Source organism: Ambystoma mexicanum, chromosome 13 (genome assembly GCF_040938575.1).
Source record: "Ambystoma mexicanum isolate Mex_15411 chromosome 13, UKY_AmexF1_1, whole genome shotgun sequence".
Classification (NCBI taxonomy): Eukaryota; Metazoa; Chordata; class Amphibia; order Caudata; family Ambystomatidae; genus Ambystoma; species Ambystoma mexicanum.
In genome coordinates this window covers 38,793,753-39,082,110 of record NC_090938.1, presented here as the reverse complement: position 1 = coordinate 39,082,110, position 288,358 = coordinate 38,793,753, and the positions used below count along the sequence as shown (strand labels likewise).

The 288,358-nt window shown below is 49.8% G+C and overlaps 1 protein-coding gene across 2 annotated transcripts; it reads right to left on the bottom strand.

The window, feature by feature from the left end:
- Positions 1 to 106,462: 106,462 nt before the first annotated feature.
- On the bottom strand, positions 106,463 to 258,484 carry LOC138520073 (heparanase-like). 2 transcript variants are annotated; one of them, XM_069632598.1, is made up of 5 exons: positions 258,174 to 258,484; positions 256,730 to 256,837; positions 251,902 to 255,926; positions 106,690 to 106,786; positions 106,463 to 106,534 (listed from the first exon to the last, which is right to left on the bottom strand). In XM_069632598.1, the coding sequence occupies exon 3, from the start codon at positions 254,614 to 254,616 to the stop codon at positions 253,549 to 253,551; it is 1,068 nt and encodes a 355-aa protein (XP_069488699.1). In that variant the 5' UTR covers positions 254,617 to 255,926; positions 256,730 to 256,837; positions 258,174 to 258,484; the 3' UTR covers positions 106,463 to 106,534; positions 106,690 to 106,786; positions 251,902 to 253,548. Both variants share the same exon structure in this region, with proteins under 2 accessions (XP_069488699.1, XP_069488700.1).
- Positions 258,485 to 288,358: the final 29,874 nt, after the last annotated feature.

Here is a 288,358-nt window from a genome sequence, read left to right as displayed (position 1 = left end):
AGCATGGATTACGCCCATTATCAAAAAAACAAGCCTACCAGAGGATAATCCACTGAATTTTAGACCCATTACGAACACCCCTTTTTTATTGAAGATTCTTGATAGAGTAGCCTGTGTCCAGTTAACTGACCACTTGAACTCTTATCCTATTCTTCATTCACATCAATCCAGCTTCAGTAGGGTACCGAATCAGCCCTACTAGAACTGAAGCCGAGATTGGTTGAATATATCGATAGAGGCTTGCCATCTCTTCTTATGTTATTAGACCTATCGCCTGCCTTCGATCTGGTGGATACTATTGTGATCTCCAGGTTGAAGGATGTGGTAAATTTCTCCAACGGGGCAGCCATGTGGTTCTCATTTTTCTTAGTGATAGGGACTTTAGGGTCTTCTCCGGAGAGGCAGAATCTTCCCTGATCATTTTGAAATTTGGAGTGCCTCAGGGGGCTTGTCTTTCTCCCTGTATATACAACCTTTTTACTGTTCCTTTTTTTTAAATACCTCAATTCTAATGGTATAGAGTTCACTAATTATGACGATGATTCACAGTGTCTGATACCACTATCCAGCAACTTCGAGAAGGATGAATGTTACCTTAATAAGGTATACTCCATTGTGGAAAACTGGATGATCCAGAACAATCTCGCTCTTTATAAGGGCAAGACAGAGGTCATGGTCGTGGGCTGTCAAAACATGCAAAAAAAATTAGGTGCAGACTATGAGAACTTTAGCCTCAAGGGAAGTAAAATCCTCACACTAAAAAAGGTTAAAACCCTGGGAGTAGTGTTGGATCAGCACCTCAATATGAAAGAGCACATTTGCTCCATTGTGTCATCGTATGCATATTATATCAAATTCCTGGCACACTTGTGCCCGTTCATCAGCCAACAGAACACAGAGACCATTGCCAGGGCAATACTGGGCACAAAAATAGATTATTGCAGTAGCTTAATGATTGATATTAACCAAGGAGATTGCAAAAGACTACAGGTTGTGCAGAATAGGACAGTGAGAATGGTAACCAGCACTGCGCGCAGAGACCATATCACAGAAGCTCGCTGTAACCTTCACTGGCTCCCCGTGGAGTCCAGACTTGTATATCGCCTCGCCCTCATTGTATGTAAATGTCGGCAGGGCAGGATGCTGGAGTATCTTCAGGCTCTGATTAGTGATAAGGTGCAACTCAGGTGCTTAAGATCCAATAATACCAATTTGCTACATATCCGGAAATTCAACACTGTCAGGGCCAGCAAAACAGCTTCCATGCACGCTGCTCCTAGTATCTGGAATGGACTTCCACCTGAGGTTAGGGAATTGAAATCTATTGATGCTTTTAAAAATAAACTCAAGACTTGGCTTTTTAAATAATCTGTTTTATGATGGCTTTTACCTGGCGCCAGTAACTCTCAATATCCTCCATCACCTCCCGTTTCTTGTTTTTTGTTTGTATGTTATATTGGCACCCTAAGCCTCCGGGTCCATGGATAGCGCGGTACAAATTATTAAAGTAAAGTAAAAGACATCATAATCCACCATCAGTCAGGGATATTCTCCAGACTTAATCGCTCTATTCAGCATCTGTCCCCTCTCCTGGTGTGGGTATTTCCCAATTGCTGTCTCCCAGCTAAAGTTAACCCTGCAGAAATCTTTTGGTCCTTACACCAAGATTATATTCTGGCAGCTGTCCTTGCAACGTTAAATTCTGCCCCTTTTCTTCAGTATTTGTATTTCACGCAGATGATTTTTAGGCAAGTCTGCCAAGGTGTTAACTTATTAGCCTTGAATTTTCATTGGACCACTTATGGCCCACTCCTCCTCAAGGTCTAATCCCTCTCTGCGATAGGCTCTTGGAATTCTGAAACTGAAATCCTGGGAAGAATTAAAACACCCACCAGAGTTACCATTTACACTTTTCAGATTTTTCAATTACAAAACTTAGCAATTTACAAATAAACATTACAACCTATATATATTCCGATTCAGCTAATCATGGTGGATTCATCAAGATGACTCCCATGCCATCAAGATGTTGCAGGTGCTAACAGCAATTTTTTGCAGTTTATCCACAAATTATAATAGTTATGAATGTGACATTTTATAACCAGATATCTAATTTATTAAGCCACCAGCTCCCCAGCTTTTGGCTTCCTGACATTTTTGGGGAAGCTAGGAATACATTTTCGATTGTTACAGGGTTTCCAAAAATAGAATTCAGATACAAATGACATCACAATAGCAGGTTTGTAATAGGCTTTAAAATTACACCGGTATTGCCCTGGTGTGACTTATCGTTGCTGAGATAATGAACAACTATGATAGTCCAGTCAAATTAATGGAATGTTCAAACATATATGCAAATCCTAACTTTCATTTCACACTGTAGGTTTCAGTGCTCCTGGGACACTCCTGAAGGCTCTGCAGCCTCACTGTTGGTTTAAGCCTGGAGTAAATCCATCAGCCTGTGTTCCCTCAAGGCTAATGGTCATCCTGCAGTTTATCTCAGAGAAAAAGCTACCAATAAAATTCCTTGATCACTGCTTGAGTGTTCTGCATAGCAATAGACTCCTTCTCAGGAAATGGAAACTTACCGTCATGCCTCTAGCAACAGCCACTTATATTGGTGAAGGTTGCACTTCCTTGGGCCCATAAGGTTTTTAAATGTTGCATCTAAAAGTAAATATTGCCTTTTCAATCTGTTGCATTTATTTTTCATGTGAAGCCTTTTATTTTTAATAAATTGCATCTTGCCAGCACTGTTCGAGGAACTTCTCATGACATGTTCATTTTGGCAAGGGCATATTTGTCTCTGCCTTTATTTCCAGCTTATGAATTGCTGAAACTTATAGACATTGCAGTTTCAGTGTCTACAAAGCCCTGCTTTCCATGTAGAATCATCCTTTAATTTTCTGGGATTAGTCAATCACATGCAAGGCCCTTTTGAATCAGTGCCTTTCCTTTAATTTGCACACAGCATTCTTAATGTGGCATTTGAAAATGAACAGCTGCCTTTTTGTCTGTCAGCTTTTGTCTGTCAGGCCTTTTCCGTGCCTGGCCTACATGGCCTTTAGGTTCATCTGATTCTGGCTATCATTAAACCCCACACACCCCTACTGTGCCCCTTAGTGTTGAAGTAGGCCAAGCAGACCAAAGCGTTCTATATGTGTGACATCATAATCCTTTCTTATCTCTTTCTAATAAACCCTCCAAGCTCTTTCCTTGCCTTTCTTGTGCATTTCTTTTTGTAAGTTCTGTTTCTTAAGCCATGGAGATGAAACTCTTTACGTGAGCAGGCATGGCTGGCTGGGCAGTCCCAATGCTGCTGGGGTTAGCATTAGTACAAAGCAGCTGTGGCAAGTAGGCAATGGGGCAGGGAGAGGGAATTGTGCTGACAGGACACAACTGAGGTTTACAGGTGGCAGACTGATTATTCATCTGGCACATCACAGGCCTTAGGGACATCGCTTTGCAAGAGAGCACAGAGTTCAGGATTGGGAGGCTAATCCCTTCCACCATCCGACTCCACCCCAAACACATTTCTGGCCTTGCTGTTTTAACAACTAAAAGGCTGTGCTTGCTGGTGGTGGAACTGGGGCAGGGGTATGCCTGCTGTAGGGCAGCAGCTGGTTCATACCTGCTCATGGGGCTGGGGCAGGGTCAGATCTAAGGTGGGGCAGCCGCGGGTTCAGCCCTGTTGGTGGAGCTAGTGTCGGGTCAGACCTGCTGTAAGGCAGCACCGGGCTCAGTGCTGCTGGTAGAGCTGGTGCCAGATCAGACCTGCTGTAGGGCAGCAGTGTCTTGAGTCCTGCTGGTGGAGCTGCGGCAGGGTCAGACCTGCTGTAGGGCAGCAGCAGGTTTAGTCCTGCTGGCGGGGCTGGGGCATGGTCAGACCTGCTGTAGGGCAGCAATGGGTTCAGTCCTGCTGGCAGGGCTGGGGCAGGGTCAGACCTTCTGTAGGGCAGCAGTGGGTTCAGTCCTGCTGGTGGAGCTGGGGCAGGGTCAGACCTAATGTAGGGCAGCAGTGGGTTCAGTCCTATGAAATACATCCCAGATGGAAAAGGGATGCACTCTGGATCCTGACATGAGGGTAGTCTTTATAGTAAATAATCGCAACAGTTCAAGGATACTTGGCATCAGCAAAAATGGAGCAATGGGTCTTAATATTTCACAAGGGGCTTTCAGAGAAGGGCCAGGGGGACAGAACCACAATGCACCTTGAGCTTGTAGGTGTTCTTGATACTTTACAGGGTCGTGTCAGTTTCAGGGTGCTTTGCAGCTTCTGTGACAGAGTTCAAGATGGGAGACAGCTGCAGGGATCAAGTGGCAAACAGTTCGGAGAGCGAAACTGGATGGTCCGCTGCAGGCTGGCCGACACTGTTGCTTGGAGTCAGAAATCATTATCTCAGTGTTGGTCGGCAATTAGGAACCTTACCACGGAGAGCATGACCCCTCTGTTGTGCTCTACTGTTGATAAAATTAATAATATAGCGTCTGCTGAGGAGTTATCCAATGTGTTGGTCACCTCCTTTGATAAGGTCACTAATCTCCTACCCCCCCCCTTAAATTGAAACACAAAAACGTAGCGCCTAGAAATGCCTGGTTCACCGAAGAACCTAGGGAACTCAAATTGCATATGTTAAACTGCTTTTATGATTCGAAGAAGAACTCAACTTTGCCCTCCTTAGCTATATACAAAATAGACGCAACAAATTACAAGCAAGCGATCATAAATGCAAAATTGTTTTAATGATGGAATCAGTAATGTCCAATATGAAACTTAGGAGCTCTTTAGAATTTCAAAAGAGCAAGCTACTTGTTGCAGGCAGGAGACATCTATCACCAAGGACACAGCTTGGTGCACATCAACTCAGGAAGCATTGCAGGGGAAGCTTGACAAAATTAGATCGGATATTGTTAGTAAAAAGGCTGTGGGCCTCATTACGAATTTGGAGGTAGCGGTGCCCTTAATAAGGGCATGGCTACCCCCAAACCCGGGTCCGGGTTCCCTGAATTAGGAAATACCGGGCCATTCCGACCTTGGAGGGCATGGTATTTCCCCATTCAGGGAACCCGGACCCGGTCTATCCCCATTCCCATTTGAGCCCCCATATGGCTCAATGGGAATGAGGAGCATGCTTACAATGGGCCCGTTAATGACGGGCCCGTTTTAACATGCTGGGCCACTCACAGGACCCGCTAAGGACGTCTGGTAAAACCAGGCGTCCTGAGCGGGTCGCGCGAGCGGACCTCGTAATGGGGCGGTAAGGGCTTAACGGGTCCCACACCTTTACCGGCGCTGTTAACCCCTTACCGCCCACCTCGTAATGAGGCCCTATGTATCCTGATACTTTTGGAGTAACTAATCAAGTACTTCGAGCATCGAACCTTCAAGTTCCGGAGTCCTGGTTCACTCCTATAACGGTGGAGGAATTAGCACCTATTATAAAACAACTTAAGTGTACATCATGCAAAGGCGACCTATGCTCCGCTGTAATTATTAAATCCTGTTCGGCTATAATTATGGAAGCAATTTGTAAGTCTATCAATGCTTCCTTTATAGAATATCGGGTTCCAACAGAGTTTTTAAAAAAGCATGGATTACGCCCATTATCAAAAAAACAAGCCTACCAGAGGATAATCCACTGAATTTTAGACCCATTACGAACACCCCTTTTTTATTGAAGATTCTTGATAGAGTAGCCTATGTCCAGTTAACTGCCCACTTGAACTCTTATCCTATTCTTCATTCACATCAATCCAGCTTCAGTAGGGTACCGAATCAGCCCTACTAGAACTGAAGCCGAGATTGGTTGAACATATCGATAGAGGCTTGCCATCTCTTCTTATGTTATTAGACATATCGCCTGCCTTCGATCTGGTGGATACTATTCTGATCTCCAGGTTGAAGGATGTGGTAAATTTCTCCAACGGGGCAGCCATGTGGTTCTCATTTTTCTTAGTGATAGGGACTTTAGGGTCTTCTCCGGAGAGGCAGAATCTTCCCTGATCATTTTGAAATTTGGAGTGCCTCAGGGGGCTTGTCTTTCTCCCTGTATATACAACCTTTTTACTGTTCCTTTTTTAAATACCTCAATTCTAATGGTATAGAGTTCAATAATTATGACGATGATTCACAGTGTCTGATACCACTATCCAGCAACTTCGAGAAGGATGAATGTTACCTTAATAAGGTATACTCCATTGTGGAAAACTGGATGATCCAGAACAATCTCGCTCTTTTTAAGGACAAGCCAGAGCTCATGGTTATGGGCTCTCAAAACCTGCAAAAAGAAATAGGTGCAGACTATGAGAGCTTTAGCCTCAAGGGAATTAAAATCCTCACACTAAAAAAGGTTAAAACCCTGGGAGTAGTGTTGGATCAGCACCTCAATATGAAAGAGCACATTTGCTCCATTGTGTCATCGTATGCATATTATATCAAATTCCTGGCACACTTGTGCCCGTTCATCAGCCAACAGAACACAGAGACCATTGCCAGGGCAATAGTGGGCACACAAATAGATTATTGCAGTAGCTTAATGATTGGTATTAACCAAGGAGATTGCAAAAGACTACAGGTTGTGCAGAATAGGGCAGTGAGAATGGTAACCAGCACTGCGCGCAGAGACCATATCACAGAAGCTCGCCGTAACCTTCACTGGCTCCCCGTGGAGTCCAGACTTGTATATCGCCTCGCCCTCATTGTATGTAAATGTCGGCAGGGCAGGATGCCGGAGTATCTTCAGGCTCTGATTAGTGATAAGGTGCAACTCAGGTGCTTAAGATCCAATAATACCAACTTGCTACATATCCCGAAATTCAACACTGTCAGGGCCAGCAAAACAGCTTCCATGCACGCTGCTCCTAGTATCTGGAATGGACTTCCACCTGAGGTTAGGGAATTGAAATCTATTGATGCTTTTAAAAATAAACTCAAGACTTGGCTTTTTAAATAATCTGTTTTATGATGGCTTTTACCTGGCGCCAGTAACTCTCAATATCCTCCATCACCTCCCGTTTCTTGTTTTTTGTTTGTATGTTATATTGGCACCCTAAGCCTCCGGGTCCATGGATAGCGCGGTACAAATTATTAAAGTAAAGTAAAAGACATCATAATCCACCATCAGTCAGGGATATTCTCCAGACTTAATCGCTCTATTCAGCATCTGTCCCCTCTCCTGGTGTGGGTATTTCCCAATTGCTGTCTCCCAGGTAAAGTTTACCCTGCAGCAATCTTTTGGTCCTTACACCAAGATTATATTCTGGCAGCTGTCCTTGCAACGTTAAATTCTGCCCCTTTTCTTCAGTATTTGTATTTCACGCAGATGATTTTTAGGCAAGTCTGCCAAGGTGTTAACTTATTAGCCTTGAATTTTCATTGGACCACTTATGGCCCACTCCTCCTCAAGGTCTAATCCCTCTCTGCGATAGGCTCTTGGAATTCTGAAACTGAAATCCTGGGAAGAATTAAAACACCCACCAGAGTTACCATTTACACTTTTCAGATTTTTCAATTGTTCTGATCTTGATGGTCGTACAGACTATTGTACCTCCGTCCCCAAGTACCGCACAGACAGAAATGATACACTGCCTATGCAATCTTTGAGGCCACAGGTGTGTTGAGCCGTCAATCAGGTAGCAGGAACGCCGTAAGGACCCCCTGACCACTGTAAGGCAATGGGTGATGGTTAAACAGGAGCAATGCAATGGGTACAGGTAACAATCAGTAGTAACAAGGCTTACCCAAGAGTGCTGTAGGTGGGGTCCTAAACGTGGCGAGTGCCACTGACTGCTGATGGTGGTGAAAGAGGCGTTCTACACGGCTCGTGGGTGAATCACACCTGGGTCCTGATGTGGATGGACCAGTAAGGCAAGAAAGGTCAAAACCAAGTTCCAAGATTCAAGGTTCAGAAGGGACAATACAAAGGTAGTCCAAGAGAGAGTTCCAAGGTCGAGGAGCCGGGGAAACAAGGCGGGATCCAAGAGGCAGAAATGAGAGGAGCAGGCAAGACAAGTCCGTAGAACAGTCCAAGGTCGCAAAGTCCGTGATCAAAGAGCAGGTAAACCAGAGCGATAAACAATCCTCAAGAGATCAGCTGTGAAGCGCTGTACCCGCGTTGTCAAGATGCTTTTAAACTGGTTAAGCAGTTACGTGATGTGTCCCGTGATGTTGTCCCACGGACGTGCGAGACGTGACGTGGTCACGAGACGCCGGAGGTTCGGGGTTGCTGTGGGAGTCTCCGTGGGCGTGGCCAGCCGTGAGTGCGCTTCCATGGCAACTGCCAGCGAAACGAAGGACGGTAGACGCCGGGGCTACCGGCTGGTGTCCTCTTACGCCAGGCGAACTGCTGGTTCTTTCTGTGTGCAGGGACTGCTCTTGTGGGTAAGTGTGGTGTGGGGCGTGTGATTGTGTGATTCCTGATAGGGTGAGCAACGCGAGACGTGACAGAGCCCCCCCCCCAAAGGCCCACTACCCCGTGGGCTGGATGGGTTATCCTGATGAAAGCGAGCAACCAGACGCGGGGCATGGACGTCCCGGGAGGGAACCCAAGAGCGTTCTTCAGGGCCATACCCCAACCAGTCAACCAGATACTGGAGGCGACCCCTGCAGAGACGAGAACCGAGAATAGCACTGACCTCAAACGTATCCGGGGAGGACACAGAAACAGGGGCAGGAGACTGGACTATCCGGGTGGGAGCAAGACAAGGCTTGAGTAGGGAGGTGTGGAACACCGGGTGGATATGCCAGGTAGAGGGAATAGAGAGCCGTAGGGCCACCGGGTTCAGAACATGGGAAATCTTGTAGGGACCGACAAATCGGGGTAACAGTTTCCGGCAACCAGGGATCCGCAAATGGCGAGTCGACAGCCAAACACGGTCACCAACCCGATGAACAGGAGCCGCTACCCGTTTCCTGTTGGCCTTGGTTTTCATAGAGGCCTGGGCTTCCCACAAATGGACCAGTGTCTGGGCATGGATAGAGTGCAGATCACGAGCACAGAAATTGGCGGCGGGAGTGGAGGAGGAAGAAAAATCAGGGAGAGGGAAAGAACGAGGGTGCTGCCCATAGAGTGAATAGAAGGGGGAGAACCCAGTGGAGGAATGCCAGGCACTGTTGTATGCGAATTCGGCCAAATGGAGCAGGTTCAACCATGTATCCTGATACTGAAGGGTCAGGCAGCGCAGGTACTGTTCGAGGGCCTGGTTCACCCTCTCGGTTTGGCCATCGCTCTCTGGGTGGTAGGCTAAGGAGAAGCGGGCATCAATGCCAAGGATTTTGGTAAGGGCCTGCCAAAACCGGGATGTGAACTGCGAACCGCGGTCGGATACAATGACTTGTGGAAGACCAAAGAGACAGAAGATCGATTTGAAGAATAGTTGGGCCAGAGCAGGGGCTGAGGGAATCCCGTGACAAGGAACGAAACGGGCCATCTTTGTGTAGGAATCGACAACCACCCAGATGGAGTCGTAACCTTGTCTGCGAGGTAAGTCTGTAATGAGGTCCATAAAGACCGTATGCCATGGTCTGGGAGGGATAGGTAGGGGCTGAAGGAGACCCACGGGACGACCCCTGCGTGTCTTTCACTGTGCACAGATGGAGCAAGTGTTTACATAATGTTGAACGTCGCGCCCCATAGATGGCCACCAACACCATCGCTTTAGTAACTCCAAGGTGCGGTGCTTTCCGGGGTGCCCATTGATGGCCGCGTCGTGGGACCAAGCAAGTGCCTGGTTACGTACGTCGCTAGTGGGGAGGAATAGCCTATCTTGTATGAACGGCAACCCTTCCTGGAGTACCAAATCACATTCCGTTAGTGCTTGTGGATGGTGTGAAACCCACTGTCGGATGAGAGTTAGCATGGAGGGAGGAGGAGTACACATGCATATGACATGACCTTCGTTTAGAAGAGTATCTGGGTATAGGGGCAAAGAATCCCCCCCGGGCGAGCGGGATAGAGCATCGGCCTTACCATGTGAAAGCCCTGGTCTGTGTTTTACCACGAAGTCATAGGCGGCAAAAAACAGGTGCCAACGCACTTGTCTGCTATTCAAGCACTTAAGGGAGGCCAGGTCCTGCAGGTTTTTGTGATCTGTGTAAACCACGGTTTGGTGTTTGGCCCAATGAGATGGTGTCGCCAGGTTAGCAGTGCATCCTTAATGGCCAGTAACTCCTTCTCTGTGACTGTGTAGTGGGACTCGGGAGGTGTGAATTTTCTTGAGTGGAATGCTACGGGGTGCAGCTGACCCGTGGAGGGATAAGGTTGGGAGAACACTGCACCTAATGCAAAGGAAGAGGCATCGGCCTCCACAACAAACAGGAGTTTGGGGTCGGGATGCTGTAGTACAGAAGCCGTGGTGAATCTGGCCTTGAGTGTCTCAAAAGAACGCTGGTGTTCTGAGGTCCAACAAAACTGGACCCGAGGACTGGTCAGGGCAGTCAGTGGTGAGACAATGGATGAAAAACCGGCAATAAATCGCCGATAAAAGTTGGCAAAACCCAGAAACGACTGGAGCTGTTTGAGACTGGTTGGGGTGGGCCAGTCGATGATGGCACGGACTTTGGACATGTTCATGGATAGGCCTCCGGGTGTAATAAAAAAGCCTAGGAACTCTACTTCCCTAGTATGAGAAACACATTTCTCGGGTTTGGCGTACAAGGAATGGTCTTTTAGCCGAGCTAGTACTTCTGTGACATGGCCTATGTGTTCCTCCAGTGAGGACGAAAATATCAATATATCGTCTAGGTAGGCCACGACGAAAACGTCTAAGACGTTGCAGAACACTTCGTTGACAAAGCGTTGAAACGTAGCAGGGGCATTGCAGAGACCGAAAGGCATTACAGTATACTCGAACAGCCCTTGTCGAGTACAAAATGCCGTCTTCCACTCGTCTCCGCTACGCTCCGGGTACTTCTTCTTGATCAAGGGTAGATTGAGGCCGTGAGCCAGTGAGATATCAATAAAACAGCCAGTGGCCTCGGAGTTGATCACGATCTGTACTGAGTGTGCCAGATCTCCGGCTGGTTTCAACTGGGCCTGGACCGCAATCGGTCTGATAGGACCAAATACAGGTTCAGTGGGGGTCAGAGAAGGACTTGCCCGTACCCCCATTCTTAGGGGCGAGCCTTCTGAAAACCTGATGCTTTATTTTTAGGGCGGCGGGGACATTATTTAAGGTAGTGCCCTAGTGTACCACAGTAGAAACAGGCGTTATCGGTTCTCCGACACTCCCGCTCGGCCTGGGTGATGGGACTCCGGATCCCGCCGATTTGCATGGGTTCCGGAGCAGAGACGGGCAGGGCTGGGAGTGTCTGGTTGGAAAAAGCCGTCTCTGCTCTCCGCTCGGACCTGCGAGCGTCCACCTGTAGAGCCAGGTCCACTAACTCAGAGAAGACTGAGGGAAGAGCCGGAACCACAGAAAGAGCGTCTTTCATGTGGCTACAGAGACCGCGGTAGAACACTATGGCTTTCTTTTCTTCAGGCCTCAAGGTCTCTGCAGCCAGTTGATTGAAACGGGTGATGTAGTCAATCAGCGTTTGCTTTCCCTGTGTAAGATCAAGCAATTCCAGGTCTCGGGATTGCGCCTTATACCTGGTGTCAAAAACCTTTGCCATCTCTGTCACTAGTAGGTCGAAATTGTATAGGGCAAGGTGATCGCTCTCTAGTAATGGGTTCGCCCAAATGGCCGCTACACCTGACAGGTGAGAAAGAAGGAAAGCTGCCTTGGTAACGGAGTCAGGAAAGAGCTGGGGTCTACACAAGAAGTGAAGTTTGCACTGGTTGAGGAAGGTGCGATATTTCCTGGGATCCCCCTGATAGCGCTCGGGGGCAGCAAGAGGAAAGGAGGTAGGAAGGACCACCGGAGTGGGGACTGGGTGCTGTGGGCGGAGGTGGATGCGGAGCTGGGGGGTTGGGGTCGCCGAACTCAGCATCTGCGGGTAAAGGGGCATGTGTGCTTTGTAGGGCGTCAAGTCTATGATGGATGGCCATTGTGGCTGCGGCCATGTCGGTCCTAAGGGCCGCAACCGCTTGCATTAGAGCGGCCACAGGGTCCCCGGAGGAGGTATCCATAATCTGGACGACCAGGAAGGCTTCACAGTCTGTTCTGATCTTGATGGTCGTGCAGATTATTGTACCTCCGTCCCCAGGTACCGCACAGACAGAAATGATACACTGCCTATGCAATCTTTGAGGCCACAGGTGTGTTGAGCCGTCAATCAGGTAGCAGGAACGCCGGAAGGACCCCCTGACCACTGTAAGGCAATGGGTGATGGTTAAACAGGAGCAATGCAATGGGTACCGGTAACAATCAGTAGTAACAAGGCTTACCCAAGAGTGCTGTAGGTGGGGTCCTAAACGTGGCGAGTGCCACAGACTGCTGATGGTGGTGAAAGAGGCGTTCTACACGGCTCGTGGGTGAATCACACCTGGGTCCTGATGTGGATGGACCAGTAAGGCAAGAAAGGTCAAAACCAAGTTCCAAGATTCAAGGTTCAGAGGGGACAAGCCAAAGGAAGTCCAAGAGAGAGTTCCAAGGTCGAGGAGCTGGGGAAACAAGGCGGGATCCAAGAGGCAGAAATCAGAGGAGCAGGCAAGACAAGTCCGTAGAACAGTCCGAGGTCGCAAAGTCCGTGATCAAAGAGCAGGTAAACCAGAGCGCTAAACAATCCTCAAGAGATCAGCTGTGAAGCGCTGTACCCGCGTTGTCACAATGCTTTTAAACTGGTTAAGCAGTCACGTGATGTGTCCCGTGATGTTGTCCCACGGACGTGCGAGACGTGACGTGATCACGTGGTCACGAGATGCCAGATGTTCGGGGTTGCTGTGGGAGTCTCCGTGGGCGTGGCCAGCCGTGAGTGCGCTTCCATGGCAACTGCCAGCGAAATGAAGGACGGTAGATGCCGGGGCTACCGGCTGGTGTCCTCCTACGCCAGGCGAACTGCTGGTTCTTTCTGTGTGCAGGGACTGCTCTTGTGGGTAGGTGTGGTGTGGGGCGTGTGATCGTGTGATTCCTGATAGGGCGAGCAACGGGAGACGTGACATCAATGACAAAACTTAGCAATTTACAAATAAACATTACAACCTATATATATTCCGATTCAGCTAATCATGGTGGATTTATCAAGATGACTCCCATGCCATCAAGATGTTGCAGGTGCTAACAGCAATTTTTTACAGTTTATACACAAATTATAATAGTTATGAATGTGACATTTTATAACCAGATATCTAATTTATTAAGCCACTAGCTCCCCAGCTTTTGGCTTCCTGACATTTTTGGGGAAGCTATGAATACATTTTCGATTGTTACAGGGTTTCCAAAAATAGAATTCAGATACAAATGACATCACCATAGCAGGTTTGTAATAAGCTTTAAAATTACACCGGTATTGCCCTGGTGTGACTTATCGTTGCTGAGATAATGAACAACTATGATAGTCCATTCAAATTAATGGAATGTTCAAACATATATGCAAATCCTAACTTTCATTTCACACTGTAGGTTTCAGTGCTCCTGGGACACTCCTGAAGGCTCTGCAGCCTCATTGTTGGTTCAAGCCTGGAGTAAATCCATCAGCCTTTGTTCCCTCAAGGCTAATGGTCATCCCGCAGTTTATCTCAGAGAACAAGCTACCCATAAAATTCCTTGATCACTGCTTGAGTGTTCTGCATAGCAATAGACTCCTTCTCAGGAAATGGAAGCTTACCGTCATGCCTCTTGCAATAGCCACTTATATTGGTGAAGGTTGCACTTCCTTGGGCCCATAAGGTCTTTTAAATGTTGCATCTAAAAGTAAATATTGCCTTTTCAATCTGTTGCATTTATTTTTCATGTGAAGCCTTTTATTTATAATAAATTGCATCTTGCCAGCACTGTTCGAGGAACTTCTAATGACATGTTCATTTTGGCAAGGGCCTATTTGTCTCTGTGCCTTTATTTCCAGCTTATGAATTGCTGAAGCTTTTAGACATTGCAGTTTCATGTCTACAAAGCCCTGCTTTCCATGTAGAATCATCCTTTAATTTTTCTGAGATTAGTCAATCACATGCAAGGCCCTTTTGAATCAGTGCCTTTCCTTTAATTTGCACACAGCATTTTTAATGTGGCATTTGAAAATGAACAGCTGCCTTTTTGTCTGTCAGCTCACAATGTGCCTTTTCCGTGCCTGGCCTACATGGCCTTTAGGTTCATCTGATTCTGGCTATCATTAAACCCCACACACCCCTACTGTGTCCCTTAGTGTTGAAGTAGGCCAAACAGACCAAAGCGTTCTATATGTGTGACATCATAATCCTTTCTTATCTCTTTCTAATAAACCCTCCAAGCTTGTTCCTTGCCTTTCTTGCGCGTTTCTTTTTGTAATTTCTGTTTCTTAAGCCATGGAGATGAAACTCTTTACATGAGCAGGCATGGCTGGCTGGGCAGTCCCAATGCTGCTGGGGTTTACATTAGTACAAAGCAGCTGTGGCAAGGAGGCAATGGGGCAGGGAGAGGGAATGGTGCTGACAGGACACAACTGAGGTTTACAGGTGGCAGACTGATTATTCATCTGGCACATCACAGGCCTTAGGGACATCGCTTTGCAAGAGAGCACAGGTTTCAGGATTGGGAGGCTAATCCCTTCCACCATCCGACTCCAGCCCAAACACATTTCTGGCCTTGCTGTTTTAACAACTAAAAGGCTGTGCTTGCTGGTGGTGGAACTGGGGCAGGGGTATGCCTGCTGTAGGGCAGCAGCTGGTTCATACCTGCTCATGGGGCTGGGGCAGGGTCAGATCTAAGGTGGGGCAGCAGTGTCTTCAGTCCTGCTGGTGGAGCTGGGTCAGGGTCAGACCTAATGTAGGGCAGCAGTGGGTTCAGTCCTGCTGGTGGAGCTGGGGCAGGGTCAGACCTAATGTAGGGCAGCAGTGGGTTCAGTCCTATGAAATACATCCCAGAAGGAAAAGGGATGCACTCTGGATCCTGACATGAGGGTAGTCGGTATAGTAAATAATCGCAACAGTTCAAGGATACTTGGCATCAGCAAAAATGGAGCAATGGGTCTTAATATTTCACAAGGGGCTTTCAGAGAAGGACCAGGGGGACAGAACCACAATGCACCTTGAGCTTGTAGGTGTTCTTGATACTTTACAGGGTCGTGTCAGTTTCAGGGTGCTTTGCAGCTTCTGTGACAGAGTTCAAGATGGGAGACAGCTGCGGGGATCAAGTGGCAAACAGTTCAGAGAGCGAAACTGGATGGTCTGCTGCAGGCTGGCCGACACGGTGGCTTGGAGTCAGAAATCATTATCTCAGTGTTGGTCGGCAATTCTGAAGTGCTAGTCGAGACATCCCAGATGGCTTTAAGTGACTGCAGCATAACAACAGTCAGTGTTTCAGTCGATTACAGCTTGAGGGACTCGACTCGCTTGAAAATGGCCTTAAAAGTGGACGTCGGTAGATTCTCGTTGATGCACTCCTCCTAGCTTCTTCATTGGGCATGTGCTGTCCTTTAAGGTGTATTGCTCAAAGCTGGGGAGTGTGTTGCAGGCAGCCACCTTGTCATTGGTTTCGAGTTCAAAGACTCTCTGGCACTTCTCACATAGGCAGCTTGCTGCAGAGTCTAGCAGGGCATGCTGTGTGCTGACTGGGTAACGGTTCTGGAGCTCCTGGAGGCTCCTCTGGATTCGGTATCTCCCTCTCTTCCCTGGGAGATGTTTAGAGGAGGGATCTTGCTTCCCTCTTGGAGGTCCTGGCCTGGCTTCACTGGCAGAAGATGTAAGGCAGACTGTACCTTCAGTCAGGATCCATTGATGAGTTCTTCTTGCAAGGTCTTTAGATGATCTGACAAAAGAGGGGCTCAGCCCTCTTTTAAAGTCAAATGGGCTACAGGGATTGGTGTAGGCTGAGTCTACCTTAATGAACCAATCCTGAGTCCCCACCAACAATCGCCTGTATGTGTGAAGTCATAACCAGAGTGCTTTGCAACAGAAAAGGTAAAGGGGTGAATTCATGGACTTCTAAGTCCCACCCATCTTACTGTCTGTTGTGGATGAAAGGGTCCCTCTGGTTAATGGAGGTTGCTTTGGTTCCTGATTAAAGCCACAGGTCACCCTTGAAGCTGAGGCAATACCATACTTTCTGGCTCCTGCAAACCACATACTCGTTCCTTCTGAATACAGGTTGACACAGTTGCATATGAAAGGTTGGTGGGTTTCTGTGTCTCCCATGTTAGCCTCTGCAGCCAGGCTCCATGCAGGCCTTTTTGAATTACCTGTGAATAGTATGCAACATGCTGCCCCCAGCTACAGGGCCAAACAAAATGACAGGGTGAATCCATGTAATCTTTGATAATTAGTCTGAAAATGGCAGGGGGAAGATTTGGCTATCCCTCTTCTGGCGATGCATTGTGTACTCCTCCTCTCTTATCCCAACTAAATATGACAGAGGGGACACAGCCTGTAGGCTTTGTCCACCCAGAGTACACTGGTCTATACATATGTCATGCAGTGAGCATAGGAAAATGTGTGCGTATTAGCCCCACCCATTTTCTGGAGGTTGATGTCTTCATCATTCAATTTGCTTTAAAATTTCAAAATAGCCCAGGCGAGCACACACCCACTGTGCGGATAGTCAAATTCCTCACATGCCCCCAGCCGCAACAGGTTAACCACCACCCTACGGAGGGTCCGGTTCGTCATCAAGGCAAAAGTACCAGCTGAGGCCATCTGTATTTCCAGGCTGGGAGCCTGACTTGTGCTGGATGTCCATATCTAACCCCTGTAGGGATATGGCCCACGCAGAAGCTTAGGGTTCTCCCCTTGCAAGGCCATTAACCATCGCAAAGGCATGTCTGTCTGGATCATAAGGTGCAACACAAACATGTAGGGTTTCAGCTTCTTTATGGCCCACACAACCCTATAACGGCCCAGTTCCTTTGTCTATTTGTCAATCACCTGCTAATGTAGGCAACAGGTTGCACTACACTCTGAGAGTTCAGCTGCGCTAACACTGCTCCATTCCCAAAATACCAGGTGTCTCTCTGGCTTATGAACTCCTGACTATAGTCTGGCACTTTCAGAACTGGGGCCCTGCACAACCCATCCTTTAAATCCTGAAAGGAGGTTTGACAGGCAGGTGTCCTGTTACCTTCTTTGGCATCTTCTTGGAAGTTACAGCATTCAGGGGCATGGCAATGGTCCCATTCCCTCTGATGAACGACCGGTAGTACCCAGTGAGGCCTATTTGTATTTGTTTATTTGTATTGTGCAACCTGCCCAAGGGCATCAGGGCGCATGTTTGGAAAGGTGGTTACAGGTAACAGTTACATAGGTAAATCCAAGTTGCATTTTATATATTACATGGCCACGATAGTTGGCCATGTAGTTATGGTTAAGTTGCTGTTTCCATAGGAAGAGCACTTTTTGGGCGGCTTATAACTTCGCTCTCCCTGGACGGATCCTCACCAAATTTTGCAAAAAAAGTATTTGGGTCACTCTGAATTTTTTTTGCAAAGTTTGGTGAGGATTCGTCCAGGGGGGGAAAAGATATAGTGGGGGTCCCAAAACTTTTTTTTTTCCCATAGACATAATGGGAAAAAACTTTGCTCACGCCTACAGCCCAAACCGCTGGACGGATTTACACCAAATTAGCGGCAGGAGCGGCGGCTTGGTCCCGAAAGCGTGCTTTGCTTAATTTGGTGTAAATCCGTCCAGTAGTTTTGAAAAAAATGAAAAAAATGTAAGTGAAAAAAATTAGTGATATCTGTGTTCGCTTCGCGGACACACATCCCTGTTCGCTCCGCGGACAGGACGGTGATTGGGCAAGCAGCTTGTGTGATGTCTGCGGACATCTGACGTGCTGTCTCATTGGATGCGTGAAAGCGTACAGTGCGTCTGGCTTCAGAGATGCCCGCCATCTTTGTTCCTCGCATGAGAGGCTTTGTATCCCGCCTGCACAGTAAGTCCCCCACCCCCGCTCATGCCCGTGTCTGTCTCCTGTTCCTCCCACCCCCGCTCATGTCCGTGTGTCTTTCTCCCTCCCGCCCACCCCCCGCTCATGTCCGTGTGTCTTTCTCCCTCCCGCCCACCCCCCGCTCATGCCCCGCTCGTGCCCCGCTCATCTCTCCCAACCGCCCACCCCCCGCTCATGCCCCGTGTGTCTCTCCCACCCCCGTGTGTCTCTCCCACCCGCTGCTCATGTCTGTGTGTTTCTCCCCACCCGCCGCCCGCTCATGTCCGTGTGTCTCTCCCCACCCGCCGCCCACCCCCCGCTCATGTCCGTATGTCTCTCACCACCTGCCGCCCACCCCCGCTCATGCCACGTGTGTCCGTCCCCCTCCCGCCCACCCGCCGCCCACCCCCCACTCATGTCCCGTGTGTCTCTCTCTCCCCCACCCCCGCTCATGCCCCGTGTGTCTCTCCCCCTCCCGCCCACCCCCCGCTCATGCCCCACATGTCTCTCTCTCTCCCCCCCACTCATGCCCCGTGTGTCTCTCTCCCTCCCCCCACCCATGCCCCGTGTGTCTCTCCCCCTCCCGCCCAACCCCCGCTCATGCCCCGTGTGTCTCTCCCCCTCCCGCCCACCCCCCGCTCATGCCCCGCGTGTCTCTCCCCTTCCCCCACCCCCCGCTCATGCCTTGTGTGTCTGTCTCCCTACCCCCCACCCCTGCTCTTGCCCCATGTGTCTGTCTGATTCCCCCCACCCCTGCTCTTGCCCCGTGTGTCTGTCTCCCTCCCCCCCACCCCCGCTCTTGCCCCGTGTGTCTTTCCCCCTCCCGCCCACCCCCGCTCTTGCCCCGTGTGTCTTTCCCCCTCCCGCCCACCCCTGCTCTTGCCCTGTGTCTCTTTCCCCCTCCCGCCCACTCCCGCTCTTGCCCCGTGTCTCTTTCCCCCTCCCGCCCACCCCCGATCTTGGCCCGTGTCTCTTTCCCCCTGCCGCCCACCCCCGCTCTTGGCCCGTGTCTCTTTCCCCCTCCCGCCCAACCCCGCTCTTGGCCCGTGTCTCTTTCCCCCTCTCGCCCACCCCCGCTCTTGGCCCGTGTCTCTTTCCCCCTCCCGCCCACCCCTGCTCTTGCCCCGTGTCTCTTTCCCCCTCCCGCCCACCCCCGCTCATGCCCCGTGTCTGTCTCTTTTGTTCCCCCCACCCCCCGCTCATGCCCTGTGTCTGTCTTCTGTTCCCCCCACCCCCCACTCATGCCCCGTGTCTCTCTCCTGTTGCCCCCCACCCCCTGCTCATGCCCCGTGTCTGTCTCCTGTACCCCCCCACCCCCCGCTCATGCTCGTGTCTGTCTCCTGTACCCCCCCACCCACCCCGCTCATGCCCCATGTTTGTCTCCTGTTGCCCCCCTGCTCATGCCCCGTGTCTGTCTCCTGTTCCCCCACCCACTCATGTCCCGTGTCTCTCTCCTGTTGCCCCCCACCCCCCGCTCATGCCCCGTGCCTGTCTCCTGTACCCCCCAACCCCCCGCTCATGCCCTGTGTCTCTCTCCTGATGCCCCCACCCCCTGCTCATGCCCCGTGTCTGTCTCCTGTACCCCCCACCCCCCGCTCATACCCCATGTCTCTCTCCTATTGCCCCCCACTACCCCGCTCATGCCCCGTGTCTGTCTTCTGTACCCCCCACCCCCCGCTCATGCCCCGTGTCTGTCTCCTGTTCCCCCCACCCCCCGCTCATGCCCCATGTCTGTCTCCTCTTGCTCCCACCCATGCCCCGTGTCTGTCTCCTGTACCCCCCCACTCCGCGCTCATTCCCGTGTCTCTCTCCTGTTGCCCCCCACACCCCCGCTCATGCCCCGTGTCTGTCTCCTGTTGCTCCCCACCCCCTCGCTCATGCCCCGTGTTTGTCTCCTGTTCTCCCCACCCCCCGCTCATTCCCCGTGTCTGTCTCCTGTTCCTCCCACCCCCGCTCATGCCCTGTGTCTGTCTCCTGTTGCCTCCCACCCCCCGCTCATGCCCCGTGTCTGTCTCCTGTTCTCCCCACCCCCCGCTCATGCTCCATGTCTGTCTCCTGTTCCCCCCACCCCCCGCTCATGCCCCGTGTCTGTCTCCTGTTGCCCCCCACCCCCCGCTCATGCCCTGTGTCTGTCTCCTGTTGCCCCCCACCCCCTGCTCATGCCCCGTGTCTGTCTCTGTTGTTCCCCCACCCCCGCTCATGCCCCGTGTCTGTCTCCTGTTCCCCCCACCCCCCGCTCATGCCCCGTGTCTCTCTCCTGTTGCCCCCCACCCTCCGCTCATGCCCCGTGTCTGTCTCCTGTACCCCCCCACCCCAGCTAATGCCCCGTGTCTGTCTCCTGTACCCTCCACCCCCCGCTCATGCCCCGTGTCTGTCTCCTGTTGCCCCCCACTCATGCCCCGTGTCTGTCTCCTGTTCCCCCACCCACTCATGTCCCATGTCTCTCTCCTGTTGCCCCTCACCCCCCGCTCATGCCCCGTGTCTGTCTCCTGTACCGCCCCCACCCCACGCTAATGCCCCGTGTCTCTTTCCTGTTGCCCCTGACTCCCCCGCTCATGCCCCGTGTCTGTCTTCTGTTCCCCCCACCTCCCGCTCATGCCCTGTGTCTGTCTCCTGTTCCCCCCACCCCCTGCTCATGCCCCGTGTCTGTCTCCTGTTGCCCCCACCCATGCCCCGTGTCTGTCTCCTGCATTCCCCCACTCCACGCTCATGCCCCGTGTCTCTCTCCTGTTGCCCCCCACACCCCCCGCTCATGCCCCGTGTCTGTCTCCTGTTGCCCCCCACCCCCCGCTCATTCCCCGTGTCTGTCTCCTGTTCTCCCCACCCCCGCTCATGCCCCGTATCTGTCTCCTGTTGCCCCCCCACTCATGCCCCGTGTCTGTCTTCTGTTCCCCCCCACCCACTCATGTCCCATGTCTCTCTCCTGTTGCCCCCCACCCCCTGCTCATGCCCCGTGTCTGTCTCCTGTACCCCCCCACCCCACGCTAATGCTCCGTGTCTCTTTCCTGTTGCCCCTGACTCCCCCGCTCATGCCCCGTGTCTGTCTTCTGTTCCCCTCACCCCCCGCTCATGCCCCATGTCTGTCTCCTGTTCCCCCCACCCCCTGCTCATGCCCCGTGTCTGTCTCCTGTTGCCCCCACCCATGCCCCGTGTCTGTCTCCTGCATTCCCCATTCCACGCTCATGCCCCGTGTCTCTCTCCTGTTGCCCCCCACACCCCCCGCTCATGCCCCGTGTCTGTCTCCTGTTGCCCCCCACCCCACGCTCATTCCCCGTGTCTGTCTCCTGTTCTCCCCACCCCCGCTCATGCCCCGTATCTGTCTCCTGTTCCCCCCAACCCCCGCTCATGCCCCGTGTCTGTCTCCTGTTCTCCCCACCCCCCGCTCATGCCCCGTGTCTCTCTCCTGTTGGCCCCACCCCCTGCTCATGCCCCGTGTCTGTCTCCTGTTGCCCCCCACCCCCCGCTCATGCCCCGTGTCTCCCTCGTGTTCCCCCCACCCCCGCTCATGCTCCGTGTCTCCCTCGTGTTCCCCCCACCCCCCGCTCATGCCCCTTGTCTCTCTCCTTTCCTCCCCACCCCCGCTCATGTCCCGTATGAGCCATGTACCCCCCCGCTCATGCCCTGTGTCTCCCTCGTGTTCCTCCCCACCCCCTGCTCATACCCCGTGTCTCCCTCATGTTCCTCCCCACCCCGCTCATGCCCTGTGTTTCCTTCCTTTTCCCCCCCACCCCCTGCTCATGCCCCGTTTGTACCCTGTTCCCTCTCACCCCTCGCTCATGCCCATGTGTCTCCCCTGTGCCCCCCCAACCCCGCTCATGCGCCGTTGTTTTCTTTATACACCCCGCCTTCCCTTTCCATGGTGGCCATCTTGGTAAAAGATTTTTCTTCCTACACCGAGACGCCGCAGGCATCCCGGCGTAGGAAGGAAAATCTTTTTGTTTTTGTCATCTTTGATGTCCTGGGTGTTAGTCTTAGCAGTGCACGGTGGTGGCGCGAGTTATGGTTGCTTAGTTTACCATAACTGGCGAATTTCAAGGGTTTTTCGGTTTTACTTGGAACCATAACGTTCCTTTGACAACGTTTTTTCACTGAATTTCATAGGTTTTTAGTAGCGCAACTTAACCATAACGTCCCTTTAACAAAGTTTTTTCACTGAATTTCATAGGTTTTTAGTAGCGCAACTTAACCATAACGTCCCTTTAACAAAGTTTTTTCATTGATATATATATACACACGTATTTACAGTCATATTGGGAACATGCCATAGAACAATACACAGGATGGCAGAGCGACTTACATATGCAGTATATACAATGAGAAGCCAATTAGCGAGTAGGAGATGCAGGAATTACATAGAGGCGGCCAAGGCATCCTGTTCGAGAGGCCACTGTTTAGTTTGATTTTTGAAGGAATGGAAGGAAGGGACATTCCTAAGATGATTGGGTAGGAAGTTCCAAAGCTTAGCCTCAACGAATGGAAAGCTGCAGCCTCTGGCTGTCTGAAGCTTGAAACTGGGAATGTTTAGTGTGTGCGCCTGTGCAGATCTCAAGGGTCTGGATGATGTGTGTTGAGTGAAGCGCGTGGACAAGTAGGCAGGTGCAGCATTGTTCTGTGCCTTATAAGTTAGGACAAGTGCTTTGAGGGAGATGTGCAGTGTAATGGGAAGCCAAAGTAAGTAGATGAGATGTGGGAGCACCTGGATATGTTGAGAGCAGCCCTGATGGCATTGTTCTGGGTGACCTGAAGTTTATTAATGTTCCTTTGACTCGTCCCTAGGTAAAGGGCGTTGCAATAGTCAATTTTGGACATGATGAGGGTTCTGGCGAGGATCAGGCAGTTGTCCGTTGTCAAGAAGGTGCGACAAGCTGTGATGAGTTTACACATATACGAAGATGCTGAGATAACTGAATTGGTTTGTCTGTTGAGGGACAGAGTGGAGTCTAGGTAAATTCCAAGAGTTTTGGTGACGTTGGTGACTTTGAGAACATTGCCATCAATGATGAAGGAATCGTATTTGGGGTCAAGTTTGGTGAGTTTGGACTTAAGAGCCTAGGATGAGTAACTCGGTTTTCTCATCATTAAGGCAGAGCCCGTGGTGTGCAGTCCAGAATTGGATGACAGTGTAGACTGCCTTGAGTGCTTTAACATCGGTTACATAATCGCCAGTGATAGGGATGAGTATCTGGGTGTCATCCGCATAATTAGTGTAGGTGACACCCAGATGGTCAAGAATATCAAAGAGTAGTTTAGTGAACACGTTGTAGAGCCTGGGTGACACACAAGAGCCTTTTTGGGACTCCGCAGGGGACATGTGCTGGGTCCGTGGCGGCAAGGGGAGAGAAGACTCTCACGCATCTATTTGCCAGAAATGAGCGGATCCAAGAAGTAGCTGCGTCAGAAAAGTGAGCTGCAATCTTAAGGTGCTGGCAAAGGATTTGGTGGTCGACCAAATCGAATGCAGCAGAGAGGTCGAGGAGGAGAAGGAGCGCTTGTTTGCCCTTGACTTTCAAGTCCTCGATTTGGGTTTTTAAATCAATAAGAGCTGTCTCTGTGCCGTGTCTTGGACGAAAGCCAGATTGTCTAAGCCCCAATAGGTGGTTCGTGTCAAGGTAATCTTGGATTTGGAGATAAGCTGCATGATCCAGAATTTTTAGTAGGTAAGGCACCGTGGTGATGGGCCTGTAGTTAGTGGGATTGGTGGGGTCGTGATTAGGTTTTTAATTAGAGGGATGACCCATGCGTCCTTGAGGTTGTCAGGTACTGTCCCCGATTTGAATGAGGAATTGATAAAGGAGGTGATGAATGGGGCGAGATCATGCGCCGCTTCCTTTACCACCGGTGCAGGGCAAGCATCGCCTTGGCAGTTGGAAGGCTTTAGCTTCATGATGATGTTTTCAACTTCCTTAATGGTAAGAGGTGAGAAGCCGAAAGGTTTGAAGGAGTGCTTAGGAGAGGGGGTATTGTAGGACTGGAGGTTACCCGCTGTGTCCAAAAGATCGTTTTTTTGGTGTTAATTTTGGCTTGGAGCAAGGCAATTTTGTTTAAAAGTGCTTTTTGTATATTGGAGCACCATTCAACATCAGGGGGACACGTGTCAAGAGGGGCGACTGGGGACTCTAGTTCCTTGAGGATCTTAAAGAGTTACTTAGTGTTGGATTGTGCTTGTATGATCCTATTGTTGTACACTTCTTTTTTGGCCGCTAGGATAGCTTCTTTGTACGTGAGGGAGGCGGATGTAAGGTTAATTCTATTCAGTGGTATAGGTGAACTTTTCCAGTGTGACTCAGCTTTTCTTTTTTCCTTGCGAAGTTCGCGTAAGTATGGAGTGAACCACGAGTTAAGGTGGTTGCAAGGTTTTTGTTTACCCAGTTTGAGAGGGGCAACCTAGAAAGGCTCTCACCTGCGTCTCTGTGGTGGGGATGTCCCAGTCCTTCACAGCCTGTACCTTGGCTTCGAGAGGCGATTTCTTACCTCCACCGGCCAGGTGGCCTAGGTAAACCACGGTATCCTGCGCTATTGGCACTTTGTGGCCTTGGTAGTCAGACCTGCATTCTGCAGCGCCAGAAGCACTTGTTCCAGGTGGGATAAGTGATCCTCACAGGTGTGGCTGAACACAGCAATGTCATCTTAATAGACAACATTGTAGTTTTCCAGACCAGACAAAACCTGGTTAACCATCCGCTGAAAAGTGTCAGGGGCATTCCTCAATCCAAAAGGCATCACAGTGAACTGATAATGTCCTTCTGGGGTTGGGAATGCAGACCTCTCTTTCGCTCCATCTGTCAAGCCGACCTGCCAATAACCCGCTGTGAGGTCAAAGATACTCATGTACTTGGCAGCGCCAAGCTTGTCAATGAGCTCATCTGCCCGAGGAATGTGGTGAGCATCTGTCTCCATGACAGAATTGAGCCCCGTGTAATCCACAGGAATGCAGACTTCAGTCTTCCCACCATTAGACATTTTAGTGAACAGTACCACTAGGCTGGCCCAGGGGTTGTAGGATGCTCTATCACTCCTGGGGACAACGGGCCTCATTAGGACCCTGGCGGAGAGGGTGTTACGCCAGCGTAGTGCATGGCGTACCTCTCCGCCATACTACGAGTTCCCGTAGCGCCATGGCGGCCTTTTCCGCCTGGTTTTACCAGGCGGAGAAAACCATGGCGCTACGGGACCTCGTTGTTAATTACGCCACCGTATTTTACGGTGGCGTAATTAACTCCTTCCCCACTCCCATTATACCCTATGGGGCAAAAATGGGAATGGGGAAGGGCAGAATGGGGATTGGGGATTTACCGCTCCGCCGAGGTCGGAATGGGGCGGTAAATCCGCCAACCCCCATGGCGCTATCGGCGGCTTTCCGCCATGCTTCGCGTTGCATTTAGCACCGCGAAGTCCGCCTGGGTCCTAATGAGGCCCAACATCTTGGAAACTTCCCCCTTGATGGTGTCCCTGATCTTATCGGACATGGAGGAAATCCTACTCTTTGCCGGCTACTGTCTCCAGCGCCCACATCATGGGTGCACCAATCTGTGCGTTCAGAGTCAAAGAAAACAGACCGGCAAACTGTCTCAGTAACAAGCGACAGTCAATTGCTGTTCTGACAGGTGTCCTGCGTCTCTCCATCAGTCACTAATGCCATGACCAGTGATCCTGGATATAATGGGGTTTTAGGCAGTTGACGGGAAAGACCCTGTATGTCTATTTAGTTCCTTTCCCCTCAATTACTTTTTCCAGCATACAGTAAGGCCTAGACCACTTGTCCTGAAGGGCACTGGGTTTGCCAGGCTCCATAATCCACACCCACTGGCCTGGCGAATAAACTGTCACTGTGGCCTTCTGGTCGTGCCAGTGCTTCATCAGCTCCTTACTGGCCTTTAGATTCTTGGTTGACCTGTTCTATGTACTTTGCCATTCTAGACTGAAGGCCAAGTACATAGTCCATCACATCTCGTGTAGGGGATGAGGGGCTGCCCTCCCATCCCTCTTTCACTAAACTGAGGGGACCTCGTACAAGGTGTCCAAACAGAAGTTCAAAGGGGCTAAACCCTACTCCGTTCTGTGGCACCTCCCTGTAGGCGAACAGAAGGCATGGCAGGAGAATATCCGATTTTCTCCTTAGGCCCTCTTCCAAGCCGCCTATCGTACCTTTCAGGGTCTTGTTGAACCGCTCAACAAGCCCATAGGTTTGTGGATGGAAGGATGTAGAGAACCTATAGTTGACTCCACACTCTTCCCACATGGCCTTCATATACGCTGATATGAAGTTTGATCCCTTGTCAGAAATGACTTCTTTGGGAAAATCCAATACAGGAGAATATCACAATCAGAGCTTTTGCAACCACAGGGGCTTTGATGCTCCTCAGAAGAACAGCCTCAGAGTACCTTGTGGCATGGTCTACCGCCACCAAGATGAATCTATTCTCTGAGCCGGTTTGAGGATCCAAAGACCCACAACATGCCTCTTCTCTTGAAAGGCCACCTAATCACAGGTAGTAGAATTAAGGGGGTCTTTGGGGCAGCATCTTACTTGCCAGAAGTTTGTCAAGTCAGGCAGGACCGGAAACATTCCTTAACCTTTATGCCAAACTGCGGCCAGTAAAAGTGCGTAGACAACCGGTCTGATATCTTAGTCACTCCCAAGTGACCCGCTAAAGGAATTTGGTGAGCCAAATCTAAAAGGAACTTTTCTGTGGCATTGTGAAATCACCAACCTCCTTGTGCCCTCGCCCTCAGAGTCTTTTGGCTCACTGTACAGGGGTCCATGCTGTCTTCCTCATCTCCTTCCACTACCCCTTCCAGAGGGTCTCTTAGGCATGGTACACAGGGTCTAACCCATCTCATGCGATCTTCTCTGCAAACGCCCTCGCTTCTACCCAAGCTTGGAGGCTGGCCACAACTCAGGTTTATTAAACTTAGTGCTGTGGGGAAGTTCCCTCTCTTTACATAGGACGCACAGGAAATCCTTGCTCATGCCTTTCACAGTCTCTACATCAAGATCAATGGTTATTACAAATACCTAGCAGTGTCTAAACATTTCCTGCAACAGTACTTTTATCGTTGGGTGACTAAGCTGTGCGCAATGCTCCAACTAGATCTCACTGCTGCCACCAATATGACAAATCAACTTCCGGTGCATCAGTGGTCCAGCGGTGAATAGCGGTTTCTAAAACATCAATCAGCCCCACACCTCGAGTGCACACAGATTGGAAACACAAGCAAATTATAAACCTCCTTGTTCAATTTTGGTAACGTTGACAGAATAACAGGCTTATCTCCGCATGGTTGTGGATCAGTGGTTAGTAGCAACATAGTGAAAATGCAATTATTACCCAGTGATAAAAGGCACTGTCCAGTCAAGGTTGTATACAAATATCTACTTTCTTATCCCAACAGACAGTTCTAGCAATACTACGAAATACAACCCACCCTGCAAAGGAATGCAGAGGACAGACAGTTTCAAAGATGGAAAAGGGGTGCACTCTGGATACTGACAGGAGGGTAGTTGATAAAGCAAATAACCACAACAGTTCAAGGATACTTGGCTTCAGCAAAAAGGTATCAATGGGTCTTAAAATGTCTCTAGGGGATTTTGGAGAAGGACCTGAGGGACAGAACCACAATGTACCTTGTGCTTGTAGGTGCTCTTGGTGCTCGACAAGGTCAAGTCCTTTTCAGGGCACTTTGCAGCCTCTCTGCCAGGGTTCAAGATGGGAGACAGCTGCAGGTGTCATGCAGCAAACAATTCAGAGAGTGAAGCTGGTCAGTCTGTGATAGACTGGCCTAAACAGTGGCTCTGGATCAGGAATCGTTGTCTTAGCATTGGTCAAGCTGTCTCAGATGGCTTTAAGTGACTGTGGCGTAACAAGAGTCGGTCATGCAGTTGATTGCAGTTCGAGGGACTCAACTGGCTCAAAAAATGTCCTTTAAGGTGGATGTCAAACGATGCTTGTCGATAAACTTCTCCTAGCTTGTTCACTGGACTCCTATCGTCCTTTAAGGCGGACAGCCCAAAGGTGGGGAGTGTGTTGCAGGCTGATGCCTTGTCCTTGATTTCGGGTTCAGAGACTCTCTGGCACCTCCCACCTAGGAATCCTGCTGCAGAACCTAGCAGGGCACACTTCGTGCTGGATGGGTACCAGTGCTGGAGCTGCTGGAGGGTATTTTGGATTTGGTATCTCCCTCTGTTACCTGGGACATGTTCAGGGGAGGGATCTTGCTTTCCTCTTGGAGGTCCTGGCATTTCTCCACTGTTGAAAGATGTAAGTCAGACTGTACCTTCAGCCAGGGTCCAATGATGAGTTCTTCCTTCTGATTTTGGTATAGCCTTCAGATGAGCTGCCAAAAGAGGGGCTCTGCCCTCTTTTAAAGCCAAATGGACCACAGGGATTGGTGTAGGCAAAGATTACCTTAATGAACCAATCCTGGGTCCCCACCAACAATCTCCTGTATGTGTGAGGTCATAACCAGAGTGCTTTGCAATAGAAAAGGTAAAGGGGTGAAAACATGTACTACTAAGTCCCAACCATCTTCCTGTTTGTTGTGAATTAAAGGGTCCCTCTGGTTAATGGAGCTCTCTGTAGTTGCTGATTGAAGCGGCAGGTCTCCCTTGAAGCTTAGGCGAGACCAGACTTTCTGGCTCCTGCAAACCACATACTCATACCTTCTGAAAGGGACCCCACTGTGGGGATGACTACTGTAAACACGCAGTCTCAGACATTACATTTCACTGTCAATCGATACTGAGAGCGGGAGCTGGATTCAGGCTGACACAGTTGCATATGAAAGGTTGTTGGAGTTTCCTTTCTCCTTTCTTAGTCTCTACAGCCAGGTCCCATGTGGACCTGTTTAAATTACCCTCTAAATAGTATGCACATTGCTGTCACCAGCTACAGTGTGCAACAAAAGGACAGGGCACATCCATGGAGCCTTTGACAGTTAATTAGGCAGGCCATGGCAAGGGGAAGTGTTGTCCATTCCCCTTCTGGAGATGCATTGTGTACTCCTCCTGTCACATTCCAACTAAATATGACAGGGGGACTGCATCTGTAGGCGGTGTCCACCCAGAGTACACAGGTCTATGCCTATGTCATGCAGTGAGCATAAGAAAATGTGTGCAAATTAGCCCCACACATTTTCCGGAGGTTGATTTCCCATCATTCAATTTTATTTAACATTTCAAAAAAGCCCTGGCAAGCGCACACCCACACACCCACTGTGCCGATGGTCAAATTCCTCACAGTAAGGCTGCAGCGGGTTCAGTGACTCTGGTGGAGCTGGGGCAGGGTTAGACATGCTGTAGGGCAGCACCAGGCTCAGTGCTGCTGGTGGAGCTGGGGCAGGGTCAGATCTGCTGTAGGGCAGCACCAGGCTCGGTGCTGCTGGTGGAGCTGGGGCAGGGTCAGATCTGCTGTAGGGCAGCAGCAGGTTCAGTCCTGTTAATGGAGTTGGGGCAGGTTCAGTCCTGATGTAGGACAGCAGCAGGTTCAGTCCTGTAGGAGGGGCTGGGGCAGGGTCAGATCTGCTGCAGGACAGCAGCATGTTCAGTCCTGCTGGAGGGGCTGTGGCAGGGTCAGATCTGGTGTAGGGTAGCAGCAGGTTCAGTGCTGCTCGTGGAGCTGGGGCAGGGTCAGACCTGCTGTAGGGCAGCAGTAGTTGCAGTCCTGCTGGCGGGGCTGGGGCAGGGTAAGACCTGCTGTAGGGCAGCAGTGGGCTCAGTCCTGCTGGCGGGGCTGGGGCAGGGTCAGTCCTGGTGTAGGGCAGCAGCAGGTTCAGTCCTGCTGGAGGGGCTAGGGCAGGGTCAGACCTGCTGTAGGGCAGCAGTGGGTTCAGTCCTGCTGGAGGGGCTAGGGCAGGGTCAGACCTGCTGTAGGGCAGCAGCGGGTTCAGTCCTGCTGGAGGGGCTGTGGCAGGGTAAGACCTGCTGTAGGGCAGCAGTGGGTTCAGTCCTGCTCGGTAGGGGCGGCGGGCTGGGACAGGGGCAGACCTGCTGTAGGGCAGCAGCGGGCTCAGTGCTGCTCGTGGAGCTGGGGCAGGTTCAGACCTGCTGTGGGGCAGGAGAGGGTTCAGTGACTCTGGTGGAGCGGGGACAGGGTCAGTCCTGCTGTAGGGCAGCAGTGGGCTCAGTCCTGCTGGCGGGGCTGGGGCAGGGTCAGTCCTGGTGTAGGGCAGCAGCAGGTTCAGTCCTGCTGGAGGGGCTAGGGCAGGGTCAGACCTGCTGTAGGGCAGCAGCGGGTTCAGTCCTGCTGGCGGGGCTGGGGCAGATCTGCTGTAGGGCAGCAGAGGGTGTAGTCCTGCTGGTGAAGCTGGGGCAGGGTCAGACCTGCTGTAGGGCAGCAGCGGGTTCAGTCCTGCTGACGGGGCTGCGGCAGGGTCAGACCTGCTGTAGGGAAGCAGCATGTTCAGTCCTGCTGGCGGGGCTGGGCCAAGGCCAGACCTGCTGTAGGGCAGCATTGGGTGTAGTCCTGCTGGCAGGGCTGGGGCAGGGTCAGTCCTGCTGTAGGACAGCACGGGGTTTAGTCCTGCTGGTAGGGCTGGGGTAGGGCCAGACCTGCTGTAGGGAAGCATTGGGTGTAGTTCTGCTGGAGGGGCTGGGGCAGGGTCAGACCTGCTGTAGGGCAGCAGCAGGTTCAGTCCTGCTGGCGGGGCTTAGGCAGGGTCAGACCTGCTGGGGGGAAGCAGTGGGTTTAGTCCTGCTGGCAGGGCTGGGGCAGGGTCAGACCTGCTGAGGGGCAGCAGCGGGTTTAGTCCTGCTGGCAGGGCTGGGGCAGGCTCGATCTTGCTGCTGGGGCAGATCAGTCCTGCGGGTTGGGCAGGTGTAGGCTCTTTACTGCTGGCGGGTCTGGGTCAGACCTGCTGTAGGGCAGCAGCGGGTTCAGTCCTGCAGGCAGAGCTGGGGCAGGGTCAGACCTGCTGAGGGGCAGCAGCGGGTTTAGTCCTGCTGGTTGGGCTGGGGCAGGGTCAGACCTGCTGTAGGGCAGCAGAGGGTGTAGTTCTGCTGGCGGGGCTGGGGCAGGGTCAGACTGTTGAACGGGAAATCATATTATACCCTCTAGATCGTGTATATATATATATATTTTGGCCTAGGCCAAGTCGCTCTGCGAGGAAATCCGCGTTGCAAGGTCCTGACCTTGCGTAATATAAACGTAATATAAACGTAATATAGTCAAATACTGACATGTGAACACTTGTTTAACTGCATTGTATAAAGAGATGTGCGAAGGCTCAACAAGAAATCCATAGACACACTGGTGCTATTGTATGAAGAATAACCCCTAAGTGTATAGATGCATAAATTAAGAAGCAAACTCGGCACGAACCCTAGATCCGAGATGTATTAACTTGTAGGTGGGCTGGACATCATGTTTTGGACTGTATAAAAGGTGCAACTATCTTAATGTACAGCCCCACTCACTACGCACACCGAACAGGGCTTCTTTTTGCTTTCACAAGACCTGCTGTAGGGCAGCAGAGGGTTTAGTCCTGCTTGCGGGCTGGGGTAGGGTCAGACCTGCTGTGGGGCAGCAGTGGGTTCAGTCCTGCTGGCAGGGCTGGGGCAGGGTCAGACCTGCTGAGGGGCAGCAGCGGGTTTAGACCTGCTCTAGAGGGTGGGGCAGGGTCAGACCTGCTGTAGGTCAGTGGTGGGTTCAGTCCTGCTGGCGGGGCTGGGGCAGGGTCAGACCTGCTGTAGGGCAGCAGAGGGTGTAGTTCTGCTGACGGGGCTGGGGCAGGGTCAGACCTGCTGTAGGACAGCAGAGGGTGTAGTTCTGCTGACAGGGCTGGGGCAGGGTCAGACCTGCTGTAGGACAGCAGAGGGTGTAGTTCTGCTGACAGGGCTGGGGCAGGGTCAGACCTGCTGTAGGACAGCAGAGGGTGTAGTCCTGCTGGCAGGGCTGGGGCAGGGTCAGACCTGCTGTGGGGCAGCAGAGGGTTTAGTCCTGCTTGCGGGCTAGGGTAGGGTCAGACCTGCTGTAGGGCAGCAGTGGGTTTGGTCCTTCTAGCAGGGCTGGGGCAGGCTCGATCCTGCTGCTGGGGCAGATCAGTCCTGCGGGTGGGGCAGGTGTAGGCTCTTTACTGCTGGCGGGTCTGGGGCAGGGTCAGACCTGCTGTAGGGCAGCAGCGGGTTCAGTCCTGCTGGCATGGCTGGGGAAGGGTCAGACCTGCTGAGGGGCAGCAGCGGGGTTAGTCCTGCTGGCGGGGCTGGCGCAGGGTCAGGCCTGCTGTAGGGCAGCAGCGGGTTTAGTCCTGCTGGCCGGGCTGCGGAAGGGTCAGACCTGCTGTAGGGCAGCAGCGGGTTTAGTCCTGCTGACGGGGCTGGGGCAGGGTCAGACCTGCTGTAGGACAACAGCGGGTTTAGTCCTGCTGGAGGGGCTGGGGCAGGGGCAGGCCTGCTGAAGGGCAGCGGCGGGTTTAGTCCTGCTGGCGGGGCTGGGGCAGGGTCAGACCTACTGTAGGACAGGGTTTAGTCCTGCTGGAGGGGCTGGGGCAGGGTCAGACCTGCTGAAGGGCAGCAGCGGGTTCAATCCTGCGGGCGGGGCTGGGCCAGGGTCAGACCTGCTGTAGGGCAGCAGCGGGTTTAGTCCTGCTGGAGGGGCTGGGGTAGGGTCAGACCTGCTGTAGGGCAGCAGCGGGTTTAGTCCTGCTGGCAGGGCTGGGGCAGGCTTGATCCTGCTGCTGGGGCAGATCAGTCCTCCTGGTAGGGCAGGTGCAGGCTCTATACTGCTGGCAGGTCTGGGGCAGGTTAAGTCCACTTACGAGGGCTGGGGCAGACTCAGTCAGAGCGCCTTGCCTTGCCGCTGCCTGTCTGCAAACCTGGAGATCTCCCTCTAGGCCTCTCCACTCCTGTAGAGGGAGCCGGGACCAGGGGCAGTGGGCTCTCCCGGAAAACACCGTGTCTAATGTCTGCCTGGAGGCTATTTACAAGGTTCCGATTGATTTGTTGTAATCCGTAATTATTTTGTCTGATTTTGTTCACGGTTAGTTTATTTTCCCTCTCAGAAGACGAGCTCGTGCTTCCCTCGCAGCATCCCTCTCTCCCTCTACTTCACCCTCTCTCTCTCTCCACTACCCCTCTCTCACTCCTTCTCTTCCTCTCTCGCTTCCCTCTCAGAATCTCTCTGTCCCTCTCTCCCTCTACTTCACCCTCTCTCTCTCTCCACTACCCCTCTCTCTCTCCTTCTCTTCTCCTCTCAGCATCTCTCACTCCCTCTACTTCACCCTCTTTCTCTCCACTACCCCTCTCTCCTTCTCTTCCTCTCTCGCTTCCCTCTCGGCATCTCTCTCTCCCTCTACTTCACCCTCTCTCTCTCTCTCCACTATACCTCTCTCACTCCTTCTCTTCCTCTCTCGCTTCCCTCTGAGCATCTCTCTCTCCCTCTCTCCCTTAACTTCACCCTTTCTCTCTCCACTACCCCTCTCTCTCTCCTTCTCTTCCCCTCTTGCTTCCCTCTGAGCATCTCTCTCTCCCTCTCTCCCTTAACTTCACCCTTTCTCTCTCCACTACCCCTCTCTCTCTCCTTCTCTTCCCCTCTCGCTTCCCTCTGAGCATTTCTCTCTCCCTCTCTCCCTTAACTTCACCCTTTCTCTCTCCACTACCCCTCTCTCTCTCCTTCTCTTCCTCTCTCGCTTCCCTCTCCGCATCTGTCTCCCCCTCTACTTCACCCTCTCTCTCTCCTCTACCCCTCTCTCTCCTTCTCTTCCTCTCTCACTTCCCTCTCAGATTCTCTCTATCCCCCTCTCCCTTTACTTCACCCTTTCTCTCTCCACTACCCCCTCTCTCTTTTTCTCTTCCTCTCTCGCTCTCTTTCTCTATTTGCATCTGTCTCTCGCTGTTGCCCCATCTCTCTCTCCATTACCTTTCTCTCTTTCTCTCTCCTTGTCTCTTTCTGCCTCTCTCTTCTCCTCCTCTATCGCTCTCTTTCTCTCTACACCTGTCTCTCTCGCCACTCTCTGTCCTCCACTGTCTCATCCCCCTCTCTCTTCTTCCCTCTCCCTCTCTGCACAGCCTGCATTGCCTCTCTTTCCAATTACGTCTCCTGTCTCACCCTCCCTCTCCTCTCTCTTCTTGCCTCTCTCCCTCTCCCCTACTCCCTCACCCCCTCTCTCCTTCTCTCCCCTCTCTCTCTCCCATCCTCTCCTCTCTCTTCTTGCCTCTCTCCCTCTCCCCTACTCCCTCACCCCCTCTCTCCTTCTCTCCCCTCTCTCTCTCCCTTCCTCTCCTCTCTTTTCCTGCCTCACTCCCTCTACCCTACTCTCTCGTCCCCTCTCCCTCTCCCTCCCTCCCCTCTCGCTTCCTGCCTTTCACTCCCTCTCCCATACTCTCTCTCCCCCTCTTTCTCTTCCTCTCTCTCTCCCTCCCCTCTCTCTTCCGACCTCTCACGCTCCCACTCCCATACGCTCCCTTCCCCTCTCTCTCCCTTCATCTCCTCTCTCTTCCCGCCTCTCTCTCTCCCCACTCTCCCCCTCGCTCCCTTCCTCTCTTCCGCCTCTCTCTCTTCCTCCCGCTCTCGCTCTCTCCACTCTCTAGCACCCCTCTCTCTCTCCTTCCCCCCTCTCTCTCCCTCCCTCTCCTCTCTTTTCCTGCCTCTCTCCCTCTCCCCTACTCTCTTGCCCCCTCTTTCTCCCTCCCTCCCTCTCTATCTCTTCCTCTCTCTCTCTTCCTTCCTCTCCTCTCTCTTCCTATCTCCCCTACTCTCACCCCCTCTCTCTTCCTCTCCCTCCCTCCCTCTCCTGTCTTCCTGCATCTCTCCCTCTCCCTACTCTCTCGCTCCCCTCTCTTTCTCTCTCTCTCTCTCTCTCTCCCTCCCTCCCCTCTGTCTCCCTCTCCCCTGGCCTATTTCACTCTCTCTCTCCCTCCCTCCCCTCTCTCTTCCTGCTTCTCTCTCTCCCCCCCTCCCTCCCTCTCCTCTACTCCCCCTCTCTCTCTCTCCCCCTCTCCCTCCCCCTCTCTCTTCCTCTCTCTATCCCTCCCTCTCGTCTCTCTTCCTGCCTCTCCATTTCTCCCTCTTCCCTACTCTCTCACCACCCTCTCTCCCTGTCTCCCCCTCTCTCTTTTCCTCTCTCTCTCCCTCCCTCTCCTCGCTCGTCCTGCCTCTCTCCCTCTCCCCTACTCTCTCTTTCTCTCCCTCTCTCTCTCCCCTACTCTCCCCCTCTCTCTCTCTTCCTCTCTCTCCCTCCCTCTCCTCTCTCTTCCTGCCTCTCTCTCTCCCTCTCCCCTACTCTCCCCCTCTCTCTCTTCCTCTCTCTCTCTCTCCCTCCCTTGCCTCTCTCTTCCCGCCTCTCTCTCTCTCTCCCTCTCCCCTATTCTCCCCCTCTCTCTCTTCCTCTCGCTCTCCCTCTCCCCCACTCTCTCGTCCCCCTCTCTCTCCCTCCTTCCCCACTCTCTCTCCCTCCCTCTCCTCTCTCTTCCTGCCTCTCTCCCTTACTCTCTCACCCCCCTTCTCCCTCCCTCCCCTCTCTCTTTTCCTCTCTCTCTCCCTCCCTCTGCTCACTCGTCCTGCCTCTCTCCCTCTCCCCTACTCTCTCTTTCTCTCCCTCCCCTTTCTCTCTCTCACCCCTACTCTCCCCCCTCTCTCTCTTCTTCTCTCTCCCTCCCCTCTCTCTTCCTGCCTCTCTCTCTCCCTCTCCCCTATTGTCCCCCTCTCTCTCTTCCTCTCTCTCCCCCCTCTCTCTCTTCCTCTCGCTCTCCCCCCTCTCCCTCCTTCCCTCCCTCTCCTCTCTCTCGCTCTCTCAGGAGAGTGTCAGACTGGATGGAAGCCATCTTGGGCTCATTAGGGTAGATCCTGTTTTTCGCGCATAATTGGCTGCTGTTATCTCTCATAAGTGTTACATATAACATGAGCAGGTGGTGAGATGCAGTGACTGCTGAGAGGTGCTTATTCGGGAGAAGCGGTGTAAATGGGAGACATTTTAGGCCCTTGGGCGAGGCAAAGTATAACTCTGCTGATGACACTCAAATATTCAACAAAACCTGGAAGGAGTGGAAAAAACACGCCTGGATATTGAGCAGTGACAAGCCAGGATTTCTGAACTTTGAATGATGAAAATCCTTCTCGTGTTCACTAAATCACTTATGCATATGCGGAAATGGTGCACAGAAGAGAGGGCAACCAGGACAGTGGGAGTGCTGGGAAGTGGAGGGTAACTGGGGAAGTGCCCCCCAGGGCAGAGAAGGCCAGAGGGTGCACAAGGAGGGGAACACAGACAGTGCAGCCCATGGCTGAGAAGGTCAGAGGATACAGGAGGAGGAGGGAACACGAACATCCCATGGCTGAGAAATTCTGAGGGTGCTGAAGGAGGGGAACACAGACAGTGCAGCACATGGCTGAGAAGGTCAGAGGGTGCAGGCGGCGGGCAACGCGACCAGTGCCCCCATGGCTGAGAAGGCCAGAGGGTGCAGGAGGAGGAGGGCAACACGAACATCCCATGGCTGAGAAAGTCTGAGGGTGCAGAAGGAGGGGAACACACACAGTGCAGCCCATGGCTGAGAAGGTCAGAGGATACAGGAGGAGGGCAACACGGCCAGTGCAGCTCATGGCTGAGAAGGCCAGAGGGTGCAGGAGGCGGGCAACGCGACCAGTGCACCCATGGCTGAGAAGGTCAGAGGGTGCAGGAGGAGGAGGGCAACACGAACATCCAATGGCTGAGAAATTCTGAGGGTCCAGGAAGAGGGCAACGCGGACATTGCATCCCATGGCTGAGAAAGTCAAAGGGTGCAGGAGGACGGAACACAGACAGTGCAGGCCAAGTCAGAGGGTCCAGGAAGAGGGCAACACGGACAGTGCACCCATGGCTGAGAAGGTCAGAGGGTGCAGGAGGCGGGCAACGCAACCAGTGCACCCATGGCTGAGAAGGTCAGAGGGTGCAGGAGGAGGGCAACACGGCCAGTGCACCCATGGCTGAGAAAGTCAGAGGGTGCAGAAGGCGGGCAACGCGACCAGTGCACCCATGGCTGAGAAAGTCAAAGGGTGCAGGGGGAGGGCAACACGGACACTGCAGCCATGACTGAGAAGGTCAGAGGGCGCAGGAGGAGGGGAACACAGACAGTGCAGCCCAGGTCAGAGGGTGCAGGAGGAGGGCAACACGGCCAGTGCACCCATGGCTGAGAAGGTCAGAGGGTGCAGGAGGAGGGCAACACGGACAGTTCAGCCATGGCTGAGAAGGTCAGAGGGTGCAGGAGGAGGGCAACACGGACAGTGCAGCCATGGCTGAGAAGGTCAGAGGGTGCAGGAAGAGGGCAACACGGACAGTGAAGCCCATGGCTGAGAAAGTCAGAGGCTGCAGGAGGAGGAAGGGGATGGCACTACAGGAGTGGGCTCAGAGGGAAGGAGTGTGCAGGAGGAGGAAAGGGATGGCACTACAGCAGTGGGCTCAGAGGGAAGGAGGGTTCAGGAGGTGGAAGGGGATGGCATTACAGCAGTGGGCTCAGAGGGAAGGAGTGTGCAGGAGGAGGAAGAGGATGGCACTACAGCAGTGGGCTCAGAGGGAAGGAGGGTGCAGGAGGTGGAAGGGGAGGGCACTACAGCAGTGGGCTCAGTGGGAATGAGGGTGCAGTAGGAGGAAGGGGATGGCATTACAGCAGTGGGCTCAGTGGGAAGGAGGGTGCAGGAGGTGGAAGGGGAGGGCCCTACAGCAGTGGGCTCAGAGGGAAGGAGGGTGCAGGAGGTGGAAGGGGATGGCGCTACAGCAGTGGGCTCAGTGGGAAGGAGGGTGCAGTAGGAGGAAGGGGATGGCGCTACAGCAGTGGGCTCAGTGGGAAGAAGGAGGGTGCAGGCGGTGGAAGGGGATGGCACTACAGGAGTGGGATCAGTGGGAAGGAGGGTGCAGTAGGAGGAAGGGGATGGCATTACAGCAGTGGGCTCAGTGGGAAGGAGGGTGAGGTAGGAGGAAGGGGATAGCATTACAGCAGTGGGCTCAGTGGGAAGGAGGGTGCAGTAGGAGGAAGGGGATGGCATTACAACAGTGGGCTCAGTGGGAAGGAGGGTGCAGGAGGTGGAAGGGGATGGCGCTACAGCAGTGGGCTCAGAGGGAAGGAGGGTGCAGTAGGAGGAAGGGGATGGCGCTACAGCAGTGGGCTCAGTGGGAAGGAGGGTGCAGGAGGAGGAAGGGGTGGCGCTACAGCAGTGGGCTCAGAGGGAAGGAGGGTGCAGTAGGAGGAAGGGGATGGCGCTAGAGAAGTGGGCTCAGTGGGAAGGAGGGTGCAGTAGGAGGAAGGGGATGGCGCTACAGCAGTGGGCTCAGTGGGAAGGAGTGTGCAGTAGGAGGAAGGGGATGGCGCTACAGCAGTGGGCTCAGTGGGAAGGAGGGTGCAGTAGGTGGAAGGGGATGGCGCTACAGCAGTGGGCTCAGTGGGAAGGAGGATGCAGTAGGTGGAAGGGGATGGCGCTACAGCAGTGGGCTCAGTGGGAAGGAGGGTGCAGTAGGAGGAAGGGGATGGCGCTACAGCAGTGGGCTCAGTGGGAAGGAGGGTGCAGTAGGAGGAAGGGGATGGCATTACAGCAGTGGGCTCAGTGGGAAGGAGTGTGCAGTAGGAGGAAGGGGATGGCATTACAGCAGTGGGCTCAGTGGGAAGGAGGGTGCAGTAGGAGGAAGGGGGTGGCGCTACAGCAGTGGGGTCAGAGGGAAGGAGGGTGCAGTAGGTGGAAGGGGATGGCATTACAGCAGTGGGCTCAGTGGGAAGGAGGGTGCAGTAGGAGGAAGGGGATGGCATTACAGCAATGGGCTCAGTGGGAAGGAGGGTGCAGTAGGAGGAAGGGGATGGCATTACAGCAGTGGGAAGGAGGGTGCAGTAGGAGGAAGGGGATGATGCTACAGCAGTGGGCTCAGAGGGAAGGAGGGTGCAGTAGGAGGAAAGGGATGGTGCTACAGCAGTGGGCTCAGAGGGAAGGAGGGTGCAGTAGGAGGAAGGGGATGGTGCTACAGCAGTGGGCTCAGTGGGATGTGGTGTGCAGTAGGAGGAGAGGGATGGTGCTACAGCAGTGGGCTCAGTGGGAAGGAGTGTGCAGGAGGAGGAAGGGGATGGCGCTACAGCAGTGGGCTCAGTGGGAAGGAGGGAGCAGGAGGAGGAAGGGGATGGCATTACAGCAGTGGGCTCAGTGGGAAGGAGGGTGCAGTAGGAGAAAGGAGATGGTGCTACAGCAGTGGGCTCAGTGGGAAGGAGGGTGCAGTAGGAGGAAGGGGATGGTGCTACAGCAGTGGGGTCAGAGGGAAGGAGGGTGCAGGAGGTGGAAGGGGATGGCGCTACAGCAGTGGGCTCAGAGGGAAGGAGGGTGCAGTAGGAGGAAGGGGAGGGCGCTACAGCAGTGGGCTCAGTGGGAAGGAGGGTGCAGGAGGAGGAAGGGGATGGCGCTACAGCAGTGGGCTCAGTGGGAAGGAGGGTGCAGGAGGAGGAAGGGGATGGCGCTACAGCAGTGGGCTCAGTGGGAAGGAGGGTGCAGTAGGAGGAAGGGGATGGTGCTACAGCAGTGGGCTCAGTGGGATGGAGTGTGCAGTAGGAGGAGGGGAATGGTGCTACAGCAGTGGGCTCAGTGGGAAGGAGTGTGCAGGAGGAGGAAGGGGATGGTACTACAGCAGTGGGCTCAGAGGGAAGGAGGGTGCAGGAGGAGGAATGGGATGGTGCTACAGCAGTGGGCTCAGTGGGAAGGAGGGTGCAGTAGGAGGAAGGGGATGGCATTACAGCAGTCGGGTCAGTGGGAAGGAGGGTGCAGGAGGAGGAAGGGGATGGCATTACAGCAGTGGGCTCAGTGGGAAGGAGGGTGCAGTAGGAGAAAGGAGATGGTGCTACAGCAGTGGGCTCAGTGGGAAGGAGGGTGCAGTAGGAGGAAGGGGATGGTGCTACATCAGTGGGCTCAGTGGGAAGGAGTGTGCAGTAGGAGGAAGGGGATGGTGCTACAGCAGTAGGCTCAGAGGGACGGAGGTTGCAGTAGGAGGAAGGGGATGGTGCTACAGCAGTGGGCTCAGTGGGAAGGAGGGTGCAGTAGGAGGAAGGGGATGGTGCTACCGCAGTGGGCTGAGTGGGAAGGAGGGTGCAGTAGGAGGAAGGGGATGGTGCTACAGCAGTGGGCTCAGAGGGAACAAGGGTGCAGTAGGAGGAAGGGGATGGTGCTACAGCAGTGGGCTCAGTGGGAAGGAGGGTGCAGTAGGAGGAAGGGGATGGTGCTACAGCAGTGGGCTCAGTGGGAAGGAGGGTGCAGTAGGAGGAAGGGGATGGCGCTACGGCAGTGGGCTCAGAGGGAAGGAGGGTGCAGTAGGAGGAAGGGGATGAGCTACAGCAGTGGGCTCAGTGGGAAGGAGGGTGCAGGAGGAGGAAGAGGATGGCGCTACAACAGTGGGCTCAGTGGGAAGGAGGGTGCAGGAGGAGGAAGGGGATGGCGCTACAGCAGTGGGCTCAGTGGGAAGGAGGGTGCAGTAGGAGGAAGGGGATGGCGCTACAGCAGTGGGCTCAGGGGAAGGAGGGTGCAGGAGGAGGAAGGGGATGGCATTACAGCAGTGGGCTGAGAGGGAAGGAGGGTGCAGGAGGAGGAAGGGGATGGCGCTACAGCAGTGGGCTCAGAGGGAAGGAGGGTGCAGGAGGAGGAAGGGGATGGCGCTACAGCAGTGGGCTCAGAGGGAAGGAGTGTGCAGGAGGAGGAAAGGGATGGCGCTACAGCAGTGGGCTCAGAGGGAAGGAGGTGGAAGGGGATGGCATTACAGCAGTGGGCTCAGTGGGAAGGAGGGTGCAGTAGGAGGAAGGGGGTGGCGCTACAGCAGTGGGGTCAGTGGGAAGGAGGATGCAGTAGGAGGAAGGGGATGGCATTACAGCAGTGGGATCAGTGGGAAGGAGGGTGCAGTAGGAGGAAGGGGATGATGCTACAGCAGTGGGCTCAGAGGGAAGGAGGGTGCAGTAGGAGGAAGGGGATGGCGCTACAGCAGTGGGCTCAGGGGAAGGAGGGTGCAGGAGGAGGAAGGGGATGGCATTACAGCAGTGGGCTCAGAGGGAAGGAGGGTGCAGGAGGAGGAAGGGGATGGCGCTACAGCAGTGGGCTCAGAGGGAAGGAGGGTGCAGGAGGAGGAAGGGGATGGTGCTACAGCAGTGGGCTCAGAGGGAAGGAGGGTGCAGGAGGAGGAAGGGGATGGCGCTACAGCAGTGGGGTCAGCGGGAAGGAGGGTGCAGGAGGAGGAAGGGCATGGCGCTACAGCAGTGGGCTCAGCGGGAAGGAGGGTGCAGTAGGAGGAAGGGGATGGCATTACAGCAGTAGGATCAGAGGGAAAGCGGGTGCAGTAGGAGGAAGGGGATGGCACTACAGCAGTGGGCTCAGAGGGAAGGAAGGTGCAGTAGGAGGAAGGGGATGGCATTACAGCAGTAGGATCAGAGGGAAAGAGGGTGCAGTAGGAGGAAGGGGATGGCGCTACAGCAGTGGGCTCAGTGGGAAGGAGGGTGCAGTAGGAGGAAGGGGATGGCGCTACAGCAGTGGGCTCAGTGGGAAGGAGGGTGCAGTAGGTGGAAGGGGATGGCGCTACAGCAGTGGGCTCAGTGGGAAGGAGGGTGCAGTAGGAGGAAGGGGATGGCGCTACAGCAGTGGGCTCAGTGGGAAGGAGGGTGCAGTAGGAGGAAGGGGATGGCATTACACCAGTCGGGTCAGTGGGAAGGAGAGTGCAGGAGGAGGAAGGGGATGGCATTACAGCAGTGGGCTCAGTGGGAAGGAGGGTGCAGTAGGAGGAAGGAGATGGTGCTACAGCAGTGGGCTCAGTGGGAAGGAGGGTGCAGGAGGAGGAAGGGGATGGCGCTACAGCAGTGGGCTCAGTGGGAAGGAGGGTGCAGTAGGAGGAAGGGGATGGTGCTACATCAGTGGGCTCAGTGGGAAGGAGTGTGCAGTAGGACGAAGGGGATGGCATTACAGCAGTGGGCTCAGAGGGAAGGAGGGTGCAGTAGGAGGAAGGGGATGGTCCTACAGCAGTGGGCTCAGTGGGAAGGAGGGTGCAGGAGGAGGAAGGGGATGGCGCTACAGCAGTGGGCTCAGAGGGAAGGAGGGTGCAGTAGGAGGAAGGGGATTGTGCTACAGCAGTGGGCTCAGTGGGAAGGAGGGTGCAGTAGGTGGAAGGGGATGGTGCTACAGCAGTGGGCTCAGTGGAAAGGAGGGTGCAGTAGGAGGAAGGGGATGGTGCTACAGCAGTGGACTCAGTGGGAAGGAGGGTGCAGTAGGAGGAAGGGGATGGTGCTACAGCAGTGGGCTCAGTGGGAAGGAGGGTGCAGTAGGAGGAAGGGGATGGTGCTACAGCAGTGGGCTCAGTTGGAAGGAGGGTGCAGTAGGAGGAAGGGGATGGCGCTACAGCAGTGGGCTCAGAGGGAAGGAGGGTGCAGTAGGAGGAAGGGGGTGGCGCTACAGCAGTGGGCTCAGTGGGAAGGAGGGTGCAGGAGGAGGAAGGGGATGGTGCTACAGCAGTGGGGTCAGAGGGAAGGAGGGTGCAGTAGGAGGAAGGGGATGGCATTACAGCAGTGGGCTCAGAGGGAAGGAGGGTGCAGGAGGAGGAAGGGGATGGTGCTACAGCAGTGGGCTCAGAGGGAAGGAGGGTGCAGGAGGAGGAAGGGGATGGTGCTACAGCAGTGGGCTCAGTGGGAAGGAGGGCGCAGTAGGAGGAAGGGGATGGTGCTACAGCAGTGGGGTCAGAGGGAAGGAGGGTGTAGTAGGAGGAAGGGGATGGCATTACAGCAGTGGGCTCAGAGGGAAGGAGGGTGCAGGAGGAGGAAGGGGATGGTGCTACAGCAGTGGGCTCAGAAGGAAGGAGGGTGCAGGAGGAGGAAGGGGATGGTGCTACAGCAGTGGGCTCAGTGGGAAGGAGGGTGCAGTAGGAGGAAGGGGATGGCGCTACAGCAGTGGGCTCAGTGGGAAGGAGGGTGCAGTAGGAGGAAGGGAATGGCGCTACAGCAGTGGGCTCAGTGGGAAGGAGGGTGCAGGAGGAGGAAGGGGATGGTGCTACAGCAGTGGGGTCAGAGGGAAGGAGGGTGCAGTAGGAGGAAGGGGATGGCATTACAGCAGTGGGCTCAGAGGGAAGGAGGGTGCAGGAGGAGGACAGGGATGGTGCTACAGCAGTGGGCTCAGAGGGAAGGAGGGTGCAGGAGGAGGAAGGGGATGGCGTTACAGCAGTGGGCTCAGTGGGAAGGAGGGTGCAGTAGGAGGAAGGGGATGGCGCTACAGCAGTGGGCTCAGTGGGAAGGACGGTGCAGTAGGAGGAAGGGGATGGCGCTACAGCAGTGGGCTCAGTGGGAAGGACGGTGCAGTAGGAGGAAGGGGATGGCGCTACAGCAGTGGGGTCAGTGGGCAGGAGGGTGCAGTAGGAGGCAGGGGATGGTGCTACAGCAGTGGGCTCAAAGGGAAGGAGGGTGCATTAGGAGGAAGGGGATGGCATTACAGCAGTAGGCTCAGAGTGATGGAGGGTGCAGGAGGTGGAAGGGGGTGGTGCTACAGCAGTGGGATCAGTGGGAAGGAGGGTGCAGTAGGAGGAAGGGGATGGTGCTACAGCAGTGGGCTCAGTGGGAAGGAGTGTGCAGTAGGAGGAAGGGGATGGTGCAACAGCAGTGGGCTCAGTGGGAAGGAGGGTGCAGGACGAGGAAGGGGATGGTGCTACAGCAGTGGGCTCAGTGGGAAGGAGTGTGCAGTAGGAGGAAGGGGATGGTGCTACAGCAGTGGGCTCAGTGGGAAGGAGGGTGCAGTAGGAGGAAGGGGATGGTGCTACAGCAGTGGGGTCAGTGGGAAGGAGTGTGCAGTAGGAGGAAAGGGATAGTGCTACAGCAGTTGGCTCAGTGGGAAGGAGGGTGCAGGAGGAGGAAGGGGATGGTGCTACAGCAGTGGGATCAGTGGGAAGGAGGGTGCAGTAGGAGAAGGGGATGATGCTACAGCAGTGGGATCAGTGGGAAGGAGTGTGCAGTAGGAAGAAGGGGAAGGCACTACAGCAGTGGGGTCAGTGGGAAGGAGGGTGAAGTAGGAGGAAGGGGATGGCACTACAGCAGTGGGCTCAGTGGGAAGGAGGTTGCAGTAAGAGGAAGGGGATGGCACTACAGCAGTGGGATCAGTGGGAAGGAGGGTGCAGTAGGAGGAAGGGGATGGTGCTACAGCAGTGGGCTCAGTGGGAAGTAGGGTGCAGTAGGAGGAAGGGGATGGCGCTACAGCAGTGGGCTCAGAGGGAATGAGGGTGCAGGAGGAGGAAGGGGATGGTGCTACAGCAGTGGGCTCAGTGGGAAGGAGGGTGCAGTAGGAGGAAGGGGGTGGCATTACAGCAGTGGGCTCAGTGGGAAGGAGGGTGCAGTAGGAGGAAGGGGATGGTGCTACAGCAGTGGGCTCAGTGGGAAGGAGGGTGCAGGAGGAGAGGAAGGGGATGGCACTACAGCAGTGGGCTCAGTGGGAAGGAGGGTGCAGTAGGAGGAAGGGGATGGCGCTACAGCAGTGGGATCAGTGGGAAGGAGGGTGCAGTAGGAGGAAGGGGATGGTGCTACAGCAGTAGGCTCAGTGGGAAGGGGTGTGCAATAGGAGGAAGGGTATGGTGCTACAGCAGTGGGCTCAGAGGGAAGGAGGGTTCAGTAGGAGGAATGGGATGGCATTACAGCAGTAGGCTCAGTGGGAAGGAGTGTGCAGTAGGAGGAAGGGAATGGTGCTACAGCAGTGGGCTCAGTGGGAAGGAGGGTGCAGGAGGTAAAAGGGGGTGGTGCTACAGCAGTGGGATCAGTGGGAAGGAGGGTGCTGTAGGAGGAAGGGGATGGTGCTACAGCAGTGGGCTCAGTGGGAAGGAGTGTGCAGTAGGAGGAAGGGGATGGTGCTACAGCAGTGGGCTCAGTGGGAAGGAGGGTGCAGGAGGTGGAAGGGGATGGCACTACAGCAGTGTGCTCAGAGGGAAGGAGGGTGCAGTAGGAGGAAGGGGATGGCGCTACAGCAGTGGGCTCAGTGGGAAGGAGGGTCCAGTAGGTGGAAGGGGATGTTGCTACAGCAGTGGGCTCAGTGGGAAGGAGGGTGCAGTAGGAGGAAGGGGATGGTGCTACAGCAGTGGGATCAATGGGAAGGAGGGTGCAGTAGGAGGAAGGGGATGGCATTACAGCAGTGGGCTCAGTGGGAAGGAGGGTGCAGGTGGAGGGAACCAAAGATCGATGTGACGATAGGGGGAAAATCCTTTTCTTTTCTTGTAGACACTGGGGCAACACATTCATTTATACGGGAGGGAAAATACCCAATGTTAGGTATTGCCATGAATGCTCAAGGGTTTGCCTGGGCTACTAATTTATTTCCTTTTACTGATAAATTACTGGTCTCCATATAGGAATGTGACATGTCCATTCCTTTGTTATCTTCACGACAGACACCAGTTAACATTTTAGGAAGAGATTTAATGACAAAACTTAACATGACTATTTCATTTACTGATCAAAGAAAAGTGTGCTTCACTCCAGGATTAGACTATTTAAACGTGGGCGAGTTCATACTGGCGTTCACAGGTCAAGTGGCTCTGCGAGGCGTCCCGGTAGATCTGGATATCTTTTTATATGGACATTTTGTTGACATGGCTACCTGGTCTGGTAGGGAAGATTGTGAGGCTACCTTATTAGTGTTTTTTTAGACCATGAATACCTATGGATGAGGAAGATTTTCAGACTATTCCTATGGAATTGGAAGCAGCTATAGTACAAGGCGAGATAGCACTGCTTAAAGGGGTGGATGACGAAGGTAGATCATGCAGGACAGTGATAGCTCTTGAGGAGGGGGACAGATTGACTGACATAACAGATGACGATATGTTCAGAGAAGAACGTATCGACGAAATAGTGTTCTTCATGAGCATTACCTACTGGAAAAGGATCGAGAAGAGAGAAGTCCTACAGCGAATGGCGATAATGCAGCAATGACCAGCATTTTTTCAGGAAGACCTCAAAAGGTACCAAGTATCCTATGGACCACAGACCCCTATGATGTAGGTTTGTTAAAGGGAATAGGGGAGGTTAAAATAAAGCTTAAGGCAGGAGCAATTTTCCCGGCCGAGTGAAACATACCCTATGTCCCGAGAAGCTGATGAAGGTATATTTCAGACTATTTCAGCACTGATGAACCAGGGGATCCTACTGCCATCAGGGTCATCATGCAATACCACACTGTATTCGAATAAAAAAACTAAAGGGGGGTCATGGAGATTTATCCAGGATTTGTGACCTCTTAACCAGATTGTAGAGGCAGAGTTTCCCTTAGTTCCTAATCCTGCAACAATATTGTGCAGTATCCCAGTAGAAGCTCAGTACTTCATGGTGTTCGATTTGTAAAATGTTTTTTACTCGATCCCGCTGCATAGGGACTCACAAGACTTGACTTCCTTTACGCCTAGGCTAAACAGACTAAAACAAGGGTACTGTGAGTCTCCATCGATCTTTAACAGGGTCCAACAAATGGATCTAGGCAATATTGATCTTAAAAGTGCAGTGATACAAAATGTAGATGACATATTGATTTGGAGTACAACAGAGGACGAGTGTAGGCAAGACTCTGTCCAACTAATGACTATTTTAACAGACAAGGGATATAAAGTGGATAAGGAGAAATTACAATATTGCCAAGAAGAGGTGTTGTACATAGGCCAGTTGATCTTGCATGAAGGGAAGAAAGTGACATCCGAAAGGGCTGAGGCAATTATGAAAACACCAAAACCAAACACAGTGAGACAAATGCAACAGTTCTTGGGCTTGTGCAGCAATTACTGCAGAGCCTGTGTGTTTGTTTACAGCACATATACCAAGCCACTTCTGCAAGTGTTAAAGAAAGCACAAGTTGGTATGGAAAAGATTGAATGGACTGAAGAAATGTAGGAAGGATTTGAGGAGTTGAAGAGAGCAATTTGTACAGCTCCAGTTTTAGGGATTCACAACTATGGCAAGGAATTGTATTTATTTTCATACACAAATGGGGCATTCATGACAGCAGTGCTTACAGAAAGGACAACAAACCCTTGGCATATTACAGTGGGATCTTAGAACCAGTTATGAGTGGACATTTCCCTTGTGAACAATCTGTGGTGGCAGCAACATTTGCAATTGAGAAGTCTACAAGTATTGTCATGGGCTGTTCTATGATGCTTTATATGGAACATGCCTTATTTGCCATTTTAGAAAAATCCAAAGTCACATTAACGTCCCAAAGAGCTTCATTTTATGAAGTAATTATTTCTTATACAACGATTAAAATTGTGAGATGTAAAATAGTGAACCCAGCCATGTTTGTAGCTGAACCAATAGAAGAAGGTGATTATGTGCATGACTGTGCAAACTATGTTGAATTTTATCATGACATACCCTGTGTGAAAGAGAAAGCTTTGGAGGGAGGGGAGATTCTTCTTATTGACGGCTCCTCGAAAAATTGATCAGACTCGGGGGGAGAGGCATTCAGGCTCTGCAGTGGTGAGACACAGATTAAATGGTGAATTTGAAGTAGTGCCAAGTGCAATACTACCGTCTTGCTTTTCAGCGCAAGCAGCAGAATTAGTAGCGCTTATTGTCACACTTGAGAAACATGTAGGACAGGAAGTGATGTGCACAGTGACTCTGCCTTTGTGACGTCAACCGTACATGCAGGGTTGTCACGTTGGAAGAGGAGGGGCTATCTCTACGCAAACGGCTCTCCAATGCAACATGCATCCTTATTGGACAGGCTCATCAAGGCACAACTCCCAGTGGCCATAGCGGTTGTAAAATGCGCAGCCCAAATTAAATGAACAGACATTATTTCTCGCGGGAACGAAGCCACAGACATAGAAGCCAAAAGGGTTGCATATTCTTCAGATATTTCGAGTTTTGATACTGAAGGTATTAAAGGAAATTCAACTAGAACCAATAGTATGAGAAGGGTTTGATATGCTGTCAATTACCCAAGTAATAGAGATTCAGGGAAGAGCAACACAGGAGAAGCAAGAGCTATGGAAGTGAAGGGGGTATTCTTTATTCCCCCACAGAAGCTTTATGGAGACAGGAAAGCACTGGAAAGCCAGTAATGCCAACAGCATTATTGAAGGTCACGCTTAAGCAGCTGCATTATCCTGCGCATATAACCAGAGAAAGTCTTGCTGCCACCATTGCAGAAGACTGGTTTGTTCCCAATTTATTGGAACACATTGCACAGTGCATGGTGAATTGCATTATGAGTCAAATGTTTACTGCTGGGCATACACTAAGAACAATTAGAGGAGTAAAACCTCAACTGAATGGTCAGTTTCAGCATTTACAGTTCGACTATGTCAATATGCTGCAGACATATAATGGGTACAGGTATCTATTAGTGGTGGTGTGCCCCTTCTCTAAGTGGATCGAAGCTGGTCCGTGTGCACACCCTGATGCCACTTGTGTAGCAATGGTTTTAGTGCAAAAAGACTTCCCAAGGTGGGGTGTGTGTAAAGTACTAAGATTTGATAATGGGACACATTTTGTTAATGATCTATTCAAACAAATAGGGCTTCTATTAAGTATAAAGCATACATTTTCTTCTGCATATCACCTGCAATCGAACAGGATATTTGAGAGGCTCAAAGGCCTCCTGAAAGACAGAATCGCCAAGATTAAATTGACTTTAAAAAAGGGATGGCTATATTGCCTACCACTAGCCTTATATGGCCTTTGGAATCTGCCAGGTTCTGACCACCACCTCACCCCACACGTGTTTTTGACAGGGCGGCGTATGAGAATGCCCCTTACACCTCCATCTAGGATCATGAGTGAGGACCAGGGTGTAGCGAAGACTCTAGGTGATGACATGCCTGAAAATTTGCATGTATGATTACCAGTATTTCTTTAATTTGAGATCAAGTCAAACATCGGGGTGGGGAGGTCTAGGAATGTAGAAGAGGACAATCCAGCTACCATTCCAAGTGAGATATTGCCACCACCAAAGGAACACGTTGGCGACCTAATATTAACTGCAGTTAAGGTATCTGGAAGAGGAGCTTGTCTGCATCTAAGTGACGTGAATATTTATAAAGGTGAGACCCTCCCTCCAACGGTTGATGATCTAGAAGTAAAACAAGAAGAAGAATTTCTGTGTTTGCAAACTCGATCGATGACCAAGAAGAAGGACGATAAAGCAGCAAGTGGTTAGCACATATTTTTTGGGGACTGGAATTCAGTGGACACTCCTTACATATTTTATCAAGAAGTGCAAGGACCTGCGGAAGAATTCCAGAGTCTGAATTGAACCTTTTAGAAATGTATTCGAGAAATGAATAATGCATCAGTACTATGCGTAAATGTCAGTTCTTGATCAGAAATTGGAAGAGAGATCAATATCCAGATTAATTTAATTGAGAACATCTATTTTAATTGACAAAATACATGATACCTGTCAACAGTGATGCACATCGACTTGTGGTTGCTAGTTTTGTGTTTATACTTCACTCTTAGCCTGCTCTTGTCAGAAGAGACCTCAATATTGATGCTTTTTTACATGATCCCAAAAACGGTCTAGTGATAAGAAGACTCCTCATTGCTATAATTGAACAGATTGTGCAGCCACAAAGGTAAAATAACCAAATATTTGGATTAAAAATGATCAATGACGGAGAGAATATAATTATAGAGAGAGCACAAGTTCAGCGAGCGTTGGGATGGCACAACAAATGGTTCTCCAGACTTCTATGTGTAATGTACATTTGCATGATTGTTCTCTTTATCTTTTTGTATCTTACATTCCATAGTCTCTATTATCCCCATTCAAGAAAGAGTTCCTATGATTGTCCCTACTATGAGTACAAGTGATGCCAATTCCTTTGATCTCTACAAGTATGTTAAACAACAGAATGGGATGCAAAGGAAGATAACCCGGCTATACATACCTATCTAGATAATTCAGCTCACCTGAGAAATAATATTATGCATCAGCACATGAAATAGGTGGGGGAAGAGCATTTGATGAGAATTGATATGTCTGTTCTCTCATCCCCTATGCCATGAATACAGTAAAGACTTTAGTTTCAAAGGAGGTGGCAGCATCCGATGCGAAATGCCTCAGCCATCTTGCAGCGTGTACTACTCAGGGTCTGTTCCAAGAGAGTTGGACAACCCTGCGTTGGAGTACAAGACAGTCGTTCCCATACCGATATGACTATATTAAAAGTACTCAAATGGAGAAGGAGCCTTGATGGGCTGACAAGATGCTTGTGTATCCTGCTGCAGGGCGAGATAAGGTGATAGTCGAGGAAATGAAGAGGATGAATTGTTCTGATATGACGGAAAAAGCTTGGATGCCTGGATGCTGGGAACAATCACAGCTGCTAATCTATGGATGAGTGAGCATGAGCAAAGGATGGGAAGATGGAATGATGTCTTGTGCAGCTCATTTGTTGAGGAAAGAAGCAATACGAGGAATACAGAAGGTGAATGATGAGTTTTTGAAGTCCTGAGCCAAGTACTCCAAACTCCTGACATGGGTGGAAGACGAATCAGGCTCAGTTGCTGTAGTCTTGATGAATTCCCAAAGGTGAATGACTATTTGAGAAAAATAAGATCACTTGAACTCTGACAGATGAAAAGAGAATTATTTCTCATACAAATCAATAAAAGCTTATGAGGCCATTCCTGATGAACACAGGTTGTTCAGCAAGTCTGCTATGATAATGACATCTATATTTACGCCTGGACAGCCAAACAGTGGTGAATGCCAAATGGCTACAAATCACCAGGTAGGAGCTTCTACGGATAATCAATGCTACTATAAAAGGATTCAACAACATTAAAAGAAGAGCTGAGAGCCATATGACTGATGACCCTCCAGAACAAGTATGTCCTCGACATGATCACAGCAATGGAAGGAGCAGTTTGCGCTAAGATCGGGCCATCATGTTGCACATTTAGACCTTCGCATGACGGTGAGAATGGGAAGTTGATGGAGGCCATATCGATGTTAACAGATCTGCATACTAAGATGGAGGAAGAGACAGAGGGCCTTGAAGATGACAGTTGGTTTGCATTCTGGTTTTCAGGGATTCCTTATTGGTTATGATATGATATGATATGATATATGATATGGCATTTATAACGCGCCTATACACAAGTGTTTCAAGGCACGATGATGCAAGGGAGGGGGAACAGAGGGAGGACAGAGACAACGATCTTACTAGACCAAGTGACATTGAGCTTGTGCAGGTGCAGGGGATGGGGGAAGGGGGAAAGTGCCGGGGGGGCAGTGCAGTACATGGGATTGACAGTTAATTAATATATAAATAGATAAATAGTATAAATACAAGCAATAAGTAAAAAGTGCAGCCAGCTGGTGGCAAGTGCAAGGGTAAGTGCAGACATCAGATGTCAAGTGCTGGTAGGGGTCTGTAGGGATACAGAATACAGTCCCCAAATGCGGGGGTTGCCAGGGAGGCAGTTCAGGGGTGCAACTGGTGCGGGAGAGCCTGGGCCCAAGATCAGAGGGTGGCCAGGTGACAAGTGCAGTTTCATTCAGGAGAGAAAGTAGAAGCAAAGCGGAAGGTTTTGAGTTGCCTCCGGAACCGGAGATGGTTCTCCTGAAGTTTCAGGGAAGCAGGGGGGCTATTGGCAAATTTGGCAAATGTATTCAAGGTTCTTGAAGCAATACTGGTGCTGATCATGTTTGGGTTCTGTGTGATCCGTATAATAATTGCACAATGTCAGAAAACAGCAAAGAAAGCAGTAGGAATGAAGAGCATGATTCATGCCATGGATGAACCCGAAGAGCTGACTGATGACGCCATCAGAGATTATATAAAGGCCAGCATTCTGAAGGAACAAAGTTATGTTCTGGTATCCAAAGGATCATAAAAAGTACCTGGGACGTTGGGTCTACTTTACCCCAAATGGACATTGTAATTACATGACTTTGAGTGTGGACGAACACATTAAAACATCAGGCACCTTGAGCGGGTGATCAAAATATGGACACCTAAGAAACACCTCTTCAAGAGAAAATACAAGGACACAGAGCGACTTGAGGTGGTTGAGGACACGACCAGAAGGGGAATGTAGAGGAGCAGCTGTATACCTCTGCAGGAGATCCCGCACCGTACCTCCCTTGTATTGGAGACATGAGACTGTGCCGTGTTTGACACCAGCCATTGTTCCAATACCGCAGTGAGTGTTTGGATGAAGATACCCATCAAGAGAACCTTACCGAATGTACCCCCGAAGTGATGATAACCTGTGGGAGGAACTCCCTGAAGGAATGTGAGAAAGAGCAAAGAAAACGAGCTAGTGACATCATAAAAAGTGTGCACGCTGTCCTGAGATACTGGCTGAAGATGATATATAAATCCTAAAGAAACTAAGTGTACTTTCAAAAATAAAAGCGAAACATTACACATGCACAAAGTGCTGCAGGAAAATAACCGTTCAATAAATGAACAGATGCTGAAACGCAAGATAGATTAAGTCATCATAGAAGCTGGCTATGAGTAGTGAACAGAATGCAGGCAAAGCTGCCATTGTACAGAAACTGGACATTGGTGTCATGAATTTAGTAGGCCAGAAACCATGAAGCGGGAATGGAAAACTGTGTCTCAGTAAGAATAACAGGCTCATGGAGCTGGATGGCGAGGCTGCCTGGCCTAGAGTCAAGACTGAAGAAACCCAAGGAAAGCTATCTATTCTGGAAAAGAGCGAGCACGCAGAGGGTGAATCTTCCCTTGTTAAGGTGCAAAGAAAGAACACCAAGAATGCCAAGTTTTAAATCATTAAAGACATTGAAATCCTGAAAAATTATCCAAATCGTGGTCTTCTGTCACGTGAGCCAAGGATGGAAATAGAGTTCAAACTTGGAGTCCCAGACATGATAGCGAGTGCCCTCACTCCCGTGCATTCTCAAAGACGAGAATACTCTACAAGGTCAAGTACAAAGACAAGTTCGTGGCAGAGGGCATGGGTGGTGAGAGATGCTGGGCTAATTGGGTGGTGGGGTCATTTCATGCCCTATCTTCTTGCACCTGGGTCTGGGCTTATGTGCTGCTAAGTGAACCGAATGTTCCAGACATGGCACAAGCGTGGCAACCAATTATATCGGTCCATATAACGAAGAACCTTATAGTTTGAAGAGCAATGAGAAACTGAGTATCTAAATGTTTCTGAAATGACATGTTTTTAGAGGTAGGCATAAGTTGTCCACCTGATAACCAACAACCAATAACAATCCTAGCTTCTATAAAATAGTATACTTAGATGTCTCTCTTAACCAATCCCGACCCTTGTAAGGTTTTTTAGTACTGCCACGTAGTATGATGTCACTGACGTATTATTCTATAAGAGATATGTTTTTTGATGAGATCACTGAGAGACTGAGCATACTTCCGTTTATGTTTATTGTAACCTCCCTGTTTTAGATAATTGTTAATAAAACTGTACTTTGCCATCTTCCTGAGTTGGTGCAGTTATTTCCAATCACCTTTGGTCATCCACTCTAAATGCTTGCTGTCTCCAAACACCTTCACTGACCCTTGGAACACTCTGGTTCATACGGGCCTCTGATCCCACTCCGGGCGCTGGGCGGAGTGTGATAGTGTGCACCTATGTTCCCTGATTGCGTCTCACAGGGGATTGTCGTCAGTGTAGTACCCAGCTGCTTTTGAGGTGGCCAAGTGGGGCAGTGACTTATGGAGGGGTGGCATGAAGTTTGAGCACACACACACACATAATGATCATAGTTTAGGATAATGGAGTGGCCAATAAGATTCCAGGCATAGCACGAGCCCCCGGGCCACTCCCTGGCACAGCACTGATTGTCACACTACAACCAATGAATTTGTATGTTAAGATAAATGTGCGGGTCCACAGCCGTAAGCTGCCATGCAAAACAAGGCTACAAGAGGGTGATGCCATCTTGGCTTGGGCTCTTTTGTTTAATGGATGCTGCTTGTTCGGCATCTCGGAGTTCCTAATTCCCTCTTTCTCTTTAGGTATATGAAAGGGTGGTAGACCCCTCCCCTGAGGATGGCTTCCAGGTCTGGGCTTGGGCTGGTTAGATCCTGCTAGTGGGCGGGCCTTGTGTGAGATGGATGGCTGCCTTCCAGATGTCCTGCCACGGCCAAGGTCTTGGTAGGTCGGGGAGCGGTCCAGCACCTCCATGGTGATCAGGCTTTGCCTGCTCCGTGGTAGTGCCACTTTTCTATTCCCTAAAAGGGGCAGGAGCATCTATGTTTGCAATATTCTGCATGTGACCTGGCGGGGCCAGCCAGGTAATAGCAGCCATGCTAGCCCCTGGCCCAACATCCCTACCAGATTGCCCTGAATCCTACCTTGCCCATGCAGATGTGCATAGAGGCCCTGCACGTCGCGCAACACAGTGTTGCGTGCACAGAGCATTCCACCATTCATATTCCGGGGAAACTTGGCCACACGCCTAGATCATGTTTGCTTTCTGTTGCCAGCTTCCGCCTGTGATGTTTCTCTTGCAAGCCGTGGCAATGAAACCCAGGGAACAGGCGCTCTCTTGGTATAATTCTAAATGCCCATTTCAGCTGCCCATCTAGTACTTTCATCTGATGTAATGGCCCCCACTTGGCCCTCAAGTGTGCAGCAGTGTTATTTCTGAAAGCCTCAGCCTAGCCTGCAGGCAGGCGCCTGTCACCTTGCATTGAACCCGACACTATAGCTGAAAAACGCAGCTGGGTTTTGCTGTGACTGGTGTTTTTATTGTTTGCTGGTGGGACAGCCACAGTTGGCATAATGTCTATAAAAGTGGCACACAGAGAGGGGAGCAGCTGTCTGCATCTGGAAGAAGTCCATAAGCCTGGAAGTGTTATAGTGTGGGGAGAGCCATGCAGGGTGTGACAGGTGACAGTAATGACAGTGCCATAATGAAGAGGTCAACCAAAAGGTAGGGTGGAAAAACTTAGGCCACACGCTTTATTGTACATAAGCTACGGTTCGAAAGAAAACCAACCAACCATAATAAAACATGATGAGAAAACATATCCCAAATATTTTGGGGAACAGGGGATCAGGATAGGGGGACTCTACTCCCACCTAGGGCCAATTCGAGGCTGATCCCTGCCGCCCATCATACAAAAAGCTTGTGACGTTTGGTGGACCCAGCGTGTGAGATGTGTCTGGTGTGTCTGGTGGACCCAGCGTGTGAGCTGTGTCTGGTGTATCTGGCAAACCCAGCGTGTGAGCTGTGTCTGGTGTATCTGGTGGACCCAGCGGATGAGCTGTGTCTGGTGTGTCTGGTGGACCCAGCGTGTGAGCTGTGTCTGGTGTATCTGGCAAACCCAGCGGGTGAGCTGTGTCTGGTGTGTCTGGTGGACCCAGCATGTGAGCTGTGTCTGGTGTATCTGGCAGACCCAGCGTGTGAGCTGTGTCTGGTGTATCTGGCGGAACCAGCACGTGAGCTGTGTCTGGTTTATCTGGCGGACCCAGCGTGTGAGCTGTGTCTGGTGTATCTGGTGGACCCAGCGGGTGAGCTGTGTCTGGTGTGTCTGGTGGACCCAGCGCGTGAGCTGTGTCTGGTGTATCTGGCAGACCCAGCGTGTGAGCTGTGTCTGGTGTATCTGGCAGACCCAGCGTGTGAGCTGTGTCTGGTGTATCTGGCGGAACCAGCATGTGAGCTGCGTCTGGTTTATCTGGCGGGCCCAGCGTGTGAGCTGTGTCTGGTGTATCTGGTGGACCCAGCGGGTGAGCTGTGTCTGGTGTGTCTGGTGGACCCAGCGTGTGAGCTGTGTCTGGTGTATCTGGCAGACCCAGCATGTGAGCTGTGTCTGGTGTATCTGGCGGAACCAGCACGTGAGCTGTGTCTGGTTTATCTGGCGGACCCAGCGTGTGAGCTGTGTCTGGTGTATCTGGTGGACCCAGCGGGTGAGCTGTGTCTGGTGTGTCTGGTGGACCCAGCGCGTGAGCTGTGTCTGGTGTATCTGGCAGACCCAGCGCGTGAGCTGTGTCTGGTCTATCTGGCAGACCCAGCGTGTGAGCTGTGTCTGGTGTATCTGGCGGAACCAGCATGTGAGCTGCGTCTGGTTTATCTGGCGGACCCAGCGTGTGAGCTGTGTCTGGTGTATCTGGTGGACCCAGCGGGTGAGCTGTGTCTGGTGTGTCTGGTGGACCCAGAGTGTGAGCTGTGTCTGATGTATCTGGCAGACCCAGCGTGTGAGCTGTGTCTGGTGGACCCAGCGTGTGAGTGTGTCTGGTGTATTTGGTGGACCCAGCGTGTGAGTGTGTCTGGTGGACCCAGCGTGTGAGTGTGTCTGGTGTATTTGGCGGGCCCAGCGTGTGAGCTGTGTCTGGTGTATCTGGTGGACCCAGCGGGTGAGCTGTGTCTGGTGTGTCTGGTGGACCCAGCGTGTGAGCTGTGTCTGGTGTATCTGGCAGACCCAGCGTGTGAGCTGTGTCTGGTGTATCTGGCGGAACCAGCACGTGAGCTGTGTCTGGTTTATCTGGCGGACCCAGCGTGTGAGCTGTGTCTGGTGTATCTGGTGGACCCAGCGGGTGAGCTGTGTCTGGTGTGTCTGGTGGACCCAGCGCGTGAGCTGTGTCTGGTGTATCTGGCAGACCCAGCGCGTGAGCTGTGTCTGGTGTATCTGGCAGACCCAGCGTGTGAGCTGTGTCTGGTGTATCTGGCGGAACCAGCATGTGAGCTGCGTCTGGTTTATCTGGCGGACCCAGCGTGTGAGCTGTGTCTGGTGTATCTGGTGGACCCAGCGGGTGAGCTGTGTCTGGTGTGTCTGGTGGACCCAGAGTGTGAGCTGTGTCTGATGTATCTGGCAGACCCAGCGTGTGAGCTGTGTCTGGTGGACCCAGCGTGTGAGTGTGTCTGGTGTATTTGGTGGACCCAGCGTGTGAGTGTGTCTGGTGGACCCAGCGTGTGAGTGTGTCTGGTGTATTTGGTGGACCCAGCGTGTGAGTGTGTCTGGTGTATTTGGTGGACCCAGTGTGTGAGCTGTGTGTGGTGGACACAGCATGTGAGCTCTGTCTGTATCTTTTTTGACTTTGCAGTTGACCTTCCTCTGTATTCTTCTTGTTTTTTCCATGCAAAATGGAGAGGTATATGCCTTTCATCCACTGATGTGCACCTTTCCACACTTTGAGGCATGTGTAGAACTTCGTATCGCTCTTATGACCCACTTGTGATGATTGCCCCCAGGGGGGCGTTATTAATTCTTTATCCGCAGAGGGGGATTCTGGAGCTTTGGCTTGCCTTCCACTTTTCTTCAGTTTTTGGGCATTGTCCTTCCCTTGTACACTTTGTGGTGCGACGTGTGAGCCTGTTCCACTGTGTTTAGGCATCCTTTTTAGCTCAGTGATCCACTTGTGATATGGCCCCTGGTGAGGTGCTATTAATTGCTTGCCTCCACCCGGCTTTCAGTTTTGGGATGTTTTGAGGCATATGTCGGCATTCCTATCGCTCTCCTGACCCACTTGTGATATGGCCCCTTGAGAGGCGCTATTCGTTTTTCTCCTCAGAGCTGGGTTCTGGAGCTTTGGCTCGCCTTCCACAGGCTTTCAGTTTTGGGGATTGTCCTTTCCTTGCACCCCTTGTGGGAGGCGTGTTGCCTTTTCCCACTGTGTGTAGGCATTTCTTTTGCTCTCTGATCCACTTGTGATATGCCCCTTGTGAGGCGCTATTAATATTTATCCTCAGAGGTGGGTCCTCGAGCTTTGGCTTGCATCCAAATTGATTCGAGTTTCTTGGGATTGCCCTTCTCACGTGCCCTGGAGAGGCATTCTGCCATTCTCCCCTGCATGCCCCTTTATTCCTCGTTCTGAGGCCCGTTCGTGCATTCGTTATGCTCCATGGTCCCCTTGGGGTTTGGCCCCATGTGAGGCGCTATTAATATTTATCCTCAGAGGTGGGTCCTCGAGCTTTGGCATGCATCCAAATTGATTCGAGTTTCTTGGGATTGCCCTTCCCATGCGCCCTGGAGAGGCATTCTGCCATTCTCCCCTGCCGTGCCCCTTTATTCCTCGTTCTGAGGCCCGTTCCTGCATTCTTTATGCTCCATGGTCCCCTTGGGGTTTGGCCCCCTGTGAGGCACTATTGATTCTTATCCTCAGTGTTAGATTCTTGAGCTCCGCCTTTCATCGACTTACTTCAAGTGTGGCAGTCTGTCCTTTGTTTTTTGGTTATTTTCTTGATTTGTTTAATGAGGCATTTGCCTTTTAGGTTATCTGCTGTCTTTTCTTCCTTGGTGGGTGATTCCCGGGCTTGGGCATTCATCAAACTTCACCAAGTTTGGCCACGCGCCCTCGTGATTTAGATACTTATTTAGATGATTGACTTCTATGATAACTTCTTTAGTTTGCCTGTTCCTGTGACCCTATGTCTTTTAATTTGGTGCCTGTTCTATCTTGAGGGTTTTTCTATTTTACCATTAGTGCCTGTCCTATTTGCTCCCCTGTTATACGTCAATATTACTACTATTTAGCGGGAGGGAGGGTTTTTTAATCACTGTCCAGCAACACCGGTCGTCGCTGCCAGGACAGGGGAACAGATGACTGGGGGCTACCTTGTCCGCCTAAGTTTTAGGCCAAAACTGACCTGAGGGCAAGGTAGCCCTCTTTGAGGCATCAAGAGCCCCTTGTCTCTGCATCTGCCTTTGTTGTGGGGTGTCAGCGGCAGGGACTACCTGTTGTCACCTGCCCCTGTCACCTCCTTGCCATTTTGGGCACCCAGGAGTCTGGGTCCCTTTTGTGTTGGGACCCGGTGGCCCACCCCCAAAACCTGCATGGTAATTGGGCCAGCACCTGAAAGGTGCTGCCCACTTCCGGTCCCACGACAGGCCCACCTCCCAGTTTATGCCCCTGGGCCCTCCGGTTCCAGAGGACCCATGTCTATAACCCTGGAAGTGTCTTAGTGTGGGGGGAGCCATGCAGGGTGTGACAGGTGACAGTAATGACAGTAATGACAGTGCCATAATGCAGAGGCCAACCAAAAGGTAGGTGGAAAAACGTTGTCCACAAGCTTCATTTTACATAAGCTATGATGCGAAAGAAAACCAACCAACCATAATAAAACATAATGAGAAAACATAACCCAAATATTTTGGAGAACAGGGATCAGGTGAGCGGGGTCCCTACTCCCACGTAGGGCTCAACTCGAGGCTGATCCCTGCCGCCACCCTGAGGGGGTGCTGCCCGGGAGCTCCTCAGGTCCCCCCAAAATAGGAAATAATTACTAAGAACAGCCCCTCTCTGCTATTGACCAGGAAATGTCCCTTGAAACAATGTCCATCCCTTCTATGGAGAGGTGAACCCCGTCACCGCCCAATACGGCTGTGTTACGCACTGTGATCGCGTGTTTTAGGGGCTTGAGTAATTTCGGCCTTGACATTTCTATTGTCTTGTTGGACTCAGCCCCTTGCCAATGTTGGCGAAGGATTCTTTTAGGCCTCCTAAGCTCTGTTTGTCCTCACACATGTGCAATGGTTCCGGGTGGGGTGTACATTTCTGTCTGCCGCGGTTCCTTCCTATCTGGGCCAAGTCATTGCTCCCCAGGTGGATGGTCAGGAAGCCAAGGGGGCGGGGGGATACCTCCAGCTCCTCCTCTGAACTCGTTTTTTTGGATGTCATTTCGTTAAACCTAATAGTTGATATTTACCCGCTGGTTTACTCACCCTGGCCAGTTTACTTTGTCTTAACATTTTGTGCTTTGTGAGGCGTTTGCCTCTTGGTCATTTAAGCCTTTTCTTACTTAGTGGTGGATTACTGGGCTCTTTTTACCTCAGGTTTGGCAACCTGACCCTGTGGTTTGGTTATGTAAATAACTCCTGTGAGACCTTTACTGGGCTTCAGCTAACATCAAACCTTACCGCCGGTTTGGCAACCTGCCCATGTGTCTTGGTTCTTTTGTTTTAACACATGTACCACTGCCATATTCTCTTACCACGTGACCAACTCCCTATTAATCAGCATGTCCCCCTATGTGTAAAGTGTCAGAATTACGGGGAATACTTTCAGCAAAGTACTGTTTTCGGCCCCACCTAGCTCCCGCCAGCCAGTGGAAGGGGGGGTGTGGGCGGGCCAATTATTGCCAAAGCATATGCCAGAAACCCCTTGCCCCCTGCAGTGTCGGTGAAACAAGGCCATATTGGTGGTGTCATTCACAGGTTTGCGCCATATTACTTTTCCCTTAAAGTTCCCATACAAAGAAGTCTTTTTGTATCTCTTTGAACTGACATATGTGGTGATGCTGCTTGGTTGTGAAAAGGCGCCCTTGTGGCATAATTCTAGTTGTGTCAACATTGAACTTCCCTGCTAATGACTGTATAATCTTAAGGGTTGCATTTTTTTTTCCTGAAATCCCAGGTGGCCCCTAGCAAGCCCCTAGGCCCTGGAGGCCCTTAGCAAGTCATCTATTTTATCTTTGGGTATATGACATTCCCCTATGGTGAGTCAATCTCAAACCCTAAGAATGGGAGGGTATGGGTGGGCCCTGCTTCTTTACTGCAAGTGAGGCTTCGGTACATGCATAATATTCGCTAAATTTGTTCATAGCGGAGCTACACAGCGAGGCCCTTCTGGACCTGTAAAGAGAAAGTCATCCAATGAGTGAAACTACTCTCACCCCCGGCATGACCTTTTGCAGGGTCCATTGCAGAGAGGAACTTAATTGCTCAATATGTGCACAGGCAATGGCGCAATCCGTGGGGAGGCCTTTGTCGAAATAGCATTTCTTTTCAAAAATGAGAGCAGAGCCACTGTTATGCGCTGTCATGGAGCAGCAACCACCTACCTGCTGACTGGGTGTCCGCTTTTGCCCTGAGTGCCTGCCGCCCTGCTAGTCCAAACCACAGCATCCTGAAAGCTGCTGGAGGAAACTGCTGCTTCCATGGCTGGGATGTCATCATTAAAAGACCTCCCTGACGGGTCGGACCGGTGGTGGATCATTCTAAAGTCCCCCTTCTCATACCTGGGCACTGACCAGGGGGGGGGCATACGAATTCTGGGAGAGGAGGAGAGTCAAAAGATCCCTCTATCCTGCCCAAGCCTAGTTCTTTTCTTATCTTTACCCTGATTATTGTAGGTAAGGAGGAGACAGATTTCAAATTATTGGGGATGTGCTGGGACCCCGTCCATGAAATGGGATTCGAAATCCCTCTTTAAAGCATTGTCCTAAAGAATGTTTTGCTGCTATGTCGAGGTAATCTTGCAACATTATCAACAGTTTATCTCCATTCAGTGGTGAAGCCCCCATTCTTACTTTAGTGATTAACCTCAAGTTTGGCCACCTGCCCCTGTGGTGTGGTTATTTAATTAACTCCAGTGAGGCATTTAGTGGGCTTCAGCTTTCATCAAAATTTTCCTCAAGTGTGGCAAACTGCCGATGTGGTTTGGTTATTTAATTAACTCCAGTGAGGCATTTGCTGGGCTTCAGCTTGACCTCCAGTTTGGCAACCCGCCCATGTGCTATGGTTATTTCCTTAGTTCCCGAGAGGCATTCGCTGTGCTTCAGCTTTGACCTCCAGTTTGGCCACCTGCCCATGTGCTATGGTTATTTCCTTAGTTCCAGAGAGGCATTCGCTGTGCTTCAGCTTTGACCTCCAGTTTGGCCACCTGCCCATGTGCTATGGTTATTTCCTTAGTTCCCGAGAGGCATTCGCTGTGCTTCAGCTTTGACCTCCAGCTTGGCAACCTGCCCATGTGCTATGGTTATTTCCTTAGTTCCCGAGAGGCATTCGCTGTGCTTCAGCTTTGACCTCCAGCTTGGCAACCTGCCCATGTGCTATGGTTATTTCCTTAGTTCCCGAGAGGCATTCGCTGTGCTTCAGCTTTGACCTCCAGTTTGGCAACCTGCCCATGTGCTATGGTTATTTCCTTAGTTCCCGAGAGGCATTCGCTGTGCTTCAGCTTTGACCTCCAGCTTGGCAACCTGCCCATGTGCTATGGTTATTTCCTTAGTTCCAGAGAGGCATTCGCTGTGCTTCAGCTTTGACCTCCAGCTTGGCAACCTGCCCATGTGCTATGGTTATTTCCTTAGTTCCAGAGAGGCATTCGCTGTGCTTCAGCTTTGACCTCCAGTTTGGCAACCTGCCCATGTGCTATGGTTATTTCCTAAGTTCCCTAGAGGCATTCGCTGTGCTTCAGCTTTGACCTCCAGTTTGGCAACCTGCCCATGTGCTATGGTTATTTCCTTAGTTCCCGAGAGGCATTCGCTGTGCTTCAGCTTTGACCTCCAGCTTGGCAACCTGCCCATGTGCTATGGTTATTTCCTTAGTTCCCGAGAGGCATTCGCTGTGCTTCAGCTTTGACCTCCAGTTTGGCAACCTGCCCGTGTGCTATGGTTATTTCCTTAGTTCCCGAGAGGCATTCGCTGTGCTTCAGCTTTGACCTCCAGTTTGGCAACCTGCCCGTGTGATATGGTTACTTGCTTACCTCCAGTGAGGCATTTTGCTGTGCGTCTCCCATTTTTGATCATCTTCTGCCCTGGCGACTCCCTATTGTTACTAGGCCCGACCCAGGCTTTGAGGTGGCCTTGGTCATCCTCGCTCCTAGCTTCGGACCCCATGTCGGAGCTGTCACTCTCGCTGCTGGGGCTGTTAGAGTCCTCCCTGTGCCTTTTCTTCTTGGCCTATGGGTCTTGCTCTGCTGGTTCATCTTCCTCGCTGTCCTCTTCTTCCGCCGCTTCATCTGCTACTGCTTCCCTGCTGGCTGCTGCTGGTTCTGCCATCCTTTCCAGGACCAAATCCATGCCAGGCACAGCTTCTGCTTCCTTGGCCCACTCCAAAAGCAACTTTTCTTTAAGGGTGAGGGCGTCAGCCATCCTTGTTCCTACTCCGGGCTTTCTGCGAAGAATAGGCCTCGCTGGGTACTCCACTCTGTAGTGTTGCACCTTTTGTCTCCTAAATGGTGGCTTTAAATGTGTTTGTCCACAGGGCAGCTTGTACAGGGTGCTGCATTGGTTTTTGTCCTGTGCAGTCCTGTCTCTCCCCGACAGTCTGCTGTGCGTTTTAGCTGGTGTGCGGCAGAGATTACGGCTTAGGGTCAGGGCGTCCATGATCTTTGCTCCTGCCCTTGACCCTTGCTTGCTGCTATGGGAGATTGTTTCATTATTTAGGAGCCGATATGTTTCTAATACCCAGCCAGGCGGTGTATTATTGTCTTTGTGGAGGAGTTGCCAAAACCTGTGGTGCCCGCAGGGACGTCATTTAGGGGTCGCAATTGCGAACCCTGGGCTCTCCCTTGCTACCCCTGGGCTCTCCCTTACTACCCCTAAAAAAAAAGTTTAAAAAAAAAATCTCGTTTTTTTTTTTTACAAATTGAAGCAGCTAGGCTGTTGCCAATGCCATGTGCTTCTTTGTTTCTAGAGTGGCTGGCTTTCTTGTGCAGGCATCTTAAAAAAACAGTGTGTTCCACAAGTGTAACACATCGAGTAGTGACCCTAAATAAGAAAGAATAGGAATGACAATTGTCTTTCTGGAATTCTAAAGAATAATTGCTAGACTCATTAAAGGTTTATTTCAGGCACACTTCAGGGGGTGAGTCACTGATTTAGTCTGTTCTTAAACACCTCAAATTCACAATGCAGACAAAATCTTCCCAAAAACATTTAGAGTGGAATAAGCATCCATTTCAGACTATGTATCTTGCTTTTCCCAAGTTGCAGTTATAGCATGTTTTTTTTCTGCCGATACATGCGATGATCCATTCTTGTATGAAATGTGCATCACGTTACAGTGATATTGTAACCATATTTTTCATAATGTACTTAAAAACAATGCTATGTGATGCCACTTCCTGTTTTGTTCGCTTCCCTGTGATGTCACTTTGGGGTGGGGTCAAATTACATCATTTCCTGTGATGTCATCAGAGGTCAAGGGTCATGTCATCACACTTCTGCTACCCCAGGCATTTTGGTGAAATGACGTCCCTGGGTGCCCGGGTGCCTCCCATAGCAGCTTCCTGCCTGCTGTGCTTCTGGTTGGGAACGTGCCTGCGTACCTTGCATGCCTGCTTACGGCATGCACCTGTATAGTTAGCACTTTCTATCCCGCCGTTGGAAACCATGGTATTTCTTTGGCTCCTATCCACAGGTTGAAAACACATCCCATGGTTTGCCTTGAAAATATTTCGTTCGTCTCGGAGGCAAATTATGTATTCTCTCCCTGCCATTTGTTTTCTGTCCGATTGGTAATAGGTTATTTAACCCCTGTTACATAAATGTTTCACCAGCCTGTGTCCGTGCCTGGTGTTGCTCTGGGCCTCATTAGGAGTGTTGCGGCAAGGCAACAATGGCGCTGGTAGTGCTACTGGCTCCGTTGTTACTTCGCCCAAGATTCCGAGTTTGCTCGTGGGTGCCGCTCTGCATGCCTGGTCAGACCAGGCCTGCAGAGCGGCACCCGCGAGCAGACCAGGATGGTAGCAGCAGGATCGTTATTAACGGGACCGCTGCTACCATCCTCACCATTCCCATTGAGGCCCATGGGGGGGGTCTTCTCCTGGACGTGCAAGATATTTTCTATCCCTGAAACGGCCCGGCTTGCTGTGAGCAGCTGCGTGCTGCGCTGGAGCTGGCGGGCTGGGGCGGAGTCAGCCGGTCTGCAGATGTCGATTTATTTCCCTCAATTGAGATTGTTCCCTTCCAGTACCCTCATTTTCTGCTGGATCGCGGTGAATCTCCCGGGGTCAAGCGTGCTCCTGTTCCGTGTGCCGCAACTCTCTTTGCGCCGGCACCCGTAAAAAAACTCCGTCTCCTGGGGAAGAGCGGCCTTTGTGCTGTTGTCTTCGGCTTGAGCTGCGGTGTAAAGCTGATGCCGTAGTGGTAAGCCGCTTCCCTTGGCTGATTTTGTTTCAGGATCGTGGCTGTGCAAATCCGCCAATTTCCCTCATCCGAATCTGCTCACAACAAAAAGCTCTGTGCCATGCAGAGGCCGGATGGGCTGGGGCAATGTCAGTCCCTCTGCGGTCCCGGCTTCTGCTGATCGAGGCTGCTGCTGCGGTGAGACCTCGCTTTCTGCATTAGTTCAGTGCGAGCTCCAGTACGCCCCCTGTCCTGTAGCTCCGGTCGTCGCTGCCAGGACAGGAGACAGATGACTGGGCGCTACCAGGGACGTCATTTCACCAAAATGCCAGGGGTAGCGGAAGTGACATCACCCGACCCTTGACCCCCTGATGACATCACAAGAAGTGATGTCATTAGACCCCGCCCCAAAGTGATATAGCGGGTAGCGATGGAACACGACATTTCACCCGTTGACAAAACAGGAAGTGGCATCACATAGCATTGTACACTATGAAAAATATAGTTATGATATCACTATATGATGTACATTCATACAAGAATGGATCGCCATATGTATCATTAAGTTCAGTGTTTATTGGCCCGTATTACCAAATGACTGTGGCCCTCATTACGACCCTGGCGGAGATCGTGGTGCAATATGCACCATGGAGCAAGGCGGAAAGCTGCCGATACCGCCATGGGGGTTGGCGGATTTACCGCCCCATTCCGACCTTGGCGGGGCGGTAAATCCCCATTCCCCATTTTACCCTTCCCCATTCCCATTTTTGCCCCATAGGGTATAATGGGAGTGGGGAAGGCGTTAATTACGCCACCGTAAATTACGGTGGCGTAATTAACAACAAGTCCCGTAGCACCATGGATTTTTCCGCCTGCAAAAAGCAGGCGTAGAAATCACCATGGCGCTACGGGAACTCGTAGTAGGGCGGACGGGTCCGCCGCGAATACCGCTGGCGTAGACCCACTCCGCCAGGGTCGTAATGAGGGCCTGTGTATGCAAGCAGACGTCCATGACCAAATGATAAGCGTAAGTGCTATATAATAACACATCATTAAGCGCTTTATATAGAAAAAATATACACCCAATATCACCCAACCTGTGTTGGTACTCATTTATCGACCTCAGAAGGATGAAAGGCTTAGGCTTAGTGAGGCATTTAAGAACAGACTAAATCAGTGACTCACCCCCTGAAGTGTGCCTGAAATAAACATTTAATGAGGCCAGCAATTACTGTATAGAATTCCAGAAAGACACATTATTTGGTATTCCTATTCTTTCTTATTTAGGGTCAGTGCTGAAAGTGTTAGAAGAAAAATAAGAACAGGAGTGCCTCAAGTCTTTTTTTTTTAAGGGGCCTCAACAAGAAAGCCAGCCACCCCAGAAGTAAAGAGCCACAGCCCAGGAGCTTGCATAACTTAAAAAAAAAAAAAAAAAAAAAAAAAAATGTATTTTTTTTTTTGTAGAGGTCGCAAGGGACACCACAGAGGTCGCAAGGGACACCACAGAGGTCGCAGTTGCGACCCCTGGCGACCCCCAAATGACGTCCCTGGGCGCTACCTTGCCTGCCTTGGTTATAGGCCAAAACTGGCCTGAGGGCCAGGGGTGTTGCCCGGTCTGGAAAAGATCAGGGGTTACGCTAATGTCGGGACTGGCGGGACTCGGTGCTAGCTAGCCTTATGGGTGTAGACCTGAGCGTCTATCAGGGGCTACAACCAAAAGACCCGGGGCTATAGCCCCCTTAACCCCCCCTAGCAAGGCCTCTGCTCTGGGCAAGGTAGCCCGTTTGATGCATCATAGGCCCCTTGTCTCCGTATCCATACGGATGGGAGGGGGGCCTTTGATGTGGGTTGTCAGGGGCAGGGACTACCTGTTGTCACCTGAACCTGTCACCTCCTCGCCTTTTTGGGTGCCCAGGAGTCTGGGTCTCTTTTGTGTTGGGACCCGGTGGCCCGCCCCCAACACTTGCATGGTAATTGGGCCAGCACCTGAAAGGTGCTGCCCACTTCTGGTCCCAGGACAGGCCCACCTCCCAGCTTATGCCCCTGGGCCCTCCAGTTCCGGAGGACCCGTGTCTGGAAGAAGCGGAAAAACAAGTCTAGGTGGTACATCACCAGCCCATAGCGGGGGCATCCTAACGCCATTCACCTCCCCCCCACTGCACCCCCACCACCCAACCAACTCTTAGTCCAGCTGTCGTGTAGGCCGGCACCTCCCCCCCTGCCCCTCCCCCCGCTCCCCCCCACCCTTTCTCCCGTGCCGGCCTTCCCTCCTCCACATTCCCTGAGCAAGCAATAATAGGCAGAGACAAATTGTACGATTGGAAGTGTTAATGCCACAGCAGCTTTATTTTGCATAAAGTCTTGGAGTTATCTTACATACGATCCGTTATTCACCACACCACAGGTTCTTCTACTCCGTGTGAGGTTACCTAGGGTCGCCCCCCCTTTCTCCGGGGTACCCCGGCCCTGTCTATCTTCTCTCTACCCCGTGTTCATCTGTCGTTGATTTCCACTTGCCCCCATCGATATCGTTTTAGTTCTCCTCTTAACTTTGGTCCATTGACCCAAATGCAGCTCTGCCCGCCCCCTCCCCTCTCTGCGTCCCCAAGGTCCCCTTCTATCTACCGCCGGTCGCCCCTTGGCGCCGTGCGACTGGCAAATTCCTATACAGGAAATAAACATTTAATGAGGCCAGCAATTACTGTATAGAATTCCAGAAAGACACATTATTTGGTATTCCTATTCTTTCTTATTTAGGGTCAGTGCTGAAAGTGTTAGAAGAAAAATAAGAACAGGAGTGCCTCAAGTCTTTTTTTTTTAAGGGGCCTCAACAAGAAAGCCAGCCACCCCAGAAGTAAAGAGCCACAGCCCAGGAGCTTGCATAACTTAAAAAAAAAAAAAAAAAAAAAAAAAAAGTATTTTTTTTTTTTGTAGAGGTCGCACTTGCCCCCATCGGTATCGTTTTAGTTCTCCTCTTAACTTTGGTCCATTGACCCAAATGCAGCTCTGCCCGCCCCCTCCCCTCTCTGCGTCCCCAAGGTCCCCTTCTATCTACCGCCGGTCGCCCCTTGGCGCCGTGCGACTGGCAAATTCCTATACAGACACCACCGACAGTGTCCCAATGCATCTCATACATACACCGGGCCGGCCCCGACCTCCGGTGCCGACCAACCACTTTACACCGGGCCGGCCCCGACCTCCGGTGCCGACCCACCACTTTCTCCCTGCCTAAAAAGTCATCGTCCTGCGATGTCCAAATGTACTAGTGTCCCATACTTTTTGACTCACAGTCCCACCCTCTTCTCTAGCACAGCCTCTACTCGAGACCCTCATCCCCAAATTCCTTCCCCCCCCGGAGGGCTTCCCTTTGTATACCTTTGTTGTATTTTTGAGCTTCGTTCTTTTGATCCCCCCCTGCCCCTCTCCTTTGGGTTTGGAATGGTTTCCAAGACCCCTATCTCCCTCCCCTTTTTCCCAGGGCCTCCCCTGAGTCTAGTACTCCTGGGGCACCGTAAGATCTAATCTGTTGGCTGTGCATTCCCCTATGGGCCTGACAGCGCTTTGCTACAGGGATCGCAATGTAACTCCGCCGGGCGACCTGAAAAGGAAGCAAAATTCATTACAACACATTTCTTCATAAAGGGAGGGCGGGTGGGAAAATGCTTCTTCGTGGACCACACGTGGCGGGGGCAGGAAACCGGGGGAAGAGATCGTTCGTGAAACGATCCTACCCTTTTGTAGGGTCTTCACCCCCCCGGCTTCCTGCTCCCCCCAGCCCCCCCCAACCAATCCCAGGTACCCCAGCCACTTCCGGGGCGGCCCCCTCCCCCCTCCGCCCACCCCCCGCGTGGTCTTGAGTTAGCCCCTCCTCCCGTGCCCCCGTGGGCCGCCAGGAAGACCAGGCACGGGGGGGGGGGAGTCTCTGGCCCGGCAACCCCCACTAAGGGGCGGCGCCTGCCATGCCGCGTCCCGCGGCGCATTCGCCCGCCGTAGCGGGGGCATCCTAACGCCATTCACCTCCCCCCCACTGCACCCCCACCACCCAACCAACCCTTAGTCCAGCTGTCGTGTAGGCCGGCACCTCCCCCCTGCCCCTCCCCCTGCTCCCCCCCACCCTTTCTCCCGTGCCGGCCTTCCCTCCTCCACATTCCCTGAGCAAGCAATAATAGGCAGAGACAAATTGTACGATTGGAAGTGTTAATGCCACAGCAGCTTTATTTTGCATAAAGTCTTGGAGTTATCTTACATACGATCCGTAATTCACCACACCACAGGTTCTTCTACTCCGTGTGAGGTTACCTAGGGTCGCCCCCCCCTCTCCGTCGGCGTCCTGCGGACGCCTCCGGGGTACCCCGGCCCTGTCTATCTTCTCTCTACCCCGTGTTCATCTGTCGTTGATTTCCACTTGCCCCCATCGATATCGTTTTAGTTCTCCTCTTAACTTTGGTCCATTGACCCAAATGCAGCTCTGCCCGCCCCCTCCCCTCTCTGCGTCCCCAAGGTCCCCTTCTATCTACCGCAGGTCGCCCCTTGGCGCCGTGCGACTGGCAAATTCCTATACAGACACCACCGACAGTGTCCCAATGCATCTCATACATACACCGGGCCGGCCCCGACCTCCGGTGCCGACCCACCACTTTACACCGGGCCAGCCCCGACCTCCGGTGCCGACCCACCACTTTCTCCCTGCCTAAAAAGTCATCGTCCTGCGATGTCCATATGTACTAGTGTCCCATACTCTTTGACTCACAATCCCACCTTCTTCTCTAGCACAGCCTCTACTCGAGACCCTCATCCCCAAATTCCTTCCCCCCCGGAGGGCTTCCCCTTGTATGCCTTTGTTGTATTTTTGAGCTTCGTTCTTTTGATCCCCCCCCCGCCCCTCTCCTTTGGGTTTGGAATGGTTTCCAAGACCCCTATCTCCCTCCCCTTTTTCCCAGGGCCTCCCCTGAGTCTAGTACTCCTGGGGCACCGTAAGATCTAATCTGTTGGCTGTGCATTCCCCTATGGGCCTGACAGCGCTTTGCTACAGGGATCGCAATGTAACTCCTCCAAGACTCTCTGCGGGCTGCCGGCGGCAGAGAGTTCCCCCATTTTTTCCCTCCTGCATCTCATACCCTCCCCCGTGCCATCGTGGCCAGTACTCGCCGAATGCAGACATGTTTAAGTATGGATAGAGGAGACCGATTGGTAGGAAGGAGCAAGCTACACATACCTTAGCGTGTCGATGTTTGTGGGAGGGGGGAGCACAGGGAGGAATCGGCCCCCCTTAACCTCCCACCCCCCCTTGTGGACAATCCCCTTGTTGAAATCCCTCCGCCGCCTTGCGCTTTTACCCTTAAAACCCAACGTAATATCCACCTGAAACACTGACTGGCCCCACACTGATGTTTGACCCCTTTAACGAGAGCGGATGCTGCCCTTTTTATATCCACCTCCGGTGGTTAAAGTGTACGAAAAGAAGTAGTAAAAGTGCTGCTACTGACGTGTAATTCATGTAGCGCCATAATCCAATGTGCATTACCGAGCACATATTACATGCAATATCCCCCAACCGTAATTGGTACGACATTAACCAACCTGCATACTGCTGTGACTGTTCCAATGTTCAACATTTATACCTGCGCACCTCGTGTCTTTTTCGCTTGGGCGCTTTACCCCGTCACCTGCGTAGGCCCCATAACCCTGAACGTGTTACTTAAACATTTTCATCGCCGAGTTGTACAGGGCCAATCGGGGCACCCTGCCATAAATGGCCCCTTCCGGCAGACGCCATTACCCGCGAGGCTTCGCGAACTCTTAGTCACCCCCTTGTATCCTCGCACCTCAGACCCACTACACCCCGGTGCATTCTAAATTTGATGCTGTGCCCCATTCCGTCCCCTTCGTACACACCGCTGTAAAACATCTGGTGCAAAGTTTCCTAATCCATGGACATGGGATTATAACACCGGATAGGCCCATTACGAAGCACACCCCGTGGAAGGAGAAGCCACCTAGCAAGAAATGCATCAACTTACCGCAGGTTGCCCCGCTACACCCAATGATGGGGCAACTTGCTGGCTAAAACTGCCGAACCCAACCGGGCATGGTGCTGCCACCAGCAACTTAGCAAATCATGCTAGCATCTCACTGAATTACAGCACGTGGCGCACCGGCCTTAGGTTAATAGACACACTTGGCGCAGGGGCCATTAATCTAGAAAATCACCAGCCCCCATATACTTGAAATAACTCAATGTGGCGCGCGCCCATCCAACTTGTTACACACGTGCTGCCTAAAATTGTAAACACCCGTTAGTCGCGCATTGGCCATCAGAACTGCTGACAACATGCTGCATTACCTTGCGAAACGACCGTACACTGCGGGGCGGCCATCGTAATTGGGAAAAAAACCTGCTGTGTTCACCTGGAAAGAAGAAGATGAGACCCAAAGTGCACACCGGCCCCCTGCTCCCGTAATTCCGTGTTTCCTTGATATGACAGCCTTATCCCCCTTCGCAAATCACAGACAAACATTGTTGGCACCCTTTGAGCATATTCAGATATACCCGCCCACAACCCGCTGAATATGACCCGATGTCGAAATTATTTAATATATCAGTCTGAGTCTGACTGGTAACTTAGCACCAAAATCGAATACCTAACTTCAATGACTGTACCGCGACATTGCCACATAGAAGACAAACGCTGCCTATTCCTGAAACCAAATATTGTGTCCCCATACTATAAACCTACTTGGTGCTGGCGCGGAGGGCACCCAATTAGCGCCCACAAGCTTGGTCCACCACACGTGGCGCGGCGGCCATTCACTTCCCAAACTGCCGACATACCTGAAATAATACCCGTGGCGCGGCGGCCATAAATGCACGGAAACCTGCTGTATTGCCTTTGTGAATGTGAGTAAATACTGTCTGCCTACCGAGCTGCATTACTCGGCCCACCGCCGTTCCCACCGTGTTTGTGCTGCTACCTCCAGTCCCCTCACCAAGCCAACCTGTCTCCTTCATGTTCCCCCGTCTACCCGTGTCCCGTTCTGTTGTCTCTCCAACGCGCGCCTCCCCACGTCCTGGCAACATGTTTGAACTTACCTCGCATGACGCAGGCTGCACACTGCTACTCCTCATACCTTTACAATGCATTTTTCCCACCCCCTTCTTTTCCCTGCGACGCTGCCTTTCGCACTTCTGCCGCGCTTCTCCTGCCCCTCGCTCGCCGCTACTTTGACCCCCTCCTCCTTCCACGCATACCGAGCACCGGCCTCTTACACAGCTCTCAGCGCATTGTCTCCCTATAACACCCGATGCATCACCACGTTTGGGCCCCCTCCCTCCTTTCTCTTCTACATGGGAAGAAGTTTTCCATGTTAACTGGCCCCAGGGGCAGTTACTGCGGCCTCATTTCAGAGCGCCAACTGGTGCCCAGGCCTAGCGACCCATCCCTGGTGCCACCTGTTAACCCCTGCCCCCGTGAAAATATATATAGCAGAAAAACCGTAACCAAGCCGGCCTAACAACATGTGTGTCGAAACACCTCTCTTGCACATCCCCTGAAAGGCCATGATAATTGTGCCCAGAATAATTTGCCTGCCTGCCCGTAAATCCATCCGCGCATTGTGGATTGTGCCTTTCCTAGATCGCCTGCGTAAGCTCCACCCGTGCCCCCCGTTGCCCTGCCTAGCAGACCACGCGTATCGGTGCCACCTGGCTAACCACCGCCCGCCCTTGGACTGCCGCCTCCCCAAGCCCTGCCCCTCCCCCCCAACAACAACGCTGCCTCCACCCTCTCAAAACTACATCCCTTACTGCCCCCACACATTAACCGGGTGCCTAGTGGAAAAGAACTTAGACTCACCCTGAGGCTCTGTGCTTCGTGCATCGCGCCATACTAACCCCTGTAACACAACATGGCCATTCAACATCCCGTTGTTACCGCCCCTGCAGCCCCGCTGCCACCCCCCGACATGACTGTCCAACGGTGGCATGCGCTGTGGCCGGAAACGGCTCTCTGCGTCGCAACTCGAAACCTACACCTTCTATCCTCTCTCTACAGCCCTCGGACAAACCCTCATCGAATAAACCCCCATAAAACGAATGCACTGAGATGCCAGCTCCGAAAACATCAGTAAACAAACTGTTGATAAGCCCCTGTAACTACTACGTACACACGTTCATGAAAAACACGGGCCGGATATTCTGGACATTGGATTGCCACTTGAATCACCACCCTTCCCAGACCAGCCCTTACCACTTGCATCCTACACGCACCCCAGCTCCCAGAAAGCAGCCATCTCCCGCCCGAATCTCCCGCGAGATACTAACACGCCTACCGTCCCCAGAAATACCTCCCTGAAATCAGCCCTGTCGTGCCCAACCCACTCATCCAAACAAAACCACTGTGAAAGGCCGCTCCCGGCGGCATACCCGGCCAATGGCTAACACCCCCTTGCAACAAAGAAAGCCCCTCACTTGCAGACACGCCGGGATCGCCTCAATGGGCCCCGACGATTCCCGAACCATAGAAGCCTCGATCATAGGATCAGCCCGCCCAACTCCAAGGATCACCGCACCCCGCAGAACACCAGGCAAAACCAAAGAGTGCAGACATGAGTCGACGGCGGGATCGGATCACGCGCACACAATGCTCCCGCGCCCAAAAACTCGACCTCACCTCTGCTTTTTTTTTTTCTTTTTCCCTGCTCCCCCCCCAGCCTCCGATTCCCCCCCTTCCAATCGATCGCAGCAGTGACCAAATGCACACAGTGCACAGCCAGCCAGGCACTGCTCACCTCCCGCCTAAAGTCGCGAGGCCTGCGAGCTACCAGCGGGGAGCCAGTTCTCCCCCTCCTCCCACCCCGTATCGCTATGCATACTAATACCGCCCCTCCCCGGCGTGGTCTCGCCATCCCCACAACCCCGCCCGACCCGCATAATATTGCCAACGAATGGCGTTTAAAAGACAAAATTAAAATTAACAGCGCCCTCACCGCACATGAGGCAATACGCAATTATCCCCATGGCACACTAACCTTCCATGGTTTGTAGCCCATTCCTAGCCGCCCCTAAGAACCAGTGCCAACCCAACTGGTCCAACCTCCCCCCCCCCCCATTTTAAAATTGCAGCAAGTAAAACCTTCCGGATTGGCGCCACGATCCACCAAGCCAACGCAGCCTGGGCCCTCCTCCCCCTGCCGCTCGTCAACCTGCCGCTGCCTCGTCCCACCCCTCACCCTGCCAACTCCGAGCGCAGCGGGCTCCCCCCCCCCTCCAATGGCCCCCCAACTAGGAGCACCCTTCCGTGCCCTAACCGCCATTCCCCTCGTGGGTGCCCCACCCCCACCTGGCCTCGCATGTCTGGAACTCCCCCAACCCCAATTGACTGGGCCGGCCCCAACATTCTCAACGGGTGCCAAAACTTTCGCCTTGGTCACCTGTGTGCAAATAATAATGTGTGGCGCTCATCTATCGAAACGCTGAGTTTGGCGTTGCCGGGATTCGCTAGCAGGATCTGGATGGCAAAGCGAGCGAGCGCTCTACTCGCTGTGCCACTTGACCGGTACCATAGAGTGGGTGATATCTGCCATGCAGCACTGCATGAACACCATATACTATCAAACTTGTTCATGTTTATAGCTAGATGCCTACTAAACTGAGAATTTCATAAAATGTAAGAGACTCGAACATAACGGACCAATACAATACAGTTGGCGCGGCGGCCAGGGATACCAAAGGCACGAACTTGAAATACCTGCTGCGCGAAATCTAAGCCTGTGGTTGGCAAAGGCGGGATAAAATCGAGCCCTTAAACCTTTCGTTCGCCTTATAAACCCGGCGACACTAGACCAAAACGAGGGTGTGCCCTCATCATGAGGACCCAGGTGGGACCTGAACCCACCATCCCCAGATTCGGAGGCTGGTGCTTTATCCATTAGGTCACAGGGCCACTTAAACCGCGTGGTGGCCAGGCCACCATGAACATACAAAAAACCACTGCCCTGCGGCCGTGCAATCTCACATGGCGCCATTTGGCAATCGCATAAAATTATTCAATAAATATTTAAAATCTTTAATACCGACAAATATTCATCAAATCCTCACGCGGTAGCCGCGCCCATCCCAAAAACCGATATTGCTATTGTACGTGGGAGCAACTGCTAAAGACACCTTTGTCCTACGAATGTTCCGTTCCCCCTTTGGCGGCGCCCACACGTATCCGTTAAACTTACATACGGAATCGTGTCAAACTCGCGCCGGGACCGGCGACATAAAACAAACAAATATCGTCCCATGGCGCGGCAAATAGTAACGTACCTGACTCCTTTCAAAAACCGTAACTGGCATTTTTTGCGCGGAACGGCGGACAACCCCCAACCAAATTAAAACCCTGCCGCCTGTATAGAGGTGTGAACCTGGCGACAAATCGGGTAAATGCGGTAAAGCATAATCATGACTACAGAAAATGTTCCGATTTCTTATACTTAAATTTTTTTTTTTTTTTTTTTTTTCTTTTTTCTCTTCTCTTCTTCCACGCCTGCCCCAGGGATCTCCCTCTCGACAACACCCCCCCCCCTTGCCTGGGCGAGCGTCAATCGAGGAAACCCCCGCCATACTGTTGCAAACCTCCCGCATTACCTTGTTACGCCCGCCTGGAACCGACACCAGCTTCGCTGGAACCTCCTAGTCCACCGCACCAATCCTCACTGAACGCCTGCCTGCAACGGACCACGACCAGCAACCTCTTCGACGGCAACGGCAACGCCGACGACAACAACAACGGTTTCTTCTCAGGAAAAATGCTTCTTCGTGGACCACACGTGGCGGGGGCAGGAAACCGGGGGAAGAGATTGTTCGTGAAACGATCCTACCCTTTTGTAGGGTCTTCACCCCCCCCCGGCTTCCTGCTCCCCCCAGCCCCCCCCCCCAACCAATCCCAGGTACCCCAGCCACTTCCGGGGCGGCCCCCTCCCCCCTCCGCCCACCCCCCCCGTGGTCATGAGTTAGACCCTCCTCCCGTGCCCCCGTGGGCCGCCAGGAAGACCAGGCACGGGGGGGGGAGTCTCTGGCCCGGCAACCCCCACTATCCGCCGGAGCCTGGATACTCTTTTAACCCACTCCAGAAATGTAACGCTTGGGGCAAGTGGTCTGATATAGGGGCGGGCTGTCCATAATGGCGCATACCTCTCAACTCACACGCGTTTGGCGGGTGTCATCCTCTTTCACCCGCCAAGCTCCCTCCACGCCCATAGGAATCAGTGGGCTTTCACCCGCCAAATGCAAAATCAGGAGTTTTCACCCACACAGGGGCCATGAAAGGTTGAGAGCTATGACCGTGCCGTTGCTGTGCAGGGGCTGTGAAACGAGAAATCGACAGCGGGGTCACTCTGATAGCGGGGCGGCGGGTGCAGAAGACAAGCAGTCTTCAGGAGTGCCGAGTTATGAGGGGGTTATGTGAGTCAAAGGGCCACTCCTGGCTGCTGAAATGCTGATTGGAATGAGAGCTAATGGCTGAGAGAAGATGGGAAGGTCTAGACCTCGTTGCTCATCTGATGGGAGTGAGTTAATGAGGTGTAAGATTGCAAATTGTGAAAAGTTAGTTCAGGGATGAGAAAGATGGGAGGGGGTGGGCTCCGCAGAGCGGCGGGGCCTCCCATGAGTGGCATACTGTATTCAAAGAGACGCGCTTGATGTACAGGAGTTGATGTTGCAGGTAGGGTTCCAGTTTGAAGCATGGAGGGGGTAATTTATTGTGATAATTAGTTACCCCAGTGAGCACCTAGTCATAATGCAGAGAAAGGAGCTGGGTGCTAGTGTTGCCAATAGATTGAGTGCAACGGTTGCCCTCCCTTAATGTAGCGTTCTTTCAAAACAGGCCGGGCCTCTTGTCCATTCACATGGTCTGGTGTTGTTACTGGGAAGAGATGTGCAAAGCTCCTAATTTCTGTTAAATTTGGGATTCTGAATGTCCAGTGGTTCCTGTCCAAATGGAGATGTTTAGTGGGAGTGTTCCAGAGATTTGCAGCCAGTGCGGGGAAGACAATCCTCCTTAGGAAGTAGGACTGTGGGCAGCATGGCTGGGTCTTAGTGTTCTAGTAAGGACCAGCATGCTAACAACGGGCCCGTCATTAACAGGCCTGTTGTTAGCATGCTCCCCATTCCCATTGAGCCGTATCGGGGCTCAAACGGGAATGGGGATGGTCCGGGTCCAGGTTCCCTGAATGGGGAAATACCAGGCTCTCCAAATTCATAATGGCCTGGTGTTTCCCCATTCAGGGAACCCGGACCCGAGTTTGGAGGGAGCCATGCCCTTATTAAGGGCATGGCTCCCTCCAAACTCGTAATGAGGCCCTTTGTTCCTTCTGGTGCATGAATACTGGCCTTCACAAAGGGCCTCATTACGAGTCCGGCGGTAACCGAGGTGGTAAAACCGCCTGGTTACCACCGGACTCGTATTACCATTCCGACTCCGTGATTCCCGGAATTACCGGGGCATTACAACCCCGGTTTCCTGGGAATCACGGAGGCGGAATGGTGTTAATCCCCATTCCCATTGAGTCCTATGGGACTCAATGGGAATGGGGCTCATGGAAACACCGGCAGCATCTCGTGATGCTGCCGGTGTTTCCTCGTCCGCCTGCAGGTGGGTGGTGTTAAACCCGCCAGGTCAAACCTGGCGGGAACATCACCTCCCGCCTGCAGGAGTCGGGATCAGGCGGTCCGGAAACAACGGTGGCGGCGGGTTTACCGTCACCGTTATTTCCGGACCGCCTGATTTGTAATGAGGCCCAAAGTCTCTTATTTCCTCATCAGTCAGGTCTTTGGGCTTCCATCCTGGCTCGACATCAATCATGATCTTGATCCCTATGGCTTTTTTCGCAGTTTTCTGGCACTGAGAGATTATTATCTTGATAACAGGGAATCCTGGCAATATCATCACCAGCAGGGCTCCCAGGAACTTGAATGCATCTGCCATCATTGTGGAACCCATGAGAATAGTGATCCAAACCAACTGTCATCGTCTACTTCGTCAGTTTCATCAATCATTTGATTCTGTAGTTTCATCAGCATACCTATGGCTTCTGTGAAGGTTCCATTTTCTTTGTCGTGAGATGGTATAAATGTGCAACATGAGTCTACGATTTTTGCACAAACACAAAATCCATAGCTGTGATCATCTCAAGTATATATTTGTTCTGGAAAGTCATCACTCGGGTTGCCCTTAACTCTTCTTTAATTGCGTTGAATCCTTTTATGGTCGTGTTGATGGTCTGCAGCAACTCCCATCTGGTTATCTGCAACCATTTAGTATTTGCTCCAACTTGAAATCTTGGCATGAAGATTGTCGTGAACACTGATGAGGTGAGGCTGACTAGCCTGTGTTCATATGGGATTGCATGAAAACCTTCTTCTGATTTGCCAGAAAAGTAATTCTCTGTCTTCATTCGACTCAGCAGTTCCACAGATCTCTTCTCCCTCAGGTGAGCATCTGCTTTTGGGAAACTGTCAATGTTCAAGTCACTTTTCGGGATCACCAACGCTGGAACGTGGACATTCGCTATTGTGCATATACCGCCCCAGTCGGCAGTCTGATGTATGCTTTGGATCCACATGCCCAATAATGATCCATAATTACTGCTGTTCCATGTACCATTCCTGGAGCATCAAAAACTTGTCCACAGTTCTGATTCTCTCCCATCTTTCTAGTGGCATTATTCCTGAAGCAGAGTTTTGGGCTTTCCAGTGGCACTATCGTCAAGGGTCCTCCTCTTTCTTCGACCCATGTCAGCAGTTTTGCAAGGTTTGGCCACAATGGCTTGCATCCATTTCGCACTATTTTGATGGTAACCTCGTATTGACCGAGGACCATCCATGCTCTGCAAATCACTACTCCCTTCTCCAAGCCGTCTGGAGCACTGTTCCCCAAATCTGCATTTGGCCTCTGTTTTTCCAACTTCGAGCCTCTTCTGGAGTTTTTCCTTGGATATTTAGCTTCTGGTTTGCTTCTCTTCTGATTTCTGCTCCTTTAACTCTAGGCTTCTCATATCTGATCATATCTGATCACTATGTGTTTCGTTTTTCCATTGTTTCTTGTTTTTATGTCCTGGACATAATAGTCTTCCTTTGGATTGGTTGCTTCAGTTGCCCATTTAAGTGAGGCATCACTTCCCATGAACTGGCCTCATTGCTACGTGCGACAGACAGTGTGCTGTCTGGACATCAATTTCTACAGCTACAAAGATTTTTGACTTGCCCATGCTGTAAGGTAGGAGTGCACAAACAAAGCATTCCCCCTCTGAACATTGTCTTCCAACTTCTTTCATGTGCTGGTACCAGATGTTGTTTCCCAAATGTGCTGTGCTGTCCAAGTAATCGATGAGTTCACTGTCATCTATGTGTATGCTTCTCTTGATTCTTAAGGTTTTCATGTAGTTCTCTATAACTACATCCTTGAATGCATCTGCATGGCTTCTTCTTGCTGGAGGATTCTCAGGTATCCTGATCCATGATGCAGGTATCTTCATTGATGCCAGTCAAGTGTAGGAAAGTCTGGCAATTCTTTCTATTTCCTCTTGCCTCTTCTTGGCTCTGGCTAATGACGGCCATATTGATTCTGCTATCAGCTGTGCTCGTGAGATTTTCTTTGAGCTTGTCTTTGTCTCCATCAGTGTTGTATCAGGGGTGTTCATTAATGCTATTTCTGTTGGTTTCTTCTCCAACTCTTTTTGTCTATTCACAGGTTCATTTTTTCCCACTTGTCTTATCACTTCACTGGTAGGGTAGCTTCTCAATGTTGGCTGCTTAACCTTCCTTTCTTCTTTGGCCTGTGGTTCTGCAGTTATTGACACTAGGCCTGGCATGTGTGCATTCAGTGTTTGCATGCGTGTGGTTGTCAGTAACTTCTTTACATTCATACTCTGCCGACCCTTTCTCTGGCTTTTCGATTTGCTTGTTACCACAAGTGTGTGTGTGTCATTGCTAATCACATCCATCTCAAGTTCATTCATTCGAACATCAGACCACCTAGGGACTGGAATGACTATGTATGGTCTGCGTGCCTTCGTTGGCGTCATACGTGCATCATTAGGTGGGTGCCCTGGAATTGGAACGCTTTGTGCACCAATAAAAAATGCAGTTCTAATCGTCAGTGATAGTAAAACAATGATGAATATAATGCATAAGTACATAATACCCCTGTATTTTAATCTGCAGCATTTAGTTCCAGAAAAATACAGACGTCTCTCCTCCTGAGTGAGGACGAGGTTGCTGCTTTGAATCCCCATCTCGATCATCCGTTGAAAGATGCTAACTTTGAATACACTCTTAAACAATATTATTTCTGGATTCTGCTGGTTCGGTTTGTGTGCTGCAGGTACTTAAAACAATTGCCCACCTTTGTCTGAACAATGGATTGTCTATTATTTCTGGACACAGTTCTCTTGCTGGGCTATGGGAAGTGTCCAAACGAGGCAATCATTCAGCAAGTCTCTTTACTGTGCATGTTCAAAACATATGAGTTCCCAATCGGTGCCTCTGATTTGCTTCATTCCCGAAGACCTGTTGTGTCCTTGTCAATGTAACAAAAAGTAAAGTCTCTTGCACTACTTTATCGATCTGTCCCTCGCCGGAAAGTTAAAATCTTCTCAGATAGTTCTGTTGATGGTTAGAAAGTTCGACTTGCATCATGATACCATGCAAGAGCATGCTTATCTGCGTAGAATTAGCTGGGACTCTGATGAATTTGAGGACGTCAATACCGACAGGCCTCCCCACAAGTTCTGGAAAGTCCTCAATTAGGTGCAAGAAGATGTTGCTTGCCAATCTGCTATCTTCTGGCGATAGGGACATTTGTCCTGCCTTTGCTGAAGTTTGGAACTGTTTGGCCCTCACTCACTGTGAACAGTTTCTGCAATTTCGATGTGCGTGAAGAGCAACTTGGGTAACTATTCCATTCAGGATTATGCTTAAATGTTCTGTGTTTGCTGAATCTTGAAGAAATGTCAAGACGTCTGTAGTTCTTCCGACAAGATGTGGGCAGTCTTCAATTAAACAAAAGAACTGTACGTTGATAAGCCTATTCACTTCTCCTCCGCTTGGGACATTTGGTTTTTCCTCGCTGTATTCTGGAAGCAGGAGGAACCGCTCGGCAATTACAGTGAGCAGCCTCCTTATTGTCTTTTCATTTTCAGGATCTTGAAGAAAGTCAGTAATGCTGGTGAGCCTCCCGACCAATGACGGGTATGATCTCAATACTAGTTCGAAATGTACTAACACGTCCTTGGTGATGTCGCTACTGTGGGACACCATGCGTGATTCCAAACAAAGTCTCTGTGTTGAAAGAATCAGGATACTGTATTTTCTTCCAATTTGTGTCCTCGATCCAAATTTGGTATATTCTTTTCTAATCAAGGCTTCAGTGTGCCTCAGTCCAAAGTTCAAAGTGAACAGACTATGTTGTGGCTTACATGTGCAATTTTCTTCTTCACCCTGCAACTAGGATGCACAGAGTGTCAGTTTTTATGTCCTTATCACCTTTTTTGCTCAGCGGAATGTCCAAAATGAAGCCACAACTTTTGTACAAACGTTCCTTGTCTTTGCTTTGCTGCTGGTTATGCGTCCTTCTTCATCATCATGGATCACGTCTGCACGTGCTGTGGTTCTTCCCCGTCGTCTGTAGTCTCTTCGCGTTGGGGTGCAGGCAGGGGGCGTTCTCCGATGTATGGCTTGATGTTACCCAAAAAGATCCAAGCTCTTCTTCCTTGCAGTTTCACTGCAGAGGGAGTGCAGTCTTGCACTGTAAAGGGACCGTTAAACCTTGGGTCATCCCACTTTTCCTTGTGTGGTTCTTCACCAGGACGGTGTCTCCGGGGAAGATTGATGGAATATGTAGTCCCTGAGCTGTGCCTGCAGTAGTATTTCCTTCTGTGTTCCGTGCTGTCCTGCACCCTTTTCGTCGTCGCTGCAGCTGGCCTGAAATGACAGTAAGACAAGATGTCATGCAATTCAAGTAATTTTGCATTTCAGACCCTAAGATTTCTCTTGTTGGCTAGGCATCACATCTAGCTCTGTCTCGGGGTATTAGGGGAGTGCGGATTCTTCTTCCTGTTGCTATTTCGTGCAGCGTAAAATGATGGTCAGAACCAGGTTGGTTTCTGAGTGCATACAGTGCCAAAGGAAGGCAGTGTAACCATCCCTTCCTTAGAGTAAGCTTCAACTTGGCTATCCTTTCCTTTAACAAGCAGTTGAGCTTCTCACATATTTCGTTACATTGCGTGTGATAGGCCGATGAGAATTTGTGCTTTACACCAAGCAACAAGCTAATCTGTTCAAAAACTTAATTTACAAAGTGAGTCCCATTATCTGATCTCATGACTTCACATACTCCCCATCTGGGCAATACCTCTCTCACTAGAAAATTGGCCACACAGGTAGAGTCTGGGTGTGTACGTGGAACCTGCTTCTATCCATCTAGAGAATGGACACACCACTACAATTAGATACCTGTACCCGTTACATACTTGAATCATATCGATGTAATCGACATGCAAGTGCTGAAAAGGTCCATTGGGCCTTGGGATGACCCCTCTAATTACTTTTGCCGTGAACTGTTGGCAAATTATACAGTTCACCATAAAAAATGCAACGTGCTCTGCTAAGTTCGGTATGAACCAGTCTTCAGCGAGTGTTGCTGCGAGATTCTCTTTTGTCATGTACGCTGGATATAACTGTTCTAATGCTATTTTTAACAGGGCTATAGGCATTACTGGTTTACCAGTGCTGTCTTGTCGCCACAAGTCTTCGGAGGAGTTTAAAGAACACCCTTGCTGCTTCCAAAGATTTTTCTCCTCCTGTGGTGCCTCCCCTTGGAGTTCCATTAACTGCGTTTGTCCCATGTTATTGTAGCTTTTGGGTTCACTCTGTGCGACAATCACTTTTTCATTTACATTATTGACTTCCACATCCATGATCGTCTCGCTCTTGGATGCTATACGCTTGGCTTCTGTGTCTGCTGCTTGATTTCCACGTGAGATAAAATCTGTCCCCTTCGTGTGGGCGGCGCATTTCATGACCGCTATGCCCACTGGGAGCTGTAGTGCCTTAATCAGCCTATCCAATAGTGCTGCATGCTTTACTGGTGTGCCATCCGCTCTGAGGTAGCCCCTCCTCTTCCAGCGCGCTAGGCCTGCATGAACGGTTGATGTCACATAGGCGGAGTCACTGTACACCGTTACTTCCTGGTCTGCATGATTCTCAATCATGAGTATCAGCGCCAATAATTCTGCAGCCTACGCTGAATAATGAGATGGTAATTGTGCACTAAGAAGCACTCGAAACTGTCCATTTGCTGTGTGCTTCATCACAGCAGCGCCTGTATATCTTTGTCCATCGTTTTGGTTGATTCTCGAGGAACTGTCAATGAAGACAATTTCTCCTTCTGCCAAGGCATTTTCTTTTACTCTAGGAATTTCATCATAGAATTCTTCATAATTTGCACAGTCATGTATTGGCTCTCCTTCAGTGACTGGCTCTGCTATGAACATAGCTGGGTTCACTATCTTGCATCAAACTATTTTAATCGATGGATTTGATAAAATCCCTTCATAAGCAGAAGCTCTCTGAGATGTCAATGTGCCCTTCGGTTTCTCTAGAATAGCAAATAGCGAGAGCTCGACGTACAACATCATGGAGCATCCCATCACAATGGTTGTAGCCTTCTCTATGGCGAACGCTGCAGCAGCTAAACTTTGTTCACAAGGGAAATTACCTCTCATCACTGGGTCTAAATTTCCATTATAATATGCCTGGGGCTTCTACCCAATGTGGATATCTGTGTGAGCACTGCCATCATAACACTGCCATTGATGTGTGAAAACAGGTAGAATTCATCTGCATAATTGGGAATCCCTAAAGCTGGTGCCGTGCAAATGGCTCTCTTGAGTTCAGCAAACTCTTCTTCCATGGTCTCAGACTATTCAATCTTTTCTTTCATCAACTGTGCCTTCTTCAGGGCCTGTAGAAAGAGCTTGGCATATGAGCTGTAGTCGAAGACGCATGCCCATGTGTTCAGTATGGCTTCAGCCCTTTCTGGGGTAAGCCTTTTCCCCTCATGTGAGATCAGCTGACCTATGTATAGCACTTCTTGTTGACAATATTGTAACTTCTCTTTGTCAACTTTATATCCTTTCTCAGCCAATATGGTCAATAGCTGAATAGAATTATGTCTGCATCTCTCCTCTGTCGTGCTGCAAATTAAGATGTCATCCACATATTGTAAGACAACACTTTCTAATGCAATATCGCTGAGGTCCATCTGCAGGACTCTGTTAAAAATAGAAGGAGACTTGCAGTACCACTGGGATAGCCTCATGCTTTTCAGACGCATTTGTCTGAACTTGAATGACGTCAGATATTGTGAGTGTCAGTGCAGTGGGATTGAGAAAAGGGCATTTTTCAAGTCAATCACCGTGAAATATTTTTCCTCAGTAGGTATATTGCATAGGATTGTAGCTGGGTTAGGGACTAAAGGGAACTCAGCCTCAACAATATCATTTATTGGGCGTAAATCCTGAATTAAACGCCAAGACCCTGCCTTCGATTTTTTGATAGGGTAAACTGCAGTATTGCATGACAACTCTGGCGTCACTAAAATGCCCTGCTCCATCATAGCCGAAATTGTCTTAAAAATTCCTCATCTGCCTCCCTAGACATGGGATATTGTCGTGCTTTTGGTAGTATTGCTCCTGGCTTCAGTTTAATTTTCACTTCTCCGACTCCTTTCAATAAGCCTACGTCATAGGGGCCTGTGGTCCACACTGAGACAGGCACCTGGGCCATGCCGTCCTCGAAATATTCATGACGGTTCTGTGCCAACATCATTCTCTGATGCACTTCTCTTTTGATCATTTTCACCAAAAAAGTGAGATTTACCTCAACTGCTGTTTCTCCCCTATTTGCTTGCTCGTCAAACAGATTGTCATCTGTGACGTCAGTCAGTCTGTACCCTTCTTCAATGGCGATTACTGTGCACCATTGTCTGCCTTCATCATCACAACCATCAATCAAAGCCATTTTCCTCATATCGCGGCTGTGTGTATCATCAAGGGAAATACTTGTCCCTTTTCCTCGTGCATAGGTATTCTTGGCCTAAATAGAAATTTGTCTGGGGTCCTCATGGTTTTCTCAGCCAGGCCTGGCAGCCCTGCCATTAGCACGCATACTCCATACGCAAATATTTTGGGCTCTAATGGTACAGCTCTCATAGCTGTGTGTCCTACCTTTGCTCTAATCATTTTGCATACGTTCAAATAGTGCATTCCTGGAGTTGAATATACTATGCCCTCCTCCGTGAACGAGATTGTCATGTTTAACCTTGTTAAATCGTTGCTCCCGAGATGAACAACCAGCACCTCAGGTTTTTGCTGCTTACCCAGCAATTTGTGCACGTGCCCATGCAGCTCTGCCCATCTCACGCCCGGCACCCCATGCCATCATATCCGGTATTCGCCAGCGGTTAACTCTTCCTGATCAGCCGTCCAGCTTGCCCTGGCCCTTGACGCAAATGAATGCCCCACCACTCAGATGGAACATCGCCTTCTTTGTGCCGCCTCTAGTAGGGAGCGGATGGGAGGGAAGCTGTTAGCACTACATTTTTTCAGGCCTGATGTACCTCTTAAAACATCCCAATTTACATCTTCCTATTTGCTTGTTCGCCTCAGCGCCTAGCCCCATCCCTGCTGCTGAAGTGGCTGCCCCTATCCTAAAGGAAAGGGTCCCGAACACCCCTTCTGTATCCCCTTATTTCGCCAGCGCCATTTCCATGACCCACCTGAATTGGAACCGGCTCAAAGCTGCCCCATTGCTATGAATGAGAAACGTGTCCCCGTCGCCCGTGGGAAGACTCTGCTGTAGATACGCCGCTACACACCCTCGGGGGCAAACTGCCCTGTGTGCTCCCGAGTGTAATCAACCTAACTTTCCCTCACTGATCAGTCTTGGATTTTCTAAGGAGGATGTTCAGCCGCCCCCCTTCTAAGCGCACGTCGCCCATCCTAAGGAACCCAGTACCCCTGCCTTCTTTATTCTCTGGTAACAATTTGTTCACCCTGAATGCCCCAAAGAAAGCCAATGTGAAGGCAGCAGAAAACAAGACCCTCTCACACTCGTTTTAGCACACACTCGCCAAGCATCCAATCATATTGTGCAGTTTCCCTACGTCGACGGGTCGCCTGTCATCAGACTTAAACTCGACCTGCTTGGCCCAACCTCTCATAGCCATGACGATGTAGTGCTCCTTCGTGGGGTCCACCCTACCCCTCAACTTGTAGAAATGAGCAATTGCTGCCGAGTGGTATGCTACCCAGGATCTGGACCTCCCAGCTTGCCAACACCAGCCCACAAAAGCCTGTACTGGCAAATCCCTCTATGCTTCAGACAGCATATTGCTCTGGAAAGCTAAGAACCGCTCCCAGCACCCCTTGTATCTCCTTGCTATGACCGGTGCCAGTGCTGTGTTGATCAGTGAACTCAGATCTCCCCAATCATGCCCTACCATTGTGCTTTGAAAGGGGTCCTCGTCACGCTTGCTTCCAGACAGCTTCCCTGAAACTTCTCTCACTGCAAACGAGAAAGAGAATCAGCTGCCACATTTTTCACCCCTGGAATATGCCGAGCCCTCACCTCTGTGTTCAGATTCAGTAGCTCCTTGTGAGCTCTCTAAGCAATTTAAGCACTCTGTGGCTACTGCACGTGCCTTGATTGATGATCTGCACCACAGCCAGGTTGTCTGACCAGATCATCACCTTCTTGTCCTTTAACTGTCTGGGCCACAAGTTAAACGCCACCACTATAGGAAACAGCTCTAACAGTGTAATGTCTCTAGTGATCCCTTCCTGCTGCCATGCTGCTGGCCACGCCTGACCGCACCATTCGCTCCCCAAAATGGCCCCGAAACCATGTGACCCCGATGAATCAGGGAACAGTCTGAGCCCCTCGCCGCTGTCCAACTCCTCTCTCCAGAGCAACACCCCATTAAAGATCTCTAGAAAGGCATTCCACATCCTGAGGTCCCCCTTGACCTCTGCCCCCAGTCGGACATGTTGTCCTGCGTGCTATAACCCCACCGTTTTAAGTTCAATGCCCCTTGCAAACACCTTCCCTGCCGGGATGACCTTCCTTGCAAAATTCAAGTTGCCCACCAGTGACTGAAGCTCCCTCAGAGTGGCTTTCTCCTTACCCCTCAATCCCTTGATTATCTGTTTCATTTTCCGCACTTTGTCTCTAGGCAGCCTGCATTCCCCTGCAATTTTATCGATTTCAATTCCCAGAAAGGTCAAAGTTGCGACCGGACCAACCGTCTTCCCCCAGGCCAGAGGTATGCCCAATTCCTCCATCATCCCGGAAATACACCCATGAGTAACTCGCATTCATCCGTCCCCTTTCTGCTGATAAACAAGAAATCATCGAGGTAGTGCAGAACCCCCCGGCAGCAGACCTTTGCCGTAATGCAAACTCCAGAAAGCTGCTGAATTTTTCAAAGTATGCACATGAAATAGCACAACCCATTGGCAAACATTTATCACAGAAATAATCATCTTACACCTTGAAACCCAGCACATGATAGCTTTCCTTGTGTACTGGCAACAACCGGAATGCGGACTCTATGTCCGCCTTACCTATTAGTGCCCCTCTCCCTGTCGCTTTCACCTTCTCTACTGCCTCATCAAATGATGCATAATGCACCCTGCATTGCTCCTCAGCTATGCCACCATTCACGGATTCACCTTCTGGAAAGGAAAGGGGCTGTATCAGTCTGTACTGCCCCTCTTCTTTCTAGGGCACCAAACCCAAAGGTGATGCCACAAAATTCTCCAGCGGAGGAGATGCGAAAGGGCCCTCCACCCTCCCCACTTGCATTTCCTTCCCCACTTTCCGAGCCAATACCTCCGGCATTGCTAATGCCAACTTCAAATTGCTAGCCTCTTTGGCCACCATGGACCCGGTGAAAGGAACTGTGAACCCCCACTTAAAACCTTCCCAAAGAATTTTAGCATCGCTAATGTCACGATACACATTTAGAGAAGGAATCCTGGCCTGCGATCGTACAGGTCAGGGTGAGTGATTTTTAATCATGCTTTGCTTTCTCCTTGGGCCTGACGCTGCTCCGCTGTTTCCCTTCCCCGGCTGTGGAGCTGCGTCCCCCTGAGCCTTTGCCCTTCGTGTGCTTGAATCTGCACGCATTGCCGAATGTACATTTCCCCTCGGCAAACCCCCAGCATTCAGGCTGCTCCCCCTGGAAGGTGGAACGGTTGTTCCAAGAGGAGTTCCCTCGAAAAGACCCCCTGCAACTGTGCGGATAAGACCCTCTGTTTTTCCCGTTCTGTGGCCTCTCCCCTTGGACCTTTTCTCCCGATGCCCTGGCAGGTACCATCTTGTCTATGTAGGCGCCCACATCCAATTCATCCCAGGTCATAGCTGGCCACACCTGCATCTTAAGTCTGAACCCTCTATCATAGTTGATCCAGGCATCCCCTCCGTGTTTTAGATACTGCTCATGAATGTATTGCTCATACGCAATCATTGCCACCCCATCATGCGGAAACTTCTGTAACATGATGGTAGCATACATTCTAAACGCCCTCAGCCAATTGTGAATAGTGGCCTCCACCTTTGGCCTCTCTCTCTCTTTCTTCTCCCACTCGGTCAATTCCCTTAACCCTTCACCCAGTGGTTCCATCCCCACCAAATCCAGAATTTCCAAGAATTCCTTCCGCCATACCCTCTCCTTGGAAGCTAAAGGTATGTGCCATATTAAAGCATTCGGTGCCACTCTAGCCTGCGCAAAGCCAGGCATAGGGGTCCTGTATACCATGACATTGCTCGCCCCTCCGTCCTGCACCTGACTTGTTGCCGGTGCCGCTATTGGCTGCCTTCCTTTGCCGCCCCCCCACCCAAGTCAGGAGGCTCCCAGGAATGAACCCCTCTACTGTTGACCCTTTGTGAAAACAGAAAAAGAATATCGAGGCTGAGTACCCCAAAAGGAAATACACCGAACACGGGTTACAAAGGAACATACAAAGTACTTTATTCTATACTGAATTCAATTACAAAAACAGTGCAAAGTCAGATAGCTATCGGCCCTCAGTACAACACAACAAACTCCAGCGTGGTTCAGTGTGTTCAGTGAGAGACGCTGTACATTAGAATGCATTTGCTTTTTATACATTTTGTGGGCATGATGCCCAGCCCCACTTCAGGTTAATATTCCTTTTAATCTATCACCGATCTAGGGTTCGTGCCAAGTCTCAAATAACCGCATATAACTGGTTTGCTTTTAATACATGTAACAACAAGCGTATGCAATAGCTGTGTATTCTAAAGTTTTCCATGCAGGCCTTCTTTAAACATTAATACAATGGGCCTCATTACACGGACGGCGGTAAGGGTTAACGGTCACCGTTAATGGCAACGGTGACCGTTAACCCTTACCGCCGTACTACGAGGTCCCTTTGCGGGTTGGAGGAATTAACGCCTGCTTCTTGCAGGCGTTAAGTACCAACCCGCTAAGGGACCTCGGAGCTAATTACGGCACCGCAAAATTGCGGTGCCGTAATTAGCTCCTTCCCCATTCCCATAGAGCCCTATGGGGCAGAAATGGGAATGGGGAAGGGCAATGGCGGAAGGGGGATTTACCGCCCCTCCAACCTTGGAATGGGGCGGTAAATCCCCTTTCCGCCAAGGCGGTGCCGGTAATTTACCGGCATGGTCCAGGGTGCTAATAGCACCCTGGATTACCGCCTTCCGTGTAATGAGGCCCAATGTAATAAGACAGATGTTCTTAGTTCAGTATGTAAATACATTGGGCCTCATTACACAGATGGTGGTAAGGATTTACCGGTACCGGTACCTTACTACGAGGTCCCTTTGCGGGTTGGGGGATTTAACGCCTGCTTTTTGCAGGCGTTAAAAACCAACCCACAAAGGGACCCAGGGAGCTAATTACGGTACCGCAATTTGCGGTACCGTAATTAGCGCCTTCCCCATTCCCATTGAGCCCTATGGGGCAAAAATGGGAATGGGGAAGGGCAATGGTGGAAGGGGGAATTACCGCCCCGCCAACCTTGGAATGGGGCGGTAATTCCCCTTTCCGCCAAGGCGGTGCCTGTATTTTACCGGCATGAACCATGGCGCTAGTAGCGCCATGGTTCTCCTCCATCCGTGTAATGAGGCCCATTGTCTCAATATATGCTCATGGATTAGTTTCATTGCACGAGTAATCCCTTTACACATAGATCAACGAAGGACGAGGTCTCAGTTCATGACCTCAACAAGTGGCCTGCAGGCAAATTACACATTAGCTATGTACAGAGGTCAAGACGGCCATGTTGTATTCTGCAATGACATCGTCCACCATTTTAGCTCACAGGGTGACTTTTACACAACAAATCCTAAAATGGCGGTTTGGCCTAAAATGGCGGCCTACATAGATTTAAGGTCAGGACCTTGCAAAACAGATTTCTTTCGCAAGCGACTTTCGAGCAGCTTGGCATAGGCCAATATTAAATATATTTATTACAGTGGGAGGCACAATATACTTTCTATTTTGACAAAACCTCCTTTTGGCCTATGCCAAGTGCTAAAACTACTTTGGATCTCCTTGCAAATAACTCCATGCATCATTGTCCATGCACCCTGAATCACTATCAGAAATATCTATTGCCAATAGGTCTTTTGCTAAAATATCCTTCAATACGTATTCTTTGGCAGTTTTATCTGGGGCATACACTTTATGTCCTATCGAACCTATCGCTTGTGCACAACATCCCCCTAGTATCGAACACATACCAGGCATACACTGAATACAACAACAAAGAAACAACAGTATTCCCAAAATAATCAATAAGACCGAAAGCACCTTCCAACCCCAAGACCGCAAGAAGTCCCAGAACCAAGCGCTTAGATCCCAGTTTCCCTCAGGAACATGCACTTCGGAACTAAGGACGTGCAGATTTTGTATTGCCTTGAAGATAGTTGGGGAGGAATCTGGAACGAAAACACAGCAAGCGGACCCCACTAATTTGCATACTCCACCACGCTCAGCTAGAATGACATCTAATGCCATTCGATTTTGAAGTGCTACTAATCTTATCGCCTTTTGTTCTAACGTCATATTGTAGAGTATGTCCATGGTCCGGTTGATGGTTCTCTCCAGTACTCTCGCTAGTTTTCTAATATCTTCTGAATTCGCTATCTGCCCCCAAAATGGCACAACTGATTTTGCTATATCTCCCAATACTTGTGCTGGGGTATCACCATTCTTATCCCGTCGTGGACAAGCCTTCGAAACTTCTTTTGTACTAGCTATAAACACCCCAGGTAACAGGAACCCTAAATAACAGGTTCCCTGCCAATCCCTGGGCAACCATGGGAATGCTACATTACCGCAGACAAAGTAGACAGGTTCGCCTACATACAAAGGTCTGTTTTCTCCAGTCAAATTTGCAACGTTGTCACAACCTAGAAAATTTCCCATTGACTGAGTTCTATTCCTCAGTATGCAAAAAGAAACTGAATTGGGACTATGGTTAACAGTGTAAGAAGGAGGCATGGCATCCTTATTGCCTATCAGAGCCATTTTAAAGGAAATCAAAGATTGGAAAGGACGAGACAGTTTCTCAGAAGGCCTAATAGAAGCAACATTTAGTTTACTCCTATTTGAAAAAAGCGAGCATCCCAGGGGAGTCAAAACACGTTTCTCAAAACTATTCAAATTGGTGACATCAAAGTTCCCCGAGATGCTATCATTCCATCGGCCAAAGAACAGTGCTCTAAGAGAAGCATAGCAGGCAGTTGTCAATGGTAAGGGATGAATATACCAACCTAGCCCCTTATCCCCGTGTTGTGGTAAATGTGAGCAGACCCAGCAATTGGATTTATTAAAAATGGCATGTGTAGCATTCATGATAAATAGTAGAGTGTTATTATGGTACCTTTGTCTGTGCTGGGAGTCCCTAGGGGATAAAGTGTGCAAACGTACAAAGGGAGTAGGAACAATGGGTGCACTTTCAGTAGGCAACAAAAGTTCTAAAGAAAGAATTTCCTCTAGGTACCATAATCCTAAGGCAGCAACTATAAAAAAACCAAATATCATTACAAGAATACAGCAATACATTTTCGGGGCCCAGGCATTTTGTCCATTGTCCCAGTTGGTCATCCCATTATTTATAAGTCCAATACGAGCGGCGGCGGTAGCAGGCATTGTAGTCTTCTGATGGAAACCCCAATGTTCATTGCTGGCAAACCCCCGGTTGCGCAATTTCTTAGTCCTTCCACAACCCTAGCCAACAGAATCCCCTTTCTCAAATTTGGGCAAAAGCAAGCCCTCAATGACTCTTTTCCTTCTCCGAATGCACAGCCGAACTGTGCCGTAAGTCTATCTACGTGGTCGCAAGATGTATCGTACTTTTTCTGGTACTGATTGATCCGGAAACAATATGTCGTCACTTCCTGCTGGAAGTAAAGTGTCGGAGGCAAGTGAAGAGGCTGAGTTTGAAACAGCTGTTTCCGTGTGCAAACTTTTCAGAGAGCCTGGAGACAAAATGGCAGCTTCCCCAAGCCTCCTGGGCTCAGAGATATTCTCCGACACACTCTCAGTGCTGCTTACTGCTTTGGGATCATTGGTTGCAGTATCAGCAAGGGGTTCTGTTTCTTCTGTAGCGTGTGGCACAGGGCGAGGAGGTTTCTTGATGTGTGACGCGTGGATCCAGTTCTTTCGTCCGTCTACCTGTACCGCTGTCTGGGTGACCAACAGGACCTGGAATGGCCCATGCCAGCGAGGCGTGAGGCAGGCGGTGCGCTCAAATGATTTGACGAGCACCCAGCTCCCAGGTCGTATGCCGTGGCCCTCGTATCGCACAGGTAAAGCTTCTCGTACCTGGTGGTAAATCAATAGTCAATTGGCTACAATAATCTGAAAGTAGTACATTTTCAACATTCTTTAAATTTCGTCATTTTGGAAGATTCCAGATATTGGCAGGTCTCCCAATTACCACCTCAAATGGAGAGAGTCCAGTCTTAGTTTGAGGGGTTGTACGCATGGCTAGTAACACGATCGGTAAGGCGTCCGGCCATTTTAGTTTGGTGCCGGCACACGTCTTAGCGTGCCTGTTCTTGATGATACCGTTGTGTCTTTCTACTAGTCCGGCGCTCTGAGGATGTCTGGCCGAATGGAACCGTTTGTCAATTCGTAACGCTGTACATATCTGTAGGATTACAGCGGCGACAAAATGTGGACCATTGTCCGACCAGATAACTCTTGGCAAACCGAACCGGGGAAGTACTCCTTTAACATGGTTTTCGCAGTGGTCATGGCTGTACAATCTTTAACAGGGAAAGCCTCAACCCATTTACTAAAGGCACAAATGACGACTAGGACATACTTTAAATTGTTGCACCATTCCATTTCAATGAAATCAAAGTGAATAACTTTGAAGGGGACAGAAGGTGGGCCAAAACTTCCCCTTGGAGTTGATGTCCCCTTTCCCACATTGTGTTGTAGGCAAATCATACAGTTCTGGACGTAGTGCTGGGGAATTTTTTTCGAAATCTTGTCATTTGCCCAAACTTTTTCTAACATTTTCGTAACCTGCTGGGCACAAACATGTGTAGGGCCGTGTGCCATTACAACCATCATCATGACATAGGCGTCGGGTAACAGCCATTTTCCCTCGACCATGTCCACCCAACACCCATCATCATCAAGTTTTCCCAAGCCTTCAGCCCACCTCTTAGACTCTTCCATCGTGGCATCAGCTTGGATATCCCGTACAGACCCAACACCCTCATCCATTACATAGGCATCAACAGTCTCCCTTGAAACATACATCTCCGTGAAAAGATCTGTGGCAGTTTGTCTAGCTATCTGACCAGCGAAAGCATTCCCTTTTCCAACATCATCCACAATCTTTCGATGTACTGCACATTTCATAACTGCTAACTGAGTAGGGAGCGCAAGCGCTGAGAGTAGTTGCACTATTAGGGAGCCATGTTGAATCTTGGTGCCATGCGAAGTTAGGAACCCTCTTTCTGACCAAAGTCTCCCAAAGTTTTGAACCACCCCAAAGGCATACTGACTATCAGTATGTATATTTACTGCAAGCCCTTCGGAAAGTTCACAAGCTCGGGTCAATGCTATAATCTCTGCGGCCTGCACAGAATTATGCGTAATTCTCTTAGTTTCCACAACCGTGCTCAATGTAGTGATTGCATAAGCGGCTGTGGATGTACCATCCGGAAGTCTAAAGCAGGAGCCGTCACAAAACAGCTCTCCTTGCGGATTATTCAAAGGAGTATCTTTCAAATCAATTCTACCCTTTGTTTCTTGTTCGGTCATATACAAACAATCATGTGACTCTTCATCGCCGCAAGTAGTATCTTGCGGAAAAGGTAGGAGTTCAGCCGGATTAAGGACACAACACCTCTTAATTTGAATGTGAGGAGCAAACAAGATCAATTCATATCTTGTCAACTGTGCAGAAGGGAGGTGTTGCGTTTGAGTTCGGTTCAATAGAACATCTACAGAGTGAGGCACCATCAGGGTTAGATCATGGCCTAGGACCATTCCCTCACTCTGTTTTACAGATGCGGCAGCAGCAGCAACAGCACGCAAACATCTTGGCAAAGCGCATGCTACAGGATCAAGGGCGGAAGAATAGCAACCACATGGCCTATTCTTGCCTCCATGTTCCTGTGTTAATACAGCCAAAGCACATCCATCACATTCATTCACAAACAACACAAAGGCCTTTTCATAGTTTGGTGTGCCCAAAACTGGTGCAGAGCATAATGCAGTCTTAAGCAAGTCAAACGACTGCTGGTGTACCGCGTTCCATGGCAATGGCGAAGAAATGCCCTTCTTTGTCAAAGCCACCATCGGTTTGATCACTAGTGAGAAATTCGGGATCCACAACCTACAGTAAGAAGCCATACCTATCAAGGCTCTAACTTCCTTCTGTGTATTTGGGACAGACATGCCAGAAATGTGTTTTATTCTTTCAGGTGTCAATATTCTTCCCTCCTTTGACAGGAGATAGCCTATATAGGCGACCTCCTGACAACAATATTGACATTTTTTAAGCGAAGATTTGTGACCATGCTTAGCTAGATGAATAAGTAATAACACAGTGCCCTCCTTACAGGCACTCTCAGAATCAGCAGCTAGAAGCAAATTGTCAACGTACTGAAGCAAATTACAGGTAGAGGGCAATTCAAGGGTATCAAGTTGTTTTTTCAAAGCCCTACTATAAATACTAGGATTCTCTGTGTACCCCTGAGGTGCACGAGTAAATGTAAACGAGCGTCCCCCTAAGGTGAACGCAAACAAATATCTACTATCCTTGTGTATAGGAATGCTAAAGAATGCATTCTTTAAGTCCACAACACTAAAGTAAGTAGCTGTAGCTGGAATCATGGTTAGGATCGTCGTCACATCAGGCACAATTGGAAATTGTGGTGCCACAACTTTATTAATGGTACGTAAATCAATTACAAAACGGAATGGAATTACATTATCGCCTTTCTTGTACACGGGTAAAATCGGACTATTACACAAACTTCCTGAAATTTCTTCAATCACACAGCGATGCACAAAATCGGAAACAATACATTTCAAAGCTTGCTCGGCCTCTACCAAAATCTTATACTGGGAATGCCTGGCAGCTCAAATCCATGTTTCAAAACAATCTTAACAGGCTCGATCTGTAAAACACCGACATCATTGTCGTCGACAGCCCACAAGCTCTCTGGTACATCAATGAATTCTGGAGGCAAAGGTCTAGTCAAAATTGTGAGGCAGAAAATTGCTGTGGTGAAATCGTCAAGCGCACTCCATCAGAAGAACAATAAATCACTGCATTTAATTCTTTTAACAGATTCAACCCCAGCAAGTTCTCTCCGCAGTCCAAAGTCAACAGAAAAGGACACTGGTCCATAAAGGGACCCAAAGAAATAGGTACCGGCATAGAAACCGGACAAACAACTGGTGTACCGGAAAACCCTACAGAAACATTTGTTTGCCCTGACAGTGGAATGTTTGGAACCCGCGAATGATCAATGGAACACTTCTGTGCTCCAGTGTCTATCAAAAACTGATGTTTCCTATTTCCCACCATCATTTCAACGTAGGGACCTTTCTGATTGACGGGAATAGGTATAGGTTCCAAACCCTGCTTCGGGCAATCCTAACGAAACAGAATATTATCAAAAGGAAGCTCTTCAGATAAATATGCGGCAGAAGGATGATCAAATATATTCCTAGTCTACACACTGGGAGTCTGATTGTCCTGCAAAAAAGGTTGTTGAGGGACCTGTGTAAACTGACCTCTGCCAGGGCCCCCTACGCCCGGGCGACCTCTGGATCGCCTACCCATATTACCAAATGTATTATTTGACCTTTGTTGAAGGACGGGGCATTGTGCTCGCCAATGACCCTCTCAACGACAATAGGCACACTGATTAATATTCACAGGAACCAAGGGCACATTCCCCTGTGGGACATAGAGACCTTTAACCTGAGAATTGCCCCCTCTGGGGCCCCTAACAATTTGCTGCAATAGCACTTTAGTTTTTAAATCACCTTTCCGTTTTTCAATCCTAACTTTTTCATTATTGACACGGTTCTCATAGTACTGAGCCATGTGTAGTACTTATGATTGTGATTTCGCCTGCCAAGTGCTCTCAGAAGACATAATCTGTGACTGGATGTCAGGCAGTAATCCACGTACAAATTTATCCACAAATAATCTTTTCCCAGACTCTGTGCCTAAGTCTTGTCCACTGAAATCTGAGAATACCTGTTCGAACCGATTAAAGAACTCGGTAGCACTTTCAGACTTCCCTTGGGCACAGGCCGTAAGCTTGTCCCAAATAATTCTCTTTTCGAGAAATATGGTTTTTAATTTAGCAATGATTCTATCAGGCAGAGTTAATATCACCTGTTGTGGCCTTTCCCCATCAAGTCTGGTTATATTCGCCCATGTATCTCCCAACCCGGGTACATCGTCAATAGTTCTAACTTGTTTCCATAAATCTATGGGCAGGAGTACGGAAACAACAAATCAATGTCACCTAAGGTGAACACTGAGGATTGCAAAACAGATTCCATCTCTTTATAGAACCCTGTCAGATTTTTCCTAATGTCAGGAATAGACTGTCTAATGGTGTTCACTTCCTGCCGTGAAAACGGGACGTAAACGAACTGTGATACATAATGTGCGGGAATGTCCACAGCGACTATACCCCGTGCAGCATCGGCCGCAACCTCAACCTTCGGGACAAATGTTGGAGGAACCTCTCTCATAGGCAACTGAGATGTAGGCAACTCCGAACGCTTACTAAGCAACAGAGCCAAGTCGAGCACTAAAGCAGTCGAAGAAGTGTCAAGTGAAAAAGCTCTCTTATAAATGCTCAATAACTCTGTGGGACAACTTATCTTCCTTTTTACACACTCATCCTGCAGGTACTCTACCATTACCTGTATCACTTTCCTCTGCATTTCCAACGTATATTGACTATATGTGTCATATACCTCAACTGGAGTTATCGATATGTCTGAAATCCATCTAATCGCATCTTTCTTACAAATTCACATTTCCTCCGATATCGGTTTACGATACGGAAGGAACCGTTTCTGTACATACATATTCTCCTCTTCATCATCCTCATTCTGTATCTTTTCTAACTCCTTTCTATACCCAAGTAACCTCTCGACATGCTCATTTACCTTCTCCAGAGTGTCTCTGGAAAGTGCTAGAGTATTTAGATCCCTTAACCCTTGCGGAACATCCGCATTATTTAATCTTCCCCACATTATACATAACTGAATCCCTAAACCTTCAATAAAAACATTTTTCTCAGGAAAATTATCCGTATTCCAAAGAGTGGCAAAAACACTAGCCTGATCATCCTTCTCCATACAATGCTTAGCCCATGCAATTAACTCACGTTTCTTCTCCGGCGGCACAGTATTGCGAGTGACAACTTTTGTTCCCGTACCTCGATTGATTACAAGCGGCTCAGGACCACTTGGAAGAGAGGGAGCAGGCAAATTCGATGGAGGTACTATAACTGGTGCGATAAAAAGAGGCAGAGGAGCAGGTGGAGGGACAACAGGTTGAGTAGGAAGAGCAGGAATAACAGCAGGAAGAGGTACAGCAGTGGGAAGAGGAACATACGGAGGTGGCGCAGAGGCACCAGGCCTTCGTTCATTTAATATTTTGTCAATAAACTCATCAGAAATATGAAGATCTTTAGAAGGATAGATTTTCTGAATTCCAAGTGAGAAAGCCCTATCCATATTTTTAGTCACCTCAGACTGTTTGTTTTGGTCACATAACAATGCTTTTTCAGTGTTCGTTTTATGACGACGTGCATGTTCCTCTCTATCTTTAAGTTGCTGCAATGCTTCTTTGTTCCAATTCTGCAAAACATAAAATGCTGCAGGTCTAGCCTTTTTCTTTAACAAGATTGACTCCAAATATACAATGCGAGGGATCTCAAAACTACCATTGATTGGCCACTGAAGTTCGGAGGCATGTCTGGTTTGTCTGTGCCAACTATCATTAAATACTATACTTCCAATGCCGTACTTACAGTACATAGTACATGCCGGCGACCCCTCCTGTGGTGCGGGACGGCTAAATTCCAACAATTGTCTATCACTGCGGAATAATGGCCTAAAGCAGGTAGACAATTTCCCAGGCATATCTCAAATTCTTGGTGTTACCTGGTCAATAATTGTGTCTGCAGATGCAATGCGCCAAAATTCAAATTGTCAGGGTTGAATTAAGAATCGGGTCACGACTCACCTGACCAAACCTAAGAAGGACCGATCGGTACTTCTAAGAATCTTAGCTAACTAATCTTACCTCGTGTATGGTGATTTCGGCAAATCTGGCAGCCTCGATAAGTGGACCCTCGTCAAGATGCCGTCTCAGACCACAAGCTAATCGTCCAGGGATCGGGTCGTGCAGCGCTGCTGAGGTGTCGCATCTCATCCAGGGGCCTCTTTATGTCACAACATCCGATCCCGGTCCGATAGCATGTGTCAACCTTCAACAATCCGGCATCAATCTTGAGGGTCCCTATTCGGGCGCCAACTGTGAAAACAGAAAAATAATATCAAGGCTGAGTACCCCAAAAGGAAATACACCGAACACGGGTTACAAAGGAACATACAAAGTACTTTATTCTATACTGAATTCAATTACAAAAACAGTGCAAAGTCAGATAGCTATCGGCCCTCAGTACAACACAACGAACTCCAGCGTGGTTCAGTGTGTTCAGTGAGAGACGCTGTACATTAGAATGCATTTGCTTTTTATACATTTTGTGGGCGCGATGCCCAGCCCCACTTCGGGTTAATATTCCTTTTAATATATCACCGATATAGGGTTTGTGCCAAGTCTCAAATAACCGCATACAACTGGTTTGCTTTTAATACATGTAACAACAAGCGTATGCCATAGCTGTGTATTCTAAAGTTTTCCATGCAGGCCTTCTTAAACATTAATACAATGTAATAAGACAGATGTTCGTGGTTCAGTATGTAAATACATTGTCTCAATATATGCTCGTGGATTATTTTCATTGCACGAGTAATCCCTTTACACATAGGTCAACGAAGGACGAGGTCTCAGTTCATGACCTCAACAAGTGACCTGCAGGCAAATTACACATTAGCTATGTACAGAGGTCAAGACAGCCATGTTGTATTCTGCAATGACATCGTCCACCATTTTAGCTCACAGGGTGACTTTTACACAACGAATCCTAAAATGGCGGTTTGACCTAAAATGGCGGCCTACATAGATTTAAGGTCAGGACCTTGCAATACAGATTTCTTTCGCAAGCGACTTTCGAGCAGCTTGGCGTAGGCCAATATTAAATATATTTATTACAATAGGAGGCACGATATACTTTCTATTTCGACACCTTGACCCCATCATGGTGGTCCTACAGGCTGCAGGCCTGTTTCGGTGTTACCACCTGCGCCAACTGCCCCACTCATACCACATGACCTGCCCCAGGCACAAGCACTGCCTGCCTCACACCAGGCCCCACCTCCCTTGTTGCCATGGTCTCCCCTTGTAGGTGCACAGCCTCAGCATTCCTCCCCAGCTGGTTGAATGCATTAATATTATTAGATAACATTTGCCCATTGCTCCCATTTTCCCATTCTTGCATACGCTGCATGAACATACCTCTAACCATCTCCAAGGTGGTGGGGCCCTCTGCTGCTAATGCAGGGTTGGCTACAGGTGCATTGGGGTGCCTCCACGGTTCCTTGGAGCCTCAACAGGTACAGGTGCCGGTGCGGCTACAACTTCCTGCGCCCTCCCCTTTCCTTTAGGGCCTCTTGCCTTGCGTTTCCGGGCAACTTCCGCCTGTAGTTGGCTGGCCTTGGCTTTCTCTGTCATGACCCTCTTCCACTTGTTGACTGGCTCCTCTTCTTCAATGTGCTCTTCCTCCTCCTCTTCACCCTCTTCCTGGGAATGTTCTTCAACCCAAGCCTCCTCAAGCAGCGTGGGTGGGAACATCAGCAGAAATTCTGCCCTTTGGTTGCGTCCCGCAACCTCCGCCCCCATTTGGGATGTCATCTGCTCCATCCAGCTTGTACCATACTTGTCGGCCGCCATACCAGTCATGGCGAGGAAGGCCTCCAGGTCCTTCTTATGGCAGTTCAGCCCCTTTGCGCCTTGACCTTGTGCCTCCCTCCACCTTGTTAAGCCCGCTTAGCGCAGCTCAAATGGCGTCACCAGTGTTCTTCGTCTGACTTGTGCTGTGCTTACAGCAGAGCTCGCTTTGCGCAGCTCCCATCAGGCCTCTCCGATCCTTAGCGGGCCTGTAAAGTGCCCCTGCTAAATGAGCCCGCTTCGCGCAGCTCCTGTTTCACTTCTGTAATCCTGAAGATCAAAGTAGAGGGGGTGGGTGGATCCCACCAGCTGAACCTGCTTTGCCCAGCTCACAAGCTTCCTGCTCACTTGTGCCGGGAGGATCTCACCCCACTGAGCCCGCTTTGCGCAGCTCTCCTTAGCCCTGTACGCTCGTGCTTGTGGCCTTCCCGTAGTTGAGCCTGCTTCACGCAGCTCAACTACTCCTGTCCACTCCTTTCCAAAATGTCTGTGCCTTTCACCCCTGCGGCCCGGTACAGATGCCAATATGTATGCAATGTTCGCACATTCCAAAATGTTTGTGTCTTTCACCCCAGTAGGCCGGTATGCTTGCACTTGTTCCCTGACACAGACCTTGTACAATTCAAACTTGCCTTCAATGCCACTCCTCTCCGGGACCGCCACGTGTTCCTCGTTGCTCCCGATCAACAAATCTGCTTCCGCTCACTTGCGTGGACTCTCCATAGTCCTCACCAACTGTCGCTGCTCCGCGCAGCTGCTCCGCGCTGCTGCTCCGTGCCACTGTTCCGCCCCTTCCGGGTTTCCTTCAACACCCTGCGGCTCCAGCTGAACTCCAACCGGCTGCTTCCCCGAATTCTGCACGGCACCAGTTGTTCCAGACGTTGCTCTGGCCACCAGTACCGCGTCCTGCGAGCTTGATGCAGCGAGCTGCTCCTCCTCTCGCTCGCTCCTCTTCTGCGACATCCAGTAGTCCCTCACAACCGTAACAGGTAACGAAATCCTCTCCAAAACGAAATCCTTTTCTTCAGTGGCGGGCGTCCTGCTGTTGAGAAACTGCAAGTGCCTTCTAGCAGGACACCCGCCGCTTATATGGGGCTTGCCCCGCCCCTTCCTTTTGTTTGCCCTTCGTTGGCTTTCCGAGCGCTTTGGCGCTCTTTTGGATTCAAACCTCTCCACCTACCTCCTGATCGTCCATCAAAGTGCCTTTTCCATCATTCTTCATTCCTCTGCCAGCTGCTCCTCACAGAGTGCCCATCTCCCTCATGCTCCTCACAGAGTGTCCATCTCCCTCATGTTCCTCACAGAGTGCCCATCAGACTCAGGGTACATTAGCACCCACTGAACACTGTTTTGCTGCTTATCATTTTTGCATCCATCAAGGCGGCCAGTCCTGGGGTGACCAAACAATCAAGCATTAGGGTCACCGTGAAGGGGGGTGGTGAAATGTATTAGCGATCATGAACTTACAGTATAATATACATGACGTATACAACACCATCTCCATCCCTCAAATCTGAAATGAAAAGAACGATGTGAATAAAAGAATCAATGTTTGCACCACGACAACAAAATGTAACAAAAACAAAACAAGAGATAAGCATAGAATTAGAAACATACCATTAAATGTTGCTCATGAAATTTCAATTATAGTTTAATTCATAATGTAGTCTTTTGACCAAACAGGAAGCTTCTTGACCCTCACCCTCTGCAATGCCCTCTCGTCTCTCTCCTCAACTACACCACCCCTTGAGGCAATTCCCACCTTCGACAGGTGTGTCTCCTCTTCAACCTCGTACTTCCCCTTCTTCAAACACCATCACTCATTCGAACATCTTCCCTCCTTAACTCAGCTTAAGTATCTTCATAAAATAGCTCAATAGCTCTTCTCTTCTTTTTTCTTTCCACTCCTCCAATCACACCACTCACTACCCGTCCATTTCCATCTACTGACACGGTTCAAATTCCACACAGTGCCATCCTGAATCCTAACCGCACGCCCAAATACCTCTGTTACTTTAACCGGGTCAGGATACTTGGATTCTCCCTTTCTTACCATGCGTACCTTTCTTATTTTTATTAAATCACCTGGAACAATCTTCAACTTATTCCCCTGGAATTGCTCACCATCTTGCCTTCGAATTCTTCCAACCTCTCTGTAGTTGACCCAGACAGGATTTACCAATGTATTGGGCACTCCACCTCTCATTAATTCGAAAGGGGATTTGCCTGTTTCTCTCCCGGCAGAAACCTTTGCTGCTCCACATTTTATCCTTGAGAGCTTCCTCTACTGACAGTATTGTTTGCACAGCCTGCTCTATGGTTTCCACCACAGCTCTATTACACCTCTATACCATCCCATTAGTCTGGGGATGATAATAAGAATAACATTTCCATTCAACTCCTGAGTGTCTTGCGAAATCCATCATTTCCTTGCTTTAGAAATGTACCCCATTATCACTCAATATTGTTTTGGGAAAACTTTCCCTTCTGAAAATTTGTAGTAGAAATATGATTACCGCAGCAGTGTCAACTTTATACACCAATTTTACTTCCATCCACTTAGAACAGTAATCCACAAGCACAATGACCAATTTCTTACCATGCATAAAGTCCCCGTACAGTACTCCAATAGCGATACCTAACTTTTCCCAAGGGGTTTCCACCTTAGCTTTTTTTTAGGTTCATTTTGAAAACTCTTGCAACTCTTGTCACAGTTTTGGCACGGCCAAAAATCTCTCACAAATCTTTCAACTGCTATGTCTACTCCTGGCCACCAATATTTGGTTCTAACATAAACCTTGGTACCTGAGATACCAGGATGTCCCTGATGTGCTTTTTAAACTAACTATAAACGCAATACCTGGTGAGGAATTAACTTATCCCCCTTAGTAATAATTAGTCTACTACGGAACATACGTCCCTGATCTCCCAGAATTTCAAACACTCCTCATTAAATTCCTCTTTTCCGGCCATCCACACCTGGTGTAATTAATGACCCTTGACAAAACCTGATCCTTACTTAGTTCTTCCAACCATTCGTTCTTAGAAGTCACCTCAGCCACAGCTGCCACCACCTCCATTTCCTCATTGATCTCTCTATTGGAACCCATTGAAGATAACCTTGACAAAAATCTGCCACTGACGCGTAAAGCCATAAGGAAAGGACGGGTGCGTGAAGCCATAAGGATAGGACGGGCACGTGAAGCCATAAGGATAGGACGGGCATGTGAAGCCATAAGGATAGGATGGGTGCGTGACGGCCGAGTTAGGCCATAAGGATAGGACGGGCACATGAAGCATGAGGATAGGACAGGCGAGTGAAGCCATCACAATAGACCCAGCGCATGAAGCCATAAGGATTGGACGGGCGCGTGAAGCCATAAGGATAGGACGGGCACGTGAAGCCATAAGGATAGGACGGGCGCCTGAAGCCATAAGGAAAGACGGGCACATGAAGCCATAAGGAAAGGACGGGCACGTGAAGCCATGAAGGAAAGGACGGGTGCATGAACCCATAAGGATAGGACGGGCATGTGAAGCCATCAGGATAGGATGGGTGCGTGAAGGATGGGCGCGTGAAGCCATAAGGATAGGACAGGTGCGTGAAGCCATAAGGAAAGGACGGGCGCGTGAAGCCATAACGATAGGACAGGCGCGTGAAGCCATAAGGATAGGACGGGCACGTGAAGCCATAAGGATAGGACGGACAGTTAAGGTCATAGTGAAAGGACAGGTGCCTGAAGCCATCAGGATAGGGCAGGCACGTGAAGCCATAACGATTGGACGGGCGCGTGAAGCCATAAGGAAAGGACGGGCGCGTGAAGCCATAAGGATAGGACGGGTGCGTGAAGCCATAAGGATAGGACATGTGCGTGAAGCCATAAGGAAAGGACGGGCACGTGAAGTCATAACGATAGGACAGGCACGTGAAGCCATAAGGATAGGACGGGCGCGTGAAGCCATAAGGATAGGACGGACAGTTAAGGTCATAGTGAAAGGACGGGTGCCTGAAGCCATCAGGATAGGGCAGGCACGTGAAGCCATAAGGATTGGACGGGCGCGTGAAGCCCTAAGGATAGGACAGGCGCATGAAGCCATAAGGGTAGGCCTGGCGCGTGAATGGGAGACGCGGCCTTCACTCTTGACGCTGATCAATTTCACTGTTTATTCAGCAGGTTGGGCTCGATTTCCCTGTTGCATTTGTATTCTTAGTGTGATTGTTTGCATGCATGCATGCACTGCAGATGTGTCTGCACCTACAGTCATGTACTCCCGGGCTGCAAAAGACTTGTACCTCAGTCAAATGCGTCGCAGGTGCCTTTCCAGTTAGCATAAAGTCCCCATACGGTCCTGCAATATCGATACCTAACTTTTCCCAAGGGGTTTCCACCTTAGCTAATTTTATAGGTTCATTTTTAAAACTCTTGCAACTCTTGTCGCAGTTTTGGCACGGCCAACAATCTCTCACAAATCTTTCAACTGCTATGTCTACTCCTGGCCACCAATATTTGGTTCTAACATTAACCTTGGTACCAGAGATACCAGGATGTCCCTGATGTGCTTTTTCAACTAACTATAAACGCAATACCTGGTGAGGAATTAACTTATCCCCCTTAGTAATAATTAGTCTTCTACGGAACAGTCGTCCCTGATCTCCCAGAATTTCAAACACTCCTCATCTAAATTCCTCTTTTCCGGCCATCCACACCTGGTGTAATCAATGACCCTTGACAAAACCTTATCCTTACTTAGTTCTTCCAACCATTCGTTCTTAGAAGTCACCTCAACCACAGCTGCCACCACCTCCATTTCCTCATTGATCTCTCTGTTGGAACCCATTAAAGATAGCCTAGACAAAAAATCTGGCACTAGGTTTTTTTTTCCTGGGACATATCTCACTGTAAAATTGTAGTCTTGTAATTTGGAGGAGGGGGACAATGTTACTGTGGCTATGATGCTGTGTGCCCCCACACCCACATGGTCACCTGTGATGCTGTGTGCCCCCCCATGGTCGCCTGTGACGCTGTGTGCCCCCCACGCCCTCAACCCATGGTCACCTGTGATGTTGTGTTCCCCCCACTCTCCCCCATGGTTGCTTGTGAGGCTGTGTGCCCCTCCCCTTGGTCGCCTGTGATGTTGTGTGCTCCCCACCCTCCCTCTCATTGTCCTCCCCCTCCCCTTTCATTCTCCACCAAGCCATGCCCACTTAAACTGACTTTCTGCATGTGTATGCTGCTGCCGCCCTGTGTCATGGGGTTTGGCATTAAGTAGAAAAATGGGAGGGAAATCAGATATAAGCAGAAAAAGCGGGGTGGTGTTAACCTGACATAAATGAACTTTCAACAAAAGAGAGGCCACCTCGCTAGTTAGGTTATAGACACATAATTCGCTGGATATTGGTGGGATACTCACATCTGTGGGGGAAGTGCAAACCTAAAAAACAGAAGTCTTAGGAGAATTCAACCTGACTTCATCAGTAATTCTGTTTCAAAAGCAAATTTTAATATAAATAGTAATCATATAAAAACACATAAAAACTAACATAGAAAACTAGCTAAAGTGACAAGTGCTTCATAGACAGTGCTTGGTATTCATCATCAAGGAGAAAACTGTATCTCTACTATGAGGTACTCTACTAACCTCAAATGTACAGGTCAACATGCAAACAGTTCTTGAATACTTGTAACATTCATTCTTCGCTGAACATTAAACCTCACAATATATACATATAGAAGCCCTTGTTGAACAATGTCTCTAATTGTGATGCCTCAGTAACCATATATTTAGAGTGCATCAAGGTTAATTGATACTCATTTAGATACTTCTCAGTTTTATCTGTATAGACCCAACATGTTTCGTTCCTTCCAAGATTCAAACTAGTTGTAGGAACTTCTTCAGGGGGATAGTTGAGCCAAGGCCTACGAACGCCCTTGACCCAATTGGTGATGGTATTAGATGGACACTTGAAGACTTGATGTTGACATAACAGTGTGAGTTTGTGGATGGTTTATCCCTTTTGGGTGCATAATAGACGTGCCAAAACCACTTCGTTGGTGTTGAGTACCGAGAAGTGGATCCAGTGTGAACCTAATAATGAAAACAACAAACCACAGGCTAATTAGTGTGGTTGTTTTAACTCAAATACACCATTCGTTAATTGGCTCAGTAAGGTGTATGTTGGAGCTTACCGTTTCTCAGTGTCGGTTAAGCATCTTCAGGATACTGCACTTTGCTACTAAGTCGCAGTTCAAATTGGAACCCTGTAGACATACAACAAAATGACAGGACACTCAGTCCCCTATGGTGTAGTGATAGGGCAAAGGAATTACAACAATCTCGGCCAATGGCCTTATTTTCAAATATTAACGAGTTGATGCAGGTGGTACTGGCTTTAAGAAAAAATGGCAAGACTTACTTGACTTGTGTCTCTAGTTTAAATACGTAATTTGTTGTGGTAGCAGTACTAGAGATGTTTCATGCGTGACATCAAGTGAGCAGGATTGTAGATCAAACTGAAAAATAGATAAATACTAGATTCAGTAATCAAAAGCTGGGGTGATAAACGATTTAATTACATGCGTGCTTCTGTTCACGAGTGATAAATCGTGATGAACAGAGCTAGAAAAAAAGGGCTAAACGCAAGACTATTTGGCTACATGGGAATAGATGGTAAGTGTTGGAAATATACATCCCCAATGAGATAGTAATGTGGATATAACGGCAATCAAGTTGCCATGAGATTAACCATTGCATGTGGATCACGAAGAATCAGGGTACAATCACAGGCGTGGAAAGTAGTGAGGGGAGAAGCAAAACGTATACCTGTTAATAGATGATCACAGCAAGTGTTCGAGCGTTGGTACTGCTGGTGCTCCTCTCACCGCGAATGCTCGGAAGGACTGAGCTGTCAGACGCTTTATGAGGGGTGAGTTAACTCTGGTTCTATGTCCGCATGCGCGTGACTGAGGACGCTAGTTCCTTCGCTCATGCGCATATGGAGGATATTCCAGTGCGCATGTGCAAAACTGTACAGATACCACTGCTCCCCTCGTTTTTGCTCGTTTCTACGGAGGATAGGTGGTCGAAAAGATAGAGGATCCTATCTCTGAAAGCTTGCACGATGTGCCGGCTTTCAAAACAAAAGAGAGATTAACATTGAAATAGTGCTCTCGAGATCCACCAGGGGGCGCAGAGATGGACTGACGCATCTCCGCTCGTCTCCTCGACAGGGCACAGATCGCGGGACCTGAGCCCCCCCCGACGCCCCAGGAGTGAGAAACCGACACCACCCAAGCCTGTAGGAAGGTGTCGGGCACCCCCAGCCCAAATTTGAGCTTCGTAGGTGGAACCAGTCCGAACTTCTGAGCACTTACTTCCCTGCGGGACGGAAGCCCCTCCTCCCCGCGGCGCCGCGGCTCCGCGGAAATCTACGACGAGCCCGGGCCTGAGCGCGCCCCTTGCCAGTGGATTCCTCCCCCCGGGTCTTTCTGGTGAAGGTGACCCGCGGCTCGCTCCTTGGAGAAGAGGACAGGCGCATAGCACGACGGGCGGCCAAGACAGGGCCCGCACTGAGAGGAGCAGGGATTCACCCGCAGGAGCAGGCGGACCCCGGTGAGCCCCTTCGGGGCACAAGAGGTGAGCCCCCCACACCCCCGAACGTAACAACGGAAAGGATCAACGCGGGTGGAAATGGGCGGACCTCCGCTAAACCCTTGGCCCGGAGAGCACGAGACACGGGAGGCTATCACCTACGTAATAAGGCCTGGCCTGAATAGTTCCCCCACCATCCACAGAGGGAAGCTCTTTGGCCCCCAGTCCCTCGCGGAACGGAGTCGCCGCTTTAACCTCCGAGGCTGCCTCTAGCACCGCGATTCGCATCCCGGGCCTACTGGGGCTAAGGCCTATGAACTGGAGGGAATCCTTGCAGAAGTTTCATCGCACGCCCCCCGTAATGGCGGCCCAGGTGCAACAGGAACCGATGGACGCAAACTCAGTCACCAGAGGTATGGCGGCCCTATTGGAAGAAATTAAGGGCTTCAGAGCGGACATTACATTACGATTAGACACCCTAGACAAAAAGGTGGATAACTTGGACGATAGGGTCCAGGCACTGGAATCCAACACAGCCTCAGCCGACGTCGTTGAAACCCAATTTGACATGCGCTTGTCGGAGCTCGAGAGAAGGGAAGAAAAATGCGCCCTAAAAATGGACGATTTGGAGAATAGAGAACGTCGTTGCAACCTACGTTTCCTGGGCTTCCCAGAACGCGACGGTGAAACGCAGGCAGACATTATCAAGGCCGTTAATGTGGTAATAGGAATCTTATTTGAAGGGGCTAACACCAGCGAACCCACCATCGACAGAGCCCACAGAGCAGGGGCACCATCCAGAGGCCCCAGATCGGTGTTAGTCCGCTTTCACTACTTCTCGGAAAAAGACAGGATCATCGAATTAGCTCGCAAGAAGAGGCCGGTGGAGTGGGAAGGAGCCCGGATCTCGATATATCAGGATTTGTCGGCCTTTACCCTCGCGAGACGCCGACTCTGTGCTCCCCTGACGAAGATGCTCCAGTCCAGGGGAGTCAGGTATAGGTGGGGGTATCCTTTTTCACTCTCCTTTGAATTCGAGGGCTACAAGTACGCATTGATCACGGAAGACGATATCCAGAGAGTGTCGGGCGAACTATTAGACAATCCAAGTATGGAAACGGAGGACCAGAACTGTGTGCGACCCCCGACAGGTCCGAAAGGGAACAAAGCACCGAAGGAAAGGCGCAGAGTCCGAGGCCAAAGAAAGTACAGGAGAGTGGCCCCAACGTCTCCAGCTCCCTTGAACGGTGGAAACGAGCCGCTGGTGCCTCACGAAGCAAGTGACACTTGACTAGGTGAACAGAAGGGGATGTAGTAGTCTGTGAATTGTATTGTAACCGGGGATAGGGGGGGGCTCGAATCATAAGTTAAAAGAAATATATGAGCCCGGAGGGGGGAGACACCGGTGGCCTGGTTTGGATTGTCCGGACAATGTCACGAATCAACCAGGCGATCAGGGGGGAGGCGGGAGGGGGGTGGGACGAGGGGGGGTTGGGGTGTTGGGGTTACTGCTGTTGCGCGCTAAGTTTTTGGGTTACTCGTGCGCCCCGGGGGCTCCTCCGAGCCTGTTGTGGGCGGCAAAGACATTGTGGGAACTGCGACGCTTGCGATTCAGGGAAGGGAGTTATGAGCCTTGACATCTTTTTTCATGGATGATCCACTCCTATCCTTAACAGTGGGGTCACTAAATGTCCGTGGGCTCAACTCGCCTACAAAGAGGTCGTTGATCCTAAGGGAGTTTGCGAAGTTACGTCTTCATTTCCTTTTTGTACAAGAGACTCATTGGGTTCGAGGTAAAGAGCCTAAGCTCAAGGCCAAAACCATAGAGCATTTGTTCACGGCCTCTTCACAAACGAAGAAGCGGGGAGTTGCCCTGTTGGTAGCCCCTGGGGCCCACTTTAGGTTTAAAGCCTCAAAAGCAGACCCAGAGGGTCGGTATCTCATGGTGAAAGGGGAGGTGCGGGGCCGCTTATTCACCCTGGTCTGCATATACGCCCCGAATGAAGCACAAGACACCTTCTGGGAGGGTATGAGAGGAACAATATTGGCATTCTCCGAGGGCACCATATTGGTGGGGGGGGACTTTAATATGGTGCTTTGCCCCGAGCGGGACAGGAAGTCTGCAAATCCCTGCCCCAACATCCGTCACCATAGGAAGTTGGCGAAGGCCTTTCAGGAAGTGAATGGGGTGCTGGGGTTGTGCGATACACATGTCACTGTACGGGGCCGGAACCCCGACTACACTTTCTACTCCAAGCCTCACGATGCTTTTTCACGCATAGATTACATCCTGGTGGACTCATCGTTGAGGGAGAGGTCACAAGCTCGGGGGTAGAGACTGTCCCTTGGACAGACCACGATATGGTGACGATAAAGATTGGCCTCCCCCCCGCCCCGGTAGCTGAAACCCGATGGAAGTGCAATGACCTCCTCTTACAAGATAGGGAGATACGCCAAACCATCCTGGTAGCCATAGAAGATTACTTCGCCCTGAACGACAATGGAGAGGTAGGCACCATGGGAGTATGGGAGGCATTTAAAGCAACCATTAGAGGCACACTCATAAGTATTGGGTCCAGAAGGAAGAGGGTGAGGGAGCACGAGGAGAAACAGCTGAAAGGCAAGATAGCGGCCATCCAACCAGGGGGAAAACTGAAAACGCAGATGTTCCCTGGGCAATGGGAGGAATTGCAGGGGTTGCGAGCTAAGCTAGCCGACCTTCAAGTGGGACAAACGGAAAGGAAGCTTTCTTTTTTGAAACAAAAATATATGGAAAAGGGGGAAAAGGCGGACAAGATATTGGCCTGGAGACTTCGGGAACTCAGGAATAGTAGGAGGGTCAATTCGGTTCGCACCACGGAAGGGAACCTTACCGCAAGGGACGCCAAGATCGCAGAGCAATTTAGGTTATACTATGAAAAATTGTACAGTTCAGAATATACTGGGAATGGGAAAGACATCGACCAATTCCTGGACTCTCTCCCCATACCGGGCCTTCTCCCTGAGAAAGCCGAGGCACTAGAACACCCCATCTCCCCAGAGGAGATAATCGACACTATATCCTCTTTAAAGAGCGGCACCGCCCCGGGAGATGATGGCTTCACAGTCAAGTTTTATAAGACCTATAGATCAGCACTCGCTCCATTCATGGCCAAGATGTTCAATGCCGCGCTAGACCAAGGCACCCTCCCCTCCACAATGATGTCAGATATGATTGTAGTTCTGCCTAAGGAGGGTAAGGATCCCGCGCAATGTCAATCTTACCGCCCCATATCTCTTCTTAACACGGATGTTAAGATACTGGCCAAGCTCCTAGCGAATAGGCTGGCAAAACTCCTCCCCACCCTAGTGCACGGAGACCAGGTGGGCTTCATCCCGGGGCGCCAGGGGTCCGATAACATAAGGAAAACCCTCGACCTCATGCACGAGACATCCAGGCAGGGAGTGGAAGGGTACCTCCTTTCACTCGACTCAGAAAAGGCATTCGACCGGGTCGAGTGGCCCTACATGGGCAAGGTCCTCCGGAAGATGGGCTTGGGGGACAATTTTTGTGGGTGGGTAGCAGCACTCTACAACAGCCCCACAGCGAGAGTGTTAGTTAACGGAGGCACCTCAGAGCCCTTTTCCCTCACCAGGGGCACCCGGCAGGGATGCCCCTTGTCACCCTTATTGTATGCCTTGGCAATGGAACCTCTAGCTATAGCGGTCAGGAACGACCCAGTAATCACGGGTATACGATGTGGGGAGTGCGACTTCAAACTCTCTCTATTTGCAGACGACATCCTGGGCTACCTAACCAATATCCAGATATCCCTACCCCGATTGTTCGACCTTATACACACCTTTGGCTCTTTCTCCGGGTTGAGGATAAACACTTCCAAATCAAGCATCATGCCCATCGGCCAGAGCGACCTGGATGTCGGAAGCAACTCCGATATTCTAGGGGTCAGAATCGAAAGAGAATCCACGAGGTATCTGGGCACTACCATCCCCAGAGACCTGTCACAGCTATTCCAGTGCAACTTCCCAGGGATCCTTACCCGTATCAGCAGCGACCTTACTAGATGGGCTCCCCTCACGCTTTCCTGGCTGGGTCGCATGGTCACAATCAAGATGAATGTCCTGCCCCGCCTCCTCTACCTCTTCGCAGCACTTCCTGTTGTGATACCCGAGACTTTCTTTGAAACACTGCAGTCCCGTGTCCTTCATTTTATTTGGAATGGTAAGAGACCTAGAATCAAATCCTCCACCTTAACCCTCCCAAAGACACATGGTGGTTTTGGCCTCCCCGACTTCCGACTCTATTATAAGGCAGCCCAGCTCAGGGTGATGTTGGAACACATGCGAGATGACATGGGCACATACTGGACGTACATAGAAGACATCCATGCCCACCCGAAAAAGGTTAGAGATTATTTTTGGGCCTCTCCTAAGGTTCTCCCACTCCAGCTAAAAATGCACCCCACCTTGGCAGCCCTGTGGGCGCTATGGAAACCTAGCAGGGACAACAAGCCCCTAACCACCTGGCCTTCCCCGCTATCCTCACTCTGGGGGCCCCCTATCGACCTAGACACAAGAGGCTTCCGCGACACACAGGCCTGGTCCGACTTGGGCTTGGAAAGAGTCTCCCAGCTGACACGAGAGGAGGGCTTCATAGAATATGGCAGCTTGCTTGAGGCCCTGGTAGATAAGCCCCCCACGATTTTTGAATACTTACGATTGAAGGGGATTTTGTCCCAACCCCGGTGGTCCGAACAGCTGAGCCGCCCCCTCACCCCATTTGAATCCATCCTGGCCAAGAGTACATCACGTAAGGGTGCGCTGTCCAAATTTTATATGGTCTTGATAACGTCCGACCTAGAGGGCAGACAACCCTTTAAACGCATATGGGAGGAGAGACTGGGGATGCCCTTGGATGACCATACCTGGAGGGCCGTTTTTAAAGGTATTTTCGCGGGCTCCCTATACACGGCTGCCATGGAACACAGCTTCAAAATTCTTCATTCCTGGCATCGCCCTCCATCCCTGCTGTCCAAAATGTTCCGAGACGTATCTCCTTTCTGCCCCAGGGGTTGCCACCAAAGGGGAACCTGGTTTCACATGTGGTGGGGATGTCCTATTATACAGGTTTACTGGTCGGAACTACTTAGCTGGATCAAAGATATTGCGGGGTTCGGTCCATCCTTGCACCCACTAGAAGTCTTGCTGGGTATCCCCTTGCCGGAGATGGAAACAAATCTTTACCCCAAAGTCATTGGTGCCATGCTGCGAGCTGGAAGGCTGGCGCTTGCCCAAAAATGGAAGAGCGGCCAGGCCCCCTCCAAGGAAGAATGGCTTCATAAGCTTAGGATGATATTCTCGTACGAAAAGCTTACAGCAATAGCGAATGATACCATGACAGATTTTGTACAAGAATGGATGGCAGTCCTTCTGCACGATGATTGTGTCTCCATGCGCTTATAGAAGGGGCATTGTACAGGCTCATAACAGAGTGCGCCTGATCCGTTGACTCTTAGTAACACTCATCCCACCGCACTCTGCTGAGTTAACCATTGCGGCTAACACCGCCTGTTTTTCACTTCCAAGCTGTATACATGTTTGAGGGTTGAATGGTTGAGTTGCACGAACTGGACTCACTCTGTGCCCACCAACAACTGGAGAACCTGGGAGGAGTGTTGTGTCTCCGCTCTACTGTTGGTCACGCAGACCTGTGTAATTGTATATAATTGGCGGGCCCTCACTCGCCCCTCTTAGACCTGGCCTAGCTTCCGCTCACCTACCTTTCATATGAACCCCACTGTTCCCAGTGCTACTCTTAATAACTGAATGGCTCGCATTTGTACTTCCCGAAATTTCATATACTTGTAACACCACTAAACTTTGCTTGTTAATTGTTTGGGCGGGTGGGGTTGGAGGGATGGATTCGGGAAAAGAAGTTAAGAAAAATGTAATTGAAAATGTTACCGACAATGTGTTTTTTTTTTTTTTTTCTGATGTTATTTGCTGATCGGGTCGGATGTTCGGCCCGACCTTATTTCTGCCTATTGTCAATAAAAACTAAATTTGAAAAAAAGAAATAGTGCTCTCATCAGTTGGCGAGTTCATGGTAAGATCGTAGTAGATAATAGTAAAATCATATTGAATGTGGGCCCGTGATGGGAAAGGAGAAAGGCAAGGTTGTGCACATGCGCCAGGGTAGAAACACTAGTCCTTCGCATCCTACGCGCATAAGGTATAGGGAAGAAAGAGCATTACATTTCAGTGATGGCGCGGTGTGCCTGAAATCGCAGAGTAACAGTTAATACTGTAGTAGTTAGATATCAGGGAGCTAACTAAAATTTAGAATGTGTCGTAGGGGAGTGGGGTGGATATGAATTAATTAATGAAGACACTCCAATCGATATTTTCATTTAGACCTTCAGGATAGCTTTTTGTCAAAAAGATCATTTTTTGTTCTTGTATGCTTAAGGTGCGTTTGTCTGCGTTAGAGTCTTGGGTTGATTCAATCTTCATAATTACAGTCCATTTGAGTTCTTCCAGTTAATGGCTTAGGCTGGTAAAGTGTCCCACTAGAGGTGCATTCGCTGTATAGTTTCTAATACAGCTTTTGTGTTCTCCTATTCTGACTTTTATCTTTCTTTCTGTTTTTCCGATATAAAGTCTATCACAGGGGCACCAAATGGTATACACTACCATCATAGAGTTGCAATTGGTAAAGGCTCTTTGTTCCCATCTTTTGTGCAGGCCCAGGTCAATGACTTTTGTCCTGCACGTTTGTGCACAGCACTGGCAGTGTCCACATGGACTATGGCCTTTAGTTCTGGGGAGGCCCCAACTTTCTGTTAGTGTCAGTTGTGTGTACCGGTTTGTTGTTACATCATTTTTAGTTGTTAGTTCTTTTAAGTTCTTACTTCTGCGGAACGCACATTTTGGTGTCGATAAGGGGCATTCCCCTTTTTCCAGTATGTGCCAATTTCGTCTCACAATCTTAGATATTTCATTTGACAATGGATTATATGTGCTCACAAATACAATCTTATCATCATTAGTTTTTTTTCTCTATATTCCAGGATTGCATCTCTGTTGTTGTTGGAGGCTCTTTTGTATGCATTTTTGACCACGTTTTTAGGGTAACCTCTAGCAGATTCTGTTTCAAGTTTACAGCTTCTTCCACAAAATCCGTTTTCTCACTGCTGTTTCTCTTTATACGTAGAAACTGGCCAAACGGCAAATTGTGCCTCGTATGTTGAGGATGAAAGCTCGAGTATAATAGCATCGCATTTTTATCAGTGCTCTTGTGAAATGGTTTAACCTGAAGTATTCGTTGTTCTTTGTTAATAAAAATAGTTAAATCCAAAAAATTAATGGCATCAGAGCTTGCAGAACTGGTAAATTTCAAAAAAGGAATTTGTGTATTCAGCCACACTTTAAAGGCTTCAAAATTTAACAGATCACCAATCCATATCATCAGGATGTCATCAATAAACCTTTTCCAAAGTTTGATGTATTTTCTGTAAGGGTTACCATCAGTCAAGATCACGTGTGTCTCTATTGTTTCAACATACAAATTGGCCAGAGTCGGTGCTACAGCAGACCCCATGGCAGTCCCATGGATTTGTTTGTAGAATCGACCATTAAAGAAAAAGTAGTTTTCACACAGCACCATCTCAGTGCACCAAAGTATAAAGGAATTGGGTATCTTTCCTGTCGTTCTAGCTGTTAGCAATTTTTCTTCTATCATACTCAGTGTAGCTGCCTGAGGGATCTTTGTATACAGTGATATCACGTCTAATGTAACCAATAGATCTTCATTGTCAACCTTCATCCCTTCTACTATTCTAATGACTTCTGTCGTGTCTTGGATGTAGGATGTCATTTCTTTTACATAAGGGCTCAGGAAGTAGTCTGCAAATTTAGAGAGAGGTTCTAAAAGGGAGCCACAACTGGACACTATTGGTCTGCCAGGGGGGTTTTGTAGAGTTTTGTGGATTTTAGGCAGTGTATAGAAATTAGGAACACTCGGGCAGGAGGGCATCAGATAATCAGCTTCCTTCTTATATATCCATCCTCTTTCTGCTGCTTTTATCACTTTGTTGTTAATAAGTGATTGTAATCTCTTGGTAGGATCCATTACTAGAGATTCATAAAAGGAGTTGTCGCTTAACTGGCGTTCACATTCATTGATGTAATCTTGTTTGTTAAGGATAACAATTGCTCCCCCTTTGTCAGCTTTTCTAATCACAATGTCTTTGTTGGATTTCAAGTTTTGGATGGCCTCTCTTTCCCTTTTGTTGATGTTTTGAAATTTAGGAGAACTGTTCTTATTCTCTAATTTCTTTAAATCACTCATTACTCTCCTTTCAAATACTATAGATTCAGGAGTGTAGCTGGTCGTGGGGGGATGAAAGTTGGATGGACGACGTAGTCCTGTTTCATTAAGTTCCCCAGTGTATAAATTGGTAGAGAAAAATTGTTTAAGATGGATTTTCCTAAAGAGCATTTCTAGTTCAGTTCTATTTCTGAAGGGATCATATTGGTCTGTTGGTACAAAACTAAAACCCTTCTCTAGAATAGATTTTTCTGCCTCATTGGGTTCATAGTCAGACAAGTTCACTAGTAAGGTCTCTTGCTCCTTGTGTGGCGGGGTTCTAAGTCCCAGTTCATCGGGTCCTGCTCTAAAAAACCGGAGTAGGATCTTGAGTTGCCTCTGCCCCTACCTTTCTGGGATCTCTGTGGCAGACCCCGTCTCATCGCGCTTGGTCTTCTACCTCTAGGTGTACCTCTGATATTCTGGTAATTATCATCGCCATCATCTGCATATTCGTCACTAGAGCCATGGGAGCTATATGACGTATTATCAAAGCGGACTCTACGTCCTCTTTGGTGAGGTTGGTCACGCTGTTGATTTGGTTTAAAATGTTCCTGAGTGTAGATGAATGCTTTCTCATGGGAGAAGTTAACTAGATCTTTTTTCATTCTTCTAACCGGATCTCGCGTAGTGTAGTCTTTAAAATCATCTATTTCCTTATTCAATTCTTCAAGTCTTTTTTTATAGATATCTATTGACACCAGTTTCTTAATTTCGTCTTCTAGTGTGAATAGTTCAGCTGCAAATTTATCTGTCATTTCTTTAGCTGTATCTATAATTAGAATAATCCAATCTCTACCGCATTTGTTTGCGATATAGCTCCACTGTTGTACAAATTGTTTGTTGTCTAGAAACAATCTCGGTTCGTTACGAACCACAAGTCCCTGGGGTAGAGTGCCATTTCTGAGATATTCAATCATAATCACGCCATGCAGTTCTGTTCTGATGAATCTCTTTTCTAATTGCTGACATTATTGATTGAGGGGTTACCATTATCTGAGTCTAAGATGGTGGCTCGTGCTAGTAGTTCCAGTACATATTTGTCATCATAACTCTTAACTTTATCTGCCGCCATTTTTTTGTATATCACTGGCGAAATAGGTGGGACGAGGATAATGTCAAGTATGTCTCAATGAATAAAACAGGGGGGTTTGGCAACATGTATGTGCCACCTTAGGTGACTTTCTGCATTTGTACACTGCTAATGACCTGCCAAAAGTGGTTGGGCAACATGTATACGCCATATAAACTGTTTCTTTGCATTTGTACGCTGCTGCCCCCCTGTAAAATGGGGTTTGGCATCATTTCTATGCCACCTAAGCTGACTGTCTGCATTTGTATGTTGCTGCCGCCTCACAACAGGGGGCTAGGCAACATGTATGTTTTTACAAGCACTTACGCACCTAAGTAAGCCTTCTGTAACAGCGCCACAATGCCCAAGAACTGTTGATGCCCTTTATAAATGCAAATAAATAAAAAATAAATAAAGCAGACAGGGAGGTAGGATGCATGAACAGGGAGAGAGAGCGCAAGTGAAGGAGGGCAAAAGGAGCGGCCGAGGAAGGGGGCTGAGAGTCAGCGGGAGCGGGGAACGACACTTGATGTAGTGTTAGAAGGCTAAAGGGTTGCCCCCTGGAACAACAGGGCAGTCGCCCATTGATTGCCTGCGAATGCAGAACGAGGCGCCGGTAGAGGGGCACTTGAAGACATAGGTTTGGGGCGGGTCAGGCATGCTGTTGATCATACTGAAGTCTGACAAAATGGCGCTGCTGTACACGTGTTGCCTGTGTGCAGGGTGGGGCTAGGGTGGCCAACTCTTTGATAGTCTTTTGCCCACAAGGCGGGGATGAGTCACTATGCCATTCACGTTTGGCTCGCACCTTTTTTACATTTTTTTTTTTTAAATGGCTCTTAATTCCTGGTTTAATTGAAATGCAAATGGTTTGTCCTTGGGAGGTGATGGTCACGTTTTTAAATGCAAACATGACCATCAGGACCCCAGGAACAAAGCTTTAGCATTTGAATTAAGCCTGTAGGCTCAAAAGGAGCCAGAGCTGCAGAGCCGCCCAGGGAAAGAAAGCAGCAGGTGGCAGAGCCGTGCTGTGTAGATGGCCACTTCAGTTTGCAGAGTGGCTGTGCTGGACAACCTGCCTCCAGCACAGCCACTCTGCAAACTGCGGGACAGAGTCCCTAATTGTGGGACAATCCCGCGAAATCCAGGACAGTTGGCCACGCTAGGTGGGGCCCTCCGTGTGCTAATTTCAGGGAGTAGGTAAACGTCCTGCGTGCGGGCAGAGCACCTCTGTGTGCACTGGGAGGGATTGGAGTACATGATTGCACGGCTATCTGCGTGTGTGGGGGAGTGTGGTTTGCAGTTAAAGCTGTGTGTGGGCGGGTGTGGAGTGACAATGTGTCTCAGGGTAGAGTGACTGTGATGAAATGGCGACACCCTGCATGAGAACAGGGGTGAGTAGGGGTTGCTAAACTCCCCCCAACCGCACACTTCTCCCAAACCAGTGGTGATCTCAGTCATTAAGGTGCACAGCACGGGCAGAGAGCCCAGAAAGCCGGCCCCAGGGCTGGACTGGCCTATAGGGAACTCTGGAGATTTCCCGGTAGGCCTCTGCACCCTGGGCCTCTTGTGTGTGGTATTTCCAAATGTTCCCCAAATGTTCCCCATAGGAAAAGGTTGGGCTTGCTGCAAATGTGTAATATGGGGTCACTTTGAAATTTATTTCCGGGGCCTCTTTTGGTTCCCAGGCCATCCCTGCATGGCCCAATCCGCATGGGCAGAGAGCCGGCCCAATCCGCATGGGCAGAGAGCCGGCCCAATCCGCATGGGCAGAGAGCCGGCCCAATCCGCATGGGCAGAGAGCCGGCCCAATCCGCATGGGCAGAGAGCCGGCCCAATAATCATGGGCAGAGAGCCGGCCCAATCCGCATGGACAGAGAGCCGGTCCGCAAGGGCGGAGAGCCGGCCCAATCCGCATGGGTGGAGAGCCGGCCCAAATCCGCATGGGCAGAGAGCCGGTCCGCAAGGGCGGAGAGCCGGCCCAATCCGCATGGGCGGAGAGCCGGCCCAATCCGCATGGGCAGAGAGCCGGCCCAATCCGCATGGGCAGAGAGCCGGTCCGCAAGGGCGGAGAGCCGGCCCAATCCGCATGGGCGGAGAGCCGGCCCAATCCGCATGGGCGGAGAGCCGGCCCAAATCCGCATGGATGGAGAGCCGGCCCAATACGCATGGGCAGAGAGCCGGCCCAATACGCATGGGCAGAGAGCCGGTCCGCAAGGGCGGAGAGCCGGCCCAAATCCGCATGGTTGGAGAGCCGGTCCAATACGCATGGGCAGAGAGCCGGCCCAATCCGCATGGGCAGAGAGCCGGTCCGCAAGGGCGGAGAGCCGGCCCAATCCGCATGGGCGGAGAGCCGGCCCAATCCGCATGGGCGGAGAGCCGGCCCAAATCCGCATGGGTGGAGAGCCAGCCCAATCCGCATGGGCAGAGAGCCAGTCCGCAAGGGCGGAGAGCTGGCCCAATCCGCATGGGGTGAGAGCCGGCCCAATCCACATGGGCGGAGAGCCGGCCCAAATCCGCATGGGTGGAGAGCCAGCCCAATCCGCATGGGCGGAGAGCCGGCCCAATCCGCATGGGCAGAGAACCGGCCCAATCCGCATGGGCAGAGAGCCGGTCCGCAAGGGCGGAGAGCCGGCCCAATCCGCATGGGCGGAGAGCCGGCCCAATCCGCATGGGCGGAGAGCCGGCCCAAATCCGCATGGATGGAGAGCCGGCCCAATACGCATGGGCAGAGAGCCGGCCCAATCCGCATGGGCAGAGAGCCGGTCCGCAAGGGCGGAGAGCCGGCCCAAATCCGCATGGTTGGAGAGCCGGTCCAATACGCATGGGCAGAGAGCCGGCCCAATCCGCATGGGCAGAGAGCCGGTCCGCAAGGGCGGAGAGCCGGCCCAATCCGCATGGGCGGAGAGCCGGCCCAATCCGCATGGGCGGAGAGCCGGCCCAAATCCGCATGGGTGGAGAGCCAGCCCAATCCGCATGGGCAGAGAGCCAGTCCGCAAGGGCGGAGAGCTGGCCCAATCCGCATGGGGGGAGAGCCGGCCCAATCCACATGGGCGGAGAGCCGGCCCAAATCCGCATGGGTGGAGAGCCAGCCCAATCCACATGGGCGGAGAGCCGGCCCAAATCCGCATGGGTGGAGAGCCAGCCCAATCCGCATGGGCAGAGAGCCAGTCCGCAAGGGCGGAGAGCTGGCCCAATCCGCATGGGGGGAGAGCCGGCCCAATCCACATGGGCAGAGAGCCGCACAATCTGCAGGGCGATGTGCCCTAGCAGGGGGCATTCAGAACAGCAAGAGTACAAAGTAACACATGTCCAACCAATATTCTCCAAAAAGAGAAGTACTTAATGGCACTAACTAAACAAACACACTCATCAAAGCACTATAGCCCCCCCCTCGGCCCCTCGTGTGGCAGAAGCCACGGAATATGTAAAATATAACAAAAGGGGGTGCCAAGGAGCTGAAGACATGGGATGCACAAGACCTACATAAAGAGTGGTGTCTTCAAATGTTACTCCGCCCTTTTAGGCGTGTTCTTGGCTCTCAACAACATTGAGGCAGGCTTCTAAGCGCTTTTCCGCAGTTCAAGACAGTTTCAGAGATGGGTCAAGTCGATTGCTTCAAGCAGGTCGCATCGACGTACAGATGAATCAAGACAGTTGCCTCCAGGCCGGAGTTCTAGGCGGCGAGTGGATGCATTCCACTGGGCCGAGGAAGCAGTTGCGATCGATTGAGGCGATTGAGGCGGGCGAGACAGTTGCCTCCAGGCCGGAGTTCTAGGCGGCGAGTGGATGCATTCCACTGGGCCGAGGAAGCAGTTGCGATCGATTGAGGCGATTTAGGCGGGCGAGACAGATGCCTCCAGGCCGGAGTTCTAGGCGGCGAGTGGATGCATTCCACTGGGCCGAGGAAGCAGTTGCGATCGATTGAGGCGATTGAGGCGGGCGAGACAGATGCCTCCAGGCCGGAGTTCTAGGCGGCGAGTGGATGCATTCCACTGGGCCGAGGAAGCAGTTGTGATCGATTGAGGCGATTGAGGCGGGCGAGACAGATGCCTCCAGGCCGGAGTTCTAGTCGGCGAGTGGATGGATTCCACTGGGCCGAGGAAGCAGTTGCGATGGATTGAGGCGATTGAGGCGGGCGAGACAGATGCCTCCAGGCCGGAGTTCTAGTCGGCGAGTGGATGGATTCCACTGGGCCGAGGAAGCAGTTGCGATGGATTGAGGCGATTGAGGCAGGCGAGACAGTCGTCTCCAGGCCGGAGTTCTAGGCGGCGAGTGGATGCATTCCACTGGGCCGAGGAAGCAGTTGCGATGGATTGAGGCGATTGAGGCAGGCGAGACAGTTGCCTCTAGGGGCGATTGAGGCAGGCGAGACAGATGCCTCCAGGCCGGAGTTCTAGGCGGCGAGTGGATGCATTCCACTGGGCCGAGGAAGCAGTTGCGATGGATTGAGGCGATTGAGGCAGGCGAGACAGTCGCCTCTAGGCCGGAGCTCTAGGTGGCGAGTGGATGTATTCCACTGGGCCGAGGAAGCAGTTGCGATGGATTGAGGTGATTGAGGCAGGCAAGACAGTTGCCTCCAGGCCGGAGCTCTAGGCCGCGAGTGGATGGATTCCACTGGGCTGAGGAAGCAGTTGCGATGGATTGAGGTGATTGAGGCAGGTGACACAGTTGCCTCTAGGCCGGAGTTCTAGGCGGCGAGTGGATGATTCCACTGGGCGAGGAAGCAGTTGCGATGGATTGAGGCGATTGAGGCAGGCGAGACAGTTGGCTCCAGGCCAGAGTTCTAGGCGACGAGTGGTTGGATTCCACTGGGCCGAGAAAGCAGTTGCGATGGATTGAGGTGATTGAGGTGGGCGAGACAGTTGCCTCCAGGCAGCAGTTCTAGGCGGCGAGTGGATGCATTCCACTGGGCCGAGGAAGCAGTTGCGATGGATTGAGGCGATTGAGGTGGGCGAGACAGTTTCCTCCAGGCCGGATTTCTAGGCGGCCAGTGGATGGATTCAACTGGGTCGAGGAAGCAGTTGAGATGGATTGGAGCGATTGAAGCAGGCAAGACAGTTGCCTCCAGGCCGGAGTTCTAGGTGGCCAGTGGATGGATTCCATTGGGCCAAGGAAGCAGTGTTGATGGATTGAGGCAATTGAGGCAGGCGGGACAGTTGCCTCCAGGCCGGAGTTCTAGGCGGCCAGTGGATGGATTCCACTGGACCGAAGAAGCAGTTGCGATGGATTGAGGCGATTGAGGCAGGCGAGACAGTTGCCTCCAGGCCGGAGCTCTAGGCCGCGAGTGGATGGATTCCACTGGGCCGAGGAAGCAGTTGCGATGGATTGAGGCGATTGAGGCAGGCGAGACAGTTGCCTCTAGGCCGGAGTTCTAGGCGGCGAGTGGATGATTCCACTGGGCGAGGAAGCAGTTGCAATGGATTGAGGCGATTGAGGCAGGCGAAACAGTTGCCTCCAGGCCGGAGTTCTAGGCCGCGAGTGGATGGATTCCACTGGGCCGAGGAAGCAGTTGCGATGGATTGAGGCGATTGAGGCAGGCGAGACAGTTGCCTCTAGGCCGGAGTTCTAGGCGGCGAGTGGATGATTCCACTGGGCGAGGAAGCAGTTGCAATGGATTGAGGCGATTGAGGCAGGCAAAACAGTTGCCTCCAGGCCGGAGTTCTAGGCGGCGAGTGGATGGATTCCACTGGGCCGAGGAAGCAGTTGCGATGGATTGAGGCGATTGAGGCAGGCGAGGCAGTCGCCTCCAGGCCAGAGTGCTAAGCGGCGAGTGGATGGATTCCACTGGGCCGGGGAAGCAGTTGCGATGGATTGAGGCGATTGAGGCAGGCGAGGCAGTCGCCTCCAGGCCGGAGTGCTAAGCGGCGAGTGGATGGATTCCACTGGGCCGGGGAAGCAGTTGCGATGGATTGAGGTGATTGAGGCAGACGAGGCAGTCGCCTCCAGGCCGGAGTTCTAGGCGGCGAGTGGATGGATTCCACTGGGCCGAGGAAGCAGTTGCGATGGATTGAGGCGATTGAGGCAGGTGAGACAGTCGCCTCCAGGCCGGAGTTCTAGTCGGCGAGTGGATGGATTCCACTGGGCCGAGGAAGCAGTTGCGATGGATTGAGGCGATTGAGGCAGGTGAGACAGTCGCCTCCAGGCCGGAGTTCTAGGCGGCGAGTGGATGGATATCACTGGGCCGAGGAAGCAGTTGCGATGGATTGAGGCAATTGTTTCCATTTGGGTACGTCAGTGTTTGAGGCGGGCGAGACAATGGCTTCCAGCAGGTCGAGTTGGCATCGGGACGGATCAAAAACAGATTGAAAAGCAGTGAGTGTCAAAGAGAGCTGTGGGTGCTTGTGGCAGCGTGAAAAACAATTAGAAGGGGGCACGCCGGCTTAAAAACAGCGAGCATTGAAAGGTTTGGGCCACTTTCCTTTTATAGTTCCATGGGCGACCATCTCAGAAATCCAGCTGGGGCTTTCCATTCATATTTCCCCAATTAAATCTGCCACAGGGCTCTGGGAATTACAGCCAGCATATCATCGAAACTTTTTAAGGGATTCCTGTTTTTTTTTTAAATAAAATGCCTATCGTGAAGTTTAGAATGACCGTGGTGCTATACGTGTTATACACCCTTTGGAAGCCATCTTCCTAAAGTAGTCATGAACGTGTCCTCCAAAGTGTAGACTTTTTAGCCCTTCGGCGATAGATCTGGCCATTTTGAAGGTGTCAGCCCAGTGCTCCTAAAGATGATTTGCATTTGATCAGACTGTTTGTAACTCCACGCGATACTTTCCATGATCCATTAGAATTGGAATAATAAAGTGAGATTTGCCGATACACACCTCCATGATCTGTAAGGCATTCCTTAGTACCAATCATGCTTTTAAAAGGAAACCTACATGAGAAACGTTTAGTCAGTTTCTTCATGGGCCCATTTCCAGTGGTATTTACTGTTATGTTAGGTACTGTGTGGCCTAACCAGATGCTGGCATTCCAATTACTGATGCCCAGACGAAAGCATGCATGGGGTGTCTTATGAATGGATGTTGGTACGTTCAGTGATGCCTCCATTGGCTGGCAGGCCCATCTGGCTACAAACCCACCAACACCAATGCTTTGAAACACGGAGCGCTGTCAGAAAGAAAGACTGTTTAGCAGATCTGACTTTCAGGGCAGAATTCATTCCTTGTAGCTCCTAAAATCCATCACAGTGAGCCTTGGCCCCCTGTGAGAAACCAGAGGGTGTCTCACCCGCTAGTCCCCTGGGAATCTATCATACAGGGGGCAGGGACACCGCCATTGCTTTTGGATCCAGTTCCTTGGGGTGGACAGTGCAGGAGGATCACCTGGGTGAGGGGTGTACAGGAGGATGGAGCGACGTCTGAACGGGCCCATGAGATTCAGAGCTCGCCCTCCGGCACCTTAAGTCGAGATAGCTGCACCTTGAGGAGGATGGGGTGCAGGATCCACTTACTCCAACACCAATCAATAAGGACAAGTCAATGGTTTGGCAAAGGGAAGTCCATTTAATGACAAGTACAAAAAACGGGGAAACAAATGGAAATCAACAGTGATGCGATCGCCCGTCTCGCTTCAACTTCCAACTTCTTCATTCGGACAGCAATAGTTATAGTAGATTTTCGTCATCGTTGACGTGTTACACTCATAAATTTGTCATGCAATTCTATTGGTCGGAAAAGGTAACTTAAGTATAGTTGCTATATCTGTATATGGTAACAGAGTGTGGGGATTGGAAAACTCTTATTGGGTGGGCGTCTATGCACATCCCTCTACATCACTCGTGATAGACGTCACTACAAGTACAACGTCTTATTGGTTCTACTTGCTATAGGACCCTAGATTATTTGGTCCATTGTGATTGGGTGGGTTACAGCCCTCGGCATAAATCTCCACTTTAATTAGCAGCTTGCAGAACCGACACCCAGATGCGGAGTGGCCCAAGATTCACCCTGCCTCCCTTCCATCAATCAGCGCTTTAGGGCCATGTGTCAATTAGTTGGCTGAGGTTTGCCTCAAAACTGTAGCTTCTTATCAGGAAAAGTTATGGCATCCTCTGGGTTTGGATGACATCAGATGTGGGCACCTCTCCGCGCCAGACTGGTCACGTGTCAGTTCACCGTGAATCGGCTTCAATTTGCCTCTATTTGTGTGTTTAATCCTTTGTTCAGCCTCGCCACCTGCCTGGGCCTCCTTATCTCAACCTTCATGGGGCAGACTTCTATGCTCTTAAGTTTCGATTCTTCGGAGTTGCTGCTCTGCTCCCTTCCTTGGGTTGACCTCGAATTCCTAGCCATGAGCTGCTTCTTGCTGAGTTTCGATTCCGCTCTTTCATCTGACTTTGAGCTAGTTTATGAATCCTGCCTGTTCGTCCTCAATCATCCTAGGCTTAATTCTGCTTTTATAAAATGGATTCGCACTTGTATAATGTGCTTCTTGAGGTAGATATATAGTTGGCGTTTGTCGCTCTACCCTCCTACTAAGCATTGAAAGCAGTATTGTTTCCTTGCTTCTTGCGTTTCAAGCCTATTTACAGGCATTTAGCCACTACCATACTTCCATTCTGCTTAAATGGTTACATTTCTCCATAGTTCAGCATTGTTTCTTCTTTTATGTTCATTACATCCTTATTCGCAACATTTCGTCTTTGTTTATTCCCTTTTGGTTGTCGTTTTTTTCGTCTGTGAGTCTGTCCGGACCATTGTGACGTCAGCATTTGCCTCCAATGGGAGCCCTTTGGGTCTCTTCCGGGACAGTTTGTAAGTAGTCTTCATTTCGCGTCAGCTGCTGGTACGGTTGTCTCAATGGGTATCGTGCTGCCCATGGTTGTCTGGTTATTGGTGCTTCAATAGGTATACAAGTCTTTCTGATGGGCACTGGACAGAGCCCTACTGTTGCTCTCTGTTGGTTTATTTGCTCCTTATACATCACATATCTTGGCGAGTATGCTTCTGGCATCTCAGAATGGGTGGCTGGAGTGCAGGCCATATTTGGGACCTCCTCTACAGGGGTCTTCGGGCGTGGGAGTGGGACACCGGATGGTGAGACGCGGTATCCCCTTCTTTATGACACCTTTTCCTCATCCTACCAAGTGGCATACGTAGGAACTTTACCACTCCCCCCTTTTACAACATAGACACTTTCTCACAGACAGCCCACTATGAGAGAAAACGGACTAACACCCGAGCCGTATACCTGACGTGTCCCAGGTCAGGCAGGGTCAGGCAATTGCTGGTCATCACACACACCTGACTTCCGTTACACTTCCCCACATGGATAAGGAGCGGAGCACGGGAGCAAACTCTGAGCAAGACAAAGCACACAAGGAAACAGCAGTTCCAAGATGGTAGTTTAACGAGAGGGGAAAGACAGTGAAACAGAAGGGGGTCTCAAGGAGCAAGCTTCCCTTGACCATTTCGACAAGGAACCGTTAATTTCAAGAAACTTTGAGAATAGAAAGCGTAGAACCAGGAAACCAGGCAGAAGGATCCTGCCTTGTGTGTCGGAGGTACCAGAAGCCCTCACGTATCAGTAATCAAGGCGGGGAGAATCTCGAGCCACCGTGATATTGTCCTTGGCTCCAAGAACAAAGCCGCTTCAGTGGAAACAACACAGCCGGTGAGTTGGGGAGACCGATACAAGACCGGCCTGTGTTTAAACCAAGGTTGCAAGCAGCAACATTGTGTGGCGGGCACTGGAACGAAGATTATTAACAAGCATGTGATAAGAGACTGATGAGTGACTGAACTTTAACGCAAGCTGCAATACCTTTGACAGAGTGGTCCGGCACCATGTGGGTGCTCAATTGAAGGTCTCTGTTAGGTATCCAGCTGAGAAGTAATAACAGTAGATAAAGTTGGGCCGAGCCCAGGGGAGGGAGATCAATTGAACGAGAACAAATAAATGTGAATTGAAGTGGTCCTGCGACGGGTCAAGTCAGATTCTGCACACAGTCAAGAGTCTTCGATTTCAATGAAGTGGAGAAAGTTTGGAAGAGTACATGAATTTGGTCCGAGCCCGACAGAGGGAGATCATTTGAAAGCTTTGTTTTAAAGTGGGTCTGAGCCTGGCGGAGAGGGGCCCGCAGTGAATCGAAAATCACCCAAGAAGTTGTACATAAGAATCCTGAGGTGAAAGGAACTTTTGAATGTTTGTTTGTCGCATCAGGCCCTCTGAGGCAATAGACTTTCAATGGCAGAGAGACTTTGACATAGAAGGCCCTGATATTGAGATTTGAACTGCATCCTCGTGCTAGAGAAGCCAGCGACTGTGCTATGCTCGAGTGTGCCGCCTTGTCCTGTGCTGAAAGCATTGGGAAGGGAGGCCAAATGCTTGAATATCCTGACATATCATTTCTTGAACACTTTACTTTTGCATAGCATTGTTTCCCCCACTATTTTGTATTTAGAAGTAAGTATTGGCAATAGGTTTCTTGGTATAGGCCCTTTTTTTTTGACAGACTCGACTAGGACTTTGTTATTATTTGATGGTCGTAGCTTGCTCACATCTTTAGATTTAGGTTTACACAGACTTTTTTCAAACCCAATTTAAGTTCAATGAACACCCTCAAACTGTGGTCACTTGTGTCTGTCTTACTGTTTGATACCATGCCTTCCTTACATCCCTGATGTGAAATATGGGTCTTGCAGTGTTGTAATGGGAGTGTGTGTTTATATATGTGTTTGTGTTTGTGATGATATCTGTGTGTTTGTGTAGTTGAGTCTGTGTGTATAGTGGGGGAGCCTCTTGTCCAAATGAGGCATGGGCATATTGACCGGGCAATGATTGAATAACATGTCCTTGAACATGGCGTGTGTTGTGTTACCAGCACAGCTTGCCACTGCCGCACAGCTGTGAGGAGGTGGCGGATGCAGACATCAAAATGTCAGCGGCAGCTGCACATCCATTTCCTGCCTCATATGAAGTCCGGGATCCCTTGCCAGTCCCTCAACATATTCAAAGCCATGCTCATCCCTGTAAGCGTTGTTGGGGGTGCATCCACCACTGCGGGCTGCCCATCTGGCCATGTGCCAGCTCCACTGCTCCAGGAGTGGACACAAAAGGAGGGCGAGTCAGGGCACCTGCAGGGGATGCTCGGAACGGAATTCCCACCCAGAAGGGTCCCTTCTGCCATGAGGAAAGGTGTAGGGTGCTACTAACAATAGACAAAGTTACAGGGCATTCCTAGCAAGAGAGGAATGATGCCGTGGCAGCCCAGAGGATTACCCACCAGCCACTGCGGCTGGAGAGGTTGCAGGCACTCTAACCCATAGGGACAGTTGGACTCCTCAAAAACTGCACAGTGGTACGGCTATGTGCCATATGGGGCATGCTAGAGAACCAACGGTCCCCATCGTCATGACTACCGGACGCATGTTTTAACCCAGAAGGACCTTTGTACAGAAGTGGTGAAAAAGTCACCTGGAAGTATTTAAAACTAGAAGTAGCTTATGTCCCGGCCAGTAATTCTATTAGATAAAGCAGCTCACCACTGGCTGCCTCTCACTTGGCAATATTACTAAAATCCACTGGCAAAATCCTTATTGGATGGGCGCGTGGGGAATCATACATTAGGAATAGATTCCTAAGAGGAGCAAAAATGGTAGTGTTAGCAATCTAAAGTCTCCTAAAAAGAATAGCTGGTCACTAGCACAGTTGCAATTGAAGGATGTTATAAGTCTTAATAAAGCTAACAGCTGTCGACTCGACAGCTGCACCTAAACCAGATATTGATAAAAACCCATTGGTAGAAAAGAGTTGCGGCCCGTGGGATATGTGGCTAAAAGGAAAACAAATTAACACTAGTGAGATTATACCTATGCCTGAGACGAACTCAGGAGATGACCCTTTTGATGATAGCTATGTTATATAGTAACAAATAAAGCAACTAAATCCCTACCTTCAAAGGCAAAGGAAGCTTATCATAGCGCAATGGAGCGGATTGCCATGTGTAACATTAATGGTTTGGGTGAGTTTGGCCATCTGAGAAGTGATCGCGACAAACTGACCGAAAAAAAAATAGCCTGCATGCGACCAGTGCTCAGAGGCTGAAATGCATTCAAAGCAACCCCCATCCCGCTTCCACACGTACCTGATTCCCGTTGCCTGGTCCACGTCAACCCTGCGGCATCGGATCCGTCCATCTAATGCGGGTCGGCTCTGATGCCGCTGGGTCCATTTTTCTTTTCCTGTTCCCTTCCTCCAATATCGAGGAAGCGGGGGACACCCCTGCAACTCCCCAAGGACAATACACACTGACCATGAGGAGCAGGGGACACCCCTGCAACCCCTGCCCCCCATGACCGGGTGTGTATTAGCCAATTTGTTCAAAAATATTCGGTTGAATGGTACAGGCCAAATTTGGTCAAAGATACCATTCGCCCAAATGTATTTGAACAAATTTACTAATATCACATTAATACATTACGCAACGAATCAACTTGGTATAAAACTAGTGAGAATGATTGCAACGACCCCATGTTGGCCAAAACAATGCTGTGTATTGAATGATCTACTACTGACAAATGCCCTTTTTTAAATCGGAAGCAAGTTCTTGAATTGTTACATCTAGTCCCACAACTTCGTGGAATATAATCTGCAGATACCAGACTTGCATTGCCAAGAAAACTGGGTAATCTTTCAGTTTGTGTTGCCTGTTATAGTGGAATTGGTCAGACTACATTCTGAACCTTTTGTGAGGATGGGGTTTAAAATTGTCGGAGTGTTTGCCGAGTGTTTGGCAGTGAAGAAGGAGAAGGAGAAACCCTGTTACCCATACTCTCTGCTGGAGTCTGCTCTGGAGTCTGTTCTTTGTTTCTACAATTAGAACCCATAAGAACCACCCACAGACGCGGAGCGTAGCGGAGTGTTTGCCGAGTGTTTGCCGATGTGTGAACAAATGGACCTCGAAACATCAGGAGAATTGCATCCAAGAACACGGAGCAAGGTACGTGCACTAGATGACCTGGCTGAAAAGCAGCCTCTTATTTCATCATTAGTCACTACATCCATTCCAGCTAATATAAAGACTGCTGTAAAAAACATTGGAAAACAATGTAAAAAACTGCCAACAAACTTATGTTCCAACAAAATCTGTAAGACGATTACAAACGAAATGTTCTCACCCATCTCGCCAAGTGACTGCTCCTCACCGCTGTTGGGTGCTTGTGTGGCGTCTGGAGGGTCGCCGGTGGGTCTTGGGGAGGCGTGTGGTTGCCGCCGTGACTCTAGCACCCTCCGCGACGAGGTGCGCGCAGTCATTGTGGCTGTGGCTGGTGACCAGAGTGGCCAGCGAGATGGGTGGTGCGGGGGAGGCGGGGGGGGGGTGCAGGAGCCGCCTGCGCACGCTAAGTTGATGGCGAGCGCTGGCGAGGGCAGCCTCCATGCGGGGTGCCGCGGGCGAGAGGAATTGAGTTGTGGAGCGGGTGCGGGTGTCGAGCCTCCGTATTCCGCCGCGACCTCTTGGCGGGCGGGGGTGGGCGGCTCGGAGGGAGTGAGCGCCGGGCTCCATGGAGGCGAAAGGCTGAGATATTCGCTTCCTGATGTGGGCGGAGACTGCCAGGAGTATGGGCTGGCTCCGCGTGCAGCACGCACAGAGAGCAGAGTTAACCCCCTGTTGCCTGGAGATGCGAAAAAGCCAAGTCGAAGAGCATGCATCCACGGAAAGGCCGAGGCAGTCGGGCCTCTGTGGTAAGCATGACATGGCTCAACAATTGGACCCTGAGAGAAATCAGGTAGTTACCCTCGCCCCACCACTCTCAAACGAAATGATCAAAAATAAAGTGCCCATAACACTAAATGAAAATACACATGTCAAAGTTTAAAAAAAAGACACCAGTATAAAAAGGATGAATACTGGCGCAGATGATGGTCAAGAGAAAGGTTTGGAATCCTATGGTTTACAAAACCTGAAGAAACAGACAAAAAAAGGTGTTACTCTACATCTGAGATCGGTACTCTAAGATGGCATTTCAATGGGAAACCTGCCCCTCTGGAAACGAGTAAAACCTCAAATAGTGGCAAAACCCAATTGATTAAAAATACTCATGAAGGCTCCATCTCAAAAACTGTGCTAAAGGAAAAAGACACTCCACTTATAGGAAACGTGACTTCTGAAATAACAGATGATGACTTATTAACAAACACAGCGGAGATCATAGACATACAGAAAGTAAATTCACCCTCAGGGAAATCTAATGCTATGATCATTAACGCAGAGGAAAGTCTATATGAAATAAGTCGGAAAGAAAGTACAGCAAAACAAAGTGGAGAAAAAGTACAAAATGAGTCCTGGGCCTCCAAACGCCCCCGAATTCACTCACCGGAGAAAAATTCTCCCAAAAATTCTCCCAAAAACATACTGAGCGATCTCTCAAATACAGCTAGTAAAGCACCTTTGACTAGCGACATTACAACCAAAGTCACGTCTGAACCAAAAAATCACAGACAAAAGCCTTTTGAAGAGAGAGAGATAAATAAACAACGTGCTTCAGAAATAAAAGCACTACAAGATCAAATTAAAAATGTTTTACCACACACAAAAAAAGGCACAAAAGAAACTACGTCATCAGAGGAAAACTCTTCATCCTCATCAGAGTACAGTCCAAATGAGAGTAACAGAAAGAAAGGAATAAACCTACAAAGACGCAAAAATGGCACCACTTATGGAAGAACAAATGAGATTAGGTGGCTAAAAGAGGCACAGAAAGCAATCATAGCATCTGTATCGATAACTATGGCTCCTTTTTTAAAACTGTATGAAACTCTAAACGAAAATCAACGGGATCAATCGACAATGATTGCCCTAATGAACAGTAAACTGATCTATGTGGAATCAGTCATGGACCATATTAAAGAAAAGCGAAGCCGAGAGAAAGAAATGGATGGAGTGTTCCTAAAAACATTGATTGATTTATTGCAAGATGCTAAAACCGACAAACATTATTTTTTAGAAGGGATTCGAGAAATTATTACAACTTTAGCCCCCCAACCAAAAAGGACCGACTCAAGACTGGGCTTCTTGCGACCATGTACATGCGAAGAGCAAAGAGAGGTCCACCGTGCTCCATCTGTGATTGGACCTGAACCAACACAGCCCGATGTACATGGAGACCAAGGAGTACCCGACACTATGCCCCTGAGCGTAAGATTAACCCCGAAACCAACACAAACCGAAAATGAAATGAGCCAAAATACTACATCTGAGATTGCCGAAAAATTGTCGGAAAATGCAGATAAAGTAGCAACAAGTGCTTTTCCAATATTTGATCCTAATGCAAACAAGAAGTCAAAAGTAGTAAAGACAAACAACACACAAAAGAAAGGCCAAAAAAGTACATGTAAAACAAAAAATGTGATCAGCAAAGAAAAGAAGAAGATATGCGGGTCAAGGAGTTTCTTGCGAAATGTAAAAGACACAGGGGAAGATGAGCCGCTCAGTACCATATCCTGTAGCAAACTCGTAGAGACCCACTCCCAGCTGATCTCAGAAAAGATCCAAACGGTCTCTGTGTCTTCAGAAGACGACAGTTCACAGGATGGAAGTATACAAGAACTTCTGGATTGCTCAGTATACGACGATGGAAATGTACAAACAAATAAAACACAGGAAAGAGTGATAATGGATTTTAATATGTATGAAGCCAAAGAAGTATGCATTGATCCTAGGGTGTTGGATAAAGAAGATTTTTTAACCCTAAGTGAAAAACTAAAAAAATGCACAGCAAAATACTCTGAATCAAAAGAAATGAAGGAATGCTCTTTACAGAAAAAAGCGCAATTTCCCAACCTGAATAACGCACAACAAAACGAAACAAGAAAGGAGATATGGCCTTTGAGTGACAAACAAGGAAACTCCAGAACTACTGGCCCAAATCATAAATGGATGAAGCAAAAACCAAAACCACCAAAAAACACGGTTGTAATACTCGAAAAAATAGCAAGAAATTCGGATGGACTGATACTAAATAGATCAGCAGTAATGAAACTTCTACAATACATTCCACAATTGAAAACAATAAAATCAGAAGAAATACTGACAGTAAGCTTCCCCGACGAAGCGTGTCGATCTGGTAGAAATTGTGACGAACTCGGTGATACTTGCCATTATGTTAGAGGCATATGAGAACTTTAGAGTACTGGGCTTTAAGATCTCAGAACCAGTAGATTGCCAAAACACCAATGAAAAACCAGGAACCAGTGAAAAAAACAAAACTGTGCTTTTCGAGAGAAAATTCTCCGAAGACGAAGGAATACACCATATTAAATTGAAAATTGAAAATAGAAAGCCAAATCAGAGAGAGAACTATCAGTATGATCAGAGTGATTTAGGTGGAAGTAAAAACACAACAGGATTGACTACAGAACCACTAAACAGAATACCGAAGGGAAATGGAAATGAGGAACAAATTCAAAGGCACGAAAAAGAGCATTTAGATAAAATAAAAATAACCATAAGAAGAAACCAAAAAATGGGTGAACCAACGAACCCACAACAAATAACAAAAGAGGACCCGAAATATTGGAATTGGCTAACTGGCTCCCTTGCTACTAAACCAAAATTGTAGCCACCCAAAAAAGTCCACACTGACCAATGGAAAATAGGAAGCTGGAACACCAGAGGTTTCCGCCATCTTTTTAATGATTTTAATCCATCCTTAAACGAGCTAGACATAATATGCATACAAGAATCCTGGCTAAAAATTGCCCCATTTAAGGAAGGATTCACCGTGCTATGTAATCCCGTCAAAGGAAGCGCGCTTGGAAGATCATCTGCAGGTCTTTTAACACTAATTAAAAACGGGTCAGGAATAAAAGTGATTGAATCTATGAACATTAACCCGTACATACAGGCAACAGTCATACAATTCCAGCTGGAAGCTCCAAAAGTCAAGCAAACAATGTTAATATTGAATGTCTACTGGAATCCCTTAAACATCGAAAGTGAATGCTTCATAGACCAAATAATGGAATGTTTGGATGAAAAAATAGAAGCATACAAAGAACTAAATATCATCATCTGTGGCGACCTCAACGCAGATTGTTTCAAAGAAAATAAAGTAACTCAAAGCGACACAAATCAAAAAAACAATCAAAAATGCAAACGTGGGAAAGTATGGAATGAAGAAATGGAAGCAAGGAGATTGCACAGATTAAATAGTAATACGAAGGGGGATATACCGCCAGCAAAGACCTGGCCAAATGGCAATGTGAGCAATACACTTGATTACATGTTTGTGTGTGAACGATTATTAGCGAAAACTCAAAGTTTCAGGATATCACCTTCAAACTACAGCGATCACGAACCAATTATCGCTGAATTTTCACATTGGGAAACTCGAATAAAGCAAATATGGGATGTAAAAATAGAGCTAGAACATGGCCTTAATCGTTTAAGGTTGAAAAAAAGTGACTTTGATACTGTACTAGAAAATCTAGAAAAGTGGCAATCTAAAGAAAAAATGTCTTTAGAATATGACACATCACTACAGATATTTAGACAAAGCTCTGGAAAATATACAAAATCAAGAACCAAAAAATTACATGTATATGATCCAGTAGTAGTGATAGAAAAGAGACTACTAAAAAAGATCTACATGCATTAAAAAATGGAAAGAACAAAGGTACGAAAGAAATGTTTCAAAAAAGAAAACAAAAATACAAAAACTGGCAGAAAGCCCATAAATCACAATTGTTACAACAAGATGCAGAAGTCATGCAGAAAGCAATATCTAACGCAAATAGCAGGACATTATGGGACCTGCTAAATGACAAACAATCATCAGCAGCGCTCACGAATCCAATATCAGAAAATGTTTGGATAGAGCACTTTGCAAAATTGTTCAATGAGACAGAAACATCGGATATGGAAAATAACACTAAAGAAGAAAAAACATGTCCCTGGGAAATTCATTTTGATAAGGAGGAGATAAAGTCCCTAATTCTGAGAGCAAGCTCTTCAAGAGCCCCAGGGCCTGATGGTTTATAGAACGCAGTGTTAAAAGAAGACCCAGAAAAATGGGCAATTTTCTGCGAAAGACTCTTTAAGAGAATTGTGAAACAGGGTCAAATACCAAAATCATGGAAGTCGGCCATCATCGTCCCAATCTTCAAAAAAGGTAACAGGATGGACCCTAAAAACTATCGGCCAATTGCCCTACTAGATTGTGTTGGGAAAATCTTCGCCACTCTCTTGTTAAAACAATTGAAAACGTGGATCAAGGATTCAAATACATATGACAAAAGACAATCAGGCTTTGTTGAAAATGTGGGGTGTAATTTAAATCTCCTGATTCTTGGATTGATGAAAAGAAGAGCCTATGCAAATAAACAAAAACTGTATATAGCCAGCATTGATTTACGGCAAGCATTTGATAGCGTGAAAAGAAGCCGTCTTTGGGAAAAACTGGCCTCTAAAGGTTGCCCTACAGATCTCTTGAAAGCCATCAAACAAGTGTACGCCAAAACCTCAATAAAAGTTAAATTAGATCAAGGCGGTAACCTATCCAAGCATATAAAAACAACAAAAGGCCTTAAACAAGGATGCCCGTTAGCAGCTACTTTGTTCTGCTTTTACATCGAAGACTTGCAATACTGCCTCGGAAACAGTAGGACTTTTCCACCTAGATTAAACTGCAGACCGGTCAATCATCTGCTCTATGCAGACGACCTCATAATTTTAGATCACACACAAATTGGTCTACAAAGAGCTTTAAATCAGGTTGAAAAATATATAGAAAACAATGATCTAGAAATAAATGCAGATAAAACCGAAATATTAATATTCAGTGATAAAAGATGGAAAAAGACTAAAAATGAAGAATGGCCCACCCCCCACCCTGAAAAACTCTGCCATCCGACGAGGAGCACCACCGGGCGCCGCCGATGCCCAAGCGGCCTGCGGTGTGCTCTGCCAGCACGAGCTGTAGGGTGTGGAGGAGCCCGGCGCCAGTGGCAGGATAGCCCCCTGCCCCCCCAACATCTGCATCGGACCCATCAACCGGAGCCCCCGGAAGCTCATAGGGAGCTCCGCAGCGGGGGGAAGTGAGACCCCTCATGACGCCGATGCTACGCGGAGTGAGTCGCACGCCCCCAGCGCCCTTCGCCCCGACAAACAGAGCCTCACGAATATAAGGAACTCGGACCCTGTGACGGGGAATCCCCCTGCCCCCCAACGTTCACCCGCACCTGCAACGGACCCGGAGCTGGGCCCTCCCTGCGCCCTGCCATTGCGGTCTGTAAGCGACCCGAAAACTTTTATTTATTTATTTATTTATTTTTTTTTTACAGCCCCCATTCCTGTAGTCATCCGGAACGGTGGTTTCATCCGGTGCTGCTCACTACACGACTTGAGGGGTGGGCCCCCAGTCCCTGGGGCGTGTGCCCTCCTCAGTCGCATCGAAGACGTCGGATCCTCCCCCCTCCACAACACGGGGCCCTGGAAAGCTAACGACTTGGGGTAGGGTCCCCAAGCCTCGAAACGCGTGCCCCACTGGATCACCCTAACTTTCAAGCAAAAGTGGAACTTATCCCGCAGCGGAAGGCGGACCCAAGCTCACGGCCCCTGTGATCACCCTGCCACGGAGTCTGTCTTGCTCCAGCTAAGAAAACCCAATCACTCCCAACGCAGGTATATGACAACGCATAGAACCAAATGCCCAGCGCTTCAGGGATAAGGTTCCCTACCTTTTCATCCTCAATCAACCACACCCTAAACCCATCCTGCGGCCCGCAGTAATACACACAACGGCCGCTGAATACGCCTCAGCCTCGCACTCCACGCATTGAATAAAGAAACGAGGTTCCGGTTGAGGGGTGTCTCCGGGGTGCCGCTGTTGACTTTCGCTTACTCTTCTTCTCCCCATGACTGGCAAACCCAACACAAGTTGAGTCCCGATCAGTGGCCTAACAGCACACCTTGGCTCTATGGACATAAAATTGAAATTGGCCAAATTCAAATTCACTCCGCCTCTAAGCGCACCCCATCTTCTGAAGCCCACGGTCATGGCATCCAAGAGTGCCGGAGAAGCACTGACAAAAGGCGATATCGCTGACCTCCTCTCGGAAATGAAAGGGATGAGGGCAGACATTGGGAACAAAATCGATAAGATCACAAATAGAATCGATAAAATGGAGGAGAGACTTGAGGAGGTCGAACACAACCAATCCTCATCAAGCACGCTAGAAATGCAAATCGATCACCGCCTGGTCGAAATCGAGAACAAGGAGGAAGAGCTCCGGTTAAAAGTTGATGATTTGGAAAATAGAGAACGTCGGAACAATGTCCGTGTTTTTGGAATCCCTGAATTGGATAGCGAGACGGGAGCGCATCTAAAAAAAGCGTTGCATGACATCCTGAAAGTTCTATTCGGGGACGACGGGATAGACGAACCAAAAATGGATCGCATCCACGGGGCCGGAGGTAAGCCGGGTAGCCCGAGGTCCGTCCTGGTCCGGTTCCACAATTATGCAGACAGGGCACGGATCCTAGAGAAGGCCAGAGTAGCACCGCAGATCTCCCTGGAGGGGTCCACCATAGCTATCTTTCAAGACCTGTCTTCCCTCACACTATCCCTACGAAGGAAGTGCCTACCGATTACAAAACTTCTTAAAGACAAAGACATCAGATACCGGTGGGGTTACCCATTCTCTCTCTCTTTCGACTGGGAGGGCACAGGAATGAAATTGAGCTCTGAAAAAGACATCACCAACGCCATCACGGATCTATTGGGCCCTCAGGCGGATGGATCACACGCATCAACACAAGGGAACGCAGATGGCCTATGGCAAACCAAAGGTCCCCGAAGAAGGCGGATGCAGGGGTCTCGAAAATTCCGGAGAATGAACACTTCCTCCGAAATGGAACACTGACTCTCTTACCATCACGATCACCCACCTTTCTGTGGAATTTTATCGGAGAAACTACGTGGGTGGTGAGTGACCTGCAACGAAACCCAGGCCGGCTCCATGTCTGCATCCTTACGACACAGGGATGAGCTGCATGACTCATTGGATCCAACCCGACCCTGTTCCATTCACGAAGAACAGAAATTGAACTTTAGAGCAGGAGAAATAGAAAAGACAGAACGACGGGCACGAAGAATAATTACAGCATTACCAAACATCTATAATGGCAAACACACCCGACATTGATCGTCTACGCATATGCACGCTTAACGTCAAAGGCTTAAACTCCCCCACAAAACGCTCCCTCATGGCCAGAGAATTCATGCGCTCCAAAATTGACGTCTTATTCATCCAAGAAACACACTATCTCAGGGGCACGGAGAGAACAATCCCGAGCAGAGCTATTGGTTTTTCCCTGTGGAGCTCCGGACTATCTAAGAAAGCAGGGGTGGGGATACTCGTGCGGAAGAGCCTCCATATGTCGATTCACAACACCTGGGTCGATGTGGAGGGAAGGACTGCAGTCATAACAGGAACCATACAGAACACCCCTATCACTTTGGCAACGGTCTACGCCCCGAACCAGGGTCAGACAAGATTCCTTCACAAAGCGGTTGAAAAGGTGTTTCAGATGGCACAGGGACACATAATCCTAGGAGGTGACTTTAACTTGTGGATGGACAGCTCTGTAGACAGGCAAAGCAAGACCAATACACCCAGCTCATCTCATGTAAATAACACTGCAGAAGTGAAGGCGACATTTTCATTGTTTGGTCTAACCGATAGCTGGCGTCACCTCCACCCCACGGATCATGGTTTTACCTTCCACTCTGCCCCGCATGACACTTTTACACGAATTGATTACTTGTTTTTGTCCAAAGATCTCCTGCAGGAAACCACTACAGCAAATATATACCCGATCTCATGGTCGGATCACGACATGGTAATAGCAGAAATACGCTGGATGAAACATACTATACCAGACAAAAAGTGGCGGTGTAACGACTCATTATGGAAAGATGCGGTGTTCAGAGAAGAATTTGAAAATGAAATCAAACAATACTTTGTGGTAAATGATACTGGAGACATCTCAAAGGCTACGGTATGGGAAGCGGCCAAAGCCACCTGGAGGGGCGTCCTCATCAGAGAAGGAGCTCGCAAAAAGAGAGAACGATCGCTAATTGAGAAAAGTATCAGAGAAAAACTATTCATGGCTGAAAAACGCGCCCAATCGAAACCACATGACCGAGCGAAACACATCAATGAGGCCAAAGAACTTCGGGAAGAACTCAAAGTTTTGGAAATCGGCAAAATTACCCAATCCTTACAACATCTAAAGCAAAAATTCTATGAGAAAGGTGACAAGGCGGATGCCCTCCTAGCGGCCAGGCTGCGCGCACAAAGAGCTGAAAGATGGGTGGACACCATAGAAAGACAGGATGGCACGCTCCGAGACACTACAGAAACATCTCCCCGGGGGATTCGAGAAGCCTTTGCTTTCTTCTACGAAGACCTATACATGAGTGACCCCCCCTCCCCGCCAAATACCATTGAGACATACCTTCAAAGTGTAAAACTACCGTCACTAACACGCGCAGAAGCCGAGGCGCTTGACGTTCCCTTTAGTAAGGATGAAGTCGCCGACGCGATCAAGCGGCTCAAAACAGGGAAGTCCCCCGGAGACGATGGTTTCACCCCCGGATTCTATAAATCATTCTCCACTTACATTGCTCCATTCCTGACAACACTCTTCAATGACATCCTTACAACAGGCAAAGCACCACCCTCCTTCGAACAAGCCCTCCTTACAGTAATACCAAAAGAAGGCAAAGACCCAAAACTCTGTACATCATACCGCCCCATCTCGTTACTTAACATTGACGCCAAAATTTATGCGAGGGTGATAGCAGCTCGTATGGAAGTCCACTTACCTCGTTTAGTGAATCCGGACCAGGTGGGTTTCATACTAGGAAGACAAGGTGCCGACACCATACGGAAAACACTCCACTTGATTCACAAAGCCCGAAATATGCCAGCAGACCCGACCCTTCTTTCCTTAGATGCTGAGAAAGCGTTCGACAGGGTGGACTGGGATTTTCTAGAAAAAGTCCTTGTCGAGGTTGGCCTTGGCCCACGGCTACGTTTAGCCATAAAAGCACTCTACACATCACCACGAACATCGGTTTCAGTCAACGGCGGCTACTCCAGATGGTTTCCCCTGGAGAGAGGTACAAAACAGGGATGCCCGCTATCTGCCATATTGTTCGTCCTGTCGCTTGAGCCCCTTGCACAACGACTGCGGTCTGACCCCAACGTCCACGGGATCAAAGTCGGGGACAAGGAATACAAACTTGGCCTCTACGCTGATGATATACTGCTACATCTCGCCTACCCGCTTGAATCCATCCCAACAGCCATGAATATTATTGAAGAATATGGAAGGATGGCAGGCCTGAAGATCAACACCGGCAAATCCATCATCCTCCCACTTGACAGATCCAGAGACAATGAAGTGGAAAGATTCGCCCCGTTAGGAATGAAAGTCAGCCTCACTACCCTGCAATACTTGGGCATTTACGTCACACGTACCATGGACACCTTATACGACGCCAACTTCCCCCCCATGTTAATGACATTGCAAGGCGACATGCTAAAGTGGGACAAACTGACAATTTCCTGGATGGGGCGCCTAAATGCCATCAAAATGGTAATTCTACCAAAGATTCTATACTTGTTCCAGATGCTCCCCATAAAAATACCCAAGAAGTTCTTTTCCGAAATAACCAAGTCCATGATGACCTTCCTGTGGCAAGGTAAAAAACCAAGAGTCCCTAAATCTCTGCTGTATCTCAAGAAGGACGACGCCGGTGTGGGCCTCCCCAATTTAGAGGCATACTACAGGGCAGCCCAGTTGCGTGTACTAATCCCACACCTGAGACAGCAAAAAAACCTACACTGGATAGACCTGGACAATTTTCACCTTAGACCATACACTGTCGGTGAATGGTTATGGGTCCCTGGATCTCTATTACGTCATAGCATTCGGAATCACCCCATACTCGGAACCCTCTGGGCAATTTGGAAACCGAACAAAGCCACGAAGGGAGTTACGACCTGGCCCTCTCCCCTGGGACACATATGGGTCCCAGGAATTCGTGACGACATACATGAACCTCTGAGCTATCAGTCCTGGTACGAAGCTGGTCTGGAACGAGCAGGACAACTTTGGAGAAACAAGACTTTTATAACTATACAGGAACTCGAAGATGCTCTTAACATAGGCCCCTTATCGGTCTTTCAATATCTGAAACTGAAAGGAGTAATGTCCCAAGGAAAATGGAAAGACCAACTACAAAGAGATCTCACACCCTTTGAAAAAATACTGGACACTTTCGTGGGCTCGAAAGGCCTAATAAGCTCTATGTACACCGCACTGATATCAACGGATCTAACTCCTTCCACGAAGTTGCGGAACAAATGGGAAACCGACCTCGGAGGTCCTCTTCATGAGGAGTTGTGGCTCCGGATGTGCCGACAAACAGCTAAAGCGTCAATATCATGCCAATATAAGCTCCACGCCATCAAACTTTTGTATAGATGGCAGTACGACCCGCTTCGACTGGCGAAAATGTATCAAGGATCAAATCCACTGTGTTGGAGGGGCTGTGGTCAAGAAGCAAACTACTGGCACATGTGGTGGGGCTGCAACAAAGTCCAGGCCTTCTGGGATGAGGTTTTGAGCTGGATTAAAGACCTTGAACAAGAGGATAGAGAAAAAGACCCTCTACTGATACTCTTCGGCCTTTCCCAAGAAGAAGACACGATTCTAAAAGCCCCCAAGATGATCCTGGGCCTCCTGATGGCCGCAAGAGCCTGCCTCACAATGACTTGGAAGAGATCATCCCTCCCCTCTAAAGAGGAGTGGGTGAACGTTGCGCGGTCCATTTTCAGAATGGAGTCCCTGACCGCTGCCCTACATGAGAAAGGTGCCTCCACCGAAACAGAATGGGCGGAGTTTCGTGCGAAATATGTCTCATAAAATGTGTGTGCATGATGCTGTATTTCCACTATATCGCTCTCTCATATTGCTGGTGCCACTGTCAATAAGTCTTAAATTCTCTGTCCGCCGTGCTGAATGATGTCTTCTGAAAGCTCGAAGGGGAAGTCACATTTGTCTAAAGAAATTGCCTTGCTCGCACAATATGTACAGACTGAACAGGAAGGGAATCAGAAAGTCTCGTGCAATGTAGATCTGAAATCGATAAAATGTATGTTGCACTCCTATGTTGCTCTCTCAAAACATATGCCACAATATGTGTTTCTCTTTTGATTGTTGCCTCTTTTTTTCCTTTCTTTTACTCTTATGTGAAATTGTACAATGTTGTGTTACAAAATCAATAAAATTGTAATTTCAAAAAAAAAAAATGAAGAATGGAAAGTTAACGAAACCTGGATAAAACCATGTGATGAAATGAGATATCTGGGAATACAAGTAAGTGGAATAAAAAATGAAGAGCCCTTGAAAAGGATGCTAAAGGTAAAAACAAAACAGCTAACAGCCCAAGCTATCATCATCAATAAAAGATATGGTAAATTTTCCCTTCGACCAGTGATAACATTTTACAGGCTTAAAGTAATTCCAACGTTGATATACGGAGCAGAAACTTGTATGAATATCCCAGAGAAGTTTTGGACCATGTTAGAAGGTCTGTTTTGGAAAAACATCTTACCGATACCGAAAGCAACTCCAATGACGGTAATTCGACACGAACTGGGCTTAACATCGTTATATTTACACATCCGCTACAATAAACTGATGTTGTATAGAAAAACAATGAGTAACCTGATGCCTCCCCAATTTGAATTACTTGGGAAATCCAACAACTATGAAGAAAAAGTGGTAGAAGACTGGAAAAGAGAAAATGAACAAACTGACAGAATTTGCCCTCAAAACCCAAACATTAGCAGAAAATCCAACAGCTGTAAGAAGAGCGCTTTGGGCTGAGGACTGGTCGAACACTGAAATGGAAAGAGCTTGGTCAAAAACCCACACACTCCTGAAATTCAATTGTGGGGTGATGACTATCATACCAGACTATCTGAGAAAGTTTCCAAATCCCAAACAAAGAGATCTGTTATTACGCTTCAGATTGAATACTTTGGAAAACAAAATAACAAAGGCAAGATATACTAAAGAAAAAATATGCACAAAGTGCAGATTGTGCAAAAGAAGTGAAGAATCATTAATTTAAATCACTTAGTGTTATTTTGCACAGAACTGAGAGACCTGCAAAATTTGTACCTAACTAGTAATATCACTGACTTATGTGGCCTAGATGCAGAGAAATGGTGGAGTAAAATTTATGCTTGCCAATCTCCAAAAATAAATTTCGCAACGGTCAAATTTCTAGAAAACACCCTTAAAAGACTAGACCATATCGATGAAGGAAACGCATCGTAAATCGTGAATTGAATGGTCAAAAGGACGCGTTGTGTAGTGTAGATGTACATTTTTATTGTGAATTATTAATTCAATTTTATCTTTATTACTTTTCTGAGAGACAAAACTTATTTTAAGTAGCCAACTTGAATGTGACTGGTCTCTTAGATTTAGTTTAGCCTACTCTGGCCTTTCTAGTTTTTTCTACTTTGACCGCTGCTTTGTATTTGCTCGATGTTGATTTTGTTGTGACAGATCCCTTTGCAAAATGAAATGTTTTACTGATTGTGAAAGGTTTGTAATAAACCAAATACACTTAATAAACAAAAAAAAAAAACTATTGTCATTTGCAAACAGTTTACAAGTGCAAAGGCACTACACCAATTGCCACATCAGATAAATATATATGGGGTTCAAAATTGTAACTATACAGAGAGAGCTTGATGCAAAATAGAAACTATAAGTTGGCCGCAGGGGGGAAAGGGATAGGGGACTTTTGGGTTTCTGAAAGCTTACATTTCAATACACAAAGAGATCTGGTTGTGGAGTATGTCCCTGTCATCATCTCTTGGAATACCAGGGGGTTCTGTTCCTTCTTGAGCCCTCTAGGTAGTCGTTTTGTAGCTAATTGCAATTTTTTCACATTCCAAGAGACCTCTGTGATTGGAAATATCCTGGTTGATGGATTTAACAAACTAGTATGACCTGCGGTTTGTACTGGGGTAGGGCGACCTTCTGGAGGGCTCTGTATTGGAGCTTAGAGCTCCTTGACGATTAGAGAGTATGACAAATTTGCCAGATTGCCTTCTGTTTTAAGTGCTATTGTAAAAGGACGGGTTAATTTTGAGGAGTTTCTGGTTATTAATGTATACTCTCATCCTGGGGGGACCCATATTGAGTCAGTAGTTAAATTAGTTACAGAATCTATCGAAGTATGGATGGAGGAGTAGCCTAGCTCCGAACTTATAGTTGTGGGTGATTTTAATTCCTACTGTGATCTTGCCTTTAATATTGTGGATGATTGGAATTAAATGTGGGGAACATTTGAGGTAACCCTCCCTCCAAATCTGGTAAAGATTGGGAAATCCAGCTCCACTGCCAACCAACTGAGCAATGGTATAAGATGGTTCAGATTGCCTCATAGTTTTGGTTTGGAATTTCTTGATCCTATCCCCACAGATACTCAGCAACAATGCAATACCTGGACAAGCAGGGGCGGCATCCTGTGTGGACTATGTGTTTGTTAGCCAGGAAGTGTATGCAACAGTTTGAACATGTCTACACTTCTCTTCGTGACCATACAGTATTAGAATGTACTTTACAGGAAGTGCATAAACATCACAGCCAAATTGAGTTGAAGGATGTCCAGGTCAATTCTGGATGCAATAGTATATTTTGGACTGATAGCAATCTTGCAAAATTTGATGACATGTTTACAGCTTTACCCTTGGAACCACAGAATTCGGCTCATAGGAGTATGTTAGATAGTTCTGATATGCTCAATCTTGCTTTGACGGCTTTGAATAATTGTCGTATTATACAACATATGGAAACAAAAACATGTAAACACTTATAATAGAGGGTAAATTAGGAGAATAAAACATAATACATTTCTGTGTTTGGCAGAGAGAGTTAAAATTATTGCTACTCTACGCATCAAGTTTAAGAATTGGTCTCAGGCCCTTAGATGTGATATTAACAAAGCTAATTGGAGGAAGATTTTCCAACTGTGTAGAACCAATGATTGTAATAAATGTTGGTACCTGTACAGACAGTATTTAGTTGATGATGATCATAAAGATGCAAATTCTATATCTGATGAAGAATGGACTAAATAGGTTCGTCAATCGTATTTTGTAGAATGTAATGAATATTTGCCGATCAAAACCCCATGAAGGGATAATTTGAGTGAATTCCCATTTGATCATGAAGATATTTTGAGAATCATCACTAGCTTGAAACCCTCAAGAGCATCCGGGCCTGATGGGCTCTCAAATCCAGTTATTAAACGTACATATGCAGACGATACTGTCATAATGGATAAGACGCCTATTGGTCTGCAGAGGTTTTTAAATTTCCTGTACAAATTTACCACCGAAAACAATTTGATAATTAATATTAAGAAAACAAAGGTAATGATAATAGGGGCTCAGGCACATAAGAAGAGGAAGTCTTCTTTCTCTTGGAAGGTTAACAACGAGTTATTGGAGGTGGTGGATATTTATCCTTACCTAGGCATTCCAATTGTGAATCAACCTTCTATATTATTTTATGAAAACACATCAATTAATAATAAACAAATGGAATGTGATTAGGAGATACCTGCGAAAAAAGAGGTGGCTCCTCTATTGAAGACTTTTTAGAGATCGACAAAAGTAGTGACGAGGTAAAATCCGAAGGTCCCTTCCCTCCTGATGGGGCCCCCAAACCGGAAGAAGCACTCCTGACAGAATAACTATCGACTATCCGAGATTTCACCCAGTCCCACCGCTCCCAGCGTAAGCTCACATCACGAAAGACATCCAGCCATCCGCCCATACAATCCAGCGATGGCACGAGCCCTAGCCAACACAAGCAATGACAACCAAGACCGAGCTGGAGATGACTATATGGACCAAATCGATTGACATCCCCGCAAGCCATGCTGCAGGTCATTAGAGACTTAATGATAACATAGCTGCATTAGACAAGAAGCACATGTGCAGTTGGCACAATCGGGACACTCACACACCAAGCCACACGAAGAACATACACGTACAGATTATGAGCTAGAGGACAGCGACACACGCACAATGTCTACACGTTTGTTATTTTACATATAGGATCGCTACCGCACCACAGAAACGCAAGACGCCAGAAGAGCTTGTGTATATGCTTGCATATGCTACCTGCTATTAACCCTATGGATGGACAGGAACATACAAGGGACCTGACCACACACAACATGCTTTTAACCTATGAACAATTATATTGAAAGTATAACCAGAGTTGAAGGAGGCCTCAGACAAATCCAGCACACTCAAATCGTCTCACAGAGATCACAAAGCTGCAAGCTGCTGAGCGAGCAGAGTAGCCCTGGCAGGGTCTGCACCGCCAAGACCACGGTGTTGCAATTGATATTCCTCATTCCCTGTGCCACGATGAGCCCAGCTACAGAAGAGAATACCCTGAGCTAAAATACAAATCAAATCGAAGTAATTCGGCCTCACCAGTGGTCTCCTCACATGTGATCCGGCCGACCTGACATGATGCCAAGGCCTGGAAGCTGGGAAGATGTATACGTCTCATGTCGGAGACTGAGCCTTGCAACAAATTACAACAATCCACCTACAACATGCGCTGGGACTGGACCACTCTCATGGCATTAGTAAAGACACCATTGTTATACACTGTCACTTAGTCACACCTTCTTGATACACATTGTACAAGAACAGGTGTCTCGCGGGCAGGGAACAACGGTGTTCCCAGGCTTGGGGGCCCGCAGCCTGACCAATCAGGACACTGGGGATAGAGGCTGGTGGCTGGAATCTCCAGCCAATCATTAGGGGTTCTAATGTAACAATTCTCAGGTAGCAATTTTTAGGGAAGACCCAAGCATACCACTTGACACAGTGTCCGCCAGTAACAACGCACACTATATGTTCCTATACTGGACCTGCCACTCAGGGAGCCAACCCAGAGAGGCGTTAGGTTTGTGGAAGGATTTTGGTAAGTGACGCTGATTGTGACATCACGAGTGTACAAAAAGGGCCGGCGAGCCTGAAAGTAACGAGATGTGCTTGGACTGGATTTGGCCTTGTATTTTATCCCTGCTCGTTTGTCATAATAAAACGGCAGTTACCCTTTGCTCCTTGTGTGCACCTTGACTTCTTTGGGACATTGGAAGGAGTTGGGGCCTTCCGTGAGCTGGAGGTCCGCGGACCCTAGGAATGGCTCTGCCGACCTCAGAATTTACCCTAACAAGTTGGAGGCACTGCGAGAACCACCCCAATGTTGGACATGCAGACTAGTAGATCACATCTCCCGCACATGCAGATACAGAGCAGCACAACAAGGGTGGGGTGAGCAAGGGCAACAAAGCTACCAATGGGGCCAGAATGGGTATTATCAGCAGGCAGGACAACCACCCACGTTGCAACAGCAAGGCATACCCCAGCCACAGGCGCAACATCAAACAGTACAAGGGACATTACAACCACAACAACAGCAAGCACTACTGCAACAACAACAACAAAGTGCCCTGACAGCACAACAACTAACACAGTTACAAGATGGCTCACAACAGCCAATGGACATGATGTCGGTGGTGCCAGTGACAATAATGGGAAGAGTAATGATAATGGGGCACAACCCCTACACTGGCAACGGACACTCCCTATACCCACAATAGGACAGCCCACAGACTGCCTTGTTGTGTCCCATCCTATCGGTAACACCTAACCCTGCGGAGGAACCTCGCATAAAGGTGGCGGTAGGTGATAAAACCTTTTCCTTCCTAGTCGACACGAGGGAAACCAGGTCATGCATACGGAAGGGGAAATATACATTGTCAGGCGATCCCATGAACAAGCAAGGATTTTCTGGGGCTCGAGAAGTGGCTCCATTTACTGATAAGATCCCCTTATCCATGGGAGATCATGACTTATCACTACCCTTACTTTACTCGAAACACGCGCCAGTAAACATCCTGGGCCAAGACATAATGAGTAGACTGAACATGACCATCTCATTCACTGACAAAGGCATAGTGTGCTCCACACAAGGCATACACATGCTCACGGCAAGGCAAATACTCCAGGCGTACTGTGGAAAAAGCGTGCAGAGGGGGGAGCCTGTAGAACCAGAAGCATTCCAGTACGGGACAGACATGGCATTGGCATGGCTACAAGGAATAGCAGGGAAAGTATGGAGGAGACCAGGAGAGTACCTTTTTAGGCCAGAGACGCCCACAGATGACAAGGAAGGGACGTTCATGTCAATAGACATAGAAGGAATAGTGGCACAAGAAGATTGGATTGCAGTACACGCCTTAGACGATGAAGGAAAGGCATAGACGGCAATGATAGCACTAGCGGAAGGGTGTAGATTGACGAAAGTATCTGATGAGGAACTCTTCTCACAAGAAAAGGGAACAAGTGAGATGATGTTGGGAATGAGTGTGTACCTTTGGCTACGTTTAACATATAGAGAGGTGGCCCAGAAAACTGCAATGGCATTAGAAGCACCCCTCCCAGCACCGCCCTCCTTCTGCGAGGAGGACTTAGCAAAAGTACCAACCTCATTATAGACAACAAGTCCCTATGATGTAGGGTGCATAAAAAGCATAGGCGGAGTGAAAATAAAACTGAAGAAAGGAGCAATTCTGCCCAGGGTTAGACAATACCCACTGTTGAAGGAAGAACATGAGGGCATTTATGAAACGATAAGCGCCCTGATCGAAAAAGGCATCCTATTGCCATCGGAATGCCCTTGCAACACTGCAGTACCCCGTCAGCAAGGCCAATGGGGGATCATGGCGTTTTATACAAGATTTGAAACCCCTCAACAACATTGTGGAGGCAGAATACCCAGTAGCGGCTAACCCAGCTACAATACTCTGCGGCATTCCAGCTGAGGCCACACGGTTCACCGTGAATCGACCTCAAAAATGCTTTTTTCTCGATACCACAACACCCAGAGCCGCAAGACTTAACAGGTTTCATGTACTGTAACACAAAGTGGAAACACACAAGATTTCCCCAAGGGTACTACGAGTCACCGCCTATCTTCAACAGAGTAATACAGATGGATTTATGCAACATTGAGACAGGGAGTACGATACTACAATATTTAGACAACATTCTTATTTGCATTACCACGGAAGCTGAGTGCAGGAAGGACTCAGTTAAAATGCTCACTGTATTAGAGGAAAAAGGATACAAAGTAGACAAAGCAAAATTGCAATAATGCCAGGAGGAGGTTCTGTACATCGGCCAATTGATATCCCAAAAGGGCAGTCACATAGCACCAGAGAGGCCACAAACGATTTTGAACACACCTCAACCACAGATGGTAAGAGTTGCAACAGTTCCTCGGTCTATGCAACTATTTCAGGGTATGGGTGTTTGATTACAGTACATACACAGGTCCCTTACAGCGAGAAGAGAGTAAGAGGATCCAAACTTGGGACCCTCCCGTCCCCTGCACACTAATTACATATGTCACAAAGGGCGTTCAAACACATAGGCATAGCAATGCATGTAGATTATAAATGACAATTTATTTGACATAGAATTTTTTTTGTAAAAAGCACTTTCCATTAAAAAGAATAATTTGTTACATTTAACATATTTAAAAGCGGAAAAGCAACAATTGATGCAAATAGCGATGTCCAATTGTGTTGTAGCCAACACGTTTCGAGGATTCCCTCTTCTTCAAAAGGGCCTAATTGGACTAGTTTTAACAATTCAGGGAAACAAAAAGAAAACAATATATATAAATCTCAATAACAGTAGCTAGAAATTACAGCAATACTGATATGCAGATGATATAACGGCGGTCAAGAGCAGAGCGATTGAGCCAAGGTTCAGAAAGAAGTCAATACAATGTTATGCAGGTGGCCAACCTCGTGGGAGTAACTGACGAGGTGACCAACAGCAAAGTCTTAATGAAAACCACTAAAGATAGACTTTACCCCCCCATTGAACACCCTGAAGCACTGTCCCACCAACGCATTCATGTGATACGAAGGTCTACACACTTCCAGCCAAGACCACAACGCATTTACTATATTGCTTTCATAGAGTACATAGAAAAAACGTACCCACAGCTTCACGGCGTCCTACCCATACTAAGAATTAGAACAACACATGGGAACAGTTGTTTGCATGGGCATTAAATGATTATTTAGTAAATCAGGCTTGAAATACTTACAAGTACTAACCTAAGTAGCGCTTTTTATCGTGAATTACATATCTTATATTTTTAACTGACAGTTATAGGTGTTTTTAAATCTTTCGTGTAACTGTTTAAACAAGTATCATTTCTTTATTTATTTACAGCCCTGGGGCATCGAGGCGCTGTTGCAGAAATATGTCTTAGTTGCATATTTATAACGCGTAATACCCATAGGTTTCTAAGCGCGGACCTGTGGATCCAACCTGTGTCGGTCAGTGTCTTCTTGCTTCCAAGGTGAGCACATTGCTGCTGAGCAATCTATCCTCATCGACATGATTTGATTGGCAAATTCTGGGCATTTCTTTTCTTATGGGTCACAGTCTTCCCCCTCTGCAACATGAGGCCAATCAGTCCTTGAGTGACAGGTGGAAAGCGCACCTGTACCTGCCGATGTGGCGCATGCCCCTTGCTACTTTGCATCCTTCTTTTCTCTGGGAAGTGTCTTTGAAAGGGGTACATTCACCTCACAGAATGTGTGATATCAATTGATCTGATGATAAGCTATGCAACACATTCCTGGGGCACACACATGTGGCATTGCTTCTGTTAAAGAGTCTACTTGAATGGAAGGACATGTTTCAATAACCAAATACTGTCCGGGTCCACTGCTGCACTGGGGGAAGGTGTTGAGGGGCTCTTTATTTGATATGATAGGTTATTTATAACGCGCTTAATACCCAGAGGTCTCTAAGCGCGAACCCGGGGATCGAACCTGTGTCGCTCCGTGTCGTCTTGCTTCCAAGGCGAGCATGTTGCCGCTGAGCTTTCCTCTCGCGACTTTCACTTTTGTAAGATTATCCAACGCCTTTTTTAGTTTCAATGAATCCCCAGGGAAACACGAACTGTCCTTTGATCCCACTTGCCCTTCAGGTGAAGACACAGGTGAGCCTGTGATTTAAGGCAGCACTTGCAGTCGCGGGCTTCATGCTTTGAGATTCTTCAAGCTTAAAAGTACACATGAACATATTGGCTTGTATGCGGTCTAGCACCCATACTCTGACATGCATGGGATGTTTCCTACATGGTTAGGAATGAAAATGCCTAGGAGTCTTACCTAGGCGTGTGCATGCATTTCTGGGCTCTTTGGTGATGTTTCAACTTCTGAGGGCTTTGCCTAAAGTGTGGTGTCCAGTTCTGCGGGCCTCTGTTGATCATTGCAGCCTGCTGATGAAGCAGAGCCTGGGGCATTATGCCAGCCACTGAAAGGGTCATGTGAAGTAGCCGGTCCAGCTGTGAACAAGACCGAGAGCACTGCATCTGATTATGTGAGTCACATCTGGAGCGTAAACCACACCTGGAGCACTGCACCCACTTGGCAGCTGCCAGATCACTAATATGTTATCAAGTAACGGGGGCGTCATTCTGAGGACATGTCGTGTGAAGGTTGGAGACGCTCTAGAGACGCTCCAGAGCAACCTGGTGCAATGTCTCCAGAGATCCAGAGAGGTAGAGTGTAGCAAGGCGGAGGCACTTACCACAGGTGCAGTCTGGAAGGAGGGGGGGGGTGCAGATGTCACAGGGTCTTCTAAATACCCATAGAGGTATCACTGCAGCCGCCCAGGGATTGGGGGGAAAGGAAGACATGTGTGTGCACCCAGCAGAACATGGAGAGGTGGGGTGTGGGAACCACCTGGGCGTGCCTGTGTCTGCATAATGTACATGAGGGGAGGTAGGAGTGTGCCTTAGGCATGGCCCAGATCTATCAGGGTACGAGATGTGAGAGAGAAGTCTAAATACCCCGATGGTGTATAGGCAGCACATGACCACGGGGAGTCATGTGGTGCCATTTAGGGGTATTAATAATATATGTGTGGGAGGAGAGATACTGGGGCAACTTTCATATGCCACAGGGTGAGAATGAAGCAGAGAGGGCAGGCCAGAGAGAGCTGTTTATATTTCTAAAGGGGTATAGGCACAGTGGAGGTGGGCTGGGCATCCAGCGGCCCTATGGATGCAGACTGCAAGAGGCCAGGAAATAGGGTTTCCTCGTGGAAGGCCGGCTGGTCCTTCCCTAGATAGGGTCGGTTGCCTGAGTGCTGCCCGCCAGAGGAGGTCTGCTTCTCTGCCAAGGCGGGCGAGGCAGGGACGTCATTTCACCAAAATGCCACGGGTAGCGGAAGTGACATCAGACAACCCTTCACCCCCTGATGACATCACCGGAAGTGGTGTCATTTGACCCCACCCCAAAGTGATATCGCGGGAAGGGATGGAACACGACCTTTCACCCGTTGACAAAACCGGAAGTGGCATCACATAGCATTGTACACTATGAAAAATATGGTTACGATATCACTATAATGTGATGTACATTTCATACAAGAATGGATCGCCATATGTATCGTTAAGATCAGTGTGTATCGGCCCATATTACCAAATTACTGTGAATGCAAGCAGACGTCCATGACCAAATGATAATGATGTGTTATTATATAGCACTTAGGCTTAAGCGCTTTATGTAGAAAAATTATACAACCAATATCACCCAACCTGCGTTGGTACTCATTTATGGACCTCAGAAGTATGAAAGGCTGAGTTGAGGCGTTTCAGAACAGACTAAATCAGTGGCTCACCCCCTGAAGTGTGCCTGAAATAAACCTTTAATGAGTCTAGCAATTATTGTATAGAATTCCAGAAAGACACATTATTTGGTATTCCTATACTTTCTTATTTAGGGTCAGTGCTGAAAGTGTTAGACTTGTGGCACTCCTGTTCTTATTTTTCTTATTTTTTTAAGGAGCCTGAACAAGTCAGCCAGCCACTCCAGAAGTAAAGAGCCACATGGTGCTGGCCACAGCCCAGGAGCTTGCATTACAAAAATATATATATATATAATTTATTTTTTTTGTTAGAGGTCGCAAGGGAGACCTCAGAGGTGCATTTCCGACCTTTGGCGACCCCTAAATGACGTCCCTGGGGTGAGGGCTCTTTCCTGGCACCAGCTCCCCTCCTGACCCCAAGGCGGAGCCGTACGACGTGAACGATGCGGATGGTTCGGAGCTGAGGGATAAGAATCGGGCAGGGGGGCAGCGTTCTGGCTCCTTTGGTACCCGGGAAAGCGCGGCGCATGGGCGAGGCAATGCCACAGAGACGGGCACTGCTGAATGCACGCTGCAACCCGTTGCCAGTTCCTGCGCCCATCCGAAGCCCTGCACACCCAGAGCTCCCAGCAGCACCAGCACTAGACTGCCAATCAGAGCTGCATGCCAATGAGGCAGGCTGGCGGGCTGCCTCTCTTGGTGCCAGGCTGGGGCTGCCCGTGGAGTCTGCTCTTCACCTGTATGGCACAGTGGGGGTAGGGAGGGGGGCTGGGGGCAGGGGAAGGGGCAGGAAGGTGAGCTGCATCGTTGCAGCGCCTGCCGCACCAGGGTTCGGGCAGGAGGGGGGGCCATGGCACGATATCACTATAATGTGATGTACATTTCATACAAGAATGGATCGCCATATGTATCGTTAAGATCAGTGTGTATAGGCCCATATTACCAAATTACTGTGAATGCAAGCAGACGTCCATGTCCATGACCAAATAATAATGATGTGTTATTATATAGCACTCACGCTTAAGCGCTTTATATAGAAAAAAGAACAGCACAGTGACACTGCACTCTTCTCCCGCGGCCGGCCAGATGCGGGCACCGCAGGGGCAGGCGGGCAAAGAGAAGTGGAGACACCGGTCCCGCTCTTGGGCGGATGAGAGACATCTGTGGCTTCAAGGCACTTACCTGGGCAGTTGCTGCCATCCTAGGCAATGGGGCAAGTGTCTCGGCTTTTGATGGCAATGCATCTAGTATCTGGGCATTGCATGGCAAGGGATGGTGGTGAGGCATGCGTGGCTATCGATGGTGGTGAGGCATGCGTGGCCATCGATGCTTGTGAGGCATTGCATGGCAAGCGATGGTGGTGAGGCATTACATGGCAAGCGATGGAGGTGAGGCATTGCATGGCCATCGATGGAGGTGAGGCATTGCATGGCAAGCGATGGTGGTGAGGAATTGCATGGCAAGCGATGGAGGTGAGGCATTGCATGGCCATCGATGGAGGTGAGGCATTGCATGGCAAGCGATGGTGGTGAGGCATTGCATGGCAAGCGATGGAGGTGAGGCATTGCATGGCCATCGATGGAGGTGAGGCATTGCATGGCCATCGATGGAGGTGAGGCATTGCATGGCAAGCGATGGTGGTGAGGCATTGCATGGCAAGCGATGGAGGTGAGGCATTGCATGGCCATCGACGGAGGTGAGGCATTGCATGGCCATCGATGGAGGTGAGGCATTGCATGGCCATGGGTGGAGGTGAGGCATTGCATGACAAGCGATGGTGGTGAGGCATTGCATGGCAAGCAATGGTGGGGAGGCATGACTGGCTATCGATGGTGGTGAGGCATTGCATGGCCATCGATGGTGGTGAGGCATTACATGACAAGCGATGGAGGTGAGGCATTGCATGGCAATCAATGGAGGTGAGGCATTGCATGGCAAGCGATGGTGGTGAGACATTGCATGGCAAGCGATGGTGGTGAGGCATTGCATGGCAAGCGATGGAGGTGAGGCATTCCATGGCAAGCGATGGAGGTGAGGCATTGCATGGACATCGATGGTGGTGAGGCATTGCATGGCCATCGATGGAGGTGAGGCATTGCATGACAAGCGATGGAGGTGAGGCATTGCATGGCAAGCGATGGTGATGAGGCATTGCATGTCAAGCGATGGCGGTGAGGCATTGCATGGCAAGCGATGGCAGTGAGGCATTGCATGGCAAGCGATGGCAGTGAGGCATTGCATGGCAAGCGATGGAGGTGAGGCATTGCATGGCCATCGATGGAGGTGAGGCATTGCATGGCAAGCGATGGTGGTGAGGCATTGCATGGTAAGCGATGGAGGTGAGGCATTGCATGGCAAGCGATGGAGGTGAGGCATTGCATGGCCATCTATGGAGGTGAGGCATTGCATCGCCATCGATGGAGGTGAGGCATTGCATGGCCAACGATGGAGGTGAGGCATTGCATGGCCAACGATGGAGGTGAGGCATTGCATGGCCATGGATGGAGGTGAGGCATTGCATGACAAGTGATGGTGGTGAGGCATTGCATGGCAAGCAATGGTGAGGAGGCATGACTGGCTATCGATGGTGGTGAGGCATTGCATGGCCATCAATGGTGGTGAGGCATTGTATGACAAGCGATGGAGGTGAGGCATTGCATGGCCATCGATGGTGGTGAGGCATTGCATGGCAAGCAATGGTGGTGAGACATTGCATGGCAAGCGATGGAGGTGAGGCATTGCATGGCCATCGATGGAGGTGACGTATTGCATGACAAGCGATGGAGGTGAGGCATTGCATGGCAAGCGATGGTGGTGAGGCATTGCATGGCAAGCGATGGAGGTGAGGCATTGCATGGCAATCAATGGAGGTGAGGCATTGCATGGCAAGCGATGGTGGTGAGACATTGCATGGCAAGCGATGGTGGTGAGGCATTGCATGGCAAGCGATGGAGGTGAGGCATTCCATGGCAAGCGATGGAGGTGAGGCATTGCATGGACATCGATGGAGGTGAGGCATTGCATGACAAGCGATGGAGGTGAGGCATTGCATGGCAAGCGATGGTGATGAGGCATGGCATGTCAAGCGATGGCGGTGAGGCATTGCATGGCAAGCGATGGCAGTGAGGCATTGCATGGCAAGCGATGGCAGTGAGGCATTGCATGGCAAGCGATGGTGGTGAGGCATTGCATGGCAAGCGATGGAGGTGAGGCATTGCATGGCCATCGATGGAGGTGAGGCATTGCATGGCAAGCGATGGTGGTGAGGCATTGCATGGTAAGCGATGGAGGTGAGGCATTGCATGGCAAGCGATGGAGGTGAGGCATTGCATGGCCATCTATGGAGGTGAGGCATTGCATCGCCATCGATGGAGGTGAGGCATTGCATGGCCAACGATGGAGGTGAGGCATTGCATGGCCAACGATGGAGGTGAGGCATTGCATGGCCATGGATGGAGGTGAGGCATTGCATGACAAGTGATGGTGGTGAGGCATTGCATGGCAAGCAATGGTGAGGAGGCATGACTGGCTATCGATGGTGGTGAGGCATTGCATGGCCATCGATGGTGGTGAGGCATTGTATGACAAGCGATGGAGGTGAGGCATTGCATGGCCATCGATGGAGGTGAGGCATTGCATGGCAAGCAATGGTGGTGAGACATTGCATGGCAAGCGATGGAGGTGAGGCATTGCATGGCCATCGATGGAGGTGACGTATTGCATGACAAGCGATGGAGGTGAGGCATTGCATGGCAAGCGATGGTGGTGAGGCATTGCATGGCAAGCGATGGCGGTGAGGCATTGCATGGCAAGCGATGTTGGTGAGGCATTGAGCAGTGCAGTTGTTGGCGATCACTGGCAATGTGCCAAGCAGGCGGGTGTTTCATGGATATCTTTGGCAATGGATTAAGTTCCTCGCCATCTCATGCGCCTGGGCAATGGGGCAAAGTGATGCTCAGTTCATGGCAATTTCTGATGACGGGGCAATTATCTGGGCAGTTGTTGCCATCCATGGAAACGGTGCAAGTACCTTGGCATTTGATGGTAACCCACAGATATTGCAGGCATTAGGGCATTTGAATGCAACCCACAGATATTGCCAAGCATTGGGGCATTTGATGGCAACCCAGAGATGTTGCCAATCATTAGGGCATTTGATGGCAACTCACAGATATTGCCAAGTATTGGGGCATTTGATTGGCTGGATTGGTTATTCCAGTCTGCTAGAAGGACCTAAGTGGGAATCCCACTGTGTTTCCTTAAAAACGTGTAGTATTGCTTGGAAAAACATAGAAAAGTGATAATAAAGTCAGTTGATTTTGATGTAGGTGTATTTATTATTCAATGATCATCTTTGTTAGGTCATTTGCAAACATTTTGTTGTCCAATGCATTTCGGTCGATCCCAGACCTTCTTCAGGGACTGTATGAATGTTGCTCAAAAACCTTGACCTTGTTTATGTTTTCTTTCTTGTGAAAAAATGTCCAATTCCATAATCCACTTGAGCGAGCTTACTTCAATTTGCTGGTATATGACATCAGTATCCCTAAGTGCCCATCCGTATTGAGGTGCCCTATTGCTGCAGAATTGCTCTTTTACAGCCTAGATTATCTCAATACGGATGGGCACTTAAGGGATACTGATGTCATATACCAGCAAATTGAAGTAAGCTCGCCCAAGTGGATTATGGAATTGGACATTTTTTCACAAGAAAGAAAACATAAACAAGGTCAAGGTTTTTGAGCAACATTCATACGGTCCCTGAAGAAGGTCTGGGATCGACCGAAATGCATTGGACAACAAAATGTTTGCAAATGGCCTAACAAAGATGATCACTGAATAATAAATACACCTACATCGAAATCAACTGAGTTTATCATAATTTTTCTACGTTTTTCCAAGCAATACTACACGTATTTAAGGAAACACAGTGGGATGACCATTTAGGTCCTTCCAGCAGACTGGAATAACCAATCCAGCCAACAGTAAGTTATTATTTGTTGGCAACCCATAGATATTGCCAAACATTAGGTTATTTGATGGCAACCCATAGATATTGCCAAACATTAGGTTATTTGATGGCAACCCATAGATATTGCCAAACATTAGGTTATTTGATGGCAACCCATAGATATTGCTAAGCATTGGGGCATTTCATGGCAAGCCAAAGATGTTGGCAATCATTGGGGCATTTGATGGCAAGCCAGAGATGTTGCTCATCATTTGGGCATTTGATGGTAGAGCTTACAAGTGGTCCAAGGGCCTGAGCAGATGTTGCCCATGTATGTCAATGCCTCATATTTATCGCCATTTTATGGCGATTCCTACCTGAGAATGTGGCGAGTTGCCAGACATTTGATGACCATCATTTTTTTGTAGGTGTTGGTCTAAGTGGTCGCCCGAGAGGTCAAGAATAACGACTTTGCAGGTGTTAGGTTTCGGCAGTGTCACCCCCCAGTCACCCACACCACAATTACCTGAATTCTGAGCAACACCACCCTGTTGAGCATAAAAAAAAAATCAGCAGAACAAGATGGTTCAAAGGCGGTAACAATAATAACAATGTTGCTTTACTCATTTATATAGCGCTTCATGCCGTATTGCTCTTGCTTCTAGGCGCTGTAATGACAGATGTTATAATCAACCAATGTAACGGTTCTAAATGCATTGACCTCTGAAGGAGAACTTGCAAACGGAAACCTGGCACCTTGTCTGAGGCCACGCCATAACTCGCTGAGCTATGCGCCTTTAAAGAGAAAGGGCAGAGGACAAACAAAAAGCACCCGCTGCTCTGAACTGCCCCCAGGGCAATAGTACAGCCACCACGGTGGGGGCTAATGTACCTGAGTCATGGCAATCCAACAGAGTATAATACAGAGCGGCCCAAAAGACTGGCACCGCCAAGTGGCCCGCAGCGAACTCTGGCTCATTGCAGATGGCGCACCCTTTGACCCGGAAGGGATTACATGGAAGTGAAGGGTGACCGGATGTAACTAAGAAAACAATATTTACACCAAACTTCAAGTTCTGTGATCACCCGAAAGGGCTGCTATGCCAATCTTGAGCTCTAAAGTGTCACCTGTAAAATGCCTTATGGTTAACCGGAAATGTAAGGTTACAAAATGGAACACATTGGCACCCGCGCTTAGACTAGCGGCTGACGTCAGATCCTTCCGGAAATCGCTGAACACCTTACTCTTCAAGTGATCCAAGGATCAGCACAGCTTTCATTTTCCTGGGCCAGACCGTCTTGTTTTTTTGTGTTTTGTCTAAGCGTGTCTTTGTTACTGCGCCCTGATGCCTGCGGGCGGCCGGCGCACTATAAATAAATAAATAAATAAATAAATACCCGGAAGTAATTGACTTTTTTGAAAAGTGACTGAATTAGTTTCAGGGAACCCATAAAGAAGCGAATGGACTCTGTGCCAGGGAAAACCTATATTGATAAACGGAGCCACCATTCCCGCAGGCAGTGAAACGTGCCCCGAGAAGCCCCGCCTCTGGCCATTTTGGGATGGATGACCTAGAGGCCACAGTGCATGGAGTCCTGAAAAAATAAAAATTGGGGGGGAGTCATTAGCATACCAATTTAATGTAGCGCCACCAGAAATTAGCATATCAAGCAGCACGCTGAAAGAAGTGTGGGGACTTCTGAAAAAAGTGGGGGTGGGGGGGCACCGTCCATCTGAATGTACCCTCGGCTTGAGCCCTTGTGAGGAATTCGTCCATCCGCATGATGGGCGTGCACTCCCCTGTTTTCTATTTTATTTTTTATTTCAAAAGAAATGGAATGACGGAAAATGTGTGGGGCTATTCCACACACATTTCCCTATGCTCACTGCATGGCATACACATAGACCAGTGTACTCTGGTGGACACAGCCTACAGGCACCGTCCCCCCTGTCATATTTAGTTGGAATATGACAGCCAAGAGTAAATCATGGCATCTCAGAAAGGGAGGGCCAATTTTTCCTCCTGCCATGGCCAGCATAAGTAACTAACAAAGGCTCCATGGATTCGCTCTGCTCTTAGTTAGCTCTGCTGGTGGCAGCTTCGCATACCAATCAGAGTTAATTCAAACAGTCCCACGTGGGGCCTGGCTGCAGGACAAACAAAGGAGACAGGAAACTCCAACAAACTTTGATACACACTGTGTCAAACTGAAGCCAGCTCCCGCCCTCAGTATCAAGGGCAGTGAACTCTCATGTCTGGGAGTATGAGGTTTGGTGGCGACCGAAGGTCTGGATTCGCCACACCTTCAAGGGAGACCTGCCGCCTTAATGAGGAACCACAGAGAGCTCCATTAACCAGAGAGACCCTTTGACCCACAACAGACAGGAAGATGGGTGGGACTTAGTATTACATGTTTTCACCCCTTAAACTGTTCTTTTGCAAAGCACTCTGGTTATGACCTCATGCATACAGGAGATTGTTGGTGGGGACCCATGATTGGCTCATTAAGTTAGGCTTAGCCTACACCAATCACTGTGGCCCATTTGTCTTTAAAAGAGGGCCAGGCCCCGCTTAAGGGCAGATCATCTGAAGACCTTCCAAGGAGTAACAAGAATAACTCATCTGGACCCTGGCTAAAGGTACAGTCTGCCTTACAGCTTCCGCCAGTGAAGGGAGGCCAGGATTTCCAAGAGGGAAGCAAGATCCCTCCCCTAAACATCTCCCAGGGAACAGAGGGAGATACTAAATCCAGAAGACCCTCCAGCAGCTCCTGAACTGATACCCAGCTAGCACACAGCGTGCCCTGCTAGGCTCTGCAGCAAGCTTCTTAGGTGGGAAGTGCCAGAGAGTCTCTGAACCAAACCAAGGGCAAGGCCATTGCCTGCAACACTCTCCTCAGCTTTAGGCCATCCGCCTTAAAGGACGACACAAGCCCATTGCAGAAGCTGGGAGAAGTGCCCCGACAACCATCTACTGCCATCCACCTTAAAGGACATTTTCGAGCCAGTCGTGCCACTCGAGCTGCAACCTTCTTTCTCGTGCTGTCCGAGATGCCTCGACTAGTGCTTCAGACCCGCCGACCAACACTGAGACGATTCCTGAGCCGCCATGTAGGTCAGCCTGCAGCCGTCCATCCAGCCTCGCTCACTGAACTGCCTGCCTCCTAATACCCACAGCTGTTTCCTATCTTGAACTTTGTCACAGAAGCTGCAAAGCTCCCTGAAACTGACTCTACACTGTCTCCAAAGGCGCCTATTGACAGTTTATGACCCATTGCTCCCTTTGTGTTGAAACCAAGTATCCTTGAACTATTGCGAATAATACTTTACCGACTATCCTCCTGCCTGTACCCAGAGTGCATCCCTTTTCCTTCTTAGAAACTGTCTGTCCTCTGCATTCCTGTACAGGGTGGGTTGTATTTTGTAGTGCTACTAGATCTGTCTGTTGCGATAATAATAAAGTAGATTTTTGTATACACCCTTGACTGGACAGTCCCTTTTATCATTGGGTAATAATTGTATTTTCGCTGCGTTGCAACTAACCAACGATCCACGACCTTGCAGAGATAAGCCTGCCGTTCTCTCCACGTTACCAAAATTGGACATGGAGGTTTATAATTTACGTGGGTTTCCAATCTATTTAAATCCCATCTGGTGTACCAGAGGTGTGGGGCTGATTGATGGTTTATAAACCGATATTCATCCCTGGACCACTGGTGCCCCGGAAGTTGATTCGTCACAGCCCTGATGGAGCAGGAAATACGATCTGTGCGTTTTCACACTGTGTGCAGGAGAATAGTGTCTCCATCTGCATCCGATTTTTGACACGCGTGGAGATGGTGGGACCACTATGGATTCTGGCTGCTTTTTTACACCATAAAAGAGAAGATTCTGCAGAGATCCCATGCAATAATGACTTCAGAACTTGATATAATTCTGAAGTTGCAGCCCACCGCCACAAAGTTCATCCTCATCAGTAACAACAAAGAACAAGCATCAGGTAATGGGTGACTCTCCGCGGCTAGACGGTGTCACACCCCAACTCACCAGCAAAGCAAAATCATTAGACTTCATCACAGATAGCAAATGTATATGCCCTTCAAATTCGTCCTGGCAGCGAAAACCAAGACCGCCTGTTTTCAAGAAACTCTTCTGCATGATATAAAAGCCCTGCCTGCCGGAAGCAGACTTCAGAAAATTAGTCCAGGCTCTGTGCCAACGCCTGCCTGGCTGGCATCGATGCTACAAACCTGGTGCGTTTTTAATGCCGAGACAAGACCGAACAAAGGGCTCATAAAAACCCACCAGATGACAGCAACCACGAGAGAGCTCCGCTGGCTGTCCACTCAGGTAGTAACACATTAAAGACTAGCTGGCTCACCTCCAAGGCAACAACCTCCAGATCAGCACCATGTCTGGGTGAGGCCCTCAATCTCTGGAGGAGAATGCGCACTGTGACCCATGGACGTCGCCAGACTTGATGTGGGCCTTCTCCATCCATGCCCTAAAAATCCCGGGCAACATTCCACAAGACTTTACGCTTAAATCCTAATCGGTAATTGCAACAGGTGGGGACCAGGACTACATTTAATAGCAAACCATGGACACAACCAGTCCCCTTGTTCGTGCCCTGCGGACGTCAGAATTCACGCACACACACACACACATTTACGCAATTTCAAAATAAATCATTTCTGCAGCTCATTTGTTTGCTTTATTTGTCCAGGATGGTCGCAGTGGAGTTAGTTACATGGTGTATCCTTTGTGAAAAGTGATGTTCGGAAGCACAAGCTAAGAATAACAGCGCGTAGGGATGACCTCGGGGAGTGAGGTGGGGGGGTGGGATAAAAGGAGCGGACACTCTCCAAAACTCAACGTTGGTCAGGAAGTAAAAGTCAGGAAAAAAGTGGAAAAGTTGGTAGTTAAAAAGACATACCTCCAGGATGCCCACCTGCGAGGAATGGCCATGCATTTCTAATGTGGGGGTGTACTGGGATGCCAGCTCAGCGCAGGACCTGAGGCTGAGAGATCAGGTCACTTGTCAATTAAATTCTGCCAAATAAAGCAGTTGCAGCCTTCTTACACCCTCCCTCCCCACAGAACCCCCCCACACACACCTGCACCCACACACACACCCCTACAAACACACACACACACACCCACACACACACACACACCCCCCACACACCCACCCACACAAACACACCCACTCACCTACACAAACACCCACACACACAAACACACACACACCCACACACCCACACACACACACCCACACACACCCACCCACACAAACACACCCCCTCACCTACACAAACACCCACACACACAAACACACACCCACACACCCCCACACACACACACACACACACACACACGCAATGCGCATAGTCCATCATTGGGGATGGGGGATATGCATGCGAGTATAGTTAGTCGCTTTTGGGAGCAGGTTTGTGTTATGTTACTAAAGTACTGAGTGAGTTCACAAAAAACAATCACCATAGGGCTAAGTGTCAGGTGCCTCTACTATATCCCGAGTCCCCACTCACTTTCCCTTTCCCCTCGCCAATCCCCCTGCCCCCCCCCCCCCCCCGAGATTCTAAATCCTCTCGTGTCCCTAATGGAAAGGCCCAGAGTGGACAGTGCCCCTTTTGGTACAAAGACAGATTAATGCTAAAAAAAAAAAAAAACAATAGCACACGGGCCCCATTCCAACTGAGAGGAGCGGGGGGCTACCTATGGGAAGCCTGGGCGGCAAAGTATGCCCCTGCCCCCACCCCCTCCTCCCTAGGCAGTCCCTGCAGGACATGGCGGAGCTTTGAAGGCTCCCTGCGTGCTGCAGGACTCGCAATCTCTCTGAGTGGTGACCCAAAGTCACCGCTAACCTGACAGCTTCTGCTCCCAAGGAACATGTTAATTAAGCCTTCTCTGATTGCGGAAAAGGACAGACTGTCTGCAGGCCCCGCCACCTCCCCGTGAGTGTCCAATTAGCAGGCAAAGGCCTGCAGCTCCAGCTCCAGGGATGCCCTGCTGGGAGAGGAGAGCGAGGAGAGAAGAGACAGAGGAGAAGAAAAGACAAGAGAAGTCGGAGGAGGGGACAAGGCAAAGACGAGGGCAAGACGGAGGAAGGGAAAAGACAGCGAGGACAAAGCGAAGGAGGGGACAGGCGGAGGAGGGGACAAGGCAGAGGAGGGGATAAGGCGTGGAAGAGGACACGGCGAAGGAGGGGACAAGGCAGAGGAGGGGACAATGCAAAGAAGTGAACAAGGCAATGAAGAGGAGCACAAGGCGAAGGAGGGGAAAAGGCGAAGAAGGGGAAAAGGCAGAGGAGGGGACGAGGCAAAGAAGAGGATAAGGTGAAGAAGAGGACAAGGCGAAGGAGGGGAAAAGGCAGCGAGGACAAGGTGAAGGAGGTGACAAGGCAAAGGAGGGGACGATGCAAAGAAGAGGACAAGGCGAAAAAGAAGAGGACAAGGCAAAGGAGGGGAAAAGGTAAAGACGAGTTCAAGGCGAAAAGATAGAGAGGACGAGGCGAAGGAGGGGACAAGGCAGAGGAGGGGACAAGGCGAAGGTGGGGACAAGGCAGAGGAGGGGACAAGGCAAAGAAGAGGATAAGGCAGAGAAGAGGACAAGGCGAAGGAGGGGAAAAGAGATAGGACAAGGTGAAGGAGGGGACAAGGCAGAAGAGGGGACAAGGCAAAGAAGAGGACAAGGTGAAGGGGGGGAAAAGGCAAAGGAGGGGAAAAGAAAGAGAGGAAGAGGCGAAGGAGGGGGAAAGGCAAACAAGAGGACAAGGCAAAGAAGAGGACAAGGCGAAGGAGTGGAAAAGGCGAAGAAGGGGAAAAGATAGAGGGGACAAAGCAAAGAAGAGGAGAAGGCGGAGGGGGGAAAAGACAGCAAGGACAAGGCGAAGGAGGGGACAAGGCAAAGGAGGGGACAATGCAAAGAAGAGGACAAGGTGAAGAAGAGGACAAGGCGAAGCAGGGGAAAAGGTAAAGAAGAGTACAAGGTCGAAGAAGGCGAAAAGATAGAGAGGACGAGGCGAAGGAGGGGACAAGCAGAGGAGGGGACAATGCAAAGAAGAGGACAAGACGAAGAAGAGGACAAGGTGATGGAGGGGAAAAGACAGCGAGGACCAGGCGAAAGAGGGGACAAGGCAGAGGAGGGGACAAGGTGAAGGAGGAGGCAAGGCGAAGGAGGTGGCAAGGCGGAGGAGGGGAAAAGGCAAAGAACAGTACAAGGCGAAGAAGGGGAAAAGATAGAAAGGACAAGGCGAAGGAGGGGACAAGGCAAAGAAGAGGACAAGGCAAAGGAGCAGACAAGGCAAAGAAGAAGACAAGGCAAAGAAGAAGACAAGGCGGAGGAGGGGAAAAGACAGCGAGGACAAGGCGAAGGAGGGGACAAGGCAAAGGAGGGGACGAGGCGAAGGAGTGGACAAGGCAAAGACGAGGACAAGGCGAAGGAGGGGACAAGGCAGAGGAGGGGAGAAGGCGAAGGAGGGGACAAGGCAGAGGAGGGGATGAGTCAAAGAAGAAGACAAGGCAAAGAAGAGGACAAGGAGAAGAAGAGGACAGGGCGAAGGAGGGAAAAGGGTAAAAAGAGAAGAAGAGGACAAGGCGATTGAGGGGAAAGGGTAAAGAAGAGTACAAGGCAAAGAAGGGGAAAAGATAGAGAGGACGAGGCGATGGAGGGGACAAGGCAAAGACGAGGGCAAGGTGGAGGAGGGGACAAGGCAAAGAAGAGGATGGGGCAAAGACAAGGACACGGCAGAGGAGGGGAAAAGACAGCGAGGACCAGGCGAAGGAGGGGACAAGGCAGAGGAGGGGACAAGGTGAAGGAGGGGACAAGGCGAAGGAGGGGAAAAGGCAGCGAAGACAAGGTAAAGGAGGGGACAAGGCAAAGGAGGGGACAAGGCGAAGGAGGGGAAAAGACAGCGAGGACAAGGCAAAGGAGTGGACAAGGCAGAGGAGGGGACAAGGCAAAGAAGGCGATAAGGTGTAGAAGAGGACAAGGCGAAGGAGGGGAAAATGCGAGGACAAGGCGAAGGAGGGAACACAGCAGAGGAGGGGATAAGGCAAAGAAGAGGACAAGGCGTAGAAGAGGACAAGGTGAAGGAGGGGAAAAGACAGCGAAGACAATGTAAAGGAGGGGACAAGGCAAAGACGAGGACAAGGTGGAGGAGGGGAAAGACAATGAGGACAAGGAAAAGGAGGGGACAAGGCAGAGGAGGGGAAAAGGCAAAGACGAGGACAGTGCAGAGGAGGGGACAAAGCAAAGAAGAGGACAAGGTGATGAAGAGGACAAGGCGACGGTGGGGAAAAGGCAGAGGAGGGGACAAGGCGAAGGAGGGGAAAAGACAGCGAGGACAAGGCAACGGAGGGGACAAGGCGAAGCGGAGGCAAGGCGAAGGAGTGGAAAAGGCAAAGAACAGTACAAGGCGAAGAAGGGGAAAAGATAGAAAGGACAAGGCGAAGGAGGGGACAAGACAAAGAAGAGGACAAGGCAAAGGAGCAGACAAGGCAAAGAAGAAGACAAGGCAAAGAAGAAGACAAGGCGAAAGAGGGGAAAAGACAGCAAGGACAAGGCGAAGGAGGGGACAAGGCAAAGGAGGGGACAATGCAAAGAAGAGGACAAGGCGAAGAAGAGGACAAGGTGAAGGAGGGGAAAAGGTAAAGAAGAGTACAAGGTCGAAGAAGGTGAAAAGATAGAGAGGACAAGGCGAAAGAGGGGAAAAGAGCGAGGACAAGGCGAAGGAGGGAACAAGGAAGGGGAGGAGATAAGGCAAAGAAGAGGACAAGGCAGAGAAGGGGACAAGGCGGAGGAGGGGAAAAGACAGAGAGGACAAGGCAAAAGAGGGGACAAGGCAGAGGAAGGGACAAGGCGAAGGAGGGGATGAGGCGAAGAAGAGGACAAGGCGAAGGAGGGGAAAAGGCAGGAAGGACAAGGCGAAGGAGAGGACAAGGCAGCAAGGACAAGGCGAAGGAGGGGACAAGGCAGAGGGGGGGACAAGTCGAAGAAGAGGACAAGGCGAAGGAGGGGAAAAGAGCGAGGACAAGGCGAAGGAGGGACAAGGCAGAGGAGGGGATAAGGCAAAGAGGAGGACAAGGCAGAGGAGGGGACAAGGCGGAGGAGGGGAAAAGACAGCGAGGACAAGGCAAAAGAGGGGACAAGGCAGAGGAAGGGACAAGGCAAAGGAGGGGACAAGGCGAAGAAGAGGACAAGGTGAAGGAGGGGAAAAGGCAGCGAGGACAAGGTGAAGGAGGTGACAAGGCAGAGGAGGGGACAAGGCAAAGACGAGGACAAGGTGGAGGAGGGGCAAATACAGTGAGGACAAGGCAAAGGAGGGCACAAGGCAGAGGAGGGGACAAGGCGAAGGAGGGGACAAGGAAAAGAAGAGGACAAGGTGAAGGAAGGGAATGGCAAAGATGGGGACAAAGCGGAGGAGGGGAAAAGGCAGCGAGGACAAGGAAAAGAAGAGGACAAGGCAAAGGAGGGGACAAGGCAGAGGAGGGGACAAGGCGAAAAAAGGGACAAGGCAAAGGAGGGTAAAAGGCGAAGAAGAGTATAAGGCGAAGGCGGGGACAAGGCGAAGGAGGGAAAAAGGCAGCGAAGACAAGGTAAAGGAGGGGACAAGGCAAAGACGAGGACAAGGTGAATGAAGGGAATGGCAAAGATGAGGACAAGGCGGAGGAGGGGAAAAGACAATAAGGACAAGGCGAAGGAGGGGACAAGACAGTGGACGGGAAAAGGCAAAGACGAGGACAAGGCAGAGGAGGGGACAAAGCAAAGAAGAGGACAAGGCGATGAAGAGGACAAGGTGACGGAGGGGAAAAGGCAGAGGAGGGGACAACCCGAAGGAGGGGAAAAGACAGCAAGGACAAGGAAAAGAAGAGGACAAGGCGAAGGAGGGGACAAGGCAGAGGAGGGGACAAGGCGAAGAAAGGGACAAGGCGAAGGAGGGTAAAAGGCAAAGAAGAGTATAAGGCGAAGGAGGGGACAGGCGAAGGAAGGGAAAAGGCAGCGAAGACAAGGTAAAGGAGGGGACAAGACAAAGACGAGGACAAGGTGAAGGAAGGGAATGGCAAAGATGAGGACAAGGCGGAGGTGGGGAAAAGACAATGAGGACAAGGCGAAGGAGGGGACAAGACAGTGGAGGGGAAAGGCAAAGACGAGGACAAGGCAGAGGAGGGGACAAAGCAAAGAAGAGGACAAGGCGAAAAAGAGGACAAGATGAAGGAAGGGACAGGGCAAAGAAGAGGACAAAGGGAAGGAGGGGACAAGGCAGAGGAGGGGTCAAGGCAAAGGAGAGGACAAGGCAAAGAAGGGGGAAAAGATAGAGAGGATGAGGCAAAGGAGGGGCCAAAACAAAGGTGAGGACAAGTCGAAGGAGAGGACAAGGCAGAGGAGGGGACAAGGCGAAGAAGGGGACAAGGCGAAGGAGGGGAAAAGGCAAAGAAGAGTATGAGGCAAAGGAGGGGACAAGGCAAAGAAGAGGACAATGCAAAGGAGGGGAAAAGCCAAAGAAGGGGAAAAGATAGAGAGGACGAGGCGAAGGAGGGGACAAGGCAAAGACGAGGACAAGGTGGAGGAGGGGCAAAGACAGTGAGGACAAGGCAGAGGAGTGGCAAAGACAGTGAGGACAAGGTAAAGGAGGGGAAAAACAGCGAGGACAAGGCAAAGGAGGGGACAAGGCAGAGGAGGGGACAAGTCAAAGGAGGGAACAAGGCGAAGGAGGGAACAAGGGAAAGACGAGGACAAGGCGGAGGAGGGGCCAATGCAAAGACGAGGACAGGGCGGAGGAGGGGACAATGCAAAGAAGAGAACAAGGCAAAGAAGAGGTCAAGGCGAAGGAGGGGAAAAGATAGAGAGGACGAGGCGAAGGAGGGGACAAGGCAAAGACAAGGACAAGGCAAAGGAGGGGACAAGGCAGAGGAGGGGACAAGTTGAAGGAGGGGAAAAGGTAAAGAAGAGTACAAGGCGAAGAAGGTGAAAAGATAGAGAGGACGAGGCGAAGGAGGGGACAAGGCAAAGACGGGGACAAGGCGAAGGAGGGGACAAGATAAAGACGGGGACAAGGCGAAGGAGGGGACAAGGCAGAGGAGGAGAGAAGGCGAAGGAGGGGACAAGGCAGAGGAGGGGACAAGGCAAAGAAGAGGACAAGGAGAAGAAGAGGACAAGGCGAAGGAGGGAAAAGGGTAAAGAGAGAAGAAGAGGACAAGGCGAAGGAGGGGAAAGGGTAAAGAAGAGTACAAGGCAAAGAAGGGGAAAAGATAGAGAGGACGAGGCGAAGGAGGGGACAAGGCAAAGACGAGGGCAAGGTGGAGGAGGGCACAAGGCAAAGAAGTGGACAAGGCAAAGACGAGGACAAGGCAGAGGAGGGGAAAAGACAGCGAGGACCAGGCGAAGGAGGGGACAAGGCAGAGGATGGGACAAGGTGAAGGAAGGGACAAGGCGAAGGAGGGGAAAAGGCAGCGAAGACAAGGTAAAAGAGGGGACAAGGCAAAGGAGGGGACAAGGCGAAGGAGGGGAAAAGACAGCGAGGACAAGGCAAAGGAGTGGACAAGGCAGAGGAGGGGAGAAGGCAAAGAAGAGGATAAGGTGTAGAAGAGGACAAGGTGAAGGAGGGGAAAAGGCAGCGAAGACAATATAAAGGAGGGGACAAGGCAAAGACGAGGACAAGGTGGAGGAGGGGAAAAGACAATGAGGACAAGGCAAAGGAGGGGACAAGGCAGAGGAGGGGAAAACGCAAAGACAAGGACAAGGCAGAGGAGGGGACAAAGCAAAGAAGAGGACAAGGCAATGAAGAGGACAAGGCGACAGTGGGGAAAAGGCAGAGGAGGGGACAAGGGAAAGGAGGGGAAAACTCAGCGAGGACAAGGCAAAGGAGGGGACAAGGCAGAGGAGGGGAGAAGATGAAGAAGAGGACAAGGCGCAGGGGGGAAAAGAGCGAGGACAAGGCGAAGGAGGGGACAAGGCCGAGGAGGGGATAAGGCAAAGAAGAGGAAAGGCGTAGAAGAGGACAAGGTGAAGGAGGGGAAAAGGCAGCGAGGACAAGCTGAATGAGCGGACAAGGCAGAGGAGGGGACAAGACAAAGACGATGACAAGGCAAAGAAGGGGCAAAGATAGAGAGGACGAGGCGAAGGAGGGGACACAGCAAAGAAGAGGACAAGGCGGAGGAGGAGAAAAGACAGCGAGGACAAGGGCAAAGGAGGGGACAGGGCAGAGGAGGGGACAAGGCAAAGAAGAGGACAAGGTGAAGAAGAGGACAATGCGAAGAAGAGGACAAGATGAAGGAAGGGACATGGCAAAGAAGAGGACAAGGTGAAGGAGGGGACAAGGCGAAGGAGGGGACAAGGCAAAGGAGAGGACAAGGCAAAGAAGGGGAAAAGATAGAGAGGACGAGGCGAAGGAAGGGACAAGGCAAAGACGAGGAAAAGGCGAAGGAGGGGACAAGGCAGAGGAGGGGACAAGGCGAAGAAAGGGAAAAGGCGAAGGAGGGGAAAAGGCAAAGAAGAGTACGAGGCGAAGGAGGAGACAAGGCGAAGGAGGGGAAAAGGCAGCGAAGACAAGGTAAAGGAGGGGACAAGGCAAAGACGAGGACAAGGTGGAGGAGGGGACAAAGCAAAGAAGGGGACAAGGTGATGAAGAGGACAAGGTGAAGGAGGGGAAAAGGCAGAGGAGGGGACAAGGCGAAAGAGGAGAAAAGACAGCAAGGACAAGGCTAAGGAGGGGACAAGGCAGAGGAGGGGACAAGGCAAAGAAGAGGACAAGGCAGAAGAGGGGAAAAGAGCGAGGACAAGGCGAAGGAGGGGACAAGGCAGAGTTGGGGATAAGGCAAAGAAAAGGACAAGGCATAGAAGAGGACAAGGGCGAAGGAGGGGAAAAGGCAGCGAGGACAAGGTGAAGGAGGGGACAAGGCAGAGGAGGAGACAAGGCAAAGACGAGGACAAGGTGGAGGAGGGGAAAAGACAGTTGAGGACAAGGCAAAGGAGGGGACAAGGCAGAGGAGGGGAAAAGGCAAAGACGAGGACAAGGCGAAGAAGGGGAAAAGATAGAGAGGACGAGGGAAAGGAGGGAAAAGGAAAAGAAGAGGACAAGGCAGAGGAGGGGAAAAGACAACTAGGACAAGGGCGAAGGAGGGGACAGGGCAGAGGAAGGGACAAGACAAAGAAGAGGAAAAGGTGAAGAAGAGGACAAGGCGAAGAAGAGGGCAAGACGAAGGAAGGGACAGGCCAAAGAAGAGAACAAGGCGAAGGAGGGGACACGGCAGAGGAGGGGACAAAGCAAAGGAGAGGACAAGGCAAAGAAGGGGAATAGAGAGGATGTGGCAAAGGAGGGGACAAGGCAAAGGCTAGGACAAGGTGGAGGAGCGGAAAAGACAATGAGGACAAGGCGAAGGAGGGGACAAGGCAGTGGAGGGGAAAAGGCAAAGACGAGGACAAGGCAGAGGAGGGGACAAAGCAAAGAAGGGGACAAGGTGATGAAGAGGACAAGGTGAAGGAGGGGAAAAGGCAGAGGAGGGGACAAGGCGAAAGAGGGGAAAAGACAGCAAGGACAAGGCTAAGGAGGGGACAAGGCAGAGGAGGGGACAAGGCAAAGAAGAGGACAAGGCAGAAGAGGGGAAAAGAGCGAGGACAAGGCGAAGGAGGGGACAAGGCAGAGGAGGGGATAAGGCAAAGAAAAGGACAAGGCATAGAAGAGGACAAGGCGAAGGAGGGGAAAAGGCAGAGAGGACAAGGTGTATGAGGGGACAAGGCAGAGGAGGGGACAAGGCAAAGATGAGGACAAGGTGGAGGAGGGGAAAAGACAGTTGAGGACAAGGCAAAGGAGGGGACAAGGCAGAGGAGGGGAAAAGACAAAGACGATGACAAGGCAAAGAAGGGGCAAAGATAGAGAGGACGAGGCGAAGGAGGGGACACGGCAAAGAAGAGGACAAGGCGGAGGAGGAGAAAAGACAGCGAGGACAAGGGCAAATTAGGGGACAGGGCAGAGGAGGGGACAAGGCAAAGAAGAGGACAAGGTGAAGAAGAGGACAATGCGAAGAAGAGGACAAGATGAAGGAAGGGACATGGCAAAGAAGAGGACAAGGTGAAGGAGGGGACAAGGCGAAGGAGGGGACAAGGCAAAGGAGAGGACAAGGCAAAGAAGGGGAAAAGATAGAGAGGACGAGGCGAAGGAAGGGACAAGGCAAAGACGAGGAAAAGGCGAAGGAGGGGACAAGGCAGAGGAGGGGACAAGGCGAAGAAAGGGAAAAGGCGAAGGAGGGGAAAAGGCAAAGAAGAGTACGAGGCGAAGGAGGAGACAAGGCGAAGGAGGGGAAAAGGCAGCGAAGACAAGGTAAAGGAGGGGACAAGGCAAAGACGAGGACAAGGTGGAGGAGGGGAAAAGACAATGAGGACAAGGCGAAGGAGGGGACAAGTCAGAGGAGGGGACAAACCAAAGAAGAGGACAAGGCGATGAAGAGGACAAGGTGAAGGAGGGGAAAAGGCAGAGGAGGGGACAAGGCGATGGAGGGGAAAAGACAGCAAGGAGAAGGCGAAGGAGGGGACAAGGCAGAGGAGGGAACAAGGCGAAGAGGAGGACAAGGCGAAGGAGGGGAAAAGAGTGAGGACAAGGCGAAGGAGGGGACAAGCCAGAGGAGGGGATAAGGCAAAGAAGAGGACAAGGCATAGAAGAGGACAAGGTGAAGGAGGGGAAAAGGCAGCGAGGACAAGGTGAAGGAGGGGACAAGGCAGAGGAGGGGACAAGGCAAAGACGAGGACAAGGTGGAGGAGGGGAAAAGACAGTTGAGGACAAGGCAAAGGAGGGGAAAAGGCAAAGAAGAGTACGAGGCGAAGGAGGGGACAAGGCAAAGGAGGGGAAAAGGCAGCGAAGACAAGCTAAATGAGGGGACAAGGCAAAGACCAGGACAAGGTGGAGAGGGGAAAAGACAATGAGGAAAAGGCAAAGGAGTGGACAAGGCAGTGGAGGGGAAAAGGCAAAGACGAGGACAAGGCAGAGGAGGGGACAAAGCAAAGAAGAGGACAAGGCGATGAAGAGGACAAGGTGAAGGAGGGGAAAAGGCAGAGGGGGGGACAAGGCGAAGGAGGGGGAAAGACAGCAAGGACAAGGCAAAGGAGGGGACAAGGCAGAGGAGGGGACAAGGCAAAGAAGAGGACAAGGCAGAGGAGGGGAAAAGACTGAGGACAAGGCGAAGGAGGGGACAAGGCAGAGGAGGGGATAAGGCAAAGAAAAGGACAAGGCATAGAAGAGGACAAGGCGAAGGAGGGGAAAAGGCAGCGAGGACAAGGTGAAGGAGGGGACAAGGCAGAGGAGGAGACAAGGCAAAGACGAGGACAAGGTGGAGGAGGGGAAAAGACAGTTGAGGACAAGGCAAAGGAGGGGACAAGGCAGAGGAGAGGAAAAGGCAAAGACGAGGACAAGGCGAAGAAGGGGAAAAGATAGAGAGGACAAGGGAAAGGAGGGAAAAGGAAAAGAAGAGGACAAGGCAGAGGAGGGGAAAAGACAGCTAGGACAAGGGCGAAGGAGGGGACAGGGCAGAGGAAGGGACAAGACAAAGAAGAGGAAAAGGTGAAGAAGAGGACAAGGCGAAGAAGAGGGCAAGACGAAGGAAGGGACAGGCCAAAGAAGAGAACAAGGCGAAGGAGGGGACAAGGCAGAGGAGGGGACAAGGCAAAGGAGAGGACAAGGCAAAGAAGGGGAATAGATAGAAAGGATGAGGCAAAGGAGGGGACAAGGCAAAGGCTTGGACAAGGTGGAGGAGTGGAAAAGACAATGAGGACAAGGCGAAGGAGGGGACAAGGCAGTGGAGGGGAAAAGGCAAAGACGAGGACAAGGCAGAGGAGGGGACAAAGCAAAGAAGGGGACAAGGTGATGAAGAGGACAAGGTGAAGGAGAGGAAAAGGCAGCAAGGACAAGGCTAAGGAGGGGACAAGGCAGAGGAGGGGACAAGGCAAAGAAGAGGACACGGCGGAAGAGGGGAAAAGAGCGAGGACAAGGTGAAGGCGGGGACAAGGCAGAGGAGGGGAAAAGGCAAAGAAAAGGACATGGCTTAGAAGAGGACAAGGCGAAGGAGGGGAAAAGGCAGAGAGGACAAGGTGAAGGAGGGGACAAGGCAGAGGAGGGGACAAGGCAAAGATGAGGACAAGGTGGAGGAGGGGAAAAGACAGTTGAGGACAAAGCAAAGGAGGGGACAAGGCAGAGGAGCGGAAAAGACAAAGACGATGACAAGGCGAAGAAGGGGCAAAGATAGAGAGGACGAAGGAAAGGAGGGGACAAGGAAAAGAAGAGGACAAGGCAGAGGAGGGGAAAAGACAGCTAAGACAAGGGCGAAGGAGGGGACAGGGCAGAGGAGGGGACAAAACAAAGAAGAGGACAAGGTGAAGAAGAGGACAAGGCGAAGAAGAGGGCAAGATGAAGGAAGGGACAGGGCAAAGAAGAGAACAAGGCGAAGGAGGGGACAAGGCAGAGGAGGGGACAAGGCAAAGGAGAGGACACAGCAAAGAAGGGGAATAGATAGAGAGGATAAGGCAAAGGAGGGGACAAGGCAAAGGTGAGGACAAGTCGAAGGAGGGGACAAGGCAGAGGAGGGGACAAGGCGAAAAAGGGGACAAGGCGAAGGAGGGGAAAAGGCCAAGAAGAGTATGAGGCGTAGGAGGGGACAAGGCAAAGAAGAGGACAAGGCAAAGAAGGGGACAAGGCAAAGAAGAGGACAAGGCAAAAGAGAGGAAAAGCCAAAGAAGGGGAAAAGATAGAGAGAACGAGGCGAAGTAGGGGACAAGGCAAAGACCTGGACAAGGCGGAGGAGGGGCAAAGACAGTGAGGACAAGGCAGAGGAGGGGCAAAGACAGCGAGGACAAGGCGAAGGAGGGGAAAACACAGCGAGGACAAGGCGAAGGAGGGGACAAGGCAGAGGAGGGGACAAGTCAAAGGAGGGAACAAGGCAAAGGAGGGAATAAGGGAAAGACGAGGACAAGGCAGAGGAGGGGCCAATGCAAAGATGATGACAAGGCGGAGGAGGGGACAATGCAAAGAAGAGGACAAGGCAAAGAAGAGGTCAAGGCGAAGGAGGGGAAAAGATAGAGAGGACGAGGCAAAGGAGGAGACACGGCAAAGACAAGGACAAGGTGAAGGAGGGGACAAGGCGAAGGAAGTGAATGGCAAAGATGAGGAAAAGGCAGAGGAGGGGAAAAGGCAGCGAGGACAAGGAAAAGAAGAGGACAAGGCGAAGGTGGGGACAAGGCAAAGACGAGGACAGGGCGGAGGAGGGGAAAAGACAGCGGGGACAAGGTGAAGGAAGGGACAAGGCAGAGGAGGGGACAATGCAAAAAAGAGGACAAGGCTAAGAAAAGGACAAGGTGCAGAAGAGGACAAGGCAAAGAAGAGGACAAGGCGAAGGAGGGGACAAGGCAGAGGAGGGGACAAGGCAAAGGAGAGGACAAGGCAAAGAAGGGGAATGGATAGAGAGGATGAGGCAAAGGAGGGGACAAGGCAAGGCTAGGACAAGGTGGAGGAGAGGAAAAGACAATGAGGACAAGGCGAAGGAGGGGACAAGGCAGTGGAGGGGAAAAGGCAAAGACGAGGACAAGGCAGAGGAGGGGACAAAGCAAAGAAGGGGACAAGGTAATGAAGAGGACAAGGTGAAGGAGGGGAAAAGGCAGAGGAGGGGACAAGGCGAAGGAGGGGAAAAGACAGCAAGGACAAGGCTAAGGAGGGGACAAGGCAGAGGAGGGGACAAGGCAAAGAAGAGGACAAGGCGGAAGAGGGGAAAAGAGTGAGGACAAGGCGAAGGAGGGGACAAGGCAGAGGAGGGGATAAGGCAAAGAAAAGGACAAGGCATAGAAGAGGACAAGGCGAAGGAGGGGAAAAGGCAGAGAGGACAAGGTGAAGGAGGGGACAAGGCAGAGGAGGGGACAAGGCAAAGAAGATGACAAGGCGGAAGAGGGGAAAAGAGCGAGGACAAGGTGAAGGAGGGGACAAGGCAGAGGAGGGGATAAGGCAAAGAAAAGGACAAGGCATAGAAGAGGACAAGGCGAAGGAGGGGAAAAGGCAGAGAGGACAAGGTGAAGGAGGGGATAAGGCAGAGGAGGGGACAAGGCAAAGACAAGGACAAGGTGAAGGAGGGGACAAGGCGAAGGAAGGGAATGGCAAAGATGAGGAAAAGGCAGAGGAGGGGAAAAGGCAGCGAGGACAAGGAAAAGAAGAGGACAAGGCGAAGGTGGGGACAAGGCAAAGACGAGGACAGGGCGGAGGAGGGGAAAAGACAGCGAGGACAAGGTGAAGGAAGGGACAAGGCAGAGGAGGGGACAATGCAAAAAAGAGGACAAGGCTAAGAAAAGGACAAGGTGCAGAAGAGGACAAGGCGAAGAAGAGGACAAGGCGAAGGAGGGGAAAAGGTAAAGAAGAGTACAATGCGAAGAAGGGGAAAAGATAGAGAGGACGAGGCGAAGGAGGGGACAAGGCAAAGAAGAGGACAAGGCGAAGGAGGGGACAAGGCAGGGGAGGGGACAAGGCAAAGGAGAGGACAAGGCAAAGAAGGGGAATAGATAGAGAGGATGAGGCAAAGGAGGGGACAAGGCAAAGGCTAGGACAAGGTGGAGGAGGGGAATAGACAATGAGGACAAGGCGAAGGAGGGGACAAGGCAGTGGAGGGGAAAAGGCAAAGACGAGGACAAGGCAGAGGAGGGGACAAAGCAAAGAAGGGGACAAGGTGATGAAGAGGACAAGGTGAAGGAGGGGAAAAGGCAAAGGAGGGGACAAGAGCGAGGACAAGGCGAAGGAGGGGACAAGGCAGAGGAGGGGATAAGGCAAAGAAAAGGACAAGGCATAGAAGAGGACAAGGCGAAGGAGGGGAAAAGGCAGAGAGGACAAGGTGAAGGAGGGGACAAGGCAGAGGAGGGGACAAGGCAAAGATGAGGACAAGGTGGAGGAGGGGAAAAGACAGTTGAGGACAAGGCAAAGGAGGGGACAAGGCAGAGGAGGGGAAAAGACAAAGACAATGACAAGGCGAAGAAGGGGCAAAGATAGAGAGGATGAAGGAAAGGAGGGGACAAGGAATAGAAGAGGACAAGGCAGAGGAGGGGAAAAGACAGCTAAGACAAGGGCGAAGGAGGGGACAGGGCAGAGGAGGGGACAAGACAAAGAAGAGGACAAGGTGAAGAAGAGGACAAGGTGAAGAAGAGGGCAAGATGAAGGAAGGGACAGGGCAAAGAAGAGAACAAGGCGAAGGAGGGGACAAGGCAGAGGAGGGGACAAGGCAAAGGAGAGGACACAGCAAAGAAGGGGAATAGATAGAGAGGATGAGGCAAAGGAGGGGACAAGGCAAAGGTGAGGACAAGTCGAAGGAGGGGACAAGGCAGAGGAGGGGACAAGGCGAAAAAGTGGACAAGGCGAAGGAGGGGAAAAGGCCAAGAAGAGTATGAGGCGTAGGAGGGGACAAGGCAAAGAAGAGGACAAGGCAAAGAAGGGGACAAGGCAAAGAAGAGGACAAGGCAAAGGAGAGGAAAAGCCAAAGAAGGGGAAAAGATAGAGAGGACGAGGCGAAGTAGGGGACAAGGCAAAGACCTGGACAAGGCGGAGGAGGGGCAAAGACAGTGAGGACAAGGCAGAGGAGGGGCAAAGACAGCGAGGACAAGGCGATGGAGGGGAAAACACAGCGAGGACAAGGCGAAGGAGGGGACAAGGCAGAGGAGGGGACAAGTCAAAGGAGGGAACAAGGCAAAGGAGGGAATAAGGGAAAGACGAGGACAAGGCAGAGGAGGGGCCAATGCAAAGATGAGGACAAGGCGGAGGAGGGGACAATGCAAAGAAGAGGACAAGGCAAAGAAGAGGTCAAGGCGAAGGAGGGGAAAAGATAGAGAGGACGAGGCGAAGGTGGGGACACGGCAAAGACAAGGACAAGGTGAAGGAGGGGACAAGGCGAAGGAAGGGAATGGCAAAGATGAGGAAAAGGCAGAGGAGGGGAAAAGGCAGCAAGGACAAGGAAAAGAAGAGGACAAGGCGAAGTTGGGGACAAGGCAAAGACACGGACAGGGCGGAGGAGGGGAAAAGACAGCGAGGACAAGGTGAAGGAAGGGACAAGGCAGAGGAGGGGACAATGCAAAAAAGAGGACAAGGCTAAGAAAAGGACAAGGTGCAGAAGTGGACAAGGCGAAGAAGAGGACAAGGCGAAGGAGGGGAAAAGGTAAAGAAGATGAGGCGAAGGAGGGGACAAGGCAAAGAAGAGGACAAGGCGAAGGAGGGGACAAGGCAAAGAAGAGGACAAGGCAAAAGATGGAAAAGACAGAGATTACAATGCAAAGGTGGGCAAAAGGCAAAGAAGAGGACAAGTAGAAGGAGTGGAAAAGGCAATGAGGACAAGGCGAAGGAGGGGACAAGGCAGAGCAAGGCACAAGGCAAAGAAGAGGACAAGACAAAGAAGGGGAAAAGGCAGCTAGGACAAGGCAAAGGAACGCACAAGGCAGAGGAGAGGACATAGCAAAGAAGAGGACAAGGCGAAGAAGAGGACAAGGCGAAGAAGGGGAAAAGACAATGAGGACAAGGTGAAGGAGGTTAAAAGGCAAATAAGTGGACAAGACTAAGGAGGGGAAAAAGCAAAGAAGAGGACAAGGTGAATATGGGGAAAAGATAGAGGGCAAAGGTGGAGAAACGGCAAAGAAGAGGACAAGGCAAAACAGGGGACAAGGCAAAGAAGAGGATAAGGCGAAGGAGGGGAAAAGACAGCGAAGACAAGGCGAAGGAGGGGAAAAGGAGGCGAGGACAAGGCGAAGGAGGTGACAAGGCAGAGCGGGGACAAGGTAAAGAAAAGGACAAGGTGAAGAAGAGGACAAGGGGAATGAGGGGAAAAGGCAAAGAAGAGGACAAGACGAAAGGACGGGAAAAGATAGAGAGGACAGGGCAAAGGAGGTGAAAACGCAGCAAAAACAAGGAAATGGAGGGGAAAAGGTAAAGAAGAGGACAGGGTGAGGGAGCGGACAAAGCAAAGAAGAGGACAAAGACAAAAGAGGGAAATGACAGTGATTACAATGCAAAGGTGGGAAAAAGGCAAAGAAGAGGACAAGGAGAAGGAGAGGAAAGGACAATGAAGACAAGGTGAACGGGAGGAAAAGGCAAAGAAGAGGACAGGGCAAAACAGGGGACAAGGCAAAGAAGAGGACAAGGCGAAGGAGGGGAAAATACAGCAAAGACAAGGCGAAGGAGGGGAAAAGGCAGCAAGGAAAAGCTGATGGTGGGGACAAGGCAGAGGAGGGGACAAGTTAAAAAAGAGGACAAGGTGAAGAAGAGGACAAGGGGAAGGAGGGGAAAAGGCAAAGAAGAGGACAAGGCGAAGAAGGCGAAAAGATAAAGAGGACAGGGCAAAGGAGGTGAAAACGCAGCAAGAACAAGGCAAAGGAGGGGACAAGGCAAAGGAGAGGGCAAGGTGAGGGAGCAGACAAGGCAAAGAAGAGGACAAGGCGAAAGAGGGAAATGACAGTGATTAAAATTGCAAAGGTGGGAAAAAGGCAAACAAGAGGACAAGGAGAAGGAGAGGAAAAGGCAATGAAGACAAGGCAAAGGAGGGGAAAAGATAGAGAGGAAGGGCGAAGGAGGTGAAAATGTAGCGAGGACAAGGCGAAGGAGGGGACAATGCAAAAGCAGGACAAGCCGAAGGAGTGGAAAAGGAAAAGAAGAGTGCAAGGCGTAGAAGGGGAATAGAGAACACAGGGCGAAGGAGGTGAACACGCAGTGAGGACAAGGCGAAGGAGGGAACAAGGCAAAGAAGAGCACAAAGCGAAGGTGCGGACAAGGCAAAAACAAGCACAAGGCTAAAGAGGCAAAAGACAGTGATTACAATGCAAATGTGGGCAAAAGGCAAAGAAGAGGACAGGGAGAAGGAGGGGAAAAGGCAATGAGGACAAGGCGAAGGAGGGGACAAGGCAGAGGAGGGGACAAGGCGAAGAAGAGGACAAGGCGAAGTAGGGGACAAGGCAAAGAAGAGGACAAGGCAAAGGAGGGGAAAAGACAGTATGGACAAGGCGATGGAGGGGAAAGGGCAAAGAAGAGGACAAGGTGAAGAGGGTACACAGCAAAGAAAAGGATAAGGCGAAGGAGCGCAGAAGGCAAAGAGGAGGACAAGGCGAAGAAGGGGACTAGAGAACACACGGCGAAGGAGGTGTAAACGCCGCGAGGACAAGGCGAAGGGGGAACAAGGCAAAGAAGAGCACAAAACAAAGGTGCGGACAAGGCAAAGACGAGCACAAGGCTAAAGAGGGAAAAGACAGTGATTGCAATACAAAGATGGAAAAAGGCAAAGAAGAGGACAAGGCAAAGGAGGGGACAAGGCAAAGAAGAGGACAAGGCAAAGGAGGGGAAAAGACAGTATGGACAGGGCGAGGGAGGGGAAAAGGCAAAGAAGAGGACTAGGTGAAGCAGGGGACAAGGCAAAGAAAAGGACAAGGCGAAGGAGCGGACAAGGCAAAGAATAGGACAAGGTGAAAGAGGGAAAAAGACGGCGATTGCACTGCAAAGGTGGGCAAAAGGCAAAGAAGAGGATAAGGAGAAGGCGGGGAAAAGACCGCGAGGACAAGGTGAAGGAGGGAAAAGGCATAGAGGACTAGGCAAAGGTGGGGAAAAGGCAAATAAGAGGACAGTGTGAAGGAGGAAAAAAGGCAAGGGCAGAAGGGGAAAAAATAAGGGGACGACACGATGAAAGAGGGAAAAAGACATCATGGACAAGACGACGGAGGGGAAAGATGAAGCAGGGGAAAATGCAAAGAAGAGGGCAAGGCGAAAGGTGGGAAATAGAGAAAGTGGAAGAAATAACCAGAGGGAGGACAAGGCGAAAGAGGGGAAAAGGCAAAGAAGCAGAGAAGGGAAAGGAGGGGTAAAGATAGAGAGGACAGGGCAAAGGAGGTGAAAACGCAGCAAGAACAAGGCAATGGAGGGGACAAGGCAAAGAAGAGGACAAGGCGAAGGAGCGGACAAGGCAAAGAAGAGGACAAAGACGAAAGAGGGAAATTACAGTGATTACAATGCAAAGGTGGGAAAAAGGCTAAGAAGAGGACAAGGAGAAGGTGAGGAAAGGGCAATGAAGACAAGGTGAAGGTGAGGAAAAGACGAAGAAGAGGACAAGCCAAAACAGGGGACAAGGCAAAGAAGAGCACAAGGCGAAGGAGGGGAAAAGACAGCGAAGACAAGGCGAAGGAGGGGAAAAGGCAGCGACGAAAAGGCGATGGAGGGGAAAAGGCAGAGGAGGGGACAAGGTAAAGAAGAGGACAAGGCGAAGAAGAGGACAAGGGGAAGGAGGGGAAAAGGCAAAGAAGAGGACAAGGCGAAGGAGGGGAAAAGATAGAGAAGACAGGGCAAAGGAGGTGAAAACGCAGCAAGAACAAGGCAAAGGAGGGGACAAGGCAAAAAAGAGGACAGGGTGAGGGAGCGGACAAAGCAAAGAAGAGGACAAAGACGAAAGAGGGAAATTACAGTGATTACAATGCAAAGGTGGGAAAAAGGCTAAGAAGAGGACAAGGAGAAGGAGAGGAAAGGGCAATGAAGACAAGGTGAAGGTGAGGAAAAGACGAAGAAGAGGACAAGCCAAAACGGGGGACAAGGCAAAGAAGAGCACAAGGTGAAGGAGGGGAAAAGACAGCGAAGACAAGGCGAAGGAGGGGAAAAGGCAAAGGAGGGGACGATGCAAAGAAGAGGACAAGGCGAAAAAGAAAAGGACAAGGCGAAGGAGCGGACAAGGCAAAGAAGAGGACAAGGCGAAAGAGGGAAAAAGACGGCGATTGCAATGCACAGGTGGGAAAAGGCAAAGAAGAGGACAAGGCAAAGGAGGGGACATGGCAAAGAAGAGGACAAGGCAAAGGAGGGGAAAAGACAGTATGGACAGGGCGAGGGAGGGGAAAGGGCAAAGAAGAGGACAAGGTGAAGAAGCGGACAAGGCAAAGAAGAGGACAAGGCGAAAGAGGGAAAAATACGGCGATTGCACTGCAAAGGTGGGCAAAAGGCAAAGAAGAGGACAAGGAGAAGGTGCAGAAAAGACCACGAGGGCAAGGTGAAGGAAGGAAAAGGCATAGAGGGCTAGGCAAATGTGGGGAAAAGGCAAAGAAGAGGACAGTGTGAAGGAGGAAAAAAGGCATGGGCAGAATGGGAAAAAACAAAGTGACGACAAGATGAAAGAGGGGAAAAGACATCAAGGACAATACGACGGAGGGGAAAGACGAAGGAGGGGAAAATGCAAAGAAGAGGGCAAGGCGAAAGGAGGGAAATAGAGAAAGCGGAAGAAATAACCAGAGGGAGGACAAGGCGACGGAGGAGAAATGGCAAAGAAGAGGAGAAGGGAAAGGAGGGGTAAAGACAAAGGAGAAAAGTGGACAAGTGAGAGGACAAGGCGAAGGTGGAGTAAAGACACAGGAGACAAAATGACAAGAGGGAGGACAAGGTGAAGGAGGTGAAAAGATAAAGGAGACGAAATGACAAGTGGGAGGACAAGGCAAAGGAGGGGAAAAGACAAAGGAGATGAAATGACAAGGGGGGCAAGTCTAAGGAGGGGAAGACAAGAGGAGAAGAAATTATGAGGGGGACAAGGCAAAGGAGTGGAAAAGACAAAGAAGATGACAAGGTGAAGGAGGGAACAGGCAAAGAAGAGGACAAGGGAAGAAGGGGAAAGGACAAAGTAGAAGAAAAAACAGCAGACGACAAGTCAAAGGAGGGAAAAAAGAACAAACAAATTGAAAAGACAAGGGGGGGGTCAAGGCAAACGAGGGGGAAAGACACAGGAGAAGAAATGCCGAGGGAGACAAGATGAAGGAGAGGAAGACAAAGGAGAAGAAAAGACAAGGGCAGGACAAGGAAATGAATGGGAAAAGACAAGGGAGGAGGTGAAGAGATGAAAGAGGAGGACAAGACGAAGGTGTGGATGAGACAAAGGAAAAGAAGTGACAAGGAGAGGACAAGATGAAGGTGGGACAGAGACAAAGGAAAAAAGGACAAGGTGGAGGGGGACGAGAAGAGGAAGACGAAATGATGATGGGGCGAAGTAGTGTGATAGCTGAAAAGTCTAAGGGGGCGTGGCAATGCTGACATTCACGTTGGTGCTCTCCCACAACCTCAAGGCTGAGTTGCAGCTGCCTCCTGTTTTTTTTAACCACATTTCTTCATCCAGCAAATTGATTTCGTGTTTGATACATCAGAACCCTCGGTCCAGCGGCAGGGAAAGTTCTAGATCCCGGAAGTGGCAGTGTTGACTGGATTATAGCTGCAAAGGTTTTCATTTACAGAACCAGAAACTAAGGGGAACTAAGGGATGAGGTTCAACTGAGGTCACTATGTGAATTCACGAGATCATTAAGGAGTCCGGCTTCTCTGCGAGGCCCTCGACTCAATCCTCGCCTCAGCCCTCCTCTCCTCGCGGCGGATTCAGAGGCAGCCTGGCTTCTCTGTGAGGCCCTCGCCTCAGTCCTCCTCTCCTCCCGGCGGATGCAGAGAGCTTGTTCTTCTTCTTGCCGATAGATTTTTATCCATCAGCGGTGATTTTTAGACACCGAGGCTTGAGCCTCATTACTCCATCTTCTCGGGTTGAGTGTGTAGTTGTGAGTTTGTATTCTTCTTGGGGCGGATGCCTTGGCTTCAGTGCGTCGTCAGGAATCTAATTTAGGGGGGGGGGCAGATGGGGCCAATGACAAAATTAGGGGGTACACAGACAAAAGTAGGGCGGGCCGCCTATGAAAGGGAATGTGTCACGTCACAAGCACTCTTGCAGAGAAGCTTTTGTGCACACCAACTACCACACCCCACTGTACCTCCCCTCCCATCAGAATGCAGGCACTAAACCATTAAGTCACTAATGACCCATCGGTCACAGTTTTAGGTGCTACATTCTGATTGGAGGGGCTGCTCTTGGCTGCAGGGGGAATTTAACAGCTCTTCAGTGTTGGTTGCCGCGCTGTGTGTGTGCCGTGCTGGCGAGCATTGCACTGCAGACAGTGCAGAGTGAGTAGCCCAGCTGATGTAGGGGGGATCCAAGATTTCAGAGGAGGGGCCCAGGCCTCCCCCGGGCTCCTCCCCTAGCGACGCCACTGCTTGGGGTGCCTAAACATGACCATTGAGCCAGACCCTTTATGATGCATTCAAAATCGCCTTGGCATTGTCAGGGGTGACCCCATAACAAGCTGCTGCTGGGGACCTCGTGAGACACTGCCCCACCAACCTGAAGCTTCGCCAGGAGCTTGGGTCCCACCCAGCCCCCTCTTTTTGGCCGACCCTTTGGGCACTTGCCCTCCTGTCCTCCTTCTGCTCACCCGTTCCTCCATTTGACTCGAGAGATGCTCGTGTCTCATGGAGACCCTCGCAGCCTTGTGGAAGTCTGCGCGAGGTACTGCTTTTTTGGCACTGCACTTTGCTTTTGACGCCTTGGCTGAGACGTTGCAAAAGCTCATTCAAGTCCTGCAGAGATCACGAGACTGCTCCAGCGAACGCCTGCCCTTACAATGATGACTGCTGCACAGACCCTCAGCCTCTAGTGAGGACCCTGAACTAGGGTGAACAGATTTTGAAACTAAAAACACTGGCACAGGCCACTGACATAGAAGTAGGACTACATCATCAGTGGTGAAACTAGTTCTACTTCTATGTTGGTGGCCAGCGGTGAAACTTGTCCTACTTCTATGTGGATGGCCTGTCCCAGCTGTGAAACTAGTCCTACTTCTATGTGGATGGCCTGTCCCAGCTGTGAAACTAGTCCTACTTCTATGTGGGTGGCCTGTCCCAGCAGTTAAACTAGTTCTACTTCTATGTGGGTGGCCAGCGGTGAAACTTGTCCTACTTCTATGTGGGTGGCCTGTCCCAACGGTGAAACTAGGCCTACTTCAATGTGGGTGGCCAGCGGTTAAACTAGTCCTATTCTATGTGGATGGCCTGTCCCAGCAGTGAAACTAGTCCATCTTATATGTGGGTGGCCTGTCCCAGCAGTGAAACTAGTTCTACTTCTCTATGTGGGTGGCCTGTCCCAGCAGTGAAATGAGTCCTAATTCTACGTGGGGGGCCTGTCCCGTGTCAATACCTTCAGCTATCCCTCCGCAAATACCTCCCCTCTTGAGGTCTTCACTCCTCTACCTCCCTCAGGGTCAGCCGTTTTTTCAAAGAAGCGAGCAGGAGGTAGATCTCTGTCTTCAGCTGGGGCCTCGCTCTGGAACAGCCTCCCTGCCACTCTAAAACTTGAGGAGAACCATCTCTGGCTTCGGAAGCACCTCAAGACCTTCCTATTTTCTTCTGCTTTGGCTCCCCCTCTCCCCTGCTGATTTGTTCTCTCTTGGCACCGTGCACCTGGCCACCCTCTGTCCTCCGGGCCCAGGTACCTGCTCACCCTGCCACCCTCCCGTACTGCCTCCGGGCCACCCCTTGCACTGGGGTCTGTATCTGTACCCATACAGTCCCCCCTCTTTTTCTTCCTGCACTTATCAGACCTACCCTGTCTGCTGCCTTAAACCCAGCACTTGCCAATTGCTGGCTGCATTACCACTGTTTGTTGCCTTTATTATTTATTTATTGTTATTTATCTGTTTCTCCTCTGCTTCGCACTTTCCACCTCTCCCCCCTTCCATGCACTTTTCCCCTCCCCCTCTCCCATGCACTTGCGCATTCTCAATTTCACTGAGCCTAGTAAGATCGCTGTTTTGTTCCCCCTTGTTCCCCTCCCTTGCCTTGTCGCGCTCTGAAACACTTGTGTATGAGCGCGATAGAAATAAAATATCAATAACAATGTTGAAGGAACAGAGCGCTTATTGGGACCCGGAGAAAGGTATGTGTTAGGGGGTGAAAATCAAGTGAGGAAAGCGTCCGGGATCCCGAGACTATTTTTAGTTTTAAAACCCTTTCTGGGATTTGCCGAGCGGGTGGATACCATCCCGTTTTTTGCCCAAACCAATGGAAAAATCATGTCACCGTCCAAGAAACCGGGATGGTATCCACCCGAACCCCAAATCCCGGGGCAGGGTTATTAAACTTAAAAAAGTCTCTGGACCCTGGGACGGAGGGGAAAATACCCGGACAGTCCCGGCAAAACCGGGACATCTGGTCACCCTACCTGGAACGAAGCAGACTCTTCATGGCTGTACCTACAAATAAACCCAGACTCCCACGGGGTTGAGTCTGCAGCGTGGCTAATAACTGCTAAAGATGACTGGTTGGCCAGAGGGTTCCTGGGAAGACCTCCTTAACCTCTAAAACTTGACCAGACTGCAGGAATGTTAAGTGCCTGAACTTTGAATTCTAAACTCTTAAAAAGGCTACATTTTCTAAAGTGTAAGTGTGTACTTTTTTAAATAAAAGGTTTATGGGCCTCATTGCATGTTTGGTGGTGCAGCAAAAAAAAATTGGTACTTCCGTTACCATGAAAAAATATAAGGTGGAACCACTGTTTACATTTGAGCACATTGTTATGTTATAGTTGCTTCACTTGACGAATTCTGTCTGGATGAAACTGAGAACATATAGGAATTTGAGTGATCATTTGTTCTTGTTGCGGGCTATCTGACACATGTACTTCCTATTTACCACCAAACTCGTAATGAGGCCTGATATCCTCTGTGTGCCCTATTTGTTTCTCTAGACTGGTTCAAACCTGGACTATCATCTTTTGCAGAGTCCAGCCTGAGTGCTCAGCCTCGCTACCACCAATGTTAGTAGGTCTCCTTGCAGAGCCGGTTGTTTGAGTTGTGTATGCCGTGGCATCAGGGACCACCAACTTCCTCCTTTGCAGGGTCAGCAGGAAATATAAGCCCCCCCAACAGCACAGCGTTATGACACTGTTCCATGTAGTGTCTAGCCTGGTGAGGAAGGCCTTCAGGCGCTAGTACTTCTCTTCAGCTCCACTCTCACACCACGTTCTGTAGGATGCATGCACCAGTGTCTTACCCACTCCTTCCTTCATTATGAACCATGGGCCTTAGTTAAAATGCAGTAATCCCACCTCCCAAACAGTGCTGCACAAACAGCCCGCGAGACCGCCCTCGCCCTTTAACATTCTGTGCAAACAGCGGAGGCTCCGTAATCCGCTCAGCGATCTATCCCTGCACTGCCAGGTCACTGCACCAGCAAACAGCCGCCGCCTTCAAATATTTGCTTCAAAAGCTGGGATTTCAAGCTTGAAATTAGCGCCTGAAGCCCCGGCCCAGAGGCCCAGTGGTAAATACTGGCGCTGCCGCGCAGTTCCTGGTCCCGGAGGTCCCCTGCGTGCTGGAGCCGGAGGGGCTGGGATTGCCACCTGCACTGCATAAGGGGAAGAGCAACAGGGGCAGAAGGAAAAAAAACAGCACCAGTTTCCAGTGAACTGTTAAGTTTTCAAGAGAGCGTTCATTCAACATAATAAATCCATATTTTATTTAGTTTATAATTAATGTCCAGTTTGTTGTGTGGCCAAGAATTGCGGTTGATATAGACCATGCTTAACGCGTTCCAGCCACTAATGCCTGTCTTCAGGGGTGCCAAGAAGTCTGTAATCAAAAGCAAACAATTAGCCAGCATGAAGCTTACACTAAGACAATGACAAATGGCCATGAAGATCTCCTCAAAGGAGCATTTGGCCAAAGAGCCCCCCTGAATTTCCCAACTATATCTTTGCAGATCCCAGCTGCCGTGCTATGGGGGCAGAAGGGGTGGAGAAAAGGGGTGTGGCTAATCTGGATGCCTAGCCAATCAGTGAGTGCTGTGGCAGAGTCTGTGGTCTGACATAAGTATATACACTCACTACAGTCAGATAGTAACAGCACTTAGGGGCATCCTACCAGTTGTAGATTTGACCGACAACAGCACTTGTTTCAGTAGTGATGACAGGGACAGGGGTCGCTGGGGTCTCCCTAGCATGACACTGTATGGCAGTGGTCTTCAAACTTTTTTGGCCAGGGCCCCCCTGAGCAAAATTTGGGCAGGTCGGGACCCCCCAGAAATGCCAAATGGACAGTATATATTGCGCGCCGTCACCTGCTCCCAGTGCCTTAAGTGGCACTACAAATCGAGCCGGGGCTCATCGAGGGGGCGTGGCCTAACAACGGGGGTCTTCATGGCCCGTTAGGCCACGCCCCCTTGATGAGCCCCGACTCAATGGGCTACTGGCACCCCTGCCAGGCTGCCTTTTGTAGAGATTAGCACCCTCTCCCCAATGAAGGAGAGGGTGCTGATCTCTGCATTTATTTTGTATAGGCTTGCCTGGCAGGGCCAGCGCCTCGCCTATTCAGCCTTAATGGTGGCGCTGCACCTTGCCAGCTGGGGAGGGGCAGCGTCACCATTATGGCTGAAAGGGTGAGGCCACTGGAAGCAGAGGCCTTTTTCCTAAAGACTGAAACTCCCGCGAATTCGCGGGAGCTTCAGAATTTAGAATGCAAGGCCTCTGCTTCCAGCGGCCTCACGTTTTCTCCATAATGGTGGCGCCGGCCCACGTGCATCACTTGATTAAAGGGATGCCTCGCAGGTGCGGCGCCACCATTATGGCTAAAAGGCATTTTTTTCTGAAGCCTGAAGGCCCACTTAAAGCCCTGCCTGCTCCCATCAAAGTCGCTGGGCTCCCTCATCCCACTCCTACCCAGTCGCTGGTCTCTCCCCACCCCATCACACACCCAGGGCTTGCCCCACTCTGCTCCCATCACTATCCCATGGTTCCCGCCCATTGTGCTCCCACCATAGTCCCTCGGTTCCCCCATCCCGTTCCCAACACAGTCTGAGGGCCAGTGGCGGCTGGTGAATCTTTTTTAAGTGGAGGGGCATTAAGGGGAGGTTCGGGGGGGTTTCCCCCTGTGAATTTTTTTTTAAATAATAGGTTAAAATGTTGCATTGTAGAGCATACTTTTAACAAAAAATGGGTAAATAGCCAAACAGTTTGCAATTGTTGCTGGGAATCCAGGGGGCAGGCATTGATATTTTATTTCTATCGCGCTCGTACACAAGTGTTTCAGAGCGTGACAAGGCAAGGGAGGGGAACAGAGGAGAATAAAACAGCGATCTTACTAGGCCCAGTGACATTGAGAACGCGCAAGTGTGAGGGGAAAAGTGCATGGAAGGGGGGAGAAGTGGAAAGTGCGAAGCAGAGGAGAAACAGATAAATAACAATAAATAAATAATAAAGGCAACAAACAGTGGTAGTGCAGCCAGCAATTTGCAAGTGCTACGTTTAAGGCAGCAGACAGGGTAGGTCTGATAAGTGCAGGAAGAAAGATGGTTCTCCTCAAGTTTTAGAGTGGCAGGGCGCTGTTCCAGAGGGAGGCCCCAGCCGAAGACGGAGATCTACCCCCAGCTCGTTTCTTTGATAAACGACTGACCCTGAGGGAGTTGGAGGTAGAGGAGTGAAGAGCTCGAGAGGGGAGGTATTTGCGGAGGAATAGCTGAAGGTATTTTGGACCGAGGCCCCAGAAAGCCTTGTGGACAAGGAAGAGGGTTTTGAATGATAGATGTCCGGTAAAAAGATACCATCCCTGTCCCCTGGGCCCCACTGGTCCTAACACAATGAACATGATTATGTGTATATGCAAGGCGCTGCACATTCATACAGCAATCACTCTATCATTCACATGAGCATCCATCACCATACACTCACTCATAACGCATCCATACACATGTTTAAATAAAAACAATGAACATAAACGTACCTTCTGCATTGGCCTGTGTGTGGGTGCTGCTCCAGCTGATCTGTCCGTATGTGCGAGGAGGCGCAGGAGCTCCCCCTCGGACATACAGACATGCAGTGCCCCAGCCAGCATTTCCAATGAGCTATGCAATGCTGGCGAAGCAAAACGCCCCAGCACTTGCATGGCTCAGTGAGCATGTGCGGCTGGGGAACTAAACTGAACTGTCAAAGGGAAACAGTGTTTCCCTTTGACAGTTCAGCCAGCCCAGGAGCACTCCATTAGCTGGATAAAGCAGCTGAGGGAGTGCTCACTGTTTCACTGGGCTGGCTCCTTAGCTCCTCCATAATGGGTGAGGGGCCACTATGCAGTTAGTAATGTTGACCATTGTTGCTGAATATATCACAATTTACTTACATTTTAACACAAAGCACCCCTTTGGGTACTATTGAAACAGTGGGCTTCATAACTACTCTGGCGGTAGCTGTGCCGGTAAAACCGGCACGGCTGCCACTGGAGTTGCATCCGGGTCTGGCACCCGCGAATGGGCAATTACTAGGTCATGCCGAGTTAGGCGGACATGATAATTGCCCTTTCGAAGGTGCCGGTAGATCCCCATTCCCATTTGAGCCCCATATTGCTCAAATGGGAAGGGGGAGCTCGGATGCACCGGCACCGTTAATAACGGTGCCGGTGCATCCGACGAGCTGAGGTCAGACCTAGCGGGGGCTGTCAAGCACCCACGAGCACAACTCTTACTATGGCGGAACGGTAGCAACGGTGCCGGTAGCTTACCAGCACCGTTGTTACTGGTCCGCCATAGTAGTAATGAGGCCCAGTCTGTGACTAAAGGAATGAATATCCATTTACAACTGTGGGCCACTTTTTCATTGTTGCCTGAGACAGTTTCATGCTTCAGCCCGCCCATGTGGGCCACCCCTGCCCATTTCTTCCAATCTAAAAAAAAAAAAAAAAAAAAAAAACTTTTTTCATGCTGAGCTCTCAGGGCCCCCCTGGGATGCACCCGCGGACCCCTAGGGGGTCGCGACCCACAGTTTGAATACCACTGCTGTATGGGGACGCGATGGCAGTGGGTGGCGCTACAAAAGGTGTGTGTGGGAAAAAGGCATCAAACCATTGCCCCTAGATTTCACTATTGCAACAGCCTCTATCTAGCAATACCAAGTCCTAAAAAAAGTGTGGGGGACTCATTAACATTGGAATACCAGGTGGGATTGAGTGGGCACCCCCTATGTTCTCACAGTGTTCTTTTTATCTAAAATACATCATTGCACTGTTTATCGATTATTTGGTCCCGTCGCCAGATAACTTTCCATTTGCACAAAAGAGCGGTGTGTAAATTGACTGAATATGTGTCTCGGTAAAGTATGTACGATGTACAAAGTCTGTATACCTCCATACCTCACAATTTGGGACATAAAGCTGTAGAATGGCTATTCCTATGCACAGAGAATATACAAGCAGAACATTTCTAATGATATTACTAGACTTCATTGCCCAAAATTCACACTTTAGATTGAAGAATTAAAATTACAGTAAGTAACCGGAACATCGATGGGGGCAAGCATGGCCCCAAGCTATGCAAACATATTCATGTACAAGTTTGAAACTGATTACACTATTAATCATCCTGAGTGGCAGGACCATCTACAATACTGGGGCCAATACATCAACAATGTATTTGGCATATGGAAAGGCACGGAGGAAGGATTCAATACTTTTGAGATCTATCTGAACAGCATAGATGATCGACTTCAATGTACAACAAGAAGTTACAAAGAAGTGAACTTTCTAGAAGTCAGAATAAAAAATATAGATTCCAAACTTACCACAACCTTATATCAGAAACTAAACAATCGCAATAATCTACTTCGTAGACTTAGGGCCTCATTACACGTTGTGCGGTAAAAATTCCAAAATATAGGTATGGCGCTATCAACGTGTCCGCCCTCGCAAGAGTGCGCTAATAACGCACCATTACGAGTATGCGGACACAAGCATAGCGCCACGCCGGTAAACCCCCTACCGCCATGGCGGTAAAGACCCAAAAAAGTCACCTACCGCCCTCGACGAAAGTGCAGATTGCACCTCTGCCCTCCTGCTGCATGCAAATAGTGGTCACCGCAAATAGCGGTGACCGTTAAATTGCGGAACCGGAAATGGCGTCATCGCACAGGAACGGGAAAGAGCACGGCGGCCATCTTTAAAAACACAATCCATTGCCATCCTCTGCCCCCTGGACCTGTTTTGAGTCGTTTGCAGTTCAAAATCATCCGGGACACCTGCATCATGCCCAAGACATTAAAAAAAAGTACTGACAGGCAGCGCAAGGAGAAATTTACAGCAGAGGAATTGAATATGCTGACACAGACCCTGGCTGAGAATGCAGAGGTTGTTTTTGCAAATGACATGCGGCGGCCAACACTACTCCAAAAAAAAGCCATCTGGGAGCAAGTTGCAGTCCAAGTCAGTGCAGTGGGCACCAGCACCCGCACGGTGGAGGTGAGTGTACACATGACAGGATTTGATGTGAATGTACTGTTCCCCCCATATGTGAGCACAGACTCCTCTCATGCATGGACACACATCCACACAATGCATCCATCCCTCACCATGTCAGTGTCAGACCCAAACACACACACATGCACACATCACCAGAGACAAGTTCCAAACACAACCATGCATGGATGAGGCACTGAACTGGCACATCACCTGCATCCACAACTACTAAGTCCCAATGGCCACAACTGCATCATTTATGTAATCTGCATTAAGTATATTGAAACGCAACCAGTGCCATCCCCCTTCTCGTCCCTGACACGCTCACATACAGATGGTGAGGATGCTGCAAATGCATCCCAGGCACCAGTACGAGTAAGAGGCCAAGGGCACAGGAGCCGGCGGACACCCCAAAAACATCCAGGGGCAAGGGGGGAAGGTCACACCTGATGAGTGGGAAACATCGTAGGAGTGCCACTGCCAGGGCAGAAGTAGCTGCACTACAAACTGCAGCCCCACCACCGGAGGTGAACCCACAGCCACCAATACCAGCCACCGAGGGCCCACCATCAGCTGCGGCAAGCTCCGCTGGAGAGGAAGCCACCACTGCCCCCCTATCTGATCCTGAGGACACCCTAGTTGGGCCAATGGAGATACACACCCCAAGCCCCCCTGGAACCCCAGAGCCCCAGCACAATTCCAGACACCTGGGTCTGATGTGACTGTTGAGGACAGCAATCCAGCCATTATGTCCCCCATAGTGGCTTCACCTGCTGCAGTGGATGCATCTGAGGGCACAGCATCCAGTACACCATCACCCAGCACTGCCCTCCAACTGACCACCATCCTGCAGTGTCAACACGAACTGACTGTGCTGGTTGGCCAGCATGTTGAGGAGGCTGCCCATCTCAGGGAGAATATTGTGGAGACGGCGAGGCACTCCACTGAGAGGATGGACGCAAACACTGACAGGCTGTGTAACGAGATATCCAGGCTCAGGGAGGTCCTTACTCGCATGCTCGACACAATGGACCGCCACTTCTCACAACCAGGCCAGTCTGCCCCATCGTCATCTTCCGGCTCTAGACAGACAAGCCCCCTCCGGCGCTCAACACGCACCACCAGGCGCACGTCTGTCCATTCTCCAAATGCTGCTACAGACAATGGCAAATAGGGGGTCAATGGAGATTCCTCTGCGTGCATGGACCAACGCAAACATGGCAGACACATGAGGGACTTTTGTGGGGAGTGGGGGGAAGGGTGTTATGGGTCTGTTGTGGGGGGTGGGGGGAAGGGCGTTATGAGTCTGTTGTGGGGGGTGGGGGGAGGGTGTTATGGGTCTGTTTTGGGGGGTGGGGGGAAGGGTGTTATGGGTCTGTTGTGGGGGGTGGGGGGAAGGGTGTTCTGGGTCGGTTGTGGGGGGTGGGGGGAAGGGTGGTGGGATGTTTGGGGACTTGCACTTTTTCACCTTTCCGTTACTCAATACACTGGTTTCTGATCAAAACACAGGCTTGGACATCTTCATTGTGTTTGTGTACTTTATTGGCGACAGGGTCCATTGCGTGCTTCCAAACATACACCAGTGCATTACTACCCATATCCATGTGACAGTACGAAAACATGTTCTTCAGAATATTTGGTTGATCAGATGCTGTCTCACAGCACGTCCCTCCTGCCCATCCCCTCTTGCAAGACCTGCATCCCCTTCACCTCCGTCCTCATCACCATCATCATCCTCATCAGGTGCTTCTATTTCAACGTCAGGGGGCAGTGGCACATTCCGTCTGATACACATATTGTGCTGCATGACACATGCCATGGTGATCTTGGCCACCTTCTCATGTCCATACAGGAGAGCGCCACCAGACCTGCTAATGCACCTAAACCGTGACTTCAAAAGGCTAAAAGTCTGCTCGATCACGATGCGGGTACGGGTATGTGCACGATTGTAGTCCTCCTCGTGCCTGTTCTGTGGGTTCTGTACAGGTGTGAGGAGCCAGGTCTTCAGGGGATAGCTGCCTTCACCTGTATGGGGGAACGAACAGGGTCCTGTTACTGTTCACCTCAAGAGCGTCCTGTTCATATCACACAAATTGACTTTGCATTGTGATTCAAGTACACAATTCACAGCATACATGCATATGGTCTGTGTGACAGCAATGTGCAAGTGGGAGGTCGACCCTGCAAGTGGACATGCCCCATTAATGCTTCCAACAGTAATTGACATGTCCTGGGTGAGGCGAGGTCTTCGGTGTCCCTGGGCCCAGGCAGATTTGGTTCAACACTGCTGGTGTACTGCCATTCCAACATTGATGTTGCCATGCAGAGAGGCATCACTGCAGTGGTGCTATAGGTGCGTGGTGAAATGCTATGGCTAGGGGTGATCCCTTTGCATGCTTTATAGGGCACATTGCATTATTGATGTTGTGCTGGACTAATTCAGGATGACTATCTTGATGGCATGTGTGAAATGTTTGTATTTTGTGGCCATGAATGTTGTGCAATGTGTATGTGGATGGATGTTTAATGTTACTAGACCTGGAATGTCATCTGTGTTGTGTAGCTTATACTTGCATGTCGGTTCATCTCAAGTACGTTGCCGCCTTCCCAGATGGGCATTGGCGTACATCTGTATGTGCATTTTGCCGACAGCCGACAAGCTACACCCATTTCGGGTATGTATATCTCCCCCCCCAATCACACCCAGTTGGAGTATGTATCTCTCCCCCCCCAATCACACTGCCATGTGCTTGCCCTGCTACTCACCAAGTAGCCACAAACGTTGTGCGGTTTGTCGCTCCATGTAGCGTGGGATAGTTTTGTTCCGCAGGACCATGGAATCATGGGTTGATCCGGGAAATCGGGCACAGCAATGTGTGATTATCTTGTTGGCGTCACATACCATTTGGACATTGATTGAGTGGAATTGCTTCCTGTTTCGGTAGACTACTTCATTGTGATGTGGGACCACCAATTCCACATACAGTCAATGGCCCCGATGCAACTTGGGATGCCTGCCAGTGAATAGAAGCCAACTTTTGTGTTTGCAATATCCTGGGCAGTCCGTGGCATGTATATGTGTTCAGGTGCATGCTTCAGGAGGGCATCGAGTACCTGGTTCAGCGTGCGAGAGAATACTGGTTGTGAGATGCCATGCATCTGTCCCACTGTATGCTGGTAGGTGCCTGTGGCCAGGAAGTGGAGCAAACTCACCACCTTTAGTAGCGGGGGGATGGCAGTTCTGATGTCTATGAGGCTCACAATGTCGTTGTGTATCAGGTCCACGATGCTGGTGATGGTAACCCGGTCCAGACGGTACAGGGTGTGTATCTGCTCAGGGGTTAGGTTGAATGGACTGGCTCTGATCCTGGGGATTGGTGGGTGCCTCTGTGGTATGATTAGGTGCCGTGGTTGTGCTTGCTGTGCCTGTCTTGCCCTCCTCCTCCTCCTCCTTCTCCTCCTGCGTCTCCTTTGTGCTGCCTGTTGTTGTTGCAGCTGTGCTGCAATGAGGTCCTCTAGGCCATGTAATGCTGCCAGTATTGGAACCATCTTGGTGTGGGAAGGGGTGTGGTCTGCTCCTTTTGAGCTGCCACAGTCTCCATTGCCTCCATCTGTGCTGATTGTGTCCACCTGTGGCAGGTGGGAACACTGCTCAGTTCTCTTAACGGGTGGTTCGCGATGCCGGTATTAGCACCATGGCGGTAAAGGGTTTGGGGGGCTTTACCATGCCGCTATTTGCATGTCCACTAGCCTTGTGATGCTTTGCTAATAGCGGCATGGCGTAATTTACGGGATGGAGGGTTGCGCGCACGCAGCCTGCCCGCTATTAGTGGCATCGTACTTAGCGGTGCCAATAATAGCGGTGAGCCGGGTCGTAATCCGCATGGGGATTTAACGTTACCGGTATTCTGTTACCGGTAACGTTAAATCCATAACGCCTACCGTGTAATGAGGCCCTTAGTTTCTGATAATACAGGATGAAAAAGAATGTACCAGATTGCTAGATGAAATGGCTAGAAGATTCAAACAGAGAGGATACCAAGACAAAGAGATTGCGTGTTCATTACTCAGGACAGACAACATCATTAGGAATACCATATTGGAGAAGGAGAAAAACACATCACAACCCCCTTTGATATACCTAACAAAATACTCGACATAAAGTAGAAAGATCAGAAAAATTGTAGAAAAACACTGGCACTTCCTATCGGAGGACAGAACATTGGGAAACTTGTACACCACACCACCAGTGTTCGGGTACACACGTAGCAAAAAAACATAAAAGACATGCTAGTAAGGAGTGACATAAGGAAACCACCTGAGAAACCCAGACAATGTGGAACATACCCCTGCCCAAATTGCACCAATTGCAACATGGTACAAAAGGGAGATGTGATATTTCATCCTAACACAGGCAAAAAATTATACCTGAAGAATTATGCAACATGCAACACCCCTAACATCATTCATAGTATCAAATGCCCTTGTGGTAAAAAGTACGTTGGACAGACCATCAAGAAAGCCAAAATCCGTTGGACGGTACATCGCTCCAACATCCACACAGGAAACCCTAAATCTCCAGTTGCATGACATTTTAAAGAGGCACAGCATCACCTCTCTCAAATGAAATTTCAAATACTAGAGACCGTTGACAGAAATACCACTGCAAGCTGTGACGTCATGAAACTCTTGAGTCAGAAAGAGACTTATTGGATTGAGAAATTGAACTCCTTGCAACCAGGAGGCATGAACGAAGAGTGCAATTATGCAAGCTCTCTCTGAGCTACTTTTTTGTGTATCAGACATGTATGCTACACGACATAAAGTGCATAACCACACAGCAAGCAGCCGACTGAAGATTATGATCGATGGAATTTTCTATGCAATTCCTGCATCTTGGAGACTCACCTATGTCTCTGACCGTTTTCACCAAGATTTCTCATGTGTACATATTGAGAACTTACATAAGTGTCAGGTCCCCCGTGTTACAAGAAGTTTATTTACAAATTGAATGTAATGCAAAATGGCCGTCGGCACGCGATGATGGCATCACGTGCCAATTTGTTCAAATAAATAGAAGCAGAGCACTCTGGTAATTGCTCACCTGCGAACCTGATGTCCTGCTTGAAGCTCTTGTGAAGAGTAAAGGAGGTAAGTAGCAAAAGGATGGGTGTCCCCTCAACCGTGGACCTGGGGTGTCGTAAATCTCCCCCCGTCTCATCTGGGATCGCTTCTTGCTCTGTTCCGCGGGAGGATTCCTCTTGTGGACGGATCGGGTCTTGTAAAGGCTCGCTTGAGTTTCGTCCGGCTGCAGAGCGCGTTCAGAGTTCTGGGAAGGTCGCAGTTCCATGATGTCCAGGAAAAAGGTAGCGGTCGCTAGGGATGAGGATACCGGGAGCAGAATTAGAGGGAAGGGGTGAAAGGAAGGAAGAAGCAACCAGGAAACTAGGAATAGTGGATTCGCCGAACAGCACACACACGTCAAGTCACTACCTAATGATAGCGTTGAGAAGCGTGGGGCCGCGGGGGCGTGGCCAATTTATAGAACGTGCCGTGTGCGACGTGAAGGCTGGTGCAAGGCAAATCACTTGGCACGGCCATGTTGGGAGTAACAAGGAATACAAACCCCGGCGCGATAAGGACCAGGAGGTCCAGAAGGGGCAAGTTCTATGGGTCATGACAGCATGCCTCCTCCGAAGACCAGTTCCACCAGGTTTGCCCGGGTGTATGAGATGGAATCTTCTAAGCAATTGAGGGATATTTAAGTTAGAAACTGGTTCCCCGGTTCTCTCGCTAGGAGGATATCCCTTCCATTCAACCAGGTATTGAAGTCGACCCCGTTTATACCTGGAATCGCATATTCTGGACACTTCGTATTCCAGCTGATCGTCCACAACAACAGGACTGGGTCTGCAGGATTTTCGGGTGGATTGGATGTAGGGTTTCAATAGGGAAGTGTGAAAGACTGGGTGTATTTTCTTCCAGGAGTCAAGTAGCTTGAGTCGGAATGAGACAGGATTGATGATTTCCTTTATCGAAAATGGTCCATAGTACCGAGGGGCTAATTTGTTTGGCCGTAGATGTTGCAGTAATAGGTTCGAGGACAACCAGACTTGATTACCAACAGAATAAGAAGGCGCTGGTCTTCTTTTGGAGTCCGCATAATGCTTAGTGCGTGTCTGGGCCTCTTTCAATTGTTCCTTGGCTTCCTTGTGTATGTTGATGAGAGTCTGAATCCATGAGTCGAGAGTAGGTACTGGAGTGGGATGTGGAAGAACAGAAGGTAAAAGGATGGGTGAAAACCTTGACTGCAATAGAAAGGGCTGACCTTGAGTGCTGAGTGATCGGAATTGTTGTAGGCAAACCCGGCTAGGGGTTTGAGGAGAGACCAGTCATCCTGAACCTTGGTGGCAAAACAATGAAGATATTGCTCTAGAGTTTGATTTACACATTCCGTGGCTCCGTTGGTTTGTGGGTGATAACCTAATGAGAGAGCATGTTGGATCCCTAGAATACGACACAGATGATTCCAGAATTGTGAGAGGTATTGAGGTCCTCGGTCCGATATGATCTTGGAAGGAAGTCCATGAAGACGGAAAATGTGTTCCAGGAAGATTCCAGCAAGTTCTGAGGAGGATGGTAGTTTATACAAAGGTGTAAAATGAGCCATATGAGTGAACAAGTCTATGGTTACCATGATGGTCGTGTATCCTCGGGAAGGTGGTAATTCCACAATGAAGTCTGTAGCAATAATTTCCCATGGTCTTGTTGGCAGCGATGGTTGCAGTAGAAGACCCGCCGGTCTCTTGTTATCATGTTTGTTTTGACTGCAGATAGCACAAGCCTTGATGTACTGTTGTACGTCGGTCTTCATTCCAGGCCACCAAAACTGTCTTTGTATAAGACGGAGGGTGTTAGTTATACCACGATGACCGGAGTGAAGGGTATCATGGCAGAGGTTTATTATCCTTTGTTGTAATTTCTGTGTAGGAATGACCAGTGCATTGTCCTTGAATAAATATCCTTCCTTAACTCTTAGATTGCATGGATTCTTCCCTGAAATATCCTTCCAGAGGTCAGAGGACTGGGTTTGCACTCAAATTTCTTCCAGGAGGTTGACTGCTTGAGCTAAAAAGATAGTGTGGGGAAACATCTTGGGATAGGCCTTGTCTTCAGTGGCTACGTAGTCAGGATGTCGAGATAAGGCGTCAGCAATCATGTTTTGTGATCCGGGAACATGAGTGATTTGGGATTTGGTACTGGGCAAAGAAGTAGGCCCAACGTGCCTGACGACTGTTCCTGCACTCCAATGACTGTAGAATTTGGAGATTCCGATGGTCTGTGCGGACCTGAACTGGATATTTAGCACCCAGAAGTAAGTGTCGCCATTCAGTGAAGGCTTGACGGATGGCCAAAAGTTCCTTCTCCAGGACAGAATAGTGTGTCTCGCTGGGAGTCAGGGTTCGTGAAAGGTAAGCAATGGGGTGTTCCAGTTTATCCTCAAGTTCCTGTTTCAAGACCGCTCCTATGGCGTAGTTAGAGGAATCCGTTCCCACTAAAATGGGCGATTTATGTCAGGTTGGGCCAGGATGGGGGCTTGCGTGAACTCTGTCTTCAATCGTTGGAATGCTTTATCTTGCGGTGCAGACCAGATAAAGGGGGTGTCTTTCTTCAAGAGAGCAACGATCGGCTGAGCGATTGTCATGATCTCTGCTTCCAAAAGGTCAGGGTTTTCCCAACTCCCTTGGAAGCAGATCCATAACCCAGGTTCCGAGTGACAACCAGTCCCAATTGGGATCTTTTGGACCCAGTCCTGGCGCCAGTGGCACCAGGCTCATAAATATGCCCAGTCCCAGCGCTGGAAGCGCCGGGCTCATACTGCTTGGGTGGACTTACCTGCAGCAGACCATGCTGCTTACTTGCCTGCCAGTTGAGCCTCTGATCCTCTTCTGTTTGGAACTACTTTTCCTGTTGGGTGGGGCAGGAGCCACTCCCTAGGTTCAGAACACTGGAACTCTTCTGGAAAGCAGGAACTCTTTTCTTACCTAGGCGTGGCTGTGGAAGGAGACACCTAAGCACTACAGGAGGCTATTTAAACCACACCCGATGGATGAATCTTGCTTTGCGTTATTCTGCATCCTCTGCAGCAGAACGCTCATCGTGTCTTCTGCATCTGATCCTGGGCCTAAGGAAAAAAGGCTTACCATCCTGAATCCAGTCTTCAGCAACACCTATAAAGACAAGAAAGAACAGGTTAGCATTACGGTCTTCAGTGACAGCGCTTCACTTACCTGGTCCATCGGCTGTCACCAACGCCTCGCGCTGCATTCCGGCATCTGAAAGACAAAGGCTTACCTACACTTCGTGCACTCCGGAAGTCTTCGCACTGCATTCCGGCATCTGAAAGACAAAAGCTTACCAACTCTTCGCATGCTCCGGAGGCCTTCGGCGCTGCATCCCGCATCTGAAAGACAAAACAAGGTGCGTTTAAAGACATTGGGGAACTTTAATACTCACGTGCCATTACTCCTTTCCACATCTAACCCAGTGGGTATTCCGGCACCCTGCAGCCGCTCCAAACTTGTACCTGCAAAATAAAAAGACAGTTAGAGCGCATCGTGAAGCAGGCAACAAGCGCTTACTTACGTGCTTCCAGGCGCTTCTATTCATCACACGGGCTCCATCTTCAACTCACTTCAGCCCGTCATCCGCCATCGCCGGAACCCTGCAAAACAAGAAACATCATCCCTAAAGACTTTTAAAGACATTAGAATTACTCGAAACTTACCGTTCGTGCAGTAAACGACGGACAGCAGTCCTCTGAAGTCAAGAGGCCTGCTCCCCTTATCCAGTGAAGAAACTGGTTACAGCACCCTGCCCCGAGGCAGATGGAGAGCACAGCGTTCACTTACCTAAGGTGAGAGCGTTAACCTTTGGGTTCTACAGGAGAAGAGAAAGGGAAGAAGAAAGAGACATTCAATAACCCAGTTCATTAATCCCATATTTTCTATCTGCAGACATCTTACCCTTCGAGTCAGACATACAGTGCACAGAGGTCCAGCCCAAAGAGCCAGCCGTGTGTTACACATCACCTTTGAAGATACGCTATACGCCCAGTCAAGACCGGCGCCCCTACGGGAATCAGGTGAGCGTTACAGAACGCAAAGCCTACTGCAAAACTCCCGTCCAGGCGCTATGGAAACCTCGGATACCGACCAGCTAGCCCAGTTACTTGGGGAGCTAAGGGCAGAAGTGCATGCAGCCCGTCAGGAAACGAACACTCTAAGAAGGGAACTGATTATTTCCAAGGAGCGAACAGATGATCTCGCTAGACAATTGCTACAGTCACAAGCCGGACAGACCCCGTTACCCGCATCTGGGGGAAATCTTCCTTCTACATCCTCTATGAATCCAGTGCAGATCAACCTACCTGGGAATGTACCTCTGGCTCCGCCCGAACGATTTTCTGGTGACCCAAAGAGGTTTGCAGTATTTATCAATCAGTGCCGGTTGCATTTCTTATGCCGGCCAGCAGCCTTTCCAACTGATCAAGCTAAAGTAGCTTTCGTGCTTTCGTACCTTAGTGGCAATGCGGCAGACTGGTCGATCCCTCTAGTAAATCAAGATGATCCGGTCCTCCATGATTTTCAAGCTTTTCAGCTCAGTATGGAAAAACTGTTCGCAAGACATTCACAGGGGCAGGCCTTGGACAATGAGCTTCTTTCGTTGCGACAAGGTAATCAAGACCTTTTGGCTTATATTGCGTCTTTCAACAGACTGATAGTGGAAACTCAATGGCCTGAGGACAAAAGGATTACGCTGTTTTATAGAGGTCTACGTGGAGAGCTCAAAGATGTGTTAGCCCAAGTAGTGAATCCCCCACAAGATTGTTCGGACTATATAGACTTAGTCGTTCAAATAGATCACAGACTGCAGAACAGGAAGGCCGATCGTTCCAAGTTTGATGCTCGAGTATTTTCCAAACCGCCAACTCCTTCCAAAGGAGTAGACTCCGGGGAACCCATGCAAATAGGGGGCCTGAAAGGTCTTCTAACACAAAAGGAGCGGGAAAGGAGAAAACAGTTGCAATTATGCCTCTATTGCGGAAACTCAGGGCACTTTCTTCGAGACTGTCGGTTGAAACCTGCCAAGAAGGCAGTAGGAGCTGCAGTTACCAAAGTTACAAACTCTGAGCAGGGAAGCGACCTCGCCCGACAAGAATAGAGGTCCTCTTGCCGAGTGTGAAAACCAGTTCCGTGACCTCGCATTTCGTGATACCTATGGTCCTCATTAGCCCTGATAATCCGGATCGATTACATGCAATTGAAGCTTACGTCGACAGCGGTGCCATCGGCAATTATGTGGATCATGAAATGGTTTTGAGGATGAATCTAACTCTTTGTCCCAAGGCTGTAAAGGACGTCATTACTACGGTGGATGGTACGGAGATAGCCTCCGGACCAGTAACGCATACCACTCAAGAAGTGACGCTAGTAAGTCAAGATGGACACCATGAGAAGATCGTGTTCGATGTGATTAAGGCCCCTCAGTTTCAGATTATTCTAGGAATACCTTGGTTAGAGAAACACAATCCTCTGATCGATTGGCGAGCAAGAACGGTCCAGTTTCCAGAATGTGTCTCTACTTGTCACCCTCCACCTGGTGTTGCACTGGCAGCAATTTCTTCAGAGACTCCCCAGTTACCTCCCGAATACTTAGAATACCAAGATGTTTTCCGGAAGGATCAGGCTAACTCTCTACCTCCTCATAGGTCTTATGACTGCCAGATAGACCTGATACCTGGATCTACTCCTCCTTGTAGTAGAATTTATGCCCTCACCGAGCCTGAGAACCTTCACCTTCGACAATACCTGGATCAATACCTGGCAAATGGGTTTATTCGTCCTTCCAAGTCCCCTGCTTCTTCAGCTTTGTTCTTCGTTCCAAAAAAGGAAAGAGACCTTAGAACTTGTATAGATTATCGCTCCCTGAACCAGATCACCGTCAAGAATAGATATCCGTTACCTTTGATCCCTGAACTCCTGGACCAAGTCAGAAAAGCATGCATATATACAAAGCTGGATCTTAGAGGAGCCTACCACTTGGTACGAGTAAAAGAGGGCGATGACTGGAAGACGGCCTTCCGCACCAAATATGGGCTATTTGAATATCAGGTCATGCCCTTCGGACTTTGCAATGCCCCGGCCGCCTTTCAATATTTTATGAACGATGTCCTCAGAGAGCTCATAGATGTGTGTGTTGTTGTTTACATTGACGACATCCTCGTTTATTCTTCATCGGAATCTGAACATCGGAAACACGTGAAAATGGTCCTCGAAAGATTGCGTCAACACAAACTTTTCGCTAAGTTGGAAAAATGTGTTTTCAACGTGACTGAAGTTGAATTCTTGGGATTCATATTATCACCTAGCGGAGTGCGTATGGATTCAAAGAAGGTCGATGCAGTTCTCAAATGGCCATCACCATCCTCCGTAAAAGGTGTGCAAAGCATGTTAGGCTTCACTAACTTTTACCGCAGGTTTATCCCCGAATTTTCTCGAATAGTCCAGCCCATCACTGCCTTGTTAAAGAAAAACAAACGTTTTGAATGGTCTACCGAGGCGGAACAAGCTTTCCAGGATTTGAAGACTAAATTTATCTCTGCACCAATCTTAAAACACCCTCGCCCCGAACTCCCCTACATCGTGGAAACTGATGCTTCAAGCCTTGCCATGGGGGCAGTTCTATCACAAAAGGACCCGGTAACCAATCAGTTGCATCCCGTGGCATTTTGGTCCTGCAAATTCTCGCCTCCTGAAATCAATTACACGATTACTGACAAGGAACTTCTGGCTATCAAGTCTGCCTTTAAGGCTTGGCGGCATTATCTGCTGGGGGCCCGACACACCGTTACTGTGATTACGGATCACCGAAACCTGCAATATTTGAAAACCGCAAAAGCCCAATCCTCTAGACAACTCCGTTGGGCATTATTCATAATTACCTATCGACCTGGTACAAAAAACGGTAAAGCTGATGCCCTTTCTCGGATGGGAGTGGAAGAACACTTGATCAACCCTAAATCTGTACCAATCATTCCCGAACAAAGAATTCTGGGTGTCATCGCCACACAATCCATAGAGGAAGTTAAGGATAAAGCCAGGCAACTTGTAACTCCAGCAGACATACAGAATTGGCATCTTCAGGGAAAGGACTTTGCAGTAAAGGACAACTTATTGTATTTCCAAGAACGATTATACCTGCCCAGCACAGATTTACAGAAAAAAGTAATCTCTTGTTATCACGATTCTTTAATGGAAGGACATCCCGGTATGGCCAAGACCTCAGAAAAGATCAAGCGCAATTTCTGGTGGCCGTCTTGGAAAAAAGATATCAGAGACTTTATAATGTCCTGTGGAGTATGCGTCCAAAACAAGAGTCAAAAGGAAAGACCAGCAGGCCTCTTACGCCCTATTGACATCCCACCTCGCCCTTGGCATACGCTTTCTATGGACTTCATCACCGATCTACCTCCATGCTCCGGATACAATACGATTCTAGTAATCGTGGACTTATTCTCCAAGATGGCGCATTTCATTCCGCTCAAAGGCTTGCCAACTGCAGCAACTCTGGCCCGAGAATTTCTCGAAAACATCGTCCGACTGCACGGTTTTCCTTCGGTTCTAATTTCGGATCGAGGTAGTCAATTTATTTCTCATTTTTGGCGAAGTTGCTGTCGGTCGGCTCAAATTGATGTGAGACTATCGACCAGTCACCACCCTCAGACCGACGGACAAACCGAGAGGACCAATCAAACTCTGGAACAGTATGTACGCTGCATGCTGCAACAAACTGAAAAAACTTGGAAAGACATCCTTTGGATAGCCGAATATGCCTACAATAACTCTGTCCATTCGGGAACTGGGAAAACCCTGTTTTTTCTTTTATACGGCAGTCACCCACGAACCTCGGAGTTGGATCCCCTCCAAGATCTTGAAACACCAGCAGTAGACTACCTGCATTCTACAATCACCCAAGCCTTTAAGGAAGCTGTTTCTCACCTTCAAAGGGCTAAAGAACAATACAAGAAAGGAGCAGATCAACATCGGAAGGAAGCCCCTCAATATCAAGTAGGGGATCAAGTCTGGTTATCCACCAAATATCTACCTCTAAAAGGGCCACGCACATTCAACCCAAGATACCTTGGTCCCTATTCCATCACTACCATAGTAAACCCAGTAGCGGTCAAGTTGGACTTGCCCCCGCACATGAAGATACATCCGGTCTTCCACGTCTCTCTATTAAAACCCGTGCAACCTCAAACCCGACTAACTAAATCTCCAAAACCTATCCTAGTTGATGGAGAACTCGAGTTTGAAGTCAAAAGCATTCTGGACTCCAAGATCTCCAAATCTAAACTATTTTACCTAATTGACTGGAAAGGCTACGGCCCCCAAGAGAGATCCTGGGAACCTGCTGAATATGTCCACGCTCCTCGCCTAATCAAAAGATTTCACCGAACATTTCCTGACAAGCCAAAACCCCCGGAGAAGCCCGGCTTGGGAGGGGCCTTGAGGGGGGTACTGTCATGATCTCTGCTTCCAAAAGGTCAGGGTTTTCCCAACTCCCTTGGAAGCAGATCCATAACCCAGGTTCCGAGTGCCAACCAGTCCCAATTGGGACCTTTTGGACCCAGTCCTGGCGCCAGTGGCACCAGGCTCATAAATATGCCCAGTCCCAGCGCTGGAAGCGCCGGGCTCATAATGCTTGGGTGGACTTACCTGCAGCAGACCATGCTGCTTACTTGCCTACCAGTTGAGCCTCTGATCCTCTTCTGTTTGGAACTACTTTTCCTGTTGGGTGGGGCAGGAGCCACTCCCTAGGTTCAGAACACTGGAACTCTTCTGGAAAGCAGGAACTCTTTTCTTACCTAGGCGTGGCTGTGGAAGGAGACACCTAAGCACTACAGGAGGCTATTTAAACCACACCCGATGGATGAATCTTGCTTTGCGTTATTCTGCATCCTCTGCAGCAGAACGCTCATCGTGTCTTCTGCATCTGATCCTGGGCCTAAGGAAAAAAGGCTTACCATCCTGAATCCAGTCTTCAGCAACACCTATAAAGACAAGAAAGAACAGGTTAGCATTACGGTCTTCAGTGACAGCGCTTCACTTACCTGGTCCATCGGCTGTCACCAACGCCTCGCGCTGCATTCCGGCATCTGAAAGACAAAGGCTTACCTACTCTTCGTGCGCTCCGGAGGTCTTCGCACTGAATTCCGGCATCTGAAAGACAAAAGCTTACCAACTCTTCGCATGCTCCGGAGGCCTTCGGCGCTGCATCCCGCATCTGAAAGACAAAACAAGGTGCGTTTAAAGACATTGGGGAACTTTAATACTCACGTGCCATTACTCCTTTCCACATCTAACCCAGTGGGTATTCCGGCACCCTGCAGCCGCTCCGAACTTGTACCTGCAAAATAAAAAGACAGTTAGAGCGCATCGTGAAGCAGGCAACAAGCGCTTACTTACGTGCTTCCAGGCGCTTCTATTCATCACACGGGCTCCATCTTCAACTCACTTCAGCCCGTCAACCGCCATCGCCGGAACCCTGCAAAACAAGAAACATCATCCCTAAAGACTTTTAAAGACATTAGAATTACTCGAAACTTACCGTTCGTGCAGTAAACGACGGACAGCAGTCCTCTGAAGTCAAGAGGCCTGCTCCCCTTATCCAGTGAAGAAACTGGTTACAGCACCCTGCCCCGAGGCAGATGGAGAGCACGGCGTTCACTTACCTAAGGTGAGAGCGTTAACCTTTGGGTTCTACAGGAGAAGAGAAAGGGAAGAAGAGAGAGACATTCAATAACCGAGTTCATTAATCCCATATTTTCTATCTGCAGACATCTTACCCTTCGAGTCAGACATACAGTGCACAGAGGTCCAGCCCAAAGAGCCAGCCGTGTGTTAAACATCACCTTTGAAGATACGGTATACGCCCAGTCAAGACCGGCGCCCCTACGGGAATCAGGTGAGCGTTACAGCGATCTCGGAAAAGGTAGAAATAAACTTCCGGTAAAAGTTGGCGAGCCCCAGGAAGGGTTGAACTTGTTTCACAGATGTGGGAGCGGGCTAAGCCAGTATGGCCTTTACCTTTGAAGGGTCCATACCAATTCCTTCTGGGCTAAGGATGAATCCTAGGTAGTGAACAGAAGTAACGTGAAACAAGCATTTTTCGGGTTTGGCTAAAAGTTTGTGTTCACAAAGTCGTAGTACTGCCTTCACATGTTCTTCATGCTTTAGAGGATCCTTGGAAAAAATCAATATGTCATTCAGATAGACAATGACGAAGAGGAACAACATGTCAGAGAACACCCTATCCATAAAACGCTGAAAGACTGCAGGGGCATTAGCTAGTCCAAAGGGCATGGCTAGATATTCATAGTGACCAAAGGGTGTTCTAAAGGCTGTTTTCCATTCGTCTCCTTCCCGGACACGGATTAAGTGGTAGGCACCCTGGAGATCCAACTTCGTCAATATTACGGTGCCTCTCACAGCTTCCAGGATATCCAAGATCAGGGACAGTGGGTACCGATCTTTGAGGGTGCATTGATTTAAGCCTCGATAGTCGAGGCAGGTCTGAGTTCCTTGGTATTCTTCTTGGGAACGAAGAACAACGAAGCACCCGCTGGAGATTTCGAGGGTCTTATGGTGCCGTTTTCAAGATTGGTGTCTAGGTATTCCCAAAGGGCCTTTTTCTCAGGTTCGGAAAGAATGAACATTCTGCCGAAGGGAATTACTGCTGAGGGATCTGTATCTATAGCACAGTCTTCGGGCCTGTGAGGGGGTAAGGCTTGGACTATGGCAGTAGAAAATATATCAGCATATCCCTGATAGGCCTCTGGAACTTGTATGATATTGGAAACCATGAGTGGTGTTTTTAGGTCTCTTGATGGTTCTTTAGGAGGTGTTGTGGAGGGATCCAGGGATAGACAGTGGGACATACAGAACTCTGAGCCCAGGAATAATGATCCTGATGTCCAATTGATATACGGATTGCGCTTTTGCAACCAAGGCATACCCAAAACCATGGGGTAGTGAGCTGACTTAATGATGTCGAATGTGATCCGCTCATGATGATGGTTTATGGAAAGTTGGATCTCTTTAGTCTGCAGGCTTATGGGTCCTGAAGAGAGGGGTCTTCCATCAATTGCTTCCACCGGCTGCAAGGTGTTTCGTGTCTCGCACGGAATATGATGACCAACAACCCAGTCTTGATCAATGAAAATTTCCAAAGCTCCGCAATCCACCAAGGCCAGAATGGGATAGGTCTTGTTCTTGGAGGGCGAGAGGAAGGCCTGTAGTATCACCAAATTGTTTTGTCCAGGAGAGCTCAAGGATGGAATTGATGTGGAGCAAACATCTCTCTCCTGACACCTTGCTCCATCTAGGATCGGGAGCTGGCGTTTCCCGAACACCGAGGAGGGGCTAGAGGGCATTCTCTAACAAGGTGTTTATCCGAGGCACAATACATGCACAAGCCTGTGTGGATCCTTCTCATCCTTTCTTGTGGGGAAATAGGCCCACGGAAGGCTCCTATTTGCATGGGTTCCGGATCTATGTCAGGGGTTGGGGCAGGATCGGCCTTTACAGAAGTCTCAAGGGAATTCTTTTGAAAGGGTATCTTAGTATTTCTTCTTTCAGCCTTTCTTTCCTAGATTCGGAATTCTATTTGCATGGCTAGATCCATAAGAGCCTGGAATGAGCTAGGACGAGCCACCCTGGCTAATTCGTCCTTAATATTCTCGTTTAGACCCCTGCGAAATAGAGTGAAACTTGCTTCTGAGGACCAATCCGCTTCCTTGGCCAGTTGTTTGAATCTAGTAACGTACGTTAGCATATCCTGAGATCCCTGTCGGAAATCAAGTAACCGTTTCTGAGCACTAAAAAGCTGTTCTGGGCGGTCGAACATAGTCTTGAGTGCCTGAATGAATCCATCATAATCATCCAGGAGGGCATCTCCTGAGTTGACTAAGGGAGTGGCCCAGGTCAACGCGTTCCCTGTGAGATGCAAGATTATGAAGCCCACCTTCGCCCTGGAAGTTGAAAAATAATAGGGCTTAAAAGTAAAATGCACCAAGCAGGAATCAAGCAATCCACGTAAGGATTTTGCCGAGCCATCATATTTGCCTACCACTCCACCCAGTAACACGCTGTCCTTGTTAGCGGGGTCGCGAGACAAAACAAGCAGTTTTAACGCAGCATTCTCAGCTTTTAAGTTCTGTACTTCAGTTGTGAGTTCTTGCATGCCACGAATAAGGTCCTGGACTGCTTTCTCCATAGCAGTATCAGTGTCGGTCGTTTGGCGTCTCAAACTGTCGTAAATCTCCCCCGTCTCACCTGGGATCGCTTCTTGCTCTGTTCCGTGGGAGGATTCCTCTTGTGGACGGATCGGGTCTTGTATAGGCTCGCTCGAGTCTCGTCCGGCTGCAGAGCGCGTTCAGAGTTCCGGGAAGGTCGCAGTTTCAGGATGTTCAGGAAAAAGGTAGCGGTCGCTAGGAATGAGGATTCCGGGAGCAGAATTAGAGGGAAGGGGTGAAAGGAAGAAGCAACCAGGAAAGTAGGAATAGTGGATTCGCCGAACAGCACACACACATCAAGTCACTACCTAATGATAGCGTTGAGACGCGCGGGGCCGCGGGGGCGTGGCCAATTTATAGAACGTGCCGTGTGCGACGCGAAGGCTGGTGCGAGGCAAGTCACTTGGCACGGCCATGTTGGGAGTAACAAGGAATACAACCCCGTCGCGATAAGGACCAGGAAGTCCAGAAGGGGCAAGTTCTATGGGTCATGACATGGGGAGCTTATAAATGCAAAGAATCAAGAAGAGTGGTCACACGGAATGAAAAACAATTTAGCTATACATGCAATCCACTCATATCAGTGGAAGAGAAGGTAGGCTCAGTCATTAGTTATCAATATAGGGTCATATTTTATTAGTATCAAAAAACACAATTGAATAAAAATAAACACAATATAATCATAAAATGCATACCAAACATTTGCAATTGCAAAAGCAGTCCTAGTTGACACTGCTCAAGATAATGTATAACATGTTTGAGAAAAGATTGAAAAGACCTTAATACAATGATCTTAAAAAAGGTCAATACTAAATATACCAATTGATGGTTGGCCAACCAACTATATTATATTTGTCATAAATCGTGTACCTTATATTGCTCTCTAATTAACAAAATGATAAGACTTTAAATACACAGGGATTGGTGGCCGTAATACAAGGTATCAAAAATGACTACAGCAGTGCAAAAAGAGTAGTGCAAAAATGCTAACACAAAGTGCTTAGTGCCAAGGAGGTAAGCCCTAACTCTTTGGTGAAACCGCAGGCCTACAATTTGCTAACAGGAACCAGATCATGTTCAAATACCTGTCTAGCTATTGAGAACAAGCATCCTTGGCCAATACAGCCAAGCAGCTAAGAAGCTAGGTCAGATACCTAATGTTGTATAAAATGTATGACTTTGCAATGAGGACCTTCAAAAAATGTATGGAACTAAGTGCAAAACGGCAACGTGTTCCAGATACACCCAAGGCTCCAAAGTAGAGAGAATGATGATAAAGCCTTTGCCCGGTAGGAAATAGGAGCCTGGTAGATATAAGCACACGATGAGGAATGAGTGCCAAATACTGTTTGAAGTATAGAACAAGAGTATCCTTTTTGAAAAATGTTCATATCATTGATTGTAAATATCTGTTTTGTCTATAACTTGTCCCTGAAGATGGTCAAACTGACCGAAAATGCACTGGACACCTATTCCCCAGGCATTTTCTGCACCTTTTTTGGAATAAATGTACCGTACAGACTTGTAAAAAAAACACTTTGAATTGCAGTGTATTTTTTTCAAAAAAGAGAATTTCACAGACCAGAAAACCCGCACAGGTCCTTCCATTGGTCCGGGTCACTATAGCCAGACACATATTCAGACTCATTAACATACCAATTGAATGTGGTGTCACCAGAAATTAGCATATCAAGGTACCCTCTGAAAAAAGTGGGGGGATTCCATTCACCTGAGTGTACCCTCGACTTCAATGCTTGTCGTACCTAAGTAGCCATCTTGCTAACTCCCGCTTCTCCTGAACCTCGATTGGAGTGAGAACCCAAGAGCCTGTCAATTTGACCATCATTTCACCTGACTGTCAATGAGGGCACCACAGAATTGAGTTCGAGTCCACATGCATCGTCTATTGAGGCTTCTACGGGCGGATCTACGATGTTTCCTGGCAGGCCAAATTCATCAAAGTCCAGTTGTCCAGGCCTGAATTCAGTTACTGCGTGGGAAACCTCTTTCCCTTTCCGCGCCCCCCTCCCAGTATTTCCCAAAGCGGGTGTCACCCCCGCAACCCCTGTTCTGTTCCCTGCCGTCCTCCCCCCAGGCCCAGTCATCATCTCTGCGGGGGACATCCCTGCCACCCCAGTCCCCTGACCCGCTCATGAATCACAACATTCACATATACACCCAGGTACCCCACACACACATACATACACACACATGCTCACCCAAAACGCCTCCTTACCTGACAGTCCATGACGCCACCATTTCCACTTCCTCTGTGCACAGTAAACGCATGCGCAGTTCCCTGAAAACGTCACCTTTTGGGGAACTCGCAACGACGAAAGTGGGCTGATCGCTCCAGTCAAGGCGCAGGGATCTGCGCACATACAGGTCACCCCAAAGTGTAAGGTCTTCTTCCATCATGCCATAACACAACTGTCTTCATGGTATGAATTCATGTTATAACCAATTACAAAGTTGTATTTATTAATTTATAAAGCTCTTTCATCAAAACACTACACAGGAGAAAAACGGTACAAAATCTTGAATAAGCAATACAAGAAGCAAAAGCGAACACGACATATGTGAAGAAAGAAGGCGAGCCTCGAGAGCAGAACAGAAAGTAGATAGAGAAGGCTAAGAGGGAATAGGAAGAAGCAGGGACGTCTAGTATTTGGGAGATAGCTAAGAAAAGGAGTAACGAGATTGCACACAACATGTTAAAAGAAAAAGAAATTGAAAGCGTATTCATCAAGTAGGAACATAGAAAGAAACTAGAAAGGAGAGCTAGAGTCAGGCAAGACAATATATATGCATTTGTAGATCTTTTTTTAAATTGTGATTTTGTTAAAATGATAACCTTTCAGAACAACAGACAAGCCTTATCAGAATCCAATTAATTAACCCTCTATATACATAAAAACATCTGCATATCTAAAAGTCATAGCAAATTAAAACATGTCATTAATTAATCAATTCAACTATTCTTAAAACATACTCATTTAAACATGCGATCTATTACAAAATCCCTGAGTGATCAATGTATCAAAATCTCTGAGTGATTAACGTATCAAAATCCCTGAGTGATTAATGCATCAAGATCCCTGGGTGATTAACGTAACAAGATCCCTGAGTGATTAATGTATTTAATCCCTGATTGGTTAATGAATCAAAATGCCTGAGTGATTAATATATCAAGATCGTTGAGTGATTAAGGTACCAACATCCCTGAGTGATTCACGTATCAAGTTACCTGAGTGATCAATATATCAAAATCCCTGAATGACCAATTTATCAAAATCCCTGAGTGACTCACGTATCAAGTTCCCTGAGTGATCAATGTATCAAAATCCCTGAGTGGTTAATGTATCAAAATCCCTGAATGATTAATTTATCAAGATCCGTGGGTGATTAATGTATCAAGATCCCTGAGTGATTAATGTATCTAAATCCCTGATTGATTAATGAATCAAAATGCCTGAGTGATTAATGTACCAAGATCCCTGAGTGATAAATGGATCAAAATCCCCAAGTGATTAAAGTATCAAGATCCCTGAGTGATCAATGTATCAACACCCCTGAGTGATTAATGTATCAAAATCCCTGAGTGATTAGTGTATCAAAATCCCTGAGTGATTAATGTATCAAAATGCATGAGTGATTAATGTATCAAGATTGCTGAGCGATTAATGTATCAACATCCCTGAATGATAAATGTATCAAGATCCCTGAGTGATCAATGTATCAAAATCACTGAGTGATTAATGTATCAAGATCCCTGAGTGATTAATGTACCAAGATCCCTGAGTGATTAATGTACCAAGATCCCTGAGTGATTAAGGGATCAATATGCCTGAGTGATTAATGTAAAAAGATCCCTGAGTGATTGAAGTATCAAGATCCCTGAGTGATTAATGTATCAAGACCCCTGAGTGATTAATGTATCAAAATCCCTGAGTGATTCATGTATCAAGATCCCTTGTCTCGGGAGGATAGCTCAGGGGCAACGTGCTCGCCTTGGAAGCAAGATGACACGGAGCAACACAGGTTCGATCCCCGGGTCCACGCTTAGAAACCTCTGGTTATTAGGCGCATTATAAATAACCTATCATATCATTAATGTATCAAAAATCCCTGAGTGATTATTGTATCAAAATCCCTGAGTGATTCATGTATCAAGATCCCTGGGTGATTAATGTATCAAAATCCCTGAGTGATTCATGTATCAAGATCCCTGAGTGATTAATGTATCAACGTCCCTGAGTGATTAATGTATCAAGATACCTGAGGGATCAATGTATCAAAATCCCTGAGTGATTAATGTATCAAAATCCCAGAGTGATTGATGTATCAAAATCCCTGAGTGATTAAAGTATCAAGATCCCAGAGTGATTAAAGTATCAAGATCCCTGAGTGATCAATGTACCAATATCCCTGAGTGATCAATGTATCAAGATCCCTGAGTGATCAATGTATCAAGATCCCTGAGTGATCAATGGATCAAGATCCCTGAGTGATTAAAGTATCAAGATCCCTGAGTGATCAATGTGTCAAAATCCCTGAGTGACTAATGTATCACAATCCCTGAGTGATCAATGTATTAAGATCCCTGAGTGATCAATGTATTAAAATCCCCGAGTGATTAATGTATCAAGATCCCTGAGTGATCAATGTATCAAAATCCCTGAGTGATTCATGTATCAAGATCCCTGAGTGATTAATGTATCCAGATCCCTGAGGGATCAATGTATCAAGATCCCTGAGTGATTAATGTATCAAAATCCCTGAGTGATTAATGTATCAAAATCCCATAGTGATTGATGTATCAAAATCCCTTAGTGATTAAAGTATCAAGATCCCAGAGTGAACAATGTATCAAGATCCCTGAGTAAAACATCAATCTTTCGACAGGCGAACACACACAATATCAAGTTAATGGAGTCACACCCACACATTTTCCTGATTGCTACTAAAGGCTGATGACACAGTCCTTTCACAATTCCAATGCAGCGATCATAAATGAAGTAGATGCGCCCAACAGAATTCTAGCCCAAAGTGAGTCATCATCAATCGGTCTGAAATCTTTCACAGATATTTCCAGAAAGATTTGATGCGTATTCTGTAAGTCAGGGCAGCAGAAGAGGACATGTTCTCATGATTCTACTGAGGCAGAGTTTTTACAAAATCTACCGGAAGCATCAGGGCAATCCGCCGTGTTCCATATTGCTGGCATTTCCAGTGTAAGAATTAAATTCACCCTCAGAGGAAGGAACCAAAATCTCCACTCTGAGTTGGGAAATCTTCATTAAAAAGTGGGTAGACAATCCCAATGCCTGGGCTCTAACAGGAGATTATGATATAATGTGACTGTACCCACCGCCTCTCGCGTGGAGATCCAATCCCAAAGCCTAGGTCCTAACAGGAGATTATGATATAATGTGACTGTACCCACTGCCTCTCGTGTGGAGATTCAACCCCAAAGCCTAGGTTCTAACAGGAGATTATGATATGATGTGACCGTACCCACTGCCTCTCGTGTGGAGATTCAATCCCAAAGCCTGGGTTCTAACAGGAGATTATGGTATAATGTCACTGTACCCACTGCCTCTCGCGTGGAGATCCAATCCCAAAGCCTAGGTTCTAAAAATGTCATCGTACCCACTGCCTCTCACGTGGAGATCCAATCCCAATGCCTAGGCTCTAACAGGAGATTATGATATAATGTCACTGTACCCACCGCCTCTCGCGTAGAGATCCAATCCCAAAGCCTAGGCTCTAACAGGAGATTATGATATAATCTCACTGTATCCACCGCCTCTCGCGTGGAGTTCCAATCCCAATGCCTAGGTACTAACAGGAGATTATGATATAATGGGACCGTACCCACTGCCTCTCGTGTGGAGATTCAATCCCAAAGCCTAGGTTCTAACAGGAGATTATGATATAATGTGACAATACCCACTGCCTCTCGTGTGGAGATTCAATCCCAAAGACTAGGTTCTAACAGGAGATTATGATATAATGTCAGTGTACTCACCGCCTCTCGTGTGGAGATCCAATCCCAAAGCCTAGGTTCTAACAGGAGATTATGATATATTGTGACAATGCCCACTGCCTCTCGTGTGGAGATCCAATCCCAAAGCCTAGGCTCTAACAGGTGATTATGATATAATGTGACCGTACCCACTGCTTCTCGTGGGGAGATTGAATCCCAAAGCCTAGGCTCTAACAGGAGATTATGATATAATGTGACCGTACCCACTGCCTCTCGTGTGGAGATTCAATCCCAAAGCCTAGGTTCTAACAGGAGATTATGATATAATGTGACCGTACCCACTGCTTCTCGTGGGGAGATTCAATCCCAAAGCCTAGGTTCTAACAGGAGATTATGATATAATGTGACCGTACCCACTGCTTCTCGTGGGGAGATTGAATCCCAAAGCCTAGGCTCTAACAGGAGATTATGATATAATGTGACCGTACCCACTGCCTCTCGTGTGGAGATTCAATCCCAAAGCCTAGGTTCTAACAGGAGATTATGATATAATGTGACCGTACCCACTGCTTCTCGTGGGGAGATTCAATCCCAAAGCCTAGGTTCTAACAGGAGATTATGATATAATGTGACCGTACCCACTGCTTCTCGTGGGGAGATTGAATCCCAAAGCCTAGGTTCTAACAGGAGATTATGATATAATGTGACCGTACCCACTGCCTCTCGTGTGGAGTTTCAATCCCAAAGCCTAGGTTCTAACAGGAGATTATGATATAATGTGACCGTACCCACTGCTTCTCGTGGGGAGATTCAATCCCAAAGCCTAGGCTCTAACAGGAGATTATGATATAATGTGACCGTACCCACTGCCTCTCGTGTGGAGATTCAATCCCAAAGCCTAGGCTCTAACAATGTCATCGTACCCACTGCTTCTCGTGGGGAGATTGAATCCCAAAGCCTAGGTTCTAACAGGAGATTGTGATATAATGTGACCGTACCCACTGCCTCTCGTGTGGAGATTCAATCCCAAAGCCTAGGTCCTAACAGGAGATTATGATATAATGTGACCGTACCCACTGCTTCTCGTGGGGAGATTCAATCCCAAAGCCTGGGTCCTAACAGGAGATTATGATATAATGTCAGTGTACTCACCGCCTCTCGTGTGGAGATCCAATCCCAAAGCCTAGGTTCTAAGAGGAGATTATGATATAATGTGTCACTGTACCCACTGCCTCTCGCGTGGAGATCCAATCCCAAAGCCTAGGTTCTAACAATGTCATCGTACCCACTGCCTCTCATGTGGAGATCCAATCCCAATGCCTAGGCTCTAACAGGAGATTATGATATAATGGGACCGTACCCACTGCCTCTCGTTTGGAGATTCAATCCCAAAGCCTAGGTTCTAACAGGAGATTATGATATGATGTGACCGTACCCACTGCTTCTCGTGGAGAGATTCAATCCCAAAGCCTAGGTTCTAACAGGAGATTATGATATAATGTGACCGTACCCACTGCTTCTCGTGGGGAGATTGAATCCCAAAGCCTAGGCTCTAACAGGAGATTATGATATAATGTGACCGTACCCACTGTCTCTCGTGTGGAGATTCAATCCCAAAGCCTAGGTTCTAACAGGAGATTATGATATAATGTGACCGTACCCACTGCTTCTCGTGGAGAGATTCAATCCCAAAGCCTAGGTTCTAACAGGAGATTATGATATAATGTGACCGTACCCACTGCTTCTCGTGGGGAGATTGAATCCCAAAGCCTAGGTTCTAACAGGAGATTATGATATAATGTGACCGTACCCACTGCCTCTCGTGTGGAGTTTCAATCCCAAAGCCTAGGTTCTAACAGGATATTATGATATAATGTGACCGTACCCACTGCTTCTCGTGGGGAGATTCAATCCCAAAGCCTAGGCTCTAACAGGAGATTATGATATAATGTGACCGTACCCACTGCCTCTCGTGTGGAGATTCAATCCCAAAGCCCAGGCTCTAACAATGTCATCGTACCCACTGCTTCTCGTGGGGAGATTGAATCCCAAAGCCTAGGTTCTAACAGGAGATTGTGATATAATGTGACCGTACCCACTGCTTCTCGTGGGGAGATTGAATCCCAAAGCCTAGGTTCTAACAGGAGATTATGATATAATGTGACCGTACCCACTGCCTCTCGTGTGGAGTTTCAATCCCAAAGCCTAGGTTCTAACAGGATATTATGATATAATGTGACCGTACCCACTGCTTCTCGTGGGGAGATTCAATCCCAAAGCCTAGGCTCTAACAGGAGATTATGATATAATGTGACCGTACCCACTGCCTCTCGTGTGGAGATTCAATCCCAAAGCCTAGGCTCTAACAATGTCATCGTACCCACTGCTTCTCGTGGGGAGATTGAATCCCAAAGCCTAGGTTCTAACAGGAGATTGTGATATAATGTGACCGTACCCACTGCCTCTCGTGTGGAGATTCAATCCCAAAGCCTAGGTCCTAACAGGAGATTATGATATAATGTGACCGTACCCACTGCTTTTCGTGGGGAGATTCAATCCCAAAGCCTGGGTCCTAACAGAAGATTATGATATAATGTCAGTGTACTCACCGCCTCTCGTGTGGAGATCCAATCCCAAAGCCTAGGTTCTAAGAGGAGATTATGATATAATGTGTCACTGTACCCACTGCCTCTCGCATGGAGATCCAATCCCAAAGCCTAGGTTCTAACAATGTCATCATACCCACTGCCTCTCATGTGGAGATCCAATCCCAATGCCTAGGCTCTAACAGGAGATTATGATATAATGGGACCGTACCCACTGCCTCTCGTGTGGAGATTCAATCCCAAAGCCTAGGTTCTAACAGGAGATTATGATATAATGTGACAATACCCACTGCCTCTTGTGTGGAGATTCAATCCTAAAGCCTAGGTTCTAACAGGAGATTATGATATAATGTCAGTGTACTCACCGCCTCTCGTGTGGAGATCCAATCCCAAAGCCTAGGTTCTAACAGGAGATTATGATATAATGTGACAATGCCCACTGCCTCTCGTGTGGAGATTCAATCCCAAAGCCTAGGTTCTAACAGGAGATTATGATATAATGTCAGTGTACTCACCGCCTCTCGCATGGAGATCCAATCCCAAAGCCTAGGTTCTAACAATGTCATCATAGCCACACATTTTCCTGATTGCTACTAAAGGCTGATGACACAGTCCTTTCACAATTCCAATGCAGGGATCATAAATGAAGTAGATGCGCCCAACAGAATTCTAGCCCAAAGTGAGTCATCATCAATCGGTCTGAAATCTTTCACAGATATTTCCAGTAAGATTTGATGCGTATTCTGTAAGTCAGGGCAGCAGAAGAGGACATGTTCTCATGATTCTACTGAGGCAGAGTTTTTACAAAATCTACCGGAAGCATCAGGGCAATCCGCCGTGTTCCATATTGCTGGCATTTCCAGTGTAAGAATTAAATTCACCCTCAGAGGAAGGAACCGAAATCTCCACTCTGAGTTGGGAAATCTTCATTAAAAAGTGGGTAGACAATCCCAATGCCTGGGCTCTAACAGGAGATTATGATATAATGTGACTGTACCCACCGCCTCTCGCGTGGAGATCCAATCCCAAAGCCTAGGTCCTAACAGGAGATTATGATATAATGTGACCGTACCCACTGCCTCTCGTGTGGAGATTCAACCCCAAAGTCTAGGTTCTAACAGGAGATTATGATATGATGTGACCGTACCCACTGCCTCTCGTGTGGAGATTCAATCCCAAAGCCTGGGTTCTAACAGGAGATTATGGTATAATGTCACTGTACCCACTGCCTCTCGAGTGGAGATCCAATCCCAAAGCCTAGGTTCTAAAAATGTCATCGTACCCACTGCCTCTCACGTGGAGATCCAATCCCAATGCCTAGGCTCTAACAGGAGATTATGATATAATGTCACTGTACCCACCGCCTCTCGCGTAGAGATCCAATCCCAAAGCCTAGGCTCTAACAGGAGATTATGATATAATCTCACTGTATCCACCGCCTCTCGCGTGGAGTTCCAATCCCAATGCCTAGGTACTAACAGGAGATTATGATATAATGGGACCGTACCCACTGCCTCTCGTGTGGAGATTCAATCCCAAAGCCTAGGTTCTAACAGGAGATTATGATATAATGTGACAATACCCACTGCCTCTTGTGTGGAGATTCAATCCCAAAGACTAGGTTCTAACAGGAGATTATGATATAATGTCAGTGTACTCACCGCCTCTCGTGTGGAGATCCAATCCCAAAGCCTAGGCTCTAACAGGAGATTATGATATAATGTGACCGTACCCACTGCCTCTCGTGTGGAGATTCAATCCCAAAGCCTAGGTTCTAACAGGAGATTATGATATAATGTGACCGTACCCACTGCTTCTCGTGGGGAGATTCAATCCCAAAGCCTAGGTTCTAACAGGAGATTATGATATAATGTGACCGTACCCACTGCTTCTCGTGGGGAGATTGAATCCCAAAGCCTAGGCTCTAACAGGAGATTATGATATAATGTGACCGTACCCACTGCCTCTCGTGTGGAGATTCAATCCCAAAGCCTAGGTTCTAACAGGAGATTATGATATAATGTGACCGTACCCACTGCTTCTCGTGGGGAGATTCAATCCCAAAGCCTAGGTTCTAACAGGAGATTATGATATAATGTGACCGTACCCACTGCTTCTCGTGGGGAGATTGAATCCCAAAGCCTAGGTTCTAACAGGAGATTATGATATAATGTGACCGTACCCACTGCCTCTCGTGTGGAGTTTCAATCCCAAAGCCTAGGTTCTAACAGGAGATTATGATATAATGTGACCGTACCCACTGCTTCTCGTGGGGAGATTCAATCCCAAAGCCTAGGCTCTAACAGGAGATTATGATATAATGTGACCGTACCCACTGCTTCTCGTGGGGAGATTCAATCCCAAAGCCTAGGCTCTAACAGGAGATTATGATATAATGTGACCGTACCCACTGCTTCTCGTGGGGAGATTGAATCCCAAAGCCTAGGTTCTAACAGGAGATTATGATATAATGTGACCGTACCCACTGCCTCTCGTGTGGAGTTTCAATCCCAAAGCCTAGGTTCTAACAGGATATTATGATATAATGTGACCGTACCCACTGCTTCTCGTGGGGAGATTCAATCCCAAAGCCTAGGCTCTAACAGGAGATTATGATATAATGTGACCGTACCCACTGCCTCTCGTGTGGAGATTCAATCCCAAAGCCTAGGCTCTAACAATGTCATCGTACCCACTGCTTCTCGTGGGGAGATTGAATCCCAAAGCCTAGGTTCTAACAGGAGATTGTGATATAATGTGACCGTACCCACTGCCTCTCGTGTGGAGATTCAATCCCAAAGCCTAGGTCCTAACAGGAGATTATGATATAATGTGACCGTACCCACTGCTTCTCGTGGGGAGATTCAATCCCAAAGCCTAGGCTCTAACAATGTCATCATACCCACTGCCTCTCATGTGGAGATCCAATCCCAATGCCTAGGCTCTAACAGGAGATTATGATATAATGGGACCGTACCCACTGCCTCTCGTGTGGAGATTCAATCCCAAAGCCTAGGTTCTAACAGGAGATTATGATATAATGTGACAATACCCACTGCCTCTTGTGTGGAGATTCAATCCTAAAGCCTAGGTTCTAACAGGAGATTATGATATAATGTCAGTGTACTCACCGCCTCTCGTGTGGAGATCCAATCCCAAAGCCTAGGTTCTAACAGGAGATTATGATATGATGTGACAATGCCCACTGCCTCTCGTGTGGAGATTCAATCCCAAAGCCTAGGTTCTAACAGGAGATTATGATATAATGTCAGTGTACTCACCGCCTCTCGCATGGAGATCCAATCCCAAAGCCTAGGTTCTAACAATGTCATCATACCCACTGCCTCTCGTGTGGAGATTCAATCCCAAAGCCTAGGTTCTAACAGGAGATTATGATATAATGTCAGTGTACTCACCGGCTCTCGTGTGGAGATCCAATCCCAAAGCCTAGGTTCTAACAGGAGATTATGATATGATGTGACAATGCCCACTGGCTCTCGTGTGGAGATTCAATCCCAAAGCCTAGGCTCTAACAGGAGATTATGATATAATGGGACCGTACCCACTGCCTCTCGTGTGGAGATTCAATCCCAAAGCCTAGGCTCTAACAATGTCATCGTACCCACTGCTTCTCATGGGGAGATTGAATCCCAAAGCCTAGGTTCTAACAGGAGATTATGATATAATGTGACCGTACCCAATGCCTCTCGTGTGGAGATTCAATCCCAAAGCCTAGGTTCTAACAGGAGATTATGATATAATGTGACCGTACCGACTGCTTCTCGTGGGGAGATTCAATCCCAAAGCCTAGGCTCTAACAGGATATTATGATATAATGTGACCGTACCCACTGCTTCTCGTGGGAAGATTCAATCCCAAAGCCTGGGTTCTAACAGGAGATTATGATATAATGTCACTGTACCCACTGTCTCTCGCGTGGAGATCCAATCCCAAAGCCTAGGTTCTAACAATGTCATCGTACTCACTGCCTCTCATGTGGAGATTCAATCCCAAAGCCTGGGTTCTAACAGGAGATTATGATATAATGTCACTGTACCCGCCGCCTCTAGTGTAGAGATCCAATCCCAAAGCCTAGGCTCTAACAGGAGATTATGATATAATGTGACCGTACCCACTGCATCTCGTGGGGAGATTCAATCCGAAAGCCTAGGCTCTAACAGGAGATTATGATATAATGTGACCGTACCCACTGCTTCTCGTGGGGATTTTCAATCCCAAAGCCTAGGCTCTAACAGGAGATTATGATATAATGTGACAATGCCCACTGCCTCTCGTGTGGAGATTCAATCCCAAACCCTAGGTTCTAACAGGAGATTATGATATAATGTCAGTGTACTCACCGCCTCTCACATGGAGATCCAATCCCAAAGCCTAGGTTATAACAATGTCATCATACCCACTGCCTCTCGTGTGGAGATTCAATCCCAAAGCCTAGGTTCTAACAGGAGATTATGATATAATGTCAGTGTACTCACTGCCTCCCGCATGGAGATCCAATCCCAAAGCCAAGGTTCTAACAATGTCATCATACCCACTGCCTCTCGTGTGGAGATTCAATCCCAAAGCCTAGGTTCTAACAGGAGATTATGATATAATGTCAGTGTACTCACCGGCTCTCGTGTGGAGATCCAATCCCAAAGCCTAGGTTCTAACAGGAGATTATGATATAATGTGACAATGCCCACTGGCTCTCGTGTGGAGATTCAATCCCAAAGCCTAGGTTCTAACAGGAGATTATGATATAATGTGACCGTACCCACTGCTTATCGTGGGGAGATTCAATCCCAAAGCCTAGGCTCTAACAGGAGATTATGATATAATGTGACCGTACCCACTGCCTCTCGTGTGGAGATTCAATCCCAAAGCCTAGGCTCTAACAATGTCATCGTACCCACTGCTTCTCATGGGGAGATTGAATCCCAAAGCCTAGGTTCTAACAGGAGATTATGATATAATGTGACCGTAGCCAATGCCTCTCGTGTGGAGATTCAATCCCAAAGCCTAGGTTCTAACAGGAGATTATGATATAATGTGACCGTACCGACTGCTTCTCGTGGGGAGATTCAATCCCAAAGCCTAGGCTCTAACAGGAGATTATGATATAATGTGACCGTACCCACTGCTTCTCGTGGGGAGATTCAATCCCAAAGCCTGGGTTCTAACAGGAGATTATGATATAATGTCACTGTACCCACTGCCTCTCGCGTGGAGATCCAATCCCAAAGCCTAGGTTCTAACAATGTCATCGTACTCACTGCCTCTCATGTGGAGATTCAATCCCAAAGCCTGGGTTCTAACAGGAGATTATGATATAATGTCACTGTACCCGCCGCCTCTAGTGTAGAGATCCAATCCCAAAGCCTAGGCTCTAACAGGAGATTATGATATAATGTAACCGTACCCACTGCATCTCGTGGGGAGATTCAATCTGAAAGCCTAGGCTCTAACAGGAGATTATGATATAATGTGACCGTACCCACTGCTTCTCGTGGGGATTTTCAATCCCAAAGCCTAGGTTCTAACAGGAGATTATGATATAATGTGACAATGCCCACTGCCTCTCGTGTGGAGATTCAATCCCAAACCCTAGGTTCTAACAGGAGATTATGATATAATGTCAGTGTACTCACCGCCTCTCACATGGAGATCCAATCCCAAAGCCTAGGTTATAACAATGTCATCATACCCACTGCCTCTCGTGTGGAGATTCAATCCCAAAGCCTAGGTTCTAACAGGAGATTATGATATAATGTCAGTGTACTCACTGCCTCCCGCATGGAGATCCAATCCCAAAGCCAAGGTTTTAACAATGTCATCATACCCACTGCCTCTCGTGTGGAGATTCAATCCCAAAGCCTAGGTTCTAACAGGAGATTATGATATATTGTCAGTGTACTCACTGCCTCTCGTGTGGAGATCCAATCCCAAAGCCTTGGTTCTAACAGGAGATTATGATATAATGTGACAATACCCACTGCCTCTCGTGTGGAGATTCAATCCCAAAGCCTAGGTTCTAACAGGAGATTATGATATAATGTCAGTGTACTCAACGCCTCTCGTGTGGAGATCCAATCCCAAAGCCTAGGTTCTAACAGGAGATTATGATATAATGTCAGTGTACACCCCGCCTCTCGCGTGGAGATCCAATCCCAATGCCTAGGCTCTAACAGTAGATTATGATATAATGTGACCATACCCACTGTTTCTCGTGGGAAGATTGAATCCCAAAGCCTAGGCTCTAACAGGAGATTATGATATAATTTGACTGTACCCACTGCCTCTCGTGTGGAGATTCAATCCCAAAGCCTAGGTTCTAACAGGAGATTATGATATAATGTGACCGTACCCACTGCTTCTCGTGGGGAGATTCAATCCCAAAGCCTAGGTTCTAACAGGAGATTATGATATAATGTGACCGTACCCACTGCTTCTCGTGGGGAGATTGAATCCCAAAGCCTAGGTTCTAACAGGAGATTATGATATAATGTGACTGTACCCACTGCCTCTCGTGTGGAGATTCAATCCCAAAGCCTAGGTTCTAACAGGAGATTATGATATAATGTGACCGTACCCACTGCTTCTCGTGGGGAGATTCAATCCCAAAGCCTAGGCTCTAACAGGAGATTATGATATAATGTGACCGTACCCACTGCCTCTCATGTGGAGATTCAATCCCAAAGCCTAGGCTCTAACAATGTCATCGTACCCACTGCTTCTCGTGGGGAGATTGAATCCCAAAGCCTAGGTTCTAACAGGAGATTATGATATAATGTGACCGTACCCACTGCCTCTCGTGTGGAGATTCAATCCCAAAGCCTATGCTATAACAGGAGATTATGATATAATGTGACCGTACCCACTGCTTCTAGTGGGGAGATTCAATCCCAAAGCCTGTCACTGTACCTACTGCCTCTCGCGTGGAGATCCAATCCCAAAGCCTAGGTTCTAACAATGTCATCGTACCCACTGCCTCTCATGTGGAGATCCAATCCCAAAGCCTAGGTTCTAACAGGAGATTATGATATAATGTGACCGTACCCACTGCCTCTCGTGTGGAGATTCAATCCCAAAGCCTAGGTTCTAACAGGAGATTATGATATAATGTGACCGTACCCACTGCTTCTCGTGGGGAGATTCAATCCCAAAGCCCAGGCTCTAACAGGAGATTATGATATAATGTGACCGCACCCACTGCCTCTCATGTGGAGATTCAATCCCAAAGCCTAGGCTCTAACAATGTCATCGTACCCACTGCTTCTCGTGGGGAGATCCAATCCCAAAGCCTAGGTTCTAACAGGAGATTATGATATAATGTGACCGTACCCACTGCCTCTCGTGTGGAGATTCAATCCCAAAGCCTAGGTTCTAACAGGAGATTATGATATAATGTGACCGTACCCACTGCTTCCCGTGGGGAGATGCAATCCCAAAGCCTGGGTTCTAACAGGAGATTATGATATAATGTCACCGTACCCACTGCCTCTCGCGTGGAGATCCAATCCCAAAGCCTAGGTTCTAACAGGAGATTATAATATAATGTGACCGTACCCACTGCTTCTCGTGGGGAGATTCAATCCCAAAGCCTGGGCTCTAACAGGAGATTATGATATAATGTGACCGTACCCACTGCCTCTCGTGTGGAGATTCAATCCCAAAGCCTAGGTTCTAACAGGAGATTATGATATAATGTGACCGTACCCACTGCTTCTCGTGGGGAGATTCAATCCCAAAGCCTAGGCTCTAACAGGAGATTATGATATAATGTGACCGTACCCACTGCTTCTCGTGGGGAGATTCAATCCCAAAGCCTGGGTTCTAACAGGAGATTATGATATAATGTCACTTTACCCACTGCCTCTCGCGTGGAGATCCAATCCCAAAGCCTAGGTTCTAACAATGTCATCGTACCCACTGCCTCTCATGTGGAGATCCAATCCCAAAGCCTAGGCTCTAACAGGAGATTATGATATAATGTCACTGTACCCACCGCCTCTCGCGTAGAGATCCAATCCCAAAGCCTAGGCTCTAACAGGAGATTATGATATAATGTGACTGTACCCACTGCTTCTCGTGGGGAGATTCAATCCCAAAGCCTAGGTTCTAACAGGAGATTATGATATAATGTGACAATATCCACTACCTCTCGTGTGGAGATTCAATCCCAAACCCTAGGTTCTAACAGGATATTATGATATAATGTCAGTGTATTCACCGCCTCTCGCATGGAGATCCAATCCCAAAGCCTAGGTTCTAACAATGTCATAATACCCACTGCCTCTCGTGTGGAGATTCAATCCCAAAGCCTAGGTTCTAACAGGAGATTATGATATATTGTCAGTGTACTCACTGCCTCTCGTGTGGAGATCCAATCACAAAGCCTAGGTTCTAACAGGAGATTATGATATAATGTGACAATGCCCACTGCCTCTCGTGTGGAGATTCAATCCCAAAGCCTAGGCTCTAACAATGTCATCGTACCCACTGCTTCTCGTGGGGAGATTGAATCCCAAAGCCTAGGTTCTAACAGGAGATTGTGATATAATGTGACCGTACCCACTGCTTCTCGTGGGGAGATTGAATCCCAAAGCCTAGGTTCTAACAGGAGATTATGATATAATGTGACCGTACCCACTGCCTCTCGTGTGGAGTTTCAATCCCAAAGCCTAGGTTCTAACAGGATATTATGATATAATGTGACCGTACCCACTGCTTCTCGTGGGGAGATTCAATCCCAAAGCCTAGGCTCTAACAGGAGATTATGATATAATGTGACCGTACCCACTGCCTCTCGTGTGGAGATTCAATCCCAAAGCCTAGGCTCTAACAATGTCATCGTACCCACTGCTTCTCGTGGGGAGATTGAATCCCAAAGCCTAGGTTCTAACAGGAGATTGTGATATAATGTGACCGTACCCACTGCCTCTCGTGTGGAGATTCAATCCCAAAGCCTAGGTCCTAACAGGAGATTATGATATAATGTGACCGTACCCACTGCTTTTCGTGGGGAGATTCAATCCCAAAGCCTGGGTCCTAACAGAAGATTATGATATAATGTCAGTGTACTCACCGCCTCTCGTGTGGAGATCCAATCCCAAAGCCTAGGTTCTAAGAGGAGATTATGATATAATGTGTCACTGTACCCACTGCCTCTCGCATGGAGATCCAATCCCAAAGCCTAGGTTCTAACAATGTCATCATACCCACTGCCTCTCATGTGGAGATCCAATCCCAATGCCTAGGCTCTAACAGGAGATTATGATATAATGGGACCGTACCCACTGCCTCTCGTGTGGAGATTCAATCCCAAAGCCTAGGTTCTAACAGGAGATTATGATATAATGTGACAATACCCACTGCCTCTTGTGTGGAGATTCAATCCTAAAGCCTAGGTTCTAACAGGAGATTATGATATAATGTCAGTGTACTCACCGCCTCTCGTGTGGAGATCCAATCCCAAAGCCTAGGTTCTAACAGGAGATTATGATATAATGTGACAATGCCCACTGCCTCTCGTGTGGAGATTCAATCCCAAAGCCTAGGTTCTAACAGGAGATTATGATATAATGTCAGTGTACTCACTGCCTCTCGCATGGAGATCCAATCCCAAAGCCTAGGTTCTAACAATGTCATCATAGCCACACATTTTCCTGATTGCTACTAAAGGCTGATGACACAGTCCTTTCACAATTCCAATGCAGCGATCATAAATGAAGTAGATGCGCCCAACAGAATTCTAGCCCAAAGTGAGTCATCATCAATCGGTCTGAAATCTTTCACAGATATTTCCAGTAAGATTTGATGCGTATTCTGTAAGTCAGGGCAGCAGAAGAGGACATGTTCTCATGATTCTACTGAGGCAGAGTTTTTACAAAATCTACCGGAAGCATCAGGGCAATCCGCCGTGTTCCATATTGCTGGCATTTCCAGTGTAAGAATTAAATTCACCCTCAGAGGAAGGAACCGAAATCTCCACTCTGAGTTGGGAAATCTTCATTAAAAAGTGGGTAGACAATCCCAATGCCTGGGCTCTAACAGGAGATTATGATATAATGTGACTGTACCCACCGCCTCTCGCGTGGAGATCCAATCCCAAAGCCTAGGTCCTAACAGGAGATTATGATATAATGTGACCGTACCCACTGCCTCTCGTGTGGAGATTCAACCCCAAAGTCTAGGTTCTAACAGGAGATTATGATATGATGTGACCGTACCCACTGCCTCTCGTGTGGAGATTCAATCCCAAAGCCTGGGTTCTAACAGGAGATTATGGTATAATGTCACTGTACCCACTGCCTCTCGAGTGGAGATCCAATCCCAAAGCCTAGGTTCTAAAAATGTCATCGTACCCACTGCCTCTCACGTGGAGATCCAATCCCAATGCCTAGGCTCTAACAGGAGATTATGATATAATGTCACTGTACCCACCGCCTCTCGCGTAGAGATCCAATCCCAAAGCCTAGGCTCTAACAGGAGATTATGATATAATCTCACTGTATCCACCGCCTCTCGCGTGGAGTTCCAATCCCAATGCCTAGGTACTAACAGGAGATTATGATATAATGGGACCGTACCCACTGCCTCTCGTGTGGAGATTCAATCCCAAAGCCTAGGTTCTAACAGGAGATTATGATATAATGTGACAATACCCACTGCCTCTCGTGTGGAGATTCAATCCCAAAGACTAGGTTCTAACAGGAGATTATGATATAATGTCAGTGTACTCACCGCCTCTCGTGTGGAGATCCAATCCCAAAGCCTAGGCTCTAACAGGAGATTATGATATAATGTGACCGTACCCACTGCCTCTCGTGTGGAGATTCAATCCCAAAGCCTAGGTTCTAACAGGAGATTATGATATAATGTGACCGTACCCACTGCTTCTCGTGGGGAGATTCAATCCCAAAGCCTAGGTTCTAACAGGAGATTATGATATAATGTGACCGTACCCACTGCTTCTCGTGGGGAGATTGAATCCCAAAGCCTAGGCTCTAACAGGAGATTATGATATAATGTGACCGTACCCACTGCCTCTCGTGTGGAGATTCAATCCCAAAGCCTAGGTTCTAACAGGAGATTATGATATAATGTGACCGTACCCACTGCTTCTCGTGGGGAGATTCAATCCCAAAGCCTAGGTTCTAACAGGAGATTATGATATAATGTGACCGTACCCACTGCTTCTCGTGGGGAGATTGAATCCCAAAGCCTAGGTTCTAACAGGAGATTATGATATAATGTGACCGTACCCACTGCCTCTCGTGTGGAGTTTCAATCCCAAAGCCTAGGTTCTAACAGGAGATTATGATATAATGTGACCGTACCCACTGCTTCTCGTGGGGAGATTCAATCCCAAAGCCTAGGCTCTAACAGGAGATTATGATATAATGTGACCGTACCCACTGCTTCTCGTGGGGAGATTCAATCCCAAAGCCTAGGCTCTAACAGGAGATTATGATATAATGTGACCGTACCCACTGCTTCTCGTGGGGAGATTGAATCCCAAAGCCTAGGTTCTAACAGGAGATTATGATATAATGTGACCGTACCCACTGCCTCTCGTGTGGAGTTTCAATCCCAAAGCCTAGGTTCTAACAGGATATTATGATATAATGTGACCGTACCCACTGCTTCTCGTGGGGAGATTCAATCCCAAAGCCTAGGCTCTAACAGGAGATTATGATATAATGTGACCGTACCCACTGCCTCTCGTGTGGAGATTCAATCCCAAAGCCTAGGCTCTAACAATGTCATCGTACCCACTGCTTCTCGTGGGGAGATTGAATCCCAAAGCCTAGGTTCTAACAGGAGATTGTGATATAATGTGACCGTACCCACTGCCTCTCGTGTGGAGATTCAATCCCAAAGCCTAGGTCCTAACAGGAGATTATGATATAATGTGACCGTACCCACTGCTTCTCGTGGGGAGATTCAATCCCAAAGCCTGGGTCCTAACAGGAGATTATGATATAATGTCACTTTACCCACTGCCTCTCGCATGGAGATCCAATCCCAAAGCCTAGGTTCTAACAATGTCATCATACCCACTGCCTCTCATGTGGAGATCCAATCCCAATGCCTAGGCTCTAACAGGAGATTATGATATAATGGGACCGTACCCACTGCCTCTCGTGTGGAGATTCAATCCCAAAGCCTAGGTTCTAACAGGAGATTATGATATAATGTGACAATACCCACTGCCTCTTGTGTGGAGATTCAATCCTAAAGCCTAGGTTCTAACAGGAGATTATGATATAATGTCAGTGTACTCACCGCCTCTCGTGTGGAGATCCAATCCCAAAGCCTAGGTTCTAACAGGAGATTATGATATGATGTGACAATGCCCACTGCCTCTCGTGTGGAGATTCAATCCCAAAGCCTAGGTTCTAACAGGAGATTATGATATAATGTCAGTGTACTCACCGCCTCTCGCATGGAGATCCAATCCCAAAGCCTAGGTTCTAACAATGTCATCATACCCACTGCCTCTCGTGTGGAGATTCAATCCCAAAGCCTAGGTTCTAACAGGAGATTATGATATAATGTCAGTGTACTCACCGGCTCTCGTGTGGAGATCCAATCCCAAAGCCTAGGTTCTAACAGGAGATTATGATATGATGTGACAATGCCCACTGGCTCTCGTGTGGAGATTCAATCCCAAAGCCTAGGCTCTAACAGGAGATTATGATATAATGGGACCGTACCCACTGCCTCTCGTGTGGAGATTCAATCCCAAAGCCTAGGCTCTAACAATGTCATCGTACCCACTGCTTCTCATGGGGAGATTGAATCCCAAAGCCTAGGTTCTAACAGGAGATTATGATATAATGTGACCGTACCCAATGCCTCTCGTGTGGAGATTCAATCCCAAAGCCTAGGTTCTAACAGGAGATTATGATATAATGTGACCGTACCGACTGCTTCTCGTGGGGAGATTCAATCCCAAAGCCTAGGCTCTAACAGGATATTATGATATAATGTGACCGTACCCACTGCTTCTCGTGGGAAGATTCAATCCCAAAGCCTGGGTTCTAACAGGAGATTATGATATAATGTCACTGTACCCACTGTCTCTCGCGTGGAGATCCAATCCCAAAGCCTAGGTTCTAACAATGTCATCGTACTCACTGCCTCTCATGTGGAGATTCAATCCCAAAGCCTGGGTTCTAACAGGAGATTATGATATAATGTCACTGTACCCGCCGCCTCTAGTGTAGAGATCCAATCCCAAAGCCTAGGCTCTAACAGGAGATTATGATATAATGTGACCGTACCCACTGCATCTCGTGGGGAGATTCAATCCGAAAGCCTAGGCTCTAACAGGAGATTATGATATAATGTGACCGTACCCACTGCTTCTCGTGGGGATTTTCAATCCCAAAGCCTAGGCTCTAACAGGAGATTATGATATAATGTGACAATGCCCACTGCCTCTCGTGTGGAGATTCAATCCCAAACCCTAGGTTCTAACAGGAGATTATGATATAATGTCAGTGTACTCACCGCCTCTCACATGGAGATCCAATCCCAAAGCCTAGGTTATAACAATGTCATCATACCCACTGCCTCTCGTGTGGAGATTCAATCCCAAAGCCTAGGTTCTAACAGGAGATTATGATATAATGTCAGTGTACTCACTGCCTCCCGCATGGAGATCCAATCCCAAAGCCAAGGTTCTAACAATGTCATCATACCCACTGCCTCTCGTGTGGAGATTCAATCCCAAAGCCTAGGTTCTAACAGGAGATTATGATATAATGTCAGTGTACTCACCGGCTCTCGTGTGGAGATCCAATCCCAAAGCCTAGGTTCTAACAGGAGATTATGATATAATGTGACAATGCCCACTGGCTCTCGTGTGGAGATTCAATCCCAAAGCCTAGGTTCTAACAGGAGATTATGATATAATGTGACCGTACCCACTGCTTATCGTGGGGAGATTCAATCCCAAAGCCTAGGCTCTAACAGGAGATTATGATATAATGTGACCGTACCCACTGCCTCTCGTGTGGAGATTCAATCCCAAAGCCTAGGCTCTAACAATGTCATCGTACCCACTGCTTCTCATGGGGAGATTGAATCCCAAAGCCTAGGTTCTAACAGGAGATTATGATATAATGTGACCGTAGCCAATGCCTCTCGTGTGGAGATTCAATCCCAAAGCCTAGGTTCTAACAGGAGATTATGATATAATGTGACCGTACCGACTGCTTCTCGTGGGGAGATTCAATCCCAAAGCCTAGGCTCTAACAGGAGATTATGATATAATGTGACCGTACCCACTGCTTCTCGTGGGGAGATTCAATCCCAAAGCCTGGGTTCTAACAGGAGATTATGATATAATGTCACTGTACCCACTGCCTCTCGCGTGGAGATCCAATCCCAAAGCCTAGGTTCTAACAATGTCATCGTACTCACTGCCTCTCATGTGGAGATTCAATCCCAAAGCCTGGGTTCTAACAGGAGATTATGATATAATGTCACTGTACCCGCCGCCTCTAGTGTAGAGATCCAATCCCAAAGCCTAGGCTCTAACAGGAGATTATGATATAATGTAACCGTACCCACTGCATCTCGTGGGGAGATTCAATCTGAAAGCCTAGGCTCTAACAGGAGATTATGATATAATGTGACCGTACCCACTGCTTCTCGTGGGGATTTTCAATCCCAAAGCCTAGGTTCTAACAGGAGATTATGATATAATGTGACAATGCCCACTGCCTCTCGTGTGGAGATTCAATCCCAAACCCTAGGTTCTAACAGGAGATTATGATATAATGTCAGTGTACTCACCGCCTCTCACATGGAGATCCAATCCCAAAGCCTAGGTTATAACAATGTCATCATACCCACTGCCTCTCGTGTGGAGATTCAATCCCAAAGCCTAGGTTCTAACAGGAGATTATGATATAATGTCAGTGTACTCACTGCCTCCCGCATGGAGATCCAATCCCAAAGCCAAGGTTTTAACAATGTCATCATACCCACTGCCTCTCGTGTGGAGATTCAATCCCAAAGCCTAGGTTCTAACAGGAGATTATGATATATTGTCAGTGTACTCACTGCCTCTCGTGTGGAGATCCAATCCCAAAGCCTTGGTTCTAACAGGAGATTATGATATAATGTGACAATACCCACTGCCTCTCGTGTGGAGATTCAATCCCAAAGCCTAGGTTCTAACAGGAGATTATGATATAATGTCAGTGTACTCAACGCCTCTCGTGTGGAGATCCAATCCCAAAGCCTAGGTTCTAACAGGAGATTATGATATAATGTCAGTGTACACCCCGCCTCTCGCGTGGAGATCCAATCCCAATGCCTAGGCTCTAACAGTAGATTATGATATAATGTGACCATACCCACTGTTTCTCGTGGGAAGATTGAATCCCAAAGCCTAGGCTCTAACAGGAGATTATGATATAATTTGACTGTACCCACTGCCTCTCGTGTGGAGATTCAATCCCAAAGCCTAGGTTCTAACAGGAGATTATGATATAATGTGACCGTACCCACTGCTTCTCGTGGGGAGATTCAATCCCAAAGCCTAGGTTCTAACAGGAGATTATGATATAATGTGACCATACCCACTGCTTCTCGTGGGGAGATTGAATCCCAAAGCCTAGGTTCTAACAGGAGATTATGATATAATGTGACTGTACCCACTGCCTCTCGTGTGGAGATTCAATCCCAAAGCCTAGGTTCTAACAGGAGATTATGATATAATGTGACCGTACCCACTGCTTCTCGTGGGGAGATTCAATCCCAAAGCCTAGGCTCTAACAGGAGATTATGATATAATGTGACCGTACCCACTGCCTCTCATGTGGAGATTCAATCCCAAAGCCTAGGCTCTAACAATGTCATCGTACCCACTGCTTCTCGTGGGGAGATTGAATCCCAAAGCCTAGGTTCTAACAGGAGATTATGATATAATGTGACCGTACCCACTGCCTCTCGTGTGGAGATTCAATCCCAAAGCCTATGCTATAACAGGAGATTATGATATAATGTGACCGTACCCACTGCTTCTAGTGGGGAGATTCAATCCCAAAGCCTGTCACTGTACCTACTGCCTCTCGCGTGGAGATCCAATCCCAAAGCCTAGGTTCTAACAGGAGATTATGATATAATGTGACCGTACCCACTGCTTCTCGTGGGGAGATTCAATCCCAAAGCCTAGGCTCTAACAGGAGATTATGATATAATGTGACCGTACCCACTGCTTCTCGTGGGGAGATTCAATCCCAAAGCCTGGGTTCTAACAGGAGATTATGATATAATGTCACTTTACCCACTGCCTCTCGCGTGGAGATCCAATCCCAAAGCCTAGGTTCTAACAATGTCATCGTACCCACTGCCTCTCATGTGGAGATCCAATCCCAAAGCCTAGGCTCTAACAGGAGATTATGATATAATGTCACTGTACCCACCGCCTCTCGCGTAGAGATCCAATCCCAAAGCCTAGGCTCTAACAGGAGATTATGATATAATGTGACTGTACCCACTGCTTCTCGTGGGGAGATTCAATCCCAAAGCCTAGGTTCTAACAGGAGATTATGATATAATGTGACAATATCCACTACCTCTCGTGTGGAGATTCAATCCCAAACCCTAGGTTCTAACAGGATATTATGATATAATGTCAGTGTATTCACCGCCTCTCGCATGGAGATCCAATCCCAAAGCCTAGGTTCTAACAATGTCATCATACCCACTGCCTCTCGTATGGAGATTCAATCCCAAAGCCTAGGTTCTAACAGGAGATTATGATATATTGTCAGTGTACTCACTGCCTCTCGTGTGGAGATCCAATCACAAAGCCTAGGTTCTAACAGGAGATTATGATATAATGTGACAATGCCCACTGCCTCTCGTGTGGAGATTCAATCCCAAAGCCTAGGTTCTAACAGGAGATTATGATATAATGTCAGTGTACTCACCGCCTCTAGTGTGGAGATCCAATCCCAAAGCCTTGGTTGTAACAGGAGATTATGATATAATGTGACAATACGCACTGCCTCTCGTGTGGAGATTCATTCCCAAAGCCTAGGTTCTAACAGGAGATTATGATATAATGTCAGTGTACTCAACGCCTCTCGTGTGGAGATCCAATCCCAAAGCCTAGGTTCTAACAGGAGATTATGATATAATGTGACAATACCCACTGCCTCTCGTGTGGAGATTCAATCCCAAAGCCTAGGTTCTAACAGGAGATTATGATATAATGTCAGTGTACTCACCGCCTCTCGCATGGAGATCCAATCCCAAAGCCTAGGTTCTAACAATGTCATCATACCCACTGCCTCTCGTGTGGAGATCCAATCCCAAAGCCTTGGTTCTAACAGGAGATTATGATATAATGTGACAGTACCCACTGCCTCTCGTGTGGAGATTCAATCCCAAAACCTAGGCTCTAACAGGAGATTATGATATAATGTGACCGTACCCACTGCCTCTCATGTGGAGATTCAATCCCAAAGCCTAGGCTCTAACAATGTCATCGTACCCACTGCTTCTCGTGGGGAGATTGAATCCCAAAGCCTAGGTTCTAACAGGAGATTATGATATAATGTGACCGTACCCACTGCCTCTCGTGTGGAGATTCAATCCAAAGCCTATGCTCTAACAGGAGATTATGATATAATGTGACCGTACCCACTGCTTCTAGTGGGGAGATTCAATCCCATAGCCTGTCACTGTACCTACTGCCTCTTGCGTGGAGATCCAATCCCAAAGCCTAGGTTCTAACAATGTCATCGTACCCGCTGCCTCTCATGTGGAGATCCAATCCCAAAGCCTAGGTTCTAACAGGAGATTATGATATAATGTGACCGTACCCACTGCCTTTCGTGTGGAGATTCAATCCCAAAGCCTAGGTTCTAACAGGAGATTATGATATAATGTGACCGTACCCACTGCTTCTCGTGGGGAGATTCAATCCCAAAGCCTAGGCTCTAACAGGAGATTATGATATAATGTGACCGTACCCACTGCCTCTCATGTGGAGATTCAATCCCAAAGCCTAGGCTCTAACAATGTCATCGTACCCACTGCTTCTCGTGGGGAGATTGAATCCCAAAGCCTAGGTTCTAACAGGAGATTATGATATAATGTGACCGTACTCACTGCCTCTCGTGTGGAGATTCAATACCAAAGCCTAGGTTCTAACAGGAGATTATGATATAATGTGACCGTACCCACTGCTTCTCGTGGGGAGATTCAATCCCAAAGCCTAGGCTCTAACAGGAGATTATGATATAATGTGACCGTACCCACTGCTTCTCGTGGGGAGATTCAATCCCAAAGCCTGGGTTCTAACAGGAGATTATGATATAATGTCACTGTACTCACTGCCTCTCGCGTGGAGATCCAATCCCAAAGCCTAGGTTCTAACAATGTCATCGTACCCACTGCCTATCATGTGGAGATCCAATCCCAAAGCCTAGGCTCTAACAGGAGATTATGATATAATGTCACTGTACCCACCGCCTCTCGCGTGGAGATCCAATCCCAAAGCCTAGGCTCTAACAGGAGATTATGATATAATGTGACCGTACCCACTGCTTCTCGTGGGGAGATTCAATCCCAAAGCCTGGGTTCTAACAGGAGATTATGATATAATGTGACCGTACCCACTGCTTCTCATGGGGATTTTCAATCCCAAAGCCTAGGTTCTAACAGGAGATTATGATATAATGTGACAATATCCACTACCTCTCGTGTGGAGATTCAATCCCAAACCCTAGGTTCTAACAGGACATTATGATATAATGTCAGTGTATTCACCGCCTCTCGCATGGAGATCCAATCCCAAAGCCTAGGTTCTAACAATGTCATCATACCCACTGCCTCTCGTGTGGAGATTCAATCCCAAAGCCTAGGTTCTAACAGGAGATTATGATATATTGTCAGTGTACTCACCGCCTCTCGTGTGGAGATCCAATCACAAAGCCTAGGTTCTAACAGGAGATTATGATATAATGTGACAATGCCCACTGCCTCTCGTGTGGAGATTCAATCCCAAAGCCTAGGTTCTAACAGGAGATTATGATATAATGTCAGTGTACTCACCGCCTCTAGTGTGGAGATCCAATCCCAAAGCCTTGGTTCTAACAGGAGATTATGATATAATGTGACAATACCCACTGCCTCTCGTGTGGAGATTCAATCCCAAAGCCTAGGTTCTAAAAGGAGATTATGATATAATGTCAGTGTACTCAACGCCTCTCGTGTGGAGATCCAATCCCAAAGCCTAGGTTCTAACAGGAGATTATGATATAATTTGACAATACCCACTGCCTCTCGTGTGGAGATTCAATCCCAAAGCCTAGGTTCTAACAGGAGATTATGATATAATGTCAGTGTACTCACCGCCTCTCGCATGGAGATCCAATCCCAAAGCCTAGGTTCTAACAATGTCATCATACCCACTGCCTCTCGTGTGGAGATCCAATCCCAAAGCCTTGGTTCTAACAGGAGATTATGATATAATGTTACAGTACCCACTGCCTCTCGTGTGGAGATTCAATCCCAAAGCCTAGGTTCTAACAGGAGATTATGATATAATGTCAGTGTACTCAACGCCTCTCGTGTGGAGATCCAATCCCAAAGCCTAGGTTCTAACAGGAGATTATGATATAATGTGACAATACCCACTGCCTCTCGTGTGGAGATTCAATCCCAAAGCCTAGGTTCTAACAGGAGATTATGATATAATGTCAGTGTACTCACCGCCTCTCGCGTGGAGATCCAATCCCAATGCCTAGGCTCTAACAGGAGATTATGATATAATGTGACCGTACCCACTGCTTCTCGTGGGGAGATTGAATCCCAAAGCCTAGGCTCTAACAGGAGATTATGATATAATGTGACCGTACCCACTGCTTCTCGTGGGGAGATTGAATCCCAAAGCCTAGGCTCTAACAGGAGATTATGATATAATGTGACCGTACCCACTGCTTCTCGTGGGGAGATTGAATCCCAAAGCCTAGGTTCTAACAGGAGATTATGATATAATGTGACCGTACCCACTGCTTCTCGTGGGGAGATTGAATCCCAAAGCCTAGGCTCTAACAGGAGATTATGATATAATGTGACAATACCCACTGCCTCTCGTGTGGAGATTCAATCCCAAAGCCTAGGTTCTAACAGGAGATTATGATATAATGTCAGTGTACTCACCGCCTCTCGCGTGGAGATCCAATCCCAATGCCTAGGCTCTAACAGGAGATTATGATATAATGCGACCGTACCCACTGCTTCTCGTGGGGAGATTGAATCCCAAAGCCTAGGCTCTAACAGGAGATTATGATATAATGTGACCGTACCCACTGCTTCTCGTGGGGAGATTGAATCCCAAAGCCTAGGCTCTAACAGGAGATTATGATATAATGTGACCGTACCCACTGCTTCTCGTGGGGAGATTGAATCCCAAAGCCTAGGTTCTAACAGGAGATTATGATATAATGTGACCGTACCCACTGCTTCTCGTGGGGAGATTGAATCCCAAAGCCTAGGCTCTAACAGGAGATTATGATATAATGTGACCGTACCCACTGCTTCTCGTGTGGAGATTCAATCCCAAAGCCTAGGTTCTAACAGGAGATCATGATATAATGTGACCGTACCCACTGCTTCGCGTGGGGAGATTGAATCCCAAAGCCTAGGTTCTAACAGGAGATTATGATATAATGTGACAATACCCACTGCCTCTCGTGTGGAGATTCAATCCCAAAGCCTATGTTCTAACAGGAGATTATGATATAATGTCAGTGTACTCAACGCCTCTCGTGTGGAGATCCAATCCCAAAGCCTAGGTTCTAACAGGAGATTATGATATAATGTGACAATACCCACTGCCTCTCGTGTGGAGATTCAATCCCAAAGCCTAGGTTCTAACAGGAGATTATGATATAATGTCAGTGTACTCACCGCCTCTCGCGTGGAGATCCAATCCCAAAGCCTAGGTTCTAACAGGAGATTATGATATAATGTGACCGTACCCACTGCTTCTCGTGGGGAGATTCAATCCCAAAGCCTAGGTTCTAACAGGAGATTATGATATAATGTGACCGTACCCACTGCTTCTCGTGGGGAGATTCAATCCCAAAGCCTAGGCTCTAACAGGAGATTATGATATAATGTGACCGTACCCACTGCCTCTCGTGTGGAGATTCAATCCCAAAGCCTAGGTTCTAACAGGAGATTATGATATAATGTGACCGTACCCACTGCTTCTCGTGGGGAGATTCAATCCCAAAGCCTAGGTTCTAACAGGAGATCATGATATAATGTGACCGTACCCACTGCTTCGCGTGGGGAGATTCAATCCCAAAGCCTAGGTTCTAACAGGAGATTATGATATAATGTGACAATACCCACTGCCTCTCGTGTGGAGATTCAATCCCAAAGACTAGGTTCTAACAGGAGATTATGATATAATGTCAGTGTACTCTACGCCTCTCGTGTGGAGATCCAATCCCAAAGCCTAGGTTCTAACAGGAGATTATGATATAATGTGACAATACCCACTGCCTCTCGTGTGGAGATTCAATCCCAAAGCCTAGGTTCTAACAGGAGATTATGATATAATGTCAGTGTACTCACCGCCTCTCGCGTGGAGATCCAATCCCAAAGCCTAGGTTCTAACAGGAGATTATGATATAATGTGACCGTACCCACTGCTTCTCGTGGGGAGATTCAATCCCAAAGCCTAGGTTCTAACAGGAGATTATGATATAATGTGACCGTACCCACTGCTTCTCGTGGGGAGATCCAATCCCAAAGCATAGGTTCTAACAGGAGATTATGATATAATGTCAGTGTACTCACTGCCTCTCGCGTGGAGATCCAATCCCAAAGCCTAGGTTCTAACAGGAGATTATGATATAATGTGACCGTACCCACTGCCTCTCGTGTGGAGATTCAATCCCAAAGCCTAGGTTCTAACAGGAGATTATGATATAATGTGACCGTACCCACTGCTTCTCGTGGGGAGATTCAATCCCAAAGCCTAGGCTCTAACAGGAGATTATGATATAATGTGACCGTACCCACTGCCTCTCGTGTGGAGATTCAATCCCAAAGCCTAGGCTCTAACAATGTCATTGTACCCACTGCTTCTCATGGGGAGATTGAATCCCAAAGCCTAGGTTCTAACACGAGATTATGATATAATGTGACCGTACCCACTGCCTCTCGTGTGGAGATTCAATCCCAAAGCCTAGGTTCTAACAGGAGATTATGATATAATGTGACCGTACCCACTGCTTCTCGTGGGGAGATTCAATCCCAAAGCCTAGGCTCTAACAGGAGATTATGATATAATGTGACCGTACCCACTGCTTCTCGTGGGGAGATTCAATCCCAAAACCTGGGTTCTAACAGGAGATTATGATATAATGTCACTGTACCCACTGCCTCTCGCGTGGAGATCCAATCCCAAAGCCTAGGTTCTAACAATGTCATCATACTCACTGCCTCTCATGTGGAGATCCAATCCCAATGCCTGGGCTCTAACAGGAGATTATGATATAATGTGACCGTACCCACTGCTTCTCGTGGGGAGATTCAATCCCAAAGCCTAGGCTCTAACAGGAGATTATGATATAATGTGACCGTACCCACTGCTTCTAGTGGGGAGATTCAATCCCAAAGCCTAGGCTCTAACAGGAGATTATGAAATAATGTGACCGTACCCACTGCTTCTCGTGGGGATTTTCAATCCCAAAGCCTAGGCTCTAACAGGAGATTATGATATAATGTGACAATGCCCACTGCCTCTCGTGTGGAGATTCAATCCCAAAGCCTAGGCTCTAACAGGAGATTATGAAATAATGTGACCGTACCCACTGCTTCTCGTGGGGAGATTGAATCCCAAAGCCTAGGCTCTAACAGGAGATTATGATATAATGTGACCGTACCCACTGCTTCTCGTGGGGAGATTCAATCCCAAAGCCTGGGTTCTAACAGGAGATTATGATATAATGTCAGTGTACTCACCGCCTCTCGCGTGGAATTCCAATCCCAATGCCTAGGTTCTAACAGGAGATTATGATATAATATCACTGTACCCACTGCCTCTCGCGTGGAGATCCAATCCCAAAGCCTAGGCTCTAACAATGTCACTGTACCCACCGCCTCTAGTGTGGAGATCCAATCCCAAAGCCTAGGTTCTAACAGGAGATTATGATATAATGTGACAATACCCACTTCCTCTCGTGTGGAGATTCAATCCCAAAGCCCATAGCTTCATTTTCACTTTAACTGGGCTCAACACCAGCATTTCTTGTGTAAACTCAAGACTCTTCAGTATTTCATTACATTTTGTGCAGAACTGCATCATGAGAGCATTGCCTTGCATTCATAAAACATCCCGTATATCATGGCAACTAGAATTCGTAGGAAGGCTTAAGATCTTACCCAAGAGTGACCTTGCACTCCAAATGACTCTCACTTTTGATTAAACTAATCCTAACTCATTTCTAATCGCAGCTCTAGTCACGCAGTGTGGTAGTTGGAGCACACTTCTCCACAACCCCGTCTCTGTTCCTCCAACCTCTTGCCAATTTAACCAAAGCATTGTTTCTAGACCGAAATTGATTTGAGGTACCACTTTTGCAGTGTAAAATTTCAACTCAGGTCCTAGTGATTAGCGCCCATATTGAGCTAAAATCATACGCCTTTTGGGATTCAATATTTCCACTTTTGCGTGCAGGTTGGCTCTCATTGCTGCTTTATTAGGCGATCTGAAAACTGGTAACCCCAAAAATGTAAAACGATCTACCACTTCAAGGGTTGTAGACTCAAGACTCCAAACAAATTTGATGTGTTTTGCTGAGGGGCCTAGTTTTAGCACCTTTGTTTTCCTTTTATTAATAGTTAAGTAATTACTAGCCGCAAAGTCCTTGCTACCCCTGAAAAGTTGCTGGGGGACGATTTGGTTGAAATCGATGAGCAGGACATCGCCAGCATAGGCTAACCACTTCACATGCTGAGAGCCAATTTTAGGTGATGCTAATCCACAGGTTTTGAGACTGTCACCTATATCCGAAATATACATGTTAAAAAGGGATGGGGCTAGGATGCAGCTCTGCCGCAAGCCCCTTCGGGTATCGATCTACTAGGATAACACCCCCTTTTGGTCTAATCGTACATTTATCGTGGTGTTTGAATGCAGATGAACCAGGATATTAAGAAGACCCGCCGGGATTCCCCAGCTCTAGATAAGGTATAGGAAAGAAAAAGAGTAGCCGAGATTCAAAGGAAAGACAAGAAATGGATTGAAGAGAGGCAGAAATAGAGGAAGAAGCAGTGAGAAGAAAAAGAGTGTGAATGGAGGAATTGAAGTCGGAACGATGAGGAGTGAGACCAATCAGGAGAGCAGAGCAGTAGTCAAGACGTGGGAGAACTGAAGTAGAGATGAGGAGTTTAGTAGCAATAAAAGTAAGGAAGGGGCAAGCATAGAGCGGAAGACTGCAGGAGCAGGCGATATGAGAGGTATGGATGGAAACCAAGAAAGAGGAGTTAAAAATAATACCCAGATTACGAACGTACAAAGATATAGGAATTAGGGACGGGGGAAAGGAAATGGAGGAGGGAGGGACAAGGGTTGAGATAGTAGAGGAGGGGAAATCGAGATTTTTCCGTTTTTTAGAAGTTGAGATGTAGGAAAAGGGAATGCATCCAAGATTGGATAGAAAATGACAAGACAGTGATTCTACTGCGGGTAAGGCCTGATTTACAAAGCGTCGTTCCCATTCAACAGCGCTTTTGTAAATCAGGCCCAGAGAGCCTGAGTAAGAGGAAAAAAAACAGATAGATCTGAGAGTCATCTGGATTAAAGTGGCAAGAAAGATCAAAGGAGTTGACAATATCAGCAGAGAAGAGGTAGAGTGAGAAGAGGAATGGACCAAGAACTGACTCTTGAGGGACACCATATTGCTGCGGAAAGGAGGAAGATGACTTCTTGCCAAGGTGACTGAAAAGGAGCGATCTGAGAGATAAGAATGAAACCATTTAAGGACATGTTTAGAAACACCTGGAGAAGAAAGAGAAGACGTTATCAACAGGTTCAGCGTGACATTAATATAGAATTAATCATCCTTTCCAATAAAACAGGGAGAAAAACACCTGTTCACTTAATAATTCAGATGATGATTCTTTGGGATGTCAAAAATAATTGTCATATACACTCTGAGAACATATAGATGTAGTGATCATTACTCATCACGGAGCAATCAGTCTCCTATTTCTTCAATCATCTGGTTTTCAATATCTAAATGCAGACTAGTGAAAACTGTTTTAAAAAAATAGCCATGCTGTTAAAAAAGACCCTGGGGGTCATTCCGAGTTGGGTGGTAAGGGGCTACCGGCACCGGTAAGGATGCCGGTGCCGGTAACCCCCAACCGCCCTATTCCGAGGTCCCTTAGCGGGTCCCACCAGGAACGGCTGGTCTGACCAGCCGTTCTTAGCGGGACCCGTTAAGGGACCTTGGAGCTAATAACGTTATTAGCCTCTTCCCCATTCCCATTGAGCCCATTGAGCCCATTGAGCCCTATGGGGGCTTGTATGGGAATGGGGAATGGTATTTGGCATGGGGACTTACCGGGTCCGCATAGGTCGGAATTTCCCGGTAAATCCCCATTCTGCCTACCCAGACCCGAGTTTGGAGGCAGCCATGGTGCTAAGAGTTTGGAGGCAGCCATGGTGCTAATAGCATCATGGCTGCCTCCAAACTCGGAATGACCCCCCCCCCTTGTCTTCTTCAGGGCTATTACTGTCGTTCATGTCTCCGGTCCCGGCCAGCCACTAGTGACTGTACCAACAATTCCTCCATGTATGGCTGATGACCTTCATCAGGTGTTTGGCTCTTCTTTGTTCAGAAAGTTTAACCAGAGTTCAGTCTTTTGATTTCGAGGGCCCGGTTGCCCAGGCTTGAGATGGGATTTCAAATCGCTTTGAATCTAAGAACGTGAAGGGTGATATCCCGACAAGCGACAGGATATCGGAATGGGTTCTGTTTCTGGGGCTGTGCATAAATAATAGGTGATGGGGCACTGACCAGCCCCATCCCAGAGGAGCCACCAAAAATATAAAATGAAGCAGGGTTTCCCTTAATATTTCAGTCTCCCAACATGCATTCCCAGCAGGTTATGCAAGGCCAGAGGGGGGTTTGCTTCACCAGCCTTGCATGGCCCATTGGGGATTTAGGCTGGGAAACAGCAGGCCTTAATGTAAGTAGGGGGTGCTCATGCTGCCCATTTAGGTCTATGTTGGTTGCAAAATGGAGGTGCGGCGGCTCCGCTGCCCACGTCAGAAGCCCTTCCTGGTTCCATCCTGCTTGGAACTAGGGAGCCAAAGACCTGCAGAACAGGGGTCAGTCTGGGGAACAGGTCAATTTTTTTTTTTATATATGTGTCTATGCCTGGATGCAAGATGCATATGTATGTATGTATGTATGTGTGCAGGCAAGGGGTGTCTGTGTAAGTGAGTGCACTTATACGAGTGCACTGTAAATGTTGTGCATGGGAGTGGGTGTGTATGCATGAGAATGCATTGCAAATATTCTGGGTTCGCGTTTGAATGACTGCTTGAAGGCGAAGCTGTAAGTGTGCAAGGCTGGGGTTTGGTCACGCAGCAGCCAGAAACATGTTATTTACTAGACCGTTGCATTTTACAAAGGCGCTAATGGCAAGACATACTTGAGGTTTTCTTACATGGGGAGATGCCTGCTGCTAGCAAAGACGTGTTCTTGCAGTGGCATGGCATTTCATATAGGTATTTAGGGCAAAGCCAACACAAGGAGTTTCCTTGCAGGTGCTTGGGCACCCAGCAAACACATGTTTTCTTACAGGCAACATGATGAGTGATCTTACATGGCCATATATTTCTCAGCCTGCATACTAAGGCATGGAATGTATAACTGTAATTAAGGGCAAAAACAACATGATGAATGTTCATGCATATGGGGGCATTTGTGTAGCCAGCAAGAACATGTTTTCTTACTGTGGCATGCCATTTTATACTGGCATTAAGGGCCAAGCCAAAATGATGAGTATTTATACATTTCAGGGATATTTGTGCAGCCAACAAGGACATGTTTCCTTACTCTGGCATGGCAGCTTATACTAGTATTAAAGTGCAAATACAACATAATGAGTATTCTTACATATGGGGAGGAGGGGCAGCAAGGTCATGTTTTCTTACTGTGGCATGGCATTTTATACTGGTGTCAAGGGCAAAGCCAACATGATGAGTGTTCTTACATAGGGGGCATTTATACAGCCAGTAGGGTCATGATTATCTACTGTGGTATGGCATTATATACTGGCTTTCGGGGAAAAGACAACATCATAAGTGTTCTTTCATGGGGAGCATTTGAGCAGCCAACAAAGACATGTTTTCCTATTGTGACTTGACATTTTTACCTGACATTAAGGGCAAATACAACATGATGAGTGCTCTAATGTGGCCACACTGTTCTAAATGTGGACATCCAGTCTGGACAGGTGTTCTACTATTTACTGGTAATTGTTACTGTCATAAAGGATAAAGCCCACATAAGTTGTCTTATGTGGCAGTGCTTGCCTACATTCGTGCAATCAGTCTGGACAGGTGTTCTTTTACTGCTGCTTGGCATTTTTTACTGGCCTCTGAGGTACAGCTGAGGGTTCTTACATGGGGTGAGGGGATCATCGTGCAATCAGCAAAGACATATTTTCTTTCGTACTCTGCCATATTTTGCTGGTATTAAGGCCAAAGACAACAGGATGAGTGCTTGTATGCGGATATACTAGCCTACTTTGTTGCATCCAGTCAAGGCAGGTTTTCTTACTAAGGTATGGAATTTTAAACTGCCATTAAGTGCAAAGCCACCATTATGAGTGTTCATACATATGGGGGGTAGGGGCATTTGTGCAGCAATTCTGGACATGTTTTCTTATTGTTGCATTCTATTTTATACTGGCACTGAGGCAAAAGCCAACATAATGAGTGTTTTTATGTGGGCCTACTTGCCTACACTTGTGCAGCCATTCTGGACATATTTTCTTTCTCTATCATGCCATTTTTACTTGCATTAAAGTCAAACTCAACAAGAGTATGCTCTTACTTGGGTATACTGGAATATATTGGCCAAGGCCAGCGTGGGCATGTCTCCTCAAGCATCATTACTGGCATTATGCACAATGCAAACATGAATATTTTCTTATGTTGAAATATTGGCAATGTTGGTGCAGCCAGAATGGACATGTATGGGCACAATCAGCATGAACATGTCTTTTTACACTGCAGAATATTGGTAAATAGTGGCAAAGTTATCAAGAAAAATACATTAGAAAATGCTCATATGCACTTCTTGTGCATCTTATCGATTTGTTAATGTGTTGCACAGCAAAAGTCATTGTAAACTGTGTGGCTTTTTACCCAATTCTTTACATAAAGTGTGCTTTAAATTGCATCATTTTAACCCATTATTTTAAAATATTTGTCACATGGAGAACCTCCACTCCCCTCTGTATCCCCCCAACACACTGTGTTGGTTCCGGCTCATTTGCTGCACTGTCTCACTCCCAGAGAGTCATGGGAAATGCTTACGCCCCTCTAATTAAAATAAATCACCTGCTGACAGCGCTGCTCTTCAACTGCAGCCTGGGATTGGCTGAGATTACAGAGAGAGCAGACAGACACTGGCAGAGCATTGACACCTGCTGGCTAGAGGGCTAGAGAAGAAACGGGGTCACTGATGTAGGGGTGTCATAAACTGGCCAGTCACAGACCAGTGTTGGCAAAAGATCTAAGAGTAACATAGCGCTTTCTTGCTGGATTCCTTATGCTTCTGAGCACTGTAATAATAGCTGTTATAATGCATGGCAGGTTGCAACATCTGTATAAAACCCTGTAAATAATGTCCTTATCAGAGACCAGTGGTGACATCAGTACTCACCTTTAACAAGGAAATGACATAACCATCCCAACTGTAATAATGTGTTACAGTTGGTTTTGGACATCCCAGTGCCTGTTGCTCGAGCCATCATAGAAGAGACTTCCAGCTGCTTCTTAAGATTGGGACCACCTTTTCATATGCCTTCCTTCTAAATCCCCGTTCTCTGGCGCTTTGCAGCCATACATTCATAAGGAGCTTGTTCTGGTTATATGTTTGGTGCACTGCAGGGCATCGCTGGACTTTTTAACGCAGTGGAGGGGGGGAGAATCTAACCACATATTAAATATATTGCATGAAACTGCTTGACATGCTTTTCAACACATTTCAACCTACATAATTGTGTTTTATGTTCCTTCTAACAGAGTCACTTATTAATAACCATAAGATCTCTTGCATTAGAATAAGCAAGTATTAAAGTGGGGTAAATGTGCGGCCATGTATTATAAGAAATAAAATACCCCATATAGTAGGATATTGCAAGTCACCTCAAAGTTCTGGGACCTTAGGCAAAAAGTGGGCCTTCAGCCCCGCTCTGCTGTTTTGTGGTACCATCATAATGTAATTTACACAGTCATTTATCCCTTTTATTTTAACCTGATTTGATGGTTTGCATGGAAACAATGGTGTGGCAGGGACAGCTACTGGCCAGAAGTTGTCACTGTCTGATGCAGGGAGCCGACAGCCATCTACAGGCTACAGGGACACCTAGTGGTGACTGCAGGGTACTGATGGATGCCTTCATTGGTTCAAACCTATAGCAGTGCTTCAGGGTCATCCTTTGTCAGGATGTGTCACTGGTTGAGCCCATTGGGTGGGGCAGACGTGCAAAAACAGAAGAATACTAGTGTGCAGGGCCACCCAGTGGTCACTCAGAGTATGGACTTAGCCGCAGTCTCTCGTTCCACACCACACCCACATCACAAAGTCTACACAAGACAGCTCACCACACCAACACCACGTTGTCAACCCTAGGTAGGCCCCCTGTTTTTTTCCGCCCTGGGACTGTGACCCAGCTGTGCAATGCAACTGAGCTAAACAGTCTTCAGGCCTGTCCCCCTGAAATGTCAGCTGAGAGGCGGGGCTTCCACACATAGCTATTTGTTAGTCAGAAAGAGGAGAGAAGCCTTCCCCGAAACCGGCGGCTTTAAAGCCTTGCTGTGTTCGCGCAGAAACATGTATTTGCACAAATGCAGCAACACTTTAAAGCCGCCAGTTTCAAGAAAGGCTTCCCTCGCCTCTCTGCCTAACAAACATCAAATGCACACATCAGCCCCCACCCATGGATTCGAGCAAACATATGCCAAAGCTATGAGTTCATTCACATCCGAGGGGAGGGGGCTGATGTATGCACTTGCTTTTTGTTACTCAGAGAGGCGAGGAAGCCTTTTCTGAAACTAGCGGTGTTAAAGGGTGTTGCATGTTAGCTCATTATGTATGTATGCATGTATTGTATTTGGTTATTTATATAGCGCTCTTTCCCCATCTGTATGGCCTCAATGTGCTTTGTGGCTGGAATGCCCTCAGTGACCGCAGTCAATGTGGTTGAAAATCCAAGAGTTTGAATTAACTGATGCTTGTGTGCATTTCCGCCGGCTTAGGTCTTACTTAGGTGGCTGGCTAGGCTCCATTAAGCAGCCCAAAAGTTAGGCACGTGGGTGGGCGCTGTTGGTGGTTTAGGATAGAGTGCTATTGCTGAAGATTCGATGTGTGCCCAGCTATACCGAATTTTCTTATGTTGGTAGTCACAACAAAGTTGCTAGTGGCAGAGGTGTTGAGGTACGTCAGTTGTTTCAGTGTGGACGGCTATATGCGCTGCTAGAACCGGATGGGCATAGCCATAGCTGCATTCTATTGTGCATGGATGTTTGGCTGTGCCTTTGGCCTGTGTCCACAGAGGTGGTGTAAGGTATACGTACAGTATGCTTTAATGCAGTTCGGCTGCAGCGTTCTTTTTTCTTTGTCCACTGTGGACAGCATGGTCTTATTGTTTGTGGTCTCTCTGGAGTGAAAGTCTGAGCAGCGAGGGCGAGAGAGGTTTATTGCGGTGTGCCTCCGCGACTGCTGCCGGCTTCCCTTGTGTATTTAGGGTAGCCTGTCCGATAGCACAGCGAGTAGAGTGCTCGCTTTGACATCTGTGCAGAGCCTGCTGACGCAGGTTTGAATCCCGGCAGGGCTATACTCAGCCTTTCATCCTTCCGAGGTCGATAAATGAGCACCACGTACTGTGGGTAATAATAAGCAGCGCTCAGATACCTGGGGGTTCGTAGCGCTGTATAAATGCTAAATTATTATTATTATTATTATTATTATTATATAGATAGGAGTGTTGTTGTACATGGGCCGATAGTGTGCTAATGTGTGCAAGGCGTGTGTATGTATTGTATGTGTGAATGAGTGAGTGTGTGTGTGAATGAGTGTATGATGTATGGGGCTGGGTGCACATGTAAATGTGCGAGTGTATGGTGAAAGGGATATTTAATTGAGTTAGTGGGTGTGTAATTGTGCGTGTGTCTGCTTAGGTGTATTGTGGGCCGCCTGCTACCATTTAATACTTGAGCCCCACGCCAAAAAACCCTTGGGGTAGAACGGGGGGTGGAGCCTCTACATTTACCACGCCCACCTTCTGAAGTGGCTCCTCCCATCATCAGTTAGCCTCCCCCAAAAAGTAGGTTTTGTTGCACCTGCCAAGCTGAAGGAGGCGGACAACTCGGTGTGGAGAATGACTCGTCGCCTGACTGGGAAGAAGGAGCCAAGCCCACCAATCCAGGGACAAACCCACCTTGCATGCAGCAACCAGGACAAGGCAGAGGTCCTTGCCAAGACACTGGAGGCTTCGTTCACCCCGAACAAGGTAAGTAGGCTCTCAGAGTGAGTGGAGGAAGCAGTTGAGAAGTATCTTGCAGAAGACCGAACCGGGCTGGGAGCAGAAGACATCAAGGAGTGCACAAGCTCTGAGGTAGCAGGACTTGCAGAAAAGCTGGCGAACGCCAAGGCACCAGGGAGCGTCAGAATAACCAACCTGGCAATCAAGAACCTCCCACCAGCATCAATGGAACACCTCACAGAGATCTTCAATGCATGCCTGAGGCTCCAGCACTTCCCGAGTTCCTGGAAAGAAGCAAGGGTCATCGTTTTCCCAAAGGCTGGCAAACCACTGAGGGATCCAGCGAACTACCGCCCCATCAGCCTGCTCTCTGGATTATCGAAGCTCCTGGAGAAGGTCCTCCTCGCCCAACTCAGCGACTTCACCTCCGAAAGAAATCTACTAGCAAAGGAACAGTTTGGATTTCGAAAGGAGCATGCAACGACTCATCAGCTACTAAGAGTGGTGAACACCATCAGCCATGGATTCAACATCAAGAAGTCAACAGGAATCGTCTTCCTGGATGTCGCCAAAGCATTCGCCGAGTCTGGCACAAGGGACTGCTGCACAAGATGATTGGCCTGGGATTTCCAAACTACCTGGTGAAGACGATTGCAAGCTACCTGGGAGGCCGCACCTTCCATGTCACCATGCGGTCTGAGATGTCCTCATCACATCCCATCCGAGCAGGCGTGCCACAGGGATCGAACCACGGACCCTTCCTGTTCAACCTCTTCACCAACGACATCCCGACAGATCTCCACAAGACCGACCTGGCGCTGTATGCAGACGATGTTGCAGTCATCTCCCAGTCATTCAGCGAAAAGGAAGTGGCGAAGAACCTGCTAGCTTCATTGGATACCATTGCGAAGTGGTACAGCGACTGGAGGATAGAAATGAACACCAGCAAGACAACCGCAACACTGTTCACCAGAAAGAAGATCAAGGAGCACCCACACATCAGCCTCAACGGGGAGACCATCAAATGGGAGAGCAGCAGCCGCTACCTTGGTGTGACCCTGGACAGCAAACTCAACTGGGAAAGCCACATCGAGAATACTCAGCAGAAGGCAACAGGAAACAGGGACGTCATTTCACCAAAATGCCAGGGGTAGCGGAAGTGACATCACAGTGCCACACCCCCAAGAGTGACATTGCAGGAAGTGATGTCATTTGACCACACCCCCACAGGAAGTGATGTCATTTGACCACACCCGTACAGGAAGTGATGTCATTTGACCACGCCCCCACCATGACATCACAGGAAGTGGCCTTATAAAGCATTATCGCTCAGTGCATTAAGAAAAAAATGGTTACGATATCAGTGTATTGTGACATTTCATACAAGAATGGATCATCATATGTATCAGTGTCAAGGTCCATGTTGCCACGTGAAGTGTATGAACCCCAATCCCCTCTTTATGTGGATCTGCCCTGTTATTTCAACAGGACTAGAGAGCGAAATCACATTCTGAGGGACAGGGACGGATAGGCGGGCACGGGGATAGGAGAAAGCCAGGATAAAAGGGGAGATTGGAGAATATTTCACCAGAAAACATGTATGACATCCTCAGTTTTTAATGACTCTTCTGCTTGTGTTATTTTGGCTGCCAAAAGATTAGTTCAAAATGTGTTCAAGGCATACAGTGCATTACTGAGTGATACAAACTTCAGTACCAAAAGCCTCACCAGTCCAGTGCCCAGATTTTATGGGGGAAAAAATCCTGGCTGCATTTTGCATTACTCCCACACTCACCAACACTCTTTATATGCCTAGGTTTCTGTTCCTACATGTTCATTGTCCTCCACACCCCGCACCACAATGGTACACATTCCAACAATTAATACTATTATATAGATTTTTGGATAATGCCCAACAGTTGCTCTTCCTTCACTCTGATCATAAGACTTAAAATGTAGTTTCTTACCAGATTGAGCAGAACAGTGGCTTGACAGACGTGCCGGTGCTGCTGTTTCAATGGCATGTGAGGTGAAGATTCTGACTCGAAGGCACGTTGTTGCTTAGGTGACTGGAAACCAGAGGAGAGGTCTGTGAGTGTTCAATGGCAACAGATCAAGAAGACACAGAACTCTGTAGTGGAGCTGCAGGTGTTTGGCAGAGAAGAGGCTGCAAGTATGGCAGGTGCTGTTTTGAGGTCACAGATCTGTGGTAGTGGAGCTGCAGGTGTTTGGCAGAGAAGGTGCTGCAAGTATGGCAGGTGCTGTTTTGAGGTCACAGAATACTGGCTGTGATGCCGATGGTGCCGGGCTGGTTTTAACAGAGGGCACTGACTGGGTGTGTCTCATCATTGCTGGGTTGACTACAAATCAAGGATATGGTGCTGGCATTGTGAAGACAGAACTGTAGCTGGGGGGTAGCTGGTGACTGGCTTAATGGAAGTTGCTGCTTAGATGGCTCATCATTGCTTCCTTGACTGGAAATGAAGAAGAGCCAGGCGGGAATCGGATAGCAAATGTTTTCATGACACAAGACTCCAGCTGTGCTGCAGCATCTGGCTGACCTGTCAAGAAGATGCTGATGGAGGCTACTCAGATTCTAAGAGACTGGCGGTTGACAGATGCTTGTGGCTGTGCTACTAGTAGTGCCTGTCTGGCTTCACAGGAAAAGGCTAATTGAATGTCTTGCTGTTGCTTAGACTGAAAATCTGTAGGATGCTGGCAGTGTGGCAGATGCTGCCATTTTAAAGACACACATGATGTTTCTGACGTAATGGTCCATTGTTGCTTAGCTCACTGGTAAAAAATAGGATGTTGACAAAACTGAACAGCATACCATGCAGTGTTTGGAAGGTAAGACAAACTGGTTGTAGTGCATGAGCGATGTATCATGGCTGACTTCATGAGGAGAAGAGGCTGGTAGTGTAGGAGAGTAGCAGATGGTTTTGAAGACTGTATGTGGTGCTGATTAGGTCTGCGTGACTTGAAAAGAAAGACCTAACTGGAAAATTGAGCTATAATCTAACAGTGTCGAAGAATATAATGGTTCATCTTTTCAGAGGATACCTCCTGTGTCGCATGTCAGCAAATCGGTCAATGGCATCACTTAAATTTACCTCTTCAACTTCCATAGGTTCACATGCCATTACCAACAAATCACTAAGTCTGTTGTCTCCACATCTCTTTCGCAAATAGTTTTTAACTCTTTTCAAACAGGAGAAGAACCTCTCATTTGTTGCAGTTGTAATCGGCAATGCAAGAACCAGATCCAACAGGTTTAGGACATCAGAAAAGCCTCTTGGAGATTCATTGAGATAGTACCTGACCGAGTGAATACCTGCTAAAGTCTTGCCAGATAAATAGCCCCTTGCAGTGTCAAGGCCTGAATGCAATGCAGTATAATCTACTTGGGGCCCTAGGTAGTGCCGAGCAAGAAGATCTGCAGATGAGTCCTCCAAGAAATGTTTAGCCCTTGGATTGAACATGCCGGCAGCCTTGATAAGCCCCATGTTATCTATAAAACGAGCATCCAACTCTCTTACAAACCTATCCAAGGTGCAGAAAAACACCTCTTGCTTTATCCGTTCAGTCTGTGGCATTCGATCCTCAGAGTGCTCCTAATGTCCAGGCCTCTTCCCTACAGTAGTACCAACAAGGTATTCTTTGAGTTTGCTGCTCAGTTGGTGCTGCCTTACTGGTAAAGCTGTGCGGTCGTGGTCTTCAACTGTTTCAATACCACATTTTTCTGCCAATTCCGTTGCGTCATTGACGATTTTCACCCAATGGCATTCTTGTGTAAGGTTGACGAGGGCAGTTCTTGTCACTTGAATTAGGTGACTCGCATCTGGCAAATCAAGATGCTTTCTCTGAAGTTCATCAGATAACACACAAATCTTTTTCAGAATTGCTTCAATACTTAACAAAGTTAGCAAAAACTCAAAGCACTGCATATTTTGGAGAAGTCCTCTGGCTTCTGAACAAGCCTGCTTGTCATGTTGTTGCGATGATTCTATTACACTGAGAACAACTATAATGGTTTCAAATCGAGCCTGTATTTTTTTAACACACACGTACCAATAAAAACATCTAGTGCCACAAAGTCTTTCTAATTCTTGTACTTCCAGACCGCTTTCTGTTTGAGCTTTTACAAAGAGTGTGTGCCGAGGAGAACTTTGTGAAAGGAACACATACACAGCCTGCAAAGTTGAGAAAAAATCCTTCACTGTTTGTATGTTAGTGATTGTTTGCACTAACGCAAGGTTTAGACGATGTGCATGACAGTGAATGTAAACTGCCTGTGGAGCAATTTCTTTTATTTTCGCTTGCACTCCATTGAAACAGCCACTCATAACTGATGCCCCATCATCGCATTGTGCCACACAGTTCTTCCAGTCAAAGCCAGCATTGCCTACAGATTTGTCAATGGCTGCAGCTAAACTGGAGGCATCCAACTTCTCCATGTGGTAACATCCCATGGCTTTTTCCTGAATGTTCCCATCTTGATCTACAAACCGGATCACAAAGCTCATCTGTTCTTTATGCGAAATGTCTTTGGTTTCATCAACCAACACTGCAAAGTGCTTTGTCACTTTCCTAACGATATTCTGACGTATAAGATTTGCCACAACTGAGATCATGTCATTTTGATACTCTGGAGATGTGTACTGCCCATATCGTCTAGCCATTTTTACTTTAAGAAGTTCATTATTATCAGGCAGCAAACGCAATATTGCTATGAAGTTTCCCTTATTGTGGGAGTCTTGCGATTCATCTGTGGCTCGGAAAGCAAGTCCTTGACGACCCAAAACACATACAACCTTTAGTAACTACAGCACATGTTGACAATTCTCTTCAATCTCTTGGTCCCCAACCTTTTCTATCATTGAAACAATTGAGTGGTGAGGGCCTGTAGTCTGTTGTACACGCTTAAAGTCTGCCCAAGCTACAACCGAAGACTTATGCTTATCAGAATCTGAGTGCATCTTTAAAGAACAACGTGTCTTTTCCCATTTAGCGAAGCCAATATCAACAAATGGAACATTGCCACGTGCACGCCCCCCTCCTCCAGAATTAGAACCAAAATGTCTGCATGCAAAGCAGTATACTTTATCTTTCAGAACGGAATATTCCACCCAAGGATATGTTTTGTAGTCTCCGTTAAACTTACGGGAACCAGTTACAGTGTATGTAGGAAGTTTTGGCTGTACAGGGTCACTGCATGGATTTGGGGACAGATCAGTCGCCACACTGTCATCTAAATTGGGAGCTGGAGATCTTCTTGGAATGCCCTGCTCAGCCAGACACATCTGCATACTGTTATCGCTCTGCAACCAAGAGCTGCTTGTGCTCTCCCCGAGGAGTGAAATGTCTGGAGAGCAAGCACCAGTGGGAGGATCATCAAACATGCCAATACGGGAAGAACAATCCTCAACATCAGGGTTGAAAGAGCACTCTGCGCTATCCAGGAACGTTGAAGTGTTGATTAGGTCCTCGGCATCACGTGAAACCGTCACAGCAATGTCTGCACGTGAACAAGAGCCATCAGTGGCCACTACAAATGAAGGAGATGCTATGTCAGCTAAGGAAGGTGGAGCTGTAGACAAAGAGTCAGCATGTGGCGATAGTGAACCAATGTCAGCACATGTAGATGCACTGTCTGCACCTGAAGAAGCAGCTTCGCTGCCTGCAAGAGTTGATGTGCTGGCCAATGGTTGGACAACATGTGCAGCTGTGTTTGAACTGCCACTTGAGGTATCATCAGACCACTTGCGCTTGCTTCAATCAGAGCCTGGAGTAGGGCCAGCTCCTCTTGCTTTTGGAGAAAACATATCAACGATTGACCTCTGTTTTGGATCCTTGCGTTTTCCTGTAGGTGTAGACATGTTAGTTCTTTTAGTACTGCTAAATAAGAAGCTATTATTCAAGCAAATTATGGATTCCTCAGTGTCCTCACGACTTCTTTTGTGCTTCACTCTTCTTTGGAGGACCACTTCCGCTGAATACCAAAGAGGAGACAAATCTGAAATGTATTGCTTTGGCTTACAAGTTTATCAGTGTACTCCCTGAAAATAAGCGAGTACTCCCCAAAAAGAAAAACAGATTACAAATACTCCCAACAAAAAATAGGAAACAAACACTGTGGACCCTGAGCTCCTGCTTTCACGCACACAGCTCCATGGATGTTTGGAGAGGTAGCGCACATAGTTCCAAAGGAAGAAAGTACTATTATTACTGCTCGATCGGTAGACATGCACATGATCTTTTAATGTGTATGAGTAACTAGGTGCAACAATAATTAGAAAATCCTTTCTGTTTTTCAGTTAAAGCATTTTTACTTGCTTACAAAATACTGCCGTGGGGAACTAGATTTACATTTTTACTCCCTAAAAATCATTTTACTTCCAAATTTACAAAATAGGGAATACAATAGTCCCACTTCAAAATCTTATCTGGAGCACTGCGTACATACCTAAGCAGTGATTTCAAGTATGTATCTGTCAGGGTAATACTTTACATTTGAGGGATTAACAGTTGCAACCTGTTCAAACTCTGCCCCTAAGAAAAAAGGAAACCTGCAGGTCCCAAAAAAACTGAAGTGAAGCATGCATTCAGTGTCATACAGTTTGAAGTTAATTTTGTGGTATTCTCTGATTAAATGGAAGAGAAACAGCCATCTTTAGTGTTGAAACAACTCGGACAACTAGGACAAGGCTGCAATGCATAAACAGATAAGGACTAACAGATCAGATCATTAACATATGCTGTACATTTTCAATATGTTGCTTCACGTTCATTTACCTCTCACAGCGTTCACAGATAAGGCTGGATGTCAGCTGCTCAATGGTGGTACTGTTTTCTGGCGTTGAGAACACAGAAAGGAAGGAACTCCCACACGAAGATGCAGGTCTGTAAATAATAACAAAATATCAGAAAGATTAATTTGCGCAACACCAGACCATATTAATTTTTAATAGAGTTTTAGAGTTATGGGGTGCACGCATCATGCAAAGACAAACTGGACCACAGAGGCTTTGCACATGACAGACCTAGAGAATGACTTCAGGCCTGGCAACGATTCATCATTAACCTTCTGTGACTGTTGTTATGTTATGCGCCATTGCCCTAGGATCTCTAGGAACTAGCTCTGTAGGCCGCAGCAAGCCCAGGCTGAGTGTGTGGCTCGGGCAAGGAGCAGTTTAGATAATGTCGTGTCACAAGGTAAAATCCTAGTTAAATGCATTGCAAAATGTATAGGCTGCAGGCCACAAATGACTTGGAATTCATCTGCCTGTGGTTAATTTAAGCAGTTTAATTTGCATAAGCTGTTGCTGTAAGCTGGGCTCAGGAGGGCACATGAACACAGTGGCGAGGGGCAAGGGGCAAATGGACACAGTGACGAGGGGCACATGGACACACTGGCTGGGGCCAGGGGCACATGGAACCGGCGATGACTTATCTTACAGCAGGAAGTAAAAATGCCTACAATCCCTCCCCCACATGACCTATAAAAGACAAAATGTAACGTTAGTAAAACGAATTTGGTGCTGCCGGCATCAGCGGCTTGCTTACTTTCCCTAATGTAAAGCCGCTGCCGTGCCAGCACTGAATTCATTATACTAACATACTTGCCAATCCTATAGATTTAGGCAGTAGGCTACTGCTTTTTAAGCAGTCCTACCGCCTACAGATTTCAGTGACAGATCCTTCTGCTTTTTACAGTGGCAGATCATTTATGTGACTCTAAAGCAGGCTGCAGGACATAGCCTGCAACACATTAGTCTGTCTGTACAGTGGGCTGGTAGGTGATTACTTTGATTGGACTCATACCAATCCAGTGACCTGACAGCTTGCAAGCTGAAACAAAACTTTGCTGAAAATGTTGCGGTGGAGATGACATCTGAAGAAAAGGTGCCCCAGCCAAATGAATGGAGACAACATGGTGTGCCATGAAAGTTGGGGGCGGGGGACAAACAACCCTGTCCCTCCCCCTAAAATTACGCCCATGGGAAGATCGCAGCAGCCGTCTATCAACCTGTTGAGCTACCTTCCCAGCTATGGCCACGTCTCTCAACATTTAAGCATTCAACATCAGTCGTGGCGTGCCCCTGGATATTATCCATCAACAGTGCCTTACCGACCGGCAGTGTTTATAGCCCAACATGGGGGCTTATTTCCCGTTTACCAAAACGCACAACTGAGTGGACCCTGGGTGTGGAGAGAGGGCACTGCCCCCGCCACTTACCCCAAAAAGGCGATGTACTTGGGGTCTGCGGCCAGACTGGCATCGATTGTCACTGACAGGAACCTGGGGTCGACTCGGTGGATCTCCTCCAGCGCTACCTTCAACTCCACAACGTGCCTCGCTGAGGAATCCCAAGCGGCAGCGCGCACAGTCAGGACCAGCAGGGGCATCACCCACGGCCACGAGGAGAAGGCGCCCCTCATCTCTGGGGCACCGCACAGCCGCTGCTCATACCCCGCCGAGAAGAGACAACGTTTGCTGAGCAGAGGCGGGGTTCCCTCTGAGGAGAGAGACTCCGTCAGCTGCCTTCCAGTCAGGGCGCCGTGTGGAGGATGCGCACCGGCGGAGACTCCACACTAAGGCGGCGCTTCCTCACTCAAAGCGAAACCAACACAGGAACCTGGCGGCGCTACGCACACGGCAGAGGGGGTCGGGGGGGCTCCGCCCAGGTGCAGGGGGGAGAGCTGTGTGGGGAGGAAGTGCTTCCATAGTCACACGGCGTGCACTCCCCGTGAACCTGACCGCTTACTCTGAATGCCGCGCACATTGGTGTCAGTGTGAGCAACGGAGACCGGTAGGTGCAAGCCTGCACGGTTTCAGGTGTTAACAAAAGAAAAAAATATAAAAGCGATGTTCCCGTGCAACTTTTTTTTCGTTTGGACCTGGACGAACCCTACCTCGCAACAGCATGCTGGGACTTGGAGTTCAATGCGAACAACGAGAAAACACTACAGGCGCCGGAATGCAAAGTGAAAAGGCACGGCACCGCTCGACTCACTGACTCACCTGAGTTAGTTACCTCGAGGCTCGAAGTCACTGGCCTCCTTCAGTGGGGTTGGATCGACCCGATTCGACCGACGTGGATGCTTGCTCTGTCTGGACACAACAGCAGCAAGACTCGGAGAAGGAAGCACCACACGTATTTTGCACGTGGAATAATCAAAATGGAGGCTGGCCAACACAAGTGTCGCAACACGTTGTGGCCACGCCCCCTCCTCCTCTGATTTGTCAACGGCGAGAGGTCGCAAGAGATTGACAGGGGTCGCTGGCCAATCACCAGCGATCGCTCTTGCGACCTCTGGCGACCCCCAAATGACGTCCCTGACAGGAAAGATGGCAGCGCTGTACCCACTCCTGAAGACCAAGTCCATGCCCCTCCGGGCAAAGATCAACGTCTACAAGGCGATCATCAGACCAACCCTGACGTATGCCTCCCCAGCATGGATGACCTGCCATGAGCGACACCGGAAGAGTCTTCAGATAGTCCAGAACAAGGCTCTGCGGATATCGTCTGGAGCTCCAATCTTCGCAAGGCTAGCTGACCTTCACAGAGACCTGGACATCGAGATGTTGGACGAACATCTAGCGAAGCTGAGTAAGAACTTCTGTCAAGGACTGGATCAGAACCCGAACCCTCTGATCAGAAGACTCGCTGCCACCACTGCAAGCCCCTTCAACCGCTACCCGCGGCCCATCACTGCGAAGACCCTGTGAAACCAGCTCTACTGTGACAAGACCACACAGACCAAGAAGAAAACAAACCCACGACTACACACCCAACGGGAGAAGATGGAGTAATGAGGCTCCAGCCTCGGTATCCAAAAATCACTGCTGATGGATAAAAATCTATCAGTAAGAAGAAGAACAAGCGTACCTGCCGCACTCAGCTCTGCATCTGCTGCAGTGAGCGGTCCTACAGAGAAAAAGACGCAGTGAGCAGGGGGAACCCATATTGGAGAGGTGAGGGGAAAGGGTCTCCCAAGGAGATGGGGATCAGTTTGTGTCACCTACGGGTTGGAGAGGTGCTGCGGGACTCCCCTAATCGCACCCCCTGTCCAAAAGGGGCGGCTCCCCCAAAATCACCAACCTCTGCCACCCTCCCGCCTCCCCACACCGAGGTCACTTTTTCCCAGACCATAAAACGCACCTCAGAACAGGGGCGTTGCTAGGGGGGGCTAAGGGGGCTAGAGCCCATGATCTTTTGGTTGTAGCCCCGGATAGAATCTCAGGAGCTACAGCCAAAAGACTAGCTAGCCCCCAGTCCCAACAGTACCGACATCAGCGTAGCCCCGGGTCTTTTCCAGACCTAGCAACTCCCCTGCCTCAGAATATGGGAATGGCAGGAAAGGGTCCTGTGATAGGACAATAATTAATAACGAGTGCGTGGCTCACGCTAACAAGCACGCCCAGCGCCAGTGTGATGTGTGTGTGTGTTCTGGGGGGTGGGGGAACTAGCAGATCAAAGTGACAAGACAATGAATAAAAAAAAGTGGAAAATGTTGCGTTTAATAAGATGTTCAGACAGCAGAGTCATTAGCGGGATATTAGTCAGTGACAGAAGCCTCTTTAATTAACCCACGTCAGGATCCCGGGCTCTCCTCGGCCCCGCCACTGCTGCGACAAGCCCCACTGTGCCAGGGGCTGCCAGCGGGTAATTAAATGCCACTTACCCACCCCTACTGCCACGCTTCCGGCTGCCACCGGCCGCGCCGATTTTTGTGCTTCGCTTGTGAGCCGCAGGCAGCCCCACTCCTGTAAATCGATAAACAGGCGCGTCGAGAAAAGCGCTGCACCACAAAGCCAGGGGGCCTGGCTATTGCGCCCCAAGGCAAAAGCATAGCCTCGAGAAAGCGCCTAGAGGCCTTCCAAGTGCCTGGAGTGCTAGAGGACCTCGGACTAGGACGCTGGCGCAGTGCTTCGCCGCAACTTAAGTGCCAGGGCCCTTATAATGTGCATGCGATGACATCACCGGAAGGGACGTCACAGGAAGTGAGGGTTACTTGCTTGTAAACATAGTTCTTCCCAATTTGAATATTGACTCAGACTGGAAATTCCGGAAATGGAAAGTAAACACATAGAGAAGTAAAAGTAAAGTAAAATAGGTTTCGCCTATAGATTGAGAGCGCACTCCTAGAGCCCGGGCACTGCCAGGGAAGCCGGCCACTACCCGATAACTCTGGGGCAGGTAAGTTCCATTCCAGAGGCTTTCCTTCAGATTCACCAGTTGCTTCCTGGAGCCCAGGCACTGCCAGGGATGCCCGCCACTACCCGATCAGTCTGGGGCAGGTAAGTTCCATCCCACAGGCTTTCCTGCAGATTCACCAGTTGCTTCCTAGAGCCCGGGTACTGCCAGGGATGCCCGCCACTACCCGATCAGTCTGGGGCAGGTAAGTTCCATCCCACAGGCTTTCCTTCAGATTCACCAGTTGCTTCCTGGAGCCCGGGCACTGCCAGGGATGCCCACCACTACCCGATCAGTCGTGGGCACGTATGTTCCATCCCACAGGCTTTCCTTCAGATTCACCAGTTGCTTCCTAGAGTCCAGGCACTGCCAGGGAAGCCGGCCACTACCCGATCAGTCTGGGGCAGATAAGTTCCATCCCACAGGCTTTCCTTCAGATTCACCGGTTGCTTCCTGGAGCCCGGGCACTGCCAGGGAAGCCAGCCACTACCCGATCAGTCTTGGGCAGGTAAGTTCCATCCCACAGGCTTTCCTTTAGATTCACCGGTTGCTTCCTAGAGCCCAGGCACTGCCAGGGATGCCCGCCACTACCCGATCACTCTGGGGCAGGTAAGTTCCATCCCACAGGCTTTCCTTCAGATTCACCGGTTGCTTCCTAGAGCCCAGGCACTGCCAGGGATGCCCGCCACTACCCGATCACTCTGGGGCAGGTAAGTTCCATCCCACAGGTTTTCCTTCAGATTTACCAGTTGCTTCCTAGAGCCCAGGCACTGCCAGGGATGCCCGCCACTACCCGATCACTCTGGGGCAGGTAAGTTCCATCCCACAGGCTTTCCTTCAGATTCACCAGTTGCTTCCTAGAGCCCAGGCACTGCCAGGGAAGCCGGCCACTACCCGATCACTCTTGGGCAGGTAAGTTCCATCCCACAAGCTTTCCTTCAGATTCACCAGTTGCTTCCTAGAGCCCAGGCACTGCCAGGGATGCCCGCCCCTACCCGATCACTCTTGGGCATGTACGTTCCATCCCACAGGCTTTCCTTCAGATTCACCAGTTGCTTCCTAGAGCCCAGGCACTGCCAGGGAAGCCTGCCACTACCCGATCACTCTTGGGCAGGTAAGGTCAACGCCACAGTCTTTCCTCCAGATTCACCAGTTGCTTCCTAGAGCCCAGGCACTGCCAGGGAAGCCGGCCACTACCCGATCACTCATGGGCAGGTAAGTTCCATCCCACAGGCTTTCCTTCAGATTCACCGGTTGCTTCCTAGAGCCCTGGCACTGCCAGGGATGCCCGCCACTACCCGATCACTCTGGGGCAGGTAAGTTCCATCCCACAGGCTTTCCTTCAGATTCACCGGTTGCTTCCTAGAGCCCTGGCACTGCCAGGGAAGCCGGCCACTACCCGATCACTCCTGGGCAGGTAAGTTCCATCCCACAAGCTTTCCTTCAGATTCACCAGTTGCTTCCTAGAGCCCAGGCACTGCCAGGGTTGCCCGCCACTACCCGATCACTCTTGGGCATGTAAGTTCCATCCCACAGGCTTTCCTTCAGATTCACCAGTTGCTTCCTAGAGCCCAGGCACTGCCAGGGATGCCCGCCACTACCCGATCACTCTTGGGCATGTAAGTTCCATCCCACAGGCTTTCCTTCAGATTCACCAGTTGCTTCCTAGAGCCCAGGCACTGCCAGGGAAGCCCGCCACTACCCGATCACTCTTGGGCAGGTAAGTTCAACCCCACAGTCTTTCCTCCAGATTCACCAGTTGCTTCCTGGAGCCCAGGCACTGCCACGGATGCCCGCCACTATCCGATCAGTCTGGGGCAGGTAAATTCCATCCCCCAGGCTTTCCTGCATTTTCACCAGTTGCTTCCTAGAGCCCGGGCACTGCCAGGGAAGCCGGCCACTACCCGATCACTCTGGGGCAGGTAAGTTCCATCCCACAGGCTTTCCTTCAGATTCACCAGTTGCTTCCTAGAGCCCAGGTACTGCCAGGGATGCCCACCACTACCCGATCAGTCTGGGGCAGGTAAGTTCCATCCCACAGGTTTTCCTTCAGATTTACCAGTTGCTTCCTAGAGCCCAGGCACTGCCAGGGAAGCCCGCCACTACCCGATCAGTCGTGGGCACATATGTTCCATCCCACAGGCTTTCCTTCAGATTCACCAGTTGCTTCCTAGAGCCCAGTCACTGCCAGGGAAGCCGGCCACTACCCGATCAGTCTGGGGCAGATAAGTTCCATCCCACAGGCTTTCCTTCAGATTCACCAGTTGCTTCCTGGAGCCCGGGCACTGCCAGGGATGCCCGCCACTACCCGATCACTCTTGGGCAGGTAAGTTCCATCCCACAAGCTTTCCTTCAGATTCACCAGTTGCTTCCTAGAGCCCAGGCACTGCCAGAGATGCCCACCACTACCCGATCAGTCTGGGGCAGGTAAGTTCCATCCCACAGGTTTTCCTTCAGATTTACCAGTTGCTTCCTAGAGCCCAGGCACTGCCAGGGAAGCCCGCCACTACCCGATCAGTCGTGGGCACATATGTTCCATCCCACAGGCTTTCCTTCAGATTCACCAGTTGCTTCCTAGAGCCCAGTCACTGCCAGGGAAGCCGGCCACTACCCGATCAGTCTGGGGCAGATAAGTTCCATCCCACAGGCTTTCCTTCAGATTCACCAGTTGCTTCCTGGAGCCCGGGCACTGCCAGGGATGCCCGCCACTACCCGATCACTCTGGGGCAGGTACGTTCCATCCCACAGGCTTTCCTTCAGATTCACTGGTTGCTTCCTAGAGCCCTGGCACTGCCAGGGAAGCCGGCCACTACCCGATCACTCTTGGGCAGGTAAGTTCCATCCCACAAGCTTTCCTTCAGATTCACCAGTTGCTTCCTAGAGCCCAGGCACTGCCAGAGATGCCCACCACTACCCGATCACTCTTGGGCATGTAAGTTCCATCCCACAGGCTTTCCTTCAGATTCACCAGTTGCTTCCTAGAGCCCAGGCACTGCCAGGGAAGCCTGCCACTACCCGATCACTCTTGGGCAGGTAAGTTCCATCCCACAAGCTTTCCTTCAGATTCACCAGTTGCTTCCTAGAGCCCAGGCACTGCCAGGGATGCCCGCCACTACCCGATCACTCTTGGGCATGTACGTTCCATCCCACAGGCTTTCCTTCAGATTCACCAGTTGCTTCCTAGAGCCCAGGCACTGCCAGGGAAGCCTGCCACTACCCGATCACTCTTGGGCAGGTAAGGTCAACCCCACAGTCTTTCCTCCAGATTCACCAGTTGCTTCCTAGAGCCCAGGCACTGCCAGGGAAGCCGGCCACTACCCGATCACTCATGGGCAGGTAAGATCCATCCCACAGGCTTTCCTTCAGATTCACCGGTTGCTTCCTAGAGCCCTAGCACTGCCAGGGATGCCCGCCACTACCCGATCACTCTGGGGCAGGTAAGTTCCATCCCACAGGCTTTCCTTGAGATTCACCGGTTGCTTCCTAAAGCCCTGGCACTGCCAGGGAAGCCGGCCACTACCCGATCACTCTTGGGCAGGTAAGTTCCATCCCACAAGCTTTCCTTCAGATTCACCAGTTGCTTCCTAGAGCCCAGACACTGCCAGGGATGCCCGCCACTACCCGATCACTCTTGGGCATGTAAGTTCCATCCCACAGGCTTTCCTTCAGATTCACCAGTTGCTTCCTAGAGCCCAGGCACTGCCAGGGATGCCCGCCACTACCCGATCACTCTTGGGCATGTAAGTTCCATCCCACAGGCTTTCCTTCAGATTCACCAGTTGCTTCCTAGAGCCCAGGCACTGCCAGGGAAGCCCACCACTACCCGATCACTCTTGGGCAGGTAAGTTCAACCCCACAGTCTTTCCTCCAGATTCACCAGTTGCTTCCTGGAGCCCAGGCACTGCCACGGATGCCCGCCACTACCCGATCAGTCTGGGGCAGGTAAGTTCCATCCCCCAGGCTTTCCTGCATTTTCACCAGTTGCTTCCTAGATCCCGGGCACTGCCAGGGAAGCCGGCCACTACCCGATCACTCTGGGGCAGGTAAGTTCCATCCCACAGGCTTTCCTTCAGATTCACCAGTTGCTTCCTAGAGCCCAGGTACTGCCAGGGATGCCCGCCACTACCCGATCAGTCTGGGGCAGGTAAGTTCCATCCCACAGGTTTTCCTTCAGATTTACCAGTTGCTTCCTAGAGCCCAGGCACTGCCAGGGAAGCCCGCCACTACCCGATCAGTCGTGGGCACGTATGTTCCATCCCACAGGCTTTCCTTCAGATTCACCAGTTGCTTCCTAGAGCCCAGTCACTGCCAGGGAAGCCGGCCACTACCCGATCAGTCTGGGGCAGATAAGTTCCATCCCACAGGCTTTCCTTCAGATTCACCAGTTGCTTCCTGGAGCCCGGGCACTGCCAGGGAAGCCAGCCACTACCCGATCAGTCTTGGGCAGGTAAGTTCCATCCCACAGGCTTTCCTTCAGATTCACCGGTTGCTTCCTAGAGCCCTGGCACTGCCAGAGATGCCCGCCACTACCCGATCACTCTTGGGCATGTAAGTTCCATCCCACAGGCTTTCCTTCAGATTCACCAGTTGCTTCCTAGAGCCGAGGCACTGCCAGGGAAGCCTGCCACTACCCGATCACTCTTGGGCAGGTAAGTTCAACCCCACAGTCTTTCCTCCAGATTCACCAGTTGCTTCCTGGAGCCCAGGCACTGCCAGGGATGCCCGCCACTACCCGATCAGTCTGGGGCAGGTAAGTTCCATCCCACAGGCTTTCCTTCAGATTCCCCAGTTACTTCCTAGAGCCCAGGCACTGTCAGGGAAGCCGGCCACTACCCGATCACTCATGGGCAGATAAGTTCCATCCCACAGGTTTTCCTTCAGATTCACCAGTTGCTTCCTGGAGCCCAGGCACTGCCAGGGAAGCCGGCCACTACCCGATCACTCTTGGGCAGGTAAGTTCCATCCCACAGGCTTTCCTTCAGATTCACCAGTTTCTTCCTAGAGCCCAGGCACTGCCAGGGAAGCCCGCCACTACCCGATAACTCTGGGGCAGGTAAGTTCCATCCCACAGGCTTTCCTTCAGATTCACCAGTTGCTTCCTAGAGCCCAGGCACTGCCAGGGATGCCCGCCACTACCCGATCACTCTTGGGCAGGTAAGTTCCATCCCACAGGCTTTCCTTCAGATTCACCAGTTGCTTCCTAGAGCCCAGGCACTGCCAGCCCGCCACTACCCGATCACTCTGGGGCAGGTAAGTTCCATCCCACAGGCTTTCCTTCAGATTCACCAGTTGCTTCCAAGAGCCCAGGCACTGCCAGGGATGCCCGCCACTACCCGATCACTCTTGGGCAGGTAAGTTCCATCCCACAGGCTTTCCTTCAGATTCACCAGTTGCTTCCTAGAGCCCAGGCACTGCCAGCCCGCCACTACCCGATCACTCTGGGGCAGGTAAGTTCCATCCCACAGGCTTTCCTTCAGATTCACCAGTTGCTTCCAAGAGCCCAGGCACTGCCAGGGATGCCCGCCACTACCCGATCACTCTGGGGCAGGTAAGTTCCATCCCACAGGCTTTCCTTCAGATTCACCAGTTGCTTCCAAGAGCCCAGGCACTGCCAGGGATGCCCGCCACTACCCGATCACCTTGGGCAGGTAAGTTCCATCCCACAAGCTTTCCTTCAGATTCACCAGTTGCTTCCTAGAGCCCAGGCACTGCCAGGGCGCCCGCCACTACCCGATCACTCTTGGGCGTGTAAGTTCCATCCCACAGGCTTTCCTTCAGATTCACCAGTTGCTTCCTAGAGCCAAGGCACTGCCAGGGAAGCCCGCCACTACCTGAACACTCTTGGGCAGGTACGTTCCATCCCAGAGGCTTTCCTTCAGATTCACCAGTTGCTTCCTGGAGCCCAGACACTGCCAGGGAAGCCGGCCACTACCCGATCACTCTTGGGCATGTAAGTTCCATCCCACAGGCTTTCCTTCAGATTCACCAGTTGCTTCCTAGAGCGCAGGCACTGCCAGGGAAGCCGGCCACTACCCGATCAGTCTGGGGCAGGTAAGTTTCATCCCCCAGGCTTTCCTTCAGATTCACCAGTTGCTTCCTAGAGCCCAGGCACTGCCAGGGAAGCCCACCACTACCCGATCACTCTTGGGCACTTAAGTTCCATCCCCCAGGCTTTCCTTCAGATTCACCAGTTGCTTCCTGGAGCCCAGGCACTGCCAGGGAAGCCGGCCACTACCCGATTACTCTTGGGCAGGTAAGTTCCATCTCACAGGTTTTCCTTCAGATTCACCAGTTCTTCCTGGAGCCCAGGTACTGCCAGGGAAGCCGGCCACAACCCGATCACTCTGGGGCAGGTAAGTTCCATCCCAGAGGCTTTCCTTCAGATTCACCGGTTGCTTCCTAGAGCCCAGGCACTGCCAGGGAAGCCGGCCACTACCCGATCACTCTTGGGCAGGTAAGTTCCATCCCACAGGTTTTCCTTCAGATTCACCAGTTGCTTCCTGGAGCCCAGGTACTGCCAGGGAAGCCGGCCACAACCCGATCACTCTGGGGCAGATAAGTTCCATCCCAGAGGCTTTCCTTCAGATTCACCGGTTGCTTCCTAGAGCCCAGGCACTGCCAGGGATGCCCGCCACTACCCGATCACTCTGGGGCAGGTACGTTCCATCCCACAGGCTTTCCTTCAGATTCACCAGTTGCTTCCTGGAGCCCAGGCACTGCCAGGGATGCCTGCCACTACCCGATCACTCTGGGGCAGGTAAGTTCCATCCCACAGGCTTTCCTTCAGATTCACCGGTTGCTTCCTGGAGCCCAGGCACTGCCAGGGAAGCCCACCACTACCCGATCACTCTGGGGCAGGTAAGTTCCATCCCACAGGCTTTCCTTCAGATTCACCAGTTGCTTCCTGGAGCCCAGGCACTGCCAGGGAAGTCCGCCACTACCCGATCACTCTGGGGCAGTTAAGTTCCATCCCACAGGCTTTCCTTCAGATTCACCAGTTGCTTCCTAGAGCCAAGGCACTGCCAGGGAAGCCGGCCACTACCCGATCACTCTTGGGCAGGTAAGTTCCATCCCACAGGCTTTCCTTCAGATTCACCAGTTGCTTCCTAGAGCCAAGGCACTGCCAGGGAAGCCGGCCACTACCCGATCACTCTTGGGCAGGTAAATTCCATCCCACAGGTTTTCCTTCAGATTCACCAGTTGCTTCCTAGTGCCCAGGCACTGCCAGGGATGCCCGCCACTACCCGATAACTCTTGGGCAGGTAAGTTACATTCCACAGGCTTTCCTTCAGATTCACCAGTTGCTTCCTGGAGCCCAGGCACTGCCAGGGAAGCCTGCCACTACCCGATCACTCTTGGGCAGGTAAGTTCCACCCAAGAGGCTTTCCTTTTGATTCACCGGTTGCTTCCTGGAGCCCAGGCACTGCCAGGGAAGCCGGCCACTACCCGATCACTCTGGGGCAGGTAAGTTCCATCCCACAGGTTTTCCTTCAGATTCACCAGTTGCTTCCTAGAGCCCAGACACTGCCGGGGAAGCCAGCCACTACCCGATCACTCTGGGGCAGGTAAGTTCCATCCCACAGGTTTTCCTTCAGATTCACCAGTTGCTTCCTGGAGCCCAGACACTGCCGGGGAAGCCGGCCACTACCCGATCACTCTTGGACAGGTAAGTTCCATCCCACAAGCTTTCCTTCAGATTCACCAGTTGCTTCCTAGAGCCAAGGCACTGCCAGGGAAGCCGGCCACTACCCGATCACTCTTTGGCAGGTAAGTTCCATCCCACAGGTTTTCCTTCAGATTCACCAGTTGCTTCCTAGAGCCCAGGCACTGCCTGGGATGCCCGCCACTACCCGATCACTCTTGGGCAGGTAAGTTCCATTCCACAGGCTTTCCTTCAGATTCACCAGTTGCTTCCTGGAGCCCAGGCACTGCCAGGGAAGCCTGCCACTACCCGATCACTCCTGGGCAGGTAAGTTCCACCCAAGAGGCTTTCCTTTAGATTCGCCAGTTGCTTCCTGGAGCCCAGGCACTGCCAGGGAAGCCGGCCACTACCCGATCACTCTGGGGCAGGTAAGTTCCATCCCACAGGTTTTCCTTCAGATTCACCAGTTGCTTCCTAGAGCCCAGGCACTGCCAGGGAAGCCGGCCACTACCCGATCCCTCTTGGGCATGTAAGTTCCATCCCACAGGTTTTCCTTCAGATTCACCAGTTGCTTCCTAGAGCCCGGACACTGCCAGGAAAGCCGGCCACTACCCGATCACTCTTGGGCATGTAAGTTCCATCCAACAGGCTTTCCTTCAGATTCACCAGTTGCTTCCTAGAGCCCAGGCACTGCCAGGGATGCCCGCCACTACCCGATCACTCTTGGGCATGTAAGTTCCATCCCACAAGCCTTCCTTCAGATTCACCAGTTGCTTCCTAGAGCCCAGGCACTGCCAGGGATGCCGGCCACTACCCGATCACTCTTGGGCAGGTAAGTTCCATCCCACAGGCTTTCCTTCAGATTCACCAGTTGCTTCCTAGAGCCCAGGCACTGCCAGGGATGCCCGCCACTATCCGATCACTCTTGTGCATGTAAGTTCCATCCCACAGGCTTTCCTTCAGATTCACCAGTTGCTTCCTAGAGCCCAGGCACTGCCAGGGATGCCCGCCACTACCCGATCACTCTTGGGCATGTAAGTTCCATCCCACAGGCTTTCCTTCAGATTCACCAGTTGCTTCCTCGATCCCGGGCACTGCCAGGGATGTCCACCCCTACCCGATCAGTCGTGGGCATGTAAGTTCCACCCCACAGGTTTTCCTTCAGATTCACCAGTTGCTTCCTGGAGCCCAGGCACTGCCAGGGAAGCCTGCCACTACCCGATCACTCCTGGGCAGGTACGTTCCACCCAAGAGGCTTTCCTCTAGATTCACCAGTTGCTTCCTGGAGCCCAGGCACTGCCAGGGAAGCCGGCCACTACCCGATCACTCTGGGGCAGGTAAGTTCCATCCCACAGGCCTTCCTTCAGATTCACCAGTTGCTTCCTAGAGCCCAGGCACTGCCAGGGAAGCCGGCCACTACCCGATCACTCTTGGGCAGGTAAGTTCCATCCCACAGGCTTTCCTTCAGATTCACCAGTTGCTTCCTAGAGCCCAGGCACTGCCAGGGATGCCCGCCACTACCCGATCACTCTTGGGCATGTATGTTCCATCCCACAGGCTTTCCTTCAGATTCACCAGTTGCTTTTTCGATCCCGGGCACTCCCAGGGATGTCCACCCCTACCCGATCAGTCGTGGGCATGTAAGTTCCACCCCACAGGTTTTCCTTCAGATTCACCAGTTGCTTCCTGGAGCCCAGGCACTGCCAGGGAAGCCTGCCACTACCCATCACCCTTGGGCAGGTAAGTTCCATCCCACAGGCTTTCCTTCAGATTCACCAGTTGCTTCCTAGAGCCCAGGCACTGCCAGGGATGCCCACCACTACCCAATCACTCTTGGGCAGGTAAGTTCCATCCCACAGGCTTTCCTTCAGATTCACCAGTTGCTTCCTAGAGCCCAGGCACTGCCAGGGAAGCCGGCCACAAACCGATCACTCTGGGGCAGGTAAGTTCCATCCCACAGGCTTTCCTTCAGATTCACCAGTTGCTTCCTGGAGCCCAGGCACTGCCAGGGATGCCAGCCACTACCCGATCACTCTTGGGCAGGTAAGTTCCATCCCACAGGCTTTCCTTCAGATTCACCAGTTGCTTCCTAGAGCCCGGGCACTGCCAATGAAGCCCGCCACTACCCGATCACTCTTGGGCAGGTAAGTTCCATCCCACAGGCTTTCCTTCAGATTCACCAGTTGCTTCCTAGAGCCCGGGCACTGCCAGGGAAGCCCGCCACTGCCCGATCAGTTTGGGGTAGTTAAGTTCCATCCCATAGCCTTTCCTTCAGATTCACCAGTTGCTTCCTAGAGCTCAGGCACTGCCAGGGAAGCCGGCCACTACCAGATCAGTCTGGGGTAGTTAAGTTCCATCCCACAGGCTTTCCTTCAGATTCACCAGTTGCTTCCTAGAGCCCGGGCACTGCCAGGGAAGCCCGCCACTGCCCGATCAGATTGGGGTAGTTAAGTTCCATCCCATAGGCTTTCCTTCAGATTCACCAGTTGCTTCCTAGAGCTCAGGCACTGCCAGGGAAGCCGGCCACTACCCGATCAGTATTGGGCAGGTAAGTTCCATCCCACAGTTTTTCCTTCAGATTCACCAGTTGCTTCCTGGAGCCCAGGCACTGCCAGGGAAGCCGGCCACTACCCGATCAGCCTGGGGCAGGTAAGTTCCATCCCAGAGGCTTTCCTTCAGATTCACCAGTTGCTTCCTAGAGCCCGGGCACTGACAGGAAAGCCGGCCACTACCCGATCACTCTGGGGCAGGTAAGTTCCATCTCACAGGCTTTCCTTCAGATTCACCATTTGCTTCCTAGAGCCCAGGCACTGCCAGGGATGCCCGCCACTACCCGATCACTCTTGGGCAGGCAAGTTCCATCTCACAGGCTTTCCTTCAGATTCACCGGATGCTTCCTGGAGCCCAGGCACTGCCAGGGAAGCCGGCCACTACCCGATCACTCTTGGGCATGTAAGTTCTATCCCACAGGCTTTCCTTCAGATTCACCAGTTGCTTCCTGGAGCCCAGGCACTGCTAGGGAAGCCCGCCACTACCCGATCACTCTTGGGCATGGAAGTTCCATCCCACAGGTTTTCCTTCAGATTCACCAGTTGCTTCCTAGAGCCCAGACACTGCCGGGGAAGCCAGCCACTACCCGATCACTCTGGGGCAGGTAAGTTCCATCCCACAGGTTTTCCTTCAGATTCACCAGTTGCTTCCTGGAGCCCAGACACTGCCGGGGAAGCCGGCCACTACCCGATCACTCTTGGACAGGTAAGTTCCATCCCACAAGCTTTCCTTCAGATTCACCAGTTGCTTCCTAGAGCCAAGGCACTGCCAGGGAAGCCGGCCACTACCCGATCACTCTTTGGCAGGTAAGTTCCATCCCACAGGTTTTCCTTCAGATTCACCAGTTGCTTCCTAGAGCCCAGGCACTGCCTGGGATGCCCGCCACTACCCGATCACTCTTGGGCAGGTAAGTTCCATTCCACAGGCTTTCCTTCAGATTCACCAGTTGCTTCCTGGAGCCCAGGCACTGCCAGGGAAGCCTGCCACTACCCGATCACTCCTGGGCAGGTAAGTTCCACCCAAGAGGCTTTCCTTTAGATTCGCCAGTTGCTTCCTGGAGCCCAGGCACTGCCAGGGAAGCCGGCCACTACCCGATCACTCTGGGGCAGGTAAGTTCCATCCCACAGGTTTTCCTTCAGATTCACCAGTTGCTTCCTAGAGCCCAGGCACTGCCAGGGAAGCCGGCCACTACCCGATCCCTCTTGGGCATGTAAGTTCCATCCCACAGGTTTTCCTTCAGATTCACCAGTTGCTTCCTAGAGCCCGGACACTGCCAGGAAAGCCGGCCACTACCCGATCACTCTTGGGCATGTAAGTTCCATCCAACAGGCTTTCCTTCAGATTCACCAGTTGCTTCCTAGAGCCCAGGCACTGCCAGGGATGCCCGCCACTACCCGATCACTCTTGGGCATGTAAGTTCCATCCCACAAGCCTTCCTTCAGATTCACCAGTTGCTTCCTAGAGCCCAGGCACTGCCAGGGATGCCGGCCACTACCCGATCACTCTTGGGCAGGTAAGTTCCATCCCACAGGCTTTCCTTCAGATTCACCAGTTGCTTCCTAGAGCCCAGGCACTGCCAGGGATGCCCGCCACTATCCGATCACTCTTGTGCATGTAAGTTCCATCCCACAGGCTTTCCTTCAGATTCACCAGTTGCTTCCTAGAGCCCAGGCACTGCCAGGGATGCCCGCCACTACCCGATCACTCTTGGGCATGTAAGTTCCATCCCACAGGCTTTCCTTCAGATTCACCAGTTGCTTCCTCGATCCCGGGCACTGCCAGGGATGTCCACCCCTACCCGATCAGTCGTGGGCATGTAAGTTCCACCCCACAGGTTTTCCTTCAGATTCACCAGTTGCTTCCTGGAGCCCAGGCACTGCCAGGGAAGCCTGCCACTACCCGATCACTCCTGGGCAGGTACGTTCCACCCAAGAGGCTTTCCTCTAGATTCACCAGTTGCTTCCTGGAGCCCAGGCACTGCCAGGGAAGCCGGCCACTACCCGATCACTCTGGGGCAGGTAAGTTCCATCCCACAGGCCTTCCTTCAGATTCACCAGTTGCTTCCTAGAGCCCAGGCACTGCCAGGGAAGCCGGCCACTACCCGATCACTCTTGGGCAGGTAAGTTCCATCCCACAGGCTTTCCTTCAGATTCACCAGTTGCTTCCTAGAGCCCAGGCACTGCCAGGGATGCCCGCCACTACCCGATCACTCTTGGGCATGTATGTTCCATCCCACAGGCTTTCCTTCAGATTCACCAGTTGCTTTTTCGATCCCGGGCACTCCCAGGGATGTCCACCCCTACCCGATCAGTCGTGGGCATGTAAGTTCCACCCCACAGGTTTTCCTTCAGATTCACCAGTTGCTTCCTGGAGCCCAGGCACTGCCAGGGAAGCCTGCCACTACCCATCACCCTTGGGCAGGTAAGTTCCATCCCACAGGCTTTCCTTCAGATTCACCAGTTGCTTCCTAGAGCCCAGGCACTGCCAGGGATGCCCACCACTACCCAATCACTCTTGGGCAGGTAAGTTCCATCCCACAGGCTTTCCTTCAGATTCACCAGTTGCTTCCTAGAGCCCAGGCACTGCCAGGGAAGCCGGCCACAAACCGATCACTCTGGGGCAGGTAAGTTCCATCCCACAGGCTTTCCTTCAGATTCACCAGTTGCTTCCTGGAGCCCAGGCACTGCCAGGGATGCCAGCCACTACCCGATCACTCTTGGGCAGGTAAGTTCCATCCCACAGGCTTTCCTTCAGATTCACCAGTTGCTTCCTAGAGCCCGGGCACTGCCAATGAAGCCCGCCACTACCCGATCACTCTTGGGCAGGTAAGTTCCATCCCACAGGCTTTCCTTCAGATTCACCAGTTGCTTCCTAGAGCCCGGGCACTGCCAGGGAAGCCCGCCACTGCCCGATCAGTTTGGGGTAGTTAAGTTCCATCCCATAGGCTTTCCTTCAGATTCACCAGTTGCTTCCTAGAGCTCAGGCACTGCCAGGGAAGCCGGCCACTACCAGATCAGTCTGGGGTAGTTAAGTTCCATCCCACAGGCTTTCCTTCAGATTCACCAGTTGCTTCCTAGAGCCCGGGCACTGCCAGGGAAGCCCGCCACTGCCCGATCAGTTTGGGGTAGTTAAGTTCCATCCCATAGGCTTTCCTTCAGATTCACCAGTTGCTTCCTAGAGCTCAGGCACTGCCAGGGAAGCCGGCCACTACCCGATCAGTATTGGGCAGGTAAGTTCCATCCCACAGTTTTTCCTTCAGATTCACCAGTTGCTTCCTGGAGCCCAGGCACTGCCAGGGAAGCCGGCCACTACCCGATCAGCCTGGGGCAGGTAAGTTCCATCCCAGAGGCTTTCCTTCAGATTCACCAGTTGCTTCCTAGAGCCCGGGCACTGACAGGAAAGCCGGCCACTACCCGATCACTCTGGGGCAGGTAAGTTCCATCTCACAGGCTTTCCTTCAGATTCACCATTTGCTTCCTAGAGCCCAGGCACTGCCAGGGATGCCCGCCACTACCCGATCACTCTTGGGCAGGCAAGTTCCATCTCACAGGCTTTCCTTCAGATTCACCGGATGCTTCCTGGAGCCCAGGCACTGCCAGGGAAGCCGGCCACTACCCGATCACTCTTGGGCATGTAAGTTCTATCCCACAGGCTTTCCTTCAGATTCACCAGTTGCTTCCTGGAGCCCAGGCACTGCTAGGGAAGCCCGCCACTACCCGATCACTCTTGGGCATGGAAGTTCCATCCCACAGGCTTTATCTTCAGATTCACCAGTTGCTTCCTGGAGCCCAGGCACTGCCAGGGATGCCCGCCACTACCTGATCAGTCTGGGGCAGGTAAGTTCCATCCCAGAGACTTTCCTTCAGATTCACCAGTTGCTTCCTGGAGCCCAGGCACTGCCAGGGATGCCCGCCACTACCTGATCAGTCTGGGGCAGGTAAGTTCCATCCCAGAGGTTTCCTTCAGATTCACCAGTTGCTTCCTAGAGCCCAGGCATTGCCAGGGAAGTCGGCAACTACCCGATCACTCTTGGGCATGTAAGTTCCATCCCACAGGCTTTCCTTCAGATTCACCAGTTGCTTCCTGGAGCCCAGGCACTGCCAGGGAAGCCAGCCACTACCCGATCACTCTTGGGCATGTAAGTCCATCCCACAGGCTTTCCTTCAGATTCACCAGTTGCTTCCTAGAGCCCAGGCACTGCCAGGGATGCCCGCCACTACCTGATCACTCTTGGGCAGGTAAGTTCCATCCCACAGGCTTTCCTTCAGATTCACCAGTTGCTTCCTGGAACCCAGGCACTGCCAGGGAAGCCGGCCACTACCCGATCACTCTTGGGCAGGTAAGTTCCATCCCACAGGCTTTCCTTCAAATTCACCAGTTGCTTCCTGGAGTCCTGGCACTGCTAGGGAAGCCGGCCACTACCTGATCACTCTTGGGCAGGTAAGTTCCATCCACTGGCTTTCCTTCAGATTCATCAGTTGCTTCCTGGAGCCCGGGCACTGCCAGGGATGCCCGCCACTACCCGATCACTCTGGGGCAGGTAAGTTCCATCCCACAGGCTTTCCTTCAGATTCACCAGTTGCTTCCTAGAGCCCGGGCACTGTCAGGGATGCCCGCCACTACCCGATCACTCTGGGGCAGGTAAGTTCCATCCCACAGGCTTTCCTTCAGATTCACCAGTTGCTTCCTAGAGCCCGGGCACTGCCAGGGAAGCCGGCCACTACCCGATCACTCTTGGGCATGTAAGTTCCATCCCACAGGCTTTCCTTCAGATTCACCAGTTGCTTCCTGGAGCCCGGGCACTGCCAGGGATGCCCGCCACTACCCGATCAGTCTGGGGCAGGTAAGTTCCATCCCACAGGCTTTCCTTCAGATTCACCAGTTGCTTCCTGAAGCCCGGGCACTGCCAGGGATGCCCGCCACTACCCGATGAGTCTGGGGCAGGTAAGTTCCATCCCACAGGCTGTCCTTCAGATTCACCAGTTGCTTCCTGGAGCCCGGGCACTGCCAGGGATGCCCGCCACTACCCGATCAGTCTGGGGCAGGTAAGTTCCATCCCACAGGCTTTCCTTCAGATTCACCAGTTGCCTCCTAGAGCCCAGGCACTGCCAGGAAAGCCGGCCACTACCCGATCACTCTTGGGCACTTAAGTTCCATCCCACAGGTTTTCCTTCAGATTCACTGGTTGCTTCCTGGAGCCCAGGCACTGCCAGGGAAGCCCACCACTACCCGATCACTCTTGGGCACTTAAGTTCCATCCCAGAGGCTTTCCTTCAGATTCACCAGTTGTTTCCTAGAGCCCAGGCACTGCCAGGGAAGCCGGCCACTACCCGATCACTCTTGGGCAGGTAAGTTCCATCCCACAGGCTTTCCTTCAGATTCACCAGTTGCTTCCTAGAGCCCGGGCACTGCCAGGGATGCCCACCCCTACCCGATCACTCTGGGGCAGGTAAGTTCCATCCCACAGGTTTTCCTTCAGATTCACCAGTTGCTTCCTAGAGCCCAGGCACTGCCAGGGAAGCCGGCCACTACCCGATCACTCTTGGGCAGGTAAGTTCCATCCCACAGGCTTTCCTTCAGATTCACCAGTTGCTTTCTAGAGCCCGGGCACTGCCAGGGATGCCCACCCCTACCCGATCACTCTGGGGGAGGTAAGTTCCATCTCACAGGTTTTCCTTCAGATTCACCAGTTGCTTCCTAGAGCCCAGGCACTGCCAGGGAAGCCGGCCACTACCCGATCACTCTTGGGCAGGTAAGTTCCATCTCACAGGCTTTCCTTCAGATTCATCAGTTGCTTCCTGGAGCCCAGGCACTGCCAGGGATGCCCCCCACTACCCGATCACTCTGGGGAAGGTAAGTTCCATCCCACAGGCTTTCCTTCAGATTCACCAGTTGCTTCCTGGAGCCCAGGCACTGCCAGGGAAGCCGGCCACTACCCGATCACTCTTGGGCAGGTAAGTTCCATCCCACAGGCTTTCCTTCAGATTCACCAGTTGCTTCCTGGAGCCCAGGCACTGCCAGGGATGCCCGTCACTACCCGATCACTCTGGGGCAGGTAAATTCCATCGCACAGTCTTTCCTTCAGATTCACCAGTTGCTTCCTAGAGCCCAGGCACTGCCAGGGAAGCCGGCCACTACCCGATCACTCTTGGGCAGGTAAGTTCCATCTCACAGGCTTTCCTTCAGATTCACCAGTTGCTTCCTGGAGCCCAGGCACTGCCAGGGATGCCCCCCACTACCCGATCACTCTGGGGAAGGTAAGTTCCATCCCACAGGCTTTCCTTCAGATTCACCAGTTGCTTCCTAGAGCCCAGGCACTGCCAGGGATGCCCGCCACTACCTGATCACTCTTGGGCAGGTAAGTTCCATCCCACAGGCTTTCCTTCAGATTCACCAGTTGCTTCCTGGAACCCAGGCACTGCCAGGGAAGCCGGCCACTACCCAATCACTCTTGGGCAGGTAAGTTCCATCCCACAGGCTTTCCTTCAGATTCGCCAGTTGCTTCCTGGAGTCCTGGCACTGCTAGGGAAGCCGGCCACTACCTGATCACTCTTGGGCAGGTAAGTTCCATCCACTGGCTTTCCTTCAGATTCACCAGTTGCTTCCTGGAGCCCGGGCACTGCCAGGGATGCCCGCCACTACCCGATCACTCTGGGGCAGGTAAGTTCCATCCCACAGGCTTTCCTTCAGATTCACCAGTTGCTTCCTAGAGCCCGGGCACTGCCAGGGAAGCCGGCCACTACCCGATCACTCTTGGGCATGTAAGTTCCATCCCACCGGCTTTCCTTCAGATTCACCAGTTGCTTCCTGGAGCCCGGGCACTGCCAGGGATGCCCGCCACTACCCGATCAGTCTGGGGCAGGTAAGTTCCATCCCACAGGCTTTCCTTCAGATTCACCAGTTGCTTCCTGAAGCCCGGGCACTGCCAGGGATGCCCGCCACTACCCGATCAGTCTGGGGCAGGTAAGTTCCATCCCACAGGCTGTCCTTCAGATTCACCAGTTGCTTCCTGGAGCCCGGGCACTGCCAGGGATGCCCGCCACTACCCGATCAGTCTGGGGCAGGTAAGTTCCATCCCACAGGCTTTCCTTCAGATTCACCAGTTGCTTCCTAGAGCCCAGGCACTGCCAGGAAAGCCGGCCACTACCCGATCACTCTTGGGCACTTAAGTTCCATCCCACAGGTTTTCCTTCAGATTCACTGGTTGCTTCCTGGAGCCCAGGCACTTCCAGGGAAGCCCACCACTACCCGATCACTCTTGGGCACTTAAGTTCCATCCCAGAGGCTTTCCTTCAGATTCACCAGTTGTTTCCTAGAGCCCAGGCACTGCCAGGGAAGCCGGCCACTACCCGATCACTCTTGGGCAGGTAAGTTCCATCCCACAGGCTTTCCTTCAGATTCACCAGTTGCTTCCTAGAGCCCGGGCACTGCCAGGGATGCCCACCCCTACCCGATCACTCTGGGGCAGGTAAGTTCCATCCCACAGGTTTTCCTTCAGATTCACCAGTTGCTTCCTAGAGCCCAGGCACTGCCAGGGAAGCCGGCCACTACCCGATCACTCTTGGGCAGGTAAGTTCCATCCCACAGGCTTTCCTTCAGATTCACCAGTTGCTTTCTAGAGCCCGGGCACTGCCAGGGATGCCCACCCCTACCCGATCACTCTGGGGGAGGTAAGTTCCATCTCACAGGTTTTCCTTCAGATTCACCAGTTGCTTCCTAGAGCCCAGGCACTGCCAGGGATGCCCCCCACTACCCGATCACTCTTGGGCAGGTAAGTTCCATCTCACAGGCTTTCCTTCAGATTCACCAGTTGCTTCCTGGAGCCCAGGCACTGCCAGGGATGCCCCCCACTACCCGATCACTCTGGGGAAGGTAAGTTCCATCCCACAGGCTTTCCTTCAGATTCACCAGTTGCTTCCTGGAGCCCAGGCACTGCCAGGGATGCCGGCCACTACCCGATCACTCTTGGGCAGGTAAATTCCATCGCACAGGCTTTCCTTCAGATTCACCAGTTGCTTCCTGGAGCCCAGGCACTGCCAGGGAAGCCGGCCACTACCCGATCACTCTTGGGCATGTAAGTTCCATCCCACAGGCTTTCCTTCAGATTCACCAGTTGCTTCCTGGAGCCCGGGCACTGCCAGGGATGCCCGCCACTACCCGATCAGTCTGGGGCAGGTAAGTGCCATCCCACAGGCTTTCCTTCAGATTCACCAGTTGCTTCCTGGAGCCCGGGCACTGCCAGGGATGCCCGCCACTACCCGATCAGTCTGGGGCAGGTAAGTTCCATCCCACAGGCTTTCCTTCAGATTCACCAATTGCTTCCTGGAGCCCGGGCACTGCCAGGGATGCCCGCCACTACCCGATCAGTCTGGGGCAGGTAAGTTCCATCCCACAGTCTTTCCTTCAGATTCACCAGTTGCTTCCTGGAGCCCGGGCACTGCCAGGGATGCCCGCCACTACCCGATCAGTCTGGGGCAGGTAAGTTGTTCCATCCCACAGGATTTCTTTCAGATTCACCAGTTGCTTCCTAGAGCCCAGGCACTGCCAGGAAAGCAGGCCACTACCCGATCACTCTTGGGCAGGTAAGTTCCATCCCACAGGTTTTCCTTCAGATTCACTGGTTGCTTCCTGGAGCCCAGGCACTGCCAGGGAAGCCCACCACTACCCGATCACTCTTGGGCACTTAAGTTCCATCCCAGAGGCTTTCCTTCAGATTCACCAGTTGTTTCCTAGAGCCCAGGCACTGCCAGGGAGGCCAGCCACTACCCGATCACTCTTGGGCAGGTAAGTTCCATCCCACAGGCTTTCCTTCAGATTCACCAGTTGCTTCCTAGAGCCCAGGCACTGCCAGGGATGCCCACCTCTACCCGATCACTCTGGGGCAGGTAAGTTCCATCCCACAGGCTTTCCTTCAGATTCACCAGTTGCTTCCTAGAGCCCAGGCACTGCCAGCCCGCCACTACCTGATCACTCTGGGGCAGGTAAGTTCCATCCCACAGGTTTTCCTTCAGATTCACCAGTTGCTTCCTAGAGCCCGGGCACTGCCAGGGAAGCCGGCCTCTACCCGATCACTCTTGGGCAGGTAAGTTCCATCTCACTGGCTTTCCTTCAGATTCACCAGTTGCTTCCTGGAGCCCAGGCACTGCCAGGGATGCCCGCCACTACCCGATCACTCTGGGGCAGGTAAGTTCCATCCCACGGGCTTTCCTTCAGATTCACCAGTTGCTTCCTGGAGCCCAGGCACTGCCAGGGATGCCAGCCACTACCCGATCACTCTTGGGCAGGTAAGTTCCATCCCACAGGCTTTCCTTCAGATTCACCAGTTGCTTCCTGGAGCCCAGGCACTGCAAGGGATGCCAGCCACTACCCGACCACTCTGGGGCAGGTAAGTTCCATCCCACAGTCTTTCCTTCAGATTCACCAATTGCTTCCTAGAGCCCAGGCACTGCCAGGGAAGCCGGCCACTACCCGATCACTCTTGGGCATGTAAGTTTCATCCCACAGGTTTTCCTTCAGATTCACCAGTTGCTTCCTGGAGCCCGGGCACTGCCAGGGATGCCCGCCACTACCCGATCAGTCTGGGGCAGGTAAGTTCCATCCCACAGGCTTTCCTTCAGATTCACCAGTTGCTTCCTATAGCCCAGGCACTGCCAGTGAAGCCGGCCACTACCCGATCACTCTTGGGCAGGTAAGTTCCATCCCACAGGCTTTCCTTCAGATTCACTGGTTGCTCCCTGGAGCCCGAGCACTGCCAGGGATGCCTGCCACTAACCGATCACTCTGGGGCAGGTACTTTCCATCCCACAGGCTTTCCTTCAGTTTCACAAGTTGCTTCCTAGAGCCCAGGCACTGCCAGGGAAGCCGGCCACAACCTGATCACTCTGGGGCAGGTAAGTTCCATCCCACAGGCTTTCCTTCAGATTCACCAGTTGCTTCCTGGAGCCCAGGCACTGCCAAGGATGCCAGCCACTACCCGATCACTCTTGGGCAGGTAAGTTCCATCCCACAGGCTTTCCTTCAGATTCACCAGTTGCTTCCTAGAGCCCGGGCACTGCCAATGAAGCCCGCCACTACCCGATCACTCTTGGGCAGGTAAGTTCCATCCCACAGGCTTTCCTTCAGATTCACCAGTTGCTTCCTAGAGCTCAGGCACTGCCAGGGAAGCCGGCCACTACCCGATCAGTCTGGGGTAGTTAAGTTCCATCCCACAGGCTTTCCTTCAGATTCACCAGTTGCTTCCTAGAGCCCGGGCACTGCCAGGGAAGTCCGCCACTGCCCGATCAGTTTGGGGTAGTTAAGTTCCATCCCATAGGCTTTCCTTCAGATTCACCAGTTGCTTCCTAGAGCTCAGGCACTGCCAGGGAAGCCGGCCACTACCCGATCAGTATTGGGCAGGTAAGTTCCATCCCACAGGTTTTCCTTCAGATTCACCAGTTGCTTCCTGGAGCCCAGGCACTGACAGGGAAGCCGGCCACTACCCAATCATCCTGGGGCAGGTAAGTTCCATCCAGAGGCTTTCCTTCAGATTCACCAGTTGCTTCCTAGAGCCCGGGCACTGACAGGAAAGCCGGCCACTACCCGATCACTCTGGGGCAGGTAAGTTCCATCTCACAGGCTTTCCTTCACATTCACCATTTGCTTCCTAGAGCCCAGGCACTGCCAGGGATGCCCGCCACTACCCGATCACTCTTGGGCAGGCAAGTTCCATCTCACAGGCTTTCCTTCAGATTCACCGGATGCTTCCTGGAGCCCTGGCACTGCCAGGGAAGCCGGCCACTACCCGATCACTCTTGGGCATGTAAGTTCCATCCCACAGACTTTCCTTCAGATTCACCAGTTGCTTCCTGAAGCCCAGGCACTGCTAGGGAAGCCCGCCACTACCCGATCACTCTTGGGCATGGAAGTTCCATCCCACAGGCTTTCCTTCACATTCACCAGTTGCTTCCTGGAGCCCAGGCACTGCCAGGGATGCCCGCCACTACCCGATCAGTCTGGGGCAGGTAAGTTCCATCCCAGAGGCTTTCCTTCAGATTCACCAGTTGCTTCCTGGAGCCCAGGCACTGCAAGGGATGCCCGCCACTACCTGATCAGTCTGGGGCAGGTAAGTTCCATCCCAGAGGCTTTCCTTCAGATTCACCAGTTGCTTCCTAGACCCCAGGCATTGCCAGGGAAGTCGGCCACTACCCGATCACTCTTGGGCATGTAAGTTCCACCCCACAGGCTTTCCTTCAGATTCACCAGTTGCTTCCTGGAGCCCAGGCACTGCCAGGGAAGCCAGCCACTACCCGATCACTCTTGGGCATGTAAGTCCATCCCACAGGCTTTCCTTCAGATTCACCAGTTGCTTCCTAGAGCCCAGGCACTGCCAGGGATGCCCGCCACTACCTGATCACTCTTGGGCAGGTAAGTTCCATCCCACAGGCTTTCCTTCAGATTCACCAGTTGCTTCCTGGAGCCCAGGCACTGCTAGGGAAGCCCTCCACTACCCGATCACTCTTGGGCATGGAAGTTCCATCCCACAGGCTTTCCTTCAGATTCACCAGTTGCTTCCTGGAGTCCAGGCACTGCCAGGGAAGCCGGCCACTACCCGATCACTCTTGGGCAGGTAAGTTCCATCCCACAGGCTTTCCTTCAGATTCACCAGTTGCTTCCTGGAGTCCTGGCACTGCCAAAGAAGCCGGCCACTACCTGATCACTCTTGGGCAGGTAAGTTCCATCCACAGGCTTTCCTTCAGATTCACCAGTTGCTTCCTGGAGCCCGGGCACTGCCAGGGATGCCCGCCACTACCCGATCACTCTGGGGCAGGTAAGTTCCATCCCACAGGCTTTCCTTCAGATTCACCAGTTGCTTCCTAGAGCCCGGGCACTGCCAGGGAAGCCGGCCACTACCCGATCACTCTTGGGCATGTAAGTTCCATCCCACAGGCTTTCCTTCAGATTCACCAGTTGCTTCCTGGAGCCCGGGCACTGCCAGGGATGCCCGCCACTACCCGATCAGTCTGGGGCAGGTGAGTTCCATCCCACAGGCTTTCCTTCAGATTCACCAGTTGCTTCCTGAAGCCCGGGCACTGCCAGGGATGCCGCCACTACCCGATCAGTCTGGGGCAGGTAAGTTCCATCCCACAGGCTTTCCTTCAGATTCACCAGTTGCTTCCTGCAGCCCGGGCACTGCCAGGGATGCCCGCCACTACCCGATCAGTCTGGGGCAGGTAAGTTCCATCCCACAGGCTTTCCTTCAGATTCACCAGTTGCTTCCTGGAGCCCGGGCACTGCCAGGGATGCCCGCCACTACCCGATCAGTCTGGGGCAGGTAAGTTCCATCCCACAGGCTTTCCTTCAGATTCACCAGTTGCTTCCTGGAGCCCAGGCACTGCCAGGGATGCCCGCCACTACCCAATCAGTCTGGGGCAGGTAAGTTCCATCCCACAGGCTTTCCTTCAGATTCACCAGTTGCTTCCTGGAGCCCAGGCACTGCCAGGGATGCCCGCCACTACCCGATCAGTCTGGGGCAGGTAAGTTCCATCCCACAAGCTTTCCTTCAGATTCACCAGTTGCTTCCTAGAGCCCAGGCACTGCCAGGAAATCCGGCCACTACCCGATCACTCTTGGGCACTTAAGTTCCATCCCACAGGTTTTCCTTCAGATTCACTGGTTGCTTCCTGGAGCCCAGGCACTGCCAGTGAAGCCCACCACTACCCGATCACTCTTGGGCACTTAAGTTCCATCCCAGAGGCTTTCCTTCAGATTCACCAGTTGTTTCCTAGAGCCCAGGCACTGCCAGGGAAGCCGGCCACTACCCGATCACTCTTGGGCAGGTAAGTTCCATCCCACAGGCTTTCCTTCAGATTCACCAGTTGCTTCCTGGAGCCCGGGCACTGCCAGGGATGCCCGCCACTACCCGATCAGTCTGGGGCAGGTAAGTTGTTCCATCCCACAGGCTTTCCTTCAGATTCACCAGTTGCTTCCTAGAGCCCAGGCACTGCCAGGAAAGCAGGCCACTACCCGATCACTCTGGGGCAGGTAAGTTCCATCCCACAGGCTTTCCTTCAGATTCACCAGTTGCTTCCTAGAGCCAAGGCACTGCCAGAGAAGCCGGCCACTATCCGATCACTCTTGGGCAGGTAAGTTCCATCCCACAGGCTTTCCTTCAGATTCACCAGTTGCTTCCTAGAGCCCAGGCACTGCCAGCCCGCCACTACCCGATCACTCTGGGGCAGGTAAGTTCCATCCCACAGGTTTTCCTTCAGATTCACCAGTTGCTTCCTAGAGCCCGGGCACTGCCAGGGAAGCCGGCCTCTACCCGATCACTCTTGGGCAGGTAAATTCCATCCCACAGGCTTTCCTTCAGATTCACCAGTTGCTTCCTAGAGCCCGGGCACTGCCAATGAAGCCCACCACTACCCGATCACTCTTGGGCAGGTAAGTTCCATCCCACAGGCTTTCCTTCAGATTCACCAGTTGCTTCCTAGAGCTCAGGCACTGCCAGGGAAGCCGGCCACTACCCGATCACTCTTGGGCAGGTAAGTTCCATCCCACAGGCTTTCCTTCAGATTCACCAGTTGCTTCCTGGAGCCCAGGCACTGCCAGGGATGCCCGCCACTACCCGATCACTCTGGGGCAGGTAAGTTCCATCCCACAGTCTTTCCTTCAGATTCACCAATTGCTTCCTAGAGCCCAGGCACTGCCAGGGAAGCCGGCCACTACCCGATCACTCTTGGGCATGTAAGTTTCATCCCACAGGCTTTCCTTCAGATTCACCAGTTGCTTCCTGGAGCCCGGGCACTGCCAGGGATGCCCGCCACTAGCCGATCAGTCTGGGGCAGGTAAGTTCCATCCCACAGGCTTTCCTTCAGATTCACCAGTTGCTTCCTGGAGCCCGGGCACTGCCAGGGATGCCCGCCACTACCCGATCAGTCTGGGGCAGGTAAGTTCCATCCCACAGGCTTTCCTTCAGATTCACCAGTTGCTTCCTATAGCCCAGGCACTGCCAGTGAAGCCGGCCACTACCCGATCACTCTTGGGCAGGTAAGTTCCATCCCACAGGCTTTCCTTCAGATTCACTGGTTGCTCCCTGGAGCCCGAGCACTGCCAGGGATGCCTGCCACTAACCGATCACTCTGGGGCAGGTACTTTCCATCCCACAAGCTTTCCTTCAGATTCACCTGTTGCTTCCTAGAGCCCAGGCACTGCCAGGGAAGCCGGCCACAACCCGATCACTCTGGGGCAGGTAAGTTCCATCCCACAGGCTTTCCTTCAGATTCACCAGTTGCTTCCTGGAGCCCAGGCACTGCCAGGGATGCCAGCCACTACCCGATCACTCTTGGGCAGGTAAGTTCCATCCCACAGGCTTTCCTTCAGATTCACCAGTTGCTTCCTAGAGCCCGGGCACTGCCAATGAAGTCCGTCACTACCTGATCACTCTTGGGCAGGTAAGTTCCATCCCACAGGCTTTCCTTCAGATTCACCAGTTGCTTCCTAGAGCTCAGGCACTGCCAGGGAAGCCGGCCACTACCCGATCAGTCTGGGGTAGTTAAGTTCCATCCCACAGTCTTTCCTTCAGATTCACCAGTTGCTTCCTAGAGCCCGGGCACTGCCAGGGAAGTCCGCCACTGCCCGATCAGTTTGGGGTAGTTAAGTTCCATCCCATAGGCTTTCCTTCAGATTCACCAGTTGCTTCCTAGAGCTCAGGCACTGCCAGGGAAGCCGGCCACTACCCGATCAGTATTGGGCAGGTAAATTCCATCCCACAGGTTTTCCTTCAGATTCACCAGTTGCTTCCTGGAGCCCAGGCACTGCCAGGGAAGCCGGCCACTACCCGATCAGCCTGGGGCAGGTAAGTTCCATCCCAGAGGCTTTCCTTCAGATTCACCAGTTGCTTCCTAGAGCCCGGGCACTGACAGGAAAGCCGGCCACTACCCGATCACTCTGGGGCAGGTAAGTTCCATCTCACAGGCTTTCCTTCAGATTCACCATTTGCTTCCTAGAGCCCAGGCACTGCCAGGGATGCCCGCCACTACCCGATCACTCTTGGGCAGGCAAGTTCCATCTCACAGGCTTTCCTTCAGATTCACCGGATGCTTCCTGGAGCCCAGGCACTGCCAGGGAAGCCGGCCACTACCCGATCACTCTTGGGCATGTAAGTTCCATCCCACAGGCTTTCCTTCAGATTCACCAGTTGCTTCCTGGAGCCCAGGCACTGCTAGGGAAGCCCGCCACTACCCGATCACTCTTGGGCATGGAAGTTCCATCCCACAGGCTTTCCTTCAGATTCACCAGTTGCTTCCTGGAGCCCAGGCACTGCCAGGGATGCCCTCCACTACCCGATCAGTCTGGGGCAGGTAAGTTCCATCCCAGAGGCTTTCCTTCAGATTCACCAGTTGCTTCCTGGAGCCCAGGCACTGCAAGGGATGCCCGCCACTACCTGATCAGTCTGGGGCAGGTAAGTTCCATCCCAGAGGCTATCCTTCAGATTCACCAGTTGCTTCCTAGACCCCAGGCATTGCCAGGGAAGTCGGCCACTACCCGATCACTCTTGGGCATGTAAGTTCCATCCCACAGGCTTTCCTTCAGATTCACCAGTTGCTTCCTGGAGCCCAGGCACTGCCAGGGAAGCCAGCCACTACCCGATCACTCTTGGGCATGTAAGTCCATCCCACAGGCTTTCCTTCAGATTCACCAGTTGCTTCCTAGAGCCCAGGCACTGCCAGGGATGCCCGCCACTACCTGATCACTCTTGGGCAGGTAACTTCCATCCCACAGGCTTTCCTTCAGATTCACCAGTTGCTTCATGGAGCCCAGGCACTGCTAGGGAAGCCCGCCACTACCCGATCACTCTTGGGCATGGAAGTTCCATCCCACAGGCTTTCCTTCAGTTTCCCCAGTTGCTTCCTGGAGTCCAGGCACTGCCAGGGAAGCCGGCCACTACCCGATCACTCTTGGGCAGGTAAGTTCCATCCCACAGGCTTTCCTTCAGATTCACCAGTTGCTTCCTGGAGTCCTGGCACTGCCAGGGAAGCCGGCCACTACCTGATCACTCTTGGGCAGGTAAGTTCCATCCACAGGCTTTCCTTCAGATTCACCAGTTGCTTCCTGGAGCCCGGGCACTGCCAGGGATGCCCGCCACTACCCGATCACTCTGGGGCTGGTAAGTTCCATCCCACAGGCTTTCCTTCAGATTCACCAGTTGCGTCCTAGAGCCCGGGCACTGCCAGGGAAGCCGGCCACTACCCGATCACTCTTGGGCATGTATGTTCCATCCCTCAGGCTTTCCTTCAGATTCACCAGTTGCTTCCTGGAGCCCGGTTACTGCCAGGGATGCCTGCCACTACCCGATCAGTCTGGGGCAGGTGAGTTCCATCCCACAGGCTTTCCTTCAGATTCACCAGTTGCTTCCTGAAGCCCGGGCACTGCCAGGGATGCCCGCCACTACCCGATCAGTCTGGGGCAGGTAAGTTCCATCCCACAGGCTTTCCTTCAGATTCACCAGTTGCTTCCTGCAGCCCGGGCACTGCCAGGGATGCCCGCCAATACCCGATCAGTCTGGGGCAGGTAAATTCCATCCCACAGGCTTTCCTTCAGATTCACCAGTTGCTTCCTGGAGCCCGGGCACTGCCAGGGATGCCTGCCACTACCCGATCAGTCTGGGGCAGGTAAGTTCCATCCCACAGGCTTTCCTTCAGATTCACCAGTTGCTTCCTGGAGCCCAGGCACTGCCAGGGATGCCCGCCACTACCCGATCAGTCTGGGGCAGGTAAGTTCCATCCCACAGGCTTTCCTTCAGATTCACCAGTTGCTTCCTGGAGCCCAGGCACTGCCAGGGATGCCCGCCACTACCCGATCAGTCTGGGGCAGGTAAGTTCCATCCCACAAGCTTTCCTTCAGATTTACCAGTTACTTCCTAGAGCCCAGGCACTGCCAGGAAAGCCGGCCACTACCCGATCACTCTTGGGCACTTAAGTTCCATCCCACAGGTTTTCCTTCAGATTCACTGGTTGCTTCCTGGAGCCCAGGCACTGCCAGGGAAGCCCACCA

Excerpts from the sequence above, each read along its gene's own strand:
- LOC138520073 (XM_069632598.1), bottom strand. The coding sequence starts at position 254,616 with ATGGCTAGACGATATGGGCAGTACACATCTCCAGAGTATCAAAATGAC.